Genomic DNA, 280876 nt, shown 5'->3' on the forward strand with positions numbered 1-280876 from the left:
GATGTCATCAGAGTCGCAGCCGCGGAACGAAGGAGGGCGGACGCCGGGGCCCCGAGTCCAGCAGGAGGTGCCGGCCGCGGACGCGAGCCCCGGCCGCTGAGCGCGGACAGCCTCCAGGCTTCTCGCCGTGGCTCCCGGTGGCCTAGCTCATCGGAACCACACGGCCGCCGGCTCGCCTCCTCTCACTCAGCTTTCCCGTCGCGACCCCGACACGTCCGGGGCCACCGCCCCGTACCCGGACCCTGGGCGTCTGGTTTCCGTGGGGAACGAGTCCGGCTGTGACCTTCAGCACGTCCTGGGCGGGTGCGTTGTCCCCAAAGTCTGAGCCGCTCCTTCACCTCCACCCGGTTCTGACGCTCCGCCTTCTGACCCATTGGCCTCTCACCCGCCTCCCAGCCCCTCGCCCGCCAGCACGTGTGCACAGTTAGCACTGGAGGGGGCGGAGGGGCCCCTGGCGCTGCCTCCACAGGCCCCGACCTCCCTGGGCGCGGCCCCCAGGGCCTGGGATTTGGGGGCAACAAGAAGGTGGGGGGTTAACTAGATGCCTCAGGTCAAACACACATTTTTCCCTAAAAGCGGTGACAGCTGAAGTCAAGGTGTGCTTCTGGGTCTGAATGGCCGGGGATGGTGTGAAGCATCTTATCGGCACCACGTGGGGAGACTCAGGTCCAAGGCATTTCAGAACTGAAGGCATTTCCGCCACACGCCCATGAGCGGTGACTCCACCGAGCGGTGAGGCCCAAAGGTGTCCCTGTATGTATGTGTATACACATTGACTTCAGGGAGAAGAAGGGCGAGGGAGAGAGAGAGAGAGAGAGAGAGAGAGAGAGAGAGGGAGAGGGAAACATCAATGATGAGAGAGGATCACTGATCGGCTGCCTCCTGCACGCCCCACACTGGGGATCGAGCCCACAACCCAGGCCTGTGCCCTGACCAGGAATCGAACCGTGACCTCCTGGTTCACAGGTCGACGCTCAGCCCCTGAGCCACGCCAGCTGGGCTCTTTATTTATTTATTTTTTTAAGAGAGAAAGAGGACGGCAGAGGGAGAGAGAGAATCATGGGCTGGCTGCCTCCTTCACACCCCCGACTGGGGATCGAGCCCACAGCCCGCAAGTGCCCTGACCAGGGTCGGAACCAGCGACCTCCGTGCAGGGCTGAGTCCCCGTCTTACCCGAGGCCACCGTGTCTGTAGCACGGACATGCCGTGAGTCTGGGGTGTTCGCGCTGTGATGGAAGCGGGACAGTGGGGGCCTGGGGGAGGGAACGGTCGCTGCGAGTTTGCCGATGAGCTCTGCGAACGGGGTGCGTTAGAAAGTGCGTCGCGTGAACATTCACGTTTACTCCAGCCACGTGGACCGAGTCCAAGGTCCCAGCAAGACGACCTGCGAGCCCTGGAGCGTGCCCCCGGCGCCCTCCTGCTGCGGCGATTTCAGTGGGGTGGGCGGCCCCACAGGCAGGGTCCGGCCCCGAGGGTGAGTCGCCCTGTCTCCCGCCCGCTCGTCACAGGAGGGTGAGTCCACTGGGGGCGGGAAGACGCCTGTGGCAGGAACTTTCCCTCCCCAGAGGCCAGTCCTCCAGGGACCCCAGGGAGGGTGGTGGGGGCATGGGCTTCCCCGGCCCCCCCTCCCCCAGTGCCGTCTCACCCCGGGGCGCCACGGTGAGTTTCCGTCCAATGAGCAAACCCCCTCGGGGCCGCCCCAGCAGAGCATCGGGTTCCCCGGGGACGGCAGTGAGGGCCCGCCCCACCACACATCCCCCTGGGCAGGCCCACGCAGGGACAGAGGTGACGTGGGACAACCCCGGGCTGGGCTCGCCCCCTCTGCCCCTCCCCTAGCCCAGCAGGGTTCCCCGGGCCTCTGGGGTCGGGGCTCTGCGGTCCTCCGTGCCTGAGCTACAGGTGCCGCTGCCTCGGCTCGGGGCGGCCCCGTGGCCGCCGGCCTGCTGTCCATCAGTGGGCAGCTCACGGTCAAGTTCGCATCCGCACACGGCCACAACCGGCAGGCGGAAGGCTGCTTTTGCCGGAAGCATTTTAAAAAGCAGACTCATCAGAGCGCTTCTGGATAAACGATGCCACCTTCCACAGAGCCAGGCTCCGGGAGAGGCCGCGCCTTACCGTCGGATAAACCGTCCTTCCCCGCCGCCCGCCAGGGCCCATCGGCCCCCAGGCGGCCGCGGCTGTTCCGGGACCAGGACTTCTACTCCCGCCGTGGGGTTAGTTTGTACTTGATGCTGATGCCAAAGGACCCAAACCCCACCTTTTCCCGCTCACAGCTTCACCAGGCGTTTCCAGGGCAGGGGGCCTGTGCCGGGGCGGGTCTGCAGCTGTGACTGACAGGTCTGGGCAAGTCTGCCTGCAAGGTGGGCGGAGCCTGAGAGGTGGGCGGGGCCCCAGGGCTCAAGGTGCTTCAGGAAGCAAAGGGCCTCCAGGTGACTCAGGGGAGGGTCAGAAGAGGGCACACCTGGCTTCCTGGGTCCCGGGCCACCTGAGCCCCGGCCTCGGGGAGAGCAGGAGCTGGCGGTGAACCAGAGAGGAAGGCTTCGGGCCGAAAGCGACAGAACTAACCACAGCGGCTTCAACGAGGGACTCGTCTTTCTGGTTCGGTGGCCCCGTGCTGAGAGTTCGCGGCCTGTCCCTCCTCGCCCTGGCCTGGCGGAGCGCCCCACCTCGCACATCTGTGTTTGTTTCAGCCGGAGGCGGAGGGAGCCAGCCACAGCCGTGTTCAGAAACTCTGAGCAGATGCTGCTTCCTCGTACCCGGGGCCCGCACGGTGCCCAGGGGGCCGCTGCCGCCGGCTGGGAGGGAGGGAGCTCCGTGGGGTCCAGGGGGCTTGGGAACGGGGCTGGGGCCTCCAGCCTGGAGTACACTCCCTCCCCCCCCCCCCGCCCAGGATCGGGGTTCAGAGCCAGGAGCTGAGTCCTCCCAGGAATGACAGAGCCGTGCCCAGCCGGGTCCCACTGCAGCGGGCGCCCACCCAGTTGGAACGGGACTCTGGGGCTGGAGGAAAACCGTGACCTTCGGCACCAGAACCAGCCAACTGAGGGGGAGGATGAGTGAAAGGCCAAGTGAGCATTTGCTGGGCACTGGACTGAGAATTTATCTGTGGCCCTGGGCAGTGTGGCTCAGTGGCTGAGCCTCGTCCCAGGCACCAGGAGGTCACAGGTTCGATTCCGGGTCAGGGCACATGCCTGGGTTGCGGGCTCGATCCCCAGTGTGGGGCGTGCAGGAGGCAGCCGACCCATGATTCCCTCTGATCACTCATGTTTCTCTCTCTCTCTCCCTCTCCCTTCCTCCCTCTAAACGTCAATAAAAAATACATTTTAAAGTCGATGTATCTCCAACACCAAAGGCACAATCCAGGACGGACGCCTCACCCAGGAAGACCTGGCGATGGCAACAAACCCGGGAAAGGTGCCCACAGCCTATTCCTCCAACAGCCGCTCTCGGGGTGACACTCTGGAGTCGGTGCGCCAAGAAACAGAAGCACATTCAAGTGCGAGACCCCGAACCTTAAAAAATCATAATCAGCCAACGTCAGCGTGTGAAAGGGAGGCAGGAGCGTGTAAAGGCATTCAACCCATTTCCTTCCCAGTTCAGAGTTCAAACACACCGACCAAAGCTAACGGAGCAGGATGCGGGGGCAAAATAACTCAGGATGACGCTACGGTGGCCACGTCCGGGGAAGTTAAAAGCAGGAGTGCTCATCCGGGGGGCAGGGGGGAGGGCGGGGGGCAGGGGGGGAGGACGGGGGGCAGGGGGGAGGGCGGGGGGCAGGGGGAGGACGGGGGGCAGGGGGGAGGGCGGGGGGGCAGGGGGAGGACGGGGGGCAGGGGGGAGGGCGGGGGGCAGGGGGGAGGGCGGGGGGCAGGGGGGAGGGCGGGGGGCAGGGGGGAGGGGGCAGGGGGGAGGGCAGGGGGGGAGGACGGGGGACAGGGGGGAGGGCGGGGGGCAGGAGGGGAGGATGGGGAACAGGGGGGAGGGCGGGGGGCAGGAGGGGAGGACGGGGCACAGGGGGGAGGACGGGGGACGGGGGGGAGGACGGGGGACGGGGGGGAGGGTAGGGGGCAGGGGGGAGGACGGGGGTAGGGGGGAGGGGGGCAGGGGGGAAGGCAGGGGGAGGGGGAGGATGGGGGGCAGGGGGAGGGCGGGGGGGAGGGCGGGGGTCTGTCTATAAAGAGAGCTGTTGTGGTTTGGAACCCTCGCTGCCGCTCAGAATTTTTTTTTCTTAATAATGTGTGTGAGGGCTTTTGTCATTTCAAAAGCTATTTTTGAACCATCGGGCATCTTTCTGTGAGGGAAGAAAACAGCTGAGGGATGAAGTCCGTGGAAATTTGTCTAAAGGCCTCATAATAGATGCGAATCACAAAGCATCGCTGGCAAGAATGAATCTTCGCAAAGCGAAACGCCTGGAAGTTTGGCTCCAACTGCCGGCCCGCCTCAGGGCGCCCCTCGAGCCGTCCTCATCGGACGCAGCGCCGGGTTCAAACGAGAACGCCGCACCTGTAACTGGAGGCAGCTGCAGCCTCTGACAAGGACTGATTGCCGGTGATGATGTCGGGGCCGTGAATTCACAGGCCACGCGTCTTCTACGGGGTTAGGGGGGGCCCTGGAAAGACGCCTCGTCTTCGCTGCTGACGCACCGCGTCCTCCCGTCACCTGTGCGCCATCGTGCTCGGAGCCGTGCCGTGTTCGTTAGCGCCGTGATGTGCAGGTGGAGGGGTGAAGGGCTAGCTGATGGCACGGGATTTCCCTGACCCGTCTCCATGGGCGACGCTGGCATGAGCTTCAGGCCGAGCTCTGGCAGAGAACGAGGCAGATCTGACTGCTCGCTCCCGGCACACGGAGAGTCCGCACTCGGTTAACGGCAGGGACTCCGGATGCTGGCGCTGGGTCAATCCCCGACCTGGGTCAGACCCCCCCAACCTAGGAGGGGTCTCTTCCTTGCTGCACGTTGGGGTCCCTGGGGCTGCAGACGTGGGGCTGGGGTAGTGAGCTGTCTCCTGCACCCTCGGCACCCCGTCCCTCGGCCTGTCTGAGCTCTCGGTCCTTCCTCGGCGTGGCCGGTTCTCGGCACACGTCCCCTTTCTCAGGGAAGGTGCCGGCACGCGCTCCTTGGTTCTGCTCCGCTACGCCCGCTGCTGGGCCGCGTCCCTCTGCCGAGGGCCGGACCCCCGGACGCCGGGCATGAGAAGACGGAGAGACCTGGGAAGTCGTGGGCATCAGAGCGTCTTCATTGCAGCCACGCAGCCATGCTGACAAGGAGCCGTCAGAGAAAGCAGTTCTTCAAAGCGGTTCTCGCCAACACGGCAGCAAACGGGAGCCAGACCGAGCCGAACAGCCGCGCCTGGTCAGTGGCACGGCTGCCCCCAGCGCAGCCAGCAGAGGAGCTGGTACCTGAGCCCCCGTCAGAGATGCTGTGCAGACAGAGCAGGCGCGCAGACCAGCTGCCTCTCGCCGGCTAGTCAGCGGCAACTTCCATACAAGCCCAAACACAGAGGCGCCACGCCGAACAGCGACCTGTGTTTGGGCTGCGAAAGGCATGCTTGCGCAGCACACAGCTTGCTGCGTCCTTGCTGTTGCGAATAGCAACTTAGCCTTAAACATCCTGACTAGGATTCCCGCACCCCAACTGGCCTTGAACATCAGGCGTACTCCGATCAGGGTTCCCACAGAAGGTATTCTACTTTCATAGTTAGGAGACAAAAAGGGATCACTTTTTAAAATATATATATTTTTGTATTGATTTCAGAGAGGAAGGGAGAGGGAGACATAGAAAATCAATGATGAGAGAGAATCATGGATCGGCTGCTTCCTGCATGCCCCCAACTAGGGATCGAACCTGCAACCCAGGCCTGTGCCCTGATGGGGAATCTAACTGTGACCTCCTGGTTTCTAGGTCGATGCTCAGCCACAGAGCCACGCCGGCCGGGCAGGGATCACGTTTTTAAAAACAATAGTGCAACAGATGACTCCGGGTCACAGAATCTCGGCGTGATGTCCTCCTCCCCTCTCCTGGGACTCGGGGCGATGAAGAGAAAGAGCCGGGCACTCAGGGCGCCCTGCGGCCTCACAGCGTCACTGGACTCAGGGGCGGACCTGCCATAAGTCTCTCCTTCTATCCCCGCACGCAGCAGGCGCGCAGTGGGCGTTTGGGGGGCAAGCATGCGCGATGCGTCTGCTCTGCGCTCGAAGGCCTGCTCTCTGCTCCGCGGGTGTCAGGGGAGTGGGGGGGGGAGGGTCACCCCCTCTTCCAGCTACGACAGCAGCGTTGACCCTCCTGGGACTTGGGGAGCCTCTGAGAGCGTGGAGCCACCGGGGAGGAGGCAGCCCCACCATCCCAGCCCCGGGAAACAGCCCAGAACCGGCAACAGGCACCGGAAACGCCCGTGAGCTGGAAGAGGCTCCTGTCCTAGAGCAGCCAGGCCTCAATCTGCAGGTGCCGCGTCAGGACACCGAGCACAGGCGTGTGGCCACCAAGCCCCTCTTCCACTTTGTCTACACCTGCTGGGGCCGGGGGCTCTGGGAGAAACCATCTCAGCTAGAAGCTACCTGGTGGGTCCATAGCTGGTGGGTCGATACCTGGTGGGTCGGTAGCTGGTGGGTCAATAGCTGGTGGATTGATAGCTGGTGGATTGATAGCTGGTGGGTCGGTAGCTGGTGGGTCGGAAGCTGGTGGACTGATACCTGGTGGGTCGGTAGCTGGCGGGTCGATAGCTGATGGATTGATAGCTGATGGATTGATAGCTGGTGGGTCGATAGCTGGTGGATCGGTAGCTGGTGGATTGATAGCTGGTGGGTCGGAAGCTGGTGGGTCGGAAGCTGGTGGGTCGGAAGCTGGTGGGTCAATAGCTGGTGGGTCGGAAGCTGGTGGACTGATACCTGGTGGGTCGGTAGCTGGCAGGTCGATAGCTGATGGATTGATAGCTGATGGATTGATAGCTGGCGGGTCGATAGCTGGTGGGTCGATAGCTGGTGGGTCGGTAGCTGGTGGGTCGATAGCTGGTGGGTCGGTAGCTGGTGGGTCGATAGCTGGTGGGTCGGAAGCTGGTGGACTGATAGCTGGTGGGTCGGTAGCTGGCGGGTCGATAGCTGATGGATTGATAGCTGGTGGGTCGATAGCTGGTGGGTCGATAGCTGGTGGGTCGATACCTGGTGGGTCGGTAGCTGGTGGGTCGGTAGCTGGTGGGTCAATAGCTGGTGGGTCGGTAGCTGGTGGGTCGGTAGCTGGTGGGTGGGTAGCTGGTGGGTCGGTAGCTGGTGGGTCGATGGCTGGTGGGTCGGTAGCTGGTGGGTCGATAGCTGGCGGGTCGATAGCTGGTGGGTCGATAGCTGGTGTGGCTCAATGGGTTTGCCTGTCCTGATAACACCTGCACTCCCTGGCCTCTGGCTGCACCAGGCACCCTGAGAATGTAGGTGACCAGCAGGCCGGGCAGCAGGGCTGTCCGGTAGAACGTGCATCTCCGCCCAGGAAGTCTGCTCTCGGACCCCGGCTCCCCACCCGGAACCCAGCGCGGGAGACGGTAAAGCTGACCACCGCCTCTCCGCCGGCCGGGCAGCCCTCCCACCTCAGACCGGCTCCCGGGGCGTGATCCTCACCGGCTCCTTGTCCCTCTCGCCATCGGGGAGGCTCAGCGGCTCGGACACCAGGCACTGCTTTCCCGGGACTTGCCTCCCACCCCCAGGCCCGTCCAGCGCTGGACGCTCCCTCGGTGCGCGGAACACACGACGGGAGCCGTTCATCACCGGGGGGTCGGACGCTGCTCGGCCGGATTGATGGTCCCTGGGCCCGGGATGAGTTAACTCCCGGGGCCGACGAGGCATTAAAAGGTGTGGCCGCCGCACCGGAGGCATTGGAGCCGGTGGCAGCTGAGCCCGGAAACTGGCCGGAGCCCCACGCGCCCCCCCCCCGCCCCAGTCTGCTGCTCTGGAACCTCTGGGCCCACCCAAGCGAGGAGGAGCTCGGGGCGAGTTGGCCTGTGAAACCGGAGACGAGTGTAAGACCGAGTTTCTGTTCACAATGAACTCAGGACACTGACACGGCTCCCAGCATTGTCCGTCTGTGTCGTGTGTGAGTTTACTCACTGCAGACCCTCCGCCCAGCACCCAGGGCCCCGCAGCTGGGTTCTCAGGGCCCTGCTGGACCTCACTGCTCATCCACTGCCACCCCCAGACCCACACTGTCACCCCCAGACCCACACTGTCACCCCAGACCCACACTGTCACCCCCAGACCCACACTGTCACCCCCAGACCCACACTGTCACCCCCAGACCCACACTGTCACCCCCGACCCACACTGTCACCCCCAGACCCACACTGTCACCCCAGACCCACACTGTCACCCCCAGATCCACGCTGTCACCCCCAGACCCACACTGTCACCCCCAGACCCACACTGTCACCCCCAGATCCACACTGTCACCCCAGACCCACACTGTCACCCCCAGATCCACACTGTCACCCCCAGACCCATGCTGTCACCCCCAGATCCACACTGTCACCCCAGACCCACACTGTCACCCCCAGACCCACACTGTCACCCCAGACCCACACTGTCACCCCAGACCCACACTGTCACCCCCAGACCCACCCTGTCACCCCAGATCCACACTGTCACCCCCAGACCCACACTGTCACCCCAGACCCACACTGTCACCCCCAGATCCACGCTGTCACCCCAGACCCACGCTGTCACCCCCGACCCACACTGTCACCCCCAGACCCACACTGTCACCCCAGATCCACGCTGTCACCCCAGATCCACACTGTCACTCCAGACCCACGCTGTCACCCCAGACCCACACTGTCACCCCAGATCCACACTGTCACCCCAGATCCACGCTGTCACCCCAGATCCACACTGTCACCCCAGACCCACACTGTCACCCCAGACCCACACTGTCACCCCCAGACCCATGCTGTCACCCCCAGACCGACGCTGTCACCCCAGACCCACACTGTCACCCCAGACCCACACTGTCACCCCCCAGACCCATGCTGTCACCCCCAGACCGACGCTGTCACCCCAAATCCACACTGTCACCCCAGACCCACACTGCCACCCCCAGACCCACACTGTAACCCCAGACCCACACTGTCACCCCAGAACCACACTGTCACCCCCAGACCCATGCTGTCACCCCCAGACCCATGCTGTCACCCCCAGACCGACGCTGTCACCCCAGATCCACACTGTCACCCCCAGACCCACACTGTCACCCCAGACCCACACTGTCACCCCAGAACCACACTGTCACCCCCAGACCCATGCTGTCACCCCCAGACCCATGCTGTCACCCCCAGACCGACGCTGTCACCCCCGATCCACACTGTCACCCCCAGACCCACACTGTCACCCCAGACCCACGCTGTCACCCCAGACCCACGCTGTCACCCTCAGATCCACGCTGTCACCCCCAGACCCACGCTGTCACCCCCAGATCCACACTGTCACCCCAGACCCACGCTGTCACCCCAGACCCACACTGTCACCCCAGATCCACACTGTCACCCCAGATCCACGCTGTCACTCCAGATCCACACTGTCACCCCAGACCCACACTGTCACCCCCAGACCCATGCTGTCACCCCCAGACCGACGCTGTCACCCCAGATCCACACTGTCACCCCAGACCCACACTGCCACCCCCAGACCCACACTGTCACCCCAGACCCACACTGTCACCCCAGAACCACACTGTCACCCCCAGACCCATGCTGTCACCCCCAGACCCATGCTGTCACCCCCAGACCGACGCTGTCACCCCAGACCCACACTGCCACCCCCAGACCCCACTGTCACCCCAGACCCACACTGTCACCCCAGAACCACACTGTCACCCCCAGACCCATGCTGTCACCCCCAGACCCATGCTGTCACCCCCAGACCGACGCTGTCACCCCAGATCCACACTGTCACCCCCAGACCCACACTGTCACCCCAGACCCACACTGTCACCCCAGAACCACACTGTCACCCCCAGACCCACACTGTCACCCCAGACCCACACTGTCACCCCCAGACCCATGCTGTCACCCCCAGACCGACGCTGTCACCCCAGATCCACACTGTCACCCCAGACCCACGCTGTCACCCCAGACCCACACTGTCACCCCAGATCCACACTGTCACCCCAGATCCACGCTGTCACTCCAGATCCACACTGTCACCCCAGACCCACACTGTCACCCCCAGATCCACACTGTCACCCCAGACCCACACTGTCACCCCAGATCCACACTGTCACCCCCAGATCCACACTGTCACCCCAGATCCACACTGTCACCCCCAGACCCACGCTGTCACCCCCAGATCCACACAGTCACCCCCAGACCCACACTGTCACCCCAGACCCACACTGTCACCCCAGACCCACGCTGTCACCCCCAGATCCACGCTGTCACCCCAGACCCACGCTGTCACCCCCGACCCACACTGTCACCCCCAGACCGACGCTCAATGGGTTTGCCTGTCCTGATAACACCTGCACTCCCAGATCCACACTGTCACCCCCAGACTGCACCCCCAGATAACACCTGCACTCCCAGATCCACGCTGTCATCCACGCTGTCATCCACACTGTCACCCCAGACCCACACTGTCCCCCCAGATCCACACTGTCACCCCCAGACCCACACTGTCACCCCCAGATCCACGCTGTCACCCCCAGACCCACGCTGTCACCCCCAGATCCACGCTGTCACCCCCAGACCCACACTGTCACCCCCAGACCCACACTGTCACCCCCAGACCCAGGCAGGTGCACACAGAACAGGGACCTCACTGGTGCTAAAGGCCATTTCTGGGTTCAGGCCCCCGAGAGCCGGCAGCACCCCACGGCGTTCCTCTGGCCGCACCGCGGAGCCCCGGCGTCAGCCAGCAGCCCCTCCATCAGAGGGAAGAGCGGCCACGGGCGGGGCTCGGGCAGGGCGCCCCGGGCTGGGCCACAGCCGCCCCCCAACTCCCGGGAAACCTCGTCCTGGGAGACACCGGGCGGGGGAGTCCCCTGCCGCCCCCTCCCGGCTGTAACCGCACAGACAGGGCACCAGGACGGGGGGGGGGGGGGGGGGCGGGGGGGCGCTGGGACCTCCATCCGAGACACCAGCCGCGCCTGTGGCACGGGGACGGGGAGCGCCAGGCTCTGGGAACCCAGCTCCGGTCACCCCTCCCCGGACACGTTCCCACCGAGCACACAGCGTCCTAGTGAGGGACTCACAGCCCCGGCCCGGCCCACCTTGACCCAGATACTGAATGCAGCCTCGGCTCAGCAGGGCTCTCGGCGCGGCCTCGGGGGAGGGGGGGGGGGGGGGGGGGGGAGCTTCCGCACAGGACGCGCTCGCGTGGACAGGTCCGAGCAGCGGGCTGAGGGAGGCAGCACTGAGGCCACACGGCCCGTCGGAGGAGGACACGGGACACGGTCCGGTCCCCCCGCAGGCCCCATGGCACAGGGAGGAGGCCCGCGTCCCCGGGTCCCTGGCGCACAGTAGGGCAGGGACGCCAGCCACCAGCCTTCACCCTGCGAGCCCCGGGCCACGGAGGAGACCACAGCCCCGCCCCGGGGCGCCGCACACTCAGCAAAAACGCATCCAGGCGAGGGCTCTGGGCAGGAAATGTCACGGAGAGTGATCTCCACGGCAACCAGGAACCGAAAGCCTCAGGCTCAAAACCCAACACCCTGCCCCCCCCCCCCCAGCCCTTCAGAGCCCCCGGCAGGCGAGCCTGAGGCCTGGACGTGGAGCCATCTCCCCTCCCCCAGCATCAGCACCCGCCTCGCCCACCCCCAGGGCCACCCCGCCCTCCCAGCAAAGCCAGGGCAGGGCTGCGGGAGCCGGTGGCTCTACACACCAGGCGGAGCACCGCGGGGGGGCTGCGACCTTGACCCTGACCTCGGGCCATTGTGCTGCCCATTCCGAGAGGGGCAATGGGCAAGGTGGCTGCTGGGACCGAGGGGGGGGACCTGAAGCACTCGCATCCCAGGGAGCTCTCCGGGCGTCCTGGGCCCGCTCTGGAGGGACACCGAGGGCAGCAGGCTGGGCACTGGGCGCCTGGAGGGGCGGGAAGCCACAGGGGGGAAACTGAGTCCCGGGGCGGGCAAGGTCTGCCCGAGTCGCCTGCGCACCTACCTGGCTGGCGTGGGAATTCCTCCCGCTCCTGCCGTGGGCTGGGCGTCCTGGGATGTACCTGCCTGGCCTGGAGGTCGCTGGGGGGCCCAGGCTGGGGGGCGCGGGAGCTTGTGGGATCCAGGTGGGGTGGCGGCGCCTCTCCAGGCTGCACCCACGCCTGGGTGACCGCAGCACCCACAGGGCAGCTGGGCGCCCTCCTCTCTCCACACCGCCCTGCCCCGCCCCCCAAACCCAAAAAAGCCTCCTCCCGCTCCCTGCACTGGGCTCACCGCCCCACCTGCCTGCCCGGCCTGCACACCAGGACCCGAGGGGCTCCCCAGGGCGGCCAGGAGGGGCAGGTGGGGAGGTGAGGCCAGGGCGGGCCGGGCGGCGCCGAGAACCAGCCCAGTCCCAGCCCCCGCCAGGCTCCTTCCCGCGCTGCTCAGTCCCTAACGGGAAGGGACCCGGAGCCAGAGCCTGTGGCCGGCCGGAGAGGAGGAGGCAGCGGGGTCCTCCCATGGCCACGCACCCCCAGCTGGAGGCCGAGAAACCGGCTCCGATCACACCCCTGAGGTCAGGGAGAGACACCCGCCCACCTGCCCCTCACCCCCACCTGCCCCTCACCCCCGGCCTCACCCCCACCTGCCCCTCACCCCCACCTGCCCCTCACCCCCGGCCTCACCCCCACCTGCCCCTCACCCCCGGCCTCATTGCCAGAACTCCTCCTCGCTCACCTGGGGCTGCGCCTCCAGTGTCCCCTGGCTCCTTCCTGTGGGTCTTTTTTGGCTCCTTCCTGTTGAAATAAAGGTTTCACCGGGTGAGGCCTGTGGACGAGCCCCCACCTCCCTCCCACCGTCGGCCTCCTACCCAGTGAGGTCGCCCTCCGGGGCTGATCCCCAGAGCGGCCTGGACACCCAGCGCTGGGCTGAGCATCAACCTGTGAACCAGGGGGTCAGGGTTCGATTCCTGGTCAGGGCACAGGCCTGGGTTGTGGGCTGGATCCTGAGTAGGTGGCGTGCGGGAGGCAGCCCCTCAGTGATGTCATCAGTGATGTTTCTCCCTCTCCCTTCCTCTCTCTGAAATCAATAAAGGATAATATATACACATGTTCCTAAAATGACCAACAATCAGAAGCGGTCCGAAGCCACACCCTTTCCCGGTCGCTTTAGGGGGTCGTCGCTCAGAAGGACTCGTGGGAGCGTCTGGTGTGTCCGATGCGCAGGTGTGCCCCGGGGAGTCCTGGGAGGAAACGTGACGGGGGGGGGGGAACGCGGGGCAGTTCCACGGTGGACGAGACCAACGCAATTTCAGGAGCCGCGTGGAAGCTCGGGGACCCGTGGCCTCTGAAAGCGCCACGCGCAGGGCTGACGGGCTCATGCGGGAGGGGACCCCCCTCAGTTCCCCGGGGAACGTGGCTCCCCGCTGCTCCGAGCTCGTGTTTGAGGGAGTGGGCGTGGGTGGCGGGGCAGGGGGTGAGTGCCCGAGTGTCATGCCCGGAGGCCTGAGGTGGGACCCCGACGGCATTTCGGAGCCTGAACTCCATCGTGCCAATTTGGGGGGTTGCACCCTGGCCGTGGGTCCCTGCAGAGTGAGGGGCCGCTGCCGGCCGGGCTCAGGTGTGGCACCAGCGTCCTAGATCCACGTCCTTCCTCCCCTCCACGGGACCTCAGTGATGGCGTGAGCAAGGCAACCCTGAGTCAGCGTGAAATACGCCGTGGACACGACACGGACCTATGCGACCAGAGGGGGGCGGTGGCTGCACGGCGCGTCCGTCTGCCGGTCACCGGTGCCCACAGCACATCGACGCGTCCCTCGCCCCCACTCGAAGCGGGCTCCTAGTCTACACCAGCCACCACGAGCGGAGACACGTGCAGCCGGCCCAGGCCCAGAGGCCTGTGCGCTGACCAGGAATCGAACCCTGACCCCCTGGTTCACAGGCCGACGCTCCACCCCTGAGCCGCAGGGGCTGGGCATGACTTCCGGTCTCTGAAACACGGCTTGTCCTGAGGTGAGCTCCTTATTCAGGGACTGGGCCGCCCCGCCGGCGTCTGCTCATGCCGGGCGCTGAGCGTGGTGAGTGCGTGCCCAGCCCCGTGTCCTGCTCCCCGCACTGGCTGCAGGGGGTCCCTCAGAGGAACTGTGTGTGCCCCGGAGGCCCCGCCCACTCCCCCAAAGCCACCCACCCAATTAGAGTCACCCCCACAGAGCAGGGCGGCCCCCAGTCTCCTGCAAGCCTGCAGTGGCTCAGATTAAATAAAAACTGCCGTCTACAAGGCCGGTTGTTCCCCGAGGACACGAGCCAATAAATCAATAAATCAAAGGCCGGCCAGGGCCCGCCGCCGCCTTCCTCGCTCTCTGCTCCCCGCTGTTCCGAGGCCAGTGGCTCCAGACCTGCAGGCTTCATTGACTGAAGCCTTGAGGCCTGGAGTCTCCCGTTTTCAGCTGGATTCCGACTCACTGACTTAGCCCTTGAATTAAAACAAAAACTTGCCAAAGAGCTAGACCCGTGGTCAGCAAACCGCGGCTCGAGAGCCACATGTGGCTCTTTGGCCCCTTGAGTGTGGCTCTTCCACAAAATACCACGTGCGGGCACGCACATACATAATCGTTGTACTGTTGGTATTTGGCTCTGTTGACTGATGAGTTTGCCGACCACTGATTAGACCCTTCGGCCCGGCCCCACCGGCCCCGTGACACCCTCCCACCTGGTGTCACCGGCCAGGGCACTCCAACGTCTGAATGAACGTCGCGTCTTGTCTGGCAACCATGGCGGCGGCCTTGACGGAGGGCCCACCGCAAACACGGCACAGGGCCGCTCCGTGTCTCCGCGGGCGGAGGCCGTGCTCCGTGTGGCTTGTTTTCTGGCCTGAAATGCCCTCCGCCCGCCTCCAAGTCCTGCTCGTGGTCCGGCACCGAGGCCGGTCCCCTCCCGCGGCCGCTGCAGCGCACACCGGCCTCCTCGCCTCGGGCCAGCCGCCCTGCCCGCCTTCCGTTTAGCATCCAATCCCCAGGCTGCCGGCGGCCCCAGGGTTCCGAGGGGCTGCTCTGGCCTCCCCGTGGGACCGCGCGGGAGGGCCTGTCTTCACGTCTGGTGCTCTTCCTGGGTCCAGCCCGCGAGGGGCTCAGGGTCCTCGGCGGTCGGTTCATTAGATCTCCGCCGGCCTCAGGCTCCCGGCGGCGGGGTGGGCACCGAGTCAGAGCCGCCAAGCCGGTCCAGGTGAAGGTCACGGTGGACAGCACACAGCGCCCCGGCCGGCCGCAGTCAGGCCACCGTCCACCAGCCAGCCGGGCCCTGCCCCCACCCGGAGCCCGGCCCCTCTGGCCGCCGCGGGGAGAGAGCCGCGTCCGCAAACGGAAGCAGCCGTCCTCTCTCGGCCTCTCGCCCCTGGAGCCCGGCACCTGCGCCCAGCCCGCTGGGCCGCCCGCTCCGCCCACTGCGCTCGGCCTGGGCGTCCGGACGCTGCCTGCCCTTCTGAGGAAGAGGCGCGGCGCACTCTGATGGCCGCCCTGCGCTGTCCCTCGCAGCGGCCCGTCCAGAGCGGCCGTGGCTGCACGCGTGGCTGAGACGTGTCTTCCAAGAACGGCGAGATGAAGACAGGGTTCTGGAAACGGGATGGAATATTATTCCGCCTCATCAAAGGAGACCTGCCTTCGCAGCAGCACAGCGGCACGTGCAGGACATGGAGCTAGTGATTCCAGCCGGGCACCGAGCAGGGAAACTGCGTGACCTGACTCACGTGGAATCTTTGAAAATCAGATGCCGAGAAGCAGAGAGCAGAGCCGTGGGGGGGGGGGGGGGGGAGGAATGTAGGTTAAAGGGGCAGAGCTGCAGTCATGCGGGGCGGGCAGGTCTAGAGAGCTGACACGCAGCAGGCAGAGTTGATCGGGCTCTTGAATACCTGAAATTTGCTGACAGACTGGATTTCAGGGGCTCTCATCACAAAAGAAATACATCAGCCCAGTCGGCGTGGCTCAGGGGTTGGACGCTGACCTACGGACCAGGAGGTCAGGGTTCGATTCCCGCTCAGGGCGCAGGCCCAGGTTGTGGGCTCAGTCCCAGTGGGGGGTGTGCAGGAGGCAGCTGATGTCTCTCATCGATGTTTCTAACTCTCTACCCCTCTCCCTTCCTCTCTGTAAAAAATCAATAAAATATATTTTAAAAAAAGAAAAGAAATACATCTGCCCAGTCGGCGTGGCTCAGGGGTTGGACGCTGACCTACGGACCAGGAGGTCAGGGTTCGATTCCCGCTCAGGGCACAGGCCCAGGTTGTGGGCTCCGTCCCCAGTGGGGGGTGGGGGGTGCAGGAGGCGGCCGGTCCATGATTCTCTCTCATCACGGATGTTTCTCTCTCTCCCTCTCCCTTCCTCTCTGACGTCAGTAAAAACATATTTAAAAACAAAAGAAATGCACCTGCTCCGTGAGGAGGCTGTGCTCACCGGCTTGGCTGTCAGCGTTTCGCTGGTACAGTCGGTCCTCGGGTACGTCGGAGACCCGTTCCTACGGCGACGTAACGCGGTTTCCGCCGTAAGTCGGGACCCACCTCCATCAGCACCCACGTCACTCACGTGGAGCACACTCAGACACAGCGGCAATGAAGTGACACAGTGAAAAAATGTAAAAGGAAGATAATGCCTGACCGTTACTTGTGGCAAATAAATCATAAAAAGCACAAAGCACATACGTACAGACGTGGAAATGACGGAACTTTCTTTTTATAAATAAACTAGAGGCCCGGTGCACGAAATTCGTGCACTGGGGAGGGTGTCCCTCAGCCCAGCTTGCACCCTCTCTAATATGGGACCCCTCGGGGGATGTCCAACTGCAGGTTTAGGCCCGATTCCACAGGAATCGGGCCTAAACCTGCAGTTGGACATCCCTCTCACAATCTGGGACTGCTGGCTCCTAACTGCTCACCTACCTGCCTGATTGCCCCCTAAATGCTTCCTTGCTGGCCTGATTGCCCCCTAACTGCTCCTCTGCGGGCCTGATTGCCCCCAAATACCCTCCCCTGCTGGCCTGATCACCCCCAAGGCTTTTATTAGTATAAATGGGAGATGGCGACGTAACCACGAAACGACGTACGTCACTTCCGACGTACCCCGAGGACCGCCTGCACGTGTGTATTGACACCTTAGGGATATGCAATATTTTTAAAATTAAAAGTGAGTTGTTAACTATACCAGGATGCCTGCATAATTAAAAAAAAAAAAAAAGTGAAAGACGCACCTCCCGGGAGAGCGCGTGACCTCCCGGGGCGGCCCGGCCAGTAGGTTTGCACCCAAGTCGAGGCGGGAAGGACGGGAAGAGCTGGCCGACCCCGGGGCGGCTGAGACCCGCAGGCGTAGCCCGCGGCGGCCTGGGGGCTTCCTTCTCCGCCCCGACCGACGGGTCTGCCGGGGCGGCCGGCATTGCCCGCGCTCCTGGTTTCCGTGGCCCTTCACCCACCCAGCAGTCATCTGTGCCGCGTCCTGGCTGGCACAGGGGGCGAAGCTGAGCAGGCCGGGGACGCGCCCGCGGGGCTCCCACGGGGAGGTGCGCTGAGCGGTCGCTTCCTGACAGGCCGTCCAGGTGACGAGGGGGCTCGTCAGGTGACTTCCTGGCCGGGTCACCGACCGTGAAATGTGAGGGAACAGAGACTTCCCACAATCACGTCCTTCCGCTGAGGCCGTTGGTGTGTCTTTGAAACGTGTTTTGAATGACACAGTGTGTCAGACACGTGACTGTCACACCAATAACATGACCAACAGCCACGGAAGCCTGCAGACCGGGGAGCGCAGGCCTGACTCGCAGTCCTGCCTCGAGAGACGCCGAGGGGGTTCCGCGCAGGGCCAGGCACCGAGCCGTCGGCAGGCAGCGGCCCGGGCCGGGCTCAGGCGCGGGCAGTCCTCCTCGCGGCCTGCCGTGGATGTAGCGTGGGGGCTGAGCCGTCCCTGAAGTTAAAGTCGGCCCCGTGTGTGGCCAGAGCCCCGGGCGAGGCCGCAGCTGTGGGGGTCAGAGGCCGGGCCTGAGAACCAGCCTGACTCACACCCACAGGAAGCGGGGTGAGCGCCCACGGGTCGATGTGCTGTTCAAACAAGACGCGGCCGCCACGGGCACCGGCACTCCTCCCACGGCCAACATGCGCCCACGCAGCCAGGGGCCCGGGAGCCGGATTCCAATCAGACGCCTGAGGCCACCTCGGAGGGCGGGGGCAGGGGCTGACTTCGCCGTGTCCTGTGCGAGGCCTGCCGCGCCCACAGCCGGGCGGGCGCTGGGGGAGGTCCCGGCTGGGCGCCGTCCCCGCCGTGGGCGACACCCGCCTCTGTCCCCTGAGCCCCTCCCTCTGTTCCCAGGTCCTCGCTCCTTCGGAAACAGGCTCACGGTTGGACGTGACCTCGCTGTGCACCTGGCGTCGGGCGGGTGTGTGGGAGAGCCGGGCTCCTCCCCCTCCCGCTGGAACTACAGTCTCACATGGAGCAGACTAACGTGGGTTCTTCCCAACGTGGGGGCCGAGCAGCAGGGCCAGGGCCAGCAGGGAAACTGAGGCTCAGAGGAGGTGAGGGGCTCGCCCGGCCAGGCTTGCCCAGAGAGCGAGGGCCCGAGTGCGTCTCCAGGCCGGTCCCCCCACCGAAGGGGGGTGTCTGGAAGCACAAAGCCCGGAGGGTAAGCGGCTGAACTTGGTGCCGAGCCACATCCACGCTGAGGTTCCGAGTCCTGGAGGCGGAGAGCCCGGTTGTGACTTCCCATGGCGCCGGCTCCACCCTGTGCTCACGCAGGCGCTCCATGGCGACGGCTGAGCCCCCTCCGTCCCAGGTGGTCCCAGCCCTCCCCCCCCACCCCGGGCGCTGAGCCACGTTCCCCTTTCCCAGCAGGTCACTGCGGGCCACACAGGGTCCACCTCGGGCAGCACCAGGTCCCTTCCTCTGGGCCCCTGCCCTCCTCCCCGCCCCACCTGCTCCGACCTTCTGGCCCCCTGGGGGGGTGACCATTCTCTCTGGCCGCCTCCCCAGAGGACAGGTAGGTCTCCCCTGCACCCCGGGGCAGCGGCCTTTCTCTGACCGGGCCATGGCCCTCCCCGGAGGGCGGGTCTCGGCCGGCGAGCGTCTGTGCCGCCCCTGTGACCGCAGAAGGAAGGAGGTCGTGGGGTCAGAGAAAACCCCACGAGGCCACACGCCTCACGGATGCGTCCTGAGGGGCCCTGGGGCAGACGTGTTGCCGTGGCCTGAGCCCTGAAGAAGTGGGGACACGGGTTCTCGTCCCGGCTCCACCACCAGCTCAGCAGGCAGCTCTGACGCCGTCGGTTAAACGCGCCTCGCCTCGGTCTCCCCGCTGCAGAGTGGGAGTTTGGGCAGAACCGTCTCCCATCGCCCCGAGGCCTGTGCAGAGCGTTTGTGAGTGTCACAGGCCGTGGGACGTAGACAAAGCGTTCAGTGGAACCTGCAGAGAACCTTCTCCCGCGGCGAGGCCTCCGGAGACGCCAGGACGGCGTGCTGCGTGGTGCTGGGGTCCTGGAGGCCCCCGTGGCGGTGAGCTCGGCCGCTGCCCTGCGCATCACACACCGCGTGAGGAGGGACGGGCAGGTGAGGCTGAGGAGACGGCCTTCTTTCCGTGATTTCACATTTAGGCGTGTGGGTGGGAAAATCGTGCATCTACCGGCAGAATGTTCCCACGGGCTGTCCGCGTCCGCGACCACTCCTCGCGGGTCACGCCGCCGCGTCGTGTTAAGCTCATTCTGTTCAAGACAACAGATGGAGGGCCTGCAGGCTGTGCTGACAGCCGCTTCCCATCTGCTCCCGTTGGGTCTCCTTTCCCGACTCCCCTGGCCGCCTCTGTCCTCACCTGAGGACGTCCTGGCCTGGGCCCGTGGACATCAAGAGGCTCACTGCCTGGGCCTGAGATCCTCACCTGCCTGGGCCTGGGACCCCCACCTGCCTGGGCCTGGGACCCCCACCTGCCTGGGCTCTGGGACCCCCACCTGCCTGGGCCCTGGGACCCCCACCTGCCTGGGACCCCCACCTGCCTGGGCTCTGGGACCCTCACCTGCCTGGGCTCTGGGACCCCCACCTGCCTGGGACCCTCACCTGCCTGGGCCCTGGGACCCCCACCTGCCTGGGCTCTGGGGCCCTCACCTGCCTGGGCCTGGGACCCTCACCTGCCTGGGCCCTGGGACCCCCACCTGCCTGGGCCCTGGGACCCCCACCTGCCTGGGCCCTGGGACCCTCACCTGCCTGGGCCTGGGACCCTCACCTGCCTGGGCCTGGGACCCTCACCTGCCTGGGCTCCGAGACCCCCACCTGCCTGGGCCCGGGGACCCTCACCTGCCTGGGCTCTGGGACCCTCACCTGCCTGGGCTCTGGGACCCTCACCTGCCTGGGCTCCGGGACCCCCACCTGCCTGGGCCTGGGGCCCCCACCTGCCTGGGCCTGGGACCCTCACCTGCCTGGGCCTGGGACCCCCACCTGCCTGGGCCCTGGGACCCTCACCTGCCTGGGCCTGGGGCCCCCACCTGCCTGGTCTCTGTAAAATGTATGTCGTTGTGAAGACGAAGCAGCTCCATCACTGAGGCTGCACCGGCTCGGTGATCACCGGACGGCAGACCTCATGCCGCTCATCGTGCGGGAACCGAGCTGCCTCGCCGGGGGCTCCCAGGCACCAGCACCCGGAGACCTCACCTCTCGGGAGAGCCCAGCCCAGGCCCGGGGCTGCCCGTGCAGACACGGTCAGGGACCCAGGGCTCCCGGGCCGCCCACCGCCCCCTTCCACCTTTGCACAAAGCCACTTCCCCGTCCGCGAGGCACCTACGGGTCCCCGGCACTTCCTCCTCCACTTTCATTTCCTGAAACTTGTCCCGAGCCACAGCCTCCGCGCCAGCAGCTCCCACTTCTGCTAACCTGCACCACTTCCTCCGCCCGCCCGCCCGCCCGCGCCAGGAGCTGGCCGCACCTCCGGCGCCCGACCTGCAGGCCCGCGGCTGGGGTGCCGGCAGGGGGTGGGCTCCCCGAGTTGGCTGCGTGCTGGCGCCCGGGGCCTGGCCTGCTCCCTGGGGACCTGCTGTTCCCACTCCAGGCAAAGGCGACAGAACTGCCGTGGGAGTTCGGGGGAAGCAGGGTCAGGGACAAGTCCGGGCCCCACGGGTGAGGCCCGGTGCATAAGCAGGTGCACTTCCCGGGAAGTTCCCGGGCTCAGCTCCCCCTTTTCGGGAATCCGCCTCCTAGACGCCACCTCCAGCTCCAGCCGGGCCTGCACCGGTGGAACCCAGCGTTCAAGGCGGGTGGTTCTCCGTGGTTTCCCACTCCACCGGCCGAGCAGGTTTCCTCGAGTGGTTGACAGTCTCCATGGCAACTGCTAAAGCCCAGCTCACCTAAGAGGCCCGCCCCCAGGGCCAGGCCCAGCTGGCGGACAGTCTGACCGCGACTGGCTTTCGGATCCTGAGCAAGGTGGTTTTGAAACGGCGTCCTGGCGGGAGGTGAAGACCTGGTTCCTGAAACCAGGTGCCGAGATGACACATCCTCCCCGTGGCCGTTGGGCCTCAGCAAGGGGGGGCCTGGGTCTGGGGAGCACTAGCTAGTCGGGGGGCTGAAATGGAGGCACCTCAGCCAGGCCGCCTGCACCCACTTCCTGGAGGAGCGGGAGCCAGGGGAGCCGGCCGGGCCCCCCCCCCGGGGGCCTGTGGTGAGGACAGCCCACAGGAGAGCCGCTGAGAGCGCGGCCGCTTGTTGTCGGGGCTCAGAACACTCGCGCCTCCGCCCTGGCCCGTGGGGCTCAGTGGATGGAGCGTCGGCCCGAGCACTGAAGGGTCCCGGGTTCGATTCCGGTCGAGGCACGTGCCTTGGCTGCAGGTTCCCTGGCCCTGGTCAGGGTGCATGCCAGAGGCAACCAACTGATGCTTCTCTCTGTCTCTCCCTCTCCCTCCCGCTCTCTAATAACCAAGGGAAGAATAGCCTCGGTGAGAATTAACAACAAATAAAGCACGAGCTTAAAGTCAGGGCAGCACCGCCAGCTTCCCGCTGCCCCCACCCGCACCCCCACCCCCACCCCGCCCGCTGCGGGCCCTCGCCGGAGCCCCTGTCCATGGTCAAAGGCTGTTCCACGTGCATTGAAGCAGGAAAGGGGTTGAGGGAAAGTCACAGCGCCGAGGCGTGCCCGGGGGTGGACGGAGCGCGCCCAGCTGCACGGCCTTGCCAGACACGACAGTGACGGGAAGGAGACGAAGAGAGAGGGGACACATGCCCTTCGTCCCCCCAGGCGAGTCCTTTCTGTTCGCAGCAGCGCCTGCCAGCCCCTCCCCGGGGCCTCCCCGGGGCCCAGGAAGTGGCTTTAGCCAGAGGGCTCACCATAACCAGGTGAGGGTGGCGTCATCGCTCGCTCATCCACTCATCACAGGGACCAGAAATACACGGCAAAGAACCCCCACAACATCCCGGGTGAGTAATGTGACGCCGGGACAGGCCCGCTCTTCATCACGCAGCCAGCGTTTGTGAGCCGGTTACCTGCACACGTGTGTGGGGCGGGGGGGCTCCTGGGCTGTGGAAATGGATAATTCTGGGTCCGTGCCCGTTAGAGGAAACAGGAAAGATGGACACGAGGCAGCAATGACCTTCACTGGGACCGGCGGACAGCAGGGGCCGGAGCTGGTGAGGGCACCAACTCCTCCCTCTGGGGCTCAAGGACGGGGAGTTTTGCAGGATGGAGAGCGGGGAGCGGGGAGCGGGGATAAGGGAAGAGGACACTAGAGCCCCAGCCGGTTGGGCTCAGTGGATAGAGTGTCGGCCTGCAGACTGAAGGGTCCCAGGTTCGATTCTGGTCAAGGGCACAGGCCCAGGTTGTGAGCTCGAACCTCAGTGTGGGGCGTGCTGGAGGCAGCCGATCAATGATTCTCTCTCATCATTGATGTTTCTCTCTCTCTCTCCCTCTCCCTTCCTCTCTGAAATCAATAACAATTTAAAAAAAAAACTACATATATAAAAGGCTAATATGCTAAGTATCAGACCATCCTACCGATCACTATGACACACGCTGACCACCAGGGGGCAGATGCTCAACGCAGGAGCTGCCGAGCTGCAGTGACTTGGCAGTAGCGGTTCTCAGGTGATGCACCCCGAAACCAGAGAGGAGGGAGCCCGATTCCTCGCGGGGCCACGCGATTCCACCTTCGGCCGTGGGTTATGTTGTTGCTGGGGCACTGTCAGCCCCGAATCTGGTTACTGCACACGTACCACACCCTGTACAACAGCAACTTTGCAGAGTGCCCTCTCGCACTCCGGACCCCTCGGGGGAAGTCAGAGAGCCGGTTTCAGCCCGACCGAGGGACCCTACTCGCTCCGCAGACACCGGGGAGGGACCCCACGGGGGTTGGCTCCAGGGCGTGTCCAGCCCGTCTCACCCGGTCCCGCCCCGCCACCACCTTCTAATGAATCCCCTCTCAGCGTGCACGAATCCGTGCACCGGAACCAGGAACAATAACAAAAAGAAGAGATGGCGGGGAGCTCCGGCCACGCCTGGAGGCACACGCTGGCCCCGCGGTGCCTGGTCAGCAAGCCTGCCACCTCCATGCAGCCCAGGGCAGAGGCTCATGGGAAGGAAGGGGACAGTGTTCCAGAATCTTCAGGAAAGGCCCTGAAAGCAGGACCTCGCCAGCCCGGTTCCCCTGGCGCCGTGTTGTCACTGATTACAATCCCCCGTTTTACAAAGGAGACCTGGCTCCTTAGAGACCTCGACACACGTTTCTGTGTGAACCCGTCACGGCGCGTTCACCGCACACCTCCCCGCGCGTATCCTGTCGGCGTCTATAAATAAGCCGAGAGGCTGTGGCTCAGCAGGAGCGGAGGGAGGCCCCGCCTTCTGGTTTCCTGTCCGAGATGGGCTGGTGCTCGGTGAGAACGCGCCCCTTCTCCTCCAAGGACAGGCGCAGCCGCGCGCCGCTCTCGGCTTTTCGTTTCTGCGCCCAGAGCCGCCCTGACACGAGGAATAAGGACAATGGCCCTCGGCCACTGTGACCTGTGGGGGTTGGGGTCTCACCGTCCCGCACATGGAATCACACACACAAGTCCCAAACGAGACACATGTCTGAGAGGTTTCCCACGGGGACAGACGGGAGGGGACCTGCTGGCCGGCGGCACCGGCAGGAGGTCAGCGGTTCGGCCCTGGCCTGGCGGCTCGGTTGGCTGGAGCGCCGTCCTGTACACCAAAAGGTGTGGGTTTGATCCTCGGTCGGGCCACATGTGGGAGGCAACCGATCTATGTTTCTCTCTCTCTCGGCCTCCCTTCCTCTCTCTAAAATATAAAAAATCCACTTTAAAAAGTCTCCTTGGGCCTGACCAGTGTGGCTCAGTGGTTGAGTGTCGACCTATGAACCAGGAGGTCATAGTTCGATTCCCGGTCAGGGCACATGGCCTGGGTTGCGGGCTCGATCCCCAGTGTGGGGCGTGCAGGAGGCGGCTGATCCATGATTCTCTCTCGTCCTTGATGTTTCTCTCTCCCTCTCTCTCTCCCTTCCTCTCTGACATCAATGAAAATATTTTTTTTTAAATAAAGGTGCAGAGTCACATTCCCAGAGAGCACACAGACCGGAAGGGCCAATGTGGCTTTGAGAAAAGCAGCTAAAACCCACTTGGCAAACGGGCTGGCTCCGGCCCGCTCTCCGCGGCCGCGTCTCCCGAGCGGCACCGAGCGGCTCGGAACAGTTGCGTTTTATTGGGCGGCGGCGATAAAAGCGCACGAAATCGCTCTCTGCTGACGGAGACGTCCCCGGCGCCTCCTGAGCCGGGCCGGTTCGTGAGTTTAAAACAATTTGCACTTGGCCCTGCGCTCCGCTGTTCGTGCCCGCATCACCCCCCGGTGCCAGCGTGGGACCGGCTGTCCCGGCATCCACGCCCGGGCCAGGACGGCCGCCGCGCCCCTCGCAGCCTGTCGCTGGCAGCAGAGCCGTGCCGTGTGCCCGCCCTGCCAGCCGGCTCACCTGACGGCTACGGCGTGGCTTTCAGAGAGGGGTACGGTCAGGCGTACACGTGACGGTCCCACGGAGGGACCGGGCCCCGCGGGCTCAGCTTCCTGGTGACGCCTGCCCTCATCCTCCTCCTTTCCTCGGGTTGGCATGGCGATGGCGACGGCGATGGCGATGGCGTCAGTCTCCCCTCGCGTGCATCATCCCACACTGAGGGGCGTGTCTCGCGTGGGAGACCCTGGCCCAGCCGCATGTCTGGGAAGAGAATGGACACCAAGGATTCTAAGGGCTGACCAGCAGCCCCCCCCCCACTTCTCCGTGAAGAGGGACCCCAATCCTGTCCCCACGGAGAGGCCGAGCATCCTTCCCGTGGCCCCTTCTCAGTACAGAGACCCCCTGCCCCCCAGCCCGCCCCGTAGGTCCAGGCGGTTACACAGCTCTCTTCTTCCATTAGCTCACCCAGAGCTTTAAGAATTAAATGACCGTGGACCCACTGATCAGAGAGAAACACACCCACACATCCACAACAGCACACATGTACACACACACAAACACATGCTATGTACATGGATGTTTTCACACGGTGGGGCTCACACTATACCTACCCTGTTACAGGCACCCTTTAACCCTGACATCACAGCACATCTCTCCGTGGCATTCACTGCTCTCCGTGTGATTGGAGGCATTTACTGATCCCAGGAGCCTCCGCGCAGCCGCCCGCCGTCGGGAGGAGGGAGGATGCCCCGCCCCCCCCCCCTCAGTCACTCACCTCCGCCTCAGCTCCCTGGGCCGCAGGCCGGCGCCTGCTCAGAGCTGCCGCGGGAGGCCGAGACCACAGGAATTGAGAAATAGGTCGCCGTGGGGCGGAGGTAGCTGCGGTTCCGTCTCCCTGGCTGCGGAAAGCCCCCGGCCCACAGCACCCGCGTCACCAGGTGCCAGGAGGCCGTGGGTTGTCAGGGTCGCAAGTTCGCCCGAGTGGATAACGGGCACCATGCAGGGCAGCGGCGCAGAGTCCCCAGATCCGTTCATTCAGCCCAGATTTCCTGAGCCTCCCAGACCCCGGGACCCGCTCAGGGACGCTCAGTGCCTGCCGAGCACAGGGCCGGGGGGACCCAGAGCACAAAGCCGGCGGGGGGGGGGGAAGCACAGAGCTGGGGGGCCCAGAGCACAGAGCCGGGGCGGGAGCACAGAGCCAGGGGGCTCAGAGCACAGAGTGGGGGGCCCAGAGCACAAAGTGGGGGGGGAAGCACAGAGCACAGAGTGGGGGCCCAGAGCACAGAGTGGGGGGGGAAGCACAGAGCACAGAGTGGGGGGCCCAGAGCACAGAGCCAGGGGGGCCCAGAGCACAGAGTGAGGGGCCCAGAGTAAAGAGTGGGGGCCCAGAGCACAGAGTGGGGGGCCCAGAGTACAGAATGGGGGGCCCAGAGCACAGAACTGCCCCCCCCCCCAGCAGCATCTGGGTGGAGGTGGGGCGGGCGGCAGGCAGGGAGAGCCGGGCCATGCACGGGCCAGCGGAGGCTTACAGAATGAGGGGGGCTCTGGAGTGGAGGGGTCTGATCTCGCTGGTAGGCATCCCCCCCACCCCCCATTGGGTGGGAAGCTCAGCCTCAGGCAGGGTGAGGCCGGCCCCGGTCACAGGTACCGGCTCCAGAGCCTGTGGCTGGGCAGCACCAAGCCCCCGTCGGGCACAGGAGGTGAGACGGGTGGAGTCAGGGCACGAGGCCCAGGCCCGGGGTGGCGTGCAGGCCCCGCCTCGAGGGAGGCCCACGCGGGAGAGGAAGGGTCTCCACGCCGCGCAAAGGAACCCCAGAAACGCAGGAGGAAGGCGGCTCTCGCTCCCTCTCACCAAATGGAGGAGGGGTGGCCAGTGTCAGCGAGTTCACACACCCCAGGCGGCTCCCAGGGCGGCAGGGAGCCAGGGCCGGGACAGAGGCGGACAGGGCTGGGCAGGCGCAGGACGCGGGAGGTGGCCTCCCGCTGAGCTGACCCGGAAGGGTTCCTGGGAGAGGCGAACAGTGATTCTTTCTTATTTTTATTGACGTCAGAGAGGAAGGGAGAGGGAGAGATAAACACAATGATGAGACAGAACCATGGACCGGCTGCCTCCTGCACGCCCCCCACTGGGGATAGAGCCCACAACCCAGGCCTGTGCCCTGACCGGGGATCGAACCCTGACCTCCTGGTTCCGAGGTCCACGCTCAGCCCCTGAGCCACGCCAGCCGGGCAGGACAGTAATTCTTAGGAGCCGAGCCCCACAGGAGGGAGAGCGAGCCCCGGAAGGGGACTCACCCCTCGGAATGGCTTGAGGACGGTGCGTGCGCCGTGGGCGTGGAGTGGAAGTGCCTCCCGGGGGCGTGCTGGGAAGAGCTGCCGTGGTCTGCATGAGGCCGCTGTGCTTACTGAACCGCGAGCTATTGGGAAGTTCTGTTTTTATTTTAAAAAACGAGGAAACAACGCCAGAGATGGCACAGAAGCACGCCAAGCGGCGTGTGTTCCTCTCGGCCGAGGTCACCCGCCAGAGGGAAGCGCGGCCGCTCGTTCCCCGCGGGCCCGGCGCCTCTTCGTGTCATCTCCGCGCGGCCGGGTTCGTTCTGCCGCGTCTCCGCCGCTGTCTTCCCCGTTTCAGAGAGCTGCTTCCGCACGTCCAAGCGGAGTTTAGAGACACGAGACTGGCCCGGCCGGCGGGGCTCAGGGGCTGAGCGTCGACCTAGGAACCAGGAGGTCACGGTTTGACTCCCAGTCAGGGCACAGGCCCGGGGTGTGGGCTCGATCCCCGGTGGGGGGCGTGCAGGAGGCAGCCGGTCCATGGTTCTCTCTCATCATGGATGTTTCTCTCTCTCTCCCTCTCCCTTCCTCTCTGATGCCAACAAAAATAAATGTAGAGAAAGGAGCCTCGGGCTCAGGGACGGCGTATCATTGCGGCCGATCCCATTGTTTCAAACACAAGGCGTCCTTTGGAGAAGAGCCTTCAGGAACCAGAGGCCGGTCGCTGACCCTGACGGCAGAGTCGCCCACGACTTCCCTCCCCTGCAAACCGCCGCCTCTCGTTCCCGCCTCGCGTCTTAAGGGCGGGGCGGGGGTGGGGGGGCGGGGGGCGTTGTTAAAGTGGCTGAGAACGCTATCACAGAGCCAACTGCTGGCGGGTCTGGTCCGCGACACCCTCATTCACGGACCCCCCCGTTCTGAGTTTTGAACCTGGATAGTAATTTGTCAGGGAAACACTTCCTCTCCCCAAACGGCGCTGGCGTTGGGACGCGCGGGGTTGTTTTTTCAATCCGTTCTCTCTTTTTCTCTGCGAGGAGGAGGGAGAGCAGCATTGGAAGCCCGTCCTCCGCGGCGTGAGCGGCCTCGCTTCCCGGGAAGCGGGGAGCCCATTGTTCCCGCCACGGGGCAGCTTGATTGGACGCAGGTGGCGCCGAGCGAGGCAGCCGGAGCCACGAAGCCAATTTTGGCGTCAAGCGCGTTTCCTCCCGTCCCCGGCTCCAGCGGCACAACATGTCAATGGGCGCCGGGAAGCCAGCGATAAATTTAGCTCCCGTCCCTCTGACGAGCACCTGGCCTGCCCGAAGGTCTGAGCCCGGGGACGGAGCGGGCGGCGCTGGCGGAGCTGCCCCGAGATGCCCCGCACCCGCTCCCCAGCGTTCCTGCTGCCACAGCGCGGGGACCTGTGAGCAACCCCGAAGCCCCATGTGCCATCCTTTCAAAATATGAGATTGCCCGGCCGGCGGGGCTCAGGGGTTGAGTGTCAACCTAGGAACCAGGAGGTCAGGGTTCGATTCCGGGTCGGGGCACAGGCCCGGTTGCAGGCTCGATCCCCGGTGTGGGGGGTGCAGGAGGCAGCCGATCCATGATTCTCTCATCATTGGTGTTTCTATCTCCCTCTCCCTCCCTCTCTGAAGTCAATAAAAACCCTTTTAAATCTGAATAAATGAAACCTGGTGGGGTTCTCTTTTTCAGGGGGAGGTGGCCTTTGCGTTGCTCGAGCTGCATCACCTCGAGGTAATACTCGCTTTCAACATTCTGAGTCACAGGCCAAGTCAACGTGGCACCACGGGCGACAGTCATGGGTCCTGAGAAGGGACCACAAAGGGAGGTGGGCACGCCGGGCGCCCCCTGCCGCCACCCGCCTGCCCTGAGCCCTTCCCTCGCTTCCTCCCCGGCACCGGCTCACGCGCAGTCGCCTCTGCACGGCCGCCGATGGGCGATGTTCCTTCGTCATCGACGGGGAGACTGAGGCCCAGGGAGGCGATCGGCTTTGACCAAGGCCGCGCTGTGAGGCAGGAGCAGAGAGGAGCCCAGGCCCAGCCCGCCTCCCCCCTGCCCCCTGTTCCCTACGGCCTCTCCCAGCAGCCCTGGTGAGAAGCTGGAGGGGGCGGGCAGGGGGAAATGGGTCTGACGGTTCTGCCGAATGGCCGTCCTCTGTAGACTTTACACATCAAACCGCTCACCTCAAGGCCCAGCGCATGGTCTTACTCACTTCTGCTCACGCGTACATTTTTAAATGGGAGTCTGGCGTGTACATACGTGTAGGGCCCCTTGTTTCTGTTTAGAACCTGGAAATAAATGTGTCTAACCGCAGTAGATTCGTGGCTCCCATAACCTCCTGCTTGCATCCGTGTGGCCTGTCAGTCCACACGTCTGTCCGAGGTGATTTCGCGACAAGCAGACGGCTCGGGGTCCACGGCTCGGGGTCCCCACACACTCCTCGGGGTCCCCTGTGAGGCCGGCCCGGCAGCAGGGCTCCCGGTGCGATCGATCGCCTCGAGGGAGGCGCAGGGGTCCCCGTGCTGAGCCCACAGGCACCCGCGGTTCAACCCCGACTTCACGGGGGGGGGCGGGGGGGGGCAGTCTCAGGCCTCAAGGCCAGAGGGTCCGGGCGAATGGGACCTCTGCCGCAGGCTTTTCCTTCGTTTCTGTTTTTGTATCTATATTTTTTTTATCGATTTCAGAGAGGGGGAGAGAAAGAAACACCAACGATGAGAGAGAATCACTGATCGGCTGCACGTCCCACGCTGGGGATCGAGCCCACAACCCGGGCGTGTGCCCTTGACCTCCTGGTGCATAGGTCGATGCTCAACCACTGAGCCACGCCGGCCAGGCCGACTTTTCCTTTTAATCTTCGACTGAAGAGACCCCCTTCGGCACCGGGTATGAGAGAGAGGACATCTCCCGCCTGTTCCAGAGAGAGCTCCGGCCTCTGCATGTGCTAAGTACCCAAGACCACAGCTCCCCGCGGCTCCTCCCCCGGGGCTGCCGCTGGCGAGCGGGGGACAGGGGGACGTGGGCCCCGATCCGGGGGACGGTTCTGCAGGGGCGCACGCTGCCTCAGCCTGTCCAGAGGCGGCGTGGTTTGCACAGGGAGGCCGGGTGACGGCGCCCTCAGAGGCCTGGCCGCGCTGCAGAACGGGTCTCTGCACAGAGGGGGCACCATCGTGAACAACGTCCTCCGTCCTCCGGGTGCCGGGCAGAGTCCAGCCAGCGACACTCCTCCACCTTCGCTGAGCCAACAGGCCGAGCTGGGAGGGGGGGCGGGGGGGTGGAGCGGGACTCAGTGGGGGTGGGGGCGCCATCCCCTCTCTCTCCAGAGCCGCCCCCCACCTGGACCGAGAGGCCGGCGCCAGGCTGGAGGTCGGAGGGTGGCTGAGCGCAGCCCTGGGCTCTGTTTTGCTCACCGCAGGGAAGCTACGCAGCCCTCAGTGGAACCACACAGCCAGGGCACGTCGCCCTCCTCCTCCCTCGGACGCACCCTCGGGGCCCCTGCCCCTGGACCCCCCAGTGCGGCCAGCGGAGCCCCCTGCCTCCTCCCCCACCCCTCGGCCTCAGTCCCTCTGGGAAGGATTAGAGGGGCTGACTTTAGCACCCCCTCCGTGTGCAAAACCATTCCTTCCCAGAGCCTGGATCTCCGCCCAGAAAAACACCACAAAATATTCACGCTTCTGACAACTCAGCCCGGAAGGTTATCAGAACTGGGTGGCCCAGCCCCCTACGGTCAGCAGCCAGCCCTGTGACTGGGAGGCCAGCTGAGCTGGGAGGTGAGCTGGGAGGTGAGCTGAGCCGGGAGGTGAGCTGAGAGGTGAGCTGAGCTGGGAGGTGAGCTGGGAGCTGAGCTGGGAGGTGAGCTGAGCTGGGAGGTGAGCTGAGCTGGGAGGTGAGCTGGGAGGTGAGCCGGGAGGTGAGCTGAGCTGGGAGGTGAGCTGGGAGGTGAGCTGAGCCAGGAGGTGAGCTGGGAGCTGAGCCGGGAGGTGAGCTGGGAGGCGAGCTGAGCTGGGAGCTGAGCTGGGAGGTGAGCCGGGAGGTGAGCTGGGAGGCGAGTTGAGCTGGGAGCTGAGCTGGGAGCTGAGCTGGGAGGTGAGCTGAGTTGGGAGGTGAGCTGGGAGGCAAGTTGAGCTGGGAGGTGAGCTGAGCTGGGAGGTGAGCTGAGCTGGGAGGTGAGCTGGGAGGTGAGCTGAGACGGGAGGTGAGCTGAGAGGTGAGCTGAGATGGGAGGTGAGCTGGGAGGTGAGCTGGGAGGTGAGCTGAGCCGGGAGGTGAGCTGAGCTGGGAGGTGAGCTGAGCTGGGAGGTGATCTGGGAGGTGAGCTGAGCTGGGAGGTGAGCTGAGCTGGGAGGTGAGCTGAGCTGGGAGGTGAGCTGAGCTGGGAGGTGAGCTGGGAGGTGAGCTGAGCCGGGAGGTGACCCCCACCCACAATGCAGGGCCGTGGTCCAAGGTGCAGCAGGTGGGGCGGTGGTTAGTGACGTAACAGACCACACACTCCTCGGTACCCCCACGGCCTGGGGCAGCCCGATCCAGCAGGGCAGCTCCCACAGCAAGTGCCCCGGAGGCCAGAGCCAAACTGGAATGCCTCCAGGGCGGCTCTCAGCCGCAGCCTGCGGGAGCCCCGCCCCGCCCCTCCCAGCCCGTGGGCCGCACCCCAGTGCTGGGGACCGGAAGTCTGTGTCCCTCAGAATGCACACGCCTCCCCTCGCACCCTCAGCCTCGTCGGCAGAGACCAGGCAGCTGCTGGCAGCTGCAGGGGGTCCTCCGATGAGGAACCCGCGGGCCCCGATGCGCGTGGGGCCTCCAGAGTCCCCGCTTCCTCCCCGCCCACCGAGGCCGCAGCCGCCCCAGCCACGCAGGACGGCTCCCACCTGGCAGGCACCGCAGCTGCGGCCCAGCATCGCCCGAGCAGGTGGCTCATCCGCGGGGTTCCTTCTCCTGAGAGAGAGGCTCTCCCTCCCTTCGCACCCTGCACGGAGCCACACGGAGGCCCCCCTCGCCCGGCACAGCACACCCCCAGACACGGCACCCCAACGCGTGAGGACCGTGGCCTCTGACTTTGCAGGTCACCTGCCCACAGTCCCAAAGCTCACTTCCGAGGTCAGGCCCGCCCCACCTTCCCTCTCTGGTCCTATAAGGAGGGCGAACGGATCTGCCCACCTCGGGTTCCACACTGACCCCCGCGTGACGGCTGCGGGGCTGGAACTGAACCGAGACGCCGATTCTCCGACAGGTCCCCGAGCCCACGGGGATGCCTGCCTTCCCGCCGCACGACCCCCCTCGCCGCTCAGGGAGGCAGCGCGTTTCCTCCGGCAGGAGCACCGCACGCAGGGGACCCCACGCGCCGGCACGCACGGCCAGGGGCCTCGCCAGGGCCCTCAGAGCGCCCGCCCCCCACGCCCAGGCTGAGGGCCTCCCGCGGCCTCCGCCTCGGCCCGGGCTGCTGACCACACAACCTTCAGGGACGTGGGCAGATCCAAAGGCAACCCCCTCCGTTCCCAGGGGTCCCGGGCGCCCCACACAGCCACCAGCACTGAGCTGGGAGGTGAGCTTGTCCGCTCAGCAGCCCCACCAGAGGGATCACCTTCCGGCGGCTCTCTCCCGACGGCCAGGTCAGCCTCTCCTGGGGGCGGGCGGGGCAGCGGGAAGGGGCCGCAGGTGTGGTCCTGGGTACCTCGAGGGGCGCGTCGCTGAGCTCTGTTCAAACCCCAGCTCTGTCCTCCCTCGGCTGTGAGCCCCTGGGCGGGGGTCCGGGCCCCACCTGTCACCTGGAGGTGACAACAGTACGGACCCCACAGACCTGCTCTGAGGGGTAACAGGGCCGCGCCGCGCCCCAGCACAGCGCCGGCATCGCAAACACCCGCGGCGGGCGCTGGCACCCATCAGACACAGGGAGGCGCTTCTCTCCTTTTCTTAATGTTTTTATTGATGTCAGAGAGGAAGGGAGAGGGGGAGAGAGAAACATCCATGATGAGAGGGAATCATGGACCGGCTGCCTCCTGCACGCCCCCCACTGGGGATCAAGCCTGCAACCCGGGCCTGTGCCCTGACCGGGAATCGAACCGTGACCTCCTGGTTCCTGGGTCGACGCTCCCCCCTGAGCCCCGCGGGCCGGGCTCTTCTCTTTCCCACACGGGTTATTCTGGCAGCTCGTCTGCACTGCAAACCTAGACACTCCCGACCCACCGTCCAGTCCTCCTGACCCGCCGCACCCAGCCATCCTCGGGCTGTCGGGACGGAGGAGACCGCTGAGAGCCGGTCCCGCGTCCCCAAGCTGCCCGCCTCTCGCTCGGCACTGCTCTGCGATCACTCCCGGGTCCCTCCCACCCTGGACGTCCCCGGCCATGGCCATGGGGCGCGTCCCTCTCTCCGGCGTCTCCCCAGGGCCGCAGAGCGCTCCGCGGACGCTCCCTCAGTGAACGCGCTGTCCAGGGCCCCGCGCGGCGATGCAGGGTCACAGGCACGGGGCCGGGCGGGCCCTCCGGCCGCCGGCGAAGGCAGACTGGGCGCTGACAGCGCACGGCTCAGCACAGGGCGGTCACGCACGCCGACCGTGCTGGGCTTGGACCAGGCGGTCTCCTCCTGAGACCAGTAAGGGCCTCGGCACTGGCTGCCTCGGCTCTGCCCACGGTGGGCGGGGAGGGGGCACAGGACCCCTCTGCCCCCTGAGGCAGCGTCAGCCCGTTTCACAAATGAGCTAATGAAGCCCCGCCGGGCTGTGTGCCAAGGTCACGCAGGCCTGAGCTGTCTGCACTCGAGAACGGAGAAGCTGCGCTGTCTGCACTCGGGACGAGGGGCGCTGGGGACTCGGAACAGCGGTGCTTCTCCAGCCTCCAGCCAGTCCCCAGGGAGGGGCAGGGCCGCGGCCGGGAGGACTCAGTCCAGCAAGATGGCAGTTCTCCACGTGCCTGTGGGGCCGCCCAGCAAGAGCCGCAAGCGCAGAGAGAGAGAGGGGGGGGGGGAGGGAGAGAGAGGGAGGGAGGGAGGGAGAGGGAGAGAAGGAGGGAGAGAGGGGGGAGAGAGGGAGGGGGAGGGAGGGAAGGAAGGAAGGGGGAGGGGGAGGGGGAGGGAGAGAGATAGAAAGAGAGAGAGAGAGAGAGAGAGAGAGAGGCCCTCCTCAGCCTGAAGGCAGATGATTTCCTCTCAGGGTGCCCTCCGCTCGGTCAGCTCGGGGCAGCCGGCTGCCGTCAAGGGCAGGCTGGAGGCCGCGTCCTGTCGGCTAAATGTGCTCCGGGAGATGCCTCACCCCTGCCTCGCTGAGCGGAGGGGGCGCCGTCACCTTGCGCCGTCACCTTGCACCGTCACAGGGACCCACGGCCCAAGGGAGCGGGTGGAGAGCCAGGCTTCCCCAGGGCCTCGGGGACAGCGCTCAGGCCCTGCTCCGCCCTGGACGTGGCCGGCCGCCTGCTCCTCCTCCTCATCCCTCCTCCCCCTCCTCCCCCTCCCCCTGCGCCCAGCCAGGGCACTTCCAGCCCCGGGGGGGGGGGGGGGGTGGGCAGTGGCCGCCCACAGAGCGGCTCCGTGAACGTTATCAGCGGAAACACTTGAGAGCCCGGAAGCAAACAGGCCCTGCACCTGCCGGCACCCCCTCCGCGCCGCGTCCAGGTGTCCTCGGAAGAAAGCCCTTTCCGGACCGAGTCCCTCCCAACGCGAAGAAAGGGAGACGGCGGGGGACAGAGCTCCCCGGCTCAGCGGGGCCAGCCAGCCCCTGCAGCTGTGCCGGCTCCGTGGCCCCTGCAGCTGGGCCGGCTCCGTGGCCCCTGCAGCTGGGCCGGCCCGTGGCCAGGCGGCTGGCGTGGCCGCAGGCAGAGCAGCTGGGCCCGGTCCCCGGGAACCGCGGCTCCTCCCGGCCTGGAGGGTGAAGGGAGGCGGAGCCCGAAGCCGCTCGCCTGGCTCCGGGCGCTCAGCTCTCAGGGCTGCGGCTGGGACACCCGGGACCCATCTCACCTTGACACCCGCGCCCCCTTCTCCTCCCAACCAATGTCCTCATCAACAACGACCGTCCGTCCTCTCCCGCAGACGGAGGCCGGGCTCGGAGAGGTGGGGCAGCCTGCCCCCCACAGACCTGGCGCGGTGACCGGGAACGGCAGGCCCACCGGTCCCCTGCCCTCAGCGTCCTCCCCCGAGAGGCCCGAGGACACGGGTGAGGGGTGCACGTCTCCCGGTTCGGGGGGGAGACTGGGACGTCCCATGTTCCCCAGGAAGAACGTGTTGGGGAACCATTAATGCCGTCTGTCCAGGCCCAGGGTTTCAGGGACGTGTCCAAGGTCACGCAGCGGGGACTGCCTGCCCGGCCCCTGCCCGGCCCCTGCGGTCCCCTCTCGGGGAAGAGGGGCTTCACCTGTAGGTGGAGCCGGGGCCGCCGCCTCGGGGACACATCACTGTGGTGTAACGTCAGAAACGCTCACTCCTGCGGAGAACTGCTGTGCGTTTATCTGAGCCAAACTGTCCAGTCGCCGGGAAGCAGAACCCAACAGACTGGGAGAATGCTCCGGAGAACGGCGGCTTTTCACCCTTTTTCATACGTTACCATCACGGAGGAGCCGCCGGCGGGTCACCTGAGCGCCATGGGTGTAGATTAGGGAGGCGGGAGGAAGCCTCTGGGGTTGGATAAGAAGTAAAATGATAGACACGCGTTTCTTTTCATGGGTGGTGCAGGCAGTTAACAGTCGGCAAGAACAATAACAGTAACAATAACAGTAACAATAACAATACCCTGAGGGCACGTGTGGTCTCCGCCCTGAGGGTCCAGGGAAGGGAAGGGACCTGACATCTCACAGGAGTTCCATCGATGCGGAGGCTACGGGCTCAGTGAGGACCAAAGCCGACCTTCCTCAGGGAAGACGAGGCCGGGACCTGCCTGCCCTCTCGGACCCTCCGTGGTCACTGAGGTCTGAGTCTGCAGGCCCCACGCAGGCCTCCCCTGAGCGGTCAGGAGAGCACGCGGCCCCTCTGTCTGCGTCAGTCAGTACAGCCACGGTGAGCATCGCTCCCCCACGTGCGCTCGGTACTGGGGGAGGGGGGTCAGTGGTTAGACACTTCCCAGCATCCCCCTGGGCCCACGAGGGATGGGCAGGGTGGCATCTCATCCTACGGCGCCGGCTGCCCCCCGTCTTCTGTTGGACCCCAGCGCCCCACCGGGACTGGACTTCCCGGGGACGTGCCCTTTCCTGTGGCCGACTGAGCGCACGGATCCCAGGCCCCAGCCCCGGGCCAGGTCTCCCTCCCCGCCCGCCGGACACGTGACCTCCACGGCACCGCCTGGCACGTGGCGGAGCCGCCGGGCAGAGCCAGGGACGGCCCGGAAGTCGCGCGGCCCAGCCCTCGGCTCTGGACACACTCCCTCCGTCCCTGGGCAGCCGTCCACGGTGCTCGGGCCCCCGGCTCCCCGGCTCCCGGCTCCCCGCGGGCTCTCTGCCTCCCACTTGGCTTTGATCTTGGAGAGCCCTCAGCACAGCCAAGGGCACTCAGCCGGAAGCCGGGAGCAAAGAGTGCGGCTCACAGGAGTGTTTGCACGGCCAGAGCGGGATCCCGGTGAGCAACAAAACACAATGCAAGCCCGGCTGGGGTGGCTCAGTGGTTGGGGCGTCGACCTACGAACCAGGAGGTCGCCGTTCAGTCCCCGTTGGGGCACAGGCCCGGGTTGTGGGCTCCATCCCCAGTGTGGGACGTGCAGGAGGCAGCTGATCCATGATCCTCTCTCATCACTGATGTTTCTCTCTCTCCCTCTCCCCTCCTCTCTGACATCAATAAATACATAAATAAAACAAACCACAGCAAAGCATCTAAAGAAAGACAGAGGCGGGGACGTCGGGCTCTCCGGCGGGCACACGTGAGCGGAGAGGCCGGTGTGTGGAGCCCACCTCCGGTCAAGCGAAGAAGGCTGGGCGGGGCCTGAGCATCGAACATTCCTGAGTTCCCACAATGCTCCGGGGCAGGGGGGCCAAGGCCACGAGCCAGGTGCCACCTGAGCAAGTCCACAGGGCTGCCGTGAGTCCGGCGGCCGTGTGCACACGTCCAGCTCTTCCAGAACGAGCGAGAGCTGCGGGGCTGACCCCCCCGCCAGTCGGTCGGATCCTTGCCCTCCGGCTCTGGGAGGCTGGAGTAGCCAGGTGCGGGGTGGTAGGGGGGAGGGGGGGGTTCACATTTCCTCGGGGTGTGAACATGCAAAGCGGCCTGGCCAGCGGGGGACGCAGGTGTCCACTCCATCCAGCGGGGGTCACTGTGGCCTCAGGGCCAAGCCAGCCGACAGGACACGGGGCAGGACTTGGCTGCGCCCCGGGCGGGCGGCCAGTGCCCCCAGCCGCTCTGAGGCCGCAGTGGGCCCACGACGGCCTGGCCTCCCGGCCGGATGGAGGGGAGGCGTTTCCGAGGGGCGGCTGGCCCCCCGCCAGCGGGTCCCCAGGTCCCATGGGCACACACCTGCGCAGGTGCGGGGACAGGTGTGTGTCCGCGGCGCTGGGAAGAGAAGCTGGCCGTACCACCAACCAGCAGCTGCTCACGCAGGTGTCTGCAGGCTGCTCCCTCCCAACCCGCCTTGTCCGCCTCCGGTCCCGCCGGCAGGGACTTCCCTGTTCGCAGAGGCGCTGGCAGGGGGCGGGGAGGAGGGGGGGACGACGGCCCTTCGGGGTGCACCTCACAGAGCGGGGCTCCCAGCGGCTTCGGGGGGCTCGCCCCCGGGTTCCCGGCTGGAGTCACGTTCGTGTCGGTAACCTGCTCAGACGGCACGGCTGCTCGCGCTTCCTGCTCGGCTGAGGCTGACCCTCCCGGCCGCCGGCGGGGGCTGCTTTCTGGCCATGCTCTCCCCCCCGCTCTCCCCCCGCTCCTCTCCCCGGGAAGGTCGCCATTTGCATGTTAGGGTCACTTGTCCGAAGTCACAGAGCTTATAGGTGGACCTGGCGGGCAGCAAACCTGGGCGGGGCCAGAGCAGCGCTGGAAGGGGCCGCAGACGGCCCGAGGGGACCCGGGACGCTCAGGCCGAGGGGACCCGGGACGCTCAGGCCGAGGGGACCCGGGACGCTCAGCCCGAGGGGACCCGGGACGCTCAGCCCGAGGGGACCCGGGACGCTCAGCCTGAGGGGACCCGGGACGCTCAGGCCGAGGGGACCCGGGACGCTCAGGCCCGAGGGGACCCGGGACGCTCAGCCCGAGGGGACCCGGGACGCTCAGGCCGAGGGGACCCGGGACGCTCAGCCCGAGGGGACCCGGGACGCTCAGCCCGAGGGGACCCGGGACGCTCAGCCCGAGGGGACCCGGGACGCTCAGCCCGAGGGGACCCGGGACGCTCAGGCCGAGGGGACCCGGGACGCTCAGCCTGAGGGGACCCGGGACGCTCAGCCCGAGGGGACCCGGGACGCTCAGCCCTAGGGGACCCGGGACACTCAGGGCGAGGGGACCCGGGACACTCAGGGCGAGGGGACCCAGGACGCTCAGGCTGAGGGGACCCGGGACACTCAGGGCCGGTGCTCCCTGTGGGAGAGAGACGCGCCCTGGACACGGGCGCACGCTGGTTTGGTCTGCCTCCCGGAGGGTGGCCCTGCCAGGCGGGAGCAGGAGACGGCGTGTGAAATGGCAGAAGAGAAACTCGCCCTCCCCGGGGCTGCACACCAACAGCGCCGCGGGGCCCCCGGCGGGGCGCACGTTCCCGCAGCGTGAAGTCCTCGTGGAAGAGGAACCTGAGCACACGCGGGGACCTGCGGGAAGGAGGGGACTGGTTTGCGGCCAGTGAGGCCTGCGCACCTGGGAGGACACGTCCTCGTCCTCGGGGACCTGCTCTCGGGTCAGCCAGGATCCCCCAGTATGGGGGCGGGGGTGCTGAAAGGTGACTCGCCGCACCCAGATCCTCTGGGCGAGGTGCCAGGGTTCCGCCGCCGTCTGAGGGGCAGGGACAGAGAGAGAAGGGGTAGGGGGACCCTCGTTTGCGGGGAGAACGGCCCTGGCCACACGAGGGACAGGCGTAAGGAGACCCGAGGCCAGCACCGGACCCCGAGCACTGGCCAAAGCGACGGGAGCCTCTCCCCTGCCCTGTCCTGGGCCTCGGCCAGCCGGTGGCCGTGCAGCTTGGGGGGCGCGGGGGCTCTGTCCCCTGGAGAGGGCAGGCCTGAGCGAGCAGGCCAGCAGACACTGGCCAGCGGGCAGGGGCCACTAACGGGGCGGCAGGCTGAGCAGGAGGGGTCCCTCCCTCCCAGAATCCTCAGGGAAGCCTGGGAGGGGCTGAGCTGCCTGCGGGCACCCGGGACAGGCTCAGAGGGGGCCGCCGGGCACCCAGGACGAGGGCCCCGCCCGAGCGAGTGGAGAACGCCAAGGGTTTGCCTTTCGCAGCCTTGGATGTGGCTCTCTGCAGACCAGGGGGCGACCCTGTCCCTGGCTCAGCAGCGAGCGCTCCCGTCCAGCTGGGAGAATTCCGTTTCCAGACGGTGGGTGAGAAACCACTGGGCAGCCTGGCCGCCTCTGCCTGCACTCCCAGGCCAGCCCATTGCACAGATGAAGAAACTGAGGGTCAGAGACCCCGGGCCAGTCACAGGCGCGCCTGGGTCGTGAAGGCTGTCCAGGGTTGAAGGTCAGGGGTCTTCCATCCCCGGACACGCTCTCCGGGCAGGAGCGGGCCCAGGGGGCCGGGGAGGCGGGCCCTCCCTCCCATCCCGCCGGCTCCTCCTGGGCCGGCTCCACGCCGCGGGCAGATGGGCCGCGAGGGCACGGACACCCACGGAGCTCCCCACCGAGGCTGAAAGGTTTTCCGTTTGGACCTGAGACAGGATCGATGACGCGCCTCTGAAAGATGGATGGCGCCTAATTAGACGTTATTTTATGTCCTTCCAACAAGATGACCTCATGTAATCACAGACCCGCTCCAGGATGGAAGTAACTGGGGCGCGGGGGGGGCTCTCTCCGCCCCCCACGTTGGAAGCTCCGGGCTTCACGCTGACGACCTCCGCCTCCAGTGCCTCTAGAGGGACAGGCGGCCCCGCTCAGGGACACGCGGCCGTCCAGGCGCGTCTCAGCAGCGAGCGGTCTCACGGCCCTGTGCCCGCAGGCGCGGCCGGCAAGAAATGGTCCTCCAGGGAAGAGCAGCAGCCCTGACCTCTGTCTGCTCCGGACCACACCGACGGCTAACACCCACCTCACTCACGCACACGCACACCTGCCACACTCACACACTCACTGACACACTCATACACACTCACTCATGCTCACTCACACATACATGCTCATACTCAAAGGCACACTCACACACACACTGACACACACGCTCACGCAGATACACGCACTCACACATGCTCACACACACTGACACACGCACATTCACATACGCTCACACTCAGAGACACACACTAACACACACTGACACAAGCACACACACTGAAACACACGCTCACACACACTCATACACTCACACAGACACATACACTCACTCACCACTCACATACACACTGACACTCACTCTCACGCACACACTGACTCTCACACACACGACAGTAAACTCACACACTCCCAGGGGTGCTTGTGACACAGCTGGTGTCTGGTGTTAAACTCAGACCTGCCCTCCCGCCGGCCTGCCCTCGGGCCCGATGCCCCGTCCCAGGGCCCTGGGTCCCTGCGGGCGTTTGGTCAACAGATAAAACCTGACCCGCCCAGGCGTCTTCCCGGTGAGGGGGTGACCAGCTCGGACTCCGGTGCTGGGGTGTCTCACCTGAGCTCCCTCCTGAGCAAACACTTCCCTTCCCTGCGACCCTGAGCCTCCTCTGGGCCCTGGGCCCCGGCCACGCCCGTCTCCCCGGGTTCCGGTCGCTGGGCAGCTAAGTGCCCCCACGCCTTTTCTTTTCCGTATCGCCGGGGGCCGAGTTCTCACTCCGCAACACGGGCGCCCACGAATAACCCGGCGGTAAAGCGGGGTGGCTGATACTCGGCTTTGCCAGAGGAGGCACCTGGGGAGACCCGCGTGCCGGCCGAGGGCTGATGAGACCCACGGCGGAGACGAGGAGCCGAGAAGCAGCTCCTCAGCTGCAGTGACTCCAGCGGGACGCCCAGGAGCGCCTGCAGGGCCCCCGCACATCCGGCTCCCAGGGCCCGGTCAGCTCAGAGCCGCCTTCCCCGGGCCTTCCCCACCTCCGAGCCTCTCCCAAACCCACCTCGGATGCTCTCGGTGAGCTTCCAAACACCGTGACCACACGCTCCCCCCCCAAACGGCCACCATGTCGCCCACGCCCTGCAGGACCAGGCCAGAGCCCTCGGCACGGAGCCCAGGCGCCACCCTCCGCCCCACATGGGCGCCAATCCCTGCTCCTGCAGCCCCTGCAGCCCCTGCAGCCCCGCCCACACAGGTGCGCGGACAGACGCACATCACGCTCATGTACATACACGCACAGGCGTATCCCCTGTGTACACGGACATAGACGCACATCATGCTCATGTACACACACGCACAGGCGCATCCCCTGTGTACACGGACACAGACGCACATCACGCTCATGTACATACACGCACAGGCGCACACCTGTGTGCACAGACACAGACGCACATCACGCTCATGTACATACACGCACAGGCGCACATCTGTGTGCGCGGACACAGACACACATCACGCTCATGTACATACACGCACAGGCGCACACCTGTGTGCACGGACACAGACGCACAGCACGCTCATGTACATACACGCACAGGCGCATCCCCTCCAGCCGTTCTGTGTGCAGCCACTGCTCGGGCCTCCAACAGCCCTCCCTGGGCTCCCGGCCCTGCCCTGACTGCAGAACCCGCCACAGTCCCCGCACCTTCTTCAGGGCTCGGTTTGCCCGTCTGTAAAATGGGACGACGCAATCCTACCCACCGCCCCCGGGAGGTACGAGCTCCACGTGGAAGGGTGTGGACGGCATCCCTGACAGTCTGGTGTTGGAGAGCTTTGCAAAAAGATAGACGGATGCTGTTCTTTCTACTACTTCCTGTTTGGGGGAAAATACCGTTTATCTGACAAAATATGTTATTTAGGGTAACATGTGATGGTTTTATGAGCTTTATTTTTAATGAATTGATCAATATTTTTAAATAAGTGCATTAAAATTATTTTAAAAACGGGTCAGGTACAACTTCTAACGCGGTAAAGAGCAGCAGTCCTGACCCACCTGCACAGAGGCTCTCGGGGCCTCAGCAGCTTGTGGGCGCACAGGGGTGTCCTGGGATCCCAACTCTGGGGCCGCGGATCTAGTCACTTACCCTCAGCAGCCGGCGGACCCCCAAACGCGCGTCAGACACGGGGCCTCAGCCCCGCCGCAGGCCCCGACCCAGCGCTCTGTCCTCCCGGCCGCCGCGGCCTGGCCGGAGCCCGGCATCCGGGGGGGGGGGGGGGGGGGGGGGCTCGCACAGACGCACGCTGTCCGGCTCCGGGGCCGGGCTGCTGGGCTAACACTCAGCGGGGCATCCCCGTGGGGACGTCTACTCCCACCACGCAGACGCAAGAAGCACCCCAAACCAAAGCATCCTGGGTAATGCCCCAAAGCAAAGCATCGTGGGTAATGCCCCAAAGCAAAGCATCCTGGGTAATGCCCCAAAGCAAAGCATCATGGGCCCAACCCCAGGGCAGGTCTGGGGAGCACAGGCCCGCGTGTTGAAGGCTCTGGGGGTCAGAGGGCCTCCCAGCCGCGGGGTCTGTGTCAGGCCTGATCCCATAAACCGCTGGAGGTGAGAACCACGACCCAGACACGGGGCCTGCTGGGGTCTCGTCCTTGGGGGTGGGCTTGCCGCCCCCGCCCCGCCCCACCCCACCCCTGCCCCAGCCATGGATGCAGCACCCCTCTGACCAACCGCATTCCGGCGGCCCCTGGGCTCCCAGCCTGGACAGTCTGCACCCCTCCGCTGTATCGCCCACCCACACCCTCGCTCCCTGCCTCCAGCTCTGCCCAGGGCGGGGCCGGGGATACAGGAGGCTGGGGAGACCGGGGAGGGTCCGGATGAGGGGTGGGGTGGACAGAGGGTGTGAGAGCTGGGCAGGAGCACAGGCCCTCGCCGTCATGGCCGACACGGGGCAGGTCGGAGGCAGGGGCCGGAGGGGCCGCTAAGGCTGCTGTTAAACTGAACCCCGCACATGAGGCGAGAGCTCGGGGACCCCAGCCGCTGGGGCGAGGCCTAGCGGGCCCTCCCTCCCAGCCGCTATGGGAACCGGCCCTGCCACACCCTGACCTGGCTCCCGCCTCCCGTCTCTGCAGTGAGGTCCCGGGCATTGTCACGGCAGCCGGGGCTGAGCACACACCTCCCGGGAGGCGCTGGCTCCTGGGCGCGGGGAGGACGCGGCGGGAGGACACGGCGGGGCTGGGAGGCGAGGAACTTCGCCCCGGCGGCTGCGGGCCGGTCCTGTGGACAGCGGAGCTGGGCACCGCCCTGCGCTGGGGTGGACCCGCCCACCCTGACCCCGTGAACCCCATGAACTCGGGCCCAGTCACCTGTCCCTGAGTCCCCGGGGCAGGAGGCGTCCGGTCCAGACCAGCTGGGACTGCGCTGACCCCTGGCCACGGCCCCTGCAGAAGGCGCTGAGTCAGGGGTGCGCACTCGGGGGGGAGGGGTAGGGGGGGCCCCAGACCAACAGCCCAGCACGTCCGTGGAGAATCGGGAAGTGGCCCAGCTGCCGAGCCTGTGCGATTTCTTAAACTGCTCCCACTTCTCCCTCCGTCCCGCCTGTGGCCGCCCTCCCGCCCGAGTGCTGGCAGCCAACTCCTCCTGGGAGAGGGCGGCCCTCGGGCCAGCGGAGGCAGCAGCTGGAGGCTCCATCCTCCGGGCCAGCCCCGAGCCAGGGCCTGCAGAGGGGCTTGGGGGCGGGGAGGCCCAGGCCAGGGGCCCTGCACCCAGGGACTGAGGCGTAAAGGCACCCTCCCCGGGGCCAGGTGCTGCTGAACCTGCGTCCTTGGCGTTCCCGAGGGAGCTGCCGATGGAGGGGAGGCGGCTGAATCCGGTGCTGCTGTGCGGGTTGCTCTCCCCGCTTCCCTCCCTGCTGCCTCCCTGTCTCACCCACTGAGTCCTCCTCCCAGGGGGACGGAGATCAGGAACGAGTGTGAGGCCCGGTGGTCTCGCTCTGCCGGGGGAGGGGCTGGAGCAGTGGAGAGGAGCAGAGCGCCCCCAGCACCCAGAGGCTCAGGCCCAGGTGTGGGCTGTGTCCACGGTGCGTGGGGCGGTGGCGTTCACGTGGTAGTTCCGATGGACACGTGTTTACAGACATTACCCCGCTGACCCTCCCTGCGATCCCCGAGGTAGAAACTGTGTGAACACACGGGCGGGGAAACGGACTTAAACTGCTTGGTGCCGGCCGGCCTGGCTCGGTGGTTGAGCGTTGACCTATGAACCAGGAGGTCACAGTTTGATTCCAGGTCAGGGCACATGCTGGGGTTTCGGGCTCCATCCCCAGTGTGAGGTGTGCAGGAGGCAGCGGCTCAATTATTCTAATTATTGATGTTTCTCTCTCTCCCTCTTCCTTCCTCTATGACAGTGGTCGGCAAACTCATTAGTCACAGAGCCAAATACCAACAGTACAACGACTGAACTTTCTTTCGAGAGCCACATTTTTTAAATTTAAACTTCTTCTAACGCCACTTCTTCAACATAGATTCGCCCAGGCCGTGGTATTTTGTGGAAGAGCCACATGTGGCTCGCAAGCCACAGTTTGCCGACCACAGCTCTATGAGGTCAATAAAAGATATAACTACACACACACATACACACACATAAACACATACGCACGCATACACACACACATAAACACACACACACACACACATACACACATGCATACACACACATACACACGCACACACACACACACATCCCAGCTCTCTCCACCCTGTGCTTTTAGTGTGAGTCTCCTGCTCAGAAGCTGCATTTACAGTTTTCAGAGAACATGGCAGCCGTCCCTCCGCACATGCTCTCCCGCCTCGTTCTTTCTTGCTCTGCCAGCCATTCCTCATCTCTCTCCCCCCAGCCCCTCCCTCCAGGTCTTGTCTCTCTCTCTCTGCCGGAGCCAGCTCTGCTTTCGCAGCCCCTCCCTCTACAAATGAAGGCCTCAACCTACAAAGTCATTAACGTCATGAATCTGGGGAAAGGGTCGGTGCCGAGGCTAATTGTCTCCCTGACACGTTTTTCCGAGTCCGCCCGGGTGACATGTTCATTTCCTCATCAGCTATTTTTGAAAGTGGAACAAGCTCAGGGGGACATTGGGGCAGCGGCTGGTGCAGGGGAGCCGCTCCGTCCAGACACCCAGGCCCCGCCCGGGTCCCCTCCCAGGCTCCCCTCCCAGGGGTGACAGAGGCTCCAAGGTCAGGGGTCAGAGGGACTTCGGAGGAGAGACCAGAGGCCTGAGTTCCGGGGCGAAGACTGGTCCCCACGGTCCCAGGAGCTGCAGGGGGGCCACGCCAGGGAGAGGCCTGGGCCAGTGGCTGGGACTTGGCGCCCACCCTAGCTGCTCCAGGCCCCCTCCCCTCCCCTGAAGGAGCGCTGCCTCCTCGCTGGACCCCCAAATCACAGCTCTTTGGGGCACAATAAGAGCGGCACGTAAATGGACATTTCTAAAGATCCCCGACCCCCAGGCCTGCCCCGCGGGGCCAGGAGCCAGACAAGTCGGCCCGAGGACCATGACGGACGCTGGTGTGTACACAGCTGGGGGGCCTGGGCCAGGCACCCCCCGTCTGTGGCCTCGGGGGCCTGGGCTGTGAGGCAGCGCTGCCCCCCGCCTCACACCGACTCCCTGGTTCCCGGGAACCTCCAGCCAGCAGGCCCCGGCCACCAGCCCCTCCTCCCGCTGTGGCCCTCCCCCCTCCATGGCGCCCTCCCCATCACCTAGGCCCACGCCACCATCCGTGCTGACCGCCCGGACAGAGCACCAGGCCTCGGAGACCCGGCGGACAGGAGTCAGAACTTCCCCAGCCGAGCCCGCTCCCCAACCGGCTCCTCCGGACTGGCCAGCGAGCGCCTGGGCCTGGTTCTGGCCGTCACCCCGAGCCCCTTCCTGCCGCCCGGCCCGGCCCCACCCCGGGGCGGCCTTGAAAATGGAACACGCTCAGGGGGTCTGGCCCCTGCAGCTCCTGGGACCTCAGAGGCCAGCCTTCCCTCCCCACACCCCGCAACCCAGACCTGCGTTTCCCCAGGTTCCCCCTCCCTGAAGGCCCCTGACCCCTGACCTCTGACCTGGGATGGGAACCCAGGTGGGTGGAGCCTGGCATCTGGATGCCAGGACAGCTATCAACCCCACCCAGCCGGGCCCCCTCCTTTCTAGGAAATGGCAGCTGGGGCTGGGTGCTGACCCGAACCCCGAATTTCCTGTTTCTATAAACCAAGATATCACACGGGGCCGGGCCCCCAAAACCAGTTCTGACCTGGCCTGAGAACTGCCTTTCCCGGGACTTCAGGGGCTGAGAGACCAGGCCCAGGGCGGCGAGTGTCCCGCCAGCCACCAGCCCTCAGCCCTCAGCCCTGGGCGGGATGGACGGGCTCGGCCCACGCCCCCTGGCATCTCGGGTCAGGCCCCCCCTTTCTCACGCCGCCCCTCCTGAGGGTGCTGCTGGGCTGGGTGAGGGATGGGGTCTCAGGTCCCCTCTGGCTCTTCCCTAAACTTGCTGCTCCGCTACCAGCCCCCGGGACACGTGCTGAAAGGACGGGGCAGGGCCTCCGGAGCAATGCCCGGGCCCACGCACACACAGGAGGGGGCCCCACGCCACCAGGGGCCCCGTCACACATTCAAGTGGGTTTCGGCCCAGCTCCGGCCCACACCTGTCTCCAGTCCTGTGGCAGCGTCCCCCCCTCCCTGCCCCCAGACTTCCTGGTGGGGGCAGGAATAGGGCAACCGGGGGATGAGCCCTCAGAACACCTTATACCTGCCCCCCGACACGCTGAGCCTGAGGATGAGGGAAGTCAGGGATCATCACGGAGTGGGGTCCTGAGGGATGAAGAGGAGTTTGCTGACGGGAGGAGAAGGGCGTGCAGCGAGGCAGCAGCCTTTGCAGAGGCTCCGAGCCTGGGAAGGAGCCCCGCCCGCCTGGGGTGCTCGAAGGTGCTGTGTGCACTGACACCCACACATTAGGAGGGGGCAGGGCGGGCAGGAGGCGGGGGAGCCAGGCGGGCTCTGCAGGGCGCCGGAGGGCAGTTGAACAGAAGCGCCTCGGAGCCTGGATGTGGGCTGGGAGGCGGGCAGAGGCCAGGCTGGGGCCGGGAGCCGCGGGGACACTGTGGTTACCTTGAACCGGGGCGCTGCTGCTCAGGGGCGCTTTCTCTGAGAGACCGGGCGGAGACCTGTCGGAAGGGCTCTCAGCCTCCGGCCGCCTGGTCCCCGGGCCCCAGGCGAGCAGGTCCCGGCCGGGGACGCGGTTTGCCGTGCGTTTCTGTGAAACCAGACAGGGCAGGCCTCGCCTGTGTTAAAGGTGAGGAGACCGAGACAGAGAGAGGCCGCGGATCGGTGAGGCTGGGCCCGCGCCAGGAATAGCTCCGCGAGCGGCCTGGACGCCCACGCAGGCCACACGCCTTTGATGTGGGCGCCACAGCTGCACGCGTTTCCTGCACACGCACCTGGGCTGCTGGCGCCTCCCGATGTGGGCGTCTGGTGCGAGGCGCCCCCCCCAAACGCGCCGCCCGCCCGCCCGCCCTCCGAAGCCGGCAGACAGAGCCGTGCACACAGGAAAAGGCCTGTGCAACAGCGAAGGCCAGAAAGGAGACGTCACGGGAGGTGGTTTCAGGGAGGAGGGGAGAGGGAGCGGGAGAGAAACGTCCATGAGGAGAGGATCATGGGCCGGCTGCCTCCTGCGCGCCCCACACTGGGGATGGAGCCCACAGCCCGGGCCTGTACCCTGAGCGGGAATCGAACCCTGACCTCCTGGTTCAGAGGTCGACGCTCAGCCCCTGAGCCAGCCGGCCGGGCAGCAGGTGTGCCTTATGTTCACCGAGGAGCCTGTCCTGGCCGAAGGCACCGGAGTCTCAGGGTGATTACAGTGCCCGCTCCTGCCCTCGGCCGGCTATGAAGCCGGCAAACGCTGGCAATTACAATCGCTGTCGGGGTGAGTTCACCGGGCTCTGCTGAGCGCTAACTCCGGGTCAAGGGTGCCCACTCCCCACGGCTGCAGAGCAGGGGCCCCTCATCCGTGGGTCCCCAACTGGGAATCCAAATACAGTTGCCCTGTGAACAGCAGGGGTTTGAACTCCCAGGTCCACTTATATGTGGATTTTTAAAAATTGGCGTTGTTCAAGGTCAACTGTATCACTTCACGTCAGCCCAAAAGGTTGCGGGTTTGATTCCCAGTTGGAGCGTGTGCAGGAGGCAACCAATCAATGTCTCTCTCTCTCTCTCTCTCTCTCTCTCTCTCTCTCTCTCTCTCTCTCAAAATCAATGGAAACAACCTTTCTTGTAAAAAGAAATGTCATTAAACCCATTACACAGATGAGAAAACTGAGGCTTAGGGCGGTGCAGGGGCTTGTCTGAGCTAACTGTGCTACACAAGGTCAGAGCTGGGATGAACCCCAAACCTACTGAGGCCATTGCCAGCTTCCTCCCTCCCCTCCCCTAATTCCCATGGAGGAGGCACGAGTTCAGGTGGCACCTGCCGCCCCGGGGAGCCCCCGGCCCGCAGCCCTGTGTCTCCTCAGGGTCTTCTCCTCAGTGAGGCGGCACCCTGGCTGTCCATTGGGTCTGCTTCCCGCCGGCGGGGACCCCGAGGACCGGATGTGGCTCCGGGGGCCAGGTGCCCCTCGCTGTGTCTAGCACAGAGCCAGGACCCGCGCAGGGGGCAGCCGGGACGTGCGGAATGGATCATCCGTTCCTCCCGGAGTGTCGTTCTGTTCCTCACGGACCACGCCGACCAAGAAGAGCCGGGAAACCTGCCACCGACGTCCAACGTGTCCTCCTCATCTGGGCACGGAGGCCGAGCGGGGCCGCGGCTGCCGGCCAGGCCTCACCCCTCCCCAGGGCCCCCGCTCTCCAGGCAGGGCCCCGTCCCTACATGTGACAAGCTGGACAGTTAAAGACACTCAGACCTGACGGGCGTGGTCAGCGGCTGAGTGTAGGTAGACCTGTGAACCAGGAGGTCGGGGTTCGATTCCCCGTCAGGGCACGTGCAGGAGGCAGCTGATCTATGGTTCTCTCTCATCATTGCTGTTTCCATCTCTCTCCCCCTTCCTCTCTGCAATCAATAAAAATATATTTTAAAATAATAACAATAATTCACAACTAAAAAAAGACACTCACCTAACTCAGTGCCTACTAACGTTCTGGGCCACTTGGACCCTGGTCACAGGTCCCTGCCGGGGGGGGGGGGGTGAGCCAGCTGAGGCGCCACCTGCACGCGGGCTTTTCCCGGCGCCGCGGGAAATGCCCGAGAAGAACACTTCCATGTGACTCCAGCCCCGACCCGGTCCCGCCAGCTCACCCAGCTGCACCTCAGAGAGCCCCCGGGGCTCCCCGGGGCCCGCACCCAGCCTGATGCCATTGGCTCAGGCTCTGGTGCCCCCAAAACTCCCTCGCCCCACAGGCGGGCGCACCAGCCGGGAGCTGTGGGTTCTCGGTGAGTGCGGGTGACGGTGTCACACGGCCGGGAAGGGGGGGCGCGGGGACACGGAGGGGCTGTTCCTCCGTAGGAGCCGCCCTCGCAGGCCGAGTCAGCACCAGCAGCCCAGCCGGCGGTGAATCACGCAGCCGCGTGGCCTCCGGCCCGGCCCGGGGGCGCACTGGGGACCGGCAGCAGCTGCAGGAAATGCGAGCGCGGCGACCACAGATGAGCCGCAGGGCCCAGCACGGCGTGGAGGCTCGGGGACAGGAAGTGGCGCTGTCGGGGCCGCTCCAGGCCACCCCCAAGGCACCCACCCCAGGAGGCTCAGCTGTGGGTCAGGATGAAGCAAGGAGCACTCCCGAAGGCACACGGTCACGGCCCTCGGGGCGGTGGTCCCCGTAACCCGGCCTGTGAGGAAGTGACAGCCGGCCGGGGCCACGTGAGCAGGGAGTTCGCTTTGGCCCAGGCACCTCTCAGCCCCGGTCCCTGCGGGGACATGACCGCCCTGGGGTGGCGACGCACACTGAGCCGGGGAGGCCTGAAGTACCGCCTTCGCAGCTACAGACCCGCCGGCTCAGACCCCCTCACGGGCCGGCCTCTGCGGCCACAGGATGGAGAGGGTAACAGCCGGGCAGGCGCACCAAACCCTCCCACACGCTGCCCCTGGAACGCACAGACTCCCTAGCGTGTAGGCCGATTGTCCCCATTTCCCAGATGAGCAGACTGAGGCTCAAGGGCTGCTTATCCTGCCTGGGGCACAGAGCTCACTGGGCGGAGCCCAGACTCTAGGTCTGACTGCCGTCTCCACGCACCCCAACTTATACACCCTCTCTGTGCACCCAGAGTTGTACACCCTCTCTGTGCACCCCGAGTTATACACCCTCTCTGTGCACCCCAAGTTGTACATCCTCTCTGTGCACCCCGAGTTATACACCCTCTCTGTGCACCCCAACTTATACACCCTCTCTGTGCACCCCGAGTTATACACCCTCTCTGTGCACCCCAACTTATACACCCTCTCTGTGCACCCCGAGTTATACACCCTCTCTGTGCACCCCGAGTTATACACCCTCTCTGTGCACCCCAACTTATACACCCTCTCTGTGCACCCCGAGTTATACACCCTCTCTGTGCACCCCAACTTATACACCCTCTCTGTGCACCCCGAGTTGTATACCCTCTCTGTGCACCCTGAGTTATACACCCTCTCTGTGCACCCCAAGTTATACACCCTCTCTGTGCACCCTGAGTCATACACCCTCCCCGTTTGTGCTGGGGAGGAAAGGAAAGAGAGGGAGGTGAGCAAAGCCGAGAGCTGAGTGTGCGGTCGGTGCTGTTTAGTAACATCCTCCGTGGCCAGGGCGGATGCCAGCTCGAGCAGCCCCATGACAGGGGAACCCCCTCTTTGCACCCCAAAGCAGGCCTGGGGCTCTTCCAGGGCAGCCAGAGCGGTGGCCCGCTGGCTGCTCGCTCTGGGACACGCAGCACGTGCACTTGGACCTGGCGCAGCCCGTGGGAGGGATGGCCGAGGCGGGCACCCCGGGCCTCCCCGGCTCTGCGCCGAGGGGTCCCCTCCCGCCTCTGAGAAGCCGCCGCGGTGCCCCTGCCCCAGGGCCGTGCTGGCTGCTGGCGGCCACGTCGGGGGCAGCAGAGGGGGGTTCCGGCGGCGGCTGATTCACCCGGTTCCTGGAACTCGGGGGCGAGAGGATGCTGTGGGCAGGCCCGGGCGGTATCATCGGGCCGGGCCGCAGCAGATGGGCCTGGTTTGAAAAAGCACTTCCACGTGGGCCCAAAATAGCACAGCGCTCACCATCAGCTGGACGGGAGGCGCTGCGGCGTCACGTGGGGGCGCCCGCCGGGCTGCAGGTCGGGACATGGGGCCCAGGCAGCGGCCGCAGCGGCCGGCTGGAAGGCAGAAAAGGGAAGCCTCCGGCACCCACTGTGTGCCCGCCTCATGCCAGGCAGGTGGCACCGCCGGGCCAGGAAAGCCCCGTGACAGCCCGGGCGCATGTGACCCCGCGCAGGGGGGCCGGCGCCCGAGACACGGCAGGGACGGGACGCAGGCACGGGGCCCGGAACCTTCCCCGTCGGCCCTGCCGTCACTCAGCTCTGCTGCCTCCGTGGGCGCCGGGCCTCGGGCCTGGCTGGGAGTGGAGTGGGCACAGCAGCCCGGGGGGGGGGTGCCCCACACAGCCGCTGCCCCCAGGCAGGCCCCTCCCCCCAGGCAGGACACAGCCCTGCGTCTCCGTTGAAAGCAGCTCCGTGTGGGCAGGTCGAAGGGACGGCCCTGAACGGCCGGGTCTGAAGTCACCCCGGGGGATGCTGCGGGGTCGGGGACCACAGCTGGGGTCCCGCGGGCCGAGGTTCCCGCCAGGCTCCAGCCAGCAGCCCAGCTCCCTCGGCCCCCCCAGCTCGGCTAGTGGAGCCCTGCCGTGTGGCCTGAGGGAGGAGGGCCGAGGGGGGCTGCAGGGGAGTCAGGACACCTCAGTCGCTCGGCCGAGACGAAGGTCTGTCTGGAACGGAGGGCTTCTGCCCAGGGGCCCCGGGGTCCTCGGGGGACGGTCAGGAGCTGTGCTGCAAACCGCTAACCACCGGCTCTGCCGGGAGCCCCAGCGGCTCCGACCTGGGCCAGGCTGCGTGGCGGGACACCCCGACCCGCCTGAGCCTGTTCTCCGGCACCTGGAGAACCCGACCCCCGTGCCCTTCACCCCATCACGGAGCAGGACCACCCCCGGGACCCGGGGCCGCCTGGTGCTCCCATCTCAGCCCCCCCTGGTCCCCTCCAAGTCTTCCCCCTCCAGGCGCGGGGAGGTCCCCTCCAGCAATACTCCGGGGACACAAACAGCATCGCACGCGGCTCCTCAGGCCCGCGTGGCCAGCTCGGCCTCTCTCTCCCGATTCCTCATTCTCTCTCTCTCTCTGGACCTATGTTCTCGATCTGCACCCCTCGCCGCCCACCCCTGCACAGGCCTGCACACGCCCCTTCAGCCCAAGCTGTCCTCCTTCCCTGCCCCGCCCCCGGGAAGATCCTGAATCACCGCCCCCCCCGCCCCCCCCCCCCAGCTTCCCACCACTGTCCTCAGATTAACCCTGTTTGTACCCGTTCACCGTCATGTGGTTAACCGGTTAGCTCTCAGCTCTCCCGCTGGGCTGGCCGGCGGAGCTGAGGACAGTGAGCAGGGCAATGCCTCACGGGGGGCAGGGGACGTCACGGGGGGCAGGGCCGGCCCACCTGCTGACAGCGTCCAGGCCCCTCGTTTCCACACGCCCTGGGGTGGGACTCCAGCCCCCCCCCCCCGGCCGCCTGCCCAGGACAGAGAGAGCCACCGGCCAGGCTTGTCCACCCGGGCCTAGAAGGCCCCGCGCAGGGGAAGCTCAGAAACACGCGGGGAATCCGGGCAGCTCCCGCCCTGGGTTCTGAAGAAGCTTTTCTGACCACGACGGCAGGCGAGCGAGGAGCTCACCGCGGGGGGCCTGCCTGTCGGACTAGACCGTGTCCTCGGCTGAGCTGGGCGGCCCGCGGTGCTGGCCGGGCTCCCGGGCAGGACTCGGAGTGGGTGTGCCCTCATCTCACTGTGTCTGTGATGCTCGGGGCGGCGAGAAGGCGGACCTCCCTGATCCTGCGCCAGGGAGGCACTGCGGGCCCTCTGCTGCCGGCATCTCTCCCGCCCCCGCCAGCCTCCCACTCCGGCCCCGGGAGCCGGCTGCCCAGAGACACGGCCTCCGGTGTCCGAGCCAGGACCTCAGGCCACAGAGCTGGGCCCCGCTTCCCAGCACCCGCCTCCGGCCCGGCTTCTCTGCCAGAGGTGAGCCCGTCCCCAGCATCCAATCCCAGCACGCTCTCCAAGGTTGTCTCTCTCACACACACACACACACACACACACACACATGCATACGCTCATGTATACACACATGTGCACATGTACACACACACATGCACGCACACACACCGACACTGCATTTGAATGCTGTTCCCCAGGAAACTCAGGCAGCGAGAGAAGGAAGCTCTCTGGAGACGAGAAGCAAAGGAGCACAATCCCGAACCTGGCCGAGGTGCCCACGGCTCAGGACAGCGCCCCAGGGTGAGCTGGAGGCCGCCCCCGCGGACGGGAGCCCTGGGCGCGCCCTCCGTGGAGAGGCGGCGGCCCCTGGGCCTCGCTCCTTCCGCTTCTCTCAGGAAACGGGCTCGGCGGGTGCGCTCACGCTCAGGTTTACTCATTCCACCGGGAACCAGCCCCACAGGAGCCAGATCCACAGCCCCCCAACTCTTAGCCACTGCCTCCCCCGCCCACCCCCGTCTGCCCCTCTGGTTTCCGTCTCCATTAGGGACTACAAGGCCATCACAGGGCTCCCCACACCCTCTGCTCTAGCAGGTGGGGCCTGGGGTCTCCTTGGGCCCCGGGAACAGAAGGCCCCCGAGCCTGGGTGGGCCCGGAGCTGTGCGGGGCCTGGGCCTGCAGTCCGGGGAACCCGGTGGGCGCACTCGGCATCTCAGCGAGCGGCGGCCGACCCGCATTCACGGCACAGAGTCATTGGCAGCCCCGCGCGCGGGCCCGGCAGCCAGACTTCCTCGCCCGACAGTGCTCGGCGACACGGCGCCCACCAAGCAGCCCAGCATCCCTCGCAACAGGCCGAGCCGGAGTCGGCACCTTTTGCTGCTGCAGACGCGAGGCTCTTGCCGCGGAAGGAGCGCTGAGCGAACCCTCACCCTCCACGGCCCACGGCCCACGGCCCACGGAGCGGCCAGAGGCCTGAGAGAAAGGAGGCAGGGTGGGGCGAAACCACAGCCAGGCGGCTGAGCGGGTGGTTCGGCACCCTGTTGTCCCGCCTCTGCTTTCCCGTCTTTTCGCCCCACTTCTATCCGTACACCGAGGTCAGAGAGGAAGGGGAGGGAGAGAGAAACAGCAGTGATGAGCGTCATGGACCCGCTGCCTCCTGCACGCCCCACACTGGAGATCGAGCCTGCAGCCCGGGCCTGTGCCCCGACGGGGATTGAACTGTGACCTCCTGGTTCCTAGGTCGACGCTCACCCACTGAGCCACACTGGCCGGCTTTCACCCCACTTGTAATTCCTGCTGTAGTTCTCTGTTCTATATGCTAGCAGCCACCAGAGACCCTTTCCTGAACAGGGAGGGAGGGGTGCAGTGAACACATGAAGGGGAGGGGAGGGGAGGGGAGGGGAGGGGAGGGGAGGGGAGGGGAGGGGAGGATGAGATGAACAATGAGCTAACCCTGACTAAGCGGGGAAATCTGACCCCACTCTGACATCCCTGTGCGTGTGCCTGTGAGCGTGTGCCCGTGAGCGTGTGCCCGTGAGCGTGTGCCCGTGAGCGTGTGCCCGCAAGCGTGTGCCCAGCAGCCATGTCCCCAGCAGCCATGTCCCCAGCGGGCCAGCTAAGAAGGGCCGTTTGGACAGGCCTCCTGGGCTCCCGCAGAACCACAACCTTAGGGATCTTACAGGGTGCTCAGCTCCCGTGGCTCCCAGCCCCGAGAGAAGTGCTTCTGCTCCCACGAGGGCGCAGCGCCAGGGCTGCGGGGTGCTGAGAACATGCCCGCAGGCGCAAACGCACGTCCCCGTCCTGGGCCTGGGGAACCCCTGGGGGGAGGGCGAGGCTCTGCGCTCCTGCCCGGTCCCTGGCTGCGGACCGCGCGAGGACGGTGCCTGCAGACTTCGGGCACCTGGCGGGTCCGGGGCCCTCCCAGGCACCCCGCGCGAAGGCCCCCACAGCTCCCTTCCTCCGTGTAATGCCTGCCCCCCTCAGGCCGGCACCCTCCTTTCCGACTCTCACCTGACACACACACCCCCACCCCCGCCTGCCTCCCGCCTGGCACCGGACACCCTGGGGGCCCACTGGCTCCGTGGGCCTTCCCACCAGCCCCCCAGCGCCCCCGCCCCCCAGCCTCAGGTCGGCCTCAGAGAGGGTCCCTGGCAAGTCAGTGTTTATGAACAAACAGGTAAATCTTTATGACTTTCCCCCGGAACGCGCTCTCACCAAACACACAGCTTGTGACGAAGCAAAGTCCAACCTGCCCTCTGCTTGGCCAGAGGCTGGAGGCCGCGTGCATTTCCACGCGCCTGTCCTCCCCTCCCCTCCCCCCGCCCCCCGCCTCTCTCCCTGGGCAAGTGCGACTGACGCCCCAGCCTCAGCTTCAGCGCCACCTCCTCCGGGAAGCCGTCTTTGATTTCCTCGCTCATCAACAGGCATTGCCTGAGCGTGCAGCCTGCCTCGGGCACGTGACGGGCACCCGAGGGGCAGGTAAAGGCACAGCAATCCACACCCCACACCTCTCTCACATGCGCGCAGCACGCATGCGTACACGTGCATCACACCCTCTGACAGACGGCGAGCGGGGCTGAGGCCTGCTGGGCACCCCCACACGGAGGAGGAACACCCTCAGGGAAGGTGTGTGGAGTAAGCAAAGCAGGAGAGAAACCGGGCCCACGCAGCACGGTCGGGGCGAGGCTCAGAATGGAAACCACACCCACTCAGACCACGAAGAGTCCCGGCCGGCGTGGCTCAGGGGCTGAGCGTCCACCTAGGAACCAGGAGGTCACAGTTCGATGCCGGTCAAGGGCACATGCCCAGGTTGTGGGTTCAATCCCCAGTAGGGGGCGTGCAGGAGGCAGCCGATCCATGATTCTCTCTCACCATTGATGCTCCTCTCTCTCTCCCTCTCCCTTCCTCTGTGAAACCAATAAAAATATATTTAAAAAATAAATAAAGGCCTATCCCAGGACCTCTCATCCAGGCTGCAGGCCGTGGGAGAGTGGCCGCCCCCCAGCCACACCCCCGGGAGCCCTCACGTGCAGCTCCCTCTGAGGCCAGGTTCACGGCAGCAAACCCCAAAGGCAGGCATCGCGAGGGCGGCGGGGCGCCTGCCCGGTCACCGGGCCTCTTAGCTGGGAGAAGCCGTGCTCAGGGCGGCCTGCAGGTCCGTGCACTGTGGCCGGGCCTCGGCCACCCCTGGGGCAGAGCGCCCGCCTCGGCACTGATGGCCCCAGACACCAGGGACCCACAGCCTTGAACCACAGCTGGTGCCAACGACGGGAGCAAAGCCCGCCGCCGGTCAGAGGCACAGACAGGCGCGTGCGGGGTCAGGGCCCGGGGCTGAGGCCGCTGCAGCTGCGGCTGGGGACGCAGCCAGGCGCCCGCCCGGCCGTCTGTGAGCGCCCCGCCGCCCAGGTGGCCGCAGAGGACGGGCGAGGAAGTGCCGGACGAGGAAGTGCGGGCGGCCGGCCAGCCACGGCCAAAGCCAGGCCCAGACAAGCTGACAGAGGCGGCCGGAGGCCCGCAACCCGGTCGGAAACAGGCGGCTGGGGAGCAAGTCCAGGGGCCCAGCCACAGGGCGCCGGGCAGAAAGCCTCCCTGCAGGGGTGAGCGCGCAGGGTCCGAGGAAGCGGCCTCTGCGGGGCCCAGATCGGGGTCAGCCTCGCCGCTCCCCGGCCCCCGAGAGGCCCGGAGCATCTGTCTTACTCACCTGCTCGCACTCCCCCAAAATGGCACCCAGCGCGGGCGCTGCTCAGACAGGACTGCAAACCCGCCCGTCTCCACGGAGGACAGTGGCCCTGGCGGCCGCTCCTTGGCATAAAGGTCAAGGGCGAAAGGGCGAATCCAGGGCAGATGCCGACTAAGGCATCTCCCGTGCCGCTCCCAGCGAGCAGACAGCCCGTCCCCGGGGCCGCGTGCCCACGGCTGTGCCCGCCTCTCGGCTAGTGCGGCCCTGCAGGCGCGGCCCTGGCCACCGTGTGGCCGCAGAGGACACGGCTCCGGGGGAGGGGACGCCACCCCACGAGCACCTCCGACTTCTGCTCTGGCGCCGACACGATCGGGCGCAGCCCGGAGCCCCGCGGGGAACGGCGGGCGCGGGGAGCCGGAGCAGCACCGCACCGGCGGGCAGGTGGCTTCCGTCCCCGGGGACGGGCAGAGACCCCGCGGCTGGGGGGCACCGGCGGGGCAGCTTCCCTCCTGCAGCCCCCGTCGGCCCCTCGGCGGGGGTCAGAGCCGAGCATCCGCCCTCCGCCATCTCCACAGGAAAAGCCAGTTCGTCGCCAAATATCCAGAACAGGTCCTGGCCCCCCGAGTGAGCGGGGCTGACAGCTGGCAAGGACGCCGTGGCCCCTTCACCCCGAGTTCCAGGCTGCGCTGGGGGCCTGCAGGGAGGGGGTCGCGGCGGCCCGGGGCTGGCCCTGCTCCTGCGTCAGTTCAGACACTTTTGTGGCTGAGTCACCGTTTCCTCCTCTTACACCTGCACGCACCGGCACTGTACACGCACCACATGCATGCACACCCATGCACTACACGTGTGCACACACAGTGCATGCATGTACCGCCCACAACATGCATGCACGTGCCACACACACAATCACACCAGGGTTCCCAGGACAATGCGTGCAACCAGGACCCTCCCTGGGTTCTCGGCTCCGAGGGAAGGAGCAGCAGAGAGAGCGGCAGGTGGAGGTGACCCAGGACCACGGGCACAGGGAGGCCGCACCGCCGGCGGACCCGCCCCCACACCGGGCACAGGCAGCCCCGGGGCACCGCTGAGCCCCACCCACCGCCTGTGCGGCCTCCTGTCACCGGCCCTGCCTGGGCCTGCTCCTGCCTGGGCAGCAGCGAAGTGGCCGGCGCCTCCACGGGAACAGCCCTGAGGTCCCCCCCCAGGAGGACTCCCGCTGAGGTTGGGGTCCTCCCGGTCAGCCTGCCCTGCCCCCACCTGCGGAGGCTCACCACAGACTTCCTGGAGCCCCAGCGGACAGCTTCCTCCCGATGGCTCTCTGAGGGCCCCCACGTCCCCGGCAGCCGGGCCAACGCCACACGGGGGCCTGGCCTCTGGGGGGCTGCCCGGGCGGCCCCGGGAGGCTGCTGCGGGGCGGGCGGGCGCGGCGTGTCTGCGGAGAGCGGGCCGTCCTGAGGGTACCGAGCGCACCTGTGAGCAGCCCGGGGGCTGTGCATCGAGCCTTTTCCCAGCGGGACGGCCCGCAGGCCGCGCCTCCTGACCCTCAGCCCGAGGGCGCTCCCCTCCGGGTGCTGCCCGGCCAGCTCCATCCCCTGGGGCGTGCGGGAGGCCGGTTCTGTCACATCACTGATGCTTCTCTCTCTCTCCCCCTTCCTCTCTGAAATCAGTAAAAACACATTGAAAAGTCCCGTGTGTCGATATCTACATGTAACCGTAAGACCCTCCGGGGACACCGGTCGCTCCCGGGGTCACGCCTGGGGGCGGGGACTCAGGAAGAAAACTCACCCTTTCGCCAGCAAGTCATCACTGTAGTTTTTATAAAAGGAACGAGGCGCGGGGAAATAAACAGCATGCCGTCGCCATGGGGGCATCGTGAGAAGCGGTTTCATCGGCTGGTACAGGCCTGGCAGAGCCGAGCCGGTAAACGCCGGGCGTGTCCGTGCAGGGAGGCCCGGCCGCCACCTTGTCTGAGGCCGGCTCTCCCGGAGGAGACGGGGCCTGGGGTCCAGTCCGACTCAGCACCAGCGGCCCCTGGCGTTACCTGTCTCTGGGGCTTCCGTTCCCTCGTCCCCTCGTGTGCAAACAGGAAGGACGGGGACCCCCGTGAGGTCCCCTGAGCCGAACTGAGCCCCAGGCCTCCCCTCCTTGTACGAGGAGCAGAGGGGGGGAGACTGGATGGCGGGCTGGTCCTCAAGTGCCCTCTGCCCTGCAGCCTCGCGCTCCACCCTCTACCCTCCACCCAGCGGCCCAGGCGAGGGGCAGGGGCGAGGGGCAGGGGCGAGGGGCAGGGGACAGGCCACCTGGAAGCACGAAGTCCTGAGGACACTGGGCTGTTAGCACAAACAGGAAGCTGACCTGAGCACGTCTAGACTCCCAAGGGGGTTGGCAATGAAAACACTCGCTGTGGGACGACAAATACGGCCGTAAAGCTATCGGACAGTGTGTTTCGTGCTCTTCTTCTTCAGGAAAATGCAGGAAAGCCAAGAACAGAAACACGGCCCCTCCAGGCCTGAGCAGGAGCGTTAATAACCCTGTGGAGTTTGAGGGTGAGGACCTGCCCGGTCACGGTGACCCCCCCCCCCCCCCCCGTTAGGAGTGAGGGCTCCTGAGAATTCAAGTCCCAAAGGACATGTGGGCATGGGAGTGACCCCGGGGCACAGGGGCCTCACGCATCTGCCCGGCCTAGTCTCCAAAGGCCGGCCGGCCCCCACCTCCCCGAGGGCCCCACCATCGCCACCCCCCACCCCACCCCCCACCGCAGGACCCTGGGAATCGATGACTTTAGCCAAAAGGCCCAGGTTCCTCCTCTGTAAGGAAGCGGCTCTTCCTCTGGGTTTGGGGAGGGTTCGATCAGATGAATCTGATGAGCTAGGAGCTCAGCAAATGCTGATGGTGGCTCCTGTCCCAGTCCTCGGGGGCAGAGGATCTGTGAGGTGAGGTGGGGGCCGTGAGGGGCTGGGCACACAGGCTTGAGTCGCTTACGGCCTGTGGTCACCTCCCAGGAGCAGGCCGGGGCCCCCAGCCAGGCAGAACCCCCGTGCCGGCAAGGCAGCTGCTAGAATCCCTCCCCACCAGAAAGGGCTTGCCTCCACCTCCCTCCACGCCCTGGACCTGCTCCCGGGCCTGGCCGACCTGACCTCCAGACAGGCCCTGGCCCGCCTCCTCCTTGCCCCCGGAGCTGAGTCTCTCCACTGCCAGGCCACCCAGGGCAGCAGCCTCGGGCCCTCCCCCAGGAGGCGCTTCGAATAGCTCACGTGGCAGCTCACGTCCGTGCCTGCAGGCCCGGCCCCACGGCGCCTCTCGGACAGGACCTGGGAGCCAGTGCCCCCCAGACCCTGGGCCCTACACTCATTCCAGGGCGGGTGAGCTGGCCCCCCAGTGGAGGGGGCGGCAGGATGTAGGCCTGGACTGCACCGTTATCTCACTCGGTAAAGAGCGGTGTCTAAGCCTCCCCGCCACCGGGCTCCGGGGAAAGGGTGAACCGTCTTTCACGGTGGGAATCACGGAAGCCGTCGAACAGCACGGGCTGGCGGCCTCCCTCCCGGGTCACGGCCTCTCCGTGCAGAGGACCGGCAGTATTTTTAGACCCTATTCACATCCCCCACCCCGGGGGCAAAGGAAATATTAATTGAAGGTTATGCTCGCAGCTTCGGAAAATGATTCCTCGAGATAGCAATTATATCTCCCGCCTTCTCGGGCAGCAAAACGGCACCTCGCCGTGGGGCGGCACGGGCAGCGCTGAGCCCTGCTGGCAGGGAGGCGGCGGCGGAGCGGAGGCGAGGGCCTGCCCACGGCACACGGACACACCAGACCCGCAGAGACGGTGGTGACTCAAAACGGCAGGATCCTACACCTGGGGGGTGGGGGGGCCGCTCCTCGAGGTCGGGGCTGCCCCGCGACAGGAAAGAGGGGCCCGACTGCGCAGCGCGGAGGCTCGGGTCGCTGAGCTGCGGCGCAGGCCCGCGGCCTGCGGGCACCCGGAGCCCATCGGCCAGCTCCCGGGGCTCCTTCTGAGGGGCGCAAGCACGCAGGACGGGGCCCCCCCCCCCAATCCAACAGCCGGCACCGGAGCATTTCCCAGGCAACTCCCGGGGGAGCCACTGCTTTGTTCCCTGGAGAACAAAGCGGACCGTGGATCGCCTGGAGAACAGCAGTCCTAGCTGCCAGGTACTGAGCACCTACTGTCTGCCGAGCACGCTCAGTGAGGCAGGGAATGCCGCCTCCACTTGACCGCTCGGGCATTTTAAACAGCTCGCCCCAGGTCACACCGCAAAGGGCGAAGTGGGGTTCAATCAACGGGCCAGCTCTCCCCTGAGGGCCGGCTGTGTCCGGTCCGTCGTGTTAACTACTGTGTCCCCGGAGTCCGCCTCGCACGGACTGGCACCTCGTAGGTGCTCATACTGCACCAATTCCACAAGAAGGCGCGTGATCGAACTCCAGGAATGATCATCCACACAGGGAGGGCCGAACCCCACGACTTCGCAGACTTAGAAAATAGCTGAGACTTGGGCTGTATGCGTGCATCTAGGCATCACTAATGGGCACTGAGAGAGGGGGATGAGGGCATGTGCTGGGGGGCAGGGAGAGGACCATGGGGGGAAAGGGAGACATGGGATTCTTTCAATAATAAAGAATTTTAAAAATACAGCTGTGCCTGTGACTGCGTCTGGGCCTGGAGGGAAGCGGGGCAGGTGGGGGAGGGCAAGCCTGGGGCCTGCGGGTCAGGGGGACAGGCCCCGCCCCCGCCCGGCGCCCCCGCACGGGTCAGAGGAAGCCGATGGCACTGAGCTCAGCGGAATACGGTTGGTATGGACCACGGAGGCTACTTGGTGCTGTGACCATGTGAAAACCAGGCCCTTCTCACCAAGCTGCCCTGGAGGGGGTGACGAGGCGCTGACCGCTGGGCGCACTTCCACCCGCTGCCCTGGAGGTAACTCCGGGGCGAGGAGGAGGGCCCGCCCGAGGCCCAGGCCTGCGCCGGGGGGCGAGGCTGCGGGTTGCGACAGAGCAGAGCAGAGATTTGGCGGCTGGGACCCGGCACCCGCAGACCACGTGGCCTGGGGCCAAGGCCCAGCAGGACCAGGGATCTGCTGACCCCACGGGGTGGGGAGAGTGAGGAGGAGGGAGGGCCGGTGACCGGGGTCACTGGGGCGGAGGCCTTCCCCTCGGGACAGGGCCGCGGTGGCTTCCCCGGAGCCCGGAGAGCGGAGAGCAGGGTCCCAGGGGCAGCCCCAGTGAGGACTGGAAATTCCCAGCGGGTGCTGGGAGGGTGGGTTCTTCAGGCCCAAGGATTGTTCTGGAAACTGGAGAACCTGGAGAGGCGGGCGGGGGGTGGGGGGAGAGAGGGGGGAACTTCCTGATCTGAAAACCAGAAGCAGGAGGGAGACCCTTGGGGACCTCACCGGCCCCTGGAGCAGAGGTGGGGGGCTGGTGGGTGTGTTCCCTGCAGCAGGAGGCGGAATACAGCAGTGCAGTCAGGGTCAGAGCCAGGCCGGGAGGGCTGGCCACGGCCGTAGCGGGCAGAGGGCGGGCGCACAGGCCCGATTGTGCAGTGTGTGTGGCCAGCGCTCCGTGCAGACACGCCACAGACCCGGCCCTGCCCTGGAGAGCAGGCAGCCTGTACGGTGTCCATGCCTCGGGGGGGGGCGGGCAATGCCTCGGTGGGGGCCACTCGCCCCTGGCTGACATCTGCCCCTCACTGATGCCCCCCCCACCAGAGCCCAATGCCTCTCCTGTCCTTCGTGGACCTCCTGCGGGGGGCGCCAGTTCACCAAGGGCTCGTATGGCATGCACCAGGGGTCTCGGAGATTCCATCCCAAGGCCTTCAGACCCAGACTCCGACCAGGTCCTCTAGGGCCGTGATCGGCAAACTCATTAGTCCACAGAGCCAAATACCAACAGGACAACGATTGACATTTCTTTTGAGAGCCAAATTTTTTAAACGTAAACTTCTTCTAACGCCACTTCTTCAACATAGACTCGCCCAGGCCGTGGTGTTTTGTGGAAGAGCCACACTCAAGGGGCCAAAGAGCCGCATGTGGCTCGCGAGCCGCGGTTTGCCGACCACGGGGCTAGGGTGAGGGGTCCCTGGTGGGAGGCGTGGCTGACACTGAGGCCAGGCACTGCGAAGGGAGGGGCAGGGGTCGTACCACCTCCAGAAAGGGGACGCCGAGCCCTGCTTTTGCTGATGCCACATGAGTCCACGGACACAGTCACTCATCCTTCCTGGGGACATGGAGCACGTGCGCAGACAGGTCCCAGAGCCAGAGATCCACGCCCCGCGAGGTCCAGGCCGGCAGCCTCCTCCTGCCCTTAACCCCAAGGCACCCCTGCTCAGCGGCTTGGCCAGAGAGGCCTCCCAGAGAGGAGGCCCAGACGCAGGAGAGGGGGGGGGGGGGTGGTGGCCGGAGTCAGCCCGGAGGGACTCATCTGCAGCTGGGAAAGGCCCCACTCCGAGTTCCCCGGGAAGCCCCAGGGCCCTCACCGGCCTCCTTTGGGGCCACCTGAGGGGGTCCAGGGATCTCAGGACACACGGGAGAGAGCACCGGAAGGCAGTGCTGCTGCGGGGCTGAACCCGGCAGGCTTCCTGGTGGAGGCGCCTTCCTGGTGGTGACTGCAGAGCCCCCAGACCTCGGTGGGTGCAGAGGTGGGTGGTGAGGAGGAAGCAGGAATGTCCCTGGGAAGAGGACGTGGAAATGTTCCAAGAGCTGGATCCCCCTCCTCCTCTTCCAGCAAATTGAGACCATTTCCCAGGAACTTGGATGAAATCAAAGCTGCTTCCACAGCCCTGGGACCCAGGGAGGGGGCTGGGCCCCACCCCGATTCCAGCCGGTGAGGGCGGGGCGGGCCCAGGCCAGGAACCCGGAGAGGCGGGGGCAGAGCTGCCTCAGGCCCAGGGAGCAGCGCCCAGGCTCCCCAGGCCCAGAGCCTGCGGGCAGGAGCTTTGTGCCCGCCCCCCCCCTCCGCACCCCGCACCCCGCACCCGAGGCCCCGCCCGGCACCCGAGGCCCCGCCCGGCACCGGGTGGGTCGGAGGACGGGGAAGGACACCGGAGGGGAGAGCGGCAGCGGGCCCAGGTGCGGGGAGCTCGGGGCGGAGGGGCACGGCCCACCCTAAGCGCATCCCCGACACTGGAGCCCCGCGCTGTGCGCAGCCATAGCTGCCCGGGGCCTGGCGGCCTCCCTCGGGCTCCCTGAGGGGTCCGGGGATCAGGGCGCAGGGAGGACGGGGTGACGGCAGTCCAGGGCGGGACGGGGCCGGGGGCAGAGCGGGAGGGGGGCCCGGCCGCTGACTGAGGAAGCTGGGGCCGGAGCCCACACCGGGGGCCCCCGGCTGAACCCCCCTTCCAGGCATCAGCGCCAGAGGAACCGCGCAGGCTCCCCGCTGCCAGGGTCCCTTCACTGCGCACGCGGGGAGGCCCCGCCCACCGCCCGCTGACCACGCCCCCGCGGGGCCCCTCCTCCCGGTTCACCCGCCCAGCCCGCACCTGTCCCGCCTGGGGGTGCGCCTTCCTCGGCGTCCAGGCGTCAGGGACCCGTCAGCACCGCCTTTCTGCTGGAGCCGCCTCGGGGGAAGCCTTCATGGTTCCCGAACCCGGAACCCTCTCTCCCGGAACCGGCCACCCCACCTCGCAGCTGCTGCTGCTTCGACCGACCGGAGGCTTCAGGAGGCCTGGGGAGGGTGTGGGCCCGCCTCCCCGCCGCGCCCCGGCGGACCCTCCCGGCCTGCGGTGACCTGGGCTCTCCTTACCGGGTCAGAGTGGGGTTAAGGGCGCAAGTTCTGAGCCCTGATCACTCGTTGCAAACCCTGCTCCTCACGCGTTTGTGGGGTGACCCTGAAGGACTGCATGCCTTCCTTTCCTCGTCTACAAAGTGGGGGTCCTATGCTTACAGTCACAGAGCTCGAGGGGAACGGACACATTTCGGAAATGACAGAGGTGATGGCCGCACACTGTGGGTGAAGTTAATGCCGCGGGATCGCACTTAGAACAGGGAACGAAGAAGTGTGAGTTACAGACATTCCATTGCAGTTTTGCCAAGTTAGTAATGCCATATACCACGAAGCGGAGAATTGCACATTTTAATGGGTAAATTGGATGGTATGTGAATTGTACTTCAATCACAGTAAACGGAGACAATGATGATGCCTGCGGGACTGGGCTGTGGGCGCTGCATGAGCCTCCACGTGCCTGGAGGGCTCAGCATCCGGGGAGCACTGAGCGGGGCTGGCGGGCACGCTAAACACACCTCAGCCGTCAGCTCATTTCATCTCTGTGAGAGCCCAGCAGGGTTCAAAAGGATAGTCACGCATGTTCTGGGCGAGAAGATGGACAACCAGAAAAGCTAGCCTCAAAGCCAGGACTCACACCCAGGTGCCCCAGGCAGGGGAGTCTGAGGCCCCAGTGGGGGAGGGGGCGTGTGGAGAAGGCACCCGATTGGGTCTGAGCAACGGGCCAGCCGAAGGGCCCGGGGCTGCACACTCACGACGAGGCAGTCTGTCCGGGGCCACTCCCTCCCCAGAAGGGAAGGAGGAAGGAAGCCCGGGCGGCTGCTGATAAGGCCCCGCCTTCCTGAGGGAAGGTGACCTTGCCTGCAACAGCCCTCCCCTTTTCCTAATGACCTTCAGGCCCCGCCGCCCAGGCGGCCTCGCCTTGCACACTGCTCAGCCCCTCGGGCTCCTCCGCCTGCCGGGCGGGTGCTGTCCACCGTGGGAATCGCTCGCCCAGGCGTGGCTCTGCACACGGACTGGCTGATTTCCGCTGTAGCACAGCCGGCCGCAGGCTGTCTCAGGCCGGAGGCAGCAGACCCCACGCTGACCAGGACAGACTTCTCTCCAAAGCACTGGGTCCTGCCCGGCAGGCGTGGCTCAGTGGCTGAGCATTGACCTATGAACCAGAAGGTTCAATTCCGGTCAGGCACATGCCGGGTTGTGGGCTCCATCCCCAGTGGGGGGCGTGCAGGAGGCAGCCGCTCACTGATTCTCTCTCATCACTGATGTCTCTCTCTCTCTCTCTCTCCCTCTCCCTTCCTCTCTGACATCAATACAAATATATTTTAAATAAATAACACAGTGTTGGGTCCTAGCTTGCCTTTCTCTTCAATTTAACCCAGAACTGGCCCCGGGCGAAGGCCCTGCGTCATCCCCCAGCCGCGGAGGTGACAGTGGGAAGTCCGAGGGCCGGACGCTCTGAGACAGAGGACGAGCATGCGAGTTAGAGTCCAGCTCCCGCCCCATCAGGTCTGGCCCGGGAAGCGCTCCGGGTGGAGGGTCCTGCAGACCCTCGAGGACACCCCGTGTGGCCGTGGGCCCACTCAGCACCCCACAGGCAGTTCTCCCAGCTTTGGGGCGCTCTCCCCGGCCAGCTTCTCTCACGCTGGGCTCCAGCCCCCACAAGAGCCCCCAGCCTGTTGCTCGAAGCAGCACGTGAACTGAGCCCCCCTAGTTCACAGACGACTCCTCCGGATCCGTGAACGCAGACGCCAACCAGCACGGGGCCGCTGCTCTGGCACCAGGAGCCGAGGAAGCCTGGGAGCGAGGCTAAGAGGGGCCCCCCTCTAGCCCGGCTCCCCACCTCCCAGCCTGTGGGACTTGGGGCCAAGTCTCAATGCCCAGAACAAAACCCTGAGACTCCTCACAGCTCTGCGGTGAGAAATGCCTCTGACCCCGCAGGCACAGCACCCATCTCCCTCCTCTTTTGTTTTTGTTTTCATGGTTTTTGTTTTGTTTTGAGAAATCCCGGCTGGATGCACCAGGCTTGCAGCCCTGACTGTGACCAGGGCACTGGCTAACGTCCTCATGGCTCCTCCCATCCTTGCCCACCAAGGTCGGCATCGGCCCCGAGGCGGGACCTTCCAGGAGAACCACTCAACAGGGACGTTGGTGGGCGTGCGGGACGGGTCAGCAAGGGCCTGGTCCACCGGGCGTCTCAGCCCCGCCCCGGCCACACAGGGCCCGGCACCCGCCCTCCTCAGCCTCCAGCCCCGCTTCTGCGGCTGCTGGCGGGACCCCAGCGCTCAGCAGGGACACTGCGTTCACAGGAAGCTGAGCCAGGACCCTGAGTGGCTGAGACTCGCATCCCCCAAAGGCATCTTCCTCAGCACTGGCCCCGTGTCCTGAGAGGGGGTGGCAATGGGGTGACCCACAGAGGCCGCTGGGGCGTGAGGCTGCAGGAGAAACTGCCGAGGGTGACCCGGGGGCCAGGGCCGAGGGGCCGGTGAGCAGGGCCCGGACCAGGCTGGGCACTGGGACCAGGGCCGTCCCCGGGGGGTCTGGGCAGGTAGGAAGGCCGGTGGGTGACAGGCAGAGGTTGGGGATGGAGCTGGGGTCTCACAGAAGCTCAGAGTCCTCCCCGGAGGAGGGGTGAGCTGCCTAAGCACAGAGCAGGACAGACGGACAGGAGGAACGCCCGCCCCGCGCCCCGAGGTTGGGTAAGCTTCTGCGGCAGCCTGGACAAGGTCACCAGCTCAAGGACACCGAGCGTGGTGCCGGCAGCAACGATGTTTGCCGGGAGGCGGGCGCCTGGCGTCTGAAGGCCAGAGCCAGTGCTGGGCCCCATGGAGCAGAAGGCCACCCGCCCTCCTCCTGGCCCCCCGGCCCCCCAGAGCCCTGCTCTGCGTCTCCACCCCCCCCCCCCGCCCCCTCACAGCTCTGGAAACAGCCTGCAGGCGGTCACACCTCAGAGGCACCCTGTGAGCTTGGTACCACTGTCCCCATTTTCCAATGAAACTGAGGCTGAAGCAGGGGATTCGCCGGCCTGAGATCCGCAGCGAGTGGCCATGCTGGGCGTCCTGCAGGCCCCTCAGGGTTGCTCCTCCCTCCCCCGCCCCAGCCACAGACCCAGGGAAACTAACTCCTCCATTCCCGCCGTGAGCAGAGCACCTGGAAGAGGCGAGGAGCCTTCCTTCCGGTTTGAACCTGTCCTTGAGCCCGAGGGGAGCTGATCTTTTGGGGCCTCACGGGGCTGGGCTGGGGCAGAGCCACCCGACCCCTCCCCCGCACAGGTCTCTCTCATCACCTTCTGTGACTCAGACTGCACTATGGTCGCCCTAGGGCACCCGGCACCCTGGGTCGCCGCCCACTGTCTGCCCATCCTCCGTCCATGCGGTCACTCCTCATCCACTCACCATGGCCGTGGCGGGGCCTTGGCGTCCGGCTCACCACCACGTGGCATTGGCTAGGAGCCAGCGGTTCGCAGACAGCATTCATCCAGTTCCCTCGGCCGCCCCGCGGGCTCGGCTGTCATCTTGATTTTCGGTCAAAAACCAGGGAGCGGGTGAACAACTTGTCTACAGGCGCCCACCTGCCCGGCGGCGCGGCTCAGCGGGTGTTGACGATGAGCCAGGAGGTCAGGGCTGATTCCGGGTCAGGCCACAGGCCCGGGCTGCGGGCTCCCTCCCCAGTGGGGGGCGTGTGGGAGGCCGCTGGCCCATGACTCTCTCTCATCATTGATGCCTCTATCTCCCCCTCCCTCCCCCTCCCTCTCCCTCTCTCTCCCTCCCTCCCCCTCCCTCTCCCTCCCTCCCCCTCCCTCCCCCTCCCTCTCCCTCCCTCCCCCTCCCTCTCCCTCCCTCCCCCTCCCTCTCCCCCTCCCTCGCCCCCCTCCCCCCCTCTCTGAGGTCAATAAAAACGTTTAACAATAAGTAAGTAAATGAAGTCGCTCGGCCAGTTTCCTAGCGAGAATCCAAGCTGGATATTCTGAGAGCCGAGTGGGCGCTCTCTGCTGGACTCCATTTCCACCAGCCGCCCCTCCTCACTTCCTCCTGCAAGTTACGGAGCCTCCATCCACACCTGGGCCCCCTCGGCCCCCCTCGGCCGGCGCCCCGGGTCTGGCGTGTGCCAGGCATTCAGCTCCAGGGCACCTCTATTCCACCTGCTGATGAGACTGGTGTCCCGCTACCGGCCACGGCCACCCCCAGTTGGCGCCTCCCCAGCAGGAGCCGGGACCTGGGCACTGAGGGTCCCATGCACTTTGGAGCTTCCGTTCACCTGCCCTGTGTCCCACGCGCTCTCACTGGGGGGTCCCGGCGGCCTCGGTCAGCTCCCCGGAAACCAGGGTTCTACGATGTCCCGTTTCCCTGGCGGCAGGACCACACTGGTCCGACACTCACGGGTTTAATGTGTCCAAGAGCTCAGGCAGGTGGCTTGTCTGCGGCTCCGTCTCGGGTTTAATGCCGATCTTAAACCCGAGAATTAGGGCAGAATGGGGGGGTCTCAGTGACGGGGTCCGAGAGAGCGTGCTCGAGCTGGAAGCCACGCCCAGGCCCCGCTGGCCCCCGGGCCGCTCGGACCAATGCGCCCTCTGGGCTCTGTGCCCGCCCGTGGAGAGGCTGCGGCGTGGAGGCTGCGGCGTGGACTCACGCCCGTGGGGGCTGGAGGCCGGGTTCCTGCAGGAAGCCAGTGGCCCCCTTCCTCTGAGAAGGTCCCAGCGCCTCCTGCCTCTGGTTCGGGGTCAGAAGCCCCGCGGGGCCTCCCCACGGACACGCTTCAGTGTCAGCCGGGAGAAGTGTTTGGCGACAACAGAGATAATGGCGTTTGTCCTCAGATGTTGAGAAACCTCAGACCTCGGCACCGCGGCCTTGGGCGCTGCAGGCCTGTGCCCGGAGCCGGCTCCGCCTGCGATGCTGTTGCAGATCTGATCTGACCCTGTGCTGGCGATAAGGAAGCTGAAACCCAGGGGTGGGGGGGGCGGGGGTTCACCCAAGGTCACCGGGGCTGGGCTGGGGCTGAGGGCGGCCGGGCTCAGCCAGCGCCTGTGATGGGCTGACCTGTGGCCCCCGCCCCACTCCGACCTTGGTCTTAACCCTCAGGACCTCCCAGTGCAGCTGTACCTGTGTGGGCTCCTGGCTGAGGGGCAGTGCCGCTCTGTCCCCCCACCCCCCACGACACGGCTGTCATCGGGGAGGGAAATTGTAAAGCCCCTCGTGTGCACGGGTCCTGAAACTCCCCGCGGCGGGCCCAGCGCTTGGAGTCAGGGTACGCGCCTTGGGGGGCTCCCTGGGCCGTGGCTTGTGCGGGCAGAGGCGGTACGAAGTCCTGCGTGGGCCACCCGTGTCACCAGCTCCCCCAGGAGCCCCCGAAGGCTCAGGCGGCGACGCCGCTCCGGGGACCGTGTGAGGGCAGCTGTGCTCGGTGGTGGACGAGCGGGTTCCTGTCTGAACGGCGCAGAGCCGGCACCTCGTGACTGCGCTCCCCTCCCGGGACAGACGGCCATGCGGGCGGAGTCGGTCCCTCGGCGAGGGGGGCCGGGTGCTCAGGGGACAGAGGCCACCAGCACCGCACCGCGGCCAGCCTGCCCCCAGCCCGTGCCGGCTGTGCGAGCGAGGCCCAGCCCCCCAACCTCTCTGTGCCCAAACGCACAGGAACCCCTCTCCGCGGGGCCGTGACATCACAGACCGTTCCCGCGGCGACGGCGCCAGGGCCCGCTCACCCTCCGTCCAGCCGCGAGGTCAGGCCCTGAAAACAGAGTGACCGGGGCGTGCAACAGGCCCTGCAGCCGCGGAGAGCCCGCGTCCCGGCCGCTGGGTGTGCGGAGACGGTCGTCCCAGGCGACAGGGAGCGGGTCCTGGCACGCGGACGCAGCGGGTTCTGGAAGGAAGGCCCCGCGGAGATAAGGCCGTTCAGAGACGGCCCATAGAAGGCAGGCGGGGGGAGGGCCGAGCGGAGCCGATGCCGCCCAGGAGGGTCCCGGCGAGACTCCTCGCAGCTGGCCATTAGGGACGAGGCGCCGGAGGCAGGGCCGCGGCTCGGGGCCCACTGTGCGCCTGCCATCGCCACTCCGGGGTCTGGACACACGGTCTCTCCTTCATCTTGCCTGCGCCACCTTCTCATTTGTTTCTTTAAATATATTTTTATTGATGTCAGAGAGGGAGAGGGAGAGAGATATAGAAACATCAATGAGGAGAGAATCACTGATCGGCTGCCTCCTGCACGCCCCACCCTGGCGATCAAGCCCACAACCCGGGCATGTGCCCTGACCGGGAATCGAACCATGACCTCCTGGTTCCTAGGTTGATGCTCAACCGCGGAGCCAGGCCGGCCGGGCTAAATTTACACCCTGATTGATTAAATTCCGAAATTCCGTGTCCAGGTCCCACGAGCCACATCTTCGGGCTCACTGGCCACACGTGGCTGGCGCTGTCACAGGGGACATGTTCATGGTCGCAGGAAATCCTACTGGACAGCCTGGCGCAGACCCCCCACCCCCCCAGGCAGCAGCGGGAGGGCATGGGGGTGCTGGGCACTGAGAGCGCGGAGGGCGGGGCTGGCTGGGCTGAATCGTACACCAGAGCTGGGGAGGGGAGAAGCCAGCTCACCGGGCCGTGGGTAAGGTCTCAGCAAGGGCCACGGAGCAGCCACGTGCCCCGAGTCTGACAGTGAGCTTTAGGGAAGGATTAGGAGCAGGGCCCCTCTACCTGCTCAGGGAGGGGTGAAGTGCCCCGGAGGCTCAGGGGGAGGCTCGGGGGAGGGGGGGCCCTCTCTCTGCAGCACCCACAGAGCTGCGAGGCTCCCAAATACTTCCTTCTCTCGGGAGGAAAAGGCGGGGTGCCCAGGGGCTGGCTGGGGATCAAGACTCATGGGATCCGGCAGAACTGAGAGAGACCCTCCAGGTCCATCCGCCTATCAAGTGGGTCTGAAGGGGCAGAAACATCACTTTGTCCTCAAGGCACTTCCGCTCAGGAGCTGCCGTGGCATTGTCATGGGACTTGGTTGTGATTTTCTTAGGAGAGAGAACAATGACCCCATTCAAACTCCTCAATTCCTGAGACCCGAGTTAATTCCAAACCTGGTTTCGGTGCCAGTCTAAAAGCAAGCACGGCCCCAGGCTTTCTCTCCCTTCCTTCCCTCCTGGATCCTTGCAAACGGCTCACTTTCCATTTTTATAAGATTCTATTATAACTGACGAGAGAGCGAAGATAAACGAAACGATTAGACGGTCTCTCCACTCCCTTTCTTGATCCCGGCGTTGACTCGTCTATCTTCTCACCACAGGTTTGGTTCTGAAGGAGAGAACAGACGAGTGGAGTACATGACTTCCTCAGAGCTACCGACACGAGACCATGTGACCGCCCTCGCGCTCTCTGCTCTGCCAGGGCCGGCGGCGGGCGCCCAGGAGCTGAGCAATCACCCGGACGCGGGCATCCAAGGGCCAGAGGGAGAGGGACCCGGGACTCAACCGCCAGATCAATCAACCGTGAAACGTCCGGAGGGCTTTCCTCCTCGTAAGGTTTTCATCATTAACCTACAAACCTAAATTCTGTGGAAAAGAGCCCAGCGCAGTCCCCGAGCAGTCAGAACCCCCTTCCCAGGCCGCCTCGCAGCCCTGCCCCCCACGGCTTCTCCTTCCCGCTCCCCAGCGCTGAGGAGGGGCACACACTCAGTCCTCAAGCCGCGGCCTTGAACCGAATCCCGGCTCTCCGGGCCGGCGCTGCTCTTCTCGCCTGGCCTCCGCATCACAGATGAGAGCGGCGAGGCCCGGGGAGACCGCAACTGCCCAAGGTCACACAAGGTCAGAGGCGCGGCTGGGACCACAGCCGCCCCTGCTCCTGCCTCCAGGAGAGGGGAGGGTGTGCCCGGCATGTCTGCAGGTGCCTCCTCGGTACACACACCTGGTCCACCCCGGCACCCCTGGTTCTGGTCCTGCACATCGGAGGAGAACCTGGGAGTCCAAGCCTGGCCAAGGCCCTGCCTCCCTGACCTGCCCAGTGACCTGCAGGAGCCCTCTATCACTCCGGGGAGACTGCCCCCCGCAGTGAAACTGCCCCGCGATGTCCCGCCCTGTGCGCACACCCTGACCAGCCAGCACATCCCACCGGCCCCTCAGGTCCAGCTCCTCCTGCGGGGCCCGGGCCCAGGCCCAAGGCTCCTCGCGGCTGCAGCTCATGAACAGGCCACGGCCACGCAGCAGCCCCACGCCAGCTCTCCCGTCACACCCACGGCCCCAGAACCGGGGGGAGGCTGGGGTGCCCCAGAAGGTGAGGCGCACCGGGGGGTGGACGGGTGGATGCGGTCCTGGTTGGTGGATGGAGGACAGACAGTGGTCACGGGGAGCCGGCTCGAGAAGAGAGTCCTGTACGTCCCGGGAAAGCATTCTGAAGCGGCAGGTCCTCCCCTCAAACCCCCCAACACAGCCCCCGCCCCAGCCCTCAGTCCCCGGCGCCCCATCCCCGCATCGGGGTGTGGACGGCAGAGGCTTACTCTGCTCCCCGCGGGGCCCAGTGCCGGTGAGGGGCCGTGTTGAATGTCCTTTAGCCGTAGAGCCATTTGTGCCCAAGAAAATGCCCAGGGGCTTCATGGTGGGGCTGCAGGGAAAGGGGACCTGGCCGGAGGGCCAGCGCTCACCCCGTCCAGCCGGCCCGCTGCCCCCGCCAGGCGCCCCGGGCTCACACACCGCACCTCGCACTCCACCCTGCAAGCCAGGGCTCCAGAGCGGACGGCCCAGCGCCGAGAGCCGGGGGCTCAGCCTGGAGCCGGTTCCAGGCCCAGCTGGGAGGGGTCAGCTGGGGACACAGGGACTGGAATAGATGAGGGTGTGAGTGTGTGTGTAAGCGTGTGTGAGTGTAAGAGTGTGTGTGAGCATGAGTGTGAGTGTAAGAGTGTGTGTGTGTGAGCGTGTGTGTGTGAGCGTGTGAGCGTGAGTGTGTGAGCGTGTGTGAGCATGTGTGAGTGTAAGAGTGTGTGTGTGTGTGTGTGTGAGTGTAAGAGTGTGTGAGTGTGAGTGTGAGCGCAAGTGTGAGTGTGTGTGTGTGTGAGTGTGAGAGAGAAGGAGGGAGGGCAGAAGGGAGGGAGGGGGGGCCTTGATTAACGTGTAATTTAACTCCACAGCTAAACACACAGCCGTAGTCACAGCCACTCCAGCGGCACAGCCCGGAGATGGTGAAGAGGAAGCCACTCCTGGCGGACTGAGCAGCGAGCGCCGCCATGAACCGCTATCTGGGCGGGGAGGGGGCACCCAGGGGCAGACCCTCTCCCGCAGCTGCCCATCCAGCGCCCCGCGGCCTGAGCGGCTCCCGGTCCCCCGGACAGGCCGCGGGGTGCAGGGCACGGCCTCCGGGGGGAGCGCCCTCGCCACTCGGCACCAGGGGCATCGACCCAGGGCCAGGGCCAGGCCCCTCGGTGCCGCCCGCCAGGAGCCCCGGCCTGGGCGCTGCCTCCCGGACCGGACCTCACGCCCAGCAGAGGGAGGGGAGGCCCAGCGGGAGGCGGTGGGGCGGCGGGCGCAGGCCTCGTCTGGAGCCGCCCACGCCGGCCGGCCGCACCCCACCAGCACCGCCCCCCGCGGACCGGAGGCCTGGGCACGGGTGGCAGCGGGCACTGGGGGAGCCCTGACCCCCAATCCGCCCCCTCCCAGGGGCCCGCAGTCTCACCCTCTCCCGCAGTCCCGGGCGGACGTCCTCTCCCCGGAGAGAACGGAGAGGGGCCGGCCGGGCTCTGGGCGGGGACGTGCCCAGGCGCCCACACGCACCCCGCGGAGCGGAGCGGAGGGCCCCCAGGTGGGCAGGAGGGCGGGCGGCCGGCGGGCAGGGCCTCAGGTCCACGGACAAGTCGGGGTCGAACTTCACAGTAAAAAACGCGTCACCTTCAAACTCCCCTCCCGCTCCCGGCCCCGCAGCTCAGGGGCGGGGCTGTGGGCCAGGTGAGCAGCCGGAAGTGGGCACGTGAACGAGGGGCGGGGCCACGTGAGCAGCCGGAAGTGGGCATGTGAACGAGGGGCAGGGCTGTGAACAGGCGGAAGTGGGCATGTGAATGAGGGGCGGGGCCGTGAACAGGCGGAAGTGGGCATGTGAATGAGGGGCGGGGCCACATGAACAGGCGGAAGTGGGCATGTGAACGAGGGGCGGGGCCACATGAACAGGCGGAAGTGGGCATGTGAACGAGGGGCAGGGCTGTGGGGCACGTGAACAGGCGGAAGTGGGCACGTGAATGAGGGCGGGGCCGTGAACAGGCGGAAGTGGGCATGTGAATGAGGGGCGGGGCCACGTGAACAGGCGGAAGTGGGCACGTGATCGAGGGGCGGGGCCACGTGACCACAGACAGCGTACCCTTGGGCCATAAGGATGCACCTGAGGGTGTTCGCCATGTCAGGCAGCGTCTCGGAACCATGGCGTGAGCACGGCCTCCATGAGACACGCCTTGTGTCTGCAGTGCCGTGAGGAGCACAGGTTCCCACCGACCTTTCCGCGAAGCCCCGCCCGCCTCTCCACGCCCACCCGGTCCCGTCCCGGTCCGGAGCCGGGTGCGGGCCTCGGCCAACCACGTGCCGGCTCCGCCGTGTAGAATCGGAACTGAGCCCACGACGAACTCGGACCCGCTCTCCGGGCTCCTCGCGCTCGGTGCTTCCCCGGTTACCGTCCGGGCCGTCTCCGTCCGGGCGATGAGAGACGGTCTGAGGCTTTTACTGATTTTTTAGAGAGGAAGGGATAGGGACAGAGAGTTAGAAACATCGATGAGAGAGAAACATCAATCAGCTGCCTCCTGCACACCTCCCACTGGGGATGTGCTCGCAACCAAGGTACATGCCCTTGACCGGAATCGAACCCGGGACCCTTCAGTCCGTAGGCCGACGCTCTATCCACTGAGCCACACCGGTTTCCGGTCTGAGGCTTTAATGCAGGTTTCCGGGCAGAGAAGTCACAAGGTGAAGGCGTGACCGGGGTCAGACATCAGCGAGGTCCTCAGGGGAGGGGGTCGTGTTCTTCCCGGGGGCGGACGCCTGGACACCACCGGCTTCCACACCCCAGGGCGCCCCGGGGTGGGGACGGGGACCTCTTCAGTCTTACTGTGTCTGCACTTACTTTTGGATGCAAAGAAAATACACACCCTTTCCCCACCCTAACTCAGCCTTTTCTGTTTGGTCACCGCCACGTACAAATACATCTCCTGGCCGGGCTGGTGTGCTCAGTGGATAGACCGTCAGCCTGCGGACTGAAGGGTCCCGGGTTCGATTCCCCGTCTGGACACAGGGTCCCAGAAACGCCGCCGCACGAGCACTGGCCAGTCTTCCACGCTCACTCAGTCCACACCGTCCGGCCCCCTCAGTCCTGGGGACCCCCGGGTGGGGCTGTGTGGTGTGGTCGGCCCTGTGGGACTCGGACTGTAGGTGGGAAGTGAAGGAACAAAGTGAAAGGCGGTGCCCTCAAGGAGCCGATGGACAGCGGTTCTAGGGCGGTTCCAGGGCGGTTCCAGGGCGGTTCCAGGGCGGGGGTGGGGGACATCCGGTCTGGCCCTGCCAAGGCTTTAGGGTGAGTTCATTAAATGTTGGACAAAATAGAGCAGTCTAACTTTTTAAGAATATATTTTTATTGATTCAGAGAGGAAGGGAGAGGGAGAGAGAGAGAGAAACACCAATGATGAGAGAGACTCATTTGAGGACGAAAGGGGCCACATGCTGACCTGACAGCTCAGGGGAGGCCTGCATGGCGGTCTACCAAACTCAGACACCTAAAGTCACCACCAAGGATGGTCTGAAATTAAACTGTAACTAAAAGCAGTGATGGTGGGCAGTCACCTCCTAGGCCGGTATCTTCACTGACAAGGTCAACCTTTACCTGAACTGAGCCCACCTGTCTTTTTGCGTCTATGATAACAGACCCTTGAAATGTCTGGGTAACTTGTAACTTCCCTTTTTCTGGAGCCCCTGGGGCACAACCTAATGTGTGGGCGCGGGACAGATGCCACAAATTCCTTCATTGTTATGTTAATTATTCCTGCACCACCTAAGTATGTGTCTATCATTTTACTTCTTGTCCAATCCCAGGGGTTTCCCTGCGTTGCTTTCTCCCGCCTCTCTAGTCTGTCACCAATGGATTTCATGTCACCCACCCCCGTCCCTTCCTTTGATGGCAATGTATAAATACAGATGTAACCCGCCATTCTCTGGAGCATTATCTCAATCCATTGAGGATCTGCTTCCCGGCATAAGTCGACAGTTTGGCTCAAATAAACACAAACATTCTTTACAGGTTTCAATGTCTTAATGTTAACACACTGATCGGCTGCCTCCTGCACACCCCACCCTGGGGATGGAGCCCGCAACCCCGGGCCTGTGCCCTGACCGGGACTCGAACTGTGACCTCCAGGTTCCTGGGTGGCCGCTCGCCCCTGAGGCAGGGCAGGGTGCCAGGTGCTAACGCTGAGTGGGTGCCGGGGTGTGGCCCGAGAACGATGTGATAAACACCATGGCCTTGGCCGAAGCCAGGCTCCCCACGCCTGCTCTAGAGCAAGGTTTGCCTGAGCGAGGGGCACCCAGCCTGTGCCTGGGGGGTCCTGTTCCCAAGAAGTCCTCAGCGACCGAGGTGACCCAGGAGCCCCCTAGCACAGAAGGCTTCCCCTTGGGGGGCGGGGAGGGGGAGGCCTGGGCCCGGATCGCAGCCTCGATGGACGGTTCCAGAGGCCAAGGCAGGCTCTGACCACTCGCTACAGCTCACTCAGCGGCCGTGTGAAATCACGGTGGCTGACCTTCAGCCCTGAATTCAGGGTCCAAGGACCTACAGAGCAGTCTCAGGACCCACCCTAAGGGCGCCCTGAGCCCCTCCCCATCCATGCCTGCAACTTCCCTAACACACACACACACACACACACACACACACACACACCCCAATCCTTGGGGACATCTCAACAATGCCGGCTTTCCAGGACTCTGGCAATCACAGAGTGACGCCCCAAACCACCCTGCCCCTCCTTCCCCCCCCCGCCCCCCGCCCCCCAGCTCCTGAGCTCCGGGCTCAGACCACACACCCTGGCCATCCCCCGGAGAAACCCCAGAAGGGACCCCTCGCAAAGGCCCCAGGAAGCCACACCTCTGCCGGCTCCAGGGCTCCCCAGGCGCCTTCTCAAACCTTCAGAAACCAGAGGAGCAGGTAACCCAACGCCCTCTGATAAGCCCCACTGTCTCGGCCCAGACACAGCGCCCTCCTAGCTTTCACCGGGGCTTTGAACCCGCACAAAGCCCTCCCCTGGCGCCTCGCGTTCCTTTGTGGTCCGTTTCTAAGGTGCCTACAATGGACCCTTTTTCGGCTCCTCACTCCCCCCCCCCCCCCCCCCCCCCCCGAGATGAAATCGCAGTCTAGGAGGACTCGGCTGCTTCAGACCCCGGTTTAACGCCCGGGAGTCGGCAAGTTGCGTGGAACAGGAGGGGTTTAGCACGTAGGGAAGGGTGGGGAGGAGGTGACGGGGAGAGGTGCCGGGCCCTGGCACGAACCCCGGGCTGAGGCCTCGATCCAGGCCAGAAACGGGGCTCCCTGGCGCCTCACTCTCCCTCCGGGCCTGACCCACCCCCACTTTGCTCCAAAGCTCACTGCCAAGTTCAAGGGCTCAAAGGCAGGATGTCTTTGCCCCTCAGCAGCCTGGGAGCTGCCCCTGAGCCCGGCTGTCCCACCTCTGACCTTGTCCCTGGGCGGCTGGTCTCTCACGGGTGACCCTGCGCTGCTGGCCCGGACCCGGCGGTCCCGGGGGAAGGGAGCCCCACACCACGGGCCGCCCCGCCGGGTTCCGCCTCCCGGAGGCAGCGTGTGCGGCTGGGTCTCCCGCCTGCTGGCCCGCGCAGCTTTAAGTTGGGAAGATCGGGGGGTGTCATCGTGTGTGTTTAAAGCCAAACAGAAATTTCCTGCTTCCCGGCGCAGAATAAAATCCAAGTTTATGAAAGGGCCTGGAAACGCTGGTAATCAAGCCCATCAGCCCGGCGAACGGCGCCGCTTTGGTTCCGTGGCGCTCGGCGCTCTCCCTGGGCTGCTAACGCACGTGCTTCTTGACGTTGCTGGAAAAGGAAACCCCGAATCCAGAGGACAGAGGAGAGGAGACGCCCCTCCCTGTTCTCGTGGAGGCTGGGGGCCGAGCAGGGGGCGGAGGAAACAGCGAGGCCCTGACCTCGGCCTCTGGAAGCTGGAGCTGCACCTGCCCTCTCCTCCCTGCGGCCTCGGGCCCTGGCCCCGTGTCCTGCCCTGTTCTGCTCCGAGGGAGGCTTTCCTGACTAACAGGGTTTTGCTGGGATCAGAGCGGTTTCCATCCCACTGGCTCTGCAAGCTCCCCCCCCCCCCCGCCCCCCATACCCGCACACACACTGCGGACATTAGCATTTCAAGGTGCCTCCTCTGTGGAGGGCAGAGCCCCTCTGGGATGAAATCCATGCTGTCCTCCCCGCCGACATCTGTTCTCACGTTTCCGGCCAGAAAGAAGGGGGATCAGGCCAGGCTGCTCTGGTTCACAGCCTGGCCCTTCCCTCACGCCCCGCTCCTGCCCCGCTCCGTCCCCTCCGTCCCCTCCGTCCCCTCCGTCCCCTCCATCCCAGGGAGAGAATCCGTCTCCTCACCAGGAGAAGCCAGAGCAATGCCGAGGTGTCGAAGTGTCCTACAAACTTCTTGTTTTTGCTGTTGCTGTTGTTCTTAATCCTCACCCGAGGCCATTTTCCTATTGGTTTTTAAAGAGAGTGGGGGGGCGGGAGAGACAGGGAGAGGCCCATCGATGGGAGAGAGACACAGCAATCAGTTGCCTTCCGCACAGGCCCTGAACGGGCCGGGGAGGAGCCAGCCCGGGTACCTGCCCTTGACCGGAATCAAACCCGGTCCCTTCAGAACTTGGGCCAGTGCTCTACCCACTGAGCCAGACTGGCCAGGGCTCAGCCACACTTTAATAGTCTTTGTCCTGACATCTGACTCACACTTTCAGTGACTTCTAACACTCACAAAGCTGAGCGTGTTCAATCTAGTTGGGGGGTGTCACTGTCTATGGCCGCACGCGTTACTTCATCTCTAACACCCCCCCCCCCAAAGCGAAGCGGGTTGTCGTGGGGTGAGGACACGGGACAAATTCAGTGAGAACTGAACTAGACCCACAGGGACGGAGGGGGCGGCCAGGGGCAGGACACGGAGCGGTCGCCAGGGCACCGCCGCCGCCTCCCCTCAGCGCCGAGCTCGGGGTCCCTGACGCTGGTCCCCCCAGAACAAAGCTGGAGGCGATTCCAGCAGTTTCCATCCACCGTTTACCCAGGGCCCATCCGCTCCCCGCACACCCGCCGCTGCTGCGTTCCGTCGGGGGCTCCTCCCGGGATGGAGGTGCAGTCGCCTCTCCGACAAGCCCACCCCCAGGCCTGGTGGCTCTCTCAGGACGCACAGCCTCTGTGCAGGGCGCCCGCCTCGGGAGCTGGGCACCTTTACACCGGCAATGCCAGCCCCTGCCCAGCTCATCCCCCCGTGGGGCGGGCTCCCCAGCCTCAGGCTCGCCCCACCCTCCCTCCCACAGCCTCCGGCGGCCCGGGCTTCACCCGGAAGCTGAGGCCTGGGTGCTGAGCGCTAGCCCTGCCTGTTTCCAGCGAGAGCAGGTGCTGAAGGTGGAGGCGGAGCTACGTGGACTTGCTGTCCGAGAACCTTCCAGAGTCCAGCCAGGAACGCCAGACGGACACGGGGAGGGCTCACGGGGAGGGCTCGAGAGTGGGTTTTGCTGCGACTCTGGCCAATGACATTTGCTCAACGAATGAGTGTGTTTGAACTTTGCTCACCGGGCCGGGGTCAGCGGGCTGGCGGGGAGCCGAGCGGTGGGGCATGTGCCGTAGGCGCTCTGCCCGACACGCGCGCGGCTCTCATTTCGTGCGATTGACATTTAAGAGCCCTTTCTGGAAGGAAGAATGAATATTTCTCGGTCCCGTTTGCAGCCACCTCACCTGACTCCGCGCACAGCCAGGAATGAATGTCACTCTCGTTGCAGACGTCGGGGGGCGGGGCGGGGAGCAGCCGGCCGTGACTGCTCCCGGGCTCGGCGAGGCCCTGTGGGCTCTGGGCGCGGGCCTGTCCCATTTGTTTCCCGGGTCCAAACCCAACGGTGGTTCGGATAGAAGGTTCCGGGCCGGGTCTGAGATGGAATCTGGCTGCCCGGCGTCCAGGCGGCCGCGTGCTCCGACCCATCGCGGGCACCGAGGCGAGGCCGCGTGACCCCTGCTTCTTGGGAGCGCCCCGCTCTCCCTCAACAGCTTTGCAAAGGGCATCCCAGCAGCTCCCTCCGCTGACCTCCGGGCCGTGGGCTCGGGACCAGTCGCAGACCCTGAGCCCTTGGTGATGAGATCACAGACGGTCCCGCCCCGGGCAGGGGGGCACAGGGTCTAGGTCTGAATCACGCCCTGCGCACCTGGGGCCCCGGAAACCCTGCCCCACGGGCCTGACCCGCCTCCAGGGCCCCAGCCAGCCTCTTCCTGGGTGTATCAGCCGGGGGGAGCCGCATCGCTGAGGGAACACCCCAAGTCCCGAGGGCCAGCTTCCTATGGGGCGTAGGAAGGAGCTTGGGTTCGAGGGCCCGGTGTCAGCCACCTCAGCCCCTCGCCAGGCCGTGGAAGCGGTGGGAAGAGGGGGGGCTGTAAGAAGGGCGTCGCAGGCAGCTGGGCAGCTGGGCAGCTGGGCACCTCTGAGGTCAGGAAGAACACTGGGTTCCAGCCAACCTTTGACTCACTTGGGCTGGAACCCTGAACCCTCAGGTGGCCCTGCCTTCCACCCCAGAGGCCCCTCTCTCTGCATCCCCGCACACATACTCACACGCACACACACACTCACACACACATGCACACACACTTGCACACACTCATACATACCCACACACACTTGCGCACACTCATACATACCCACACACACATGCACACACACTTGCACACACTCATACATACCCACACACACTTGCGCACACTCATACATACCCACACACACATGCACACACACTTGTGCACACATGCACACACTCTCACACTCACACACCCACACTTATACATACTCACACGCACACATGCACACACACTTGTGCACTCACACACACACTCACACAGTCACATGCACACAGTCGTGCACACACACATACTCACACTCACACATACTCACGCACACACTCATGCACACACACATGCATACCCACACTCACACATACTTGCGCACACTCACACACACACTCATGCACACACACTTGCACACACTCACACACATGCACACACGTGCACACACACACACACAGCCTTAGGACCCTCACAGGCGGCACTTGCAGCAGCCCCCCCCAGCTCACAGCACTTGCTCTAGTGGGGGACCGGGTCCCCTGAGCTCAAGCAGCCCCCAGAGAGGCGCGGGGAGATGACCGGTGACGGGGCGGCCACGGAGAGAGGCCACGCGGAGGAGAGCGAGCACCCAGGCGGCCAGCACCGGGCCCCGGGGAGGCCATCGGCACCGCCAGCCCCTGGGCCTCGCCCAGCGACACGGGGTGGCCGTGCTTCCTGGGGGTGGTTCCCGCCGCTGTGTCTGCGTGTTTGCTCCCCGTGACCCCCTGCACCACGGCCCTGCAGAGCCCAGCTTTAACCGTCAACAGCCTGCACCGCGTCTCCTCACAAAACCTGTTTGTCTTCCCTGCGTGTCCCGGAGCAGAACTAAAAATACCAGCCGGTGTCCTGGCCGAGTCACTGACAGCCTCTCGCAGCCTCGGACTTCCTCGTTCCTCCGGCCGGAGCTTAAAGGGAACGACGGGCAGACCACGCCGAAGGCCCGCTTTTCTGGGAAAACGCCCTGTATTCACCACTTCCCTCGGGGGTGCCCAGGGTCCTCCCATCCCCCTCCTGGCACCGAAGGCTCCCAGCGTTCCTGGCCCCCATCCCCCCACCCCCGCCCCATTATACCTGTCGTTTCACTGCTGGATTCCTATCTCTTTTTTAAAATGTATTTTTACTGATCAGAGAGGAAGGGAGAGGGAGAGAGAGAGAGAAACATCCATGATGAGGTGCACGCCCCCCACTGGGGACGGAGCCCACAACCAGGCCTGTGCCCTGACCGGGGACAGACTGTGACCTCCTGGTTCATAGACGGACGCTCCCCCCTGAGCCAGGCCGGGGGCAGGGACGCCCGTCTCTTCGCCAAGCACGCCTCCCGCAGTCGGTGAGGTTTGGTGTGAGCCCCACAGGGCGGCTGCCTCCCAGCGCCTTCCAGCCCACCCTGCAGCCTCCCGCCCGCCACACACTTCCTGCGGCGAGGACGTGCCTGGCTGCCACGTGAAGGCATGCACTCCCAGGTGCAACCACCTTCCCGCCCTGGCCCCACCCCGAGGCTGCCGATCACTGGGCCGCACCGTGGAGGGGCCGCAGGGTCACAGGACACGGCAAAGGACTCACCCAGGGCCAGCTGCTTCTCCAGCCTCACGGCTTCCTGAGACTCAGGAAAGCCACCTGGTCATTCCTCCCCATGACCCCCGTTCCTGTCAGCGGGCACCGAGGAAGCCAGGCCACACGAATAAATCAAACACACGAGGCCGGCGCTGACCTTGAAGAGCCCTCATCTGGTGAGAAAGGCAGACGCAGGCAGGGGGGGACCTGCAGGGACGGCTGGAGCCCGTGAGGGAGCCCAGGCGTGGAAGAGCATGGGGGAGGGGGGGGGGGGGGGGGGGGGTGCCCCAGGGTGGGAGGAGCCGGCGAGGCTCAGCCGTAGAGGACACACTGGAGCAGGCCGTCGAAGGAGGAGATCTGGTCAGACAGAGGATGGAGAAGGGACAGCCAGAGGGGTCGGGAGGGCGTCTATTTCGTGACCCCCATCGGGGAATCTGTGCTCGGTGACCCCGATCCCTATGGCGCAGCGGGTCAGCCCCGGGGCCAAGACCGCGGTGAGGACGGGGCGGCCCTGCGTGCGAGATCGAAGGGCTGTCCCAGAACTCGGGGGTGGAGAGCGCGCGTGTTCCCATGCCGGTCTGAGGAATCAGCATTGACGAGGGACCTCGGTGAACAGAACACTGCGTTTGTACACGAACCAGGACCCGCGTGACGGATGCCACCTGTGTCTGACCGTTCCCTGTTCAAATGCCACTCTCCGTGTTCCCTGCTGTGGGTGAGTGTACACTTGTGGTGGGTGTGTTTTTTAACCAATATTTCCCCTTATTTCTGGGGAAGGAGAGGAAGAAGACGACACGGGAGAATCGGCTGAACCTGCAGCTTGTCCCAGCCTGCCCTGGCCTCCAGCCCACGGGCCCGGGTCCCTCGGCCTTTGGGAAAACCAGGACACGTGTAGCTGACCCCGCAGTCAGGGCCGCCCGTTCCTGACGGGCATCCCGCTCCCCGCCCTTTCCTCCGCTGCCCAGCCCACGGCAGGCCGGCCCGGGCGGGGCTGCGGGCGGCGGATGCGGGTGCATCCTGGGGAAGCCGGGCTGTGCTGGGAGCCGCAATCACAGCCGCGGGCCAGGCCGGGCTTATCAGGAGGAGGGGCAGGGGTGGGTCTGGGAACTAATCAGACCGCAGGTTCCAAAGGAAAAGGGAGGGAGCGACGCCCGCTGTGCTGGTGCCCAGCACTCTCCCCAACGGCGCAGACAGAAGGGGACGCCAGCCACTGCGCACGGCCAGGCGGCCCCTGGGGTCCCTCTGAGCTGTGCCCGGAGCCCCCTCGGGCACGGAGTCCTCCCAGGCTTCCTTCTGCACCCCCGTCCCCCGTGTATCTTCCCAGCACGTCCTCCTCCGAGGTCTGGTCAAGCCCTTTCTCTCCGTCATGACGGGCGCCGCCCAGCTTCTCGGGGCAATTCCCATTTTCAGGCGGAGCTCCTCACGCTCGGGTCCCGGCCAGGAAGTGAGCTTGTTTCCAAGTGAAAGGAAGATGTCTCACTTCTCTTGCAGGTTCCGATTCCAACTCACTTTGAACCAAATGTACCACAAGCACCTGGGGATGCAGATGTGCGTTCTGGGAGAAGCAATGCCTTTAGCCTGCAGGCCTCGCCATACCGCACGGGGCAGACGGGTTTGCAGGGAGCTGCGCTGCCGCAGATCCACCCCGAGAGGCCCCGGTCTGCTCTCCTGGGGTGCTCTCTGGGGACCCCGGCAGCCCCCACTGAGGCTGGCTTTGCTTCCAGAACCACGAGTGGACCCTGTGAGCCAGGAGCCCGGCTCTCCGCTCAGCCCGCAAATGCCTGCTGACGCAGCGCAGAGAGGGACGCGCTCGGAGGACGGGTTCCTCCCTCCGGACCCTGAGAGAGACCCGATGTTGCTTGCAGGGCCGGGTGGAAGGATTGAGACTGGAATCACAGAACCGGGAGGACGGAAGGGCCCACACCGGCTTCTGTGGGTGTGGGCGCCTGCTCACCTCGGAGCAAGGAAGCATTAGGAACGTACAGCACACCTACTGTGTTTCCGAGGTCCACTCTGAGCCTCGGTGTCTTCATCGGAGCGAGGGCTGGAGCTGGTGGAGGGTCCTGACCCGCCCTCCTTCCCCCACGGCAGCTTCCCTGACCTGTTTCTCCGCCGCCGCCGCCTCCAGGGAGCCCTCCGTGCAGACCCCAGGGCTCTTCCCGGAGACCCAGCTGCTTCCAAATCCCACCAAGCACCTGGCTGGGTGCTTCCCCGGGGGCTCACCAGCTCCCCCCACCCCCCCGAGTCCCCGAGCGTGGCCTGGCCTGAGGGCCGCCTGTGGGAGCAGTACTGGGGCTCTTCCAGGCCTCCACCAGCCCCTCCCCACCTCTCCTCCTGAATCCCCCCCTTTCTCCCCCCCGCCCCCCCGCCCCCCGTTCCAACAGCCAAAGGGGGAGCAGCAGTGCCGCCTCGGAGCAGGAGCAGGAGCAGGAGCAGGAGCAGGAGCAGGAGCAGGAGCAGGAGACAGCGTCCCAGGCTGGGCAGGCCCTGGCGCCGTGAGTCTCCCGTCACCTAAGTCCTCGCAGCGGTGAGAACCCCTCCACACCGCCACCTTCTAAGCCCCCCTCCCAGGAAGCCTGTCTCCACGCCCCACGGTCCCCCTGGGGAGCCCCCTGCTCCAGGCTCCCCGGCATTGAGGGCTCGCCTCGCGCCTGGAACCTACCGGGTTGCATTCACTGCCACACTCTTCCTCATCGACTCACCCACACCCTGTGTCCTCCACCTCCCGCCTGTGCTGCTGCTGGCAGCTGCCTCGGCCGATGGGCAAGATGGGAAGGAGGGAGGGAGGGAGGAGGGAGGGAGGGGGAGGGAGGATGGAAGGAGGGGGAGGGAGGAGGGAGGGAGGGGGAGGGAGGAAGGGGGAGGGAGGAGGGAGGGAGAGAGGGAGGAAGATGTCTATCCCACAGCGGCCAGCAGATGCCAGCGTGTTGGTATCAGCTGCCGGCTCCCCTGGGCCCGAGGCTCTGATGGCCACGACAATCACTATTTGTCCACCTGCGTCCTCTCGGCCACGGCTCTCTCACCCCCTCCCACCAAGAGCAGAGTGGGCACCAGCCTCAGACGCCCCCTGTGACCCTGACCCTGACCCTGACCCCCCCTCCCCCCCGCAGCCTCCTGGGCGGGCAGAGGGCCCAGTTTGCTCTAGGTCAGTGGTCGGCAAACTGCGGCTCGTGAGCCACATGTGGCTCTTTGGCCCCATGAGTGTGGCTCTTCCACAAAATACCACGTGCAGGCACGCACGTACAGCGCGATGGAAACTTCGTGGCCCACGCACAGAAGTCGGTTTTCGGCCTGGGCGAGTCTATTTTGAAGAAGTGGTGTTAGAACGCTCAAGGGGCCAAAGAGCCGCATGTGGCTCTCGAGCCGCGGTTTGCCGACCACTGCTCCAGGTCACGTCTGAGGTCGGCAGCCCGCCAGGAGGGGGCGGGGGCTGAGAGTCCTGGCGATGGTGCCCTGGTTCCCTCCTTTCCGTCTGGAAGAAGACTGACGTGGGCTGACATGTCCCAGCGGGCACTGCTCCCACCACAGCGCCTTTGGGGTGAGGCCTGGGGGTGAGGCCGGGCGGGTTTGTGCAGAGAAGGGACGAGAGGTGAGCGGCAGGCTGACCCCTTCCGGAACCCTGAGCACCCGGCGCTCCCCCATCACTCCTGGCCTCTCCCCAGTTAACCCACCGAGACCCCTCGATCTTTCCTGAAAAGATGGCACTCGGCTGGAGGGAAAGGCCCGCCAGCAGGAGAGGGAGGGGCCCACCGGACGGACTGGGCCGAGAGCCGGAGGCGCGGGCCGCGCAGTGTGTGGGCGAGAGCGAGCGGAGCGTGAGGACTCCCATTTCAGGGCCGGTGTCGGCGCCGTCCCTCCGGGGCCCGCTCCCACCTCCCGGTCATCGGGCTCGCTCCGGACATGCACTTTCCACGAGGTGACCCGTGGGGCGTGCGGGCGGCGTGGGAGCGCTCCCCGGGGGTAAGCTCGTCAAGGCTCCACCGCAACCGAGAAAGGAAATGAGCTTCCCCTCCCTCTGAAAGGGGAGTGATAACATTCAAATGAAGGTTCTGGAAGGGCAGCCCCTTCGGGTACAGGAGGGTGTTCTGTAGAAGCCGGGTCACCTGGCAGCCCCTGCACCTGCTGCCCTGCCCTGCCCCGGTGCTGCCCGCCCCGTGCTTCCTGGCTGGGAGGTGTGAGTCATGAGCATGGTCACAGGCTGACCCTACCCGCTCCCTTCGGAGACGCAGTGATTAGAGCCGTCAAGTCCTAGCTGGCGGTGCACTCTCCTCTCCCTTCCGCCTTTCCAGGACCACGAGTCCTGCGTGGCCACGTGGGTCTCCCCCAGACCCTCCTCCTGCCCCAAGGCCCCGCACAGCCAGCAACCTGGGTCCACACGGACTCTCTGGAGCCCAGGGCAGAGCCTTCTGGAGGCAGGAGACCCGTGTCAAACAAGTCAACCCAGACTGCCGTCGTCCTCCGGCCAGAGAAGGGCCTCGGCGTCCAGGCCTTCTTGTTTCTTGCGACGTCACGGGCCCACGGACTGGGCAGGGGTCTTCCATTCACGGGCCTCTTGTGTTGGGGGTGGAGGGAGGTGCGCGTGTCCCGCGTGCGTCTGTCCCCGCGTGGCCCTGTCTGTGAGTTCTCGGGAGCGGAGGCTGGGCCCCCCGGTTCATCTCTCAGCCGCTGCTGGGCGGACAGGAGAGCCGGGTCCCCTTTGCCAGGGAACTGGGCAAAACTCAAAGCCGCAAACTCCAAGGAGCCGCACGCATCAGACAACAGGGTGGGACTCAGGCCGCGGGTGGCGGGTTTTAAAAAGCCATCGACGACTGCTTTTCTCGCGACCCTGCAGGTCAGATCACAGCCGGTGCCCGTCCCTGGCGGTCAGACCCCACCGTGCAGCTTACGGGAGCCGGTGCCCGCGTGGCTGCCTCGTGCCTCCGTGGGGCGCCCTGTTCCCCATCGTCCTTCCGGTGGGGAGGGCTCACTCGGCCAAGCCTTTTCCAATTCACACAGAGACCCCGCAGCGCCCCCTTCCCGCTGACTCGGGGGAACTGGAGACCCCACCTTTTATTTTACACGAGCATCAGCGAGGACACGGAGGTAGAGAGTTTTTCATTACATCTGACTTCCCAGCGCTCTGTGCCAGGCATCAGTATAGGTCCTGGGGTGCAGGGGTGCAGAGGGGAAGGAGGCCCTGACGCGGGGCTTAGGATAGGGGGACATCCCCGGTCTGAGGTGCTCTGCTGAGAACCGAACAGGTGAGGAAGGCACCTCACCCATCAATGGCGAGGAACCCTGAGCCCGAGACGGCGCCTCAGGGCCGCCGACCACCTGCCCAGGGCGGGTCTCACGTGTGCACCCCCTCCCCGTGCCGGCCTCAGGCTCCCCGTCCTTCCTCCCAGGCCCCCCCCACACGCAGCACAAAGGCAGGACACTGACCCAAACGGGACAGAGAAGAGCCTCTTGCCGCTCCAGCTGCCCGTGAGGACCCAGCTGCCCGTGAGGACCCAGCTGCCCGTGAGGACCCAGCTGCCCGTGAGGACCCAGCTGCCCGTGGGGACCCAGCTGCCCGTGGGGACCCAACTGCCCGTGAGGACCCCGCTGCCCGTGAGGACCCAGCTGCCCGTGAGGACCCCGCTGCGAACTCCGCGAGAGGGACGAGCTGCGGCTTCAGCTCTGACCGGCGAGGGGCCGGCACGGGCTTTGTCCCGGGATCCCCGGATCCGAGAAACCGCCCCAGACGGCGCGGCCAGACCAGCTGCTTCAAAGAGGCTGCTCTGTCACCGGGGGCTTAACACCGCGACCCTGGAAACCCGGGGTCAGAGTCGGAGTGCAAGCCCCGGGGCGGGTGCCAGGGGGCCCCCCGCAGGGCTCCGGCACGCAGCCCCGTCTGTGGAGGCAGCAGTGGCTGCGACGTCCCCTGCAAACAGCCGTATTTCATGCTACTTAAAAGCCGCCGAGGCGGGCCGGCGTGGCTCAGCGGTGGAGCGATCCACCTAGGAGCCAGGAGGTCGCGGTTTGATTCCCGGTCAGGTCAGGGCACAGGCCCGGGTTGCGGGCTCGATCCCCCCTGTGGGGCCTCAAGAGGCAGCCGACTAACGATTCACTCTCATCACTGATGTTTCTCTCTCTCTCCCCCTCTTCCTTCCTCTCTGAAATCAATAAAATACATTTTTTAAAAAGCAGCTTAGAATTGTGGGTTAAACTGCACCTTCCCCCCAATAAACAAACTGACCCAGCCGTGGCAGAGACCCTATCGACCGTGGAGCTGCCCTCTCCTTGTTGGCTGTTCAGTTGTCCTCCCAGGAGGACACATGGCCTCAGCCCCTCCACCTGGAAGCTCCTCGGGCCACACCCCCCCAGAGCAGCCCTCCCCTGGCCCCAGAGAGAGGGTGGCCTTTTCCACGTGCTCTCTGCACCCTTACTTGGGTCTCCCCAGTTTGGCTGTGAGCAAATCCAGGATTTTCTTTCCTGGTGTGTTTAATTGACAGTGATTCTGCTAAACAGTGTGAATGCTCACCATATGTTGGTTGTGTGGCAAAATATCCCGGCTCCCCTCACACGGCAGCTTGCTGAGTCATGCTGAGTCAGGCATCCAGAGAAGTGGCCACCTGGGGTTGGTCATCAGAACCAGCAGACGCCAAACAAAACAAAGCAACCAGCAGACGCCAGGCCACGCCTGCCCCTCGGAGGGACGGAGGGTGACGCGGACCGACGATGGCGCCACCACGGCTCCACCGCACGCCAGGCGCGCACTGGGACTGGCTAGCCCTTCCCCTGCGGAGGGGCCGAAATGCAGCCAGCACGACGCACGGGACTGAAGACACCCGGACCGAGCAAACACGCAACGCAGAGCTTCCTCACCGTCCAACCAGGACCGCTCAGCAGGCGTCTCAGAAGGTTCCCTGGTCTCTCCGTTCTGTGGCTCCATTCGAAAGTGAGCAAACGCATTTATTCTGACGATGGATAATCATGTTTTTAAAAGGAACGTGGGTCAAGTGTGAGCGGCCCATTCCTGTGGTTCCTCCCACGTCCTCCAGAGTCAGAACCTCCGTGGTCCGAGGAAACGGTCACGTGGTGGAAGAATCACCTGCAAGGTCCTGTCTGCAGCGCAGGCTCCAAGCCACACCTCCACTCCTGCTGAGATGCTGGGGGCTGGGAGCTTCCTCAAGCATGACCCCCCCCCCCCCCCCGATTGCCCAGGAGCCCCTCCCCCTGCTGTCAGGAGGCCCCTCGTCTCAGCCGCCCTCTAGGGTCAGATGATCTCAGAGAAGGCAGAGAGGAGAGCAGAGGCATTCACTGGGGAGTGAGCCCCTTCAACACCACTGGGGAGACCCCAGGGGGTCCTGGATCTCTGCCCTCACCAGTGGCAACCAGGCACTGCCTTCCTCCCCCACTGGTGGTCTCAGGGGGGGCTGGGTGAGAAGCTGGGACACTCCCCCCCCCCAGGTACCAGGCCTCCACCTCCACAGCATCTGTGAAGGCCACCACGTGGGGAGGGTAAGGAGGCACCTGTCCCATCTCAGCAGGGGTAGCATCAGAGGCCGGCTCTGATAGATCCAGCTAAGATCCAGATTCTCCTAACTTAACGCTCAGAAGGCCCAGGTCTCTGTCAACCCCCTTGTCATGCCATACCAAGAGCCAGGAAAAGCTCAACCTGAGTGAGAAAGGCCAACCAGCAGCTGCCAACACAGAGTTGACATAAAGTGTTGGCGTTGACGGATAAGGATTTTATAGCAGCTGTCAAAACAGTCTTTGAATGAGCGATTATGAACGTGATCAAACAACAAAAGGAACTCTCAGAAAAGAAAAAAGAAGACATAAAGAAAAGGCAAATGGAGACTTCAGAATGGAAAAACGCAATAGCCAAAAATAAAAAAAACTCGCTGGATGGGCTCAAGGGGCAAATGGAGGGGACAGAGGAGAGAACCGGTGAACCTGAAGACAGGACAATAGAAATGACCTAATCTGAACAACAGAAAGTAAACATTAAAAAAAAAAATAACAACAACCAGTGTTTTCTGTGAGACTGTACCAAAAGGTCTAGCATTCCTTGCCACCCGGGTCCTGGAATGAGAGGAAAAAGAGAGTGGGGCTGAAGAAATATTTGGAGAAATAATGGCTGAAATTTTTGCAAATCTGGCAAAAGACTTGAACATACAGAGTCAAGAAACTGAGAGGACCTGAAACTGGAAAAAGACAAAGAAACCTGGGCCACGGTACCTCCAGGGCAAAGTTCTGGAAACTGAAGATCAAGGAAGGCAAGACGAAGGGGCCTTTGTCCAGAGGGAAACGCAGTCGGAATGACTGCTGATTGCTCCCCGGAAGCCGCGGTGGCCAGAGGGAATGGCACAGTGCGTCACGTGCTGAAGCAAAGGAAATGCCAACCCAGAATTCCACATCCAGCAAAAGTAGCTGCAGGAACCAAAGGGAAAACAAGACTTCCCCAGAGGCAGTAACTGAGGGAACGTGCCAACAGCCGCCTATCCTAAAAGAGTGTCTAAAGGATGCTCTTGAGCCCGGCCGGCGTGGCTCAGGGGTTGAGCATCAACCTATGAACCAGGAGGTCACGGTTCAATTCCCGGTCAGGGCACACGCCCAGTTTGCGGGCTCGATCCCCAGTGTGGGGCGTGTAGGAGGCAGCCGACCCATGATTCTCTCATCATGGGTGTTTTTCTCTCTCTCCCTCTCCCTACCTCTCTGAAAGAAATACATATATAGTAAAAACAAACAAAATAAAGGATGCTCTTGAAACAGAAAAGAAATTCCTCAAAGAAAGTGCTAGAATGGCAGGAGGGAAAAGGAAAAATGGCGGTAAATAGAATCAACTGGCCTTGGACGCTTGACTCTTCTAAAAACAAATGCCTATGTCCTCAAGGGACCCAAGATGGCTCATTCTCACCCGGTGGGCACCCCCGGCCATGGCAGGCGCCCTGAAGGGACAGCTGAGGCCCCGAAGCGTCTCAGTGTGGGCGGTCCCTGCACCACCGCATCAGCGCCAGCGCAGGAGGCTGGTTCCGGAGTCAGAGTGTCTGGGGGGCCAGGACTCTGTGTGGAAAGGGACTTTTTCTTTTTTTAGTGGAAGCAAAGGTCATGGAGAGAAGCCAGTCCTGGAAAAGGCGCCGCTCGGGTCCCAAGTGCAGGCCGGGGTCCAGAGCTTCCGCTCCAAGCGGCAGGCAGCTTAGTTCAGCTCCAAGCTAACCAAAGCCCAGCAGCCCGTGTGCGGACTCCCACACGGCCACCACCCACGTGGGCACAGGGCCCACCTCCCGGAACCCAGGTCGCGCCAGAGAGAGGAAGAGGAGAGAAAGGGAGGGGAGAGAGAGGGAGAGAGAGGAAGAGAGAGGGAGAGAGAGGGATAGGAGAGAGAGGAATAGGAGAGAGAGGGAGAGGGAGAGAGAGGAAGAGAGAGGGAGAGGAGAGAGAGGGAGAGGAGAGAGAGGAAGAGGAGAGAGAGAGGGAGAGGAGAGAGAGGGAGAGGAGAGAGAGGAAGAGGAGAGAGAGGGAGAGAGAGGGAGAGGAGAGAGAGGGAGAGGAGAGAGAGGGGGAGAGAGAGTCTTGTGTTCATTAAGGTCTACGAAGTCCTCTGGTCTCCGTTGACCTTTGGTCAATAAGGGGCCGAGCTCAGTCACTCCATGTGAATTGGAGGAAGGTGAGAACGCGGTGCTTTGAGAAATCCTGGCTCTGGCAGTCCAGCCTGCAGGCCCGGGCAGATTTCAAACTAAAGAAGCCATCAGTACCCAGCAGGGGTGAAGGTGGCACAGTCTGCCCCACCCCAGGTGCCGTCCTCGGACTGTGGGCCCGGAGGGACCTGGCACTCACCTGCGCCTCCCTCCTCTCTCCCTGTGAGACGGACAGCCCTGCCCGGCCTGGCCCCGGGGGGCGGGTCACGGTGAGCCATTCTCACCCGGGTGAATGGTTAACCGCCCTCCGGAGGCCACAGCGCTGCTCTCTTTTCCTGGAAATGGCAGGTCTCTGTCCTTCGCACAGACTCCGGGGAAGCAGGCGCGGTTGAAAGTACATGACAACGCACACGGCCGTTCCTCCCGCACCCACAGACCGTCAGCCCAGGCATGGAGCAGGGCCCTGGCTTCAGAGGGTCAGCGGCACGGGAAGGTGGCAGGACACCCCCACCCCCTCTCAGAGTGACCACAGGTGCCCCCCCGACCCCCAGAGCTGACCAGAGGGGGCCCCGCCCCACAGAGCTGACCACAGGTGCCCAGGGACTGCCTCCCCTCCCTGAGGGTGCAGCCCTAGGCTCCCCGCCCCCTCCCTGCAGGCAGGGTGGCAGCAGTGACATGTGACAGGCGTGTGGCTGGGGCTGCAGGACCCTCAGGGACGTCTAACTGGGAAGGCAGGGGTCTGTGAATAGTGTGTGTGTGGGGGGAAGTGGGGGCAGCATCTGGGAGTGAAAGCTTGGAAGAATGGGGTAGGGGAAAGCGGAGGATATCAAACTATTTTATTTACTTTTTAAAAAATATATATTTATTGATTTCAGAGAGGAAAGGAGAGGGAGAGACAGAAACATCAATGATGAGAGAGATTCATGGATCGGCTGCCTCCTGCACGCCCCGCACAGGGGATCGAGCCCACAACGGGGCCTGTGCCCTGACCGGGAATGGAACCCTGACCTCCTGGGTCATAGGTCGGAGTCCAACCACTGAGCCACCCCCGGAGGGCAAGGGTGTCAAACGATTTTAAAAACGAAAGTCTCTCCCCCAGCCCACCGGAGAGGACTTGGAGCTGGGCACAGGACCCGTGTCCACGGAGCGCCCCTCCCACCCCCCACCCCCGGCCTGAACCCCTGATCTGGGTGTGGGGCGCACAGGGTGGGGGGGGGCGCACATGGTGTGGGCGGGAGGGCTCCTCCCCACTGAAGTCATGGGTTTGGCTCCCGGCATCCGCAAGGCCGGGGCGCAAACGTGGTTTCGGCCAAACAGCACAATGTGTTTCTTGTTAGGGACTCGCAGCGGGGCCTGGGTTTGCTGTTGGGGCCGCGTTACACTCTTCGGCGGCAGATTCCCGACAGCCGGCCCTGGTGGCCGCCGGAGGGGGCGGCCGCAGGTCCCCACAGGGCCATGGTCAGCCTCGGGGACCTGGGGGCATGCGGGGGGGGGGGTCTGCAGCTAGGGTTCCCCCTCCCGTGACCGGGGCACCCCGTGGGGGGCAGACCCCGAGCCGCGCCCACCCGGGTGGTGCAGACTCGGCGACGCCAGCCCGCGCCGCCAGCTCGCAGGCGGCCAGGATTGCTTTCCGAGACGTTATCGCTGGAGTTCACGCTCTTTCTGCTGCTGCGGCCGCACACAGGCCCGGGACCCCCTCGGTGGGAGCCACGCGCGGCCACAGCGGCGCTGCCCGCGTCTGCAGCTCAGTATTTGCACGCGGGTCCTTGACGCGGCCCCGCGCCCGCTCCCCCGACGTGGCCGCCTGCGCGCGGGGAGCCAAAGGCGGTCTGACCCCCCGGGACCAGGCTGAGTGGCCGGGCCCAGCTCGCGCTGTCCCGGGTGCTCCTGCAGCTCCGGGCGGGCAGGACGCGGGGAATCCTGGACGGAACCGGGCCAGACTGGGGAGCAGGAGCGCTGAGCCCGGGAGGTGGCTGCGGGACCAGACGCAGGGGGGGGGTCAGGCCGGTCTTCAGAAACAGCCCAAGGGGGAAGCACACATCCCGTCTGTTTTCCGTGGCGTCGCCCCCTCTTCCTCCCCGCGCTCCCCCGTGCCCCCATCTAAGGCCGTTCTCAGTCCAAATTCGCTTATCTGGTTCCAGGGCCAGGGCTCCCTCCTGCCAAGGAGTTAAACAAACACGGAGCGCAACAGCCGCGTCCTCGGAGCCAGCGGCCGTTTCCTCGAAAACCACAGCACACCGGGCTCGGCAGGGCAGGCCGGGCGGGGCCGCGGAGGACAGCCCAGCGGAGCCTCCCGGGCGGACAGGTCAGTGCGCACCGCTCCGCCGCGGGAGCCCGAGGGCGCGGGCTGCCTCCGGGCCTGCGCTGGGCTGTCCCCGAGAGGAGGCCGGACGAGGCGGCTGCACCGCCTGCTGCCCTGGAGCCTGCGGCCTCCGCTGCCCTCGGCGGGAAAGGCAGCAGAGAGGGCTCAGCCGCCTGTGCTTTGCAGGGGCGCGGAGGGCGGGAGGCCGGCAGGTGGGGGCACATCCCCCCCACCCCCACCCCGGCGGGGAAGGGTGCAGTTCTGGAAAAGTCCGGTGGTTTCAGTGCCACCTCCGAGGACTCCCAGGAGGAAGGCCGGGCGGGGTGTGGGAGGGTGTCCAGAAGGCCTTTGTAGGAGCCCAGTCTCCGCCATGCCCTCCAGGACCCCCAGCCGTAAACGCATCGGCCACCCCGGGGCAGTCACCTCCTGCCTGTCCCCCCTTCCCCGCCAGCCCCGCCCCAAGACCTCGGTGCAAAAACAAACAAAGCGAAGTCTTTGGCTTTGGCCACCGCTCAGCCACAGCCTCCTCCTTCGGCCAAAGGACGATGTCTCCCCCCCCCCCCCCCCCCCCTTTTCTCTTCCCCGCGTCCGCCTTCCGTCCCCAAATCGCTGGAAACTTAAGACGCGCGGCGGCTGCAGGTGCGCGCGGGCCGGGCGGCGGGGCCGGGGCGGGCCTGGGACCGCGTGCCTCCCGGGCCTTGATCAGCTGGGCGCGCGCGCTGAGTGACGGCGCCGTTGCCATGGCAGCCGCCTGAGCGGCGCCGCGAGGACAAGGCTGCCGGGCGGCGTGAATGGGCGGCGTCACGCGCCTGGCGCCAGCGAGTCTGCTCCGGGCCCCGGCTCCGGCCCTGCCGCGGCCTGGCCCGCGCCCGCCGCCGCCGCCCATTCATCACCTGTCAGGGATCACCCGGGGGGTCAGGGGCGGAATGGACACAGCTGTGAGAACAAAACCGGGGAGCGAGCGAGGCTCCCCGGCGGGCCAGATGTGCGGGGCGGACCCGGGGCGCCCCCTCCCCCTCCCCACCCCCCGCCTCTCCCCTGCATCGCGCGCGCCGCGCCGGGGCTGCTTCTGATTAACGCGCGGGGTTGGACACGCTGGAGCCGGCGGCCCAGCCCGGCTGGACCCCGAGGGCCGTGGAGGGCCCTGGAGCCGGTTGGGGGACTGCCAGGGCCCGCATGTTGCTTTAAATGGGGGGGGGGGCGTTGTCTCCACGCCCCACCGGAAGCCCTTCTCACCTCCCACCACCCGCGGACCTCGCCAGGCGGTGCTCCTGCCGCTGGACCGTGTGAACTCCAGGGGCCCCGGATGCAGGTCCGCAGCGCGCCCCGCGGACGCGCCTCTCTCTGCCTGGGAACCACCCGAGGATGCCCCGGGGCCACTTCCCCCACGAAAACGCGGTTTTCCCGTTTATTCCGCTCGGGGCTCGCGGAGACAGCCCCCCAGAGACCGGGGTCTTTTTCAACCGTGAACTTCACAGCCGCGGAGCCCCCTAAAGGGATCGTCCAGTGGATGTGGGGCCGGGCAGCGTGCCCGCGGGGCCGGACTGAGCACAGCGGGGCTGGCCGGACTCGGACACGCAGCTGAAGGCCACAACCAGAAAGCCCCCCGACTTTACTGCATCGGGGTGCAAGCCCGACCCCGGAAGAAGGCCCTGCCTTCGGGCGCTGGCCAGTGTGGGGGTCACAGCCCGGCTGTGCGGGGAGAAGGCGGCGGGCCCGGAGGCCCGCGGACGGCCCTGTCCAAGCGCCACAGGAGAGATGTGAGGGTCCCAGCGACGTGTGCTGCCGTCGGCTATTCCTGCAGAACAGTCCGAGTGCCACATCCTGCACCGGAATAGTGTCAAACGGCCCGTGCCGCGGGGGCACACAGCCCCTCCAAGGGCGGGGGCGGGGGGCTCGGGGTTCGGTCGGTTCCAGGCGTCCTCTCCTAGGGGGGCTGTGCCTCCAGCGCCGCCAGGAGCCGGGGTGCAGGCGGCAGTCGCGGGGCCTGGCCCCCGCAGGTCTCCCCGCCGCCAGGAAACCAGCCTCGGCCCTCCTGCCGAAGGAAGCGGCCGGGTTTCCTGAAAGCGGCACCCTCCTCAGCGCCACCCACTGCGCCTCCCTCAAGAGCAGGCCAGGGGCAGGCACCGGGCCGGCCTAGCAGCCGAGGAATTAATTATTAATCGAAGGAAAAAGTAGTTCCCTCGTTACGGAGCGTCTTTTCTCCAGTCCTGCCCCCCCCCCGCCCCTTTTTAAATGCAAAGGAGGTGGAAGTGGAGATCCAGACGAAACGGTGAACGAGGTTCCCATCCATAGGACGTGCTCTCGGTTTCCCGTTGACTGTACTCTGGAGAGGTCTGGTTTTCAGAATGCACCACCGATGTGCTGTGGGCTTCGGTTGGGCTGGATTATGTGTGAATTAACTGAAAAGTATTTTAGCCAAGAGCCCCAAACTTTTTAAAGAGGCAGACCACAGGAATGAGTTTTTAAAGATTTACAGGAAGAAAAAAAAAACACGAAACAAAACCCTGAAGCTGCATTCGGTACTCGTGTTGAAAGATCCCAAACCTCACCCAGGACAGCATTTTTAAAAAACTACCCTGTGAGGATGTCGGCCATCGGCTAGAGCCACCTACCTCTCACAAAGCTTTACACAGGCCGTAGGTGCCGGAATGTGACGCCAGAAATCACTCTTCCTGCAGAATGAATTCCATTGCTCTGCCACCTACGCTGCAGGGCACAGCAGACCCGCAGCCTCAAGGGCGCTGTATGGAAATGCAGCTTCCATATGCAGATTACCCCAATGATTCCGATTAGCAGGGCCATTACAATAGTTCTGCCCGGTTCTAGAAAGGCCCCCGGGGAGCCTCCTGCCTCTCCGAGCTCTGGCCTGAGACACGCACGGTCTCCAACCTGCAGGCACGCGCGATTTACCGAGTTCGCACGGACACCTCCCGCGTCGCTCGGGTGCAGGACCCCCCACCAGAGCTGCCTCTGAATGCCCGTGGGGTGTTTCTTTCCCCCACAGAGCTTTTCCTGATCTCAAGAGCGGAAACTCGCTCCACAAACGTGCCTTGTCCACGGCAAACTTAGGTGCGTTTTCCCTTTGTGCAGACCTGCTTTCCGTCTGAATGACCTTCCCTGAGCCGCAGGGAGCTGCGTCCCTCCCTCTGCCGCGCAGGACTTGTCCCAGGGCTGCGGGGGGCTCCGAGGGGCCGGGCACACCCTGCGCCAGGGCCCTGCCTCGCCGTGGGAATTAGAATTCAGATGCACCTTTAGATTCCTGGGGTCCCCCTCCCCCACCGTCCCTTGCTGCTCCCCTTCTCGCCCCTCCTCCCCCCCCCCCCCCCCCCCCCCCGCGGCGCCTACTGTACTCTATTTACCACCCCAGCTGGGCTCCCGCGCGCCCCGCCTACTTCGCACGGATTGGCTGCAAACGCGGAAGCACCAAGCCCCCGCCCCGCGCACGGGCTCGCCAATGGAGGCACCCGCTCGGCCTGATGGACGTGACGCTTCCCACCAATGGGGACGCAGGGAAGCGGGACCGCGTAGCCCCGGCGAAGGCCGATAAAAGCCGCCCCGCCGCGCTCCCGGCTTCATTCTGAGCGGATCCGGGAGCCGAGCGCGGGCACTTTAGCAGGCGGCGGCGGCGGCGGCGGCCTGTGCTCCGGGGCAGCCCGCTCCCTCCCGGCCTCTCCCTCCCTCCCCGCGGCCGGTCAGCATGAAAGCCTTCAGCCCAGTGAGGTCCGTTCGGAAGAACAGCCTCTCGGACCACAGCCTGGGCATCTCCCGCAGCAAGACGCCGGTGGACGACCCGCTGAGCCTGCTGTACAACATGAACGACTGCTACTCCAAGCTCAAGGAGCTGGTGCCCAGCATCCCCCAGGACAGGAAGGTGAGCAAGATGGAAATCCTGCAGCACGTCATCGACTACATCCTGGACCTGCAGATCGCCCTGGACGCGCACCCCGCCATGGTCAGCCTGCACCACCCGCGGCCCGGGCAGAGCCCGGCGGCCCGGACGCCGCTGACCACCCTGAACACGGACATCAGCATCCTGTCCCTGCAGGTAGGACCGCCCCCCGGGCCCCCGGGCCCCCGCTCGCCCCCGGGCCGGGCCGCCGCGCACGCGGGCGATCGCCCGGGCGGCCGCTGGCAGACCCAGAGCCCCTGGCCCGCGGCTGCAGCCGGGGATGAGACGTGAGCTCAGGAACTTCACTTTCTTACCGGGGCGCTGCCGGTGGAGCCGGGTGACCTCGCCGGGAAGTTCTGACGTGCTGATGCCCCTGTCTTTGATCTGAATTTAGCATAAACGTGTTTGATGGAACTTGTTGTTCTAGGAACTACTTTAGAGAGAGGGGGAGAGAGAGAGAGGGAGGGAGGGAGGCCCCGTCTCCGGAGATGGTCTAACCTCGTGCCTTTCGTCCCCTTTCTCTCCAGGCCTCCGAGTTCCCTGCTGAGCTCATGGCCAAGGACAGCAAAGCGCTCTGTGGCTGAGGACGGTGAGTGTGAGCGCGTGGCTCGCGGGTTGAACTGCCTTTGGGAGTGTGTGTTCTCCTGCGAGTGCGCGGCGTCCTTGCGAGCCTGTAAAAAATGTGGATGTGTGTGCGCTTCGTTGTGTGTAGGAGCTTCTAGTGCTGGTGACTCAAGATCACAGGACACTTTCCCTAAGAAAAAAACAAAACACTAGAATTAAAAATGAAATGACTTGCTCCGAAGGTGGCCGGGGAGAGCGTGTGCGGCTTCTGCCCGGCGGGGAACGCCCTGGTGCCTCCGGGGCGGCTGGTGCTACGAGGTACCAACCTCCGTGCCATTAACCTTATCGCCGGAATTCCACAGGGATCCTCCTTCCCCCCACGGGCCTGTGGGGTCCGGCCGGCCGCCTCCTGCCCTGCGCCCGGGCTGTGGGGCCCGGCTTCCCTATCTGTTCCCGAGGGCTGTTTCCAATCAAATAATTGTTACAAGAAGCAGCCCGGCGCCTGCGAGGCCCCGGAGATCCCAGCAGCAGATTGGGCGGGAGCCGGCCGGGGCCTCTGCTGTTCTCCGGTTTAATTTGCGCTGTCGGGGCCGAGTGTGTGTGTGCGTCTGGGCGCCAGGGTTTGCCCAATCCCCGGGGGTTTGGTCAAATGTTCAAACTGCGGCTTCCCCCTGGCGCCCGCCCTGGCGCCGCTGCCCTCGGGCGCACTCTGCTCACCCGCCCTTCTCTCTCTCGCAATCTCTTGCAGGTGGCCAGGACTTTCCCCCTTCGCTTTGCACAACAACAAACAAACCCACAGGAACTGACTTTTCGGCCTCTCACGAGGAGGACGGCGCGTTGAATGGGCCTTTTTTAAAACACGGACGCAGGACTGGGAGGGTCAGCCCTCTGCCCCGGGTGTGTTTCTGGCCTGGCTGGGGAGAGGCGTTATTTATGGAAAAGACTCTTCGATGCCCTTTCTGAAGTCGGAAGGTTTCTTTATACTCCCCCCGCCGTGGGGAGCGGACACTTTAAAATCACAAGGAGTTTTGCCCCATTTCAGCAGACTTTGCCTTTTTTCCGAAGGTGGAGCGTGACTACCAGAAGGATCCAGTATTCAGTGACTTAAAATGAAGTCTTTGGGTCAGAAATTGGCCTTTTTGACACAAGCCTACTGAATGCTGTGTGTATATTTATACATAAATATATCTATATATATATATTGAGTGCAGCCCTGCGAACTCTTTCTCCAGAGTTGGCTCGTACGTACGGTGGCAGAGATGTCCATTTCTGCAGACAACGTGGAATGATGTACTCATTCGTGCTAAACTTTTTATAAAAGTTTAGTTGTACACTTAACCCTTTTATACAAAAAGAATAAATCCAGTGTGTTTATTGAATGGTGATTGCCTGCTTTATTTCGGGACCAGTGCTATGGTTTTTATTACGCTCTGTTATAACAAGCTCACGTTTCTGTAGACTGTGTAACGATGACAATAAACCGTGTCGAGTCAACCCTGGGTCCTGGGTGGTTTTTCAGAGCTGTCCCTCTCTCTGTCCCTCTCTGTCCCTCTCTCTGTCCCTCTCTGTCCCTCTCTCCATCTGATGTAACCCTCCCCCTCCCACCGCCCTCAGCCTGGAGCCTTCCTCCCCGCCTGGGGTGAGTTCCACACTGAGATGGGGGTGCTGCAGGGGTGCCTACCTGAGCAGGTGTGCGGAGCTTAGGGGGTAAGGAAGCTGCTCCTCTGAAGAGCGAGGTCGCACAGGAGGGAGCGGGGGGACGGGGGAAGGAGGAGGGGGGGGACGGGGGAAGGAGGAGGGGGGGGGCAGGGAGGCCCCGCGGCCCCTGGGACTGACCGCCCACCAGGGGCTGTGCCAGGGCCAGCTGCCCGGCTCCTGCACTTCCTCCACCTCCGCTCCAGCCCAGGTGCGCGCAGGTGGCTGGGTTCGCCCTTCACCCCTGACTGCACCCGGGCGGACAGACGGACTCCGGGGATGGGGGGGGGGGGGTGCCCGCCTGCTGTCGCCGCTTTAGCTTCCACAGGCCTTGAACTCGGTTCTCAGATCGGAAGACGCTGGGGGGGGGGGGGGGGGTAGGTCTGGAAGGCCTGGCCTGTCCGAGGTGGAGGTGGGGGTGGGGGCGCCTGGCAGGGCTCGGAGGCTCACCTGGGACCCCGCCCCTCCCTCCCCAGCCAGCAGGTGTGGGGGGCCCACCTGTGCGCCCACCGCCCAGGCCCGGCGCCCGCAGGTGAGGACGGCGCAGGACCAGGCCGTCGTTGTTGTTGATAATCGTACCCCAGGGAGGCAGGCTCGCGCCCACCTGGACGGGCGGTCACCCCCGCCGGCCGCCCCTCCGACCCGCCCCGGCCTCGGGCGCCTGTGCTGCGGGCTGGGTCCCCGGGGCGGGCGGAGCGGACGGTCGCTGCCCCCGACCCCGACCTTACCCCCGGGACCGGCCCGTCCTTCCCCCACGTCCTTCCCCCCCACGTCCTTCCCCCCCCCCCGGGACCGGCCCGTCCTTCCCCACGTCCTTCCCCCCGGGACCGGCCCGTCCTTGGCCTCCGACCCGCGCACCGCGGAGGGACAGGCGGGCGCACGCGGCGGGCACCTACCTGCACGGCCCCGGGACCGGGCGTGGGCCACGCGGGACGCGGACCCGAGCGGCGGCGGCGGCGGAAAGGGCGGCTGTCGAGGGGCTGTTCGCAGCGGAGCGGCGCCCCGGGTCCGGGGGGTGGAGGCCGGGCGCCCCCTGCTGGCCCGCGGAGGCGGCTGGCGAGCGGCGTCCTCGTGGGCGGGGCCTCGGGCGCGTGGGGCGGACACGCGGGGGCACCGCCTCCGGAGAGGACTGGGGGGTCACTCCCCCCGCAGCGCGCGCCCCGTCCCTTCCTCCGGCGGCCCGCGCTGCCTCCCCTCCTCCTCCTCCTCCTCCTCTGTTACCCGGACCTGCACCTGCTGGGGGGGCGCCCTGGATTCAGTACCTGCACCTGGTGGGGGGGGGCGCCCTGGATTCAGTACCTGCACCTGGTGGGGGGGGGGGCGCCCTGGATTCAGTACCTGCACCTGGTGGGGGGGGGGGGCGCCCTGGATTCAGTACCTGCACCTGCTGGGAGGGCGCCCTGGATTCAGTACCTGCACCTGCTGGGGGGGGGGCGCCCTGGATTCAGTACCTGCACCTCCTGGGGGGGGCGCCCTGGATTCAGTACCTGCACCTGCTGGAGGGGGCGCCCTGGATTCAGTACCTGCACCTGCTGGGGGGGCGCCCTGGACTCAGTACCTGCACCTGCTGGAGGGGGCGCCCTGGATTCAGTACCTGCACCTGCTGGGGGGGCGCCCTGGACTCAGTACCTGCACCTGCTGGAGGGGGGCGCCCTGGATTCAGTACCTGCACCTGCTGGAGGGGGGCGCCCTGGATTCAGTACCTGCACCTCCTGGGGGGGGCGCCCTGGATTCAGTACCTGCACCTCCTGGGGGGGGGCGCCCTGGATTCAGTACCTGCACCTCCTGGGGGGGGCGCCCTGGATTCAGTACCTGCACCTCCTGGGGGGGGCGCCCTGGATTCAGGACCTGCACCTCCTGGGGGGGGGGGCGCCCTGGATTCAGGACCTGCACCTGGTGGGGGGGGGTCCGGATTCAGTACCTGCACCTGCTCCCCCTGTGCCTCGGGGCGGCCTAACCGGATTGTGAGGCCGAAGGAGAGCCAGGCCACCCCCTTCTTTCCCTGAACTGCCTGTGATTTCATTTTCCTGACCTGCTCAGCCACGCCAGCCAGGGCTCCCGGGCGAGGCTGCAGGGCCAGACGTGCGGGGCCCCTGTCTTGTTCTGGGGGGCAGGGCAGGGGCGCCCTCGCAGTACGGCGTGGGCCGCTGCTGGGAGGCACGGGGAGAGCCTGGTGGGCAGGGCCGGGGCTGTCTGCTTGCTGAGGATTTTACTGCATCGCCTGCAGGTGAGCTGGTGGGACTGGTTTCTGGGCTGAGGCTCTGCGCCCTCCAGTGCCAGGCTGCTGGCTAATGTTTCACTTGACCTGAGCTGTCCTTCCTTATCTGGGCCTGGAGTCAAGGTCGCAGCAACCTCCGCGGGGGCGCGGGCAGGTCCGTTTACAATTCGTTCCAGTTCCCGACACCGGCCGGGTGCCCTCCCCTCTGCAGAGCGGCCCAGAGGCCGGAGGGCAGAGCGGCCGGCGGGCAGGCTGCCCACGGAGAGGGGGCCGCTGGGCGGAGCAGGGGATGTAGGATCGTGAGGGTCCGAGGAGCGCCCGCCTGAGCCTGCAAGAACATCAGGGCGGTGGAGAGACGTCACCTGAAACTTAACTGAATTGTTAAATAATAAATCATTTAACTTAATATTGTTAAAATGTCAATACCATCCAAAGCAATCTACAGACCCAGTGCAATCCCTGTCAAAATCCCAATGATTCATGTTTTATTTTTGCCGAAACAGAAAAATCCAAGGGTGACCGGGAACCCTGGGCGCTGGATCGGAGTGGGCAGGGCGCTGGTCCCGCGGGAGCTGCGTGGAGGTTCGCGACCGCGTGAAGCAGGACATCGGGAGGAGACCGCCGTGCGGGGCGGAGTCTCCGCCACAGGGCAGACGAGATGCGATCACTCGCCAGCCCGGATGGGAAACTCTCCCTGGAAATTCACAGCCACGGGCCTGCCTTCCCGAGGACTACGCACTGACCAGCTAGCTCAGGAAATCCTGATGCCGACACATCAACGTAAACACCCCTGGGGGTTGGCGAGCCCAGCACCTCCTGCGAGAGAAACCCCCCAGACAGCGCACACACAATTCTCACACGTAGTGGCCTGTGAAAACCGTACATTTAAAACACACACACACAATAAGAAACAACTTGCCACGAGAGAATCAGAGACAATGAAGGGAAAGACTGGAAATGAAAGAACTAGAAAGGCTACAAATAAGGACGACGAAAGTGATTTTAAAAATCAAAGAACTAATTGAAAACATCAGAGAAGAACAAGCTATAGTTACTGAAATGGAAAACGAAAAGCAATGGTTAAAACCCAGCTTAGAAACGCTGGGGCCTTTTTATGCACCAACCACGGACCAACTGAAAAGGGAATTGAGGAAACCATTCCATTCACAACAGCATCGGCGGGAATCAAACGCGGAGGAATGAGCCCAGGAGGTGGGCACAACCGAACGCCCCCAGGAAATGAGAGAAGACACCCCAGTGGGAAGGCGGCCCCTCAGGAGCCGGAGGACAGGTGTACCGTTAGGAACGTAAGTGCCCGGGAATCGGACATTTGACCGTGAGTGTGGCTAACAAGGACCTGTCCCACGTGTGACTGACAGACAAGCGCCTCCCTGCGCCACCCAGACCCTCCTGGCCGGCGTCTCCACGGCGGCCTTGGCCACGCCGCTCGGTGGCCTGCCCGTGCCCGGCCTTCCCCTCGCTCCGTTCCAGTTACTCACGGCCGGTGCATGGCAGTGGTCTCAGCCCCAGTCCTTCGTTCCCTCCGCCCCAGGGGTGTTGTCCCGCTTTGCTGAGAATGAGCCCCCAGTCTTGACCCGCCGGCGAGGCCCAGACGTGCCCCCTCCTTGGTCTTTGCCCGTCACCGCAGGAGAGAGCAGACCTGCGTTCCCACCCGATACGATGATGCCACCCTTTTATTTTATTTATTTATTTATTTTTAAATATATTTTATTGATTTTTACAGAGAGGAAGGGAGAGGGATAGAGAGTTAGAAACATCGATCAACTGCCTCCTACACCCCCCCCCACTGGGGATGTGCCCGCAACCAAGGTACATGCCCCCGACCGGAATCGAACCCGGGACCCCTCAGTCCACAGGCCGACGCTCTATCCACTGAGCCACACCAGTCAGGGCTGGATCACTTTATAAATGACCCCAGCGAGTGACATACCGCCACTGTGGACCACAGAGACCAACCCTGGAACAACGGGGGAGGGGGGTGGGGGACCCCAAGGGTGTAGGGTGTGAGCACGGGAGGGGCCTCTGGGGCCGCCTTGGAGGGTGGCTACACAGGTCTTCCCATCGAGAACTTGGGGCCTCCGGGTGGGGGAACCAGAGCCCGCCCAGGTGTCCTGACCCCCCCGCCCCCGCTTCTGGTGAGAGGCAGGAGGCCCCCTCTGAGCAGGGCCGACCTCCTGCCGCGGCCGTCGGAGACGCTGCAGAAGCACTGGCGGGAAGGAGGGAGGCCGGGGGTGAGTCCTCGGGCGCGGCTGCTCTGTCTCGGATGCGCTCGGCATTTCCGCTGCCGAGGTCCTCGGTGTGAGGGTCACACGCGTCTTCTTCTCTTTTTTTTTATTTTTATTTTTATTTTATTGACTTTTTACAGAGAGGAAAGGAGAGGGACAGAGAGCTAGAAACATCGATGAGAGAGAAACATCGACCAGCTGCCTCCTGCACACCCCCTACCGGGGATGTGCCCGCAACCAATGTACATGCCCTTGACCGGAATCGAACCTGGGACCTTTCAGTCCGCAGACCGACGCTCTATCCACTGAGCCAAACCGGTTTCGGCCACACGCGTCTTCTTCAGTCAGGGCCGAGGTCGCGCACAGCGCTCGCCGGGCCACGGTCACTTGGTCCCCTTAACCCCGGGGGAAGCAGCTGCTCAGGACCCCCCCTCCTCCCCGTCATGGAACCTGGTAACTCACGGCGGTTCTTTTCTTCCCAATCTCACTCCCCCTGTGAAGCTCTGGCCGTCAGTGCAGCCGTGGCTAAGGTGAGTGGTCTCTGCCGCCCGGTGTCAGGGAGAGCTTCGGCACAGGTGGAGAGAGGTGTAGCCAGCGACTCGGACAGCAGATCATCTTAGTGAACGTCTGGATTTGGGATCATTGTTTAGTAGCAAGTGGAATAACAAAGTGTGGGGCCGAGGATAAAATCCAGGCCCTCTTCCCACCCCACGCCCGCCCAGCTGTGACTGGCGTGCCACTCGTGGGGGGGGGGGGGACTTTAATTCTTGGGAACTTGCTCCACACAATCGGTCGGTCGTGCTCTCACTCTCCATGGGAAGCCACGTGGGCCGTTTCCGCCGTTGATCGGAGGGAACAGTCACCTGGAGGGTTTTTTGTTTGTTTTAAAATCTATTTTTATTGGTTTCAGAGAGGAAGGGAGAGGGGGAGAGAGAGAAACATCAGTGATGAGAGAAAAACACTGATCAGCTGCCTCCTGCACGCCCCACACTAGGGATGGAGCCTGCAACCTGGGCCTGTGCCCTGACCGCGAATTGACCCCGGGACCTCCGGGTTCATAGGTCAAGGCTCAACCGCTGAGCCCAGGCAGCCAGGTCCAACCTTCCCTTTTCATCCACTTTCTTGTCTGCCGTCGGGGTGTCTGGCTTCCTCGCCTTCGAGGGCGGGGGTGGGGGTGGGGGGGGGACTGGTCCCGCTGCCGCGTCGACAACGCCTCCCGCGCCTGGTCCCGATGCCCCGTGCCTGGCGCGGTGTCCAGGCCACAGTCTTCATTCGTGTCCTTCCAACCAGCCCTGCTCCTGGATTTACGTTTCACAGGAAAACTTGTCTCCACACGACCTTTGACATGAATGCTTTTCTCCAAATGATGGTCACTTCCATTTCTGCCAAATGCGTCACAGTCCCTCCCTCGTCGTCACGGCCGCCAGGACCAGGGTGGGTCCCAACACGCTGCCGCCAACCCTTGGAGTGCGAGTTCTCCCCTCCACGCACGGGCTGCGCCCGGGACTCCCGCCCCATAAGGGACACAGCACCGCGCTCGGTCCCGTGTCTTTCATTAGACGCGTCCAACGTGTTTGAGGTTCAATTTTTTTTCCAACTCATTGCAGCTGTGTCAGTAATAAACCCGTTACCCTGCTACCCACCAGGCTCGAGTCTCCCCGGGGCAGCGAGGAGGCGCGGGCGGGCACTCCCTGGCTGTGGGAGGTGTGTCAGCGGTGAGGGGCACCCCGACCCCGCATTTCAACAGCAGATGCCGGGCCAGGAGGCCACAGCGTGTCGGCTGCGAGGGAGGAGCATGCGCCTGGCAGGGCAGAGAGAGGACAGGCTCCCCAGAGGAAAGCCCGCCCCGCCGGGAAGGCAGCTTCCTGAAGACTCAGGTGAGACTCAGCTTAGAGACGGACGGGCACCGGGCGGACGGGCCTGGCACATGGTCCCCACAGACAGAGGCAGGATGTGGAAGCCACCTCGCACTAAGACCGCACACGGAGCAAGGACATCCCGCTTACGTGCGCACTGCGTGCAGGTCTGACCCCGAACCTAAGGAAAAGACCATCAACCAAACGAAAAGGGAGCCCCCTGCACGGAGGACATAGCTGGCAAGGATACATCCGACAAAGGGTTAATCTCCAAATGCATAAAGAACGCAGACAACTTAACAAAAGGAAGACAAACAATCCAGTTTAAAATGGGCAAAGGACCTAAGCAGACACTTCTCCAAAGAGGACACACAGAAGGCCAAGGGACATATGAAAACATGCTCAAAGGCACTGATCATCAGGGAGATGCAAATTAAAACGACAGTGAGGTGTCACCTCACACCCGCCAGAATGGCTACTGTCAACAAATGACAAGTGGTAGCAAAGATGTAGAGAAAAGGGAACCCTCGTGCACTGCTGGTGGGAATGCAGACTGGTGCAGCCATTATGGAAAACAGTATGGAGTTTCCTCAAAAAATTAAATATGGAACTGCCATTTGACCCAGTGACTCACTTCTAGGAATATATCGTAAGAAACCCGAAACACCAATCAGAAAGAATGTATGCACCCCTATGTTCATAGCAGCACAATTTACAATAGCTAAGATCTGGAAACAGCCCAAGTGCCCATCAGTAGATGAGTGGATAAAAAAGCTGTGGTACATTTATACCATGGAATACTATGCAGCAGCAAAAAAGGACCCCTTACCCTTTAACACAACATGGAGGGGCCTGGAGAGCATTATGCTAAGCAAAATAAGCCAGTCAGAGAAAGACAAGTATCACATGATCTCATTTATATGTGGAATCTAATGAACAAAATAAACTGAGGAACAGAGTGGATTCGGACATGGAAGCATGGAACAGAGTGCGGAATCTCGGAGGGAAGGCGGGTGGGAGGTGATCAACCAAAAACCTTGTATGCAGAAATGCATCACCCATGGACACAGACAGTGGGGTGCTGAAGGCCTGGGGCAGGGGGTGGGGGGGACGGGCTGGAGGGGGTAAATGGGGGGGAAAAGGGGACATATAGAATACTTTCAACAACAGTTACTTTAAAAAATAATAATGATGGGATAAAGGACGTTAAAGAAAGTCAATAAATTTATAACCAAAACTTGAACATTGTTCCAAAGTTTTCAGTAGAAACAACTATGTTTGATGTTTAAAGCAAAACGATTGTTTTCTCTATAAATATAACCACGTGGCTGTAGACTTAAGACCTTTACTTGTCTTATGTGGATAGCCCTTCCGGAGACCCCAACCCTGTCTTAGAACGGGGAGCCCGTGATCGTGGAGCAAATACAGCTGAAAGTGAAGTGGATGGTGGCAAAGGTCAGAATTGGCCCACCCCTAAGTAACAACGCGGCACCCCGCCTCGGGCGCAGAGGAACACGCCAGCTGTCGCCATAGCTGCTGTGCCTGGAACATTTTTCCCCCTTGATGTCAGAGAGGAAGGGAGAGGGAGAGGGAGAGAGAGCCACCAATGATGAGGGAGAATCACGGATCGGCTGCCTCCTGCACGCCCCACACTGGGGATCGAGCCTGCAGCCCGGGCACGTGCCCTGACCAGGAATCGAACCAGGGACCCTTTAGTCCGAAGGCCGATGCTCTAGCCACTGAGCCAAACCAGCTGGGGCTCTTTTTAAAAATAAATAAATAAATAAATAAATAAATAAGTTTTTATTGATTTTTAGAGAGAGAGGAAGGGAGAGGGAGAGAGAGAGACATCCATCGATGAAAGAGGAGCATCCATGGGCTGCCTCCTGCACGCCCCCTCCTGGGGATCAGCAACCCCGGCTCAGCTGCTGAGCCTCGCGGCCGGGCGGGAAACATTTTCAACCGCCTAAATGCCGAGTGGCGTTGCACCATCTTAATCTGATCCTGCAGTTACAACCCTTTACGGGACGGGCATCTCCACACGGGCCAAGCTGAGGACGTGAGTGGCCAGTTTCCCAGTCCTTCCGCGGCCCGCGCAGCCTCGCCCCCCGATGGCCACGTGCACCGGGCTGGGGTCGCCCTCTGGAGCCGTCACAGAGGCGACGTCTGGGAAGATCCCCAGGGTCACACAAAAGCCTTCGGGGGCCGGACAGGCGAAGGGTGAGGAGGCGGGGCCGGGCTGGCTGTGGGGACCTGTGCGCACAGGTGAGCCGATGGTCAGTGCGGTTTGGGGCGGACCCTGCGGGTGGCCACGGTGTCTGCGTCCCCGCCCCTGACAGGTGCTGCCCGGCGCCCGCTGGCCTCAGCCCGGGCTGGCCTCGGCGCTCCTGCCCTGCCCGGCTCCAGCAAGGTCTCCTGTAAACTCGGAGGGACGCAGGACAACATCAGACAATAACTAAAGACACACAGAGTGAAAAGAACCCAGGTAAAAGCAAGAGGAAGAAAAACAAAACTCCAAAGAAAGTGGTTTCTTTAAAAATAAAAGCAGTTTAATTTGCATTAAGTACAACAACCTGCAGCCTACATTCTCAGAACACAGCTTAGGCGATGCACAAGCCAGGAGCCGGAATTCTGAAAATACCCCCCAGCGTTTCATGAAACATTTGCCCAGAGGCCCCTCGACGAGAGGAGGTCGCAGGCCATGTGCTCGCTCACGTGCTTCTCACTCTACACGTGGGCTTCTACCGAGCATTTTCTAAACGGAACATTTCACCAAAACCAACTCAAATTCAACAACGGAGAACCACGAGCCTGTTGGGGCGCGGGGACCCCTCCTCCGGCCGCCGGCACGGGCCCTGACGGGGGCGCAGTCTCTTCTCCCCTCCGGCTGGCGAGGAGCCAGTGTCGGGAGCTCAGCCGCGTGGGAGACCCAGGCTCGGGGCAGGCGCCAAGATCCAGAGCCCTGGCTGCCTTGAAAGGGAAGGAGGTAAAGAAGCATAAAGCGGCGGCAGTTCGGCAGGGACGGCGAGCGAGGCCGTCCCAACTATTTCAAGCAGCTGCTTCACTTGAACCCGGAGCAGGCAGCTCTGCCCTTTGTTAAAGTGAAGTTTCATTTATCCAAGTTCTGGTCCATGTGTGACATATTATTTCACGCTGTTAAAATTCAGAAAAAACTAAGTCCCAGTAGCCCTGACCGGTGGCTCAGTGGTTGAGCAATTGACCTGAGAACCAGGCCGAGGTTTGATTCCCGGTCAGGGCACGTGACCAGTTTGCAGACTTGATCCCCAGTGGGGGGCGTGCAGGAGGCAGCCGATCCATGTTTCTCTCTCGTTATGGATGTTTCTATTTCTCCCTCTCCCTTCCTCTCTCTGAAACGAATAAAAGCATTAACAAGTTTTTTTTTTTTAAAGAATCATTCTACTGTTGGTCTGCAAATGGTTGCTCTCCCTTCTCTACTGACTCTTTGTTCTTGTAATTCTTTCCTCTCTTCACGCCACAGCGACGGGGAGTTCAGGAAGGAGTTCAGGATGGAGCTCATCCTGCCGCCACCAGGCCCCAGTCAGACCGCTGTGCTCCCCAGTGCCAGAGTGGGATGCCCTGGCCATGAGGCTGCTGGCCCCCAGGCCCCCAGGCAGCAGAGCTGAGTTAACCAGGCTCAGGCAGCTGAATTAACCAGGCTCAGGCAGCTGAGCTGAGTTAACCAGGCCCCGGGCAGCTGAGTTAACCAGGCCCAGGCAGCTGAGCTGAGTTAACCAGGCCCAGGCAGCTGAGCTGAGTTAACCAGGCCTGGGTAGCTGAGCTGAGTTAACGAGGCCCCGGCAGCAGAGCTGAGTTAACCAGGCTCAGGCAGCTGAATTAACCAGGCCCAGGCAGCTGAGCTGAGTTAACCAGGCCTGGGCAGCAGAGCAGAGTTAACCTGGCCTGGGCAGTAGAGTCTAGTTAACCAGGCTTAACCAGGCCCCAGGCAGCAGCTCTGAGTTAACACTGGGCTCACTAGTATTGCTACCTGCACAGTTAGGCTTTGTGGGTGACAGTGGTGGATTTCTAGCCATTAATCTAGATGTTTCTAGCTTCACTCTATTCTTAAAATGGCGAGGACGTGAACTCTCTCATGGGTCACAGCTGTTTTCCACACTGGCTTCCCTGTGCGGGGAAGGGGTTCTCACCTACCTTCGCTTAAACCGATCCTCTGCAGGGCCTCTATCCCAGGGGCGGCAGGTCTCCCTAGGCAGGAAAGCGTTTACAATTATATGAGACTAGTGGCCCGGTGCACGAAATTCATGCACATTAAAAGGGGATTAATTAGAGGAAATAATTTAGTATTGCTATTTGCCCTTTTTCTATAATAGAAGTGTCAGAGATGAGTGTCAGAGATGAAAGAAAATTAGTAAAATGTATATGAAAACCTTCCTCCTGTTAGAGTCTGGGGTGCACCACGGGACCCAGAGTCAAGTCCCCACCTACCCACATGCACTTCAAAATCGTGTGAGACCCAGACCCGGCCGCCCTCCCCAACCCCCACTCCCCCCGCAATAGGTTAGATCCAGGCCTGGCCAGTCCCACCCTTGTCAAGTCCCACTGGGCAGGGGCTGTAGCCTCAGGTCCCCTGGCCCGGCGCCAGGACGGGGGGCATGGCCTGAGGTCCCCCAACCCATACAAGGGCAAGGGGTGTGCCTTGAGGTCCCCCGTGAAGCCCTGCCAGGCAGGGGTGCAGTCTGAGGTCCCCCTGCCTGATGCCAGGGTGGGGGGCACGGCCTGAAGTCCTCTGTCAAGCCTCACCTGGTGGGGGGCATGGCTTGAGGTCCCCCAGCCTGGTGCTGGGGTGGGGGGAGCAGCCTGAGGTCCCCTAGCCCAGCACCAGGACGGGAAGCGCACCTTGAGGTCCCCCGTCAAGCCCTGCAGTTGGGGGGCATGGCCTGAGGTCCCTTGTCAAGCCCTACAGTTGGGGGATGTGGCCTGAGGTCCCCTGTCAAGCCCCACGGGGACGGGGGAGGGCGTAGCCTCAGGTCCCTGCTGATTGCTCGTTAAGGCTTCTTATGGGAACTTGGCCTCAGCTGTGGGTGCAGCCATCTTTGTGATGGAGTGATGGTCAATTAGCATATCCCCCTTTATTAGATTATTAGATAGAATTCTCAATTCCATCTCTAGCTCATCAGCCTCAACCAGGGATCCTCAACCTTTCGGAAGTGATGAGCCACAAGTCCATCCAGTGTGGCCCGTGGACATAGAGATTTCTTTCTGGTTGAGATGCGTTAACGAGGCCCCGGGCAGCAGAGCCGAGTTAACCAGCTCATTTGCGTGATGATGGTCCCCACCTGCAATGGGGAGGGAGGGGAGAGGAGGGGCAGCACAGCCTGGGAATTAAAGGTGCAGTCATTTCATCTAGCCACCCCACCCCGAGCAAAAATGCCCGCCTGTCTCTCCCCTGCTGCCCGCTGCCCGCTGCCCGCAGCCCAAGCCTGGACAGCAGGAGGGCCCCGGGGCCTTGGCCAGGAGAGGATCTGATTGCACTTGCCCCGCCCCGGGCTCATTCCCTCTAAGCCACTGATCCCTGCGGTAAAGGAACAGCGCCCCCTAGCCCTCGCTTTTCCTGGGAGTTATGCTGATTTAGTCAGTTATCCAGGAATTCAGGGCTTTCAACTCTGGGAAACTTGTAAATAGGCTGAGAATTCCTGGTATTACCAAAGATTATGTAGTATTAAAACTATTTTTAGTTTTTTAGCCAGAAGGAAAAATACTTAATTTCATTCAAAAACTCTTTTTCTAATGGTGTTGGCAAGGAAAAGATGATTAAATAGATTTTACCGCAGAGCTGTGACATGCAGTCTAAAGAGAGGCCCATGGAAGATGAGGCCTTCAGCAAACAAGGCTCTAAACGTTCCAGGCTGGGCACTTGAATTACTGTCACTACAGGAAGCTCACGTAGGTGACACACACTCCCGCGTAAGGAGGCCGAGCTCCGCTCTGAGTGGCCCTGGACGCTGAGCTCTGGGAAGGCGCCGGGCAAGAGCCACAGCAGCTGTGGTCCGTCCTGGTCCCTCCGGGCGCCGCCCACACGCCCAGGGAGCGGCCTGGCTCACTGCGGTGCCAGGGGACAGACCACCTGGCTCCAGTGCAGGTGAGGCAGTTTACACACATGTAAGCTGACGCTGCAGACGGAGGGACTGGCAAGATCAGGGCACCGGTGTTCTTTCCTACCATTTCCCCCGGCCTAACGCAGATTTGCACGCGTGGGAACCAGGCCGAGCCACACATTATAAACACACACACACACACACACACACACACCACACATTATAAACACACACACACACACACACACACACCACACATTATAAACACACACACACACACACACACACACACACACACACACACACACACACACACACAGATTGCACGGGTGATGGTGTGACTGGTTTGTTGACTTCTGTGAGTGTGGAGAAGCAAACTTCCAGAGAGTTCATCCAGTAACCGATGGCCCCAGGACCTGGACAACCGACTTCTCGCAGCGACAGACGCACGGCCCCGAGCTGCCGCCGGCCCGGCTGCCGAGAGCTCCGCGCGCTGGGCCGGACCCAGATCCGGGGCCGGTGGCGGCCCAGAGCTGCCGGGGCAGGGCTGCCCGAGCCTGGACGCCCCTAACAGGCTCCGGACACGTGAAGAGACCAGCACAGCACGAGCACCACCATCGCCGGATGAATAAAAACTCCGAGCCGAGTCGCATGCAATCTCTTTATTTTCTAGTTTTTTGTACACCGAGAACCACAGTGCGCACGTCACAAGCAGCATCGGCACCCTGCGTGCCCCGAGCGGCATCCGCTCCCCGGGAGGGAGGTGCTCCTCGGAGACAATTACTGACTACACGGCACTGCACGCTCCACACAGAAACCCTAAAGCTAGCGTTTCAGTATCCGAGGTCGAACATCCTGCCTCTGCTGACTGGTCACAACACGGTTAGGGTCGTGCAAAACAACACGCTAGGAAAAAGTTAGACACGTGAGCCTCAGGCAGGGAGACCCCAAACAGCAACTACACTGCACAATGGCTGGTCAAGCCAACAACTTATCGCACATGGATGAAGGTCGTGAAGTGGAACCATCACGGTGTGACACTGGATCTAGGTCTCACACTCTACAGTCACATCTAACATCTCGAGACCGCCACGCTGCAAGAATTCATCTACGTGAGTTAGAAATCCCCGCGCCTGGCGGGGTCCCGCCCACGGAACCTCCAACGCCATCCTCCTCCTCGCCCACAGCCGGGAGGCCACAGCCACACCAGCTTCGCCCTCGTCACCCTTGCTTTGTATGTTGTTCGACTTTTTAAAAAACTTCCTTCTTAGGACCTCCCCCCACCCCCCGAATTAACATGCTGATTTAGAAGATGAAAGCGCTCAGCTCCCCGGGACGGGAGGCCACGTGCAGTTCTGACACACTGTTCCCTCCTCCTCTCCATCCACGGATACTTCTGAGCGCGCCTCTTCTCCCGCGAGTCAGGGCCCCCTCATTGCCAGGCACGGAGGGGGACGCTGGGCACACGATTCAGTTACCGAGCAGACAGGCGGTCCCAGGCCGGTGGCCTGCCGGAAGCCGGGCCGAGACCAGAGAGACGAGCGCCCAGGTCGTGGGGAGGTCACGGCCCCGCCCTACAGGCCACACCGCAGCCCCTGAGGCGCGACTGGGGCTTTGGACCCACTTTCTCATCAGTTTTAAAACGCTTTTGTCATGAATTTCCCACTTACAGTTAAAACCCTTTGATAAGCAATCGGACTACTTCCACGGCATCTGCGCTGTTCTGTCTGCCTCGTCTCTGGGCCACTCCACACCCGTCAGTCCTTATCTTTTGCCGCTAAAAGCGACCTGGGCTCTGGTTCGTCTCACACCCAGCCTCCCCTCAGCACCTGTGAGCGGTCCGAGGGGGCTGTTTTCTTTGGCAAATCACAGCCTTCATATGTGAGTAAGATACCGGACCGATCCTTATCCTCCGATGGTCTCAAGCATTTCTATGGGGTCTGTGCCGATGGAAGTTAAAACAACGGTGAGTGTGAAAGCTAATTACAAAGGCAACGGGCAGACTGAGCCGCAGCGGCCCTCCTGCTGTGTGCGCGTGTCCTCTCCCCACCCCACGGCCCCGCGCTCCTATGGGAATGAAAGGGTGCCCTCGCCCTACAACCCGGTCGGCGCTGTCACGGCCTCGGGGCGCCCCCTGCGGGGTCCCTAAAGGATGCTTTCCCTCTCCTCCCCGAAGCCGGTGCTGTCGGCAGCGGCCAGGAGCTCGGAGGACTCCTTGGAGAGCCGGGCGTAGCTGGCCCGCGGGCCCCGCTTGGGCGCCAGGCTCCTCAGGTTCTCATTCTGCAGGGCCGTGGAGCTGGGGCTGGGCCGCAGGAGCACGGGGGCCGTGTCGCGGGGCCCCTCCCGCTCGTCGAGGCTCCGGTCGGCCCTGCTGGCCGGGGCGCTGTTGTTGTTGAGGGTCACGGTGCTGGGCGTGCGGTTGAGGTTGAAGGCCTTGGGGCAGGCGGGCCAGCCCTCCTCGGGGCTGCTGGCCATCAGGCTGCACTCGGACGGGCTCTGCTTGTCCTCGGAGCAGATGGACATGCGGGCGAGGCCGGCGTCCGGCAGGCCGCTCAGGCTGCGCGGCAGCCCCCGCGGCGCCGGGCCGTCCTCCTCCAGCTCGATGAGGTTGGCCTTCTCCAGCCGCGCGTCGCCCGCCTCGTTGTGCAGCGAGTGGTTGGGCGAGCTCTCGCTGGAGCGCACGCCCGAGTCGGACGAGTCCTTCTTGTCGAGCAGGGCGTCCGACAGGTACTCCTTGGCCTTGATGAAGGTGCGGATGGGCTCGGCGCCGCGCTCCGGGGACCGGGCCGCCCTCTCCGCCCGGCCCTCGGCCTTCCTGTCCTTGTCGTCGCGGAGCAGGGGCGTGTTGTCGGACTCTTCCGGGCCAGACTCGTCCTCGTCGCTGGGAAGCTTCTGGTAGCGCAGGCCCCCGCCCTTGAGCTTCAGGTCCGTCTGGAAGAGGCTGGGCCTCTCGGAGGACTTCCTGCCCGGGAGGAGCTTGCTGGCGGACTGGTCGGACTTCTCGTCCTCCTCAGTGATGGGGTCCAGGGGGGAGGCGTCGCTGGTGGAGACCCCGGACGAGGAGTAATCGAGGACGTCGGCCCTCTTCATCAGGAACGGCTTCCGCCCATCCTCCGGCTTCGGCTCGCCGTCCTTGGCCTTCTCCGGCTCCAGGGCGGAGTGGAGGGAGCCCCCCGAGGAGCTGGGCCCCATGTAGCATGTGCTGTGAGGGGAGGACCTGCCACTGACGGCCGCGGAGCCCGGCCCCCCTTCTAACTGCGACATCTGCGCAATGTACTCCCTATAGGCGTCTCGGTACTCGGCCTGCACCTTGTCCGTCAGCTTGGAGATCTCGATGCTGGAGTCCTGGGAGTTGAGGCTCGAGAGGCTGGGCGTTCTGCGCGTTTGGGACTGTGAATGCAGAGAAAAATGACGTGAGCATTCAGGGGAGCAAAAAGGGGGGGGGGGGCACCTGCAGGACTCAGTGGTTGAGTGGCGACCTAGGAACCAGAAGGTCACGGTCCGATTCCCAGTCGGGGCACACGCCCGGGTTGTGGGCTCGATCCCAGTGTGGGGTGTGCAGGAGGCAGCCGATCCATGATTCTCTCCCTCTCCCTTCCTCTCTGAAATTAACAAAAATATATATTTTTTTAAAAAACCACAAAACTCTCCACCTTAAAAAAAAGGAGGGGCATAATAAACACCAGCTTGCCAAAACCGGTTTGGCTCAGTGGATAGAGCGTCGGCCTGCGGACTGAAGGGTCCCAGGTTCGATTCCGGTCAAGGGCATGTACCTTGGTTGCGGGCACATCCCCAGTGGGGGGTGTGCAGGAGGCAGCTGATCGATGTTTCTCTCTCATCGATGTTTCTAACTCTCTATCCTTCTCCCTTCCTCTCTGTAAAAAATCAATAAAATATATTAAAAAAAAAAAAATCCTCACCCGAGGATATTTAAAAAAAAAATAAATAAAAAAAAAAATAAATAAACACCAGCTTAGGAAATATATGTGTATACTAAGAATTTTTAAAGTCTTCAACACACCAAATTCTTTTAAAAAGAATTCTGCATGATAGTTTAACAAAAGCTGTGAACTATGGGTAATTTTCCTGTTATTAGGAAACTTTATACAAATTTTAATAAAATTAGCCGAAACCGGTTTGGCTCAGTGGATAGAGCATCGGCCTGCGGATTGGAAGGTCCCAGGTTCGATTCCGGTCAAGGGCATATACCTTGGTTGCGGGCACATCCCCAGTGGGGGGTGTGCAGGAGGCAACTGGTCAATGTTTCTCTCTCATCGACGTTTCTAGCTCTCTATCCCTCTCCCTTCCTCCCTGTAAAAAGCAATAAAATATATTAATTTAAAAAAATTTTAATAAAATTAGTTTAATATGTTAAAGTATAAATTAAAGGTTGTATTAACAAATAATCTTAACACTTATTTCAAAACTTCAAAATTTTAACTTTTCTTTTGAAAAAGCCAACTTCATTGATAAGATGTAAAAATTCCCCTTTGAAAAGAGAAGGAAGATTAGAGATATATCTCAAAAACAAAATACTCCTATCTTCAATGTATGTTAAAAAAAAAAAAAAAAAAGAAACACCTTTCTCAACTTGTAAGACATAATGTTTCTGTCAAATTTCAATTCAGAGTAAAATATACTCAAAATGCAAAAAAAAAAAAAAAGGAAAAGCCTTAAAGGGCCTGCAGCTCGGAGGTGGGGGGTGGGGGGTCCCGGAGCCGCCACAGCGGGAGTGGGAGCCTGAGCCAGCAGGCGGTCTTGTCAACAGAAATAAAATATTTTTAAAGGACTGATTTCCAACGTGAAGGTTATTTACTTATCTGTTTTATTCTTTTAAATCCTCACCCAAGAACGTGCTTTCATTGATTTCAGAGAGAGAAAGGTTGAGGGAGAGAGAGAAACACCAGTGGAGAGAGAGAATCGTGGATCGGCTGCCTCCTGGGCGCCCCACACGGGATCGAGGCCACAACCGAGGCCTGTGCCCTGATCAGGAATCGAACCCACAACCTCTCGGTCCACAGGACGACGCCCAACCACTGAGCCCCACGGGCCCGGGCTCCAAGGTGAAGAGTTAGGGTCAGACTGGCCTTTGACCCCAGAGAAGCTCATAAAGGAGGAGCAAAGAACAGACGGAGAGGAGGAGAGACATGGAGACTCAGGCAGCAGGCGGAGGCAGCTCTGCTGACACGGAACCCGCAGCCAGTCCGGCGGCCCTCACCACCCGCCTTCCGGTCTGCGCTCGCCCGCATCCCAGCCACCAGCCACCGCGCTCCTCCCTCGGCTCCCCCTCAGGCCAGGAGTGGTTCTGAGGGGGACACTCAGGACCCCAGACCCCGATCAGCTGACCACGGCCCTCCCGCCCGCCCTCCTCGGCCCCGTACCTGCCAGCTGAGGTTGCTGTGCCGCGGGGCGCCCTCGTCCAGGCCCAGCGTGTTCAGCTCCTCGAAGCTGAAGTTGAGGGTGTAGGGGGCCTGGCCCGAGAGCTCGGTGTGCGGCAGCTCGTGGGGGGGCCTGCGCGCCGCCTCCCCCGGGGGCGCGGGGCCGCTGTTGTTCTCATTGAGCAGACGCAGGTCCTCCGCGGCCACCTGGTGCTCGGCGCTCCTCAGGTCCAGCACCTTCAAGGAGAAGCGCCCCTTAGAGCACATCCCCTTCCAGAACCTTCACAGGAGGCACCGCTCACCTGACACACACACCCCCACCCCCCCCCCCGCGCCCGACAGGCCGCAGGGCAGAAGCATCAGAGATTCTTAGAAAGAAAACCAGGCTATCCTCCTGGAGATGAGCAGCAACTCAGCAAGTGCATGTCCCCGAGTGTGTGCTGTCCCTGCTCACCCTTCATGAGTGTGCGCTGTCCCTGCTCACCCTTCAGTGTGTGCTGTCCCTGCTCACCCTTCAGTGTGTGCTGTCCCTGCTCACCCTTCAGTGAGTGTGCGCTGTCCCTGCTCACCCTTCAGTGTGTGCTGTCCCTGCTCACCCTTCAGTGTGTGCTGTCCCTGCTCACCCTTCAGTGTGTGCTGTCCCTGCTCACCCTTCAGTGTGTGCTGTCCCTGCTCACCCTTCAGTGTGTGCTGTCCCTGCTCACCCTTCAGTGAGTGTGCGCTGTCCCTGCTCACCCTTCAGTGTGTGCTGTCCCTGCTCACCCTTCAGTGAGTGTGCGCTGTCCCTGCTCACCCTTCAGTGTGCGCTGTCCCTGCTCACCCTTCAGTGAGTGTGCGCTGTCCCTGCTCACCCTTCAGTGAGTGTGCGCTGTCCCTGCTCACCCTTCAGTGTGTGCTGTCCCTGCTCACCCTTCAGTGAGTGTGCGCTGTCCCTGCTCACCCTTCAGTGTGTGCTGTCCCTGCTCACCCTTCAGTGAGTGTGCGCTGTCCCTGCTCACCCTTCAGTGTGTGCTGTCCCTGCTCACCCTTCAGTGAGTGTGCGCTGTCCCTGCTCACCCTTCAGTGTGCGCTGTCCCTGCTCACCCTTCAGTGAGTGTGCGCTGTCCCTGCTCACCCTTCAGTGAGTGTGCGCTGTCCCTGCTCACCCTTCAGTGTGCGCTGTCCCTGCTCACCCTTCAGTGTGTGCTGTCCCTGCTCACCCTTCAGTGTGCGCTGTCCCTGCTCACCCTTCAGTGAGTGTGTGCTGTCCCTGCTCACCCTTCAGTGTGCGCTGTCCCTGCTCACCCTTCAGTGTGTGCTGTCCCTGCTCACCTTCATGTGCACACGAAGAGGAGGAATGGGCACAATCATATGCATGTCATGCTCGCATCTGACCGTTACGTGATTATCTTAGTTTAACTGAAGGACAAAACAAAACGCAGCTGGGAGTGTGGGGGGCAGGGCTGGGCGGCGCTCCCGCGGAGAAAGCAGTTGTGATCAGAGCCACTGCGGGGGGCGGGGGGGGCAGGATCCCAGGGAGCATGGGGCCCGTCCGAGCCTCAGGACCAGGGGGTCAGCGGGTGGGAAACGGCTGAGGGAACAGCAAGGGCCGGGGCTCTGCTGAGCCTGCTGGACGGAGCCCTGGCCGGAGCAGGCGAGGACACGTGTCCCCGGGGACGCTGGGAGTGAGGACCGAATGGGTGGAGGGCGGTCAGACACTGAGAGCAGTGTTTCCTGAGGAGACGTAGGACTCTCGCTATGAGGGGCGTGCAGGCCCGACCAGGACAGCCCCGGCCTGGGCTTTAGGGCCGGACCAGAGGCCGGCCGAGGGGAAGGGGGAGTGGGCCTCCCCCAGGGGAAAGGCCGGAGGCCGCGGCCATCACGTGCTGTGTGCCCTGCCTAACGGACACGCAGTGGCAGGTGCACCCAATGCATTCTCCGTGCTTTTTAAGAAGCCACAGACACAGCCTCGTCTAGACCCACACGTCCTGGCCCTGCTTCCCACGACGCCGGAGTCCCCAGGACCTTACTGTGCTCCTGAAGAGATGCCAGTCTCCGAAGTTCATGTTCATCTCCTTCTTCAGCTCGTCGATGTTGCACTGCGCCAGCACGCGGCCGTTGATGTTCGCCTGGGGACAGGACGGAGGGAGAGTGACGGGCTCTGGGTCACTGGTGGGTGAAGTGCACTCACCCGCAGCACAGACAGCGGGGACCAGGAGACGTGGCCACCTGACACCGCCGGAGTGTGCGCCCGACACCGCAGGCCGCGAGCGTTTCCAGCGTCCTCGCTCTCAGTGACACCACCCCTTCAGGGACCGGCCGCCCAGCTCTGTCCATACCACCTCCCGCCCACCGGTGTGCTCTCCTCCAATCTGTCCCATCCCAGCATGCACAGCAGCTGCCGGAGGGACACCGCCGGCCATGTCGCCGGAGCTCCAGATGAAGAAAGAGCCACTGAGCTCCCGGCACACCTGTTTCTCAGCCGCAGCAGGCGACTCAGACAGCTCTAGCCGCCCGACTGGGAAACACGAAATGTCCCCTAACAGGCAGCGCCCTGCCCGACGGGCTGGATGGCGGGGGCCGCAGGTGGGACTGACGCTGTTCGGTCTCCAGGCGAACCTGCGGGGAAGGTGCCCGGGGGCCGGGGACCCGCCTCAGGACGGCCAAGAGCCAGGCCGGCAGGTACAGCGCTGACGGGGAGAGAGCCCCGCCCGGGGACGTGTCAGCACCGAGAGGCCAGCCAGCTGGGCCCAGGCCGTGCCTGCCGCCTCTGCCACAGCCCGACCAGCCGGAGGGGCACCGGACTGACCCTTTCGCTGGCGGAGGGGAGGAGCCCAGCGGCACCGGACGGCTCAGTCCCTGCAGGTGGGCTCCTGCCTGCCACCCTGAGGGCTCCTGCACCCTCGTCCCCGCTTCTCAGTGGAAATGCCACGCCAGCGGCCGGCAGACGGAAGCCCCGGGAAGCCACCCCGCTCTCTACTTTGGGCCTCACCTTGCGGATGGTGGCACAGTGCTGTGTGCACAGACCCGATCCCCCCCAGGCGGGCCTCACCTTGCGGATGGTGGCACAGTGTTGTGTGCACAGACCCGTCCCCCGTTCCCCCCCAGGCGGGCCTCACCTTGCGGATGGTGGCGCAGTACTGCGGCAGCATGCTCGGCTCCAGCCCCTCGATCTGCTTCAGCCGCTCGCACACGGCATCCACGGTCATCGCGCTCAGCGCCCCCGCGCCGGGGACCGGGCCCGAGCCCTGGAACAGCGCGAAGAACACACGTGTGAACAGGAGGTCAGAGAGGCAGTCACAGACCGAAAGGCTCAGGAAGACACACTGTGCAGCACTCGGGTTAACAATCACGTGTTTTCAATACAGGACAAGTGAGGAGTGTGGTGGGAGCAGGTTCCGCTACCCTAGTCCTCACAGCAGCGCTCCCAGCACCCACAGCCTGCCAAACCCTCTGAAGGGGGAGAGCACCTGCGGACGCCCAGGCCGGCCCCAGAAGGTGCGGCTCTGAAGCGTCTGGGGCAATGGCTGAGCCGAGACATAAAACAGGGAACCCACGGGGTGGTCTCAGAGGGAGCCAGCGGCTTTCCCTGCCTCACAGACCAGCTGAGCAGTGTCAGACCTGGATCAGCTCCAGGGTCTAGACTTCCCTACGCTGTTCGATACCGTGTAACCATAAAGCAGTTCCTCTTCACACGTGAAGTAAACACAACCCATGACAGGGTGGTCTCCTTTCAAAGAAAAGCCAAAGCAACAGTCATCCTGGTATTTATGTAGAAGAACATCCATGACAGAAAGATCTGCCTGTGGTCGACTGCACAGGAGCCTCCGTGGTCCAGACATGGACACGGAGGCCCAGAGTCACGGGATGAATGGCTAGTTCGTGGTAGACGTGGACGGAACCCCATCACAGCGGGTCTTAGGACTCCCATCTCCCTCGCTCTAGCTCTGAAGCGTCTGAAGCAGCGATGAGCACCAAAAGCGCAGACAGACCCGCCAGCAGAGGCTGATGTTCCACCTGATCTGTCCTCTGCCTTCGGCCTCCTCCCACAAGGACGACACGGGCCCTCTCCTCGGGACACGCAGCTCTGTTTCCTCTGCCTCTCCACCAGCACCTGACCGAGCGGATCCCGCCCGCCGCCCGCCAGTGCGAGGCACTGCGGTAAGCCGAGCACGCGTCCTCTTCTGTGGCCTGACTAGAGCCACACACAGCACCTCTGGCCGTGGGCGCCGGGGGCCAGGCCAGCTGCCCAGAGGGGGATTCCGTGGCCGGGGCGTCTCCGCAGGTGACGAGCAGGAGACAGGCCACAGACGTGTGGGTGCTAAGACTTGGAACACACTGTACCAAGCACATTATTCAGTTTGTTTCTGATTCAAGTTTACATTGAAAATGTGCCACATGTTACATAGTCTGCGGTTCAATTGCTTCAAAAATACTAACAGCAAAACACTGCTGTGTCGCCCTAACCGGTTTGGCTCAGTGGATAGAGCACCGGCCTGCGGACTGAAGGGTCCCAGGTTCGATTCCGGTCAAGGGCATGTACCTTGGTTGCGGGCACATACCCAGTACAGGGTGTGCAGGAGGCAGCTGATCGATGTTTCTCTCTCATCAATGTTTCTAACTCTCTATCCCTCTCCCTTCCTATCTGTAAAAATCAATAAAATATATTTAAAAAAAAACAACAAAAAAACACTGCTGTGTCGATAACTCAGTCTTCACGTCTCTGGACAGGCCCAGCCTGGAGGCGCACGGCCGGAGCTCGGACACCCCACCACCTCCGAGGGAAACGCCAGTGCTTTCTGTAAGCTGACCACCAGCTTCTAGAAATTCCAGATGTGCCACTTCACAGTAAGACAGCTGTCTACTCTGCCGTGTGCTCAGCCCCGAAGCACTGGACCCTGCACTCCCTGGTCTCCTGCCCCTCCCCTCGGTGCCCACCCTGCTGCGCTCCGTATCTGTTCGCTAGTTTGTGCTGTTTATTCATTTGTTGCTATTTCTGACACCCACACGAGTAAAATCATAGGGTTCTTGTCTTCTTCCATCTGACATATTTCACTTCGCATGATACTCTCCAGATCCACAAAATGGATCAGACTGAAATATAAGACCTGAAACAATAAAATACATAGAGGCACTAAACTTATGGACCTTGGTCTGAGAGAAGCTTTTGTGAACTTGACCCCAAAGGCAAGGGAAGTAAAAGAAAATAAAGGAATGGGACTACTTCAAACTAAAAAGCACCTTCACAGCAAAAAACAAAGAACGAGCAAACAAAAAACCATCAACAAAACAAAAAGGCCACCGACCAATGGTAGGAGATACGTACAAACAATAACTCCACTAAGGGCTAATACCCAACCTACATCGAGACTCAGACAACTAATAACCACAGTGAAATCCAATCCCTGGCAGAGGACCTAGACAGAAACTTCCCCGCGGAAGACACACGGATGGCCACGGACATGTGCAAACATGGGACACCACTGGGCATGAGGGAAACGCAGGGGCAGCAGTGAGCCCCCGCCACCCCGTGTCAGAATGCCTGTTGGCAATAAGGGAGGAGGCAGTGCTGGGAGGACGGGAGCAAGGGACCCTCCCACTGGGGGGCGGGGCGGGGGTTACTGGGGCAGCCAGGACGGGAAATAGCACGGAGGCCCCTCAGCGCTAGAACAGAACTGCCACGTGACCCAGCACCCCTCTGGGCATCCACCTGGAACACGCTGAGAACACTCACTTAGGAAGTTCTAGGTGCCCCTGTGCCCACTGCAGCACTACCCACAGCAGCCACGACGCCATTAATGGAAGAGACTTTCCTTCCTCTGTGTGTGTTTTTGCTTCTTTGGTGAAATCAGTTGCCCTGTAACGCCACCAAAGCTACAGTCTGACTCAGTTATCTGCGCTGAGCTCTATCGGGAGAGGAAGGTGCAGCTGCCTTAAACGTTACAGCGTGCTTCTGGGAACACAGGAGGGGCGTTACCGCAGGTCTTGTCCATAATGATCACGTCATGAAATTAGTTGGTGCCAATGAATCTCAGAAAAGGAAGGAGAACGGGAACGAACTCAATAAGGAAAAAGCAAACGCAATGACTCATCAGGTAAACAATAAAAACGGACTCGGTCACGGGGCACAGAATGGCAATACTCAGTTCATCGTGCGTTCTCACTTGAAAATCGCCTGTTTCAAGTCAAGAACAGATAATTTCAGCATACATCACCATTTCTTCTTAAAAAATTTCCTAACACAAAAAATGGAGTGCAAAGGATGTTAGTTTGTTTAAACTGCTAAGTATAAATGTCCAAGTGCACACCAATGGAGATTTCTCCAGGCCAAAGTAACGTTAACAAAACAGACTGATATTACCTCGATGAGCACTAGAGCGTCATCGGGTGAGTGGCGGGGACTAAGCTCTGACACACCCGGGAAGGGGTGCAGGGAGCAGTAAGCTCTGACACACCCGGGAAGGGGTGCAGGGAGCAGTAAGCTCTGACACACCCGGGAAGGGGTGCAGGGAGCAGTAAGCTCTGACACACCCGGGAAGGGGTGCAGGAAGCGGGGTGCGGCTCGGCCAGAGGAGCGGTGCAGAGGCTGCGAGCAGCGGTTATGAGGCCCCGCGGAGCAGCGGGCGCGCACAGCCCCGCAGGGAGGCCCAGGCTGCGTCCAGCGGCTTAATGAGAAGGAAGCTCTCACTGAAAGTGTCGGCACCTGTCTCTGCGTGTTAAACCCACAGTCACACGGCTTCAAGGAAGGAACAGAACAGAATGAAGGACACGAGTGTAAAGCAAACATGGGATACACACACATCTAACCAACACAGGCAGCATCTGTCCCTTTCTCCCCTCACTCTCACAAACGCCTCCACGAAGCACCAGCGAGGGGCACCCCGCCCCCCCGCAGTTCCATCTCATTAACACGGCTTGGCAGTTTTTAAATTGCACTCTCATTAACATTTATGTTCTATTAAAAGAAGAAATCACTGGCCGTGCATTCAACAACAAAAAAAACCAGTTAAATCAAATTTGTCCTGAAAAGTCAATAATCCTACTACCTCCAAGTTTAAAGTTAATTGTTAAATATTATGATTTAAAAATGCAATGATTTATTGCAGACCAATTTAACAAGATCTAAATACTTGGAATTCACATGATCACGTCATAAAATGAAATATTCTCTAGCTACACTATAGTTAATGTTCAAAACCATACTTTTCCAAATTTGTTTTGTTTCATTAGGCATGAAGCACATGTATATGCACCAAAAAATACCATTTAAAAAGTGAGGCCTTAATAGCCTCGCAGCTCAAGCAATCATTGGAGGGTGAAAACCCCTGCAAACTATGATTAACATAACTATTCTGGTGATGGAGAGGTTTCTGCTGTGTTGTGTGTTTTTTTAAATATGTTTTTATTGATTTGAGAGAGAGAGAGAGGGAGACAGAGAGAAACCTCAGTGAGGGAGGAACATCAGCTGGCTGCCTCCTGCACGCCCCCTACTGGGGATCGAGCCCGCAGCCTGGCGTGTGCCCTGAGCAGGAAGCGAACTGTGACCTCCTGGTGCACTGGTCACTGCTCCACCAACGGAGCTGCACTGGCCATGGCGACGATGGCGTGTTTAAAACTCCTTCCAACCAGACACGTGGCCTGAGTTGTTTTTCTGTCCTGATGAGGGTTATGGTAAAGGTTCTTAAAAAGGTCACAACCACCCAGAGCCGACAGCCCTGACTCCCCGGTGACGGCAGCAGCGTGGAGGTGTCTGCCTCTGAGGCCGCTGTCACCCACACCCGGGGGGACCTGGTTTGGTTTGGTGTCAACCTTGTTCTCAGGGCTCTTTACCGTGACTGCGTGGGTCTGGGAGACTAGGAAGCTATCAAGAGCGGTGCTGAGGGGACAAGTTTGCCACAAAGACCCCAAGAAGAAGAAGGCTATTGTCGGTTCGCCTGGTTGGAAAATGTCACTTCCTCTCCCTTACGTGAGAGAAGCATCAGCTCCAAGTGACGGACTGGCTCAGCCCCGTGTTTTAAGGACAATGTTTTAAAAAACGAAGTAATAAGCAGCTGCCATGAATATGGTTTTGTATTTACTCTTAACTGTCCTCTAAAATGTCAACCATGTCATCACTACATCATCCTATTTCCGCGACAACACCTCATCCGTTAGCTGAGGAGCGGCGCCCGCCTTACCCACGGCGTCTGTGCCGGTCCCGTCCACGGCCGCGCCTGGCAACGAGAGACAAGTCAGTGGGACATGCACTCGCCCGACACGTGGCCAGGCCTGAGCCAGTGGTGGAAACGGCAGCTGCCCGCGGCCGAGCCCATCGCTTCTCACTTTCCTCTGGGCGCCGACTGCACTGTCCGTGAGAGCCAGGCCCTCGTTTTCATCCCTCGGGGTGGAGGCGTGCACTGGCCGCTCTGGAGTCCGCCACACCCACTGTGTCCCTCCAGCCGATCAGCGGCCCCATGCCTTTCCACGGAGGAAGCGGGCGGAGGCTGGAAAGAGGGACTCGTGGTCCCGACAGCCGCTCCCTGCAGCCTCCGTCCCAGCTCAGAGCCGCTCACCGCCCAGAGGAGGCCTGGCAGGTGCCCGGTCCAGGGCCGAGCAGGGAACCATCGCAGGGCGTCAGGGGCCCGTGATGCGACACCGAGGGAGGAGGACAGGGTCAAGAAGCACTGCCATGCTTCCTGTGGGACACGCGGCTCCGGGAGACCAGCTGCCACCAGAGCAGAGGCCTGGGTAACGCTGACCACAGTCCCCGCAGGGTACCCTGAGGTCCCCACACGGGCTGGAGGAGCCCGGGGGGGGGGGGGGGGGCAGAGCCATCGAGGTGCTGACCGGGAGCACAGGCAAAGCCCAGGGAGAGCTTCCCGTGTTAAAGCATGTGGAGCACATGCGACATGTTAAAGCCGTGGAGCACACGACCACCACGGAGCCTGCCAGACGCTACGGGACAGCTGCCTGACATCTCTGCGGCCAGGAGCACCCACAGGCACGGGCCGCGCCCAGAAAGGGCTCCGCAGAGCCAGGCCTCCGACCGGGAGCTTTCCCTTCGGAAAGCGTCGCAAAGAGCTCGCTGTGGGCGGGAGAGCGATGACGGAGCCTCACAGCGCCCGCGGCTGCGCCAGGCGGGCAGGGACCTGGGGGACAGGGACCTGGGGGGCAGGGACCTGGGGGGCAGGGACCTGGGGGGCAGGGACCTGGCGGGCAGGGACCTGGGGGGCAGGGGTGCGGCCCAGACAGGAGGCGGAGCCGCTGAGAGGCCGAGTGGTCTGTCCAGGCAGAGCGCCCACCACAGGGCCTGCTTCACGTCCAGACCTGACCCCGCTGAGCCAGGCCGCGCGCAGGAGCAGCGAAGGCCGCCGGCCTGGGGGTGGGCCACGTGGTCCCCCCCCCGCCCCCCGGGGCGCTCCCCGCCTGCACAGCGGGGTGAGCCTCCCAGACGAGTCCCGGGTGGCCCTCGAACCGCGGGGCAGGACTTGCCGTGGCACGAGTCCCGAGGACCCTGAAAGGAAAGCAGGTGGTGGGGGGGGGGGCGGGCTCCTCGCTTCCCCGGTTTCCCAGCGGGAGCCTGGTTTTAATGGCGATCTCTCGGGCTGAAGGGCTTCTCCGCTCCCGCGGGGAGAAACGGGCCTCCGGCTGAACCTGGAGAGTCATGGTCCGAGGCTCCTTGGCGCGGCCAGCTCTGGCGTACACTGGCTCCTCTACAGAAGTGGGGGAGCGGCAGAGACTGCACCTACACCCACCGCTGCGAGCCCCTGGCCTCCTGAGTCCACCTCACAAGACCCGCCCGCGGCAGTGACCCGGGCTGGGAACCACGGCCCCTGAGGACCTGCCCTGCACGCGCCGGGCCGCCCTTGCTGCACAGGCTGTGCCCGGCTGGCTCCTGGCCGTCTGCTCTCCTGGGGTCTGTCTCAAGCTCATCACGGTGTCTGTTATGACAATTTGTCACCCGTCAGCAGCTCTTGTCACCCAGTGCTCCGCTTGAGGGACAGTGAGTGAGCAGAGAGGGGCTCCACCAGAAACAGTGTCCCCACAGGACCGGAAGCCACGGGGCCACGAGGCTAACCCTCTTCACGGCCGCTGCGTCTACACTGGCTCAGCGTGCAGGCCCAGACAGTGCCCCGACGGCTGCCTCCCCCCATTTCCACCACTGCTCTTAGGTCGGCTGTGACCGCGTGTCTACTGCGACTAGGCTACACACACATCCTACAGGCTATTGTCACTGTTAATCCTTAAAAGCAGAGAAGCTCGGTAAGTATCTGTTATTCACTAAGCAGGTCACAGTTACTTGAACGTGAGAAAAGCAGCAAACGGGGTTATTTCACTGCACAGAGGCCTCGCCCACTTGGAACGCCCGACCCTGTCCCTGGCTCCTTTCCGGACAAGCTCAGCAGCTTCCCCGGAACTCGGCACTCCCTGCCGCCTCCCTGGCCCTGAGGACCTGCAGGCGCTAACCCGCGTCTGTCCACCTCGTCAGCTCGGGGACAGCTGTCCGCAGGGCTGTACGGCCACCAAAGCCTCAGAGTCTGCCTTCCATCAGGTGGGGGAGGGGTCTGCCCAGAGAGCGGCCCTGCGTTCACGTGGCCCTCGCACCGGAGGCCCCGGCAGTGACACGGGCGACAGGCTCCTCGAGCACCGAGCGGGATGATGACGGCTCCCTGTGTCTACCGCTCCTGTGTCTACCACTCAAACGCTTCAGCTCAAATGTCAATGGTTTTAAAAGAATCACCAACCCCTCAATGAAAACACCAAAACGGTTCCCTTTCTCTCTCTTACGAACATTAACTCAAAATTGAAGTAAAACCCACTGTCTTCCCAAATGCATGTCTCCAGTGAAACACCGGGTAAGCTCGGGGTGGGTGCTGGAGCCCATGCAGCCGGTGCCACGGGCCGCGGAGGCAGCTCTAGACTCCGGGTCCTCTCCGCATGGGCATGAGGTCTGTAAGGAGCCCAAGTGAAGGAAGCTTCTAAGGCTCATCGCAGTCAACACACTTCCGTAAGCGTAAAGCCTGAGCAATGAAGACACAGAGCGGCTTCCTGCTCGTTGGTTGCTGTGTGGGTTTAGACCACTGTAAGGGGGGGCTGCATGCTCCCCCGGGCTGGGCAGCTGTGTGCGTCCGGAGGCCGCTCTGTAAGTACCGGGCTCCGTGCACACGAGGCTCCACAGTGCGGACACCAGGCGGGAGGGAGCCGCTGAGACACGCCTGGCCTTCGCCCTCGCGCTCGGCATGGCTTTTCCTTTTGCAGCCTCAGGGGGGAGGCGGGGCAGACTATTTTCAAAAACATTCTCCATGTGGAGGCTCAAGAGAGCCAGCACCGCCCCCGAGCACTGACCCTCCCGGCCCGGCCAGGGGAGCGGGAGGACACGGGCACCGGGCACCGCGGCTGCTCAGTCACTCCAGCGCACGGTCATTAGCACAGCTGCCCCGCACGGCGGCCACACGCGGATGCTGTTAGTGCCGCGGCCGAGCGAGGCGGTGCCACGCCACACACACGCCATTACCCTCGAGGGGCTGGTGGGCGAGGGGAGCCCCTCTGCAGCGTCCTCCTTGATAACCTCCTAGCAACACAGAACAGAGCGTGTGAGGGCGAGCTGGGAGAGAACGAACATGGCGTTAGGATCACAAACACCGGGCCTGGGGGGACTCAGGGTTCCTTCAGTGACAGCACTTCACGTCTACATGAAGGCTGAGTCCTACATCTCTGCCTCCCGATTTATAACAACATATTCACAGGGACTTCCTTTTTAAAATTATTTAACAAACTTGATCATCAGAAACACCTAATGTTAGGCATAAATATACTGCTTTGGATTAGATTAAAAAGTAACTATCCTACCTAATAATAGACAAATATGCAAATTGACCATACCTTCGCTATGCCCACGATTGGCCAGGAGGTGCGGGGGGGCGGGACTCGGGGTGGCCGATTGGGCCGGCAGGACGCTGAGCTCGCGTCGCCAGCGGTGGCTCGAGCTCAGCGTCTGCGCCATGGCTGTGCTGCGGCACAGAAGGGGCCTCTGGGGCAGCGAGCCCACGTCCCACCGCGGACCATCAAAAGCGGGGGAGCTGGGTGCCGGTGCGGCGGAGGCTTCTGAAAGGCCTGGTGCACCAGCGGACAGGCACCCAGCTCCCCCGTGAGCGAAAGCGAAAGCGTGTAGGGGATCCTACACGTGCATGATTCAATCATGCACTGGGCCTCTAGTATTTGAATAATTTCCTTATCCTATTTAATTTCCGCCATTAAGCTTAACATGTTCTTTCCATATATCACCTAATTTTTATACAAAAGGGCTAACATATATACAGATACCACCTATGCATGTCCTTTAAAAAGACATTAGAAATCAGCAGAAGTAAGGCCTGTGTAAGTCTGGTAACAAATGCTACATGATAAGCAGACACGCTGGCTGTCAGCATCTCAACATTCACCCATGAGGCTGCCGGTCAGTCCCTTCCACAGAGTCAACAGAAACAAAAACAAATACACTTTACGTTAGTAAGAGCTTAGGTTTCCTGAAACTGTCTATAAAGTAAGTTGCATTCTCTTTCTACAGAAAGGAAATAACCCAACTTAATGTTCTAGATGGTTCTTAGTAGATTAATACTTTAGTTACCCCTTTTTATACTTACTAGGCCATTGCTTTGATCTCTGGACAAATTCGATTTTACTGTTGGACGTGAGATGAGATGTTGGGAACCGCCAGGGTAATACCGTGGCGTGTAAAGGTATGGGGCAAAGAATGGCTATGGAGAAAACATGTAACAAAAGAATGGGATAAACAATCACGGAAATCAAAGGATAATGAGACTTATCAAATGAAACTAAACAACAAAATACAGATTTTAATGCAAGTGACAAAACAAAAGAAAAAAGCCTTTCTCATATTCTATCAGATATCAAACCCCAAACTTGACATATTAAATTGTTACACTGTTGATTTACCAAAAGCTTTTTTTTAAGCAACTAAAGTCTTACACCTTATAATTTGACACACGAGTTTCTCTTTATATTAATAATTTTATGGGCTAATTACCAAGTATTAGGTTCTAAATGATTTATAAATATTAACACAATCTCTTATAAAAAAGCAGAATGGACTCTTAATAGAAAACTATCCTTTACCCAAAAAAAAAAAGGTTAGCCTGAAGTAAGACCAAAATAGTGTGGACTGTGTGAACAGCCTCCGCGGACGCCAGGCCTAGCTGCTGGCCGGAGGCCCTGGGGTCTCGCTAGCTCTAAGCAAGCGGATCTTCAGAGGGAAGTTGCTGTTCAGGCAGAGCTGTAGCCGCAGCCTTTATCCGTAACGAGCTTCTTGGTAACGGGCCGTCAGATTGTATGGGCAAAGGCAAAGACGAGGGTTCCCCAGGCTTCATTACACTAATGACTCCTTTTTCACTCCTGCCATTTTAAGAAAATTATTCTGCTTTTACTTTCTGATTGAAAACCTCAAATAACTACAAAAAAAGTAACTAGACCTAAAACCATGAGAGAATTTTAAATGTTTTAAAAATAATAAAATGTTATTAAAGTATCACACGATTGTTATTCATGTGAAATCGGTGAACACGAGGTCTCAGCCTGGATGGTTTGGTAATTTTTTGAAAAATCATGGTCTCAAAAGTTCACCTGCCCTCAAACGGTCAGCGGAGCCGTTCGAACTCCACCCCAGCAGCGGGCCCCGAAGTGACCCTGCACCGCGCTGCCGAGCGCGCCGAAGCGGCCCCGCGTTCCGAGCAGCCTAGGGCGGTGCGGCTAACGACTCACGTGGCCAACGCTTTTAACAAACCAAAAACTCAGTTTAAATGCTGGTCCTAACCCCTCTTCCTCGCTCACGTGGGCTGCGTGTGGCCACGCACGGGCTTCCAGACCAGCCTGTTTCTGAATCAGACTGACGCGGAGACAGCAGCTACCGTGACAGGGCCCGGCGCCAGGCCCTCGGCTGTGCTCCCGTCCTCCACAGGAGACTCCCCTGCTCCACGGAGTCACGGTCACCGTGCCCGAGGCGACCTGAAATGAGACTAGAGCGGCTGAGGCGCTGATTCGGCCTCGGCGTCTAGGCCCACTCGCAGCATTCCCGTGACCGTGTCCGGTTAAAAGCTACACTGCACACTAAGTACAGGGTTACTGAACCGCTGCGGCAGCTTACGTCTGCACTGCTTCCGGCCCATGTGAGTCACACGCATGGAACAAGTCCAGCTCTGCGTGTGAGCACAGCGCGGGCAGGTCCTCGGCAGCCCCACTGCCCCCGCGGGCTCCCTTCCTTCCTCGGTGAAAGCACCGAGCCTCCCAACACTCAGACTCCACTGACACTGGGACCCGCTGAAATGCAACGTTCTGCTAAGTTTAAAATATCGTATATATTAAATTTAAACGTAACTTTTCCCCAATTTTAAAGCTAGAGTACAGTTTCCAAATGATCACAGCCTCCCTCAGCAGAACACTTGTGCTAGCCCCGACCAGTCCTGAAGGTGAGGCTCCCCCGCTGCTCACCCTGTTGTAGAAGGGGTGCTGGGGCCCCGTCATCCCGCTGTAGTAGCTGCTGTGCGGCTGCGGGGACACCATGCCCCCGGCGAAGGGGCCGTTGAAGGAGGTGGACGAGGAGCAGACGGACGGGGCCTGGCTGTAGCCGGACGCTGGCCGGGGGGCAGCTTCGTGTAAGGGCAGCGGGGGATACGCGAGGCCTCCGATGTTAATCTGCTCTCTGGCGGCGCGGACATCTGGAAGGTAAGCGGTCCCAGAAGGAAGAGAGAGCGGACGTTAGTGGTCAGTGCAGCCAGCACCTGCTCCTTCATTGGCTCAGTGGGTAGGGCGTCGGCCTGCAGACCGAAAGGTCCCGGGTTCGATTCCGGTCAAGGGCACGTACCTTGGCTGCAGGCTCCCTCCCAGCCTGGGCCCTGGTCTGGGCTCGTACAAGAGGCAACCAATCAATGTGTCTCGCTCACATCGATGTTCCTCTCTCTTTCCCTCTCTCCTCACTCTCCCTACAGACATCCTCGCGTGAGGACTGAAGAGGAAGGAGACGGTTCCGCCTGCGCGGGGGAAGCAGACACTCGGCCGCTCAGACCCGGGAGGAGCCCCGCCCACACCTGGACTCTCGCCAGTCCCCAGAGCCTCTCCCTCGGCCTCGTCAAGGCCGGCGGTGCCGCCCTGCCATTGCTACAAGTCAGCGTGGGGTGCCCCCTTGCCCAGCGTGATGGGCACGGGGCCCGCGGAGACCCTGGGAAGCGCACGGCGCCCACCTCTCACCACCACGGCCCTCGCCCCGGAGCAGGTCCAGGACAGAGCGTGGGCCCAGGCTCTCTACCCATCAGCCCTGGAGACTCAGGGCGGGCCGGGGCCCGGCCACAAAGGCCGTGCGTTTCCATGGAGACTGTGTGCGCATCTGTACACATGGGGCCTCCGCACAACTCACACCACCCCACAACGTGCTGGCCCTGCCCTCCCGCGTCCCCACGCAGGACGAAGGCTCCATCTCCTGCGGGGCAGCCCCTAGGGACAGAAGAGGGGAGACAGACAGACAGCACAGCGACGACCCCGGGGGCCCGACGTGAACAGGATGGTTCCCAAGCCAGGGGCGGGGCGGGGGAGCACAGAACGTGGGCCAACGAGCAGCACTTTCTTCCCTGCCCCGGGACCCGCGTTCCTGGGCCTTCACGGAGCAGGAGGAACTCACAGCTATCAACAATGGGACATTTCTGAGGGCGGCCGAGAAGGAACACGGGAGTCGTGGCTGGCACCCACCGGCGATGATCTCCCGCAGCTTGGGGTCCAGGTTCACGGTGCAGGGCAGGAAGGTCTTCACGTCGCGAGCCACCAGCACGGGCGTCCGCGAAGCCAAGAACACCTCGAAGTTCCTGATGTCCCCGTCTATCTCCAGCAGCGGCTCCACGTCCTTCGTCGTCGGAATGTTCTTTGAGATTCTTCAAACAAGAAAGAAATGAAAAAGGTCACTAATGTCACCATTAGGAAGGCAAATTCTACATAAAAATAAATCACGTTACATACTTTGCTGCCATTAAAATCTTTTTAAAGAAAAAAACAGGTGGCACAGTTACAAAGTAGTAAAGAAACGAGTGGGTGCGAATGGGGCCAGGAAAACAGGGAGGAAGGAGCGTGCAGCACACGCTGACGGCACCTCTCGGGACAGTGACGGGCACCGGGGGCCTCAGGCAGCTAACCGGCCGCCTAGAGCCACAGGCCCGAGGGAGACTCTGAATGGCTCTCAGACCCCGAGGGTGACCGCCCGTGTGTTAAGCTCTCAGCACAGAGCACCCCCGGGGTCCGGGAGACGGATGGGACGGCAGACGACAGCCATGTGGCACTGTGGCCAAGGGTCAGGGACAGAAGATGACCGCCATCCTTGGTACGCCCACGGCCACCTGTGAAAGACAACCAGAAACTCCAGGCGGGAGCGGCTGCCTCCCCGTCCCCAGCAGTTCCACCTGCACATCCTCTGTCGCCTGGCGCCACCCGCAGGGCTGCTGCCGAGCCCGGGCTCCCGTGACAGCCCTCAGCGCAGGCTCCACACCACGCACCACGCGGGACGCTCTAGCCATCCGTGGGCTCGTTCCCTGACCACGGCCCCGCAGACTGTAAACCCCATCTCCCAGCGGAGCCGGGACGAGCGGGGCTGGTCCGCCATCGCACCCGCGGCGCCGAGCGCAGAATGCCAGCTGCCTCCTGCCTCCGGGCATCGGTGAGTGATAACGACACAGAAACCTGCTGTCCCCAGTGCGCTCAGCCCTGCACAGTCATTTCATCCCGTGATCCTGTCTCAGAGAGAAGCCTTGTACTCGGGAAAGCGCACAAGGTTCGTTGCGAGTTCGCTTCTGTACGCTATTGGAATTGTGTTTACATTTCCTCTTCTCTTCCTAGTTCCCCAAGGCCCTCCAGGTATTCCTTCTCCTCTGGGCAGGGTTCACAGCCGGAAACGTCCCTCCGAGCCCTGCCCACGCAGCAGCACCCCATCAGCCGTAATCACTCAGAGGACCCATACGCCAGCACCTGGATAGCGGTCCATGGGCGCCTGCATGCATGTAGGAGCGCGGGAGGGGGTCAGAGCCGCCGCCCGCTGCTGCGGAAGCAGTAACGCAGCGACCGCCACACCTGCGGGCGGGGGCGCCGCGGGGGCAGAGCAGCACCTGCGAGAGGAAACAGCGAGGCTTCTGTGTGTGGGGGCAGCTCCTCAGGCCGCGTGCGCACAGCGGCAGCATCCTCGTGGTGCCCACGGCCACGGCCACGGCCACGAAGCTGCTGCAGAAAGACCCTGGGCCACAGCCCAGCACTGCGCACAGGGCACCACGCCGCCCTCGCCTTTGGTGTGTTTCTGATTTCAAGCATGTGATGTGTTTGACTCACGTGTTTAAGGACGGTCTAACCAGGGTTAAATAACGCAGACCGGAAAGCGCTGTCCAAGTGGCCACAGAAATCACTGCAGAGCTAAGCAGTTACACGACAGCCAGAGGCATGTCGAGTGCAGCTGGGGACACAGTCCATAAAGTGACAGGAACTGCGCAGCGCCGGGGGGGGGGGGGGGGCGGGGGGGAGGTCACTAGACACACGGGAGAGGCCATTCTGCAAATCACATAACTGTCGCTGTCGCTGCCACGCTGAGCACCTGAAACTAATGTAAAGGAATACCGATGCCGACTGTAACTGAGAAATAGGAAATATGCACGTAATGAAACAGACTGCCACCACGCGAGTGTAAGGCGCTGAGAGGACTAACATGAGCCCATGCTGCCAGGTGGCCTGGCTTTTTACCGCCTTTTTTCTCCTTCAGACGTAGAGAAGTTTCTCCTCCATCCTCGTGTGCATACATCAAGTCCTCTACCGTTTTTCTTTAATCCAGACGGACACTTTTTTGTTCAAAGGTTATGCCAGCAAGCACCCCACCCCGGACGTGCCAGAGCGCAGACTAGTAACCCGTGAGAAACGCACGATGAGCGGCCCGGGGACCGGCCGTGGAGACGCAGGCCCAGCACTCGGCTGAGAATTCCCGGGAGCGTCTCCACGGCTGCGTCGATGGTTCGCCTGTGAAGCAAAGCCCCCGCTCAGCTTTCCAGCGTCTGGATCGGATGAGCCGAAAACACCGCCGCTGTGAGGCGAGTCTCCCTGGTCCCACGCCACCAGGCCACGCGGGGTACAAAGAGACGGGTGTCCAGCCCACAGAGGATTGCAAGGCACACACACGCTGCAGCGTGACACTCTGCGGAACAGCTCATTTTCCTCACTAACTGGATTTATTAGGAAGCGTTAGAATTGCATCGACTCATTTATATTCATTCTGCTTTCTTTGTTGGGATTCTGCAAAAGATTTCATTTGAAAGGTCTCCAGTGGGGACCAGAGCCTGAGGCGGCCCTCACTCCGGGCAAGCACTCAGAGAGTAGCGATCAGATGGAACAACACATCGCCCAGGCTAGTGACGGGAGGCCAGTAAAGAGGCTTCCGAGCCCCTCGCCTGGAAGCAGTGCTCCCCCGAGAAGGCAGAGCCGCCCTCACAGCTCAGCGAGGCTCACACCATGGTGTAGACACCCCAACGGAAGAGGCAGGACCCGCTTCCACAGCGGCTTGGGCGGCGCTAACGGTACCACAAGGGGCTGCCAAGCGATGCGTGTTCACGGTGCTGCTCCTTTAAGAAGTGTTGGAGTGTTACATTCATCATCCCGAGAAGCAAATGCTCTGCAATACAACGCCGAGGAACCGGGCAGAGAAGGGGCACGGGCCTCAGAGCCTGCCCAGGAGTATCTCAGCCTAAAGCAAACCCTTCTTCCACAGGCCATCTTAAAGCCCTAATGTTCACTAAGCACAGCACCCAATCCTACAATGTGTAGGATTTAATATCTTTTAAGTGTAAATACAAATTTGTAAGACCAATAAAAACCTCCATTTTTCATCTCCATCCTTTTCCCAAACGCTAATTGAAAAGGGTTTCAGAAGCAAGGGGCACAGCTGAGCTTCAAAAAGATCTACGGTCAGGCGACCATTCGTCTGCCTGCAATCATGATTCCCAGGGTTTATCAGCGTCCTGCGGAGCCATCTTAAAAAGAACTAGAAATGGAAACTGAACTTGAGAGTTGGAAATACTCATTAAACTCAGTGTTCCCTGGTGTCTGCTGTGAGAGGGAGAGCAAAAGGCACCAGGTCTTGGCTGTTTCTGGGGGAACACTGCCACCTGGTGGATTTCGTGGATATTGCTAACAGGCCACTCAGCGGGCTTGACATCAGCACCTCACCTTGCCTTCAGGGGTCCTCAAACTTTTTAAACGGGGCCAGTTCACTGTCCCTCAGACCGTTGGAAGGCCGGACTATAGTTTAAAAAAAACTATGAACACATTCCTATGCACACTGCACATATCTTATTTTGAAGTAAAAAAACAAAACGGAAAAAAACACCCGCATGTGGCCCGCGGGCCGTAGTTTGAGGACGCCTGCCTAGCGTTTTTGTTGTAGTGACTTTGGTTTGCTCTCAGTTGGGAACAATATAAAAATACTTTTACTTGAAATGCCGAGATCACAAGCCTCCGCTGAAAAGCATCTGTTCAGGGGAAATCAGCCTCTACCTGATCTCTGAAGCACATTTAATGTTTTGGTGAATTTGAATTCTTCAATAATGAGATTTATTTTTAAAATGTAAGCATGCGTCTGCAAGGGTAATGACTTTTTACCCATTAAAATATATATGTTAGAGAAACTGATTTTGCTATTTCTGTTTTCAAACTGCCTTAGTTAATGTACTTGAGTTTTCCATGCTGAAGTTAGAAGCATACTCTTTGGAGCATTTAAAATCCTTCCTTTGTTCTACATTAGCATTAAATACTAAAAATGGCATCGTGACAAGTTTAAATGAGAATATATTTTAAAAATCAATTTTACCCTCTGAAAAGCGGAAGAAAAGCGATTGAAAAGCGACCTAGGAAAGAATGACAGGCACTTGGCACCCATAAAAACGGCGTGAAGGCTGCAGCAGGCAGATGCGCCAGCTGTTTCCGGGGAGACATCACAGCTGAGTTTCTACGCTCCCCATCCGAAACCTACTGCAGCTACAGGACACATTCATGGTTTTGCAAAGACCAGGCCCTCTTTATAAAAAGATAACGACATCGATAAAGCACGGAACTCTGGAGTACAGCATTTGCACTATAAATACGTTAAGGGCAAGTGTGTTTTCAGAGTAAAGACCGAGCCAGTAATTACACACGAGACAGCAATTTAGTGAGCGCCGCGTGCTGACAACACGAACACCTACGGGGAGGCACGCCGCCTCCCGGAGACAGAACTGCGCTCCCATTCTAAACGGCACTCAGAACACCAACGGCACCGGGACGCCGTGCTGGGAATGAATACTCAGTGTCTCCAACCTAAAGGACGGGGAGACGGTCAGCACAAAGGATATACTTTGTGCTAAAAGGAGAGAACTTTTCACAAATCTAAACAACTAGCGTCCAATGTTTCATGCTGTTCAAGTTCATACTGTAAGTCCACATGCAAAGAAGCAAACTGGTGCATAATCGGGCCACATTCGGGGGCTGGGGGTCAAGTAACAATCGCCCGGAACACGAGGGAACAGGAGGTGGTGAGAGCTGCGAGGCGTGAGATGCCGAGAAGCGATAAAGTTAAGCTTAGGAGAACTCTGCTGAGTATCAGACAGAAATATCATGATGTGATGTTTTGTTGTAAAAATATCTTCAAGTATAGAAATAGCACTACTTGAATAATTTAAAAATACCAAAGTCCCGGCTGGCGTCGCTCAGTGGCTGGAGCCCAGCCTGAGCACCAAAGGGCTGCAGATTTGATTCCTGGCCCCGGTTGGAGTATGTGGGAGGCAACCGATTCTCTCTCTCTCTCTCTCTCTCTCTCCTCCCCCCCCCCCCCGCTCTCTCTCTCCTCCCCTCCCCCCTCCCTCTGTCCCTTCCACTCTCCCTGAAAAGTCAATGGAAAAAATATCCCCAGGTGAGGATTAACAAAAAAAATAATAATAATAAATAAATAAATAAAGATACTGAATTTAATATAAAGGTTTCTATAATGTCTGTTCAACAAATAGCTATTTCAATGAAATGAAAGATGGCTACCATCCTCAGGCTCTCTCAGAATGCATCTGATCGTTTTTAAAAATGAATATGCAGTATCAAAATAAAGGTTGGCATCATCCTTATCACAAAATCATTCTGACCACAGCATCTGAGTAAGACTTCTTAAGCAGTGTCAAAACAAAAATTTTAAACATTATCTTCGTGAAAACGCTTAAAATTGATCTTTTTAAAACCTCTATCATTGCTTTCTAGAAAATATGAGAAATAAAGTTTTATAACTAAAATATTTCAGTGGCTGTCTAAAACACTATAATAAAAAGTAGACAGAAGATCTTAATCTACAGTTTTAATTTTACTCCCTTTCTTCTTACTAAATATATGTTAACAAAAAAAAACACCCCTCAAATGATCTAGACAAAAGCTTTTAGCTCAACACATAATTGCAAGGAAATTACAATAATTGTACCAATTAAAATAATCTTGAATGAACAGTATGTCATCTTAATGTTCCAATGGTTTATAGAGGGATCTACTTAATTAGCTGAAATTGCTTTTCAGTGTTATATCAAATGTCATTTGTTAAAAGTTGAACAATTTAGAAAATAATTTAACAAAGCGATTTTACCCAACACTAAGAGCCAACGTTTTCTTTTTCGGCGAATAAAGCACGCAGCTGTGTCATCAAACTGCTATAAAGTAAATGAGCTTTTTATGGATTAAAAAAATTTAACTACTCGCATTAAAAGCACTATTTTCTGATTGTTTTTACCAAGTCAGATTTCTTTAATAAAATAAATGAATATCAATTATATACTGCTGCTTTTTGTCTGCTGTAAATAAAACTTTCTACTTCAAGGACAAACATGGCATCAAAGAACTCGGCTCCGGTTCACTAGGAACAGTCATCGATATGATGCTAACAAACTCCAACACGGTTTTCAACGTGTTCATCAAATTCTCTTCCCACAGTTTTTCATTCAAATAACCTTAAATTTAGTTCTTTTGAGTCAAGTTCTTCATGAATTCTCCAAGATCCTTACTACATTGTATTTTCTCTTCCTTAAAGTACCTACAAAACATTATTGAGTATTAGTAGGGATTGAGTATTAGCAGGGATTGAGTATTAGCAGGGATTGAGTATTAGCAGGGATTGAGTATTAGCAGGGATTGAGTATTAGTAGGGATTGAGTATTAGCAGGGATTGAGTATTAGCAGGGATTGAGTATTAGCAGGGATTGAGTATTAGCAGGGATTGAGTATTAGTAGGGATTGAGTATTAGCAGGGATTGAGTATTAGCAGGGATTGAGTATTAGCAGGGATTGAGTATTAGCAGTGACTGAGTATTAGTAGGGATATAAGACACATCTATTTCTTAAAGAAAAGAAGGGGGGCATCTCAAAGTCACCCTGAACCAGCCCGTCCATGGACGGCGAGCCCGCCGCGGGCTGAGGGCTACAGGACGGGTAAGTGAGCGGCAAACAGTCTCCCCATCTCATTATGTCTCCAGTATCAATATTCTGTATTCACTTGAACAAAATCCCTACAAAAACTCACTACACTGTTTTCCTTGTATAATAAAAATACTTCCTAAAACATTTCTTTGGCAAGTGTTCTTTTCACAGAATGAAAAAAGCACTGTTCTCTGAATGTAGGCGATACACCTCTTTTGTCCTTAAGACATATTTTAATTAAAAACGTCATTTTTGGAAATGTCCTCGAACATTAGGAAGTCACAGAGCTTGACGCGCTCGGATGGAAATCAGGGTGGGAGCTTTCAGAGGGCAGGCAACCCTCCATCGGCAAGGACAGCAGTTTCAGCGAAAGTTTTCTGTCCCCGAAAGAACCGGTAGCCTGATCCCGACAACACGTCCTGATTGGCTGGCGGAACCCCACGTGGCTGCTTCCTCCAGTCGTTTCTGAAGTGCACGTGTGCTTTACCCCCGGCAGAACACACACTCCTGGACGGTCCGTGTGAGAACAAAGGACGCGTGTGTGACGGACCTCTAACGGTCTCAGAGGAACAGTCCACTCCAGGCATCAGGGCTGCTCACATCTGTCCCCCACCCCGCCCCCTCCTGGGCCCCCCAACACAGAAGGCGAAGCTCAGTAACAGCTCACACTAAGCCCACACCAAGTGAAGAAAACGACTGAACATAAAAGAACAGTAAGTTCTGTTATTATTTAACTAGAGGCCCGCTGCACGAAATTCGTGCACTTGGGGGCGGGGGTCCCTCAGCCTGGCCTCTGCCCTCTTGCAGTCCGGGAGCCCTGGGGGGATGTCCGACTGACGGCTTAGTGGGCCTAAGCCATCAGTTGGACATCCTTAGCGCTGCCGCAGAGGCAGGAGAGGCTCCCACCACTGCCGCTGTGCTCGCCAGCCGTGAGCCCGGCTTCTGGCTGAGCGGCGCTCCCCGTGTGAAAGCACACTGACCACCAGAGGGCAGCTCCTGCCTTGAGTGTCTGCCCCCTGGTGGTCAGCGTGCATTCCACCGTTTGGTCATTCCACCATTAGTGACCGGTCATTCCACCATTCGGTCATTTGCATATTAGCCTTTTATTATGTAGGATGCAAAGAATCTGCTCCAATCAGTATTCACAGTTTCTAAAACCCTTCAGATATAAAGCTGAGAAATACTTGTAAAAATGATTTGGAAAATGTAACCTCCTTAATAGTCCATGAAGACACTTAGAATGAAAAATAAACTGGAAACAAATAATAATGTCTTAGGCACTGCATTTCATAGATTTAAGTACGTAAAGCCACTAGGACTGTTCATCACACATTTTATCACATTAGGTTGCACTAAAAAAGGAAGCTATAAATGTCATATGATAGGATATACACTTGTGCTAATACAGCTCCTAAAGTAAATGAATTAGTGAGAATTATCCATTGAACTTGGAAGCGCATATTTTATACATAACGCCAGCACCTTGTATTCATTGTGCTTTATATGCATTAACTTTTTTCTGAAAAGTCAACTCAATGTAAAGTCAAGTTAAACCTAGAGAGACTCCGTACCTTTCGTAGATGGTTTTCAGGGTCATCTGATCCGGAATCCCTTCCGTCTCCTCCAGGTACAGGATGAGCCAGGACGTGCGGTACGGCCACTGCTCCGTGAGGTTGATCCAGCTGGCAAGGCGGTCCCAGTTAAAACTAATCTGATTGGCTCTCAGCAGCCGCCCTTTAAGGAGCGCAAGAACATTTGTGAATTAATAGACGTGTGATGTTATGCTAAGCAAAACACTGAGCATAGTCACAAATCATTTAACATCCCCAAATCTTTAAAATTTGCCATTTACTTTACACAACATATTCAAACTAACTAAATGTAAACCTATATATATAAAAGCCTAAGCAACCGTCCGATGGTCTGACTGGTAGCTATGATGCGCACTGACCACCAGGGGACAGATGCTCAACGCAGAAGCTGCAGAGCTGGGGTGACTTGGCAGCTGTGGTTCTCGGGTGATGCACCTGGAACTAGAGAGGAGGAAGCCCGATTCCAGGTGCGTCATCCAAGAACCGCCCTCGTGCAATCCAGGACCCCTCGGGGGATGTCGGAGAGCTGGTTTCGACCCAATCCCCGCAGGCCAGGCCAAGGGCCTCTAGTGTGTGTGTATATATAAACATATATATATACTAGTAGCCCCTTGCAGGAAGATTCCTGCAATAGGGCTTCCTGCTGCGCTCTTCCTTGCCCCACCTGCTTGCCTCCCTTCTCTGCCGGCCCCGCCTGCTGGCTTCTCCGAAGCTTTGCTCCCTTCTGCAGCGCTTGGCTTCTCCCTACGCTGTCTTGATATGCAAATTAACCACCATCTTTGTTGGGTTAATTTGCATACGCGTCCTGATTGGCTGGTGGGTGTGGCTTAGGTGTAGCAGAGGTGCGGTCAATTTGCATATTACTCTTTTATTAGGTAGGATAGCTTCTACAGTCCAAAGAGCTCTACGGGAAGCTCCTAGAATTACACCCAATTCTGTTTAATTGTAACGTGATTTCCCTGGTGCTGCACTGACCACCCCCCGCAGCAGCAGTCTTTCAGAACGGTGTGTCAGAGACAGTGGACACCGCTCACACCACGCACAGAGCGGCTGCTGCTCCTGCGACGGCCCATCCTCCAAGCAGTGCCAAGAGCCTGCTGCTGGCCTGGAGTCCACTCTCGCTCTCGTACGGGTGAGTGTGCGAGCCCCCACTTTCATTTCTAGGGCTAAGGTGCCTATGGGAATGGCCGACCAGGTGGCTAGAACGTGTCCACAGGACTCACTCTTTCCCCTAACCCCGTCTACCTGGGGTTCTCTGGGAGCCCCGCTCAGGATTCGGCACGGGGAGAGCTTACCGGTGGGCAGCCGCAATCCTCAAACTTCTAGGCTCATGCCTTGTTTTGCTGCCTCATCATTTTATCCCCGATTTTGTTGGGATTCCGAACCGCAGATATTTTTGATTTTTAATTTTGAACATGATCCGTTTTACTTGATCATTACCAGTTTATATCCAGTTGTTCTGACTCAAATGAATTCCCCCTTCCCCTGCAACTGCTATACGTGATCCCCCCCGCCCCCCCCAAGCCCGTTCTCCCTGCACCCTCGGCCTCACTCCCTCGGCCTGTCTGCCCAGCCCCGCGCACTGCAGCACCGCGGCTGGGCTCCTCCTCCTGGGAAAGGGGTCCGGCCGCTGGGCCAGGGCCTGCACCTTCCATCAGGTAAACCTGAGGTGAAATCAGGTTTCTTTCCATTGTCACGTTTTGAAATAACAGTGCACAGCTGATGGCTGCTTTTTGTTGTCAAGCTCACTTTGGTTTCCTCAACACCTTAACGCAAATCCAACTGGCCTTCAGCAATGCACACACCCAGCACAGGACTCCCTTTGTTTCTGCAATTGAACTGCTCAGACACCGTGAGAGCTTGTCCCCGTGAGACAGTAAGAGGTCACCTGTCACGGAAACGATGTTGAGGAGTCTCCGCATGGTCTGAGGACTGATGTCACTGAACCAGTCCTCCGTCACCAGCAGCTTCGTCAGGTCGAAGGACATCTGCCGGGTGATGGTGCGCTGCATCTGCCTCCTGCGGTAAGTGTCCTGAGGGACAGACCGCGAGAGTGAGCGGCACGCCGGCGCACTCAGGCTTACGACTCAACAGCGACAAACCTAACCCTGAAGGCCAAGGGCGGGATCGCACCAGCAAGAGCCACGTTACTCCCAGGCAGGGCTTAGGCCGTTAGAAAGAACACGGCAGCAGCAGCCGTCCCAGGCCCTGAACACGGCCGCAGCAGCCGTCCCAGGCCCTGAACACGGCAGCAGCAGCCGTCCCAGGCCCTGAACACGGCGGCAGCAGCCGTCCCAGGCCCTGAACATGGCGGCAGCAGCCGTCCCAGGCCCTGAACACGGCGGCAGCCCATCCCAGGCCCTGAACACGGCAGCAGCCATCCCAGGCCCTGAACACGGCAGCAGCAGCCGTCCCAGGCCCTGAACATGGCGGCAGCAGCCGTCCCAGGCCCTGGCGCGGCTGAGAGGGAACGAGCTTCTTAGCTGAGCAGCCGAGCGAGCTCGGTGCCTCGGAGCTCACACGTGAGCAGAACTCCACCGAGAACTGGACTCGGACTCGGGCAGGAGCGCAGGATTGACAGGAACTCTGAAATAATGAGGCCATAACCCCTTGCTGGGCTTTACGGGTTCCGCATTCCCCAGGCAGACATTCAGCACAGGAGGTCAGACCCTGCTCTTCACTTAGCATCACCAACTGTCACTCATCACACTAATTAGCATCCACATTTGCACAGGGTAGAGGCATAAAATCAGAATGTCAACGTCACTGAAGACATGTTTAAGCGCCCAATATCCAAGTTTAATGGTAACAAACTTAAAGCCAAACAAAAAACACATAAAACAGTGCCAATCAGCGCCAGCCCAACCTAGCCATGCTCACGCTCGGCGGCCACGGCGGCCTGCAGTGCCCGCTCCCTGTCCTGTAGCGCTCCCTGCTCCACACGAAGAGGCTGGGAGTGGGCAGGACAGGGGAGCCAGAGGGTCGGGAGAGACCCACGGTGGGCACAGACCCTGGAACGGCCCGAGCTCAGCACTGGGCGACGCCGTCGGGCTCTGGGTCTGGGTCTGGGCGGCGTGCGGTCGAGGACCGGCTGGGAGGGACAGGCACTCCTGCGCTAGTCACTAGGCTGTAGGCAGACATGCCCTCAAAGCCGCTGGCGCGGGAAGGCACTCGGTGATAAACGTAGTGGCCGAGCTTGGTGCCCTGTTTACAGAAGACGGCTCCGTGCCACCAGCTTAGTTTGGTTTGAGGAACAGCCACACAGCACGGGGCTCAAAGAGACGGCGTCTTACCCGCCTATTGAGGGCTGTCTTGCTGCCAAGCTTGGCCATGTCTCCAAGGCTGATCTGGGAGACTCTTCTGTCGGCGTCGTCCTGTGTCCCTAAGGGAATCCACCGAGAGCACCGTTAGCACAGCGTTCCGCTGCCGGACAGCTAACGGGAAGCGGCCGCCGCAGCCCTCAAGGTGACGGCGAGCCGCACACACAGAGCTGTGCCCACGCGCCCACACGCCCTGCCAGGTGAAGGCGAGCCGCACACACAGGACTGTGCCCACGTGCCCACACGCCCTGCCAGGTGAAGGCGAGCCGCACACACAGGACTGTGCCCACGTGCCCACACGCCCTGCCAGGTGAAGGCGAGCCGCACACACAGGACTGTGCCCACGTGCCCACACGCCCTGCCAGGTGAAGGCGAGCCGCACACACAGAACCTCTCCCACGCGCCCACACGCCCTGCCAGGTGAAGGCGAGCCGCACACACAGGACTGTGCCCATGCGCCCACACGCCCTGCCAGGTGAAGGCGAGCCGCACACACAGGACTGTGCCCATGCGCCCACACGCCCTGCCAGGTGAAGGCAAGCCGCACACACAGAACCGCGCCCACGCCCGGGGCGGGCCTGCACCTGCGGCGTCCGGGCAGGGGATGTCCCCGTTGGTGGTGGAAGCGACGAGGTACTTCTTGGCGCTGCTCAGCCCCCGGCTGTTGAGGAACACGGGCAGGTGCACGATGTTGCGCATGTAGTCGTGGCCGTTGATGTTGGAGTCGCGCAGCACGCTGTTGAGGTTCTGGTTGATGGCCTTGATGATGATGTGCGGGTCGCTCGCAAAGATGGCGATGAACGGCCCTTTGGAAAACAGCACTCGGACCTGCGGGAGGAGAAACGTCAAATCACCCAACGCCACAGACACTCGCTCCCAAATCCGTGTGACCCTTTGGTGACCAGGTGTTTTTTAAAACTGTTTTCAGCCCCAGCCGGTTTGGCTCAGTGGATAGAGCGTCGGCCTGCAGACTGAAAGGTCCTGGGTTTGATTCCGGTCAAGGGCACAGGCCCGGGTTGCAGCTCAAACCCCAGTAGGGGGCGTGCAGGAGGCAGCCGATCGGTGATTCTCTCTCCTCACTGATGTTTCCCTCTCTCTCCCTCTCCCTTCCTTCTGAAATCAATAAAAAAATTAAAAAAAAAAACACAACAAACAGACACACAAAAAACTGTTTTTCATCAAAGCATTCTTGTATCTGAACGCAGCTGTTACAGACGTCTCCGTCTGGCTTCCCACCACCCGGCAGTGACACGCCCCGAGGAAACAACTGCTCCGTCCCGCCCGGGACACTGCGGCCTGGAGGCGAGGTGGGCTCGGCACGCGGGAGGCGCTCGGGAACACGCGAGGCACGGGCACCGGGTCGCCGCCGTCACACGCTGTTGCTCAGCACACACCTCACGGAGAGGCGCGGGTGTGCGACTTCAACAAACACGGCGAACTGCGCGCCCGCTTCTCTCCGCCTCCCCGCCGCCCGCACAGACGCTGGGCCCCGCGGGACCACGAGCCTCCACTCCCTTTCTCTCGCTCTGCCAGCACGTTCCCGTTATCTACCCCTGTCTACGAATGTTCACTCGCGCTGTTTCTGCATAAAGACGGTTATTTTTACAAAAGAAAAGTGCATTTCAAACGCCCCGTGAGCTGTGCCCGCAGCCAGCCCCCCGCCGTGCTGGCCCGCGGCCGGCGGCGCACCGTGTCCAGCATCTGCAGCACTTTGTCCTGCTCGCAGGCGTCCAGCCCGTCGATGATGACCACCAGCCGGGTCTGGTTCTGCGTGAAGCTGTCGATGGCCTTGGCCATCCTGGCCATCAGCTCCACCTCGCACTTGAGAACCTGCACGAGACAGACAGGTGCGCTGAGGGCGGCGCGTCCTGAGCACCTCGCAGAAGCCCCCAACGGAGGACACAGCCGGCCTCCCTGCCGCCTCGGTCCCCTGGCCCCGGAGTGGGGCTCCACCAGGGCCAGGGTTCACACCGACAGCAGCTCCCCCACAGGAAGGCCCGTCACAGCCTTTGAGAAAGGATTAAATCGGGCTGAGTGACTTCTTCCCCAGATCACGTTCTCTGCAGGTCGCGAGGCTGAGACCTGAATGAAAGCCTAAGTGACCCAACCCCCGCGGCTCCTGACGGGACGTGGCCTTTCATTCAGGACGCTGTCCTCAGTCCCTGCTCTGCCGGCCCAGGCAGCTTGCCCACAGCCCAGCGGACCCGCGCCACTCGGCGGGCACTACCCGTGAAGGGACCCACTCGCCCGCTCCTTTGCGTCTCCTGTCAAAGTCTGTTTTATAAAGCCATGCTCGTTACAACTTGGCCCACGTCAACATGCACTTCACGGGAGAAATCTGGGCGGAAACCGAAGCCACCGCCGCGCTGCGCCCGAGAGCACGCGCCCCACAGCCCGAGGGCAGGGTCCTCCCGCCCCAGCACCTTCATGAAGCCCTCGCTCTTCAGCTTGTGCAGCCGGGAGGCGGCGCTGTGGAGGCGCTTCCGCTGGGAGTTGAGCAGCGAGTCGAGCACCTGCCACCAGGTGCGGCAGTTCAGCACCAAGGCCAGCCCCACGACGGCCGCGATGGCGATGAGGACGGCGTTCACGGTCAGGTGCTTCGGGTCCACTCGGAAGACGGCCAGGAGCGTGACTCCCGCCACCACGCAGCCCAGCACGAACAGGAAGATGACGAAGGACGGGAGGCAGCACGTCTTCTTCCACTTCCTCTTTCCTGCAAGACAGCGACGGTCTGATGACCTTCACGCCAAGACCCAGCACATCCCGCTCAGCACGGGGCGCCGTGACGGGCCCGCTGTCGGCCTCCTGCTCCTCGCGTCCGGGGCCCACGCCAAGCAGCGCCAGGAGCAGGGAGCAGGCCTACCCTGCGCGTCCTCCGTCTTGAACACTCGGAAGAGCCTGGTGGCCAAGAAGCCGAACTCCCTCTCGCAAGCGTCCGAGAGGGTGGCGATCATCTCCGCCATCGACGTCTCCCCGCCGACGCTGGACAGGCGGTTGTAATCCGTGAACAGGAACCTGCGGGAAGGGAAACGGCCTCAGGTCTCCACGAGGCCCCCGCGCGCACGTGGCCTGTGTCAGGCCCTGCACTGTCTTCACGTCTCTCTCAGGAGGCTGTCTGTGAATTCTGAGGAGGGAAAGAACCTGAAATTTGGGATCTTCCACTTCTAGCATCTCATGCTTTTCTGTGGGAGACAACTGAAAACGTCAAGCGCAGCCAAGTTACAAGCAGCAGTTCTGACGGGAGGCAGAGAGGACAGGCCGCGAGAGCCCAGCAAGGGCCGCCCGGCGCGCGGCAGGTCTCCCGGGCGACGAGAAGGCGGCACCACATCAGGATGCAGAGCGGCACTTCGGGAAGGTTCCTAAGCACCAACCCAGAGATCAGAGCCAGAGGAAACGTCCTGGTCATTGAGAATTTAATGCCATTTAAAACCCAGGCTTTAGAACGTCGCATTTATAGCTTAAACCTCGACCAGAGACTTAAAAACAAGTCATAACGTGTTCTATTCGAGTTGCTCTTTGAGAAAAGGGAATTGCTTACATTTTAATTCCCTGGGTGAACAGTATGTCTGCACTATTCCCCCTGCCCCGCCCCCTGAATGAACTCTCCTCCGTCAGCAGACAAGCCCGCTTCCACGCAGTCTGGGGTCCCACTGCACCGCACCGCACACTGCTCTCCACTGAGGCTGTGTGAAGTGATCTCACTTTTTAAAATAACACCATCTTGTTAGTTTAAAATGTTTCCTTTCCTGTAAAACTATTTCCCCCAATTACTTTATTCTCCTCTCTAAGTTTCCTTTTCGACTTTTTATTTTACATCTTTTTCTTGATACTTAACCGCTTACCTGTGGCTTTTGTCTTCCTTTCTCTTATATCACAGCCATGATAGTGGATGTGGTTTGGCCTATTTGTGTTCGTCTACGACTGCACGTATGTTATCTCACATCACCGACTCCTTCCTTCAGTGCATACTGAATCCTCTTGCTCATTTCCATTGACTTCCTCCTGCTTCAGCTGTTTCCATTGCTTCCCCGCAGCCCCACTCCGTGCCTGTGCCCTCGCACACCTGCACCCCCTCCCACCTGTGCCCTCTCGCACCTGTGCCCTCTCACACCTGTGCCCTCTCACACCTGTGCCCTCACACCTGTGCCCTCACACCTGTGCCCTCCCACCTGTGCCCCCTCCCACCTGCACCCCCTCACACCTGCGCCCTCTCCCACCTGCGCCCCCTCACACCTGTGCCCCCTCCCACCTGTGCCCCCTCCCACCTGTGCCCTCTCACACCTGTGCCCTCTCACACCTGCACCCCCTCCCACCTGCACCCCCTCCCACCTGTGCCCTCTCGCACCTGTGCCCTCTCGCACCTGTGCCCTCACACCTGCACCCCCTCCCACCTGCACCCCCTCCCACCTGCGCCCCCTCCCACCTGTGCCCTCTCACACCTGTGCCCTCTCGCACCTGTGCCCTCACATCTGTGCCCTCACACCTGCACCCCCTCCCACCTGCACCCCCTCCCACCTGTGCCCCCTCCCACCTGTGCTCCCTCCCACCTGTGCCCTCACACCTGTGCCCTCACACCTGCACCCCCTCCCACCTGTACCCTCCCACCTGTGCCCTCTCACACCTGTGCCCCCTCACACTTGTGCCCCCTCACACCTGGGTCCTCTCGCACCTGTGCCCTCACACCTGCACCCCCCCACCTGTGCCCTCTCGCACCTGTGCCCCCTCACACCTGTGCCCTCACACCTGTGCCCTCTCACACCTGTGCCCTCACACCTGTGCCCCCTCACACCTGTGCCCCCTCACACCTGTGCCCTCTCACACCTGTGCCCTCACACCTGTGCCCTCACACCTGTGCCCTCTCACACCTGTGCCCTCACACCTGTGCCCTCACACCTGTCCTCACCCTCCTGCACTGTCTCCCCAGACGCTTCCCACGTGACATTACTAACAAGGCAGACAGGCAGGGAAGCACGTGCCCCCGGTGCGGACGGAGCAGCGGAGCACAGCGAGCCCCCAGGTCACGGCCAGCACAGGAGGCCCGGCCCAGCCCCGTGTCCCACGGACAGCAGGCGTCACGGGAGAAGGGGGCGCACAAATGAAATCTGGCAAATCAAAGCTAAACAGGTTTCCTCACGGGCAGGTGCTCTGACCCTCGGTGTGCACTGAGGAGATGGACATGGCGTGGTCCCCGTGTCCTGGACCGGGACAGGTGGTTGGTTTTACTTCTCGTGTAAAAAGTTCAAGGGACCCACGTTTCGGAAGCGTGCCCTGAGAAACGGCACATTACAACCTGGACGGCGCCTCGTGGGGTTCCGTCAGTGTCGCAGGGACCGCCTCACCTCACGGGCAGAGCCTTCGTGGTCTGCTCCGGCAGCTCGGGCGGGTTCACGAACATCAGCTTGAGCAGCAGCTCCAGGTACCCAATGTGCCTGGCCAGCCGGGTGCTGAGCGCCCAGGCCCAGTTCCAGCTCTCGCCTTCCCTCCGGCCACCGAAGTAAATGACGGCTGAAACACAGGGTTAAAGTAATGACCCAACCACCATGCTCAGCAGCCCCTCTCCCACCCAAACCACCACGCTCAGCAGCCCCTCTCCCACCCAAACCACCATGTCAGCAGCCCCTCTCCCACCCAAACCACCACGGTCAGCAGCCCCTCTCCCACCCAAACCACCATGTCAGCAGCCCCTCTCCCACCCAAACCACCATGTCAGCAGCCCCTCTCCCACCCAAACCTCCACGCTCAGCAGCCCCTCTCCCACCCAAACCTCCATGTCAGCAGCCCCTCTCCCACCCAAACCTCCACGCTCAGCAGCCCCTCTCCCACCCAAACCTCCACGGTCAACAGCCCCTCTCCCACCCAAACCTCCACGGTCAACAGCCCCTCTCCCACCCAAACCACCATGTCAGCAGCCCCTCTCCCAGCGGTCAGACAGCAAGTCCGACGGCAGGTCCACGCAGCTCTTCATGGTCCTGCCACTTCCTGCCACCTCCCCGGCTCCTCCACGGAGCCTCCCCACACACGGGAGGCATGAGCGAACGTTAACAGGCTGAAACATGACGTGAGCAAGACAATGCCTTGCACAGAAGCATGGCCTCGTTCAGACCCCAAAGCAAGTAACATGGGGTTTGTCACTGTTTCCCTTCTTACATCTGAAGACACCCCAAGGGCATGGATTTTACTGTTTTTTCTTTGCTTTTATGTAAAATAAAAATTACAACCATGATGAAAATGCTCAAGAACATGCCAGTGCTACCATGGAGACGTATGTCTAAACAAGGCTAACCACGAAGCGCCAATGGGCACACGCATGGGGACGCGCAGGAAACTCGAGTTCTGCTTCACTACCGACAAGCAGAGCACCCCTGCCAGGCGGTGGCAATGTCCCTCCAGCCAACTCACAAAATGGCAAACAGATGCATTTTCTACGTCATTTATGAAAATCACTGAAAAGAGCCAAAACCAGTTTGGCTCAGTGGATAGAGCGTCGGCCTGCGGACTGAAAGGTCCCAGGTTCGATTCCGGTCAAGGGCATGTACCTTGGTTGCGGGCACATCCCCAGTGGGAGGTGTGCAGGAGGCAGCTGGTCGATGTTTCTCTCTCATCGATGTTTCTGACTCTCTATCCCTCTCCGTAAAAAAAGAAGAAACTCACTGACAGGTTGTGAGGGCTAGGTACAGAGGATGTTTTGGGTACATCAGTGAGTCCTGCCATCCTCCCCATCTGTGGAAACGTCAGCAGCGAGGACTTACTGAAGAAGATGTACAGGAGAGCCAGGCAGCTCAGCGACACGGCTACTCCAAGGGTGAGGTCGACCGTGAAGGCGAACAGCAGGCCCAGGCCCCCGCAGAGCAGCAGCGTCAGGAACACAACCAGCCACGAGAACTGGAAGAGCGGCTCGATCTGCTGCCCCGCGAAGGTCTTCATCTCATCTGGGAGAGAGTGAGCAGAAAGCCTGAGTCCCGCTTAGGAACCAACTCCCAACTTCACACCTATGTCTGTAAAAGCCTGAGCGCCCGCTATGACGGAACGACTGGACGACCGGTCGCTATGACGCGCACTGACCACCAGGGGGCAGATGCTCAACGCAGGAGCTGCCCCCAGCCCGCAGGCCCTGATCACCGATAGGACCTGCAGGTCAACCTTCTGGTCCTTCCCCACAGCCGGGCCCCCAGGCTGGGATGGGGAACCAGGGGTGGGTGGCAGCAGACACATCCCCTTTTCCAAGGGGACCAATGACCGGCTCCTTCCTCAGGGCTGGCAGCCAACCTCCCAGTCCCTCCCCCCGGCCAGCAGGCCCCAATCGCCCAATCAGGGCTGGGCCCCAGGCTGGGACGGGGAACCACCAGGAGTGGGAGGTGGCGGACGTGGGTGGAGGAGCAAGGCGGGAGGCAGGGAACCTGATCGCCGGCCAGGCCTAGGGATCCCACCCATGCACGAATTTCGTGCACTGGGCCTCTAGTTTGAATATAAACATTTATTGGGCACTTACTAAGTCCCTAGATAAAATGTTGCTGCTTAGCCACTTAACCTATGTTCTCTTTGGATCAACATAAGAATCCCTTTCCCAGGCACCTGCCGGGTCCCCTCTCCTGCTTTCTATGGAAGATGCACAAATCGTCAGGCACTTCCTCGGCCACGGTGTTGTTGTGTTTGTTTTTTGTGGTTTGTATTATACAAGCAACAAGGTGTTGTTTCCGTACGTAAACGGAAAACCACGCATACTTTGCTGTGTGTCTTCACTAGAAACACCTCCAGTCACTCCTCTCTGAAACTCCTCCTCACCCCTCTCCTTCCAACCACATTTGAGAATCACAGCTCTTAAAGGTGTGTTGAGCCCAAACGAGCCTAAATAACTCATTCTTTCTACCAAACTGCACCTGGACCCACACACAAAACTATTTTTCTTTTCTTCACAAAACTGAAACCACCAGCGAAAGCCTCGCTGTGTACAGACTCGGCGAACACGCACTGACCCTCCAGCTTCCTGAGGAGGAAGGACTTGCCGCTGCCCCACTGCGCGTACAGCCCCACGCAGATGGGCGGCTGCATGGTCGGCTCGCTGAGGATGTCCGCCAGGGCGCTGCTGTACAGGTCGTAGCCCAGCATGTCGCCGTCCGTTTCCGTGGGAGACAAGTGTCCTGCAATGATAAACACACAGGGCCTTACGTGAGAGAGAGACATTAGAAGGAAACATCAATTCGTATCTATTATTTATTTAATTAGGAAAAACCTATTTTAAATGGTTAGACCTGTGTAAAAACAGGTTCCGATGCTCTTAAATTAATACCACATTTTATAGACCTCAAGATGCCTACTGAGTGTAGGACGCATCACGATCCTGTACAGCCAAGAAAGAAAAAATGCTCCCAATTGTGGCGCAATGCTTCCTACCCACCAATGCCAGGTGCATTCCAATCTGAGATGCTGAGTGCGGAGTAGGGTGCATCCGGGAACAAATGTAATGTGTGTGATAGCTACACACGGAGAGCGGCACCACCCTACCGAAGACCACCACAGGGACTCGGAGAAAAGAGGCACTCGACGGCTCCAGGACTGACAGACATCAACTCTCCCCAAATTAATCCATCACTTTAAGGCAATTCCAATAAAAATCCATGAGAATATTTTAAAAATTGAAAAGCAAAGACATGTGAAAGTAGCTAAGAAACAATTTTAAAGACTCCGAAGGGCAGTTGTCCATAAAGTTACAGTAATTAAAACATCATAGAACTCACCCAGGATACTAACATAAACACTTTTCAAATCAGTGGGAAAAGAATCATTTGGGAACCAAGATGGCGGCATAGGTAAACACCTATACTTGCTACCTCTCACAACCACATCAAAATTACAAGTAAAAGACAGAACAACTACCATCCAGAACCACGGGAAAGCTGGCTGAGTGGAAGTTCCACAGCTAGAGAAGAAAGTGCATTGAGACTGGTAGGAGGTGTGGAGGCGCGGAACGGGCTGGCACCCCGGTGTGCTTTTTCAATCGGGAGGGAGATACAAGCTCCTGCTAGCTCTGAACTCCAGTTCCGGGCGAGACGCGGGGGACCCAGATACATACAGGGAGAAACCGGACTGTCTAGCATCTGGGCAGGAACACCAGGGCAGCTTTTTTTCAGACGGAGGTGCTCGCAGCGATCATTGTTCCTGCACTGGGACCTCTCCGGTGCAGGGCTGACTGGCAGCCACTGCTGTTTGCTCCACCCTGGTGTTTCCCTGAGACCCCGTCCCACCCAATTTACAACCCCACCCAAGCTGTGTGCAGCGGCTTTTGCATATGAATGGCCTGTCCTTTCTCAGCCTAAAATCTGTCAAATAGGCAGCAGCTGGGTCAGGGAGCCCCAAAACAATCAATCCAGTGGCAACAGCCTGCCTTGCTACACAGCTGGGCCTCGTCTGGGCACTTCCAAACCCATACAAAGAGGACGAATCTGCAGATCTCTCTGTAGCTCCTGCTGGGTGGCCCCAGGCAGTGGCTGACTTTGCACCTCCCTGGAGACCCAAGAGCCAGTGTACCCAGTGGTCAGTGTGAGACCATCCAGATTACAACTCTACACATCCATAAGTGACATACTCAAGGGGCAGACTCAGTGAGTGCCAAAGTCCCACTGAAGCAAGTCCTGCCCCATAAGGGTGTCTCCTGCACAGCAGCTTTTCCATTGTAGACACTGCTGGACCTCACAGCCAATTGGCCTGGAGGTCAATACCTCCCAGTGATACCAACAGCAATCAAGGCTCAACTACAACAAGACTTTGCACTCAGCCCACAAAGGGATGCACCAAGAGTGTCCACCTCAGGTGACTGGGGAGGCTGAGCCACTGGGCCCTATAGGACACTCACCTAACACATAAGGCCACTCTATCAACTCAAGGAAACTTAGCAGCTACCCAATACATAGAAACAAACCCAGGGAAGCAGCCAAAATGCAGAGACAAAAAAAATGTCATAAATGAAAGAAATGGATAAAAGCAAAATACTGGATATAGAGTTCAAAACCACAGTTATAAGGTTACTCAAGAATCTTCTAGAAACCTTCAAGGAACTTAGTGAGACCTTCAAGGATCTTAGTGAGAATGCCAAAAAAATGGAAAAGGACCAGTCAGAAATTAAGCATACACCGATTGAAATAAAAAATAACATACAGAGATTCAACAGTAGAGGATCCCAAGAATCAAGTCAAAGATTTGAAGTATGAGGAAGCAAAAAAAAACCCAACTGGAAGAGCAAAAAGAAAAAAGAATCCAAAAATATAAAGATAGTGTAAGGAGCCTCTGGGACAACTTCAAGCGTACCAACATCCAAATTATGGGGGTGCCAGAAGAAGAGAGAGAGCAAGATATTGAAAACCTATTTGAAGAAATAATGACAGAAAACTTCCCCTATCTGGTGAAAGAAATAGACTTACAAGTCCAGGAAGTGCAGAGAACCCCAAACAAGAGGAATCCAAAGAGGACCACACCAAGACACATCATAATTAAAATGCCAAGGGCAAAAGACAAAGAGAAAATCTTTAAAAGCAGCAAGAGAAAAACAGTTAGTTACCTACAAGGGAGTACCCATACGATTGTCAGCTGATTTCTCAACAGAAACTATGCAGGCCAGAAGGGAGTGGCAAGAAGTATTCAAAGTGATGAATAATAGCAAGAACCTACAACCAAGATTACTCTACCCAGCAAAGCTATCATTCAGAATTGAAGATCAGGTAAAGAGCTTCACAGATAAGAAAAAGTTAAAGAAGTTCATCACCACCAAACCAGTATTATATAAAATGTTGAAGGATATACTTTAAGAAAAGGAAGAAGAAAAAGGTAAAGATAAAAAATTATGAACAACAAAGTGACAACAAATACATATATATCAACAAGTGAATCTAAAAAGCAAATGAATAAAAAATCTGATGAACAGAACAAACTGGTGAATGTAATAGAATCAGGGACATGGAAAGGGAGCAGAATAACAATTTTCAGGGTGTGGGGGGTGTGGGAAGAGATTGGACAAAGAGCTTACACCTATGGATGAGGACAGTGGGGGGGGGGGGGGGGGCGAGGGCCTGGGGTAGGGTGGGAACTGTGTGGAGGGGAGCTATGGGAGGAAAAAAGAGGAACATCTGTAATAATCGGAACAATAAAGATTTTTAAAAAACGAACACTCTTATGTCAAATTTCCTCTGAACAACTCTCTGTACATTTCAGACCCTCTGTACAATTGTAAACTGTTTTACACCTGTCATGCACAGCAGCCTGGACACCATGTTCTCATAGCACTGCTGATGTTGAGCTTGTCATGCAATAAAATGTCCTGTTGCCCTGGCCGGTTTGGCTCAGTGCCGTGATCGGCAAACTGTGGCTCGCGAGCCACATGCGGCTCTTTGGCCCCTTGAGTGTGGCTCTTCCACAAAATATAACGGCCTGGGTGAGTCTATTTTGAAGAAGTGGCGTTAGAAGAAGTTTAAGTTTAAAAAATTTGGCTCTCAAAAGAAATTTCAATCGTTGTACTGTTGATATTTGGCTCTGTTGACTAATGAGTTTGCCGACCACTGGATAGAGCGTCGGCCTGCAGACTGAAGGGTTCCGGGTTCGATTCCGGTCAAGGGCATGTACCTAGGTTGCGGGCACATCCCCAGTGGGGGGTGAGCAGGAGGCAGCTGATAGATGTTTCTAACTCTCTATCCCTCTCTCTTCCTCTCTGTAAAAAATCAATAAAATATATAAAAAGAAAAAAATAGAATTGTAACTCCATATATCTCATACCTTGTATAACAAAAATAAATTTCTGAAACATAAAAAAAAATGTAAGAAGTAAAACCATAAAAATACTAGAAGAGTCTGGCTGGTGTGGCTCAGTGGTTGAGCATCAACCTATGAACCACGAGGTCATGGTTTGATTCCTGGTCAGGGCACAGGCCCGGATTGCGGGCTCGATCCTCGGCCCTGGTCAGGGCATGGGTGTCTCTCTCTCTCTCACCATCGATGTTTCTCTCTCTCTGTCTCTCCCCCTCCCTCCACTCTCTCTAAAAATCAATAGAAGAGCCTTGAGTGAGGATTAACAACAACAATAAAAAGGTATAAACACAAATGCTCAAGTGTTTAAATGAGGCCAAACCTGGTACCTGTCCAGGTGGGGCAGGTAAAGCGTCACTGAGGAGGTGACGGCGGCAGGAGCCCCGAGGGGAATCTAACAAACGAAGGCACGTGGGGTGGCGCGGGCAGACCGGTGGGCGCAGCACAAGCCACGGAGGGCAGTGCCGGTGCTGGCGCCACCCCGGGGGAACTGCGTTAGGTCAGCAGCACGGGGAGCCCCGAGAATGCCGGCGGGAGGTTTTCAGAAAAGCAGGCGAGACGCTCAGGTCTCACGCTGCCTGAGCGGCCTGCACGCGCGGGAGAGAGCGGCACTGCCGTGCAGAAGCGCTTCGCCAGGAGGAGCATTTGTCCCGGCAAAGCAGCACCGTCCCCAACCTGACCCTGTCCAGCTCGTCCCCAACCTGACCCTCTCCAGCTCGGGGACGCTGCCCCTGCTGCCAGCCTCTGCGTTTTCCCGGGAACCTCGTTGTCAAAAGCTGCGCCAGGACCAAGCCCGTACTCACTGGCCCCGAAGATCTGCGTCAGGATGCTCTTCTGGTGGCTGCAGTCGATGTTGTAGGGCGTCTCGCCCGCCTTGTTGGGCCGGTAGAGCAGCCGGCCGTCCTTGGGGTTCCTCAGGAGCAGCTCTGCCAGCTTCCGGCTCCTCCCGCGGATGGCGATGTGCAGGGGGGTGTCTCCTTTCTGCGGAGGCGCACGGGAGGGGGCGCCCAGAGGAACCCTCACCTTCCGCAAAACCTCTGCAAAGCGCTGCCTGTGTCCTCCCCAGACCCAGCCGCGGAACTTCCCGCTTCTGCCTGCCTCTCCTTCCTTCCCTCGCCTCCTGCAGGGCTGACTTTTCCCGCAGCCTCCCACACAGGCCCTCCTCCTCCGCCCGGTCACAGGGAAGAGCAGCAGCTCCTCCTGCCCCCCCCCCCCCGCTCCCCCAGGAGAGTAACCTCCTTCACCCGGCATTTATGTCCACAGATGCCAGCCGTCTTCCTCAGCTAGTGTCCCCCTGCTTCACCCTGCTCCCGCCTGTCTCCCCACAACCCCCTGCTGCTGCCCGTCTACCATGAGTAGGGAGCACGGCGAGGTGCAGGGGACCCCCCACCCCCACACAGGGGACGCCAGGCCGTCTTCTCCGAGACTTCCTCTCCGGCCCCTTTGGAGTCTGCCCGGCTGTCCATCTGCAACAGCTCTCCCCCCACACGGCCTCCTGGTCCGGGGGCGTGGGACCCGCCAGGAAGCTGTCTGGCCTGGGATTACCCCCTCCCCCGCCCCCCAGGTGTCCCCAGCAGGCGATCTCTTCCCAACCGGCCCCGGAGCCCAGCGCGGCACAGGCCAGCCGCCGCCCCCAGCCCGCCGCGCTCACCCTGTCCACGGCGGACACCTTCGCCCCCTTGTCCAGCAGCAGCTCCACCACCTCGATGTTCCGCATCTTGGTCGCCTTTATCAGCGGCGTCTCGCCGTCCTGCGGACACAGAGGAAGGGTGTCACCTCGACAGCTTCCCTCCTACGTGTTGGAGGTCACATCACCACATCTGTAAGAGCTCATCATCGGACTCCGGGAGCAGTCTGCACTGAACGTTCTCAAGAAAACAGCCGTAAGAACCAACACGTGCTTTGCCTGTCACAACCAGTCTTCTGTATCCGGTAACTCGCTCTCACTCGCCGGGTGTGCGATGTGGCCCACGGCTGCCCACGCTGCGGCCGCCACCCCAGCCCCACCGCGAGCTCGGGCAGCGCCGCCACACTGCGCCGCCTTCCCCTCCCTCCCTGAGATCAATGAGGATGTATGAAAGAGGAGAAAGGAGATCGGGGCCCTTCCGCCCTGGACACTGAGGCTGCCAGCCTGTCCCGTCCCTGGAGATGAAATGGCTTGTCCAATGGGCGACTCCATACGTCTGTGTCATTCATTAAGAATTCTCACCATTTCACTCAGAAAGTCCCAACGCACCTTCCCCAGGGGAACCATCACACAGGCCAAGCGCAGCCACTGAGGCTCTCGGTGCCACGTTCTCACCTGGTGTGAGTGAACAGCCCGCAGTGCCTGCCTTGGGAGCCATACCCGCTCGCAGGGTCCTCGTAAGGACATGTGTCTGCACCCCACACAAGGGGGCAGGAACCAATTCCGGGGGAACGGCCTGTCCACGGCTGGTCAACAGCTGATACTGCATTTTCTGAACGTATTTAACTAACGTAAGACATGACCACTACGTCTTCCTGTGAATACGCAGCCCCTGACAGGATACACAGAGCTCCTCGATGCCACGTGAGAATTACTGGTAAAGTCAGCGTAATTCCAGCGTCAAGCACGCAGGACGGACCCCGGGCTGGCGGAGGGCGGAGGCCGGCCTACCTTTGTGCATATTTCCGTGTCGGGATTGCACTGCAAGATGTCTCTCACCATGGTCGCGTTTCCTTTCTCCACAGCCCAGTACAGAGCAGTTTTATTGTCCTATCAATAAAAAAGCATTGATCGCTGCATGCGGGACACACGCTTTAACATGCTATTGCACACGAGGGCCCTCAGGAACCTTCCTGCCAGACAGCCATGGGAGGGCTCACTCCCAGCGGCATGGCGGGAGGCAGTGACCCGCACCACGCCCCAGACTGGTGGTGAGAGTGTGTTGTGAAAGGGCCTGGGAAAGTTCACGTGGAAGGAGCAGGCTCACGTGGTCGGCAGGTCATGTGCATTCTGTGCCGTGAGCAGGCTTCAGGACCACACGCCGGGCTCCAAGTCTCCGGGACCTGAGCTCCACGCGTGGACAAGGGGCCCGTGGCGTCCCCCTGTCCAGTCTTCTCAAAGGGAATGCATGAGAACGCACTCCACAGCCAAAGGTGAGTGTTTCCGCCATTTTAGCTTTCTTAATCTCCCCCCGCCCCCCCCCCCCCCCACACACAGGCCAATCTTGATCACATCCTTTAAAATCCGATCTAGTTCAAAACCCAAAAATAGATCAACATGGACCTGGAAGTGGAGCTAGAGATTTACTAGTTTGATTCAAAAATGGATTTGGATACAAGCTGAATACAAGAAAAAACGGAGCGGAAACCAGAGTGTCCAACAACAAAATGAGCTAAAGCTCTTGAAATATTGGATAAACCCACAAATTTAGGGGTGGTTTTACCTAAACTTAATCACCTTTGAGCTCAGGCTGCCGTAGCAAAGCCCGCAGCACTCCCCGTGGCCCAGGAGAGGGGGCAGACTGGGGAGGAGAAGGAAGACACAGCAGCGAGAACGGGTGAGGAAGACAAAAGAGGGGGGACACTAAAGGAAATAAATAAACCGCACCCGTTCGCGGGACCCCGTCTGTGTTCCCAGCTCCTCACTGCAGGACGGACTGTACTTCTCCGTCAGTAACGGGCGTATTTAGAACCGGGGGCTTGTTTTCCTTCACGTCCATCTAACCCTAACTCGGCATCATCAGAAACCACAGTAACGGCAGCGAACGGGAGAGGCATTACCAGGCATCCCAGGGCTTACAGTGGGCAGGGGCATTGCGATCAGCCCACCAGACAGTCCGAGCCCACCACCCGCAGCCGCACGCACCTGCCCTCGAATGTCGATGTCCGCGTACTTCTGGAGCAGCGCGCGGACGATCTCCACGTGGCCGCCTCTGACGGCGCCAATCAGCACGGTGTCCCCACTCTGCACAGACAAGACCACAGGGGATGAGGCAGCAGACGAACACGCTCTGAAGTTAGGTCAGTACGTACAACACAACCGCTTTCCTGAAAACTCCGCGGCACAGAGGCCTCTCTCTGAAGGGCGGACTTGGAGGAGCTAACAGCCACACCTGCGAACCAGGCCCTGGAGCAGGAAGGAGCTCGGAAGGGGGTGAGAGTGAAGCCGCCTCCCTCGGCGTCACGGAAGCAGCGGCACCTACCCTGTCGGGGATGTTCACGTAGGTGCCGGCGTCGAGCAGGTCCTGCACGATGTCCGTGTGGCCCTCCTTGGACGCGATCATCAGCGCCGTGTTCCCGTCCTTGTCGGTCAGGTTCACATTGGGGTTCCTCTTCAGGATCTCCTTCACTGACTGTGTGTAGCCTCCTTTCACAGCCACGATGAGGGCAGTCATTGAATTCTAAGCAGAAACCAGCCCGAGAAATGAGTATCTTCTAGAAAATGTGATTCATGCCACGATAACACAACCCATGTTTTCAAGAAGGTGGCCTTAACAGCCATTTCTGACAATAAAGTGTCAACATAAATAACCAAGTGCCAGGAGGCCTGCTTTCTACTTTTGAAAATGCACTCATCCTCCCGAGTCCACAGGAGCCCATGACAGTCAGTGCCTTCAGTGGTGACCCGACCGTGGGCTCGTCCACCATAAACAAACCTCTCCCACCGGTGATGAACATAAAACAGCAGGCAGGATGATCCAAAATGAAACACATTCTAAACTAAGTCATCCAAAGTAAGGCCTTTCAGACTTCAAACGAAGAAGTGTTTGTAACAAAATCTCCGGGGGGGGACTGAAAACGACTTAACAACTACAGACTATTTCATTAAAAGTGTATTCTTCTTTTTTACAGTGATCTAGAAATCCCATTTTCAAAGACTCTTATTTTAGAGGTTATTTAAAAAACTGCACATCTAGCTTATAACAGCACATCACCCAGCACAAATTTTATGGGCATTAGCAACAGATCCTTAAGAGCAAAACTCACATAACATCTGTAATGTGACACACTTATCACGTAACAGAAAGAACGCTCGTTCTCTAAGTGTCATGTGAGAACTGTAGGCAGTTTCTGCAGGTGCTAAGAGGAAAATACTCTGAAAACGGCAAACACGTCTGTTAGCAGCAGCGAACAGGAAGGTACGCACAGCGCCTTCTTGGTCCACGTCGGCTCCCATGGCCAGGAGGTGCTTCACACAGTCCAGGTGGCCCTTGCGCGCGGCCCAGACCAGAGGGGTGGTTCCGTACTGTGGGAGCAGCAGACATTCCCATCGTCACCGACGCGTGCGCGGGGTGCGGGTAAACATCAGACTTGGAGGATTCTTAGGTTACTGCGTACACCATCATAATTTTAATTGTAGCTAAATCATATTCCCCCTTCTATTTATCCAGGCTAGGTGATTAACTGCTGCATGAAGTATCTTTTAACCAACTTCATCTTTTATAATCAGTGACTGAATTTCCCATCACAAAGTCATACGCTCTGATTTCCCACAAGCCTCCACTGCTTCCACATCTTGTGAAGCACAATTGAAAGTGCAACAGTGTGCCTACAGGTGAAAACCGTAACCAGCAAGTGCCAGACACGGTTCTCCCGACCTCACGTGTAAGCCCGTGGGCTCCGGTCATGCGAGCAAGTGCAAGTGGCAATATCGCATTTCCCAGAGAAGCAAACGAGGCTGAGACGCAGTGATGGGCTCCAAGTCACAAAGCCATTAATTAGGAGGTGGAATGGGACCCTGGACCCACAGCCTGGCTCCGTCCGGCTCTTACCCACCCCCCAATCAGCTCTGCCCCGAAGGTAAGCTGCGGCCTCGGAGCGGCACTCAACAGCCCCTCTGGCTGGAATTCGATGCAGAAGGCATCGGACAGAAGCCGTGCGGGAACCAGCCACGCTCTGCCTGGGGGACTCGGCGGCCAGAGCGCGGCGGCCACAGGGACCTTCAGCTCCAGGAGCCCGCAGGCCGCCTGAGCCTGACGACTGCGTCCCGGGTGCTGTGCTGTGGAAACGCCCATCCTTCTGCACAGCCCACAGCAGCCGCCTGTCCCCTACGCTCCTGAGGCCTGAGCGGGGGCAGTGTGACTATTTCATTTTATCTTATTTTAGCTGGTTTCAGTCTAGGCAGCTATGTGGCCGGTGGCCACTGAGCGGGCGGCACCACTCTTGGTCACGTCAGACACCCCAGGAACCACAGCACAAGCTGCAGCCCGGCTCTCCCTGGGCCAGGCCTCTGGCGGCAGCTCCTGCCCCGCGGTGGGAGGAGCCTGCAGAGGGAGGGCAGAGGTCCAGGCCACCCTGTGGAGGAACCTTAGGGACGGAAGAAGGAATACTGGAGGAACTTCCCCAGTTCACTCTCACATCTCTGTTCGCCCAGAATTAAATTCTTTCAGCTCCTCCTTTGTGGATAACGTTTTTTTCTGGCTAAGATGCCTTCCTAAGTTTGCAAATGACAAGTCTTTGACATCTGCAGAGGTGCTATAACTGAGCGCTCCTCCTCCGAGCACTCCTCTTCCTCCAGAGTGGCCTATACCAGACCATCTGCTCCAAACCCACCTCCCCACCCTCCACGTCAGCCCGGCCCCTCACCCCACTCAGCAGGGAACTCTCTCACTGCGGAGGGTTCCTGGCATGTGGTACTTGGACTGCCTCAGTAAGTCTCCCGCCTTTTCCCCAAAGCCTGGCCCCTCTCCCCAGTAACCTAACCGCTTTGCGGGTCTATGGACCCCATTTCCCTTGTTTCATCTAGAAGCGTACTCAGTGATCTCCTGTAACTTACACACATCGAGCGACACCACGTGGGCGGAGCCTGAGGGCTGCTGACCTACCTTGTCGGAGCAGTTGACCTTGGCGCCGTTCTGCAGCAGCAGCTGCACTATGTCTGCGTGGCCTCTGCCGGCCGCCCAGATGATGGGGTAGACGCTGTACTGCTGGCAGGCAGGCAGGCGGGCAGGTGGTAGACAGCACGGGGGGGAGGGAGAAAGGCAGGGAGAGGGGAAAGAAAAACCTTTAGGCAGATATTACAGCATACATTTGCTAAGAAAAGTAAATAATAAGTGGATAATATGAAGTAATATTTTTAAAATCAAGTTTCAGACCATTCTCCACTTTAAAAACACACAGCACTCTAACATAATGGGCCGCTAAGACGCACTCCGCCTTAAATAAATATAGAGCCTGGACGCATTTATCCTTAGTGTCAGCACATTTAACGGATTATCTGGCCAACAGGCAAGCCGGGCAGCAGGCATGTGAACTTTTCTTACATGATCCGTCCACTAACTTGAGTAAAAGTTCTTTGTTTCAACTTTATTGAGGTATAGGGGACAAAACTGTGAGAGAGTTAAGTCTACATTATTTGATATACCATCAGTAAAACAGTTTCTTAATCTGCAATCTGAGATCAAGTCGCACACAAAGTACTAACGAATATATCGCCATCTGTAAGACACAGAGAAATGTCTCTTTTCTTTAAAAAAAAATTTCGATTGAGATACCGGCCCACAGAACACAGGCAAGGGGACTCCAGGGTTTCGGAACTCCTTCCACATGGCAGATGGTTGTAATTAACATGGAAGCTCTCCGTTTTGATACAAATTGAGACAAAGCTGAGCTTGAGAATGAAATTCTCCTGTGCTCGAGTCCCACTGTGTGTGCTTATGTTTAAGAAGATCTGGATCGCTCTGAAGCCTACAGTGCACTCAGCTTCCGTCTTCCCTCCGGCACTCGCCCCCGACCCTGCAGACGGCTGTGCGCATGCTTACCAGACCAGTGACGCTGGGGTTGGCTCCATGCGAAAGCAGCAACTCGACCACGTCAGTCCGGCCTTTGTAACACGCCCACATCAGAGCCGTCCATCCTCCCTGAAAAGAGGGGGGAGGGGACAAAATTTGGGGTGGTCTCTAAGCACAAAAAGGCCAGTCATTATAGAGCTGGGATTCAGTCAAGTCAAGTCTTACATACGCCAATATTTAATCTGTAAAATGCCTGCCCACAATTGTTTTAACACCATGCCCCACTTTAATTTTTATAATGTCACCTTATGCAAGACTCTATGAGACAAAAATTTTATCTTGAGAAAACTGTCCAAGTTTGCAAAGTGAAAAGATTGGAACCGACCGCCTTCAGCAGGAGCAGTGGGTGGGCAGCCACTGAAGGTCCGCTCAGAAAGAGCCCTCCTGGACTTCTGACGTCATACGCTGGAGGGTCCCACCCGCAGGGAGCTCCTCTCCTACCCAAGTCCCAGGACCACGCCTCCCCTCACAGCTCGGCGGCTACTGCCACCCACCCAGGCCATCCCGATACTAAGGGAGACACAGTCCTGTTTCCCCGATTTGTGGTGTTTACACAAAGACCCTTTTCACATTAAAAGGTGTGGTGATCATTACCTGGGGGGAATGGGAAGTATGGAGAACCTGAAGGCTTAGGAAATCATTTGTTACAATCTTACCAAACTCTGCACATTCATGATGTATCCTGACACTTCCTGACTGCCTTGCAGACATGGGTTCAAAACTCAGCCTGACTGCTCATCTCTGAGGGCGCCTGGGCCCAGGGCACGCCTCAGGCTCACTCCCGAGCCACGTGCACTGACCACGGTAACCCTCGCCCACAGGATCGCTCCCGAACCAGGAGCGACACAGCAGGGAGTGCGAGGTGGGATGCTGCAGGTTCCTAAAAGCTCGGACCATCTGCACCGAAGCAGCATCGGCAAAGCAACACGTTTCCTGTATCAGGGCAGATCAGCTCCCTTCGCTCCTTCATTGTTAAAGTGAACTTCCCAAAAGACTAAACATTTCGCAGAAATAAGCCAAAAATGACCCCTTTCCTAACCTTTATGCTTTAAGCAGATGCCAAGATCAAATAAGAACTAAGATAATTAAGAATCACATCTTGTTAAGCTTGTAATGTATAGATGGCATGTCTGAACACAATAACACTTTAAAAATAAGTTTATAAATGTTATTCTGAAAATTATGACTAAACAACTGAAAATATTTTTAAAACTGTACTATGTCCCTCTTAAAATTCCTCTTAGAGGAAAAATTCTCTCGTAAGTTCTAAAACACTGATATACTAAACGGTAGTGAGTATTTTTAACAAGATTTCAGAATTTTAAACTCTGAAATAAACTGGAGATGCTGACTAAGGATACTCTAAAAGAGGTAGATATTATACCACCTGGTTTTAAACCAGGGGTCCCCAAACTTTTTAAACAGGGGGCCAGTTCACGGTCCCTCAGACCGTGGGAGGGCCGGACTATAGTTTAAAAAAAACTATGAACACATTCCTGTGCACACTGCACATATCTTATTTTGAAGTAAAAAAACAAAACGGCAAAAACACCCGCACGTGGCCCGCGGGCCGTGGTTTGAGGACGCCTGGTCTAAACATTCTGAGGGTCCCTTCAATGACACCCTCAAAACACCGTTGTGCCCCTCGCCCACGCTCTCCCTCGGGTCTGTCACTGACAACGGGTCCCCGCTGATGGCGACGTGGGGCAGCGTGCCCTACCATGTCGCGGTGCTCCAGGTTCGCCCCACACTTCAGCAGCTCGTCCACGATGTGCAGGTGCCCTTCTTTGGAGGCCGATATAAGCGCGGTCCAGTTATCCTTGAACACAAGACACACATTTACCGTTTCAAAACCAAAAACAACATTCAAAACGAGGAAAAAGAAGCTTGAAGAGATCTGAATGTGCACAGCAAAGGATCATGCCAGAATGCCATTTACCACTCGACTCTAACGTGGCCCTGGCGCACCAGCGGGGGGGTGGGGGGGTGTCTGTCTGCCTGTATCACTACAATGTGCAGAAGTGGTTCCACAACTGCTTGGTCAGTCTTTTCCCCAGACGTCTAATCACACCCCAGGCTTTCTAAAAAGGAGAGGAGATGACTAGCAGAACCTCAGAGCTAATCCTGTGGCTACCAACCGTCGCTCTAAAGGAAATTAAAGACCGTGAAGAGACTTAAGATCACACTCGCAGGCGGGCAAACTAAAGCGACCCCATGATGCATTTAGAAACGATGTGATAAAAAAAATCAGTTCTCCTTCATTTTTTAAGGAAAGGCTACAAGTATCCTATCCTAACTTTTATTCACGAGTGTAACTTAATTCAAATGACCATTCAATAAAAATCATCAACTGAAAATAATCAATTAAAAAACACACACAGACGTAACCCTAGCCAGTCTGGCTCAGTGGATAGAGCATCAGCCTGTGGACTGAAGGGTCCTGGGTTCGATTCTGGTCAAGGGCACATGTCCAGGTTGTAGGCTCGATCCCCAGTAGGGGGTTTGCAGGAGGCAGCCGATCAAGGATTCTCATCGTTGATGTTTCTGTCTCTCCCTCTCCCTTCCTCTCTGAAATCAATAAAAATATAAAATAAAATAAACAGATGTAGATACGTAACCCTAAAAAATAATTCCTGGGAAACAGCAAGAGAAATGAGAGGCTCTGGGACAGTGACCCGCCCCAGGAGTGGATCAGGAGGCACTGCATCTCCTGGCTGGAATCACGCAATGGCATTTGTAACAGCAGCTAGCGCTCGGAGGAGTAACTGGTAATATGACTCAGACACGGATAGTTTCTAGGCAGGCATTTGATTTCATGTGTGTGTGCTCCCTATTCACGGTGCCATCTACATATGACAACATGAAGAGCTGAGAACTTGCATTCAAAGTAAAAATTTCTCTCCCTTTTTAAAAAATTAACGTAGCAATTAGGCCAAGTTGATATGTAACTGATAGTGTAGCTGGTCACCTATCAAGTGTGGAATCATTTCATCCAACGAACAGCCACGCTAAGGAAAGAGAGAGAAGCCCGTGCGAGCATGCGCTCATGGAATCATTGCATCCAACAAACAGCCAGGCTAAGGAAAGAGAGAGAAGCCCGTGCGAGCATGCGCTCATGGAATCATTGCATCCAACAAACAGCCAGGCTAAGGAAAGAGAGAGAAGCCCGTGCGAGCATGCACTCGGTAGGTACCAGGTCCTCCAGGTTGCAGTTGGCTCCGTTCTTGATCAGCTCCTTCACGATCTCCAGGCTGCCCTGCTCGGCAGCTATCATCAGCGGGGTCTGGCCGCACTGGGGACAGAAGGGACACGCGCACTGGTCGAGGCGCTGTGCTTGACCGAGACGCGTGAGCACCACGCTCTCCTCTTCACAGCGAGAGGCCAGCACTGTGTACAGGGTTTCTTTAATTCAGAAACACCTTGGAAGTCTTAAGTTTTCAATTTACTAATAATGTGAAAGTCAAAGAGAGAACAAAATTTTTCTTTACCACAGCATGACTAACCTGTTATCAGTCCTGCAATTTCATTCAGAATCTATAAATATGGTTAGTACTAGCCTCTGAAAGGAATTGCCACAATGTAACAAAAACCTTAGGACATCAATGGTAACCAAACTCTAACAATACAGTTACATTATGATACACAACGTGGTTCTAATAACACATGTAGATGTAGTATCAGGACTAAAGGGAGAAAGGCTCACACATACACACACACATGTATATGTGAAAACTAAAATAACTTTGATCTTATCCAATGGCAAAAAATATTATGCTACATGGAAAATAGTTTTAAGAAACAAAATTATTTTTATTATTATGTTTTATAAAACAAGTACATACTTTGCCATTAAAATTTCATACAAAAAGTCTATTAGCCCATAAAATGTTGCAGCTGTTCATGATGAGGTAAGAGCAACATTTTATTTATATTCCCCAGTCTACTGTTGACTAGAAATATCTACTATAAATTAATGAAATGGTAAATGTATACTTCCCTGTCTTATTAAACAGAACACATGACTATTTAACTCTCTTAAAGATACAGGGTCTTTAAAATCCCAAGGCGTATGGCATGGACAACTCAGAAAGGTAATTGGGGCTTCATTAAAGAAAACATTTCAAAGAGTCCTAATTTTGTTTGGCTAATCTATTTATAGAAGCTCTCTGAAGCAACCTAGAAGCACTTTAGATTTTAGTAATCAAACTTCCTGATTATTGATGATTCCATCTGCAAAAAAGGCAATTATAAATCTAAATTCAATACAAAATAATTTATATAAGTTCAAATGCATTCCAAAAATATGGATTGGAAGTACATTAACTACCAGAAATGGTCATTATTTTAAGTCAGTATCACCGAGGGAGGAACCGCGTCTCTTACTAACTCGCCTTGACCCGGGGGCATCACCACCCTCAGGAGGGCGGAGCGGCCGCAGTCTCACCTCGTTTCTCTCGTCCACGTCTTTGCATTTCTCCAGAAGGGCTTTCAGGGCAGGGATGTTTTCCTCTTCCACGTAATTGATCACACTCTGCGATATCAGGACCGACATGTTGGCAGAGAGCTGCGGCTGTCTCTACCCCAGTACCTGTGGAAGCAGCCGGAAAACACACAGAACTGGTGATCAGCTGTGCAGATCCCCCACCAGCGGGACTGACGGCAAAGCGCCCCGCTCAGCTGGCGAAATGCCCGCTCCTGGCTTTCCAAGGCTCGCACTCCCCTCAATCCAACTCACCCCACTCCCAACTCCAGACCCACCCCATCTTCGCAGTGAAGGGAAGTGCTCCCGGGCTCCCCTGCCGTCTTCCCGCCTCAGTCAGCAGCTCCAGCTCCTTCCTCTCCGGCCAAAGCCTGCCCAGGTCTCCCCCAGCCTCTCCCTGAGTCCATCTCCGAGCACACCCTCCTGTCTTCCCGAGCAGATTTCAGACCTGATGGCTCCTCACCACCCTCCCAACCGCCTGGTCCCAGCGGCCATGGTCTGCGCCCACATCCCCCGCCTTCCCACTCCGCTTCGCCTTCCCCAGGCACCTCCCCAGGCCCCAGGGCTCTGAAGCAGCCAGGGCTGCGCCAGAAGCGCCCGCAGACCAGAGAAGCAGCGCCTCCGTCGCCCAGAGCCGGCACAGGTCTGGGCGAGGCCTGGTCTGTGACCAGCGCGGCAGCCAGCTCCCCGCCACGCTGCTGCGGAGCCCGAGCGCCGCTGAAGAACCACCTTGAGCAGGACGGAGTCAGACGACACCCCTCCTTGCTCCCAGCCTCCAGCGGCCCCTCAAAGCAACAAGGTGGCCTTGCCCGTTTACTTCGGCCTAAGTGGCCTGGAGTTCCACTTCCGACCGCATCTCCTCCCACCCCCTCGCCCATTTCACCCCGTGAGCGGACAGCACTGCGCCCCTCGGGGCCTCTGCACTGACCAGACCCACACGGCCGCCCCCCGCCTTCAGTCCCCTCACCAGGAGCGGCTGCCCATGTCCCGTAAAATAGTAACCCCTCACACGTACTGCACAGCGGTCCCGGCCCCCGCCCTGCCGACTCCACGTTCTCCGTGGCACTTACCACCATCACAAACACACGTGTGCGCTTACTGCCCATCGACCACAACTAGAACAGAAGTTCCAAAGTGTAGAACTTTGTTTTATTCAACTGGACATTCAAATGCAAATAAATAAACAAACCTCAGCTCATTCATACCTTACACCAAAGACACATACTAACACAAAGTGGACCTAAGTGTCACACCAAAAGCACAAAACTTCCAGAAGAAAACAGGCTATTTTGGATTCGATATAACACTAAAAGCCTGTTTAAAAACAAAAACAAAACAAAAAAAAACTGAGAAATCAGAGCTCACCAAAATGAAAACGTTTGCTCTGCTAAGAGAACAAACCTGTTTGGGACTGGGGACAACTGTCCCGCTCCGGACAGGTGTCTGCGCCGGCTCCAGCCGGCCCTGCCCTGCGCCTTACAGCACACGCTTCCCCCGAGGGTCACAGGCTCCCAGGTGGACAGCAGTCATGCCCACAGGACAGACTACACACCCAGAGCCTCACTCCCACCTGAGGCGGAGGATGGGAATTAGAACTTAGAAGCTGAAGAAGAGGCTTTGGACGCTGAGTTGAGCCTGCAATGCGCTGAGACTTTGGGGGGCCTTGGGATGGGGTGAATGTGGGGTGCGTGTGGGATGGAAGCCTCTCTCTGGGGCCAGAAGACAGGAACTACTGCACTGCATGATTCCATTTCTATGACATTCCAGAAAGGGAACACGGGACAGCCAAAACCGGGTCCGAAGCTGTCGGCTTACAGTGGGGAGGCGATGACTACAATGGGGTCTAAGAGAATCTGGGGAGTAGATTGTCGTATATCCTCACTGTGGTGGTAATCACACAATTATATGGCTTTGCAAAATTCGAAGCTTAACACTAAAAAGTGAATTATAGTCTATGTAAATTATACCTGAATGATACCTTACTTTTAAATAATCATCAAAAAAGGTTATGTTATTTGATCCAGTAACTTTACTCTAAGAATCAATTCTAGAAACACAAGAAACATCGAGAAAGATTTTAAATACATCACAATTTTAGTCACGAGAACAAAAAAACTTAGAGATGGGGATTCCATAAACTATGATACATCCACACAGTGGAAAAAATACAGTCATCAAAATGGTTCTAAAATATGTCCTGACAGAAAAATGCTTGTGCTATATTAACTGGGAGAGAAAAATAACTAAGAAAACTATCTATACAGCATCTCAACTATAAAATTTACATTTTAAAAAATTACATTTTTAAATACAGAAATGACATCAATGTAATTTTATTTTCTTTAGACCTTTACTTCCTCATCTTCTAGACTGTGGTGCCTTTATGATGGAAACCAGTAAGAGGCTGTGAACAGTCATCACCACATCCAACTCCTTCATTTACTCCCACTTCTTACGGATCACGTCTACCGCCTCAGCCAGGCTTCAGGGCCCGGCTCTCCCTCCCTCTGCCTTTACCAGCCCGCCCCGCCCCCCGCCAGCCTGCCAGGCTGACGCTCCAAGTGGCCCCTCCGCCCGGCTGCGCCCCTCCTCGGCCCGGCTGCGCCCCCCTCCTGGGCCCGGCTGCGCCCCTCCGGCTGTGGCAGGTTTACTCCCTCGCTCTGCACACCGCGCTCACACCCACTCCCCGCAGCACCTCCTCTCTGGCCCAGCAGGTGCCATTTCTCTCCCCTTTGCCTCCTGTGTCCGCCATCAGCCAACCAACCTCAGTGCCTCCGTGGTGGCCCTCCATCTACACTTAACTAACACTCCTGACCGTGCAAGACGCAAGCTTCACTGGCGGAAGCAAAACGAAACGGGCAGGAACTGGCTTACTTCCCCGCACCACGCCGTGGGAAGGGGGCGCCGCTGGACCGCACAGGCCCGCAGAATTCTCGTTCTCTATTGGCTGAACCCCCTTTCACTCCTGACCAGCGTCTACACAAACGGGAACATGGCTGCCAACAGCTACCCAGCCCCGGTCCACCGTTTTCTAAAACCAGAGGGAGTGTGGATTCGTTCCCAACTCCAACCGTCCCAGAAAGGGCTCTGGCTGCTCAGATGGGGTCAGCCCGCAACCAGTCCACCACAGTCACAGTCACGGTCATAGTCATGGTCACAGCCCTGGTCACAGTAACAGTCACACAGTCACAGTCACACAGTCACAGCCACGGTCACAGCCACAGTCACAGTCACACAGTCATGGTCACAGTCACAGCCCTGGTCACAGTCACAGTCACAGCCACAGTCACAGCCCTGGTCACAGCCCTGGTCACAGTCACAGTCACACAGTCACACAGTCATGGTCACGGTCACAGTCACGGTCACAGCCACGATCACAGCCACGGTCACAGTCATGGTCACAGCCATGGTCACAGTCACAGCCACAGTCACACAGTCATAGCCACGGTCACAGTCACAGCCACGGCCATAGTCACAGCCACAGTCACAGTCACGGTCACAGTCACGGCCATAGTCACAGCCACGGTCACAGTCACAGCCACGGTCACAGTCATGGTCACACAGTTAAGAGTCACAGGCTACATGGTGTGGGCACTGCTTCCAGCAAAGCGGAGACTGTTGTGGTCGAGGCACCTGTCCTGCAACATGTGTCCCCTGGGTCGGCATGACAGTCCCCACCGCGTCCCCTCCCTCCTGCCCTTCCCTCCAACCCAGCTGCCACACTGAAGCCGGAGGAATCAAAAACCCCTTCCGTTAGCCCCGTTACTCCTGCTGGGAGCAGAGACGATGGCTGTACTCCTCACAAGTTACTCACGGAACCGAACCCCTGAAGGCCTTTCAAAGCCGCTGTAAAGACGTGACGCCATGGTTCCAGGGCAGGCTTCGCTCTTCGCAGAGCCGTGAGGGCTCCTGAACTCAGGTCTCAATGATGGCGGGAGGGCACGTGCTCCTTCCCAATCTGGCCCGTCTCACCCTCCCTCCACCTCATCTTCCCCTCCCGACCCCATCCCTCTCCCCTCCACCCAAACCCGCTTCCCCCCTCAGCCACACATCCAGCTCCAGCCACACCCATCTCCCCGCGATCCGCGCTGCCCCGCACTTTCCTGTCCAGGCCTTTGCTTCCTGCCCCGCCTCCTCGAAAGCCCACCCCCAGTACAGCCTGGACAGCAGGCCCCCCCAGGCCGCTCCACCCCACCTTCTCCAGAGCCTGCGTGGCCCGCTCACTCTGCACTCCGCAGGGAGGCCTCCACGCCGCGTACACCTAAGCTCACACCACCCAACCCTCCACCTCCTCACCCACGTCCACACCTCCCCTCAACAACAGCTTCCTGAGGTAGGAGCCACCTGACCCCTGGCACGATGCCTACCAACAGGGGCTGAGGACGAGAAAAGCGGCCCGCGGCGGGGACGGCCCTGCCCTGCGTGAACATGACCTTCCAGAACACCAGCATCAGAGGAGGTCGCTCCGACCACCATGCGGGACAAAAGCCACTTGGAAACCACGTCAGAACAGACAGAAACAGGGGCCCTGGCCGACCTTCCCGTCAATGTTCTCTCTTCCAAAGGCCTTCTCGGCAGCACAGAGCACAGGCCCAGGCCCAGGCCCCACCGCCTCTGCCTCCGTCTCACTCTGACTTCACCACTTGATGTTTTGTCACCTGGGGCTAGAGTCTTGGCCTCCGCGTACGGGTTCACCGTCTTTAAATAACGGCACAGTTACATGACGAAAGGGGACTGAAACTGTGCCTAACACATGTGCAAACGGGGCCACCATCAGCTACTCCCCGGAACACGGGAATCCCACACTTCCACCCTCCCCCCGGATTACTGTCACCGGGTCGACTTCACAAGGCCCCCTTTTTTTTTTCCATATATTTTATATTTTATTGATTTTTTACAGAGAGAAAGAGAGAGGGACAGAGAGTCAGAAACATCGATGAGAGAGAATCATCGATCAGCTGCCTCCTGCACACCCCCCACCGGGGATGTGCCCGCAACCCAGGTCCATGCCCTTGACCGGAATCGAACCCGGGACCTTTCAGTCCGCAGGCCGACGCTCTATCCACTGAGCCACACTGGTTTCGGCCACAAGGCCCTTTTTATTCCCTTCCCAGCACTTTCCTAACCGTGTCATCTGCACGTTCCCTGCCGGCCCATGGTCTCTCCCCCCAGGACGTCCGTTCTGTAAGAGAAGGGACTCCTGTCTTTTGTTTTAGACCAAATGCCCGGCGCGGACGACCGGGCTGATTACCAGGTCGGCGCTGCTAACGCCCGAGAACAAAGAACACACCGGGCCGCAGCGCTGCTCAGCCCCGGGCGCCCGGCGGCGGCGCTTTAGACACAGACCCAGGCGCCCGACCCCAACGTGGAGGCGGGAGCTCGGACAAAGGGGCCCGGACCCGCCGGGGCCGAGGGGCGAGGCCTGGGCCACACCCAGCGGCCAGCGGCGCGGGGATCGCGGGGATCGCAGGGCCGGGCGGGCAGCAGCCGGGAGCCAGCGCCCCTGGCGGCCGCGGGGAGGGCTGCAGGGCGCCCGGGAGGCTCGGCGGCGGTTCGGGTGACAGCGGCCGCCGGCAGGAACGCAGACCTCGTCCCCAGAAACAAGCCGCGCCCGCGTCGGAACCGACGGCCCGGAGGCGCTGGCAGGCGGCTCCTCACAGCCCGGCCCGGCTCCCCTCCGGCCTCCTCTCCCGCCCCAGCCCGCCCCTCCGGCCGCACCCACACCGGCCCCCGCTCCAGCCCCACGAACCTGGGGGCGCGCAGAGGCCCCGCCAGGCCCCGCTCCGCACCCGGGAAGTCACCGGCTCCCCCCGCGCCCCCCGCCCCGAGGCGCCCGTCGGCCCCGAGAGACGCGCCTGAGACCCCGAGTCCCAGACCTGCCGGCGCTGCAGCCGCGCGTTCCCGCGGGCCCCGACCCCGGGCTCCCGGCCGCGCCCGCCCGCCCGCCTCACTGACCGTCTCGCCGCCCGGCCGAGCAGCTCCGGGGGAAGGCAAACCCGCCGCGGCGCGGTCAGCAGACGGGAGACGGAGAGAGCGCGGCTCGCAGCGCAGCGTCCTCCACACGCCCGGCGGCCATTTTCCTCCGCCTCCGCGAACTGACAGGTCACGTGACCTCGGGAGGGCGGGGCTGCGGGTGGCCACGCCCCCGGGGGCGGGCCGAGTCCGAGGTCGAGGAGGCAGCGCGCATGCGTGAGGCAGTCGCGGGTCCTGGGTGTGTCCTGGCCCCGCCGCCCTCGGAACAGCTGTGTTTTTGACAAGTGCCTGGCCATATGCTCTCCCCTGTCAATGCCTGTCTTCTCGCTGTGGTTAATTTACTATTTTTTTTTTAAATATATTTTATTGATTTTTTACAGGGAGGAAAGGAGAGGGACAGAGAGCTAGAAACATCGACCAGCTGCCTCCTGCACACCCCCCACCGGGGATGTGCCCGCAACCAATGTACATGCCCTTGACCGGAATCGAACCTGGGACCCTTCAGTCCGCAGGCCGACGCTCTATCCACTGAGCCAAACCGGTTTCGGCTAATTTACTATTTTTAAAAAATATTTTTAATTGATTTCAGAGAGGAAGGGAGAGGGACAGAGAAACATCAATGATGACAGGGGCCCCGCCCTGGGGAGTCCAACAAGGACCTCCTGGTTCACAGGTGGGCACTCAACCACGGAGCCACCCTGGCCGGCGCTGTGGTGAGCTTATAACTCAGCATCACCCTCACAGCTGATGCAGAGCCCTCACCCGCAAAGGTAACTTCAAAAATATTGCAAAGGCAGGCCAGCTCCAGCCCCTTCCTGGGAACCCGGAAGAGAGGTCTCTGCCTTCCCCGAACGCAGGTGGGAGACCCACTCCTGGTCCTGAGGGCCCACCGGCTCCCCGCTCCCTCACTCCCCCCTCTGCAGCTCCCCAAGTCTGGCTCCCGCCCCATCTCTGCAGAGGGGACCTCCGACTTGCCCCATCTGCAGGCTGTGCTCCTCTCCATTCTTTTCCCGAGTGCTGTTCCCTCACCTGGCACAACACCTGCCAGTCAATGATTCTCTCTCACCATTGATGTTTCTCTCTCTCCCCCTCTCCCTTCCTCTCCGAAATCCTCTCTCATCATTGATGTTTCTCTCTCTCCCCCTCTCCCTTCCTCTCCGAAATCCTCTCTCATCATTGATGTTTCTCTCTCTCCCCCTCTCCCTTCCTCTCCGAAATCCTCTCTCATCCTTGATGTTTCTCTCTCTCCCCCTCTCCCTTCCTCCCTGAAATCAATAAAAATATGTATTTTTTAAAAGGTTACGTTTAGTAAGTTGTATCTGTTTTGATAATAAAGAGTTCCTAACTCACGCCAAAAGCTGTCTGTCCTTCCGTAATTTCGGACGCTCAGGCTTCTATCCAGCGATGATGTAAATGCCTTCTCCTGGTTCGGTCTCGGATACGTCTCCCTCCACCTGCGTCGGTCTGTCTGTGGTTTGGGCAGCTCGCCTACGTTTTCCCGGCGAATGCAGCCTAAGGGTGTCTCTCTTAGCAGAACCACCGATGTCACCTCGCGAGTGTGGCTCTTCTGCTTGCCGCGTGGTGGTGTGTGGAAGGAAAACCATGAATTATCCTCCAGTCCTCACCACGCCACCATCAAGACGGCCATTTTAATCGCCCACTCACCTCTTCCAACAGCGCCAGCGCGGGGGGGGGGGGGGGGGGGGGGAAGGAGGGGGGTGGGGTGGTGATGTCAGCAGGCCAGTCTTTTTATCTGGGTTCCATGTCATTGCCTGTAAATTTCCCGTAGGAACCTTGAGATGATTTGAACACTATTTTGCTTTAAAGATGCTTTTCCTCTGATTGTAGAAGGCAAACGTGTTCATTATAACGTACACATGTAAAGTACCTGGGAAATTCAGAAATGTTTGAAGGAGAGATATCTCTCTTAATCTCACCACTCAGAGTCCCCTGGCTTCTTAAACAGGGACTTGAAACAAAAATTGTATTAACCAGCCTGGTCGGTGTGGCCCAGGGGCTGAGCGTCGACCTGTGAGCCAGGAAGTCGTGGTTCGATTCCCGGTCAGGGCACGTGCCGGGGTTGTGGGCTGGATCCCCGGGGCGGGATGTGCCAGCAGGTTGATGATTCTCTCTCCTCATGGATGTTTCTCTCTCTCTCTCCCTCTCCCCTCCTCTCTGAAATCAATAAAAAGATATTTTAAAAATTTTATTAACCAAAGTCCTTATTGAAGGGGGATCCCAGGATGCTTTAGTTGATGATGTGTGTCCCTGCTCCGTGTGATCGGCGCGTTCCTTCTACGTGAACACACGTAGAGGGACGCCTCCTGGTCCCGGGATGGCAGCGGAAGGAGAGGCGTGCACGGCAGCACAGAGAACAGACGGAGAGGCACCAGGGGAGGAACAGGTGAAGCCCTGGGTTCAAGTGGGGCCCGGGGGGTAGAGAGCAGCAGAGAGGGCTGGGAGAGAGCGTTATACGGACGTCACATCAGTTCTAGGAAAAGGACGTCAGGTTAGTTGGCCGCACGCTCAGCGGCAGTCACGCCAGGCCGCCAGGCCGCCAGGAGGGAGACGCTTTGGTGTTGCCAAGGAGCAACGCCGCCGTGTGCTCAGAACACCCGTGCTCGCGGGCCAGTCCTCCGGGAATCACATGTCGGGAGCACGGGATCCCGGACGCAAAACCCCCTAGTTCTCCCTTCTGAGTCAGTGTCTCCCGAGCAAGTGACTCGGAAAGTCAGGCGCTGCTCACGGGCGGCTTCCCTCTGCTGGCTGCACCCTCCTCTGTCCGGGGTCTGCTGTGCTGTCTTTTTTTTTTTTTTTTAAATATATTTCTTTATTGATTTTGGAGAGGAAGGGAGAAGGAGAAAGAAGTAGAAACATCCATGATGAGAGAGAATCATGGATCGGCTGCCTCCTGCACGGCCCCTACTGGGGATCGAGCCCGCAACCCAGGCATGTGCCCTTGGCCGGAATCGAACCTGGGACCCTTCAGTCCATAGGCTGACGCTCTATCCACTGAGCCACACCGGCCAGGGCTTTGCTGTCATTCTTGGTGAACGTTAAGAACATTCTAACTAACGATCTGCCGATGGCCTTCCTGCACCCCTGGAAGAAGATGACATTCGGGAAAACGCGGGCCCAGCAGGAAGGCAGAGGCGGGAGAGGGCAGTTTGCCCGATGCCAAGGAAAGACCCTCCGCAGGAGAGGGGGGGCACAGCCAGAGGCTGCCCAGGTCCGGGGAGGGAGCCCGGCCAGCCCCCCGCAGGCAGCGCAGGGGCCGCAGACGGCCCTGCAGGAGGCTCCGGGGGTGGGGGATGGGCAGGGCAGCAGAGGGACTGTGCTGGCTGCTGTCTCACAAGCGTCACTGTCCATGCTGAGGGGCGTTCTGGGCGGGTTTTCCTTACTTGTTCATCTTTATTTTTTTAATGGACGTCAGAGAGGAGGGGAGAGAAACATCAGTGATGACAGAGAATCATGGATCAGCTGCCTCCTGCACGCCCCCAACTGGGGATCAGGCCCGCACCCTGGGCCTGTGCCCTGACCGGGAATTGAACCCTGACCTCCCAGTTCATAGGTCAAAGCTCAACCATTGAGAAACACTGGCCGGGCTCGCTCTTTCTTTCTTTCTTTCTTTCTTTCTTTCTTTCTTTCTCTGTAGGACATTGTTTAATGACTGGGAAATCATGTTCAAATATCAGAAAACCGGGTTGGAGACTGGTTGCATTTATATTTCAGTGCCAATGAGTTGGCGTTTTGTTTGTTTGTTTAAGTTTCTTTATTGATTTTCTTTCTTTTTTTTGATGGGAGAGTCTGGGCCCTGAGGCCATGCACATCTAACACTCTTCTCGAGGCGAATGACTCAGGCATTAAAAGGTGTGCAGTGACAAACAGGAAGCCAGCTTGCTGAGGGAAGGGTGCCCCGGGCCACGGGAGGGCCTGGCACTGGGTGTCACACAGCCGGCACCTACGCTCTGGCCTGGGGCCTCTTGAAGGCTGTGCTCAGGCTCACCCTGCAAAGGAGATGGGAACCAGCACCCCCCCTCTACCACCCCCCCCCTGCCCCCCGCCGCCGCCCCCGGGCACAGTGGGACGGCGCTGCCCTGGCGCCGGGCAAAGCTAACGGCCCCTTGGACGCGCCACAACAGAAGCCTCAAACGCACAACAAAGCCAACCGGAAACGGGAAAGACACAGCATCCCAGAACAGAACCGATTCCGTGAGTGAAGAGAAACGCAATGTTCCTCTGACAGTAAAAACCTGAGCTGCCCCCCACCCCCACCCCCCCCGGCTCCAGCGGCAAGATGGAAGCCGCAGAGCCCCGCATGCTACAGCCGCCTAGAGAAGCCGTAGGGGAGAGGACACGAAATCACTTCCAAACCGCAGAGCGAGTTCCACGGAGCAAGAGCCACCCGAGGAAAGCTGACCCAAAGCAGGTAAGACTGGCAGCCATTGCTTCCGGGGGGGGGGGGGGGGGGGAGCGGGGAGGGGTGGCTTTGAGTGCAATGTTCTATGAAAAAAAAAGGGCAAATTGTGCACCTGACACCAGAGCAAGCGCTCCTTCGGTCTGAGCGGGGGGCGTGAGTGGCCGTCACATTACATCGCTCTGTACGAACAACGTGCTGGGAGCAGTCCCGCCTCATTTTGTAAACATTGCCTAAGCTCAGCCCGGCGGCGTGGCTCCGTGGTTGAGCGCTGACTGAGGAACCAGGAGGTCACGGTTGGATCCCCGGCCAGGGCACAGGCCCCTGTTGCGGGCTCACTCCCCAGCAGGGGGCGTGCAGGAGGCAGCCGATCCATGATTCTCTCTCATCATGGATGTTTCTCTCTCTCCCTCTCCCTTTTTTTTTAATTGGCTAAACTAAATTTCTTCCTGGTATCCCTTTTTCCGACCAGGGGGAGATAGGTTGGTTTAAATAGATAGTTGGCGCGTGGACCTACACTGTTGTTTTTGTTCTGTGTGGAGAGCTAGACCGTCCTTGCAGGCTTCCCTCTCCTCCTCTAATTCACGCCCCTCGATGTCGTTCTCAGCCCACGCACGTCCTCCCAGGCCCAAGCCAACTCCTGCGCGGAGTCCACGCCTTGCCCGGTCCCGGCCGCTGCTCCACGCGAAGTCCCCGTGCCTGCTCCCAATGCAGCGGCCACGGCACGGCCGGCACTCTCGAAAGAGCTCCTTGAAGGCGGGCGGGGACTGAGCCTTTCGTTCCCCAGCACAGGGCAGGCACGCACTGAGCCCCTGTGGAATGAGTAACGGAAAGAAAAACACGAGAAAATACGTTCCAGTGGTCACCGTGTGGCACAGGAGGCGGGCCATCCGCTGGCCTCCAGGGCCCTCCGTCCCGCGGAGCCGGTTCCCCTCACTGCCTCGTTCCAGTCGGCACCCGTGAGGGCGGCGCGGGCGTGGCTCTGGGCGCCGGCCGCACTCCTCTGGCCGCGGCCCCACCGTGGCACAGCCCTGCCTCTCCCAACGGGCCATTAAATCTGCCTCCTAGGCCGAGCCTCCCAGAGAGAGAGCACGCAGACCGGACTTACCTGCATGTGTGACACCTGCCCCGGATCGCACCTGCCTGGGCACGTGTTACACGGAGCATCCTGTGCAACAGTCACCCACATACACAGCTCTTCCCGACGGCGCCTGCCGCTCATGCCGAAGCCCCCTCGGTTTGTCTGACGGCACAGAACGCCAGTGGGACGCCCGGCACTCTGTTCTCAAAGGCGAACCCCACGCTGGTCAGCGCCGGGGGCGGGCCATCGGGACCGGACAGCCAGCCCCTTCTCTTCCCTGTGGTCCCAGGCAGCATCCTCTCCAGCTGAACATCTTTTTCAAGGGAGACTACGAGGGCCTATCGACGGATTTAAGAGGGTTTGCATTGTCTTCCAACGTGCTGGCAGTGTGGTGTCTTTAAATAGTTTTTTAAAAAATATATTTCTTTATTGATTTCAGAGAGGAAGGGAGAGGGAGAGAGAGAAACATCAATGATGAGAGAGAACCATTGATCGGTTGCCTCCTGCACACTCCCTAGTGGGGATCGAGCCCACTGGGGATGGAACCCGCAACCCAGGCATGTGCCCTTGGCCGGAATCGAACCTGGGACCCTTGAGTCGGCAGGCTGACGCTCTGTCCACTGAGCCAAGCCGGCCAGGGCTCTTTGAACAGTTTGTAAGCAGTTGGAGGGTCAGTGGCTCCTTCGGATACGATCCTCACGGTGAGGAAGCTGCGGTCGAAGGACCCCCGCCTCTCACAACAGGCCTGGTGTTCAGCTCTCCGCACCGAACCGAACGCCCCTGAAACCACACACACACACACGCACACGCACACGCACAGACACGCACACACATGTTCAAACTACTGTTTAATCCGTCTCAAAGACACACACAGTAAAAAAGAACATTCACGTGTAAGTGACAAACATGGCTGAGACCCAGCAAGAGGCCCCCGGAGCGGCTCTGAAGACACAGACCCGACAGGAGTGGTTACAGAATCGCCCCGGGACGGGGGATCCGACCCCGCAGCCGCCTCCGTTTCCCAAGTTACGGACAGAGCTGTTGAAAAGTAACACTTCTTTAAAAAAATATTCTGGAGCCTCCTGTCCGGGGAGCAAGGGTCAAGGTCAAGCACTCCTGGCGAAGGTCAAGTCGGCTTGGGAAGGCAGGAAGTCCCACATCTCACGCTGCGTGCCGGGGCCTCTCCTGTCCCACCGGCACCGCGTTCACGCTCCTTCCCGTGGCCTGTGTCCGTCCCTCTGGCTCGGAGAGGCCGGGCACACCGGGGCAGGCGGAGCGGCCTCGCGGGGGTCACGTCCGTGTCGGATGCCGGGTCCCTTTCTCCCCGTGACCAAGTCAGGAGCGAACGCACGTGGCTGACAAGTCCGTGACACAGAACCAGAAACACGGAAATGGGGACAGAGGCGTCCTGCAAAGGTCTGTGGAGCTCTGTACGCGTGTGTCCTTTAACGGGGAGGGACAAGGACCGTCAACACACCAGCTCCTCAAAGAGGTGGGCCCAGAACAGAGCGCGGCAGGACAGGCCACGGGGCCTCCGGGGAGGGCCGCCGGGGCTTCTTCCGTTCCCGGCGCCTCCCCGGGGCGCCTCGGGGAGCCGTGAGTCACCCTGCCGCCGCCACTCTGCAGCTCTCGGCCTTTCATCACCTCCCCGCTTCTTCCCGCAGCGGCGGCATCTGGTCACACACGCGGGGGGTGGCCGCGCGTCACCCGGGGAGCTGCAGACGGTGTTTTGTCTGGGGCCGTACCCGGTATTTATAGCACAGGCTCAGGGCGTGCTCGCTCTGCTCCTCGGCTTCATAGACGGTGCATGAAAAGAAGACGGCGCGAAAGTTGGCAGACAGACCCGTCAGCGTGAGCATGCGCCCCAGGCTCTGTGTCAGGAAGTCTGCCCCATGCCTGGCCGCGCGCCTCAGCTCTTCCCGGGGCGCTGCGTGACGTCACAAGCCTGTTAGAGCCCGCAGCATCTTACAGCTGGCAGCAGCACTGCCGAGCAGCCGCCCTCACATGGAACCGCCGCACCCCCTCCCGGAGCCTCGCTCCCGGGCAGCCTCCTCCGGAGGGAGGGGCGTTCCCACCAACGCCAACAGGTCCTCGCCCTGGACACCCCTCCCCTAAGGGGAGCGACCACAGGTAGACGGAGCGCAGGTGCCGCAGACGATCGCTGGGCCACCCCTACATCCCCAGCTTTCAAATCCACCCGAGTGGGATCTCTTCTATTAAATGCAAACCTTTCCCCTCGGCATCAGGACCCTGCGGGGACGCAGCCCCTATTTCGAGGCGAGGCTGCAGAGCGCAGAGCCCCCAGCACCTCGGCTCAGGGTGCCGCCGGCCAGCCGCGGGGTCAGGCGCAGTCGCGTCGGGGACAGAGGGCGGGGAAGACCCCATGGCGCCGTGACGTTGAGGGCGCTGCCCCGACGCGAACGCTGACGTCCTCCCCTTCGATGGGCGGCCCGTGGCTGGTGAAACCCACAACATACTGTTTACACCCAGCGCCCTGGACAGAGCCCTGGCTGACAGCGCCGGCAGGCACCACTCGGAAACCGGTATTCCCTCAAGCGACGTTTTCTCTCCGTTAAAACGTGTAGCTCTTCAGACCGACGAGCGAACAGTTTGTAATAAAGAAACACACAACAAGGTACACATCTCCAGAGCTGTTCACGGATATTCAACAATGTAAACGGGAAGAAAGTATGTCCTAAGTGCAAGCCAGCCCTCGAATTAAAGGCATGGACTTTGTCATTATTTTAATGGCAAAAATTCCTAACGTCTCCGTCGTTTAAAATAAGGTAGAGCCCAAACTAAATGTTTTCGATACCTTTGAATGAAATGACATTTGAGAAGCTGCAGAGTGGTGAGCCCAGAGAAGTGGGTGATGTGCATACAACGGTGTTAGCATCGATCTGAACGGACAGCAGAGGCAGCGGCAGGGAACTGTGCTCTGCCGGCGAGACCATCCCACCGGAAGGGCTCCGTGCCGGGGCCGGCTCGGTGAAAACGGCGTGCGTCCTGCTTGAACGCCGAGCGGCTTTCCTCTGCTGCCCGGACAGCCAGACGGGAGCCGGGCTTCGAGGCCCAGTCACCGGAGCGCAGACCGCGAGGCGATGCTGGCGGGGAGCCGCCCTGTGCGTGGCCCACGGGTCCGCTCGGGCCGCCGTTCTTACACGCACACTGGCCGCAACCTTGGGGCCGGCCTCCGGGCTTGGGCCGCTCTGGTCTCGAGCAGGCCACTCCCCCGAGCCCCGGGCTCATTCCCACGGAGCCTCGGAAGGCCCACGTCTCCCGAGACCGTCGGTGGGAGCCACCTTCGCTTCCGGAACCATCCTTCTCACTTGTCAAAATTCTTGTCAAAACTCACATCGGGGGGAACCCTTCTGTGAAAGCCACACGTGGCGGGGATCAGTAACCACAACGCTCCCCCCCCCCCCAGGTGTGGCGGCGGCCGGGGGGGCTGCGCGGGTCGGACGCCACATAAACCTCTATGCTGCGGGGCAGGTTAGAAGTGAGATGGTTTCCCCGACGACCCCACGTCCCAGTGAAAATGCTCACGCTGACCGCCGAGGAGAAGCCGCGCGTAAAGCGGAGACACATCCGGTGACGGTGACTAACGGAAAATGACAGAGGAGAACCGCGTTTGCTCGTTTTTCCCTGAGAAGCGTAATAACCAACCAAAAGCAGAAACACTGCACTGAGGGGTCCCCGCCGGCCTGGTCTCACGTCACCGGGAAGGTGGAGGAATCGATTGCACGTGCCCCGAGTCCGAGCCTGTGATTCCCAAGGGAGCCGCCCCGCGCCGCGGAGGCTCCCACGCCCACGGCGGACTCGCTGCGGCGGACACGCCGGCTCTGGCTCCTCCGCACACTCCCCGCGGACACACACTGCGCCGTACAGAGCGCAGGGCGGGAGTTCCTCCTGGGAGAGAACGGTCACCTGGGGAGCCAGAATGATTTCTTCCGTGCTTCTTCCGGATTATGTATCTGTGATTACAATTTCTCCAAAATTAACTCCAGTCCATTGGGTGGGAAAAGAATAGAATAAATACACGGCTCCAAAATGGGAGGAAAGCGACCCGATACGCCATTTCATGGCAAAGAACCACCACGAGTGGACCTGGGGGGGCGTGGAAATGGACCTGCTTCTCCCCAAAGGAATGGGACCTCCACCCATCCCCTGGCTTCCTCGGGGGTGGCCCTGACCACACTCACGGGCCAGAGTGCCAGGCCCGCAGGCGGGGAAGAGAAGAGGCTCCCCCGCGGGAGCTCACGGGGTTGCCTGGAAACGGCCGAACAAAAGGCGTCTGTTCGGGGCGTGCCCACACTTGCCTTTCAGACGCCCAACCGGTTTACCTTTTCCTCCCAGAGACCAGGCTCCGGGCGCCGTCCTTAAACCACGGAGAGGCTGGGGGCAGGTACTTCCCACGACGGTTCTGGTCTCTCCTCTCCCATCGCACCGCCGGCTCCGTGCCGCGCAAAAACGGAGAGCTCACTCCGCCCCGGCCCTTCCCTGGGAGGCCGCGGGCAGCGCTCACCTCCTCAGGCGGGACAGTTACCTTCAGGAAAGCGAGCGCAGGGCGCACCCACGCGCGGCTGTCTCTGGCGTCCTGAACAGGCTCGGTGGCGTCGCGCTGACGAAGCCCTCCAAGGTCCCGTGCGCGGCTTTCCCGTCTTCTTCAGGGGAAATGCCACTCCGCCGAAGCCACAGGGTGGTTCTGTTCTTAACTTCGTTTGAAACGTCACTAATGACAACAGTGAACAAGAGAGACTCGCCACAGATAACTTGGCATGTCATGACATAATTGAAGGCAGAAAGGAAATAAATTCCACGAGAGATTGGGTCAGAGGTGCCGTGTGAGGGCGCCCAGCCCTGGTGAGGGGTCCACGGCCGAGGCCCCGAGCCGGGCTGACGCCTTGTCCCTCCCTCCCCTTTCGAATCACAAGGCTGGGGTTCGGGGAGAGACTCGGGGCGCAGGAGCTGAGAGCACACCTGTCCACTTACAGACGGGAAAGCTCATTAACGAGCATTCACAGCCACATTTTAATACCAGTTAGGGGTTTGGGAAAGAATTTATATTATCCTCTGAAAAGGTGGCTCAGACCCAACGGCACTAAGCAGTGGTCGGCAAACTCATTAGTCAGCAGAGCCAAATACCAACAGGACAACGACTGAAATTTCTTCTGAGAGCCAAATTTTTTAAACTTCAACTTCTTCTAACGCCACTTCTTCAAAACAGACTCGCCCAGGCCGTGGTATTTTGTGGAAGAGCCACACTCAGGGAGCCAGAGAGCCGCATGTGGCTCGCGAGCCACGGTTTGCCGACCACGGGCATTAAGTTTTCATTTCCCTAAAACTTCCCCAAAAAGGAATTAAACTGCCTCAGCGGAGGGAGGGAGTAGCCGGAGAGGAGCCTCACTCCGTGGTTTCTCCATCCAACCCTCGGAGCAATCTACCGCCGTCGTTCCCACAATCCTCTCCTAGTCCCATCGGAGGAGAGCGGGTCAGGGTCATTGGAGAGCCCCGCCCGCTAAGAAGCCATGACGTGTTTGCCCCTCGCAGAAGCTCCGAGGGGGAAGGAACAAGCACTTCCCTGAGCGCCTGGTACCTGCCGGGCCCTGGGCCTCCCGCCGACGCTGCCCTGGCTCCGCCCCCGGCCACACAGTGCGGTCTTCCTCCCTGCCTGCCTTCCTCCGTCATCGCCTCTCTATTTTGTCAGAAGATAAGCTTAACATATCGCATTGCTGATCTTTAATTATGCTTAAGAAATTCCTCCTTGAAGGGCTCGCTGACGGACGCGCGGCAACGAAACTCTCCGGGGAAAACTGTAATTTGGCCTCCGCGCTGTTTGCAAAGCCACCGTGCGCTGAGGTCATTGGCGATGCGCGAAGGAGACCCTTCAAATACCGAGGCGTTTATTGCATTTTTAAAATATCCACAATCTTCAAACCCTGTTCCAAATTCCCCCAGAATCCCTTCACAGCTCATTGCACATCCAGTATGGAAATCGAGTCCTCACCATGTTACAGTTGAAAAAGACCATTTAGGAATGACATCTCAGGAAAGAGAGGGTTTAAGGCAAGACATTCATTTGGGAAAGCGAATTTCTCTCCATCGTCCGCACGGACCCACGATCTCCCCACCTCGCCGCTGCCCTGGGGCGCACAGCGTACATTCAACCACCGGGCGCCCAGAGGACCCCGCGGACACCCCGCCGAGGCCCGGAGTGCCCACCGAGATCCTGGAAATATCTTAGCTAAGGCGTGGCCCCTGGGAACACGGCCAGGGAGGGGGACGATCACCCCATTTCCGATCGGGGACACCGGGAACTCCCTACCAGCCACGGTCCGACTCCCCCCACCCCCGCCCCCAGCTTTACTCTCTTTTCCAACGATCCCAACCCCCTGGAGAAGGCGCTCCGGTCCGTGCTGTTAACGCACACGACAGCCCTCGCGGTTTCCCGTCACTCCTTTCCTGATGAGTGTCTGGCGGCGCTGGCTGGACCCTGACTGCACACGTTGTTTGTTGTGGGGAAACTATTCTGTCCCAAAGAATGCTCATCGAACTTCTTGGCCCGCGACGGCCGCCTGTGTTGGTGGGGATCCTTCCCGCTCTGAGTCTTTTTCACGGGGAACAGCAGCAAGACTAAGACGCCGGCGACGTGAAGGCTGTAGTACCAGGAGCTGAAAGGGAAGGGGAAGCGGTGATGAACCACGCGGCCGTCAACCACCCGTCACAGCGGCACCTTCGTCCGAGCGCCACCTGCCCCCCAGCCTGTGTTTCTGGGCCACGCTGGTCTCTTACCCGCCCGCCCCCACCGCGAGGGACACCCCGCAGGGCGGGCGGGTGTGTACCACGCTCCGTAGAAAGCCACGCGGACTATAAGCGTGAGCCTCGTCGCCACGTGGCGTTCCTCGGTGCGGGTCGGAAGGCCGTGGCTAACCAGACCCAAAAGGCAGGGAACCTCAGCCCCAGAGGCCCAATGCTCCGCAGGCAGAGAAGGCGGGGCCCGCGGAGACGGCGGCCGCTCGGCCTCCCCCGCTGGTTACTGTCCCTCATCACGCCACGTGTGTCCTAATGACGCGAGTAATAGACGAGCCACGTGGATGTTACTGTCACAAAATAAAGAAATGGCACATGGCCCTCGCCGGTGTGGCTCAGTGGATAGAGCGTCGGGCTGTGGACTCAAAGGTCCCAGGTTCGATTCCGGTCAAGGGCATGTACCCTGTTTGCGGGCACATCCCCTGTAGGGGGTGTGCAGGAGGCAGCTGATCGATGTTTCTCTCTCATGGATGTTTCTAACTCTCTATCCCTCTCCCTTCCTCTCTGTAAAAAATCAATAAAATATATTATTTTAAAAAAAAAGAAATGCCCCATGATTAAAAATATTAGAAACCTCATTCCCCAAATGAAGTAAAGCCCACTGGGGCCTAACCTCCCTCTACAGCTGTACGTTCAAGGGATGGCGAACCAGAAAACGAGGCGAAATGTCAAACAGCCCCATCACGTTAAAAAATATGGAACAGGCTGTCACGATGGAACTTCGGCGAGAGTTCCTTAATGTCTGTCTCCCTGAACGGTTTTCGTTGCATTCAATTCCACCATTTCTGACCCCGGATGCTGTGCTGTCGTTCTAAACGCCAAGATAATGGAGAATTTACGAAAGAATAAAGGTTTTGATGGCAAAGATATCACTAATGGGGGGAGGGGGGAGGAGTTAGAGAAATAAACCATGAAATCCAAGACAGTAGTTTCTGCATTGCAGAGGTGACCAGGGCCGGAGCCAGGGCAGACGGAGGGAAACAAAAACGGGTGCGTGAGACGGAACCAATCCACGTCGTTTTCACTAAAGGACGTGAGGGAGGGACGAGTCCTTGCAGAGACCAGGTTCACCCTCGGAGAGGCTGCAGACGGTGGCTACCCGGTGACCCAGCTCCCATCAGACCCTCGTCTGAGGGCTGAGGGGTGAAATCGCTCCATCAAGTACCCGCTGGGCTTCAGACCCCAAAGGAACCGACGGTGCGTGCAGCCGCAGGGAGGGAGGCCACGGCGCTGTTTTCCCATCGCTCCTAAGAGGGGGCGCTTCCTTTGACAAGCGCAGCCCCCCCCCCCCCCCGGCCGCCCCTGCGGAGCGGCGCTCACCTGTAGAACGAGAAGGACGGCTGGACGGAGAGCAGCACAAACGGCACCACCGTGTAGCTCACCGCCAGCTGGGTGGCCGCCCAGGTGAGCGCGTCGTACAGCAGCTTCCGCGGGGGCGAGGCCACGAAGTGGTGCCGGAAGTTACTCCTCATCTGAAAGCAGGAGCAGAGGGACCGGCTTCGTTCTCACCGCCCTCGCCAGAGCACACGCCTCCCTCCACCAGCCGTCCCAGGGTGCGGAACACCCGCGCTCACGCCGCGGGCGGGGTCTATCGAGGGGCTCAGGAGACACGGGGACACGCGTGCAGAGACACACGGGGCCCGGGGGCGGCAGCACGCGGCGAGAATGTGCGAGTGGGGCAGAGGGCAGCAGAGAGGAGGGGCTCTGTGAAACGTTTCTGCAGATTGGGAGTTGTAGTGAAGCTTAAAAACTTTTTTAAGTTAAAAATAACATTGCCCAGCCCGGCCGGCGTGGCTCAGCGGTTGAGCATCGACCTGTGAACCAGGAGGTCATGGTTCGATTCCCGGTCAGGGCACATGCCGGGTTGTGGGCTTGATGCTCAGTGTGGGGCGTGCAGGAGGCAGCCAATCAATGGTTCCCTCATCATTGATGTTTCTATCTCTTTCTACCTCTGAAATCAATAACAATATATTTTAAAAACACACACACAAAACACCCATTGCCTAGAGCTCTTTAAATCGTCTCTGGTAAACGGCAGCATATAAATGAAGTAGGATCTATTTTCCATCTTCCATGGCGTTAACACTGTCACCATGGTAACTCTGAAACGAGACAGCCTCTCCTTGCGCTCGGCACTTGTGCCGGACCCAGAGCTCACCTCCGACAGGCCCTGCCTGTGGATGGCAGCTGGAGGGGCTTCTCCAAGGGCAGCGCCTGCCTGGCCGGCGGCGTGCTCAGCTGGAGCGCCGTCCTGCACCCCCAACCGTTTCAGGTTCGATTCCCCGTCAGGACGCAGGAGGCAGCCAACCACTGTTTCTCTTTCACACGGATGTTCCTCTCTCTCTCTAAAATCAATTAAAAAAAAAAAACAAAAAACAGCCCTTGCCAGTTTGGCTCAGTGGATAGAGCGCCAGCCTGCAGACTGAAGGGTTCCAGGTTCGATTCTGGCCAAGGGCACATGCCTGGATTTCGGGCTCGATCCCCAGTGGGGGGCGTGCAGGAGGCAGCCAATCCATGATTCTCTCCCATCATGGATGTTTCTATCTCTCTCTCCCTCTTCCTTCCTCTCTGAAATCAATAAAGAAATATATTTTAAAAAGCACAAACACACATCCTTGGGTGAGGATGAAAAAATCCCACGGGAAACAAAGCAGTTTTCTAATAACCGCTGTCTTCGTGTTTTCAGCTTCTAGGACATTTCAGGTTTGAAAGGTGAAAACTTAAACATTCTTTCCTTTTTTCTCTCCCGTCCCCGCTCTTCCCACGGGCTGTCCACGGTGCCGGCACCGGGACGGTGTCTACCTGGGCACGGCGGCCACGAAGCCAGGCCCGTCCGCACCCCGCTCTCCGCCCCGGCCCGACGCCCAGGCCGCAGCCCCCGGGAGCATGGCTGACAGGAGCCCCCCCGGCCCCCCGCCTGGTCTCACTGAGCGTCCCCAGCTCTCCTCTCGGAAGTTCTGTGGCGACAGCGCCCACCTGGGGGTGCCTCCCTGTGCGCAGGGCGGAGCCCCCGGGAGCCCTCGGCCGCCAGGGCTGCGCGGGGAGGGGGGGCCCCGGCACTTACGGCTCGCGCGGCCAGCGTCATCAGCACCCCGGTCAGGAAGGTCAGGTAGTAGCCGGGGTACACGCCGTGCCAGATGGCGGACAGCACGAAGGTCTGGATGGTGGGACTCCACGTGGTCCGTTCGTAGCACACCCTAGGGCCCGGAGGCACGGCCAAGAGCGAGGTTAGCGCGGCCAAGTCCACGGCTCTCGTTCTTTCGTTCCCTGACGGGTTCGGGGGCCGGACACAGCCACACATCCCCTTAGGCCACAAGGTCATACATAACCTGTGACCTCAGGGGCGTCACGGCTGTTCAGGGTCAGGTTTAGGGAGAGAAATGCAACTGCCACCTTGCTGGCCTGGGGAGAGCTCAGAAGGTCCTGGCTGGGGTCCAGGGGTCGGCAAACTCATTAGTCACAGAGCCAGATACCAACAGCACGGCGATTGACATTTCTTTGGAGAGCCACATTTTTTAAACTTAAACTTCTTCTAACACCACTTCTTCAACATAGACTCGCCGAGGCGTCACGGGGCAGTTCATCGAGGAAATTCAGCGCAGGGCGCTGTCCCCCGGGCGTTCCTGAGCGGTTTCCTGACGTCATCTTCCGGGACCGTCCCTCCGCCTGAACTGTCTCCCGCTCCACAGGACGACCTCCTGCTGGTCATCAAGGTCAGCGCCAGCCCCGCCTCCCGCTCTGGGCCTCTCCGCCCCGTCCCTGCTCCTTCTCTCCTTCTCGCTGTCGCTGCCGGGAGCAGCAGGTGTGGATGGCTTTGCTGTGTCTCTAACCAGACTGTGAGCCCTGCCCGGGTTTGGGATGCTCAGTGGTTAGAGCGTCAGCCCACGAACTGAAGGGTCAAGGGTTCGATTCCGGCCAAGGGCATGTACCTGGGTTGCAAGTTCAATCCCTGGGCCCGGGTGGGGTGAGTGGGAGAGTCAACCAATTGACGTGGCTTTCTCTCGTCTCTCTTCCCTTCCCTTCCACGCTCTCTAAAATCAATGGAGCCCAGCTGGTGTGGCTCATTGGCTGAGCGTCGACCGAGGAACCAGGAGGTCACGGTTCGATCCCCGGTCAGGGCACAGGCCTGGGTTGCGGGCTCGATCCCCAGTGGGGGGCGTGCAGGAGGCAGCCGGTCCATGATTCTCATCATTCATGTTTCTCTCTCTCCCTTCCTCTCTGACATCTATAATAAAAAGATATTCTTTTTTAAAAAATCCTCCGGTGAGGCTTCACCAAAAAACAGACAGACAGACAGACAGACAGACAGACTGTGAGCGCTGCAGGGCCGGGCCTTCTGGCGAAGCATCTCTGCACCCTGGGCCCGGCGCAGAAAGAGCCGTCACACTGAAATGCTCACACTGGGCTGGCTCTGGAAAGCCTAGGGCCGTGGTCGGCAAACCGTGGCTCGCGAGCCACAGGCGGCTCTTTGGCCCCTTGAGTGTGGCTCTCCCACAAAATACCACGGCCTGGGCAAGTCTATGTTGAAGAAGTGACGTTAGAAGAAGTTTAAGTTTAAAAAATTTGGCTCTCAAAACGAATTTCTATCACTGTGCTGTTGGTATCTGGCTCTGTTGACTCATGAGTTTGCCGACCACGGGCCTAGGGCGTACGCCCGGCGCCTGTACAGTCCCTGGTTCTGTTTGGCCAGCTCTGCAGTGAGCGAGCAGGAGGACACGGGGCCTGGCCTCGGCAGGGCCCTCACGGCGGAGGGGGGGTCAGGGCCAGCCGCCTCCTGACCGGCCCTGCAGGAGGGTAATGGCATTTCCCGCGCACCAGGCCGCGTGGCCCTCCGCCCGCCGCTCACTAACCCACGACCCGGCTCGGCAAAGCCCGACGGCGCGAGGGGCCGCCCGCGCCCCTGGGTGAGGGCCGCTCGGGGAGGAACGTACCTCTTGAGCCAAAGAGCCGTCTGGATGTTCCAGTTATCGAGAAACATCTTGAAGCTGGTGGACCCCTGAAAAGCAGAGCAACGTTCTTCTTGGCCGGACAGAGCGATGACGTTTGCAAGGGGCGCACTAAGGCCCTACGGCGCTAAATATAAGGGGCCGTGGCCGTGACGGGGGTGCCGTGGTTCCGTGCCTGCCCACGGCCCTTCTAACCCCGTGACGGGGCCATCGAGGGAGCACGTGCCTGGGAGGGCACACCCACCAGGTCAGTGGCTCTCACCCTCTTCTCCTGTGTGTGAGCAGTCACGGGGGGCGGGAGGGCGGGAGGGCGGGAATTATCCCCAGAAAGTCCCGGTGGCACAAGCAAAGGACCCGGGCTCCCCGCCGAGGTTGGACGTGCTCTAAGCCAGCTGCTGAGCTCCCTGGCGCCCCGGCCCTGCCCCCACCCCTCCCCGGTGCCTCAGGATGTTGGCCCCGCCTGGCAACCCCGCACGAGTGGGCTGCCACCCTCCTGCCACCTGCAGCCCCTCGCTGAGCTTCTCCCAGGAGCTTCTCAGGTCGGAGGGAGCCTCGGCCCTGGCTCAGTGGAGGAATGTGTATTATACTAAAGATCCTCCAACACGCCCAGGCCCGTGTGGCTCAGTGGACAGAGCATCAGCCTGTGGACTGAAGGGTCCGGGGTTCAATTCCGGTCAAGGGCCCATGCCTGGGTTGTGGGCTCCATCCCCAGGAGGGGGCGTGCAGGAGGCAGCCGATCCATGAGTCTCTCATCACTGATGTTTCTCTCTCTCTCTCCCTCTCTCATCCTCTCTGAAATCAATAAAAATATATATATTTTTTAAAAACCCTTCGGCACCCCCCTTGGCCAGCCCCTCAGAACCCTGAAAGCAAATCATGGCTCTTCGAGTGCCATGTGGCGACACCCTTCTCAGCGAGGCACCAACCTCGATCTGCCGAATCCTCACGTTGGAGATCAGGTCCCAGCGAGCTTCCCCGTGCCTGTCGAAGCCTCTGAACCCGAAGCCGGCGGTGTTGTTAATGGCGTCGGCTGGAGGGAATGAGCAAAGCGGGGTGAAGAGCCTGCGCCCCCACCCACCGTGTCCCCCCAAAGGGCATGCCACCGTCCACATCAGCTCTATCTCTACCAGGGAAAGGGGGTTTATTCCCGTGTCTGTCCAACACCACGGGCCGCGCTCCCGTGTGAGGGTCTCCGAGCCGTTTCCGGGCCGTGTCCTCGTGGTCTGGACGTGAGCCTAAGGCGGCGTCTTCTACGCAGGCAGCCGCGTGCTTCCCATTGGTCTTCCCGGTCTTTCCCTCCCCGCCCCGGGGCACTCTCCCGCCGCACTGGTGCGGGACACACGCCCGCGCACTAACCACTAGTCCCCACGCTGCTCACCTAACGTCCACGCGAAGTAGTACTTGGGTCTGGCCGCCAGGAGAGAGACGTACAGGTACAGGGCCTTGGTCGGCCACGAGGCCGTAGCTCGAAAGTGCTCGTCGATGTTGTGCTCCACGGGGAGCGCGCTCGAGACGGTCAGGTGGACCAGCAGGGAGAGGCCGCAGACCACCAGCTTCTGCACGACGGCCGCCTGCGAGGCGAGACGGGTCACGGCCCAACCCACCCCCTGAGGGGTGTCACCCCCTAACCCACCCCCTCTGTGGGGCGTCACCCCCTAACCCACCCCCTCCGTGGGGCGTCACGGCCTAACCCACCCACCTCTCACCAACTGAGCTACCTGGCCGGGGATTGCAAAATATTTTTAAAGACACAGATGGGTCCATTCAAAACTTGAAAACATTCGGCCCTCGCCGGTTTGGCTCAGTGGGTAGAGCATCGGCCTGCAGACTGAAGAGCCCCGGGTTCGATTCCAGTCAAGGGCACAGGCCCGAGTTGTGGGCTCCATCCCCAGTGTGAGGCGTGCAGGCGGCAGCCGATCCATGATTCTCTCTCATCCTGGATGATTCTATCTCTCTCCCTCTCCCTTCCTCTCTGACATCACTAAAAATGCGTTTTTAAAAAAACCAAACTTGAAAACATTCGTATCTTTAAATGCACAGGACCCCTCCGCCCGCGCGGGGCAGGCCCCGGAGACGCGGGCGCTCACGTTTGGGGACGGTTCCGCTCCCCCGCCGGGTGGCTCCGCTCCGCCGTCCTCGCCCCGCGGCACGTGGTAGGACCTGCCTTCGATGAAGGTGATGTAGTCCTTGTAGGAGCAGAGGGGGCCGGCCAGGATGCCCATGAAGTTGCAGTTGTAGCTCAGGTACTCCAGGAGGCTGGGCATGCGCCTGCGAGGCAGAGACGGCCGCCGTGAGACGGACAGACAGACGGAGCGCTCGGGAGACGCGGCGGGAACCACCGCGCCCGCCGCCCACGCGGAGAGGCCCGGGGCGGCCAGCTGTGCTCACGCTCAGCAGCGGCTCTGAACAAGCGTTTGCGCACGGATCTGTATGGGCAACTGCGCGGGGTTTGTGCAGATGCTTCACAAGAAAACAAACCCCCCAGCACATGGACGGGACCGGGCAGGAGCACCGTCCCCGACCAGCCAATCATCCGCTCATGGAAGGCGTCTGTGGGGCCCGGCCGGGTGGCTCAGGGGCTGAGCCTCGACCTCTGAACCAGGAGGTCAGGGTTCGATTCCCGGTCCGGGCACAGGCCCGGGTTGTGGGCTCCATCCCCAGTGGGGGGCGTGCAGGAGGCAGCCGATCCATGATTCTCTCTCATCGATGTTTCTCTCTCTTTCTCTCTCTCTCCCCCTCTCCCTCCCTCTCTGAAATCAATAAAAATGTATTTTTAAAAAAACAAACAAAAAACAAGCAGAGAGAAAACAGTGGTCCCCGCCCACCTGACACCGGCGGGGCCGCCGCTCACCGGAATCCCTGTCAGGTCTCCTACCATCGTCTACCAGGGGTCCTCAAACTGTTTAAACAGGGGGCCCGTTCACTGTCCCTCAGGCCGTTGGAGGGCCGGACTATAGTTTAAAAAAAACTATGAACAAGTTCCTATGCACACTGCACATATCTTATTTTGAAGTAAAAAAACAAAACGGAAAAACACCCGCATGTGGCCCGCGGGCCGTGGTTTGAGGACGCCTGGTCTACACTGCAGAACGGTTTTAAGACCCTCCCTGCTGCGTGCCGAGGCAGCCCGCCGCCAACCCGCCCCCCCCCCGCCCCCCGCGGCCGCGCACAAAGGGGCGCCTTGTGCGTCCACAACGGCCCCATTGTCGCTGCCAATCACTCAAGGCCCATAGCAACGCCAGCTTGTCCAAGCGCGGCTCCGTCTCACCCCGCCACGCTGCATCGCTCTGCGCGGGGACGGGCGGTAACGCCGGGCCACGAAATCCGCCGAAATCGTTTCTGGCTCAACTGTCCTGTCAAACCAGCGTTTCGGGGACTGCGGTGGGTCCCCGTCATTCGCTGTTAAAACGAGAACCACGCGCGATTACGGTCTCTCCACCGACGACACCACACGAGTCCTCTCCTCCCGTGAGTCTTCGCTCGGCGTGAGCTGTGTGACCCCGGCCGGCTCCTCCGGCTCCGCAGCCCGAGGTGCTGACAGTGCCCCGGGGCCGGGCTGTCCTGTGCCCCAGGGTGCTCAGCAGCCGCTGCGCCTCCGCCCGTTCGATGCCAGCGGCACCACCCCCTCCACGTGCCACGGCAGAAACGTCTCCAGACATCGCCACGTGCCTGCTGGGGCCACAGTCGCCCCCAGGGATGACCTGCTAAGCAGGTGACAGGACCGAGTGATGAACCAGGCCCCGTTCTTCCTCACGGAGCTCACGCTTGGGTCGGGAGGGGAGCAATCAGAGCGAACGTCTACCCTCAGACAAGGCTACCTCCGGGGAGAAGCAAGGCGGCCAGGGCTCAGGGTGGTGCAGGGGAGGGAGGTGAGCTCCTGACGGAGAGCGAGGCCCTGCACCGAGCTGAGCGAGGGAGGGCGGCGGCTACAGGCGCTTTCCCGGCCTTACGCGCAGGGGTCGGAAGTTTCTTAGTTGATTCTCCATTCTCGACTCGCCGGAGGATTTGTGTCAGGGGAGGGATGATATAGGTCAAAACACATTAAAAGGATCTCTGGCACCTGGCCAGTGTGGCTCAGTGGTTGAGGAGATCAGGGTTCAGGGCACATGCCCCGATTTTGGCTCAGTCCCCGGTAGGGAGTGTGCAGCAGGCAGCCGATCAGCGAGTCTCTCTCATCAGTGATCATTGATGTTTCCATCTCTCTGTCCCTCTCCCTTTCTCTCTGAAATCCATCAAAATAAACATAAAATCTTAAACAAGGATCTCCGCCTCCGGGGTGGAGAGGACCCCCCAGGGCAGGAGAGAGCCTGGAGCCCGGCGGGGGAGCTGTTACAGCAGACGCCATAGGAAACGGCGCTGGGCTGGGGGACCTCAGCGGGAAAGGTGAAGGGTCAGCCAGGTTAGAGAGGGTAAAGTTCAAGGTCAGCCTGGAGGTGGATTTCACAGAGATGGTTCACGGGTCTCGCTGACATGGATTTGCAGTAAGAAAAAGGGAGTCTGCCTGAGTTTTTGCCCTAAGTCGCTAGTGAGAAATGGCACCCTGATTTTTAATTTGGGGTAACCAAGTCAACATGAGTCCAATCAGCAAGAGGGGACGTCTTTCCACTCTGCTTCCTCCCACTGTTCGGACAGTGGGGAGCGGAGTCTACCCGGGGCTGGGTGTCCGCCAGGTGGCTGCGGAGAGACAGACGGAATGGGACCCGGGTATCCCCGCTCAGTGGCTCCCGAGACAGACCGAGGCCTCGCAGAGATCACAGGACCCGGATCAGGTGGGCCTCTCCTCCGCCGAGTGCACTCAAGCGCACGCTGACCGACGTCTACGTCGAACTATAGAGGACATCAGGCCGGACGTTTTAAAGGAGGGGCGCTATCAGGAGACATCCCCCGGGATCGGAGGTGAGCGCTCAGGGCAGATCTGTCTGCTCTCTCAAGCGCCGTCTCCTCCTCGGGCGGCCGTGCGCCTGTGAGTTCTGGATCTCCAGGGCACACGTGCTTCAGGAGTCTTCCTTTGTGTAAAACACGCGTTCGCTCTCCAATCAGATGAAATCAAGAAAGACCCTTCCCCAAAGCCAGCTCTTCCTGAAACTCGCCCACAGAGCGCCCATCACAAAGGACGCAGGAGTCAATCCCAACCAGTTCCTCAGAGAGAGACGAGAGCATCGGACCGGTTCTTCACTATCGGGAAGCATGGCCTCCGTGCGCCCGCGTGCTAACACAGCGCCCCCTCCCCAGCGCCTGCGTCCAGCCAGCGGCCTGCACAGGGCAGCTCAACGCTTACGCGTCATCACGACAGGGCAGGCATGAGGACCAGCGCTCGCCCGGCTTCAGGGGTCTCATGGGGGGGAGGGGAGAGTTGGCAGATGGCCTCACGGAACCAGGAGGTGCGTGCTGTGTGGCGATACAGTCACGGGACTGTGGAGCCCGGGGAGGGATGCCTCACCGAGGCCGGCGGGACTCGGTGGCAGGGGTGTGCACGGGGAGGATGCTGGGTTTTCATGAAGGAAGTACCTCCAGCAGGACAAGCCGGCCGTGGCCAGGTGAGAAGTGTGTGTCCCGGGCAGAGACAGCGTGAAGCAGGCGGGACACAATTAAGAGGCACGCACCTGACAGCCAAGTCCCTCTGTGACGGAGTCAGGTCCTCGTCCTTCCGGAACATCCCTGAGACACAGAGACAGGCACTCTCATCAGCTGCGATTTCTCCAAAGAGAGGAACGGTGCTTTTCCCGTTCACACGCTCATCCCTTTTCTCATCTGGAGTTCACGCTACCATCCCAACTGAGGTATAATTGGCCCCTTTCTCGCTCATTACAACAGCACAAGCTCCATCTTGTCCAAGGCCCGTGGCGGAATCCAGCACGTCTAGCACTGTATGAGGTGAGCGCACACCTCGGGGGACTAACGTGGCTCTCCTTTAGAGGGAATCATTACTGCGTTAAGAAATCCCCCAAAGCTAACGTATTTCACCGTAAGAGCTCTGACTTCTCAGAAGGGGCATGGACATGTTTCTGTTGCTGGACGGCTTACGTGGCCAACCGCAGGGCTACGGGCGGACTGACTTCCTTACCCCCACGCGACTCTAACGAATGGGAATGACTCTCGACCACCTTCTCCCGCTCACCTGCCCCCCAAACAGAAGGATGTTATTACGATTACACGTCAACCTACTAGATCCGAAACCCAATTTAAAGGCCAAAGGAGGACTACATTAAGAGGCTAACAACACGTTTAAAAAATATTTGTAGCCCGGTGGGTGTGGCTCAGGGGTTGAGCATTGACCTATGAACCAAAAGGTCACGGTTCGATTCCCCGTCAGGACACATGCCCGGGTTGCAGTCTCCATCCCCAGTGTGGGGCGTGCAGGAGGCAGCCGATCCGTGATTCTCTCTCATCATGGATGTTTCTCTCTCTCTCCCTCTCCCTTCCTCTCTGAAACCAATAAACATATATTTTTAAAAAGCATATATTTATAGGTCTTCCCCAGCAGGGAGCACAGGATGGGTGACACACACAGAGGGGCTAACACCCACCCGAGAAGCTCCCGAGGCCACTGCAAAGGGCTAACCTAGCCAGGGTGCCCCCCCCACCTCCAACTCTTAGGGCTCAGAGCCACGACTGAGCATTTCTTATGGCAGTGGTCGGCAAACTCATCAGTCCACAGAGCCAAATATCAACAGTACGACGATTGAAATTTCTTTGGAGAGCCAAATTTTTTAAACTTAAACTTCTTCTAACGCCACTTCTTCAACATAGACTCGCCCAGGCCGTGGTGTTTTGTGGAAGAGCCACACTCAAGGGGCCAAAGAGCCGCATGTGGCTCGCGAGCCGCGGTTTGCCGACCACTGTCCTATGGCAAGCGATCCATTGGATGAAGATGAAAATGTGAACCTGTACGTTCTTATACTAAAAACAAGTGTGTGTGCGTATAAGGGAGAGAGGGCAGGGGGAAAACATTCAAATTTTAATACAAATGTAGCACGGAGGGGAAGCAGAAACGAATAAAACTTTATTTAGGCCAAATATCTACTTGCTTTACATTCTAAATTGCCTCTGATGTGGGTCATAGGACGGAATCGCACCATTTTACTTTGCTTTTGTCACTGAACTGAACGCAAAACTGAGATAAAAATACTGAAGGAAAACACGCCGACGTTACTAACCCTCGGCAGAGCTCGGGATTCACTCCCCGCCCCCTTACCGCCACCCCTTTCTCATAAAGAGCAGAAAGGGAGGGTCCTACCTCAAGCAACAGATGAACTGAATACGATTTCTCTCGGGGACGCAAAGTTAATTTCTGAATTCTTACCGTCGTGGATCTCATACGCCAAGCTGGTGATCTTCTGGGTGATTATCATCATCGGGCTGTGACGAAATAAAGGATAAAATACGTTACAAGGGTGTATTTAAAATAACAGTTATGACACAGGAAAAAGAGTTTATTTTGCTTATACGACTACAAAATCGTGAATGTTTTTTTTAACATAAATAAAGACCTCCAGGGAATTTCAGCGAGAGAACTGGGGGCTGCTGTGTTTGGGAGGTGCAGGCGAGAGGGACGCTGGGCCTCGGTTTACAGAGCATCCGGGACGCGCTCGTCCACGAAACGAGGTCGCGTGGGAGCAGGGCTGCCGCCTCCATCACGTGGGAGCCGCGTGGAGCTGGGCCCGGGGGGAGGGGACCGCGCAGGCTGGAGACCGCCCGCCCGCCTGTGACCGAGCGCTCTCTCTGAGTCCCCGCGGCGGCCGCCCAGGGCTGTGCTCCCAGGTGGAAGGGGAGCTGCCGGGAGAAGGGGCGTGGGCACCGCCTGGAAGGCGTCTGGGTAAGAAATGCAGAATAAAACAGGACGGAAACAGGGGAGAGAGAAGGAGGCTGCCCACCTCCCTGTCCCGGGAGCCAGGCCCCAGGGGTGGCCCGTCAAAGACGCCCAGAGGCAGCGCCCGGGCACTCTCTCGGGGAAGGAAGACGTGAGCATCACGCCGCCGGGAGGAAATGGCTCTGGTTTCCATTTCACCATCTCTCACGGAATGGGTCACTTGGAACGGAAAAATAAATCCCTTTGGGAAAGCCGGCAGGGTACATGTTTGCCCTCCAACTGTCCCCCGGCAGCCAGACAGAAGGCCGAGAACGCGTCGCCATGGCTGGTGTAGTCATCGCTTTGGGATTTCAGTCAAACCAGGAAGCCCTGCTGGCCCGCAGGCAGGACGTGGGCCGCCCCGGCAGGTCCCGGGAAGGACTTCAGCCCGGAGACGCAGGAGGCCTCGGACCCCAGCCCGCGGGTCCCGCCCTCCCTCCTCTTCCTGCCCCTGCTCAGACCGGAGACTGGTCGGCGGCCACCGTCCAGAGACGTCTGGTCCCTGCCAGGAGGTCCTGGGCACTTGGCTCTTGGTGTTTGGTTCTGCCCACAACGTCCATGAAGACTGGTCCACGCTGACCCGACTACCTGACCCACCCACCTGACGCCAGAGCCGTGACCGCCAGGCTGGAGGGGGGGGCGGGTATGACGGCAATGCAGCCACAGCACGACTGCTGGGCCAATAACATGATGGGATTTGGTTAGGTGTCAATCCTGTAGACCAGTGGTCGGCAAACCGCGGCTCGCGAGCCACATGCGGCTCTCTGGCCCCTTGAGTGTGGCTCTTCCACAAACTACCACGGCCTGGGCGAGTCTATTTTGAAGAAGTGGCGTCAGAAGAAGTTTAAGTTTAAAAAATTTGGCTCTCAAAAGAAATGTCCATCGTTGTCCTGCTGGTATCTGGCTCTGTTGACTGATGAGTTTGCCGACCACTGCTGTAGACCGAAGAGTAGACATAAACGTGACGGCTGTCTGAACCCGAGAATGCTGTCTAAGTGTGGACGTTCGGGCAGGACCAAAGACCACTCACTGACCCTGGAGACACGTGGAGAAGCCCGCCAATGCGGCTCAGCCCAGGAACCAAGAGGTCGCCGGTTCGATTCCCGGTCAGGGCACGAGCCTGGATTCTGAGCTCGACCCCCCAGTAGGGGGCGTGCAGGAGGCAGCTGACCCTTGATTCTCTCTCTTCATTGATGTTTCTATCTCCCTCTCCCTTCCTCTCTGAAATCAATAAAAAAATGTAAAAATAACTAACTAAATAAATAAAATATCCCTCAGTTCTAAATTCTAATTCTCATGTCACCTTCAAACACAATGAAAATGACTGATAAAATAAAATTCGATTTATTTTATCAACCGAGTGACATACTGTCCTGCCAGGTGCCACCAGGGCGGGCCAAAGGAGGGTTAGAGCTGTTTGTAAGGAAATAGAACGAGACTGGCTACGCAGCCACACGGGAATGAACGCCCGGTGTCTCGTCCTCACCGCGGTCACCCTCCTGCTCCCCCCGCCCCGGGCCAGAGGCTCCACACGCAGCCGTGCTCCGCGCACGCCCTCTGCCCGCGAGCACCCGCCCGCCTCCCGTCTCATCTCAGCCGCGGCGTGTTTCCTTCCGAGGACGTGCACATCACCGCCGTTTCATGTCTCAGACGACACTGCCTGCTCTAAGATCTGCTTGTCCTCTCAGGACGTCTCTAAGGTACGGAACTAACCGTCTTTCCCGCCACGGCATCGCCTGGCACCACAGCGCCCTAAATAAACAGCTCCCAGCACCAGGCCCACCGATCTCCTCGGCGTGACGACCTGCCCCTCCCCCTGCCCACTGGCCACACTCCCTCCTGCGGCTCTTCGGCCTGAAAGCGCTCCCACTCAGCTCTGGAATGATCTGCTCACGTCCCGTGGCCACACTGCGCGCCCTCACAGTGGGCCGGGCTCGCGGTGCTGACGGGTGTACAGCCACCTCCCCCTCTCTCTCCTCTGTGCGCCCAGCAGCCCTGAGCTCTCCCTGCGGCTGGGCGTGAGCGGCAGGCCGCGGCCTCTGGTCCAGCCGTCCCGGGGCGGGCGGGGCGGGCGGGGCGGGGCGGGGCGTGAGGATAAAGCACCTCGGACCCCGGTCTAGGGAGCGGCCGCAGGAGCAGGTGGCGGAGAGAAGGGAGAAGCGCGGAGGAGAAGGCAGCGAGGGGAGCGCAGCGAGTGAGAGCCCAGGAAGGTGCCAGCGGGGACTGGACAGAGCCCGCACCGACCGCACGACCAGGGACAGCACCGCGAGGGCAGCGGGACAGACCCACCCCGTGCGCAGGACCCCCGTGCGGAGGGGGCGCTTCTAAGCGGGCAGTTCCCCCGGAACATGGATTGGCTTTTCCTGACGGCACCTGTTGGTCACGAACACCTGTTCCTGCGACCATCAGAGCGACTGCACAATCACTTCCCTTACGCCTCTACCGACACACTCACACACACACACACACACGTGCGCACGCACACACACACACACACACACACACACCACGCACACAGAGTAAGTCTCCCTCGCCGCGTGCACGTGAGACGCCCGGTGAAAGAGCTGCCGGTGACCCCTCAGCAGAGCCTGGCCTCACTCCCGGGCTCTCGTCCCTGGGCGACGGCCCCCCTACACAAAGCGGGGTGCTTACTCAGTTCCCCCGGCTTCCGCAGCCCACGTTGGGGGGCTGTTCCATTGACCTGCATTAGGACCGAGTCAGGATCCTCTCTGCTGCAACACACTCAACGCTTCTAAATGCCGAGAGACTCCATTAAGGGGGAGCCTGCCTCTAGGGGGCTTTTCTCTCCTGTGTCCGAGAGAGAGAGAGAGAGAGAGAGAGAGAGAGAGAGAGAGAGAGAGAGAGAGAGAGAGAGGCGGGGGGGGGTGGCCCTCCAACTGAGTTCTGCCAGGATGGTCCCCTTCAGCCAATTTGTCCGTCTAATACATATCAGCCCACTGATAATGGGCAAATGTTTTTCCTAATGGACAAAAATTACACAGCATACTTAGAGTTTTATATAACTTAACGTTAGGTATGACTTCGCTCTCTGGAAGGCAATGGAAAACTTATCTCCAGGGAGGATCTTTAAAAATGCCCGGTTCAGCGCTTATTTCTCGTAACACAAGTGACGTCCAAAGCGGTGATCTGCGCTGCGTGCAGCCCCGCGCACGGTCAGGCCTCCTCTGTCGGCTTCCCCCGAGGTGCGCCTTTGCTGGAGTTCCCACTGAGTCAGCGCCTCTGCGCGGGCGTCCCGGGGCCGCGGCGACAGGACCAGCCCTCCCTGCTCTCGGGAAGTTACATCCTACGCGGCGCTGATTCTTCTAAATGGACACACTGGTTCCTCCTGCCCTGACGTATGATGACACGTGGCGTCTCTTCTGCAGGTTCACGAGGGTGCTCGTGGGGCCCCATCTACCGAGGGTCCCGCTCGCACGCTCGTCTCCCCGGGGACCTGGGACCCGTAAGCCCGGGGGCAGCCCCGGCCGCCGTCCCTGAGCCCCAGGTGCATCTCAGGCCCAGTCCACACGCTGCCCAGGCGCCGGGCCGCGCTCTCCGGGCCGCGCTCTCCGCGTGTGCAGCCAGGGTGCTTTGGCGCGGCTGTTTGTTCTTTGGAACGCAATCTCCTTGCGTCCGAGCCCATGTGTAAACCCTGCTTAATGAAAGTGGGATCCATCTTAATCTCGTTAAGGAGAAAAGAACGTTCCCCGCTCACGCTCCCGGCCCCCGGGGGCTGCCCGCTGCGCTCACACGCCTTGGCTCCGTCTCGGCTGTTGGACAATTTCTTTCCGGGACGCCAGGACTTGTTTCGTGTCATTGTTTTGCACGTGGGTTGTCCTCCAATGGGATTTCCGGTCGTTACTTATCCTGTCCGGTGACTCGGGACGGACTTAAAGGCGGGTCTTCGTGTCCCGTTCGATAGAGCGTCGTCGGCTCGGAGACGCTGGAGGCTCCCCGGCAGCGCCCCGCCCACAGAGCCAGCGGCGCCCCTTACAGAGGCCAGTCCTCGGGGACGTGGCCTGCGCTGGCCTCCCCACAGGCACGCGGTGGGTTTGTTACGGGCAAGGAGGACCACAGAGGGACGAGGGCCCCTGGGCAGGAACTAGCCGAGGTCGCCCCACCACTCAGCGGGGCCCGGGGCGGAAGGACGGAGAACATTCCTGCGGAGCGAGAGGCAGGAGGCGAGAGCCACGCCCCAGGGTGGTCTCTGGGAGACCAGGCGGAATGCGTTCGCCCAGCACCCTGGTCCGAAGGAAGCCCGAGGACGCTGAGAGGCACGGGCAGGCCGCCAGAGCGCATGCAGAAGCTGCCGAGGGGCCGCGCGGAAGGGACCCAGGGAGCACAGAGAGGGAGAGAGGGGGGCGAGGGGGCGGGCGAGGGGGGGCTGGTGGGCAACGGCTGGAAACGGCTGCAGAGATTTCTACCGGAATTGGGAACCGCTTTCAATGTCAGATGCCACGGGACAAGCGTGGTGGCCGCGTGTTTAGACTCGCTCACGCCCGTGGGGAGAGGAGAGGCTGCGTGATGACTTTTGTAACACGACAGAAGACCGCGTTACAAGGACATTTCCAAATTCGTAACGGGCTTTCCAGCTGACAGGTTCAGTAACAGCTTTTCAGGTGAGCTACTAAATGCAACTATATTTTGTCCTTTAACCAACATGTTAGAATAGAAAAGAAAAGAAAAACAGGCTACTAAATCAAAGTGTTCATCTTACCCTGAAAAATCAGCAGAATATTGTCCATAATCAAAGATATAGACTCTAGTAATTTGGCACACTATGAGGTATCCCAAAGCAAACACAAAACAATATCTGGAAAACAAAAATAAGCTAGATTAGTGAAAATAAAAGGTTCATTCTGTTCAAGAACACATTTCAGTACTTCGTTAACTATGTGACAGGGTTCGAAGCTTCACTATCACTAGATCCACTGCCCGGGAGCTTTCTTCAGTGAATTCTGAAAACGCCACCCGTTCCTCTCCCGGGCGCTGGAGCTCGGCACCACCACCATTCGATGGCCGCCTCGCCCGCTTTTTCCTCCCGAAAGGCCTCCCTGCACCCGGCCGTGGGTCTGAAAGTCATGCTCGAGAGCACCAAGCTGTGACTCGCTCTACGTATTCCTCCTTCTTTCTAGAAACCGGTATTTAGCACAAAACAAACGCTTCATGGGATTTTTACACACGTGTCCTCAGTGGTCTCTGAGCACGCATCCTGCGTGGGCATCAGGCGTGCAGTTCCTCACACCGTTAGGCATGAAACCTTGTGAGTTTCCGCCTTACAATGCCTGGAAGCGAGTTGTGATCACTAAGACATGGTGCGGGGCGGGGGGAGAATTGACACATCGAGGACACAGACCGGAAGCGGATCCCGGACTGCACGGCACGGCGTGGCGGGAAGGCTGCGGGCAAGTGGCGGGAGCGGACGGATTACCTCCCCAGGAGTGAACACCTGCTGGGGAAAGGCGTGTTGTACCTGCGTCTACACCATCCTAGCCGGGTGAAAGCACGATGCACAAGACAAAACCACGCACACAGAAGCTGTGGGTAAGTGTTCACGTGTGCTCACGTGGGGGAAGGACCTCCTCACCATTTCCAACGTTAAATGTATGTACATGTTATAGAAGAAATCCATAGAAAAAAACATGTGTCTGGCCAGGTGGAAATCTTCAATTTTTCATGGAGGCAATTCAGGTGGTTTATGAAAGAGTTCTTTCAAACTCCAGACGAATAGGCAACCCCAATCTAGCTGAACGCCCCGGGGCCAGGAAGAGGGGGACAGCGCCCCAACGGGAATGCTTTCCCCAGGGAGCGCGCTCCCGGGAGCCACCGGATGGAGCGGCCGCACGCACCCTCACACACGGCGTGGACACGGCCACCGCTCGGGGGCGGCGGCGTTTCCCCACGACGCGGCAGCTCCTCCCCGCTCACACGCTCTTCCGCAGCCTGGCCGGCGCCCCATCAGGAGAAGTCGACTGCCTTCCCGCTGTGAGCCCCGCCGGACTGCGCTGGCCGGAGGTTCCGGCGGGAGCCCCTGCTCCCAGGCGCAGCCCATGATGGGCCCGGCAGTTCCTCCTTCCCGCCGTGGGGAAGCTGGCTGCCGGGAAAGCGTGAATGTCCTGAGGCCCCACACGCGGAGGCCCTGGAGGATGAGACGAAGACGGAAGGAGGGCCCCAGGGACGAGCGGATAAGAGGCTGTGGGACCTTCACACCGTGGAGGACTAGGCAGCTGTGAAAAGGGGGGTCTCTTACCCTGTGGGACAGCCTGGGCGGACCTGGGGAATACTGTGCTAAGTGGAATTAGCTAATCCGAGCCGGACAAATAGCACACGATCTCACGTATCTGTGGAATCTAATGAGCAAAATGAATTGGCCAACCAAACAAGACCCGAAGCAGGGAGGCATGGAACAGACTGACATACCTCCATGTGGGGTTCGGGGGACGAGGAGAGATAAACCAAAGAAGTTATATACTCACTAGTGGCCCGGTGCACAGATTCGTGCACACTGAAAGGAAATTGATTAGAAGAAATATTTTAATATCGCTATTCACCCTTTCTCTATAATAGAAGTGTCAACCAAATTCACGATCGACAATGCCAGATGGAAACACACGAGAGCGACTGGCGCCAGCGAGAGCTTTATATGTGTCGCGCATGCACAAGTCAACTTAGCCTTTTATAGATATACAACAAAGTTGCTTAATTAGACCTGCTTTCTGAGTTAGCTAAACTTTTTCCAGCCCAGTGAAGCACCCCAACTTCTCTTTCAGGTAATTGTCAACAACACAGCAGTAAATGTCAACACGAAGCAGATTATTATTGTATATATATATATATATATATATATATATATATATGCACAGCCCATGGAGAGGGCTACAGGGTAGTGAAGATCTGGTGGGGACTAGATAGGGGCTGAAAGGAGGAGACTGGGGGGGTGGTAAATGAAAGACATCTGTAATACTATCAACAATAAAAAATATATTTTTCTAAAAAAAGAAGGAAGGAGGAAGGAGGAAGGAGTGTGAGAGAGGCACCAAGCAGGGCCACGTCCTAAGATACGTGAGTGAAGAAGCTGATGCCACGTGAAAAAGACGGACCTGTCCAGTTGAACTTTCCCTGGATCCCGGACCCACAAAATCCTAAGCAAAATAATGCACCAGTCTGTTTCAGGCCACTTCCTGTTGGTGGACCGGTCCTTCCTTCCTTTTTTAAAATGTATTTGTATTTATTTCAGAGAGAGAAAGGGGGAGGGAGAGAGAGATAGAAACATCAGTGAGGAGAGAGAATCATGGATCGGCTGCCTCCTGCACGCCCCCTACTGGGATCAGGCCTGTAACCCAGGCACATGCCCTGGACCGGGGATCGAACTGTGACCTCCTGGTTCGTAGGGTGACGCTCCACCGCTGAGCCACGCCGGCCGGGCTGCTTCGGTATTGTTTACGTCTGTCCTATAGGCTGGCTGATAACTACTGACCCACCTCTGAGCTCACTGACTCCTCCTTCCGCCACCACAAACCGCTCCGTGGAGCCCCTTAGTCCACGCTCCATTTGGGTAATTTCCTCTTCAACTCTAGGATTCCCTTTGGTTCTCTCGAGCAGCTTCTATGCCTTCCCTGACATTCCCTGTTTGCTGAGTCGTGGTCATCAGATCTTCTCCTAATTCCTTGAACATGTGTCTAAGAGCTGCTTGGCAGTTTCGGGGTCCAGTTAGAGGCAGTCCCGCTCGGCCGCTTCGCCCCCGTTTCTCCGCGCACAGAAAAATGCTCCGGGGGCCGTCCTGGGCCTGCCCACCTCGGAGGCCAGTCAATGATTAGTGCTCACGCCCCTTCAGCCAAGGAGGCTCCTGCCCTCCGCCGACCTATCTGTGGGGGGTCGGAGGGCTCACGTAATGGCCACAGTCTTCAAGTGTGCCCCAGCGTTTCCTCTGACCCAGGCCTCTCGGGCCTCCCCGGGGCCGTGTGCAGCCTCCAGCCAGGGGCGTGCAGAGAGCTTCCCAAGTCCCCCTGCGGCCGGCCCTCACCTCCGGTCTCCCTCTGCCCCGGGTACAGCCCACGTCCTCGGCGGGAGAGCCAGACGCATCCCCGTTAGCCTCTGCCCGGGCTCCCGCCCTGCACCCCAGGTCACGCCAGTCGCCGGTGTGGGAGCCGCGTCCTCAGGGCCAGCCCACGCTAGTAGAACTGCGTTTCGGGGAATGAAAAATGCAGGTACCCCCAGGCAAGAATAGCACAGATTCCCCCGTTCTCACTCAGAAGTCGGCAGCTTTTGAGGGTTAAGTGCTTCTCCGGTTGTTGTTTTGCTTTTGGTCCGTGTCCAGGGCCCTAACATGGGTTGGGCAAGTTCCTCCAGTGTCATAACTGGCTTTTTGGTGTTTTGTTTTTTTTTGTTTTTTTGGGGGGGTAATTTGTCCACCTCTTCACTCCTTAATAGACGGTCCATCAATGGCAATGGGTTTGGAGTGGCTCGGGACAGATGGGAAACGTGGCCACACCTCGTCAAGTCCCGGCAGCGGAGAGCCTGGGGGCTCCCTGGGGAGAGTGGATGAGTGTGTGGACGGGAAATCATGGAAAGGAGAATCTGAAACGCTTTAAAAACCGCCTTCTTTACCAGCAAAAGACATCCATGCTGTCTTCCTACCAGACTCAGACCCCCGTCCCCGCCCCCCCACCCCCCCCACCCCACCCCGCTGGCTCCCAGTCCCTTTGGAATGCACGGTCCTCTGCGGGGGCGAGGAGCCTCCTCTCCGGGTCCCCACGCTCAGCTCCTCCCGGATACAGACACCGGATTCGGGCGTCTGGTGACAGAACACCCTCGGCTCTTCCCCGAGACCTGCAGGTGACCCGTGTCCGTCACACCCTGTGCTGTCCGCGAGGCCAGGGCTGGGGCTCCCTGCCCATCCTCTGCCCAGGGGTCCCCCCGGCTGGAAGGTGAGGACCCCGTGACGTACACACACAGTGACCACCCTGAGGGGTATCTGCTCCTCCCGCAGCCTCGGTCACGGGGAGAGGGAGGGAGCTTCGCTGCAGGCACCGGACCAGACACGCACGGGGCCGCCGGCCCGCGGAGTCGCTGACACTGTTCACCGTGACGGGCCGAGCCCGGCTCCGGTGCCGCCTTTGGGCCAATCCCACCGTCCGCCCCGCCGCTGGCTCAGTGCGTGACAGTCACTTCCCTGTTCCGCACAAGGACCGTTTCCGAAGTCGATTCAAATACACGCAGAGAAGTGCTTGTGGCTGCTGGTGACCGGCCGGAGTGCGGCCACCCCCACCACCTGCACCCCGAGAAGTCACACAAGGCCCCCCCACCTCCTCAGCCTGCAGGCAGCCGCCCGCTGAACCCCCCTGAACCCCGTGGCCCCGCGGCCTCGGGAAAGTTTCCCTTCCAGTGGAAAAAAAAAAAAGAGCTAAGACCTTTGGGTTCTAATTCATTTAATTAAATCTAAATCTAATTCATTCGATTTAGGGTTTAGGTGGGACGTAGAAAAGGGAAAACAGAGTCCATTCACCTGTGAAGGTCTTGAAAGCACGGGCAGCAAGAAAGACAAGGTGGCCCGGCCGGCGGGGCTCAGTTTTGAGTGTCAACCTATGACCCCGGAGGTCAAGGTTCGATTCCCGGCCAGGGCACATGCCCGGGTTGTGGGCTCCATCCCCCGTGGGGGGCGTGCAGGAGGCCGCTGATCCATGATTCTCTCTCATCACTGATGTTTCTCTCTCTCCCTCTCCCTTCCTCTCCGACGTCAATACAAACATATTAAAAACAAAACAAAAAGCATGTTCCGTGTGACCTCACGGGAGTGTCAGAGTCCACGGGGCCCTGGGTGGGGAGGGTGGGCGCCGCACACGGGTTAGTGAGCTCAGCCCTTTGCCTCCCAGGGACTTCGACACCGAGAGGCTGGGCCGGAGCCTCATTCCGCTCTGTGTCCTCGGCTCCGCCCAGAGGAGTAAACCATCGAATGTGCCCCTGACCCAGCTGAATCGGCTCTGCCCACGAGCTGACCGTTTTCTGAAACCCACGCCCGGGGCCAACGGCAGAGGGCGCCTCTTCCCCAGGTCCCAGCCCCGAGAGACCCCGCGGGCTCAGCTCAGCTCAGCTCAGCTCCGGGCGCCCTTCCCTCCCCCCACCCCCCGCCTCTGTGTTATCAGCCAAAGCATGGGGCAGGTCACATCATCTTTCTTTTTGTTTGTATTGACGTCAGAGAGGAAGGGAGAGGGAGAGAGAGAAACATCCGTGATGAGAGAGAATCACGGATCAGCTGCCTCCTGCACGCCCCCCACGGGGGATGGAGCCCACAACCCGGGCGTGTGCCTTGGCCGGGAATCGAACCTTGACCTCCGGGGTCATAGGTTGACACTCAAAACTGAGGCCCGCCGGCCGGGCCACCTTGTCTTTCTTGCCCTGACCGGGAATCGAACCCTGACCGCCTGGTTCCTAGGTCGACGCTCCACCCCTGAGCCCCCCGGGCTGGGCACACTGAACATCTTTAGATCAGGAGTCCTCTCACGAGGGATGGCCTGCAATCCTGTCGAGCGCTGCATGTGAGCACCCGTGGCATCTGACACTTAATGAAATCCAGCTGATGGCATCGCATCCTCCCTGCCACCCTACGAGGCAGGCCCTGTCACGGCTCCTGACTGACAATGAGGCACCGAGGCCGGGGCGGACAGCAACTCAGACAGGGTGGCCGGCTCCCACCCGGAGCCAGGATCTGAATGCAGCGTGACCTCCTCGCTGAGCTGTCCCCACAGGCAGTGTCACCTGAGACGCACGGGAGCCAGCCGCCCAGGTGAAGGTGACTCATTCTGACGGGAAGGGGGCGGGGGTGGGGGAGGCCCTCCGCCCAGAGGTCACCCAGAGCCGGGGCCCAGGGCCCAGCACCCATGCAAACACAGAGGACGTGGGTGTGGACAGCTTGTGCATGGGCGTGGGCATGGGCGTGTGTGGGTGCGTGTGCGTGTGTGAGCACACGTGTGTGTGTGTGTGTGCGTGTGAAGTACAGTGGCTCGTTCCGGCTGGGGCCGTCTCAGTGGAGGAGGGAGAGCTGCCACTCAGAGTGGGCAGGACGGAGGGCAAAGGCGCCAGCGGCTGAGGCCCGAGCGCCCGCTGCTAATTCTCAGGAAGCTCAGGACACGCCAGCCCCGCCTCTGGCCGGTTTGCTCAGTGATCAGAGCGTCGGCCCACGGACCGAAGGGTCTCCGGTTCAATTCCTGGTCAAAGGCACGGGGCACGGGCCGGAGGTGACCAATCGATGTGTGTGTGTCTCTCTCTCCCCCTCTTACCTCTCTTCCATTCTCTCCAGAAATCAATGGGGGGAAATATCCTCGGACGAGGATTAAAAGAAAAAAGAAAAAGCCGGCCCCAACCCCACAGCTCAGTGGTGCTTGTTATTCTTTCAAAAATTAAGCCAGGATGTTTATGTCGTCCGTAAGCAGATGACAATCTCTTTGTTTCTCCAACTTAAAACAAACAGAAACCTCTGAAAGAACCTTGGCCGAGAAATAACCTGACCACACACGACCCACCGCGACCCGGGAGCAGACAGACAGACGGGTCCCTTTTCACAGACTCCCGGCGGCCAGTCCCCGGTCCGGACCTCGATCACGCAGCCTCGCCTTCCAGAACCTACGCTCCCGCGTCCGCCCCGTGGCGGAGCCTCTCACACAGCGCTGCGGGGATGTTTGTAAAAAGCACTAGCGAGCCCGGCCGGTGTGGCTCAGGGGTGAGCGTCCACCTACGAACCAGGAGGTCACGGCTCAAGTCCCGGTCGGGGCTCAGGCCCGGGGTGCCGGCTCCATGCCCAGTGTGGGGCCTGCAGGAGGCAGCCGATCCGTGATTCTCTCTCATCGTGGATGTGTTTCTATGTCTCCTTCTTCTCTGAAATCAATAAAAATGTTTGTTTGTTTTTTATTAAAAATAAAAAGCAGAGCCCCGGCAGGCGAGCGTCCCCTCACACGTCCACGCACACCCACGGGTCACGGAAGCACGCGGTGTTCAGACACGGGACTGCCTTTGTTTGCCACTCGAATAGATGGTTGTGTGGGTTTCTTCACTTTTCTTCCAACTCCGGCGAGAATGAGGGTCTTGTTGTCAACGGGAGAGTAATTTCCAAACGCCCCAACGCCGGAGAGGCCCCGTCCTCGGTGGGAGAAGGACGCCTCGTTTTTACTTCTGTGTTCCTTATCTTCACCAGTACAACGACCGGGTCATTGTTAAATAACACGTTATTTTTAAAACAAGAAGATGCGTCATCTAATGGGACACGATCTTCCAACTCCTTTTCACCGATCCGTCCGGAGTCAGCCGTGTGGACGGGACCGGGCGGAGCCCCGCGGGAGGGAGCCGCGCAGACTCCCCACGCGGCGCGTTCAGACAGGACACACCGCCGCGGCGCTGCCTCTGTTTGCCCGGCACGGGTGGGGGTCTTGTCCGCGCCCTCCGTTCACGACCCCACGTCCCCCTCCACCTTCGTCCCCGGGGACACGCCCGCGCTGCGCGGGGATGGCGGGAGGCTCCTCACAGGTCCCGTTCACAACGGGAGGGAAAGCGAGGACCCAAAGCCTCTCCGCGGACGTGGCGCACAGGCCGTCTGCACACCCTCCCTTGGGGCGGGGGTTCGGGAGGGACGCCCCCCGACCTCTCAGACACCCAGCGGGGCCGGGACATCCTACCACCGGGCACCGAGTCACAGGGGCCCCTCCCGTGGGGACTGGGAACACGGGAAACCCCGACGGCCCAAGCACGACGTGCGCAAGGCCACTGCGTCCCTTTGGGTGACGTTGCCTCCACCCTCCAGCCGCACCCCCACGCTCCCCCTGCCTCAATGCCTGCCCCCCTCCCTCCAGCCGCTCCCCCACGCTCCCTCTGCCTCAATGCCCGGCCCCCACCCCCAGGGAACCCTCCGGCGCTCCCCTCCGCGGCTGGAGCCTGTGCAGATCGGCTCCGTGTCCTCAGGAAGGCCGCCCTGAGCGCCCTGCCCGGGGTCCCTCCCGCTGGACCCGGTGCCCTGAGCCCCCACCCCGTCTGCAGCAGACCTGACCTCCGGCCGGGAGGGACGCGTCCTGCAGGCGGGCACCCAGCACCCAGGCCAAGGACACGGCAGGACAGGGAGCCGTCACCCGGGGAGAGGTGCCGGGGACAGACGGTGGGAAGGCCGGCCCCGCACGAGCGGCCTGGGCTGGGCGAACCTCAGACCAGAAGCGGGCGAGCTCCAGGTCTCGGGGTGGAGCCACCGAGAGCCCTGCAAGGCGGTCCCCTTCCCTCCCGACAGCGCCCCAACACGGGCCTCCGGCAGCGGATCCCCGGACCTGGGGGCTCTGGGCGCAGGGCGGTCATCTCAGGAAGAAAGGTAAGTCACCAACCATTCTCCCACGAGCGATCTTAACACCAACACGCCGCACCGAGGACCGGAGGCGGCGCGGGTCCCAGCGGGATGTCAGAGCCAAAGACAGAGGCCCGGTCCTCCCGCCGCCTCTCAGGGTGCTGCTCGGAACCCTGGCCCTGCCTTAAGCCCGGGCTCTCAGCCAGAGACAGCTCTGCACCCCAGGGGGCCCTGGAAGTGCCTGGAAACATTCATATGGGAGGAGCTCCTGGAGTGTAGTGGGCGGGGCCAGGGCTGCAGCCGCACCTCCCACAGAGACGGGAAGCCACACACCAATGAGTTACCCTCCTACCTGCCCCCCCAGCGCCAACAGGGCGAGGCTGAGAGCCCAGGCGCAGGTACACGGGAGGGCGCACACCGACGATTTCACGACAGTTCTCGAAAAAGCGATCACAGTGTGGGGTAATTTTAACGCAGTAAGATTCTATCTGACCCAGCTGTGTTCGTGGGAAACGCACGCGTGCGCGCGCGCGTGTGCGTGTCTGCGTATGTGTGTGTGTGTCTGTGTGTGCGTGTGTGTGTGAGCAAAGCGGACACTTACTTGTGCATGTGCTCCATTCCGATGATGACCATGATGCAGTAGGAAATTCCACTCTGTACGAGGAAATGTAAGGCATACCTACAAAGAGCGAGAGCTGGGTTAGACCGGGACGGCACCCTCACAAACACCCAGTTCAAACAACTTGGGCTTCAAAGTGCTGGCTCAGGGGCTGAGCGTCGACCTGTGAACCAGGAGGCCAGGGTTCAATCCCCGGTCAGGGCACAGGCCCCGGGTGCAGGAGGCAGCCGGTCCATGATTCTCTCTCATCATTGATGTTTCTCTCTCTCTCTCCCTCTCTCTCTCCCTCTCCCTTCCTGAGATCAATACACACACACACACACACACACACACACACACACACACGGCCTGGAGTGTTACTATAACCCTACACAATGGCATACAGCCCCCCAACGGCGCCCCAGCCCCCCAACACCGCTCGTGCGGCAATAAGGAACTGCTTTAAATGACGTGTCTGACTTGGTGTAAAAGATTTATAAAACGGGCGCAAAGAGCTACGCATGATGGACTAAGTGCCTCTATTCCTCACCTGTCCTTCCTCACACATTATTAATCGTCAATGCCCTCAGCCCAGACTGGAGAGACAGGGCCACTCTCCACTCATTGACATAAAACTACAAAGCGTCAGTCCTGGCCGGAGTGGCTCGGCTGGCTGAGCATCATCCTGTGCACCAAAAGGTTGCAGGTTCGATTCCCGGTCAGGGCACAGGCCCAGGTTGCGGGCTGGATCCCCAGCAGGGGGCGTGCAGGAGGCAGCTGATCCATGATTCTCTCTCATCATTGGTGTTTCTCTCTCTCTCTCCTCTCCCTTCCTCTCTGAAATCAATACAAATACATTTTTTAAAACAGCCAAAAAAACACTATAAAACTTTCTAAGTAAATATAAGCACTGAGAGTGTATCTTTCTACACACTCGGTTCACTAGGACGTCACGTCCTCGCTCCATAGGATCAACATACTTACCATCCAAAGCAGAAAACCGCAAGATACAGGCCCAAAAGAGTGGCCACGACATGTCTGATAAAAGAGCTCGTTTTGCTCGCGTGAAGGTAAGTTCGAAACCAAACGGCCGCTAGCAAGGCAAAGAGCTGGCACACGACGAAGTTGACCTGCGAAGAGAAAGTGCAAGGGCCCGTTAGCAACACGGACGGGACCTTGTCCGCGGCGTCGTCTGTACACGCTCAGGGCGGAAGCACCGCGTACCATGAAGATCTCCCATTTCACAACCGACGCAGAGCTCGGGGGCCGTCCGGGGGTGAGCGCCTCCGGCCCAGAGGGAGGGGCCCGCCGTCTGTGCCCACGTGGCAGGGACGGGGCCGCAGGGTGAAGCCGGGATGGGCCCACCGTCTCTGCCCACGTGGCAGGGACAGGGGCCACAGGGTGAAGCCGGGAGGGGCCCGCCGTCTGTGCCCACGTGGCAGGGACGGGGGCCACAGGGTGAAGCCGGGAGGGGCCCACCGTCTGTGCCCACGTGGCAGGAACGGGGGCCGCAGGGTGAAGCCGGGAGGGGCCCACCATCTGTGCCCCCGTGGCAGGGACGGGGCCGCAGGGTGAAGCCGGGATGGGCCCGCCGTCTGTGCCCACGTGGCAGGGACGGGGCCACAGGGTGAAGCCGGGAGGGGCCGGGAAGGACCTGAGGACCCGGGCTCAGGCACAGAGAAGGAGCGCGGGCACCCCGGGGGGTGAGGGAGACTGAGCGCCATGGTGACGCTGGGAGCGGTGGCCCTTCAGGACAGAGGACGGTGAAAGGGGGTCCTTTCGCTGCACCCCTCTCCCTCTGCGTTCCGCCCTGTGGGCCTTTAGTATCTGCCCTGAGGGATGCTGCCTGTTTCCCAGTTCCCAGACAAGCCCCTGAGCCAGGATTTCACATAATAATTACCTCCGACCCGGAGCCGCCCTGCCGGCTGCCTCCCCTGAAGGCATGGCGGGCCGGCCAGGCCTTGACGGAGAGGAACCCTCCACACGCGGTCACACGGCCACAGGAAAACAACTCTCTCAACCCCGACGGACGGAGCAGAGAGCAGGCGGCGCACCGGACCCGCAGAGACGGAAGGCAGCGTCGCCCGCCTGCTCACCTCCTCTAACCGCAGCCCGCGCCACGGGCAAGGCCTCCGGCCGAGGAGGAAGCACGGAGGGCCAGCTGTGGGGGGAGAGTCCTCCGGCGAGGAGGAAGCATGGAGGGCCAGCTGTGGGGGGAAAGGTCCCCGGCCGAGAAGGAAGCATGGAGGGCCAGCTGTGGGGGGAAAGGCCTCCGGCCGAGAAGGGAACTGGGAAACCAGCAGCATCCCTCAGGGCAGATACTCAGGGGTGCACGGAGGGCCAGCTGTGGGGGGAGAGTCCTCTGGCCGAGGAGGAAGCATGGAGGGCCAGCTGTGGGGGGAAGGCCTCCGGCCGAGGAGGAAGCACGGAGGGCCAGCTGTGGGGGGAGAGTCCTCCGGCCGAGAAGGAAGCATGGAGGGCCAGCTGTGGGGGGAGAGTCCTCTGGCCGAGGAGGAAGCATGGAGGGCCAGCTGTGGGGGGAAAGGCCTCCGGCCGAGGAGGAAGCACGGAGGGCCAGCTGTGGGGGAAAGGCCTCCGGCCGAGGAGGAAGCACGGAGGGCCAGCTGTGGGGGGAGAGTCCTCCGGCCGAGGAGGAAGCACGGAGGGCCAGCTGTGGGGGAAAAGGTCCCCGGCCGAGGAGGAAGCACGGAGGGCCAGCTGTGGGGGGAGAGTCCTCCGGCCGAGGAGGAAGCACGGAGGGCCAGCTGTGGGGGGAGAGTCCTCCGGCCGAGGAGGAAGCACGGAGGGCCAGCTGTGGGGGGAGAGTCCTCCGGCCGAGGAGGAAGCACGGAGGGCCAGCTGTGGGGGGAAAGGTCCCCGGCCGAGAAGGAAGCACGGAGGGCCAGCTGTGGGGGGAGAGTCCTCCGGCCGAGGAGGAAGCACGGAGGGCCAGCTGTGGGGGAAAAGGTCCCCGGCCGAGGAGGAAGCACGGAGGGCCAGCTGTGGGGGGAAGTCCTCGGGCCGAGGAGGAAGCACGGAGGGCCAGCTGTGGGGGAAGTCCTCCGGCCGAGGAGGAAGCACGGAGGGCCAGCTGTGGGGGGAGAGTCCTCCGGCCGAGGAGGAAGCATGGAGGGCCAGCTGTGGGGGAAAGGCCTCGGGCCGAGGAGGAAGCACGGAGGGCCAGCTGTGGGGAAAGGTCCCCGGCCGAGGAGGAAGCAGGGAGGGCCAGCTGTGGGGGGAGAGTCCTCCGGCCGAGGAGGAAGCACGGAGGGCCAGCTGTGGGGGGAAGGCCTCGGGCCGAGGAGGAAGCACGGAGGGGCAGCTGTGGGGGGAGAGTCCTCCGGCCGAGAAGGAAGCATGGAGGGCCAGCTGTGGGGGGAAAGGCCTCCGGCCGAGGAGGAAGCACGGAGGGGCAGCTGTGGGGGGAAAGGCCTCCGGCCGAGGAGGAAGCACGGAGGGGCAGCTGTGGGGGGAGAGTCCTCCGGCCGAGAAGGAAGCATGGAGGGCCAGCTGTGGGGGGAAAGGCCTCCGGCCGAGGAGGAAGCATGGAGGGCCAGCTGTGGGGGGAAAGGCCTCCGGCCGAGGAGGAAGCACGGAGGGCCAGCTGTGGGGGGAAGTCCTCTGGCCGAGGAGGAAGCACGGAGGGCCAGCTATGGGGGGAAGGCCTCCGGCCGAGGAGGAAGCATGGAGGGCCAGCTGTGGGGGGAGAGTCCTCCGGCCGAGAAGGAAGAACGGAGGGCCAGCTGTGGGGGGAAAGTCCTCCGGCCGAGAAGGAAGCACGGAGGGCCAGCTGTGGGGGGAGAGTCCTCCGGCCGAGGAGGAAGCATGGAGGGCCAGCTGTGGGGGGAAGGCCTCTGGCCGAGGAGGAAGCATGGAGGGCCAGCTGTGGGGGGAGAGGCCTCCGGCCGAGAAGGAAGCATGGAGGGCCAGCTGTGGGGGGAAAGGCCTCTGGCCGAGGAGGAAGCATGGAGGGCCAGCTGTGGGGGGAGAGTCCTCCGGCCGAGGAGGAAGCATGGAGGGCCAGCTGTGGGGGGAAGGCCTCTGGCCGAGGAGGAAGCACGGAGGGCCAGCTGTGGGGGGAGAGTCCTCCGGCCGAGGAGGAAGCACGGAGGGCCAGCTGTGGGGGAAAAGGTCCCCGGCCGAGGAGGAAGCACGGAGGGCCAGCTGTGGGGGGAGAGTCCTCCGGCCGAGGAGGAAGCACGGAGGGCCAGCTGTGGGGGGAGAGTCCTCCGGCCGAGGAGGAAGCACGGAGGGCCAGCTGTGGGGGGAGAGTCCTCCGGCCGAGGAGGAAGCACGGAGGGCCAGCTGTGGGGGGAAAGGTCCCCGGCCGAGGAGGAAGAACGGAGGGCCAGCTGTGCGGGGAAGACCTCCGGGCGAGAAGGAAGCACGGAGGGCCAGCTGTGGGGGAAAAGGTCCCCGGCCGAGGAGGAAGCACGGAGGGCCAGCTGTGGGGGGAAGTCCTCGGGCCGAGGAGGAAGCACGGAGGGCCAGCTGTGGGGGAAGTCCTCCGGCCGAGGAGGAAGCACGGAGGGCCAGCTGTGGGGGGAGAGTCCTCCGGCCGAGGAGGAAGCATGGAGGGCCAGCTGTGGGGGAAAGGCCTCCGGCCGAGGAGGAAGCACGGAGGGCCAGCTGTGGGGGGAAAGGTCCCCGGCCGAGAAGGAAGCACGGAGGGCCAGCTGTGGGGGGAAAGGTCCCCGGCCGAGGAGGAAGCACGGAGGGCCAGCTGTGGGGGGAGAGTCCTCTGGCCGAGGAGGAAGCATGGAGGGCCAGCTGTGGGGGGAGAGTCCTCGAGCCGAGGAGGAAGCACGGAGGGCCAGCTGTGGGGGGAAGGCCTCCGGCCAAGGAGGAAGCACGGAGGGCCAGCTGTGGGGGGAGAGTCCTCGGGCCGAGGAGGAAGCACGGAGGGCCAGCTGTGGGGGAAAGGCCTCCGGCCGAGGAGGAAGCACGGAGGGCCAGCTGTGGGGGGAGAGTCCTCCGGCCGAGAAGGAAGCACGGAGGGCCAGCTGTGGGGGGAAAGGCCTCCGGCCGAGGAGGAAGCACGGAGGGGCAGCTGTGGGGGGAAAGGCCTCCGGCCAAGGAGGAAGCACGGAGGGCCAGCTGTGGGGGGAGAGTCCTCCGGCCGAGAAGGAAGCATGGAGGGCCAGCTGTGGGGGGAAAGGCCTCCGGCCGAGGAGGAAGCATGGAGGGCCAGCTGTGGGGGGAAAGGCCTCCGGCCGAGGAGGAAGCACGGAGGGCCAGCTGTGGGGGGAAGTCCTCTGGCCGAGGAGGAAGCATGGAGGGCCAGCTGTGGGGGGAAGGCCTCCGGGCGAGAAGGAAGCATGGAGGGCCAGCTGTGGGGGGAGAGTCCTCCGGCCGAGAAGGAAGAACGGAGGGCCAGCGGTGGGGGGAGAGTCCTCCGGCCGAGAAGGAAGCACGGAGGGCCAGCTGTGGGGGGAGAGTCCTCGGGCCGAGGAGGAAGCACGGAGGGCCAGCTGTGGGGGGAGAGTCCTCCGGCCGAGGAGGAAGCACGGAGGGCCAGCTGTGGGGGGAGAGTCCTCTGGCCGAGGAGGAAGCATGGAGGGCCAGCTGTGGGGGGAGAGTCCTCAGGCCGAGAAGGAAGCACGGAGGGCCAGCTGTGGGGGGAGAGTCCTCCGGCCGAGGAGGAAGCACGGAGGGCCAGCTGTGGGGGGAGAGTCCTCCGGCCGAGGAGGAAGCACGGAGGGCCAGCTGTGGGGGGAGAGTCCACCGGCCGAGGAGGAAGCATGGAGGGCCAGCTGTGGGGGGGAAGGCCTCCGGCCGAGAAGGAAGCACGGAGGGCCAGCTGTGGGGGGAGAGTCCTCCGGCCGAGGAGGAAGCACGGAGGGCCAGCTGTGGGGGGAAAGGCCTCCGGCCGAGGAGGAAGCACGGAGGGCCAGCTGTGGGGGGAGAGTCCTCCGGCCGAGGAGGAAGCACGGAGGGGCAGCTGTGGGGGGAGAGTCCTCCGGCCGAGAAGGAAGCACGGAGGGCCAGCTGTGGGGGGAAAGGCCTCCGGCCGAGGAGGAAGCACGGAGGGGCAGCTGTGGGGGGAAAGGCCTCCGGCCGAGGAGGAAGCACGGAGGGGCAGCTGTGGGGGGAGAGTCCTCCGGCCGAGAAGGAAGCATGGAGGGCCAGCTGTGGGGGGAAAGGCCTCCGGCCGAGGAGGAAGCACGGAGGGCCAGCTGTGGGGGGAAGTCCTCTGGCCGAGGAGGAAGCACGGAGGGCCAGCTGTGGGGGGAAGGCCTCTGGCCGAGGAGGAAGCATGGAGGGCCAGCTGTGGGGGGAAAGGCCTCTGGCCGAGAAGGAAGCACGGAGGGCCAGCTGTGGGGGGAGAGTCCTCCGGCCGAGAAGGAAGCACGGAGGGCCAGCTGTGGGGGGAGAGTCCTCGGGCCGAGGAGGAAGCACGGAGGGCCAGCTGTGGGGGGAGAGTCCTCCGGCCGAGGAGGAAGCACGGAGGGCCAGCTGTGGGGGGAAAGTCCTCAGGCCGAGAAGGAAGCATGGAGGGCCAGCTGTGGGGGGAAAGGTCCCCGCTAACCGCAGCCACACGGGCACGTGATGAAGCTCAGGGAAGGGCGAGCTGCTGGGTGCGGGGAGCAGATAGTGAGCCACACCCCGACTAGCCCTCCGGGCACAGACGGGGGGGGGGGGGGGGGGGCTGGTCTGCTGCCCGTCTCCGCGCTCCGCACACTCACTCGGACACGTGACTGGCAGCGAGCTCATCCCTAAACAGGATAAAGGGGGATAAACAGGAGCAAGGAACTAGAGCCCCATTTTATCAAGAGGGTTTGGAGCGTGAGGCTGTTCACGTGTGTGCCTGTGTGTGTGTGTGTGTGTGTGTGTGTGTCACTCAACACCTGTCTCTCCCGTGGTGACAAATAATACACCGGGAGACCTGCCGAGGGCAGAGCGCAGAGTCTAATTCGCGACGACTGGATGCACAACCCTCACATCCACGCGCCGGGGAACGGAGCGGCACAGAGGATGGACCGCGGGGCCACACACGACACAGACGCTCTCAACATGACCCCTGTGAGGAAGGCCTCGGGGAAGAGAGGGCTCCGCCTGGACAACGCCCTCCCCATGAACTGCTGAAAACGCAAGCTGATCTCTGACGACAAAGAGCAGATCCGGGGTTACCTGGGGACGCAGGGGAGGGAGAGGCGGACTCTAAAATAATCTTACAGATTTGTTTGCTGGCTTATTAAAATGGCTGCCAACACCTCACTCACTCACTCATTTCTACGGTGACGATCAGAAGCATTAGCCCACGTAAGTACAGCGTTCCTGTCCTAATTTAACTTGAGAGCACACCTATCCTGGGGCCCCCGATGTGATCCTGGGGGGAAGCACCTGCCCTAAAAAAAAAAAAAAAAAGTCTACTTCGATCCTATTAATTGACAAGACTTCAAGTGATGCGAAGCACGCCTTTCTCCGGGGCTGCCCCAGTATCATCAGATTCCAGATCAATGCGAAATCCACTGGCCAACACGGTGATTTGATTTCGAAGTTACACTGCCTCCACCCGAGATAGTACGCTCCTCCATGAAGACCATGTCAACATGAAGCGTATTAATGGTTAGTGACTCGCTGGGACGTGAGACCCCTCGCCTCGGAAACACTACCCAGCAAGTACTTAAAGAACACACGATCCAAATGAGCCCAGGGAAGCATTTAATTTCTCACTTTTTAAAGAATTTGTGAAGGTTTCAGACCCTGCTGCCAAAAAAAAAAAAAAAAATCACAATGGAATGTTACGCCTCTTGATGCTGCATCCTGTAAGTCATCCTACAGTAAACCTTTAGAAATCATTCCTAGAATGCACGTCTCATGAGAACAGAGGTTTTGGTCGATTGTGATTATTATATTCCTTAGACCCGTTCCTGGTTAAACGCAAATACGTGTTGTCCAGTACGTGCACCTCACACTGTTTTATCTTCCGGATCAGCCGTGTCCCTGAATCGATGAGCAGCCTCTCCTTCCCATGGCTTGAGGACACGTGCGTGTTGAGCAGGAGCGAGAAGGAGTTCGGTGACGGAAACCACCCGTGTCTGACCTCACGCTGCACAGGGACATGGGCGAGTGCGTCACAGGAGACGGCCGGGGACCCGGTCACGTGGGCTGGGCCGGGGAGCAGGCGCCACACGGCGGGGAGACGGCGGCTCCGTGGAAACTCTGACCAGTTTCCACGCCCGGGTCTGGAGGAAGCCACAGCCGGAAGGCCATCTGCACGTCCCACGTCGTCAAATATTTACACCGGCTCCGAGGTGACTGTCAGATCGCCCCACGCTGCTGGTAAAGTCACTCAGTCAAGAGTTCTAACCGTTGTTCAAAAACCAGTGATTTTACGTTTAGTGTCGACCTATGAACCAGGGGGTCACAGTTTGATTCCCGGTCAGGGCACAGGCCCGGGTTGCGGGCTCGATCCCCAGTGTGGGGCGAGCCGGAGGCAGCCGATCAGTGGTTCCCTCTCATCATTGATGTCTCTCTCTCTCTCTCTCTCTCTCCTCCCTTCCTCTCTCTGAAATCAATCAAAAAATATTTTTTAAAAGCCCAGTGATTTCATCTATTGTTTCAGACTCAAGAAACCTCTTCTCCCAAGAAAATAAACAGGCATATGCACCAAGTGTACAGATGGGGAAATTTACTGGGAAATCATGGTAGCAAAACATTACCCATGACCAAGGAATAATTAACAACCATGCATCCCAATGGCAGACCATTACACAGGTTTTGGAAAGCAACGTAATAGAATGGGAAATGACTCTCCAAAAGTAAAGGCAAAAGGTAACAAGAATTTTACATTCAGTATGAGCCCAATTAAAACACTCACACACACACACACACACACATACACACATACACACACACACACAGAGAGAGACACACAGACACCACACACACGTACACACACTCCAAACACACACTACACACATACATACACATATAGCACACACACACACACACATGCACCCAAACACACCACACACACATACATACACTGCACACACACATACCACACATACACCCAAACACACCATGCACACACATACATACACATACAGCACACACACCCAAACACACCACACACACACCACACACACACCACAAAAAAGAGGACTCGGAACTGGAACGTGACTCCGGGGGCCGCAGGTCCGTGGGGCCCTCGCACGCCTGCACGTGTGTACCTCTCGCTTTCCGCCTCTCACTGCTCCCAGCGCGCCCGAGCCTCCCTCTGCGGGGGACGCCCGCACAGCGACTGCGCTCGGCCACACGTGCATGTTTATTAGGCGGCTGCGTTTTCCTCGTTCACCGCTCTTCCCAGCTCTACTCAACACACTGGCGTTTTGAGGGTGAACATACGTAGGGGATCCCTCATTTCACCCCCTTTCCCAGGTGCAGACGGACTGGAGTTGGGCTTCATTCGCCGTTACTCAGTCCTGAGCCACCATTTTGGTTTGGGTTTGAGGTCTTGGCCTGTAAAAAGCCAAAAAGCCGGCCACCCATTTCCCAATCATTTCTAAGATCCTTGGATTTGTGGGGACCGGGGAACACGCGATGCTAACCCACCATTTCTGGTGAGCACAGTAACACCAACTACACAACCTGCTTCTATTCAGTTACCGTTCATGCGTGGCTGTTACCTTTCAAGCATGCGTCGGTAAGCCTTCTACACGTCACTCGGAGTGAAAGCACCCTAAATGCTTTATGTAATTACCAGGTAAAATATGCACATGCGGTTGCTATTGCAGAAGTAAAATGAGACTGACACTCATGAGCGTGAACACTCTGAGGAGGAAACAGCTGAGCTGAGCTGAGCACTGAGAAAGGCTTCGTCCACATGACAACTTTAGGAAGAACGGTACAGCCTCGGAGCCAAATGTTCACCCATTTTTTAAGGTCAAAAAGAGATTAGGTTACGTTATAATTCTATTACTTGTAAAATGGCTTATTGCACTAACTTAACCTTTAAGAATTCTTAACCTTTAAGAACTGCATTCGATTTTTATTGCGTTCCAGGTACTTGAAGAGTGACCTTTTTCATGAAAGGCCCTGCTTGGGAATGCCACGCGTCTTTAATGAGCGCTGCGTCTCCATGGACAAGGAACAGCACCCTGACCTCACCCACGATAATAACATCATGACGCACACATCCTACCTAATGAAGAGCTAATATGCTAATTAGACCGGACGGCGGACCGACCTTCGGAACGACCAAAGGGCGGGGCCGCGAGGGCCGAGCCCCTTGCACGGATTTCGTGCATCGGGCCTCTAGTTCATAATAAAAATGCAGAAGAAATAGGAAAAAGGACGCAGAGGGCGAAGAGAACGGGGTGTCCCAACCACATTCGCTCTCACTCAACAGCCTGAGCCACCGTCTCCGAAGGTTTTAAAAGGAGCGTTTCTCTTGCTTCGAATCTCCGAAGGGAGACGATGCGTGAGGACGGTTCGGGGACTCTGTCGACTGCTGCTGAGATTTGCTGGATGACATCCAGCTCTAACGCAATGCTGATTTCAACACCCCGCCATCAGACTCCGGCCCAAGACGAGGTTTGGGGGACCCGTTTCCACACCTCAGGTCACACCCCTCCAGCGTTCCGTGCGCTCAGACACGCTCTCTCGCACTGACACGCAACCAGCCAGGTGGGGACGACGAGTCCCGGAGTCTGAAGACATGGCCTGGGGGCCGGCCTGGTGGTTTCTATCACTGTCATAACTGTGTTCTTTACGAGAGGATGCTTGCTACGACATCTGCACTTTCTTATTTTCAGTTCATACGAGGACACGATGGAGGCGAAAGCAGCCCACCTTCAGACCGGGGCCGCGAGGGCTGAGCCCCTTGCACGGATTTCGTGCAAGGGCCTCTAGTTCATATTTTTTTAAAAAATCTTAGAATAGGACCCCTGAACCTTACCTATGGCCAAAGCTCCTCGGTACCAGCTGAGGGTAGCGCCCCGGCCCTGCCCCTTCCCCCCTCAGCTCCGCTCAGACCCGTCACGCCCATTCCCGGCGTGTAGCGGGGAGTGCAGTGAGCGGGAACAGGGGTGCGGGTCCCCGTATCAGGAGGGCGCGCTGACCCTCACAGGGGAGCACGCTGCAGATTAACCGTGAACGCCACCGCCTGGCCAGTTATCACGGGTACAGCGTGCTGGCCAGAATTCAACACGCACTCTTCCCAAACCGGAAAGCTGACAGGGGCGCAGGAGGCAACCGACCTCGCCAGACAGGACTTTCTTCCCACCTAGACTTACTTTCTAAAACGCCACACCCGCCCTAACGGGTTTGGCTCAGTGGATAGAGCGTCGGCCTGCGGACTCAAGGGTCCCAGGTTCGATTCCGGTCAAGGGCATGTACCTTGGTTGCGGGCACATCCCCAGTGGGAGATGTGCAGGAGGCAGCTGATGGATGTTTCTCTCTCATCGATGTTTCTAACTCTCTATTCTTCTCCCTTCCTCTCTGTAAAAAATCAATAAAATATATATTTTAAAAATAAAAATAAAAAAATAAAACGCCACACCCCACGGAGAGCCCCCCCAACTCGGACCCGCGAACACGGGCACAGAGGCCGCGGGAGGAGTGGACGGAGGAGGGACAGGGGAAACGCCGACCTTCCCATGTGAACGGGGTGTCACCTTTCCAGACTCTTCTGAGCGGTGACCCTCTCTGAGTGGAAAAACTAGTCAGACCAAATTTAACTGAAAATGCTGCTGGCCAACGTCCACGTGACATCGCCACGCGATGAAACACAAGAGGCATCTTCTACGGGGTGGCCTGGTCTCCGCGCCTCCGGCGCCCACTCCGCCCAGCGAGGGCCGTGCCCGGTCTGCGGGCTCCTCCGACGGCTCGGGCGGCGCGCTCCAGACGGACGGCCACCACCCACCATCACAGGAGCCACCCGCCTCCTCACGGCCCACAAGCTGGGCCTGGCCCAGGGGCGCTGCTCCGGCTAAAGGAGAGAAACAGGAAAACACGTTTAGCCAACATGTTTTCATTCTTGTCACCAAAAGACCCAGAATTCAGGCCTCCCTGGAGGACCCAGCTCTGGTGACATGGGCAGAGGCGAGCGGGGGCTTCCGAGTGGGTCGTGCTGCCGAGAACCAGTCCCAGCGTGTAATAATTACAAGAGTTTTACCAACAGGTTGGTGAAGCTTGGGGAGCTCAACAGGGTGGAGTCACATGTAGTTTCCCTGTTGGAAATGGCTACATGGCACTTCCCCCAAACCTGAATAGGATTGTTAACTGCCAGACAGCTCAGGGCATTTCATTGCCTCCTGTTGGCCAAACACCTGAACAGCTATAGGCTACTCCCCAAACTGACAATCTCTGTAAACCCTTTGATACTGTACCCTTTGAAGGGTAAATTCCCACCTTGCCTTGGGACAAATTGTGTTTAATAAAAGCTCAGGTCCTGAGACAAGGAGAGTCTTCTAGCTCCTTCATCTGGAAGCTCCTCTGACCCCCAATGCCTTTCAAAACTATCTTTCATCCAATGCCTCCTTCTTTTTTAAAAAAAATATATTTTATTGATTTTTTACAGAGAGGAAGAGAGAGGGATAGAGAGTTAGAAACATCGATGAGAGAGAATCATCGATCAGCTGCCTCCTGCACACCCCCTACTGGGGATGTGCCCGCAACCAAGGTACATGCCCTTGACCGGAATCGAACCTGGGACCCTTCAGTCCGCAGGCCGGCGCTCTATCCACTGAGCAAAACCGGTTTCGGCCAAGGCCTCCTTCTTAATCCTCTACGCGCAGCCCTTTCTCCCGAATGCTGCACCCTCTGTGAGGCTGGGGAAAGGACCCCGGTACCCCTTGTCTTGGGCACTCCGGACACTTCTCTTCTTTTATTAATATGTTTGTATTAATTTCAGAGAGAGGGAGAGGGAGAGAGGGACAGAAGCATCAGTGATGAGAGAGAATCACGGATCGGCTGCCTCCTGCACGCCCCACCCTGGGGACCAAGCCCGCACCCCAGGCCTGTGCCCTGAGCGGGAATCGGACCGTGACCTCCTGGGTCATAGGTGGACGCTCAGCCGCTGAGCCCCGCCGGCCGGGCGGCCCTCCGGACACGTTAGTGTGGCATTCTGCTGGTATCACCTGCTCAGCTAAACACCTCCCAGGAAACACACCTCCCAGGGTTTGTTCATCCAGTGCCCTGCTGGTCTCAGGCCATTGTCCCTCCGTGCCGCTAATTTCTAGAACCTCGCTGCGGGTCTGGGCATGTATCTTTGAAACGCACTATTGTTCACCGAGATGCATTCAGCGCAACCCCTGTCTCCTGGGCAACCTGGAGACGGCGCTTTGGAAACCGGCGGCTTCGCAGACGGCGGAGCCTCTCCCTCCGTCCCGGCTGCTTTCACGAGTGTAACCCGACCCGCGACGCAGTTTCCTGAAGAAAACGCAGGAAGTCAGCCTTTGTGGCTTGTGTGTGTATGCAGAGAGCTGTTTTTAAAATATATTTTTTTATTGATTTTTTACAGAAAGAAAGGGGGAGGGATAGTTAGAAACATCGATGGGAGAGAAACATCGATCAGCTGCCTCCTGCACACCCCCTACTGGGGATGTGCCCGCAACCAAGGTACATGCCCTTGACCGGAATCGAACCCGGGACCCTTCAGTCCACAGGCCAACGCTCTATCCACTGAGCCAAATCAGTTAGGGCGAGAGCTATTTTTAAAAATATATATATTTTATTGATGTCAGAAGGAGAGAGATACAGAAACATCAATGATGAGAGAGAGAAATGGATCGGCTGCCTCCTGCACGCCCCACACTGGGGATGGAGCCCGAAACCCGGGCGTGTGCAAGGAATCGAACCGTGACCTCCTGGTCCATAGATGGACACTCAATCCGAGCCCCGCGGGCCGGGCGAACGCGCTTCCGTTAACACGCATGCACCGAGCGACCTGGATACATCTAACGCCTGTCAGCTGCCGCTCTGGCCTTGCACGAGCACCCGCGTGGCACAGGGAACCTTTAAACACGAGAAGGTTCCGATGGGATAACAAATTAAACAGAGCATGTTCATGTGTGCGGTGCCCGGACAGGAGCAAGGCAAGCCGGCCGGAGGCCCGGGCCTGTGGGAAGTGCCGTCCATCTGGCGGGCGTTTGGGGGGGGGGGTTCCCTGGCTTCCTCACTCCGCACGACACTGGCCGCCCCCGGAGGACCCGCTGACGGCACCTGCTGATGGCCAAGGCCAAGCCTCCCTGGACGGGCGGGGGGCAGGGCCACGGAGCACGTGGGGGCAGAGCCCCAAGGAGCCTTTGAGGCCCCGCGGAGGGGAGGGCAGAGCCCGGCAGCCTGCTCTCGGCGGATAAAGACAGTTCCTCTTCGGAGGTCCCGATAACACGCCGGCAGAGCGTCTCGCCATGCCCTTCACAGCCACCGTGATAACCACGCAGCGAGAACACGGCCCTCAGCATCTCCACCTCCTGTGACGCATCAGCTCCGCCCGCATCCCCGACGCTCTGCACAGCGTGCAGGACCGGAGTCCCCGGGAGACCTGCTGCCGCCCTCCGTCTGCCTCGGCCGGCCTGCCTCTGGGGGCCCCGCAGCGGCCCGGGCACAGCAGCGCCCAGCGGAGGGCATGGGGGGCGGGCAGCGCCCAACCGGAGGGCAGGGGGGCGGGCAGAGTCCAGCCAGAGGGCAGGGGGGCGGGCAGAGTCCAGCCGGAGGGCAGGGGGGCGGGCAGAGTCCAGCCGGAGGGCAGGGAGGCGGGCAGAGTCCAGCCAGAGGGCAGGGGGGTGGGCAGAGTCCAGCCGGAGGGCAGGGGGGCGGGCAGAGTCCAGCCGGAGGGCAGGGGGGCGGGCAGAGTCCAGCCGGAGGGCAGGGGGGCGGGCAGAGTCCAGCCGGAGGGCAGGGGGGCGGGCAGCGCCCAGCCGGAGGGCAGGGGGGCGGGCAGAGTCCAGCCGGAGGGCAGGGGGGCGGGCAGCGCCCAGCCGGAGGGCAGGGGGGCGGGCAGCGCCCAGCCGGAGGGCAGGGGGGCGGGCAGCGCCCAGCCGGAGGGCAGGGGGGCGGGCAGCGCCCAGCCGGAGGGCAGGGGGGCGGGCAGCGCCCAGCCGGAGGGCAGGGGGGCGGGCAGAGTCCAGCCGGAGGGCAGGGGGGCGGGCAGCGCCCAGCCGGAGGGCAGGGGGGCGGGCAGAGTCCAGCCGGAGGGCAGGGGGGCGGGCAGCGCCCAGCCGGAGGGCAGGGGGGCGGGCACGGAGCTGGGACAGGAAGCGCCTTCGCAGAGGAGCCCACCGTCTCGAGCCCAGGGCATGTGACGCCAGGGAAGGATGGTGAAGAAGTGACGTGTCCCGGACAAAGGTCCCCGAGGGTCCCCGGGGCATCGGTCCCCCTCAGGAGCCCGTCACTCCCGCCGCCGCGCCCACTCCTCGCGCCCGTCCTTGTGGAAACGTTGGGAACTCACATGAAACTGCGGCCCCGTCCTCTGTCCTGCGAGCCCAGCGCCCACCGGGCACACAGACGCCAACCCTGCGAGGGGCCACCCCGGGCGACGGGAGACTGCCCCGTTAGCACACCCACAGGACCGACGGGCTCTCACCGGCTCCGCCCCCCCCCCTGCACGCCCTCCTAATGCCACCCACAACCCTGAGGCAGGGCCCACCGTCAGCCCATTTCACAGACCAGGAAACTGAGGTTTACAAGAGGTAGGTCAACGTGAAGACTGCACAGCTAACAGGTGGCGACGGGAACCTGAGGCCGCCTACGCTCTCCGTCACATTAGCCCCCCGCCCCCTCCCCCGCACTCTCACCAGGGGGCCCCCGCCTGAGGGATGGACGTAAGAGGCCCCTGGTCTTCCAGGCCTCCCGGCTCGCAGGGAGACGGACGGTCAGGTCGGCAGAAGCTAAGAGCCCAGGGCCCAGGGCGGGCGAGGGGCGCTCACACTGGTTCCTGGAGCTGGAAGGACTCACATCGGACAAGGGGCCGAGGAGAGACCCCAAACCAGCCCATGAAGTCCTTCCCCAGAAACAGCGGCGCGGGCGATGCTGGGCGCGGCTCTGCCGAGGAGAAGCTGGGGGTCCCGGCAGGACCGGCCGTGGGACAGACGTGCCCGGGGGCGCAGGTCAGAGGCTGCCCGGACCCCAGCCCCCCAACCCCCAACCGGGGCTGAAGTGCCCACGTGCACTCGCCCCAAGTGCGAGCGTATCTGAGGCACAAACAGAGGCTCGAAGGGGAGAGCGAGCGACGGGAAAGGGGGGGCAGATGGTCACAAGCTGGGTCACGGGGGGCTGCGGGCCCGGGGAGGGGTGCAGGGCACTCCAGGCCGAGGGGCAGCTGGACCAAAGGCCTGGAGAGAGAAGTGCGGGACGGAGTGGAGGGAGCTCTGAGCTCCGACTCCAGCTGCCGCACCTCTGCCCATGCTCTGGGCAGCTGCTGCCCCGTCCGTCCGTCCGTCCGTCCGTCCATCCGTCCGTCCGTCCACCTGAGGGGGCGTGTGAGGCGGCACCAGGGGGTGGGAGGTCTCCATAGCAACAAGGGGCTGGCAGCCACCCTTGGAGGTTCGAGGCCTCCCCTTAGGCCGGGAGTCGCATCGGGAACGGCCTCCGCGGGTGGGAACGGCCTCACGTTCAGACTTCCGACCTCTCCCACCACGAGGTCGCACGCAGTCCCCGGGGGCGCGGGGACGGGACTGGACGGAGGCGTGGACTTCGTTCCACTCCGAGCGGGTCCTCCTTCAGGGCCGGCCGCCGGAGGCGCCAGCAACGCCATTTCCCCCAAACCTTGTGGTACCTTTGTCAAGAGCACAATTCGGCTGCGTGCGTTTTTGAGGGTCCACGTTAATTGCTTCCATGCACACATGTAAGAAATACATCAGATTTGTATGGCTCTTCAATAGCGGGAGAGCCTTGGCACATGATGGGGGCGGGGGGCGGGGGGAACGGAGCCTGGTCCAACAGGCAGGTCCCTGGCCCTTGCTCAGTAGGTCTGCGTGGAGAACATGTATTTATATTTATGTTTGTTATTTAAAAATATTTTTACTGATTTCAGAGAGGCAGGGAGAGGGAGAGAGAGGCATCAGCAATGACAGAGAGTCATGGACCGGCTGCCTCCTGCACGCCCCACGCAGGGGACCGAGCCCACAGCCCGGGCCTGTGCCCCGACCGGGAATCAGACCCTGACCTCCTGGTTCCTAGGTCAACGCTCAACCCCTGAGCCACGCCGGCTGAGTGAGAACATGTTTTTTTTTAAATATATATATATAATTTATTGCTTTTTTTACAGAGAGGAAGGGAGAGGGGTAGAGAGTTAGAAACATCGATGAGAGAGAAACATCGATCAGCTGCCTCCTGCACGCCTCCTACTGGGGATGTGCCCGCAACCAAGGTACATGCCCTCGACCGGAATCGAACCTGGGACCCTTCAGTCCGCAGGCCGACGCTCTATCCACTGACCCACACCGGTCAAGGCGCGAACATGTGTTTTTAACAACAATCCAGGTGGTTTGGGGACAGGTGGCTGCAGACACGCCTTTCAGAGACACGGGGACTGGTCAGCACGGCTCCCACGCTGGGAAATGGACGGGAACGGGACCCGCCCACGGGCATCGCGGTTCCGTCGCAGGGGAGGCTGAGAGGGCGAGGGGGGCCGCACCGACGGCGGCTGCCGTGGCAGCATCGGGCAGAGAACCGAGGAGCACCAGCTCGCACATCGGTAGTCACGATCCCAGGGGTCTGAACGCCCCCAGATCCACTCCCCACTTTACGGCGCCCCAAAGCTCCGCCTGCCCTCTGAGGGGGGCCCCGAAGGAGGATGGGAAGGGGTGCTCATCTCCCTCCGTCTCCCTCCCTCAAGCCCCCCGCAGGCAGCCCTGCACCCCGTGGGGCTGGCACTCCCCGTGGGAGACGGTTCACTCCTTGCTGACCCCTAACCGCCACAGCTCAGTACTGAGTGGTTCCTAAGGTCTCCTGGTCACCTAGTCCCGTGGTCGGCAAACCGCGGCTCTCGAGCCACATGCGGCTCTCTGGCCCCTTGAGTGTGGCTCTTCCACAAAACACCACGGCCTGGGCGAGTCTGTTGTGAAGAAGTGGCGTTAGGAGAAGTTTAAGTTTAAAAAATGTGGCTCTCAGAAGAAATGTCCATCGTTGTCCTGTTGATGTTTGGCTCTGTGGACTGATGAGTTTGCCGACCACGGCCCCAATCCAACCCGCCTCCCGCCGGAACCCGGACGGACGCACAGAATAGACTCCGATGAGAAGCAGCCGCCGGGACGGCGCGCAGGGAGGCCAGAGGCCGGGGCGCGGCGGGAAGCGTGGTCAGGACTGTGACCAGCCAGGGAGCGGGCACCCCCGCGCCCGTGAGCGCTCCCAGCTGTGGCTCTCCCTCCCCCCCCTCACCACCCCCCCTTCCCTTCCCGCACCCCCTTCCCCTTCCCACACCCACACGTCTACCACGGCACGGTGCCTGGCTTCACCCAGGTCACCCCCAAATCGTCAGATCACCCCTGTGCCCAGGCCCCGCTCATGGCTTATCTGACTGTAAAGAAATCCTGCCACGTCCTGTGGCTGTGGGACCCCACCTGTTACACCGACCGCAGGCAGGAGCCCTCGAAAGCCAGCCCTGAGAAACCCCAATAACCAGAGACTGGTGAGGCCGCGGTAACGTAGGGAGTGTTTTTAAAGCGAGGGCGTTTTAAAGAGGAAGGGAGAGGGGGAGAGAGATAGAAACATCAGTGATGAGAGAGCATCATGGATCGGCTGCCTCCTGCACGCCTGTCAGGAGCCAAGAGTCGGTCAAAGGATTAGCTCTGACCTTCAGTAAGTTACTGAAACTCGGCCCACCTCCTCCTGCCTGAGGACAAAGCATTTCTTCTGTAGCCGCCCTTCAACCGCCACACCCTTTATCTATAGTTACGACTTTAGCCGATTATCTAGGTCAGCCCCCACCCCTCCTAGGCATCCACCCTTCTAGAAACCACATATAAGGAACGCTGTAAAAATAAAATTTTGAGGCTTGATCAGAAACCCCTTTGTCTTGCCTCCATTCTTTGCGTCCCTTGTCTGTCTCTCATTCTCTTAGGTGCGCCGCCTCGGTACCCCCGTTAGAAGACCCCGCAGGTCGGGGAAACACGCCCCCCACTGGGGATCGAGCCCGCAACCTGGGCCTGTGCCCTGACCGGGAATCAACTGTGACCTCCTGGTTCCTGGATCGACGCTCACCCCCTGAGCCATGACGGCCGGGTTCTTTTTTTTTTTTTAATAAAGGATTTTTAAAAAATATTTTTATTGCTTTTTAGAGAGAGGAAGGGAGAGGGAGAGAGAGAGAGAAACATCGATGGGAGAAAAACACCAGTGGGCTGCCTCCTGCACGCCCCTACCAGGACTGAGCCATCACCCTGGGCGTGGGGCTGACTGGTCCGGGGGACGGCACTCCATCCGCCCAGCACCCCAGCCGCTAACAGCCTTCCCGGCAAAGGCTCCGTCCTGAGAGCGTCCCCCATCCCGTCCGCCGTCACCCGCGGCGGCCGCAGCACGGAGCCGGAGGCTGTTTCCAACCACCTCCTCCTGTCTCCACAGACGCAGGGACGTACACAGAAGAGGCCCATCGCAAACGGACCCGCACGGAAACGGGGCTTCTTCAGGGGCCTCTGCACGCCTCTGACATGCACACGCCATTCCGTCCCAACCACGGCAACCGGCGGGGCCGTGGGCGGCAAGTCCTATCCCCGCCTTCCCCTTCGAAAGGACACGGGCACCCCAGGTCCACAGCAATGGCCCGCCGCAGTCACTGGCCGCACGGTAAGACCATAAAGTAAAACTGGCCTTTCACTCAAGGTCAAATACATATATATATTTTTTTCTTTTTTTCCTTGAAGCTAAATACTTCACGCCTTGGATTTTATCTGATTTCACAAGGTGCTGTGAGGATTCCACTCGGTGACATAATGCAAGTGAAAGAAACGTGTCAGCCTGAGGAGTTACCCATGGAAATCACTGCCCGAGCTGCGGGGCCTTGCACCCCACAGCAGGCTGTCCCTGCACCTTCCCCTCCCTCCTCCGACCCTGTCAGATACCGGGGTCTCCCTCTCGCCCCCCGTCCCGAACACAGTGACCCTGTCCCCGCACAGGACTGGTCCGCGAGCCCGTATCGTCCCTCCCCGGCCCTCTGCCAGGCACGTCACGCTGGACGTCACGTCACCGGGGAAATGGGCTCCCGTGTCACCGTGACGGCAGCATCATGGGAAACGAGGGAAAAGAAGGAGGAGACCATGTTTCTTGACAGACGTTCCTTAACGGGCGTCAACCAGACCGAGTGTGTCATCGCACAACACGTACGAGTGACGGATCAGCAGGCCGAGGGCCTGAAACCAGTATGATGTCACATTGTCCACGGTCACCCCATTGTTCCGGGCCACCCCCACGCACACGGGCTCCGTCGGCGGGTGCTTCAGAGCGTGTCCTCGCGTGAAGGCAGCCTGCCGTGTCCTGCGTGGGCCTCGCCTGGGGTCTCTGCACTGCGGGCTTTGCAATGGGAAAAGAGCGAATCCATCCCGTCTTTCAAAACCCTGCCCCCCCCCCCCAAAAAAAAAAGGTAGAGAGAGAGAGAGGGAGGCAGGGAGGCAGGGAGGGAGGAGAGGGTAGAGAGCAGGCTCAGTAACTCGGAGACGTGGGCCCGTCCAATGCAATAGGACAAATATGCTGAGGTTACGAAAACAGGAGGAAAACTAGGTCCATCCGGGGCGTGCGGTGATCCTCCTTCGCTTGTGCCCGCCCTTTGGGGTCTTGTGAAAACTGGCCACATCAGCAACTAAAGAGCCCAGTTAGGTTTGCTGGTGTCGGATGTCTTCTCCGGCACCTTCCCCCTTTGTCTGAGACACGGCTCTCCCTTGGCCCAAACCCTCCTCAGACCCCCCCCCCCCCCCCCCCCCGCCCTTCCATGCTGACCCCGCCCCCCCCTTCCGTGCTGACCGCCCTAGAAATAACGCCCTCTGGAATGCAAGGCCTCGGGGCAGCAATGTCCTATTTTATTTTATTTTTTAAATATTTTATTGATTTTTTACAGAGAGGGGGAGAGGGATAGAGAGTTAGAAACATCGATGAGAGAGAAACATCCATCAGCTGCCTCCTGTACGCCCCCCACTGGGGATGTGCCCGCAACCAGGGTACCTGCCCTTGACCGGAATCGAACCCGGGACCCTTCAGTCCGCAGGCCGACGCTCTATCCACTGAGCCAAACCGGTTGGGGCGGAAATGCCGTCCTATTTTAAAGCGTCCCTCCCTGGATACCAGCTTTTTATTTAAATCAGGGCCCGCTGAACAAATGCGATGGCTGCCCCAAGGGCACCCTGGCGTTCCAGGCAGATTCCTCACCCAGGGTCTCCGTGGGGTGGGGTCTTTCGCTCCTTCTCCTCGCCTGACCTCCTATCACACATTCATTTCCTCCTTCCTCTCTGCCCTGCCGGCCGGTCCGCTCTTACACAGGGTGGGGCAGAAGTCAGTTGACAGTTGTGAGTAGGCAAAACCCAGAGCTTATCCTTGTATTATTACGGATCAATCACTGCATTCTTTCACAAATGAACCACTGCTAACCTGCTTCCGCCCCACGCTGTATTCCAGGCGTCCCATTAATTTCATCACGTCATAGACTGCACACTCTAGTATAAAAGTTGAACTATTTTTCTGGCCCTTTCTCTTCCTCTGAGATCAAACAACCGCTTTTATAATCTCCTAAATTTCCAAACACTGTTAATTAGTTCATACCAAATTAACATACTAACAGGTTCTATTTTTACACGTCGTATTTCCTGATTTAGTCCTTTTCCTGTCAAATCACATGGTTTGGTTACAACCCGTTCTTAAGCTTTCTCTAACGTGGACTCAGTTATTTACGTATTACAAAAAGTTACTTTCTATTTTGCTCAATTTTAAAACAATGGCTAAATGACTATTTATCCATGCAATTTTACAATTAGAGTTTTTCGTCATCCCAAGAGTTTTATTTTTAAAAAGTCAACTCTTCGGCCCTGGCAACGATTTATTATCACTATATAAAAAGTGAAGGTCTTCGTTGGCATTAATTCAATATTATTAAGACTTGCTTTAAAAAAAAAAAAAAGAAAACATTTAAAAAATGGGCAGAGGACCTAAATACACACTTCCCCAAAGAGGACATACAGATGGCCAACAGACTTAGGAAAAGATACTCAACATCCCTAATCACCAGAGAAATGCAAATTAAAACCACAACGAGATGCCAGCTCACAGAACGGCTACCACCAGTAAGTCCACAAACAAGAACCGAGGAGGATGCGGAGAAAAGAGAAGCCCCGTGCACTGTTGGAGGGAATGCAGATGGGTGCAGCCGCTGTGGAAGACGGTATGGATCTCCTCAGAAAATTAAAAAAATGGAACTGCCTTAGGACCCAGCGGTCCCACTAATCCAAAAAGAATACGTGGGCCCCTATGTTCCTTTCGGCATTAATGTACAATAATCCAGATCTGGAAGCGGCCCAATCAGTAGGTGAGTGGGTAAGAGCGCTGTGGTTGGTGCATGTACCCCATGGGATACTACGTGGCCACAAAAAGAATGGAATCTTACCATTTGCATCAGGATGGGTGGGCCTAGAGAGCATTATGCTAAGTGAAATAAGTCAGTCAGAGAAAGACACACGCCATAGGATTTCGCTTATGTGTGAAATCTAAAAAGAAACAAACAAAATAAATGAACGAAACAGAAACAGACCCATGGATACAGGAAACAGACGGACGGTTGCCAGAGGGGAGGGGCTTGGGGGCTGGGTGAAGGGATTTAGAAGTACCATTTGGTAGCCACAGAATAGCCATGGGGATGTAAAGTACAGCACAGGGAATAGCTATCTATATAAAAGCCTACGCGACCCTTCGACCGTTCGACCGGTAGCTATGACGCGCACTGACCACCAGGGGGCAGGCGCTCGATGCACAGGCATGGAAACATGGAACAGACTGATGAATCTCAGAGGGACGAGGGGACAGGGGAGGGCTGGAAGACATTGACCAAGGATCTTATATGCATACTAGAGGCCTGGTGCATGGATGCATGCACCGGTGGGGTCCCTCGGCCGGGCCTGCGGGGATCGGGCCAAAACCGGCAGTCCGATACCCCCCGAGGGGTCCTGGATTGCGGGAGGGCGCAGGCCAGGCCGAGGGACCCCCACCGGTGCACGCATTCGTGCACCGGGCCTCTGTTGTAATAACTATGGATGGTGCCAGGTGGGAGCTGGAAATAGCAGGGGATCATCCTGTAAAGTACACGAGTATCTCACCACCATGCTGCACGCCGGAAACTAATACAAAATAATATTGGGGGGGGGGGGAGACTTGCATAGGAAAAACCACTCAAAACCCTATACAAATGGCTCCACACATGCAGAGGGCTGTCCAAAGGACCCAACCAGGGCTGTGGATAATGAAGAAGGAAGGTCAGCGTCTTCGTCCCTCCGCCTCCCCGGCTCCCCCTGCTTCTCTCAGGACTGAGGGAACTCGCTCTGGGCTGCTGAGATGGTTAAAGGCGTTCATTAATATTAAATCGCCTTTCAAAGATAAGCTTCATATAAATTTAAAGGTGTTAGCCGAGTAAGGAAAAATTTCATCAGGTCATGGGGAAAGAGAGACAGAGAGGATGTGAATATACCTTCCTCCCTAAAATAAACCTTGCTCCTCATCAGCAAAAAAAAAAAAAAAAATGTTTGACCTGGTATCCGCCCTGCATTTGCTGATATACCAGCAGCAGCCTACTTAGCCGGGCGCGGCGTGTAACGCAGGGAGAGGTCAGCGCTGTGCTCGGTTCAGCGCGCAGCCTCCTCCCCGGGAAACCTTACGTGCGGACCCGCGTGTCCACAAACAGAGACCACGACCGTGTCACAGCACAAGGCTACTTTCACGTCTGGCACTTTAATCTGCTGGCAGGAGACACATGGTAACTGTTCAGGACGTGCGCGGGGCAGGCAGTTTGCTAGGAACCAAAAGTTACCACTCGAATGCAAGAACTCAGATAGGACTGAAATTGAGGTAAAGAATTCAGATTCGAACATAAGGTAGAGTTTTTTTATACTCGGACACACTGAGTATATTTAAACACACACACACACACACACACACACAGCCCTGGCCAGTTTGGCTCACTGGACAGAGCGTCGGCCTGCAGACCGAAGGGCCCCGGGGTTAGATTCCGGTCAAGGGCACGTACCTCGGTGGCAGGCTCCTCCCCAGCCCTGGCCCTGGTCTGGGCTCGTGCAGGAGGCAACCAATCGATGTTTCTCTCAGATCGAGGTTTCTCTCTGTCTTTCCCTCTCTCTTCCACTCTCCCTAAAAAAAATCAATGGGAAAATATCCTCGGGTGAGGATCACACACACACACACGCACACACACGCACACGCACACGCACACACAGTAGAGCACAAAGCCTTCGTGTCACCAGGCCAGGCACAGGAGCGGCCCCCATCCCGCTGCCATGAAACGGAGCGGGGTACAGAGGAATCCTGTATTGTAAGTGGGATCCCCAATGACGTCCATGACAGCCACACATTCAAGGGGACAGTGGGCCCAGGTCCCCTGCAAAACGCGAGCACTTACGGAGCAAGTCCATGGAAATAACTTTCAGCCCCATTTCCAGTTTCTTACCTTAAGCTCGGGGCTTAGAGCCACTCCTGGTCCCTCCCCATCAGCCACTTCCCTAAATGTCACCCTGACCCAACGCCCCCCCCCCACCTGCTTTTCGGGGTGACGGCGCCCCTCCCAGCGCCGTTTGTGCACGCGGATCCTGAGGCCTGTCGTGCCCACTCGAGGGGTGGCCGCTCCATGCCACCGTCCCCCCAGGCCTCGGGGGCGGGAGACAGGGGGGCGGGGGGGCTGGCTCCTGCTGGCTACAAGGTTGCAACTTTCTCGCCCAGAAACCCGGGATGATGAACTCGCTGTGACTTTTCTCCGTAACCTCCGCCTTCCCCCAGCGGCGGCCTCGCTCCTAAATGGGCCCCCGCCACGGCAGCCTGTCCCCCCGGAGCGCAGGTCGCTGCCCCCCGCGCCCCGGTCCCCGCCGCGGCACACGCGCCCACCAGCTCCCTCTCCACCCAGGCGCATCCACCCTCTTCCCCGTGGGGCGGTGAGTGCCCCGCGCTCGGGCAGGGACACCCGGGCTTCCGCCCTGTCTACCCCCGTGCCCACCGCCCTGGAAGGGGCTGCCGGGCTCCGGGTCGCCGGCCGCCCGGGCTCGCACGCCCCGGGTCCGGGCGCCGCCGGGCAGGGCGCAGGGCCAAGCAGGCACGCGCGCACGTCGGTGCCCCCCCGCCCGGCGGCCCCGGCACGGGCACGGGCCGGGTGGGGGCTGGGTGGGCACGCCGGGGAGGGGCGGCCGGTGCCAGGCGGCCGGCGGACAATGCCCGGCGAGCCGCCCGCTCCCGGCCGTGCAGCCCCCGCCCCAGCCGGCGCCCTGGGTCCCGGGCGCGCGCGGAGGGGACGCGGCCGGAGGGGGCGGCGCGGGCGGGGCCCGGGCCCGCGGTACCTGGTCGATGGGCAGCCGCACGGCGTCGCTGAGGGGCTGCAGCAGGGTGGAGCCCGTGGTGCTGGTGGTGGCCATGCCGGCCCGGCCCTGCCCGCCCGCCGCGCTCGGCCGCCCGCGCTCTGCCCGGCGACGCCGAGGATGGGGATGCAGCCGGCGAGCCTGCCCCCTGGCCGCCCGCGGTCGGGGCGGCGCGGGGCGGGGCCGGGGAGGGGCCGGGGGCGGCGACCGGCTGGGCCCTCCCCCCCGCGCCGAGCCCGCGTCCCGGACCGCCCCCCGCGCCCCCGCGCCCCGCCCCCGCGCCCCCGTCCGCCCGCGCGCGCCCCGCCCCCGACTCCCCGCCGCGGCCGGCGCCCCCTCCCCACCTCGCGCGCCCTCGCGCCAGACAGCCCCGCGGCCCAATCGGGGCGCAGCGCCCCGACAGCGGTGGCCAATCAGAGGGCGCCGGCCCGCCACGCTCGCTCCCGCCGGCCCGGGCGGAGGGGCAGGGGGCGGCCGGGCTGGGGCCGCGGCCCGGGGAGGGGGTGCGTGCTGCTCTGCCCCCCCCACCCCCGTGTCTCCGCCCCGAGGGTCCGCGCCACCCTCGCCTCCCCGGGAGGGACGGGGGACAACAAAGGGAGCCGGGGCCGCCAGACAAAGGGCCGACGTGCGGGGCGCCGGGGCCGGGAGGGGGGCCCGGACCACAAAGCGGCCGCGACCCGAAGCCCCTTTGTCCGCGGGACGCTGTGCCGCCGCCCCCGCTGGAGGCAGCTCGGCTGCGTGTGCCTCCCGCTCACCTTCACGCGCCCCGGCCTCCAGGGGCGAGCGGCTCCGGGGGACACAGCCTCCCCCTCCCTGCGGGGACCCGCGTTCCGCCCGGAGGAACGCTGTGTCTGCGCATCCGTCCGCCCCACGCGCCCACCCAGGTCCCGCGCGGGGCGGTGTGCGCGCACCCTGTCCGCCTGCGGCCGTGCCCCTTGTCCGATGCACCTGCCCAAACTCCGACCGCTGACCGGTGTCCCGTGCTCCCGAGGAGGAGGGCGCTGGGGGCGGGGGCTCCGGTGAGCAGCCTGGGCTCTGGGCAGGGATCGGTGACAGGAGAGAGCGTTGGGCCACAGCCTTCATGCTTGGACGCTGGGGTCAAGGTGAGCCAACAGGTCATCCCCGCCGCCCCCCGGAGACGGGGCTGTCACCACCCCGACCCGGCCAAGCGATGGAGGCACAGAAGCGGCTAGGAACTCGCCCAGGACAGCACAGCTGAGGAACAGAGACAGGATGACAGCGAGGCTTCCGCCCTCCGTTCCCCTCCTCTCCCTGCAACCCAAACCCCGTCCAGAAACCCTCCTGGGGACCAGGTGCCAGCCTGGCCGGTGGGCAGCACCGGTGGCAATACCGGAGCTCCAGCCGGCTCCTCTGGGCCTCGGTGTCCCAGCTCAGCCCCCTCCTGCCCAACAGTCTTGGGTCGGTTGGTTAACTTACCGCCTCGTCGGGACCCTCGCTGGGTAAAGGGTAGAAGGCAGATCCCCAAACCAGAGCCTCGAGCTCCGGCGGGAGGAGTTGTGGTTGATTTTACTATTGGAGCATAATAATGGCATAAATTATATTTCATAAATTACCATTCAAAAGAGAGCTCAGAACCGTACATGGTGAGACTTAAAATCGATTCATTACCACCCAGGAAATATAATGTGATTCTGAAAACGGGAGCTGTTTTTCTCATATTAAAAGTACTGCATCGCGTTTCCAATGAAGAAATGGAGACCCGTATTTTAAGGTGATAACTCAGGGGTGATGGCACAATTGTGATGCAGGCCTTCCGTCTAGTGTCTGCTAATTAGACCAGAAGCTTTAAGCTGTGACGAAGGGAGAAAGAATTGAACTAATTACACAGGATGCCTCCCTGTGCTATTTCAGATGACACGCACCCTGTAAAAGTGGCTCTCACATTCTGAGCTCTTTAAAAGCAAACGTGAGTACTCGGTATGTTCAAGGAACTGTATGGGGTTCTATAAAGAGTAAAGGACGTTTATCATCAAAAGAAGAAACACAAACAAGACAGAGAAAGTAAAGTGTTATCAGACTAGTATCTATCGCGCCCGGCCAGTGTGGCTCGGTGGTTGAGCGTCAACCTATGAACCAGGAGGTCACGGTTCGATCCCGGGTCAGGGCACAGGCCTGGGTTGTGGGCTCGATCCCCAGGGTGGGGCGTGCAGGAGCCAGCCAATCCATGATTCTCTCTCATCATGGATGTTTCTATCTCTCTCTCCCTCTCCCTTCCTCTCTAAAGTCAATAAAAATATTTTTTAAAGAAATATACCTCTCAGGGTGATCACTTTATAAGGTATATAAATGTCTAATCACTGTGTTGTACACCTGAAACTAATCTGACATCGTATGTCACCTGTAATTGGAAAATAAATGTTTGGAAAAAGGAAAGTACGGAATGAGGCCTTTTGTTAAATGTTAAAATCGAAAGGACATGCCCAGGAGAAAGAAACTGGTCTGGACGTCAAAAGACCTGCATTTCAGCCCCGACTTTTCCACTGGAGAGCTGTGAACTTGAGAAATCCGCTTAACTTTCCTGTGGCTGAAGTGCCCCCTTGTCAAGTATGAATAATGATAACTGCCCAGCCTCACAGGAGTACTGATTACAAGCATGACATTAATAACAACTAAGTTAAAATAATAATAATAACAATAACTAAGTTGTTTTAAAGTATGTTAGTAATATTAGTATTAGAAATAGCTAGTAGAAAGGGGATTTTGACATAGCAACCACATTTTAATAAGTCACTAACGTAGGCCAATCCTAAGAGCATTGAGCAGAGCTCACGAGTATAAAATGACTGTCTACCCGCGTGCTCATCCTCTGGCTCTCCCCTCCTAACATGGCTGTAGTAACTCACGATCGCTAACGTGAAACTGTCCCTCTGAAGCACGGTAGCCATCATCTCAGGGAGAAACGGCAGTTTTAACTTCCACGTTAACCTGCTGTTTTGGGTTCTGTACTTACTTGCTAAAACAATGGACAAGTTATTTTGATTTTCTGAACTGATGTCTGCTATCCCAATCGATTGAATACTCCATGGATGGTGGTTTGAACATCCCACTGTGATCTCACTGGTTATCGAAGCACATTCTTCTGTCCCTGGGAACTTACCTGGGAACCAGGACAGCACAATTACCCTAAATTGCCTCAGTGGCTACAGATAATGCGTTCCGGTTGACTCAGTGGTCCCGAGACCAGGACAGCACAATTATTCTAAATTGCCTCAGTGGCTCCAGATAATGTGCTTCTGTTGATTCAGTGATCCGTAGACCCAAAACTATACTTAATCTCTATAGATAACTAACTTGCTCAGTTAATTTCGCTTCTGTACCTGCTTTGTGCAAACCCGGTTCCTCATTCCAAACCCAAAGGTGTAGTCGATGCCTCTGTGATATTCTGCATATAAGCCGGACGTGGCGAGCATTTCGGGGCTGCGAGATTTGGAGCGCCGTTGCCCCTCATAGCCGCCGGCCTTTGAATAAATGACTCCATAGTTCGACTTTTTGAGGCGTCCTTTGTGAGATTCGGGGCACACTACAACACCTTCCCAACTTATTTTTAACTTTGAATAAACCACTCAGAAGGAATGAATACTCTGCCAAGTTGCTTTTGTTTCATAAAGTGAAATGTGTCATGAAATTAGTGTTCTCCGGCAATGATTTTGCCTATTCTATGCGCTTGTGTCCTGGAATGACTTTGACCGATGAAGGGCATTGAACCATCCTATGTAATAAAACCCTAATATGCAAATAGACCGAACGGTGGAACGACCGGTCGCTATGACGCGCACTGACCACCAGGGGGCAGACGCTTAACACAGGAGCTGCCCCCAACCGTTGAGCGTCTGCCCCCCAAGAGGAAGGTGACCGGGCAGCAGTGGTTTGGGGGCGGGACTGGCCAGCGGGCGGCACCAGGCTGCTAACCAAGGCGGGTGCCAGCAGGCCCCCCCCCCCAATCACCCCGCCTGCCGGTCACCACACAGATGGCCCTGATCTCTGGCCAGGCCTAGGGACCCTACCCTAGATATTGGGGACAGTCTCTTAGATTTAAAAATTAAAACCCGGCAAGGCTACTCTACCACTGAGAAAACAGGATGATGCAGCGATGACATGCATGGACTCTGGCTTGCACATTTTGTGGTCAGCCCTGATTCTGACACTTACACCTGTGTGACAACGCCAATCACTTCACTTCTCTCTGCTTCAGTTTTCCACCCATAAGACGGGGGAAATGGCACGACTGCCTCAGGAGGATCGTGTCCTGTCCTATTTTATAATCAGGGCGGAAACGTGCAGCTGCCCACACAACAGCAAGAGGCCTTTCACCTGTGTGCACAGTATGGTCACTGGTGCACGCAGCGTCCCGGATTGCAAGAGGGATGTCCGACTGCCGGTTTAGGCCCGACATCCCCCGAGGGGTCCCGGATTGCAAGAGGACGCAGGACGGATGGAGGGACCCCCATCCCCCTGCACGAATTCCGTGCACCAGGCCTCTAGTCCACATAATAAAAGCCCCAGGTGGCTGGCCATCACCCTTGAGCACTTACAGGCTAACTCTAACCTGAGACCAGACACTGAAATTCAGAAAGTCGCCCTTTAAGGCCTGACACAGCTCGGGCGGGGGGGGGGGGGGGAGGGCACCCCAAAGTAGACGGAACCAGACAGCGCACACACAGGAGGCCGCGGCAGACCTGCTCAAAGCCCCGCCTCTGCTCCTCTGGGCAACAGCACATCACGTTAACTTCCCTGTCCACATACCGGGAGACTCCAAACCGAAGTGAATCCAGTGAATCCAGTGGTCCCGTCTTCCTAAAATGGCGATTCCCCCAAATTCCTAGAACTTTCCTCTCTTCCCGAACCCACATGCGGCCTAGGTTTATTTGTCAAAGAGATGCAGACCAACCTGGTGCTGACGCATCGACTGGAGAACTGCATTGCCTCCCGATTGCCCCGCTGGCTTCAGGGCTGCCTCTAACGTGTGGCCTCTCGAGGAGGCCTGTCATTCCCGGAGGCCGGGGTGCTGCCTGGCCGTGTTCTGTCTAGGGGGCACCTTGCCTTTTCCTCGTGCGCTCATCGGGCTTTTTTCACCTTTGTAGGACCAGGTCAGTGAGAAGGACACCCGTCCCCTTAGCGCTTATGTAGTCTAAGGGAGCCACGCGAACCCCTCTGGCCTCTAGGTATAGAAAAACAAAGGGCAGCCTGGCTGGGGTGGCTCAGTGGTTGAGCGTCAACCTATAAACCAGGAGGTCACGGTTCGATCCCGGGTCAGGGCACAGGCCCTGATTGTGGGCTCGATCCCCAGGGTGGGGTGTGCAGGAGGCAACTGATCCGTGATTCTCTCTCATCATGGATGTTTCTCTCTGCCTCTCCCTTCCTCTCTGACATCAATAAAAATGTATTTAAAAAAAAGAGAGAGAGAAAAGTAAAGCACCAACTCCCGTGCGTCCACACGTTTGCATAAAGGCATTTGTGTTCAAGTTATGAAGCATCTGAAATGTAAGTCGCAGCCCCCACCCGGGCGTTTCGTCCGCCCACCTCGTCTCCTCAGTGAGCCCTGCCTCCCAGCTCAGGCGCGTCTGCTCCCTGCAATTACCAGAACGCTCCCTACCTGCCACAGGCGGCTGCCACGCGCGCGGCTCGGCTCGACAGTCCAGTCTGGCGAGCTGGGAGTCACCCGCTCCGGAAGCCGGCTCTGCGACCGAGAGAACTGGGGATTCCCGGCCCCCAGCGTCCCGGGGGGTCCCCAGAGCCCGTGGCCGTCAGCGGATTTCCTATCTGGGGGTAAATGTGTCAAAACGCACGCGCTGGGCAGGTGCTGGCTGCTAAGCCCTCCCTCCTGGCTGCCCGGCTCCGGGGCGGGGTCTGTGCCAAGTCAGGGAAGCCGAGGCCTGAGCCGGAGGCGGCGCTGGCCTGGGAGTGGGGACCCTCTCTCCCTCACGTGTCGGGCCTGGGGGGACCACATCTAACCCACATGCCCCGCCAAGGCCTGCTGTCCCGGACGGGTGACTCTTCTGGTTGCACCTGAGGGACCTGCCAAGAAATGGCCTTCTCATCAGATAATGGCTTGGTTTCGATTTCATCAAATTACCTTTTAATTTCATTCCATTTGAAAGCAGATAGCTCTTCCCCGGATGTGGGTTTCCGTACGCAAATTCTGATCCGGGCTTACATGCTGCCCAGCACAGCCCCGTGCGGACTGAATCACAGCACGTTAACAGCCTGTGATGAGAGACGTAGCAAAGGCCCCCAAGGTCGCCCCCACCCGCCGCATCATTGGATCCGCAAACCGTGGGCTGCTGCTTCCAAAACGAGGCGGAAACGGCCGAGAGGAGCCCCTTTCTCAGATCTTCATTCGAACTCCGACCCTGGCTTCGCTGAGGCATTGGGGTTGGGGTTGGGGTTGGGGTTGGGGTTGGGGTTGGGGTTGGGGTTGGGGGCGGGGGGGGGGGCAGGTCATCACATGGCCCAGGTAAGACCAAGGGGGTGAGCATCAACCTAGGAACCAGGAGGTCACGGTCCGTGGTCAGTCAGGACACAGGCCCAGGTTGCGGGCTCCGTCCCCAGTGTGGGGCGTGCAGGGGGCAATTCTCGCTCATCACTGATTTTCTTTTTAATCTCCCCCCCCCCCCGCCCCCGCTCCTTTCCTCTCTGAAATCAATAAAAATATTTTTTTAAAAAATACCAGGTAAAGAGTTGGGCACCGGGATCCGATGGCCCGAGTTTGAAGCTCGTTGTTATTTATTTGAGTTTGGACACGGTGTTTGACCTCTTTGGGCCTCAATCGTCTCACCTATAAAACGGGAATAGTAAAGGGGATAATAATGGCTTGGGCCACTCCTGTGACTTAATGTCCACGGCGAATTGTAGGCTCTCGGTGAACGTTGGCCGCCCTCACCCTCCTCCTCACCGTTATTTCCAGAGAAATGGCAGGTCTCGGAGTCCGCGGGCACACTTCCCTCGGCACGGTCCACCGGGCAGCAGTGCCGGGGACCACAGGAGGGGGTGGCCCGCCTAGGCCTCCCCATCGAGGGGAGAGAAGCCGCGAGGGCAGAGCTCTGCGGGAGGAAGGCGCGGGGAGGGCGCAGTGCGTCCTGGCCCGGCTCACCTGAGAGCACTAACCGGCTTCTAGCCACGGAAGTGGACGGCCGCTCCTTCTAAACTTCCTCTTCGATGGGGAGCGTGCTGTGTGTTTTTAAGTGTCCGCATCTATTGTGAGCCTTTGCAGCCTGCTCAAGAGGAAAAGGAGGAAGGAGAGACAAACGGCCATTTATACAAGGTGTGATGGTAAGCACCAAGCGATGGATGCCTAATTTATCGTCTGGAGCGTTTCTTTGTGACACGTTTAAGAATTATCACTCTGGCCCTGACCGGTGTGGCTCCGTGGATAGAGCGTCGGCCTGCGGACTGAAAGGTCCTGGGTTCGATTCCAGTTAAGGGCATGTACCGTGGTTGCAGGCACATCCCCAGAAGGAGGTGTGCAGGAGGCAGCTGATTGATGTTTCTCTCTCATCGATGTTTCTAACTATCCCTCTTACTCTCCCTTCCTCTCTGTAAAAAAATCAATAAAATATATATTTTTTTAAAAAGAATTATCACTCTGATCAGTGATTTTGGAAATTCCTCCTTCTGTGTAGTATTTCTTTAAATGCCATCTCCGAATCCACACATATTTGTCTCTCTCTCTCTCTCTCTCTCTCTCTCTCTCTCTCTCTCTCTCTTTAATTTTTGGTCGGAGTCCAGCTGGTAACCAATGAATCGAGTTCATGTTATTCCAGGCCAGGAGCCAGGAACTGGATCTTATTGCAAAAAGCACCGCCGCCCGCCGCTGTGTCAAACGCATCCAGCTACTGACCCCGCGTGCTTCTCGGAGCGCGCCTAACCCGGTCCCTCCGGGCTGCCGGCGTGTCGTGGAGAAATAAGCTAAAGGGACAGGAAAACGAACTCAGGTCTGTGATACAGCCAGGCAGGCACTGTCTCCGAGGCCTCCTCAGGAGCCTCTGGCTGACACGTCTCTCCCAGGACACCTGCTTAAAACCCCGATCCCTGGGCAACACCAAACACACAAAGAAACAGAAGTGAGCCCGGCCAGTGCGGCTCAGTGGTGAGCGTCAACCTATGAACCCAGAGGTCACGGGTCAATTCCCCGTCAGGGCACATGCCCGGGTTGTGGGCTGGATCCCCAGTGGGGGGCATGCAGGAGGCAGCCGATCCATGATTTGTCAGGAACCAAGAGTCGGTCAAAGGATTAACTCTGACCTTCAGTAAGTTACTGAAACTAGGCCCACCTCCTCCTGCCTGAGGACAAAGCATTCCTTCTGTAGCCGCCCTTCAACCGCCACACCCTTTATCTATAGTTACGACTTTAGCCGATTATCTAGGTCAGCCCCCACCCCTCCTAGGCATCCACCCTTCTAGAAACCACATATAAGGAACGCTGTAAAAATAAAGTTTTGAGGCTTGATCAGAAACCCCTTTGTCTTGCCTCCATTCTTCTGCGTCCCTTGTCTGTCTCTCATTCTCTTAGGTGCGCCGCCTCGGTACCCCCGCTAGAAGACCCCGCAGGCCGGGGAAAATGATTCTCTCTCATCATTGATGTTTCTCTCTCTCTTTCCCCCTTCCTCTCTGAAATCAGTAAAAATATTTTTTTTAAAAAAGAATCAGAATTTGAATAAGAAGGGCATTGTCTACAGTTATTTTTCTTATCCCTGCTCAAACTCCTCAAAATCCTAAAAATAAATAAATAAACAAATAAAGAAAGAGGAAGAAGGAAGAGGAGGAGAAGGGTTATTTCTAGGCGGGGCCCGGGAATCTGCATTCTGCCCACATCCATAGGGAATTCCTAGGCACACACGGGAGCTCGGGAACCGATACTCCAGGCTCTCACTTTGTTAAGAACATTGTTTTAAAGAACATTATCACCTGATGAAGAAGAAGATAGACAGAGAGGCAGAGAAGCCCCGAACAGACTGTCACATGACAGCGGGAAGGCTGGGAGTGTTGGGGAGGCGGGGAAAGAGATCAACCGAAGGACCTGTATGCATGCATATGAGCACAACCAATGGACACAAGACACTGGGGGGAGGGGATGAGGGCATGTGACAGGGGGCAGGGGAGGCTGGGGGAGGGTCAATGGGGAAAAAAGGAGATATATGTACTACTATGTGTAATACTTTAAACAATAAAATAAAATTTAAAAAAAAAGAACATTGTTTTAATGAAGCAAATACGGAAGTAAATTCACAGGTGCCGACTCCTACACCGGAACCAGCCGTTCCGCCAGGTTTCATTAAGTGTCTTTCCAACGGACACCCTCTCCCTGTGTCAGCACAGGCCTGGGTTGTGGGTTCATGCCCCAGTGGGGGGAGTGCGGGAGGCAGCCGACCCATGATTCTCTCTTCTCATTGATGTTTCTCTTTCTCCCTTCCTCTCTGAAATCAATAAAAAATATTTTTAAAAATATCAAGACACCATACACTTTTAAGACATAGAACACACATATGACACATAAACAGATATATATTTGTGGCATTAACATTCCAGGGGTAGGTTAGAGAAGAAACGTCTACAGAGGCTCCTCAGGAGAGCAATGAGGAGGAAAAAGGCCGAGAACCACTGAGACAGTCCAACCTGGGCCCAGGTGCCCCAGAATGTGTGATGCCCTGGGAAGCGGCCACTTCACACATGTCCACCTTCCAGCCCCTCGTGGGGGCGTGTGCCTGATGGGACCTCGGTCATGTTTAGAACTGCTGCTGCAAGGGAGCCTGGGAAACATGGTTTCAGCCTTCCAGTGTTTAAAGCGGAGGAGGTGGCCATCTGTCACACCTGCCAGAGCTGGTCTAGAATCCTAGGCTGAAACCCTTTTGCACTGAGAACTCTGAAGGCATCCTTCCATCCTATAGAGTAAAAGGCTAATATGCAAATCGACCAAACTGCAAAACGACCGGTCGCTATGACGTGCACTGACCACCAGGGGGCAGACACTCAACGCAGGAGCTGCACCCTGGTGGTCAGTGCACTCCCACAGGGGGAGCGCCGCTCAGCCAGAAGCCGGGTTCATGGATGGTGAGTGCCGCAGTGGTGACGGGAGCCTCTCCCGCCGCCCCAGCAGCGCTAAGGACCCTGCAGGGGATGTCCGCCTGCCGGCAGGGAACAGTCCTAAGCCGGCCGTCAGACATCCCCCGAGGGGTCCTGGACTGAGAGGGCACAGGCTGGGCTGAGAGACACCCCCACACACACAGGGCTCGATTGACGTGCACCGGGCCTCTAGTTTTCTCATAAGTTCCAATGATGCTGTTAAGAAATGCCACTTTAGCCGAAACCGGTTTGGCTCAGTGGATAGAGCATCGGCCTGCAGACTGAAGGGTCCCAGGTTCGATTCTGGTCAAGGGCATGTACCTTGGTTGCAGGCACATCCCCAGTAGGAGGTGTGTAAGAGGCAGCTGATCGATGTTTCTCTCTCATCGATGTTTCTAACTCTCTATCCCTCTCCCTTCCTCTCTGTAAAAAATCAATAAAATATATTTTTAAAAAAAAGAAAGAAATGCCACTTTAATTCCTGATTCTTTGTATGGATCTGTTGGGGTTTCTTCCTTCCTTCTCTGAAAGTGTCTGGGGTATTCTTTTTACCGCTGATGTTCTGAAACGTTACTGACCCGTCTTGGGTGAGTCTTCTCTCTCACATTGCCGGGTATTCCGCGGCCGCTCTCATTCTAGAAGCACAGGGCCTTCCATCCAGGGAAATGGTCTTGTTTCTTCGATAATTTTCCTGCCTTCGCGATCTCTGTTCTCTCTTCATGGAATTCTTCTTTGTCAGGTGCTGGGCTTCCTGGATGGAGCCTCTAATTTAATTTTTCCCTCTATGTTCCAGCTCTGTCTTTTCTCCTATAAGACTTTCTCAACTTTATCTTCCAACCTTCTCCTGAGTTACTGATTTTTTTCCCTTCAGTTGTTTTCCATCAAGTCATTCACACACAAAAATTATACCCATTTCCTCATTGAAAATGATGAAAAGTAACAAATAACAATGAGGCCCGTCTCGCCCGTTTAAAAACGTTCGTGCTCTGAGCCAGGGAGCGTGTGCCACCAGAGGCAGCACGCGCTCGGAACACGCCCACGCGGCGTGCAAAGGCCACGCGCCCACGGGCCGGCGCCCTGGGTGTCACTGTTTACATCACCGCTCACTCGCCCGCTTGTGAAATCTAAGCGAGAGCGTGAAGAAATACGAGACCCACCTCACCTTTCTGCTTTTCACAATCCCAGTGCGCGACTCATCACCGCCACTCCAACCCTGATCGTCAGATGTTTCCAGAGTAAAAAGGCAAACCATCCCCATGGCCGGCCGGGCAGGTTCGGCTGCCATCATGGGGTTTGCTGCCTGTTCTTACCGGGAGAGTCCGGCCCTCACAGCGTGACACAGCGTGAGTCATAATTATAGTAAAACAGCGCGAGTCCTAGAGAACACGGAGCAAATAGCACTCCGGGGAAAGCCCACACACAGGAAAGCCTTGATGGGAGCCGTGTTCCAATTGAATTAAATGCCCAGGAAATCTCCCGGCTTTCATACCTGAGGACATGACACCATATCTATCTATGAACTCACATACCAGCCGTGTTCAGATGCCCAACATGCACCTTTACGATGTAAAACATGTCACATGACACACGAACAACCTTCAGCTCTAAGTTTTGAGCCACCTTTGCTTCTTCCTAAGTGACGGTTGTGTCTCCAAGGCTCTCTCACAAAGACTTCTCCGGGACGTCAGTGAGCCGAGCGTAGAGGAACGTTTCCAGGGCCCAGTTCCTTCCTATGGATCTGAATGAAGATTTTTGTCAAGAGAGGGGTGCAAACATTTTGTCGGGCAAACAATTTGTTAGAAAAAAAATTGATGCTTATTTAAAACTGGAGGCCCAGTGCACGGATTCATGCACTGGTGGGGTCCCTCAGCATGGCCTGGGGGGATTGGGCCGAAACTGGCAGTCCAATGCCACCTGCCGCTCCTGCCTGCCGCTCCCACTCATCCCGGCCCCACTGCACCTGCTGCGGGCCCACGCCCAGTCAGTCCCGATCAGGATAGGCTCGCACCCTGCATCTGGTGTCTGACGGTCAGCTGAGCGGCGCTTCCGCTGTGGGAGCACACTGACCACCAGGGGACAGCTCCTGCACTGAGCGTCTGCCCCCTGGTGGTCAGTGTGCATCGTAGCGACCGATCAACCGGCCATTCGGTCGTTCAGTCACTTAGGCTTTTATATAGAGAGATGTATACCATCCTAGATAATAAAAGCCTCATATGCAAATCAACCGAATGGCAGAACAACTGGTAGAATGACCGGTCGCTATGACGCGCACTGACCACCAGGGGGGCAGACGCTCAATGCAGGAGCTGCCCCCAGCCCGCAGGCCCCAGGCCAGCCAAGGCGGGTGCCAGCAGGGGCCCCCCCAATCACCCCACTGTTTGCCCCGCAGATTAGCCCTGATCGCCAGCCAGGCCTAGGGACCCCACACGTGCACGAGTTTCGTGCCCCGGGCCTCTGGTCTCCTAATAATCCCCCTGGACTTCCGGGTTGAAGTTCATGTTGGGTTTCTGGAGAAGACGCGTGTTCTATCTGAAAGGAAGAGGGCGAGGCGCGCGCTCACCGAAGCGGTGGGAGCCCAGGAGGGTTTTAAAAGCCAGCACCGCTCCCGAAGGTGTGGGCGAGTGTCCCAACAGGGACATGCACTTCACACCCTGTCCCTTCTCCCCTTCCACGCTGTTCCTGTACGAGCGGAAAAGGTCTGACCTGGGGCAGTGGTCTCATCTGGTGGCCCGTGCAATACATCTGATGCTGCCTACGATAGCATATTCGCAAAGTCCAAAGTGATAGTTCTGTTTACAGAAGTAAGAGTGACATAGCCGAATAAGGTTTGCTGCTAATAAAGCGGAAATTCTAAACAATATTTGGCACCGGTCAGCGCTACGGCACAAGATACAATTACCATCGGCCTTCCAGATGCAGCAGCGGGAGCAGCAAGGCCAATCGGAGGAAGTGTTTGTCTGCGGGGGATTCGTGCCAAGACTACCGGTGGGCGCCAGGAGCCTCCGGCGGAACCGAACCCCGTGCAGGCTGTGTTTTCTCCTAATTTATAAACTAGGCAGCGTAAGAGATGAATGACTATAGCGAATAATAAAATACCCGGTTATCACAATATACTAAGAGTTATGTGGCTGTGGTCTCTCTCTCTGATGACCAATCTGATAGGCGAGACGGCTATTGAGCGACTCACGGGAGACGCTGAAGAGTCATATCCTGGGCGAGAAGGAGGAGGACACTTGAAACGTATAAATTGTTTATTTCCGGAATTTTCCATGAGATTTTTCAGACCACAGCTATGTTCACGGGGACCACAGAAAAGTGAAAGCACAGATGGGGGGGTGCTGCTGTACCCCCACATGAGGCCAGTGATGCGATAGAGCAGGGGTCCTCAAACTTTTTAAACGGGGGGCCGGTTCACTGTCCCTCAGACCGTTGGAGGGCCGGACTATAGTTTAAGAAAAACTATGAACGAATTCCTATGCACACTGCACATATCTTATTTTGAAGTAAAAAAACAAAACGGCACAAACACCCGCATGTGGCCCGCGGGCCGTGGTTTGAGGACGCCTGCGACAGAGGAAGGCCAGAGCGCCGAGGTGACACAGAGGACGAGGAGAAGACGGCCTCTGAGGTTGACTGCGCCACGTGATCACCCGTGCTCCCATCCGGGGAATCCAACAACCGCGTCAGCCGGTCGGGGAGGCACCACTAGCGTGACTGGCCCCAGCGCTAGACAGTCTAGGAACCCCACTTTTGCCTTTTTTTAAAAAAATATATTTGTATTGATGTCAGAGAGGCAGGGAGAGGGAGAGAGAGAAACATCCATGAGGAGAGAGAATCATGGATCGGCTGCCTCCTGCATGCCCCCTACAGGGGATCAAACCCACAACCTGGGCCTGTGCCCCTGACCGGAATCGAACCCAGGACCCTCCAGTCCCCAGGCTGACACTCTATCCACTGAGCCACACCGGCCAGGGCTCCACTGTTGCCTTTAAAACGTGCACCGATGACCCAACCCCGCGGAAGCCCGCTCGCTGGTATAACTGGGCAGCTGGCCGAGTTTCTCTGGGAACGTTAAAAACGTCAGGAGGAGGGCGTGAAATCGGCATTTCCTCAAGCGTTCGCGTCTTCACAAATCAGCTGTGCTCACCGGGGAGACCGAGAAACGCGCCAGGACCGGCAGACCCCCCCCCCCCCCCGAAGTGCCCCGCCCGGTGCGCGGACCCCGTTTCGCTCGATTCCCGCGCACGTCCTGGGAGCTCCGGCCGCGGGAAGGCACGTGCTCCGTTAACATAACCCTTTTCAGCTGAAACTCTGTGTCCAGATACAAACGAAACGTGACGTGCCCTCGGTTACTGTGTAGAAGCAGCTGGTCCCTGTGAAGTGTGTCGCACAACAGCAGGTGTAGGTTTAGAGCGTCCTGGCCCGGGCAGAGGTCAAATTAGAAGCGAGAACTTATTTCAATCCATAAAGCAGGGGGACCCCTCTGAGGCCCACCCTTCTAGTCTTCCCGGAACAAAGCATGCATGTGGACGGACCTCTGACAGCTTGGCCTGCAGACGGAGCCATCGTAGAGGGAAGGAGAGAGAAGGCTGACACTCTCAGGCCCTTTTCAGAAGCATCAGCGTCGATGGTAAAAAAACGAAGCCCTGGCTGGTGTGGCTCAGTGGATAGAGCGTCGGCCTGCAGACTCAAGGGTCCCAGGTTCGATTCCAGTCGGGGGCATGTACCTTGGTTGCGGGCACATCCCCCGGTGGGGGGTGTGCAGGAGGCAGCTGATCCATGTTTCTCTCTCATCGATGTTTCTGACTCTCTATCCCTCTCCCTTCCTCTCTGTAAAAAAATCAATAAAATATATTTTTAAAAAAAAAGAAAGAAAGAAATGAAGATGACTAAGTGGACATCCAACGGCTGAGGGCCCCGGGCAAGCTTATCGCCTCCCCCATGTCTCCTGGGAGCGAGTGTCCTCAACCACAGGGAGGCCGGGGGTGTGGTGCGGAGAGATTGGCATAAAACCACCGTAACTGCCGAAAAGCGCCCTCCGGTGCCAGGGGGCAGGGCACCCGCTCCCTTAGCCACAGCCCCGGCCGTGGCCTCAGGGCCAGGGAAAAGGCCGCCAAGGCGACGAACGCCAGGACCTACGTACGGCTCCACGCCGCTGCTCAGAACGTCCCCTGTAGATGCTTTGGGGCCCAAATTATCGAGTTGTTTTTATGGCCTCCACACCCACTCCCAAAGCATCGCTGTCACTTTCTTTCTTTACAGAGCGACCCACCGGCAAGTTAAACGTGAAGTTATCTGGGGAGGAATCCGTGCTGGCGTTATTCGCATGGATGAGGCTGTGTCTGCGCACCCCGTTTTAGACGTCGCCTCATCCAGGCACGGAGACGGCCCCGTCTCTCGGGGGCCGGCAGCTGGACGCGCTGGCGTGCGTCAGGGCCACACGCTGAGGGTCTGCCTCTTCTCGAGAAGAAACGTGTCCACAAACTATGATACCGTCAAACACCAAGCAGGCACGTTCTCGTGTGGGTAAGAACTCGTTTCTGCGAATGAGCCTGCCAAGGAGCTGTTGTCCCATTTTAGAGATGAAGACACTGAGGCTCCGAGAGGTCCGTTTACCTAACACCTCCCAGGAGTAACCTCCATCTCGGACTCAAATCCACGTCCGTCGGATTCGAAAGCCTGGGCTCTCTCACGCTGAGCGTCTTTGGTTTAAAATGAAATCCGATGTCCAGAACCCCTGACGCCTGGACCGCTTCCCTGGGCACGGAGGGCCCAGGACTGCCCTCTACGGTACGAGGCCATGTCTAAGCAACGCGGCCGGGTCTCCTGCTGTAGGTTCCTCCTCAGCGGCCCAGGGTCACCATGGCAACAAAGCATCCCTGGCGAGGCCTGCAGGGCCGCTGGGTCCCTTCATTTCCTGATGGCCTGCTCGGGGGGCCAGCTCTGGGCAGCAGAACGCAAAGGCGTCGCCCTGATCCTGCGCCTGAGCGGCCGGGGCTCGCCGCCCCAAAGCCCCTCCCCCGCGAGACGCGTGACTCTAGGACTGACTCACTCCCGTGGACCCTCCAAAGCAATTGCTATTCTGAACGTAGAATAATAGGATTGTGGAACCAGCTCGGACTTCAGAGGTCATCTCGTTCAACCCCTCACGTCAGAGACAGAGAAGTCGGGCTCCGGGACGTCCTGAGGCCACAGGACTCAGCCGCCCAGCTCAGCGCCACTCGAGGCCGGATCCCGAGCCAGGCGCGGCGGGCACGCTCCCTGGGCCACGAGGACAAAGGAAGGCGCAGCGGTGCGGTGTCTGTGCAGCTGGCCACACCACGGAGAGTCCCTCCTGGGCACCGAGACCGCCTGGCCACACCACGGAGAGTCCCTCCTGGGCACCGAGACCGCCTGGCCCGTGGGTCCACTCCCTTTGTCACCGGTGGAATACGTTTCTCCGATCCTCCTGTGACTGACAGCCGGGGGGGAGGGGGAGGAGGGGGTTGGTACCCCCACTTTAAGAGGGGAGAAGACTCAAGTCCGGAGAAATTCAGACGGCCCTGGCCAGTTTGGCTCAGTGGGTGGAGCGTCGGCCCTCAGACTGAAAGGTCGTGGGTTCGATTCCGGTCAAGGGCACGCATGTGGGTGGCAGACTCGATCGCCCGCTCTGGTGGGGGTGCGTGCGGGAGGTAACCAACCCATGTGTCTCTCACGTCGATGTTTCTCTCCCGCCCCGGCCCCCCCCCCGCCTTCCACTCTCTCTAAAAATCAAAGGGAAAATACCCTCTGCTGAGGATTAACAGACAAACAAACAAAAGCAGTTCAGACGCCTCGCCACACGGGCCGATGGAGTCTGCTCCGAATCCGTGCTCGCGCCTCAGGACCCCTACGAGGGGGGTCAGAGCCGCGGGCCGGGGCGCCCCTTAGAGAAGTCCAGGCCGGAGCGTGCAGCTGCGGGCCGATGGCAGGAAGCACGCCATTCGCAGGAGAGGAGGAGGGGGAGGAGGAGGAGGAGGAGGAGGAGGAGGAGGAGGGAGAGGGAGAGGGGGAGGGGAGGGGGAGGAGGAGGAGGAGGAGGGGGAGGGGAGGGGAGGGGGAGGGGAGGGGAGGAGGGGGAGAGGGGGAGGGGAGGGGGGAGGGGGAGGGGATGGGAGGAAGAGGAGGAGGGAGAGGGAGAAGGGGAGGGGGAGGAGGAGGGAGAGGGGGAGGGGGAAGGGGAGGGGAGGGGAGGAGGAGGAGAAGGGGGGAGGGGGAGGGGGAGGGGGAGGAGAGGAGGAGGAGAAAATACAAATGCCAACAAGCACATGAAAAGATGCTCACGCATTAGTCATCAGGGAGACGCCAATCACAGCCACAGTGACATGTCACTTCACACCCACTAGGACTTCTAAATAAAATAAATAAAATAAAATAAAAAGACAGACAAGGATCGGCAAGGACGAGGGAAGGTGGAACCATCGCCCGCTGGTCGTGGGAAGGTGACAGGCGCGGCGTGCGGCGGGTGGCGATGCCTCGCGGAGTGGCGCTGGGCGCCTGGTGCTGTCGCTGCCCTCAGAGACGCCCACGGCCCGAACTCAGGTTCTCACGGGGGCTCGCACCGGGTGCTCGGACGCTCCTGCTCCGTAAGAGCCGGGGAGGCAGCACACGCCCCCCCCCCCTCCCCGGCGAATGGGCAGGAAATGCAGGCGTCCGTCAGCCAGCGGGACCCCCTCGGCCACAGGAAGGACTGAGGCTCCGCACGGCGACCGCGGGGGGGACCTTGGGAGCACGGGATGGAGGAGAGCAGCCAGACGCAGCCCCAGGCTGAGGGTTTATTTGGATGAAACGTCCCGAACAGGCAAATCCCGAGACAGAAAGCAGATGCCTCCTGGGCTCGAGAGGAGGGGGCGTGGGGAGGAGCCGCTAATAGGTACAAACTTTTTTAAAGCATCTTTTCACTTTTTTATTTTATTATATATACACTGAGTGGTCAGATGATGATGATCTCTGAACACATAATAATCTGGCCACTCAATGTATATCCTATATAATAAAAGGCTAATATGCAAATTGTCCCCTCAACCAGGAGTTCGACCAGCAGGCAGGCCAGCCAACCGCCCATGTCCCCTCCTCCTGGCCAGGCTGGCCGGACCCCACCCATGCACGAATTCATATACACACACACACATACACACACACATATACACAAACACATATACACCGAGTGGCCAGATTATTATGCGTTCAGAGATCATAATAATCTGGCCACTCAGTGTGTGTGTGTGTGTGTGTGTGTGTGTGTGTGTGTATTATTTCAGAGAGGAAGGGAGAGGGAGAGAGAGAGAAACATCCATGATGAGAGAGAATCACTGATCGGCTGCCTCCTGCAGGCCCCCCACTGGGGATCGAGCCCGCAACCCGGGCCTGTGCCCTGACCGGGAATCGCACCCTGACCTCCGGTTCACAGGTCAATGCTCAGCCCCTGAGCCCCGCCGGCCGGGCTAAACTTCCTCCCTGCGGTGATGGAAATGTTCCAACACTGGAGCGGGTGGTGGCACACTCTGCGAACAGAGCGGAGACGTTCGGGTGTGCACCCCGGGGGTGAGCCGTGGGGGCGCGGATGCTGCCTCCACAAAGCTCTTCACGAAAGCTCACGAGGAAGACGAGGGAGGGACCCTGAGCCGAACCCTGACTTCCCCGCCAGACATCAACGGACGGGGCCTGAAATGCATGCATCAAAGGATCACTGACTTGCAAAGTATTTGAAGACGTAGAGGAATGTTCTGGAAGAACCCGCTAGGAGAGGGCCGTGACTGTGGAGGGCGGCCACGGCGTTTGGACAGGTTCAAGCCTCGGACTCATGGCCACGTGCAGGCCCTCCCAGCACAGTTATAGCCAACAGCTGTAGTTGTGAGCTTGAACCTGTGGTCCGAACACGTGGCCCCACTGCCTGAGTGACGTGGGCTTGATAGAGTTCAGGTGCACGTAGTTGAGTAGGATCAAAACCCACGAGAATGTTGTAAACATCTTGACCTCGCCCTTCCTTTGCCTCGTGGCATCGGCTGTAAAATAACGACACGGCTTGTAGTCCGTGGCGCTGTCGCTGGCTCTCCGTCAGAGAGGACAGCGTCCCACCCAGACCCAGCTTTATTCTCTGTCTTTCCTCCATCCGTCACCGCCCCCGCTCAGGCTCACCGAACCTGGCTGAGCTGGCGGCACGGGCTGAGGAGGGAGGACAGGCGAGGGACTGCTGTCTCGGGAGAGAACCTTTGAGGAAGGTGGGGAATTTTTAAACTATGCACCTGCATTTCTTCGATAAAAGTAAACTTTCAAATGCCACGCTCAAAATGACTAACGTCGCACAAATGGCAACGTTAATAATCCAGCTACTGCTCAGCCTGCCTCCTAAAGCAGCCGGCGGTGGAGGAGGAGGAGGAGGAGGAGGAGGAGGAAGAAGAGGAGGAGGATGAGGAGAAGGAGGAGGAGGAGAGAGAAGAGGAGGAGGAGGAGGAGGAGGGGAGAAAATGGAGGAGGAGGAGAGAAGGTGGAGGAGGAGGAGGAGGAGGAGAGGAGGTGGAGGAGGAGGAGGGGAGAAAATGGAGGAGGAGGAGAGAAGGTGGAGGAGGAGGAGGAGAGGAGGTGGAGGAGGAGGAGGGGAGAAAATGGAGGAGGAGGAGAGAAGGTGGAGGAGGAGGAGGAGGAGGAGGAGGAGGAGAGGAGGTGGAGGAGGAGGAGGAGGAGAAGGAGGAGGAGGGGGAGAGAAGGTGGAGGAGGAGGAGGAGGAGGAGGGGAGAAAATGGAGGAGGAGGAGAGAAGGTGGAGGAGGAGGAGGAGAGGAGGTGGAGGAGGAGGAGGGGAGAAAATGGAGGAGGAGGAGAGAAGGTGGAGGAGGAGGAGGAGGAGGAGGAGGAGAGGAGGTGGAGGAGGAGGAGGAGGAGAAGGAGGAGGAGGGGGAGAGAAGGTGGAGGAGGAGGAGGAGGAGGAGGGGAGAAAATGGAGGAGGAGGAGAGGAGGTGGAGGAGGAGGAGGGGAGAAAATGGAGGAGGAGGAGAGAAGGTGGAGGAGGAGGAGGAGGAGAAGGAGGAGAGAAGGGGGAGGAGGAGGAGGAGGAGGAGGAGAGGAGGTGGAAGAGGAGGAGGAGGTGGAGAAGGAGGAGGAAGAGGAGGAGGAGGTGGAGGAGGAGGAGGAGGAGGTGGAGGAGAAGGAGGAGAGGAGAGGAGGAGAAGGAGGAGGATCCCCCGAGAAGAGCCACGCCAGTGAGATGCCCACTGGGCGGCGGGCACGGAGCTTCCCGGAGAGCTTTGCTGCTGTTGTTACTCCTCACCCGAGGATGATTTCCCACTGATTTTCAGGGAGAGTGGAAGGGAGGGGGGACAGAGAGAAACGTCGATGTGAGAGAGACACATCGATGGGTTGCCTCCTGCCCACGCCCAGACCAGGGCCCGGGGCCGCGGAGGAGCCTGCAACCGAGGTGCGCGCCCTTGACCGGAATGGAACCCGGGACCCTTCAGTCCGCAGGCCGACGCTCTACCCACTGAGCCACACCGGCCAGGGCTGGCGAGCGTCAGAGGAGCCACAGGGAGCCGCTCTCCCTCGGCTCCTCCCGCTCTCCCTGTGCGGCCTCTCGGGTGTTTAAGTCTCCCTTTCAGAGCCCGTCCGTCTGCCCCGTGGCATGGTTCCTAACCGCTCGCTCAGAAGCAGGACACGAAGAAGCCACAGGGACCCCGTGCTGTGTCTCCTTGTGTTTGCGACTGGTTTCTGAGCCTCGGTTTCCTCGTCTGTGAAACGGGGAGGTAAGACGCTCGCACCGTTCCTGTGAGGACCGAGCGAGGAGATGGATCAGAAGCCAGCACGGCTCAGGGGAGGGGCTCAGCCCATACTCCTCTCAGTCATTCGCTTGTTCACAACGAGATGAGCCCTGATCCAACATGGAGGCAAGGGACGAGCCGCCCGGCAGGCAGACGCGGCCCGTGTGCCCGTCCCGTTTGCGGGAGGAAGACAATGACATGTCAGAAGCCGCAGCTCACGTCCAGGGGGAGTGATGTCTGAGAATCGCTCTGTAGCCACAAGCCTGGGGACCCCTCCGCGGGTTACAGTAACGGCGACGCGCCGTCCGCCTCCTCCCTCGGTTCCCTGCGAAGCCCACAGAGGAGACGGCGCAGAGCACGGCCCCCGGGAGCGTCAGGAAGACGAGGTGGCTGAGGGCCAGCGGGGGGAGGACCCGGGAGGTGTGGTCAGGCGACCGCCGTCCGTCCAGGTTGGTGTGCAGCCGCCCGTGCCCCTCCCGGCCCCTCTGACTCGGCCCCGTCTCTGGTTTTGCCTCTGGAAGCGGAGCCAGGGCAGGTGCACACGCGCCCGATACGCATCTTCTCTCCCCGCTCGTGTCGGCCCGGGAAGCACCGGCGCGGCTCCTCCCGTCAGCAGAACCCCTGCCGCCCCGCTTCCAGGATCCATCGATCTCTTGTGCCATCTCTGCCCGCGGCCCGCACCCTTTTTCATCCCGTGGCACACACACAGACGGATTCCTAAAAGGCTGCGGCACATGCAAATACACGTGTGTGTGTCAATCTGACCAAAAAAAAAAACAACTAGGTCTGATTTTTTTTTTTTATTAATTCGCTCCGAATGACGATTGCTGTGCTGGCTGCTGGCATGTTTTCCCGTGACAATCTCAGGGACAGAGGTCAGCGCCCTGTTCTAGGCCAGTGGTCGGCAAACTCATTAGTCAACAGAGCCCAATATCAACAGCACAACGATTGAAATTTCTTTTGAGAGCCACATTTTTTAAACTTAAACTTCTTCTAACGCCACTTCTTCAACATAGACTCGCCCAGGCCGTGGTCGTTTGTGGAAGAGCCACACTCAAGGGACCAAAGAGCCGCCTGTGGCTCGCGAGCCGCAGTTTGCCGACCACGGCTCTAAGCATTCCTGCGGGCACGTGCCCTTGACCGGGAATTGAACCCGGACCCTTTAGTCCGCCGGCCGACGCTCTATCCGCCCGCGGAGTCACACTGGCGAGGGCGGTTTAACCGACCTCCTGGTTAAAGGAACACTTCCCCCCTCTGGTCATCAAGATAGGAAAGCCAGGACTTATGGCCAAGAGGACAGTGACGTCGCTGAACTGGGCACGCTGGGAGTACCGCCTGGGAACAGCCTGGCCCGGCAGAATGACGAGCACCACGGGGTGAGCACACCCAGGACACCCGGGGTTCAATGCCACCGCGGAGGGGAGCACCGTGCCAAGTACACGGTCCTGCGTCGGAGGACACGCCTCCCCTTGATGTCGCGGTGCCTGCCGCGCTCCTCCGTCTCCAGGAGGAGGGGACACCCAGGAGGCCTTTGGACTCCGTGATCTCAAACACATTTGCTGTCAACTTCCCCCCACCTCCCGGCTCCTCCCAGATGCGGCGGCCTGGCCGGCGGCCGAGATCCGCGTTCCTTCTTCCCGCTGAGCCGGAAAGAACACCTGCGCTTCACGTCCACGCGTCTCTGCACTGTCCTCTTCGCCCTAAGTCCTGGCTTTCCTATCTTTATGGCCAGAGGGGCAATTGTTCCTTTAACCAGGAGGTCGGTTAAACCGCCCTAGCCAGTGTGACTCAGCGGATAGAAAGGGTCCGGGTTCAATTCCCGGTCAAGGGCACGTGCCCCGTTGAGGGCTCGATCTCCGGGGGGGGGAGGGGGGGCGTGCAGGAGGCAGCCGATCCATGATTCTCTCTCATCACAGATGTTTCTCTCTCTCCCTCTCCCTGCCTCTCTGACATCAATTTAGAAAAATAAAAGCATCTAACAGGATGCACTCCGGCTGGCTTAAAGGGCAATGGGGGTTTTTAGAGAAGGTGGGGCATTTTGCCTTATCCATGGTCATTGCCTTGTCCGTCGTCGCAGTGAACGGACGTTTCGGAATGGTGGTCCTTGAAGAAGGAGGGGAATAGAGAGGAGAAGGGGGGCGAGGAGGAGGAAAGAGGGCGCTGTCAGACATCGGGGTGACGCCCTGTGCTCACCGAGACAAGCTGAGTCACTCTGATACCGCTGTAACCGCCCGGTTACTCATTCACAGGAAAGGGGCAAAGGTGAGGCCAGATAGGGCAGGCGTGCCCGGAAGCTGGGTTCACCTTCTCCAGGCCTGCTCCCCGCAGATGGACGGGGAAGGGACCGCATCGGCCGCGCCGCCCCCCCCCCCCCCCCCCCCGTGAGGCCTGGGGGAGGCAGGCATTGCCCTCCGTCCCCCACACCCTGGAGGGAGCCCAGCCCGGCAGCGGGGCCGGCCAGCGGGGGGTGTTCTCACGGTTAAGCTCCTGAGCAAAGGGCGATCACCCCTGGCTCTCCCGGGCGGGGCACGCTCCCCGCATCCGCCCAGGTGGCTCCGGCCGTGGACCCCACACCACGAGCTCATGGACCGGGACCGGCCGGCGGACGCGGCACCGGCTTCGCGCTTCGCTCTGAGCCCGCGGCCGCACTCCTCCCAGCGGGTTTAGGGGAAGCGGGACTCTGGGAACCGGGGAATCGGACACACACGTCGCAATCCCTCGGCCTCCCTGGGCGTCTGAGAGCACGCTCTTCGTCAAGGCCCCGTGAGAACCCACTCCCACCAGCAGCGAAGAAATCTCCCCCACCCCCCGACCCCCGTGCAATTCTCTGGTCACTCTAACCCACCCGGCGGCGGGGCTCAGGGGCTGAGCGTCCACCTGTGAACCAGGAGGTCACAGCTCGATTCCTGCTCAGGGCACAGGCCCGGGTTGCGGGCTCCATCCCCAGTGCGGGGTGAGCAGGAGGCGGCTGATCCATGATTCTCTCTCATCATGGATGTTTCTATCTCCCTCTCCCTTCCTCTCTGACATCAATAAAAATATTTTTAAAATAAATAAATATCCATGGAAAACATATCCTCGAGTGAGGATGAGAACAAAATCCCGGGAGAGAGCCGGGGGCTGTGCAGGGCCAGTCCGATTCCCGTGTGCTCCCGCCCAGTGCTCACCCCGCACCCGTGTGCAGGGCCATGACGGTCAGGGTCAGAGTGCTCCCTGCCAGCCACGGGGGCAGAGCAACAAGGCGCTCGGGCAGGCAAGCACCTCGCAGGGAGCGAGTGTTCCCCCGGCCGCTGTGGTGTTTACGGGGCTCCTCAGAGACAGCGGGACGGCTAAGCCGCGCGGCGTGCCGCTCCCAGGACAGCCGGGCCTGGGCCGAGCCAGCAGCCGCCTCCTCCTCCAGCAGCGCTGGCCTGACACCCCGACGGGGACAGCAGGGGAGACCAGCTCGGGACCTCGCCTTTCTCTAGAGCCTCGTGCTGCACCCCAACTCCACCGGGAAGCTCTTTGCGGGGTTGCGGGGTGGGGGGGGGGGGTTCGCGGACACCGCGCTGGAAACGTTCGGAAGTGTCCTGTGGACCAGGCCCTGTTTCCCTCTGTCCCTTTTAACTTTTAAAATTTTTAAATATATTTTTATTGACGTCAGAGAGGAAGGGAGGGGGGGGGAGAGAGAAACATCCGTGATGAGAGAGAATCATGGATCGGCTGCCTCCTGCACGCTCCCCACTGGGGATGGAGCCCACAACCCGGGCCTGTGCCCTGACCAGGAATCCAGCCGTGACCTGGTTCCTAGGTCGGCGCTCAGCCCCTGAGCCCCGCGGGCCGGGCTCCCTCGGTCCCTTTTGGAAAGACACCTCTCCGTGTCCATAAATAGCCCGTCTTTCATCTCCGGAATACCTTCCTTAATCATCTCTTAATTGCAGTGTCGCGTTTCTTTATATAACGACAATGTCAATATTGTCCCGGCCTGGATCTGACTCAGGCGTCGGGGGCGGCTGGCTCTCCTGGCAGCCTCGCCATCTGTTGGTATAATTTGGCTCTAATTGGGCTTTTCTCCGCCGGCGGACTGTCAGCCCCGCGCGGGTTGCAGCCACGGTCTCCCCGCGGCTCCCTCTGCCGTCGGAGCTCCTCGGAGAACGCAGAGCGCCCTGATGGCGGCCTTCCCGTCCCCTTTGCCGTCTCCTCTCCACAAGGCTGGTGCCTCTGTGGCCGTAGGTGTGGGGTCGGGGCTCCTTTCCATCGGTGTGAGCGCCCCAGCTTCCCCAAGGGTGCACGCGGGCGCGAAGGCCGGGGCGCCCCCAGGAGAAGAAGGCGAGGAGCCCGGGACACCCACGTTCCGTGTCCCACTGCGGAAAGACCTCAGGCCCCTCAGCACTTTCCAGGAACCAAAACCCCACAGGAAGTCCCCAGGAGAGGAGAGGCACGGGGCTTCCCCAGCCTTCCCCAGCGGCGGCCGAGCCGGCTCCCAGACTCCCAGGCCGATACCGCGCAGACCGGGCCGGCGGCGAGGACAGCTGGGCTCCGGGCCACCGCGCAGTGGCCACTCCGTTGCCATGGGACGGAGACGGGCTCACCTCCAAAGGCCGCGGCGGGACGCCGTCCCTGCAGCCGAGCAGCATGGGGGTCCGGGCACGAGGCGGCTAAGCGGGGACCTGGGGGGGGGGGGGGGTCTGACCTGACAGGGCTCTTGCTGAAGGCAGGCCGGGGCAGACATTAAGAATCGAGGATCGAGGGGAGGACGGCCGGTGTGGCTCAGGGGTTGAGCATTGACCTATGAACCAGGAGGTCACAGTTTGATTCCCGGTCAGGGCACAGGCCCGGGTTTTGGGCTCCATCCTCAGTGGGGGGCGTGCAGGAGGCAGCCGATCCATGATTCTCTCTCATCACTGATGTTTCTGTCTCTCTCCCCCTCTCCCTTCCTCTCTGAAATCAATAAAAACGTATTTTTAAAGCAAAACCTTCAGCAGCACAGCACTGTAACCCGCCGTGGTGGGTGCAGGGCAGCAGGTAAGCACGCGGGGCGGTGCGTCCCCCCCCCCTCCCCCCCCCCCCCCCCGGCTGCGGGCTGCGGGGAGGCTGCGTGAAGAAGGTGCCGCCGGCCTCGCCTCACCCGCGGTCGTGGTGAGAGCCGTCTGGGTGCAGGCTGGGTGGGAGCGGGGCTCAGACGGCGGAGCAGAGCCAGGCCCCGGGCTGGGCGGCGGTGCGGTGGGTGCAGGGGTGGGTCAGGAGCCCGGCGGGGCAGCTCCCGCCGGCACTGCCCTAAGCCCGGCACGCAGGCCCCGCTCAGGCCCGAGCCCTGGAGGCTCGCGTGGGAGTCTTCGGCTGAGTTTTCTTTTCTTTTTAAATGTGCTTTATTGATCTCAGAGCCTGAAGCCCGGCACGTGCCCTGACCAGGAATTGAACCTGTGACCTCCTGGTTCATAGGTCGACGCTCACCCACTGAGCCCCACCAGCCAGGCCCTCCAAGTTCCCCAAGTCACCCTCCTAGGAGCTGCAGAATCTCCCAGAAGGGGGCCCCGAGCTGGAGCCTGGCTGTGGGGCCACCGTGTCCGGGTGGCGGTGGAAACTGACGCAGAGGGCGAGCTTCTTCCGCACAGAGAGCCACCCGCCTGGCGGGGGCCGCGGCGAGGCAAGATGCGCCGAGATTTACAGGCCACGGTGACTCCCTCCTCCCCTCCCCCTCCTCCCCCTCCTCCCTTCTCCCCTCCCCTTGTCCCCTCCCCTTCCCCCTCCCCCTCCGATGTGAGAGCCAACAGCTCCCATTTCATTCGAGAGAGGACGAAAGCAGAGCGGGATGAGAGGACAGAGAATTCACCTGGAAACGGCTCCTGTGTCCATCCCAAGCCCATAAGGGGGTGCCCAAACCCCCCCCCCCCCCCGCTTCTGGAGGGAGGTATAACGAATGCCCTTTTTTTGTTTTCTGAGCAACCGGGCTGTCTGGCCAGGGAATCGAATGTTCGCTCTATTTTTAGCCGGTCACAGTATATCCATGCTGCGGGCCTTCGGGTTAAAAATAACGGCCAAGGTTAAACGAAGCCGCTTCACACGGCAGGAAGCATCCGAGTCGGGGGCAGGCCGCCGCCGTGAGAACCGAGAGCCGTCACTCCCCGCGCACGGACTCCCACGGCCCGTCGCCGCTCCCACGGTCCGGGAGCGAGGGCGGCCTTCCCTGTGTCCAGGGCCTGAGCGGGCGCTGCCGTCTCATCGTGGGTCACACGGCGGAGGGCGGGGGGCGGGGGGGGGACATGGCCGTGATTACATGACGGTGAGCTCGTAAGAGACACGCCAGCGACAGGTGGGCAGGAAGTCACGCTCCCCGCACGGTTTTCTCTTAAAACCCGCGCGGTCCCAGGAAAGGAGCCTTTTGCGGGAACTGTTGTAACCTCCGCATCTTCACACCAACCTTCTGTCACGCCTACAGGCGTGTCCCCGCCGCTGGCCACATGTGAGCACGCCCGCGTGTGTAACAGGATCAGACAGGGAGGGCTGCCGCCTGCTCTTTGTTTGTAAGATATTTTGATGTTTCCCCACATGGTTCAAGATGATCCTGTTGTAAAAGACTGCGTGTGGAGCCCTGACCGGTGTGGCTCAGTGGATAGAGCATCAGGCCTGTGGACTGAAGGGTCCCAGGTTCGATTCCGGTCAAGGGCATGTACCTTGGTTGCGGGCACATCCCCAGTGGGGGGTGTGCAGGAGGCAGCCGATCGATGTTTCTCTCTCATTTATGTTTCTAACTCTCTATCCCTCTCCCTTCCTCTCTGTAAAAAATCAATAAAATATATATTAAAAAAATAATAAAAGACTGCGTGTGGACGAGGAACTGTAAGTTTTCAGGCATTCTCTTGTGGTTGGATATTTTAAACATGTTTTTATTGATTTTTAGAGAGAAGAAGGGAGAGGGAGAGAGAAACATCAACGATGAGAGAGAACCATGGATCGGCCGCCTCCTGCACGCCCCCTGCTGGGAATCCAGCCCACAACCCGGGCCTGTGCCCTGACCGGGCATCGAACCGGGACCTCCTGGTTCCGAGGTGGATGCTCAACCACCGGGACGCCCAGGCTGGGCGTGGTTGGCATTTCAGTGAATGCAGCTTCCGCTTTCACACCATCGGTTTTCTCCCCCGGAAGTACATCGCCGTCTGTGAGCTCGCACCCGGGCAGCTCACGGGTCCAGTTCTGGCCCATCTTCACCAGCACGGAGCACCCGCGCTGTTTATATATTTTGATAACTTGGCGCAAAACAGTCCCTAAGAAATGAAATAAAGAATTAAGCAATTCAGCCCTGGCCGGTGTGGCTCGGTGGATAGACCGTCGGCCTGCGGACTGAAGGGTCCCAGGTTCGATTCCGGTCAAGGGCATGTACCTGGGTTGCGGGCACATCCCCAGTAGGAGGCGTGCAGGAGGCAGCTGATGGATGTTTCTCTCTCTCTCTCCCTCTCCCTTTCTCTCTGTAAAAGATCGATAAAATATATTTTTTAAAAAAAGAATTAAGCAATTCTATTAATATACCAGGCGCCCGGGCCCTCCCTGCTGCCTGGGGAGCCCGGATCCCGTCCCCGTGTGTCCACTACGAATGTTCCCATCGCGTCCTTCGAGATCCCGGGTCCCGAGGGAGGGTCCTCCCCATCTCACCGTCACCCACGCGCGGAGGAGGCCGTGTCTCTGGCTCCCGGGCCCGGTGCGGTGTGTGAGGCAGAACACAGAACAGCCTCGTGGATAGTCGGCCCCGCTGCGTGTTCACAGCACCGCCACCCGTCCGCCGCGGAAAAGGCAGGTCCCTCACGCCAGGTCACAGGGATGCGGCTGAGCCGGGGCTGGAACCCACGGACGTCTCTCCACCGTGTCTGCTCTCTCCACGTGCCCGCTGCCCCCGCGGGACAGAGTTCACGCCCCCCCCCACCCAAGGGAGCGCTACTGAGCCAGCCTCCCGGCCGGCGGAGGCTGCAAACCGACGCGCGGGCCAGAGCGCGCTTTCCGGCGATGAGCTCGGCGGGTGGGAAGCTTCCCGGCGCCCATCCATCGGAAACGGGACTCCGAGCCCTGGCCGGTGTGGCGCAGTGGACAGAGCGTCGGCCTGCGGACCGGAGGGCCCCGGTTCTATGCTGGTTGAGGGCACAGGCCCGGGATGCGGGCTGGATCCCCAGCGGGGGGCGTGCAGGAGGCAGCGATCCATGATTCTCTCCCATCGTGGATGTTTCTGTCTCTCCCCCCCCCCTCCCTTCCTCTCTGAAATCAATACGAATATTTTCTTTAAATGAGACTCTGAGGGAGGGACCCACCCTCTCCACGGCCTGGGCTCCGTCGGCGGGGATTCCCGTCTGCTGGCTGATCTCAGTCAGGTTCCAGAACCACGGGGCCACGTCGGTGGCCGCTGAGCGACTGGCAGTTTCCTCCGAGCTGCTCCGTCTCTGGGGCTTCTCCCGGCGTCCCCGGCGGAAGCGACCGTGGCTTTCCGTTCTCTCTCCCGTGTGCCGCGTCATGAGCTCGTGCTTGCTACGGGGCTCAAGGGAGGCGAGCGAAGCCAGGCTGTGCTGTGAACACGCGTGTGGTCAGGTGACCGCTGATGGGGTGTGAGATCCTGTCCCGGGGCCCAGCGCGCACATGGCCTTCTCCCTTCCGGAGGGAGTCGACATCTCCGGGTAGTTTCCGAACGTGGTGATGGGAATACATGGAACATTCCGCCCCGCCGCGGTGGCTCTGTGGTTGAGTGTCGACCTATGAACCAGGAGGTCACGGCTGGATTCCTGGTCAGGGCACATGCCCGGGGTGTGGACTCCATCCCCAGTGGGGGGTGTGCAGGAGGCAGCGGATCCATGATTCTCTCTCATCATTGATGTTTCTGTCTCTCCCTCCCTCTCCCTTCCTCTCTGAAATCAATTAAAAAATATATATACATACACACATATATATACACACACACACTGAGTGGCCAGATGATGATGATCTCTGAACGCATAATAACCTGGCCACTCAGTGTATATCCTGTATAATAAAAGGCTAATATGCAAATTGTCCCCTCTACCAGGAGTTTGACCAGCAGGCAGGCCGGCCAACCGCCCATGTCCCCTCCTCCTGGCCAGGCTGGCCGGACCCCACCCATGCATGAATGCATGCACCGGGCCTCTAGTGTATATATATATATATATACACACACACTAGAGGCCCGGTGCATGGAATTCCTGCACGGGAGGGGTGTGTGTCCCTCAGCCCAGCCTGCACCCTCTCCAATCTGGGACCCCTTGAGGGATGTCCGACCGCCTGTTTAGGCCTGATCCTCCAGGGACAGTGGGCACGAGGGGTGACTGCCCTTCCCCAGGAGTGAGCGCTCCTGTCCCTGTGGTTCTTGCCCCTCGTGCCGTCTGGAGCGCTGCGGCCAAAGCCATGCGCGTGGCACCACCCACACCCACTCGTGGGGCCCTCGTGCCGCCTGCAGGCTGAGAGAGGAGCGGGGCGCCCGCCCGCCGCCCGGCAGAGGGGCCCGGCAGGAAGCGCCCAGCCTGCTTGGTATTCTGGGGACGGAGGCGGCGGCCCGAATCCTCGGCTGACCCGGCCTGGCCACCGGGGCTCGGGCGCTTGGCAGGGAGGCCAGGAAGTGAAACAACAAAGTCTCCGCAAAGCAAGGGAGCCTGGGAGCGCAGGCCCCCCGCCCCCCCCCCCCGAGGCCCCGGGCCGCACTCCCCGTAAGTAGGCCAGCGGGGGCACCGAGGGTCCAGCACCCATCCTTCCCTAGGGCCCCAACACCCCACCTGGGCCGGAGCCGGAGCAGGTGCTGGAGCCCCAGGACGAGAGGAGGAGCCGGGGGAGGCGCAGGCGTGCGGAGGCCCGTGGCTCTGAATGGGGGTGCGGGGCAGGAGGGACAGTGGGACCCGTCCCTCCCCCCCGCCCCAAAGAGGGGGTGCGCTGTGAGGTCCCCTCTGCAGCTGTTCGCGACACCGACTGGGAGCTGCCCGTGAGCAGGAGGGAAGGGCCCCGGGCCCCGGGGAGCCCAGGACACCCAGGGCCGCCGTAGGCGCTGCCGGCCTCTCCGCCTCGGCCACCTGGCCGCCCGGCCGCTCCGTGGTCGCCATGGCGGGAGGACGGGAGCCGTCAGGAATGTCAGGCAGCGGGCGGCTGCCCAGGGTGGGGGCCTGGAGACCAAGTGTCAGGAGCCGTTTCTAGAACATCAGCCTGCACGCCGGCCTGAGCGCCTCCCGCTGCTCCCGCTGCTGGGAGTGTGTGCGTGCGTGTGTGTGTGTGCGTGTGTGCATTCGTGTGTGCGTGTGTGTGCACATGTGTGCACATGTGTGTATATGTGCATGTTCATGGGTGTGTACGTGGGTGTGCCTGTGGGGGGATATGTGTGTGTGCATGCATGTAGGCAGGTGTGTGCACCTGCGTGTGGGGTGTGTGCATGCCTCTGTGTGTGTGCACGCGTGTGTGATTAGAATGACCAGTGCCCGCCCCTGGGCTCCATCCAGCTCTGCCAGCCCCACCTGTGGCCTCAGGCAAGCGGACTCACGCGCCCGTGGGGGTTCCCTTCTCTCGTCCTTAGAAAGGACTGCACCCCTCCACGCGCTCAAGAACCCAGGGCAACCGCCTGGCCGCTAGCGTGTCGGCGGGCAGACTGGGTCTCGGGTTTGATTCCCCGTCCAGGGCACGGGCCTCGGCTGCAGGTTCCCCAGACCCGATAGGGGCACACGCGGGAGGCAGCCATCGATGTCTCTCTCTCCCTCCCTCCCTCTCTCTCTTTCCCTCTCTCTCTCTGTCTCTCTCTCCCCCCCTCCACCCTCCCCCCCTCCCTCCCTCCGCTCTCTAGAATCAGGCTGGGATGTAAGAAAGGAAGCGAGGGAGAGCCTCGCTGTGACGGGCAGCTGCCCAGCGCTCCTGTGAGAAGGGCCGGGCTGTGACCACTCGCTGGGACCCATTCCCTCATTAACCGCCTCCGGGGCCGGAGCTGAGAGATCCGCGTGAGGAACACGGAGGGCGCAGCCTTGTCCTCAGGGCGGAGACAGTTGCGTGGGAAAGACAGACGTGCCTCCCAAACACACGGGTGTGTCGATGCCAGGGCCGCAGGGGCGGGGCAGCGAGCTCCGTGGGCTGGGCGAGAGCTCGCACCCTGACCGGGGAGGCGGGCCGCGAGCCCAGGACAGCCCCGACCTGGTCCGGCGCTGGGGAGCCCGGAACTGCCTCGAGGGCAGACGCAGGCTCATTAGCCAGAACCAGACAGAGGCTGGGCTGGGTCCAAACGGCGGGACGATGGCAGCAGCCAGACCCTGGTGGGGGGGGGGGGGGGAGCGGGGAGACCGGCCTCAGGAGGGCCCGGGACGGGGCGGGGCTGGGCGTCCGGGGAGCAGCAGGGCCTCAGAGCCTGAATCCCGGAGGAGCGGGGTGGCCGGGTCCCGGGAGGCCCCTCACTGGGCGGGGGGGGGGAGGGTGCGGGGGGCCTGAGCCTCCACAGGGCGGGCGACGAGGGAGCCGTGGGACCACCCGTGCCCAGCATGGCCACCGCCTCTCCTCGGCGGCCCAGCCTCCTCTCTGTTTGGGCTTCTCTCTGGCCCCAAGCTCGACCCGAGGCCCCAAGCTGCCCCGGCCCCAGGCTTCGCGCCTCCGTGTGTTCAAGGTCAACATCCTCTTCAGTCCCGGGCCGGGCTGGCCTCCGCCGGGCACCGGCCACACCCTCTCCGGCCGCTGGAGGGCGGGCAGCGGGCTCTGCGGGCCGGGGCATCTCTCGCTGTGAACTGAGGGGTCTTTGGAGTCTGGGCTGGGACCACCTTCTGACTGAGGGCAGTGGTGCCAGGCCAGTTGGCAAATGCGCAGAGAATGGACGAATGAGTAGAAAAAAGGAATGAGCGTCAGCCTAGGAACCAGGAGGTCACGGTTCGATTCCCGGTCAGGGCACAGGCCCGGGTTGTGGCTCCATCCCCAGTGGGGGGCGTGCAGGAGGCAGCGATCCATGGCTCTCTCTCACCATTCATGTTTCCATCTCTCTCCCTCTCCCTTCCTCTCTGACATCAATAAAAACATATTTTTTAAAATGACTCCTTTGGGGCTCGGCGTGCAGGGCGTCGAGGACAGAGAACCGCCCGGAGCGAGGCGCTGGCCTGGCCTCTGCCGCCCGTGCCCCGGGCTGACCTCACCGTCTGCTCTTGGTTTCCCTCTGAAACGGTGCGGCTAACGCCGGCCCGCGGGCTGCGGAGGGGCAGCGAGGTAACGGCCGTGAGCGCCCCGCGCCGCCCACACAGGACAGCTGATCATCACTGAGCGCCAGGCCCCAGGGAGGGGTGGCCGCTCCCAGGCCCACAGGCAGCTGGGTGGGCGGAACAGGAGAGGCAATGGGGGGGGGGGGGGTCAGTGGGGGCAGGACCCCAGAAGAGGGAAAGGGAGGGACCCCGCTGCAGGCACCCCTGCTACAGTTTGGGGGTGAGAAGGGGCTCAAGGGGTTTCCAGCTCACGGGGCTCCCGCCGCCTGCCACCGCCGCGGCGCCTGCCCTCGGTGCCCACGGGTGTGAGGACCCGGAGACACTCCGTGCGAGACCCCCAAAGAGGAAAACAACGGGGTGTCCGGTCTCCGCAGGCTCACCACGCGCTGCCTCGGGCCAGAGGCCGGTGTGGGGGAGCAGGGGCCACGCGTCCGGCCCGCCATGGCTCTCCGGTCAGAATGGCCCGGGTCCTCCGGCGGAGAGCGGCGGCCTCGCACCCGTGAGCCTGACGCCCCACATGCCATCGCGCCCTCGGGGACGCCGGCACCGGGAGCTGTTTCCCATGAACATGCTGGCGCAGCGGTGACTCCCCGGGGCCGGGAGGCGACGTGGCGGGAGGTGCGGGGAGAGGGGCCGGAGCCGCTGCTGCCGGGGAGCCTGCGGCCCAGGCCCTGCAGGGCATTTCGCATTAAAAGCCTCATTGCATCCTCACCGCCGCCCCGGCCGCTCCAGAACGGTGAACTGGTGCAGAAGCGGCGCGGTGGCTGGGTTACCTGCCCGCCGTGGGCCGTGACCAGGCAGCTGCTGGCCCGTCGGCTTCCTCCCCGGAGACACGGGAGGGCAGCGTGGGCTCGGTGTGAGGGGAGCGCCCCGCCTGGCAGGCACCGAGCAGGCCTGTGATCGGGCGGCCCCGGCGTCACCCCCACAGATGAGGATGCTGGGAGCCCGTGGGGCAGGCCTGGCCACGCCTCCGTCAGCCTCGAAGACAGTGCCCTGACCGGAGCAGGCCTGACGATGAGCTGTCGAATTTTATATATATATATATATATATATATATATATATATATATATATATATATATATATATATATAATTGCTTTCACAGAGGAAGAGAGATAGAAACATCAGTGATGAGAGAGAATCACGGATCGGCTGCCTCCTGCACGCCCCACACTGGGAATCGAGCCTGCAATCCGGGCCTGTGCCCTGACTGGGAATTGAACTGTGACCTCCTGGTTCATAGGTCGACGCTCACCCACTGAGCCAGCCGGCCGGGCTGAGCCGTAGATGTGATGTCCTGCAGACCCAGGCCAAGTCTGCCTCCAGGCCCAGCATCAGCTCCGGCCTGGGGACTTGGCTCAGCCCCAGGGCCCGGCCCCAGCAGCCGGGAGACATCACGTTGCTCCCGCAGCCACCGCAGGGCCTCAGAGAGCCGCCAGTCAGGGTCCCGCCGGGCCACCGCCGCCCGCGATCAGCAGCTCGCAGCCGCTTCCTGTCCCCTGTCCCTCCGGGACTCTGCCTCCTCCCTCGGAAATGACATTGGACTTCCTCGATCCTCATAAACAAGAATTGTTCTATTCAAACCGCCGTGATTAACTGGACACTGCCCTGGGCTCGGCCGGGGCCGGGAGTGAGCAGAGACACGCGTGATCCCTGGTGTCGAGGAGTCGAGAGCCTAGAGGGGAGGTGGCAGAGGACAGGAGGGGCCAGGGGCAGCCAAGCAGCCACACACTGCTGGGGAGGGCGGGCTTCCCGGAGGCGGCGTCCTGAGCCGGGCCGGAAGGGAAGGCGCACAGGAAGTGGGACAGGACGCAGCGCCATGTTACCTTTCGGGGGTTAACTTCCTGGGTCAACCCGACCGACGAAGGCGTGGCTGGAGAGCCGGTAAAACATCGTTTCTGAGCGCCTGTGAGGGTCCGGAGGAGATGAGCACCTGAAGGGGCCGACTCTAAAGAAGACTACCCTCGCCGGCCGGCGTGGCTCCGTGGGTGAGCAGCGACCTGTGAACCCGGAGGTCACGGTTCGACTCCCGGTCAGGGCACAGGCCCGGGCTGTGGGGCGGGCAGGAAGGAGGCAGCCGATCCATGGTTCTCTCTCATCATGGACGTTTCCCTCTCCCTCTCCCATTCTCTTGGAAATCAATAAAAGTTTGTGCCTTGAGCCACGGGTATGACTTGCCCAATTGTGTGAGCCTGCAGTCCGTCCCCCAGGCGTTTAAGGGGTAGAGGAAGGGGGATCGCAGGGACACGGGCCGAGCCTGCCGTGTGCCGGGGACAAAGGAGCCGACTTGCTGGTGCAGAGGCTGACCTGGGAGGACTGAATCGAGGGGCCTCACACTCTCCCCGGCCCCAGGGCCAGCAGGTCCGGTGCTGACGTGAACTGCTGGAGCCACGCCCAGAGCTCAGAGGGCCCAGACCTTCCCCCGTCGCCCAGATCCAGAGCGCCCACGGCTCCATCCCCGGAGGACAGACTGGGTGGGAGCCAGGGAGGCTGTGGGGGACGGGGGGGGGGGGGGGGGGGGACCCGCCTGGTCAGCGCGTGGAGGTGCTGCCTTCAGGGTGGCGCTGGGCCCTCCCTCGTGGGTCCCTCTGCGCTGACCCACCTCCCACCGGACGGGCCGGGATTCCAGGCCTGGAGCGATGCTGTCAGGGCTCCGACCCCCCAGGTCCAGGACGTGGGCCCGACGTGAAGGTGGGGCTCCCCAGCGCCAGGCATCACGCTGGCAGAGCCCCTGTCCTCCAGGTCACCGACGCCCTCCCACCTGGATGACCTCAGCCACTCCCCAGGCCCTGAGTCTGAATGTGACTCCTACCAGGGCCCAGCACCAGGCCCAGCCCCAGCCCCAGCCCCAGGCCTCTGGCCCCAGGCCCAGGCCCAGCCCCCGGCCCCGCCCCCGCCCCCAGGCCTCTGGCAAGTTCTGCAGCCTGAGCCACTCTGCTCAGAGCCTGCAAGAACCTCAGGACGCTCCATACCACCCCCCCCCCCCCACCCCTTCCAACTTGCAAGCGCCCTCACCCAGCCTCCCCGCCCGCCGCCCACATGTCACCCGCGGGCGTGGTGGAGGCCTACCTGAGCCGCACCCTCCCCCAGGCCCGGTCCCCCAGCCGTGCCCTCCGTCTCACCCCCGTGTCGTCCGTCTCCCCAGGACCCTCCCCGCGCTCAGCCCTCACCCGAGAAAGAAGCGCGCCTTCGCCCTCCATCGCCGTCGCCCAGTCTCTCTCATCCTCGGGCGCCTTTGGCCCCCGTGGCAGTGAGCGCGGCACTTCCTTGGGTTCCTTTCCTGCAGGCGTGTCTCACGTCTGGGCTCCATCGCTCACGGCGCGGAGGGCACCGCACTCCCCACGTCAGAGCGCGAGGCGCGAGCACGGGAGCGGAAGCAGCGCTCTCTGCTTATTCCCGGGGGGCGGGGGGCACAATGGACGCTGCCTCTTGGACAGTCAACTCTGTCATCAGGTCAGATCGCATGTTTGAGTAAACGCACACACACAAAACTCTACGAGAGCCACAGCGAAAGGAAGCCAACACAACGGACAACGATGTCGCTGAGACCACTGCAGAGCTTTCCTCAGCGTGATCAACGTGGGCAGGGCTGGCGAGGCCCAGGTCCCCCAAGCACGGAGCAAGACAGGTCCTGCTGACTTACTCGGGAGCCACGGCCACGGGGAGCCACGGCCACGGGGAGCCACGGCCACGGGGAGCCACAGCGGGGCCTGAAGACAGGCCCCAAGCGGTGATGAGTCAGAGTGCTCACATCCAGTCACACAAGGAGCCGGCGTCTGTCCCTCCACAGTAACGTGGACACAATGACGCCCGCTCTGCAGGCTCTCACGAGGGTGAATTAGAGGGCGGGTCTCGTGAGCACTCGAGGGCCAGCGTCATCGTCGGAGGGTCAGACTGCGCGGCGGTGCTGGCCGTGAGCGTGTGGGAATGACGAGTGTGACGCAACGTGGCACATCTAGGGAAGTCACCAGCAGGTGTGCACACTCACAGGAAGGCTGGCACGAGGTGCTCCCGGCAGCCCTCGCCGGCGTGTGCCCGTCCTGGAAAGCCGGCCGCCGTGGCACACCCTGTGGGCGGGCAGGTGAGGCAACGCCCCTCGCACCGGGAGGGATGACTCACACAGCCCTGTGGGCGCGGCGAGAAGCATCATGCTGAGCGGAGACGCCTGACTCAAAAGCTCTCCCCCGTCTGATTCCATCACAAGTCCTGGAGCTCAAAAAAGAAAAACAAAATCTCTGGGAGAAAAGGTCAGGGAGTGATGGCTCTTAGAGGACGGGTCAGGGGTCGGCCGGGAAGGGTCACGAGAGAACTTTCTGGAGTGACAGGAATGTTCTCTCTCGTGACATGGACTTCCACGTGCACGTGTCACCACTCAGCAAAGGTCACGTAAGATCCGTGCATGTTATTGCGTGGAAAAGCCACCTCCAAAGGGGACACTGCACACATTCTCCCTAAGGACGCGTGTGCGGCCGCCGGAGGGGCGTGTGCCCGCGTCTGCAATTTACTCTGAAATCTACAAAGCGGAAGACGAGCCGGCCGGCGTGGCTCAGGGGTGGAGCATCGACCTATGACCCAGGAGGTCACAGTTCGACTACGGTCAGGGCACAGGCCCGGGGTGCGGGCTCGATCCCCAGGAGGGGACGTGCAGGAGGCAGCCGATCCATGATTCCCTCTCATCATGGATGTTTCCCTCTCTCTCCCTCTCCCTTCCTCTCTGACGTCAATAAAAACACATTAAGCTTTTTTCAAGTTCATTTTAGAACTCTGTGCCATGGTGAGAACCAGGGACGACCACCAACACCCACCCACAGGGAACGGCAAAGTGCATGACGGCACCTTTACCGGGAGCCTGGTAGCTTATTAAACGGCGACTAGCCACCCAACCCACCGTTCCCCTGAACGCTCCCCGGGGAAACGAGCAGAGCAGCTGCTGGAACCCCAGCGAGCGCGTCGTCACGGCGAACACGGTACGGGGTGCTCATGCGTCTTCAGCCAACACGTACTCGCTCCTCCCCACCCCCCGCCCCAGCCCCGCGCCAGGGCCTGGGGTGGAGGTGGAGGTGGAGGTGGAGGTGGAGGTGGAGACGGAGACGGAGACGGAGACGGAGACGGAGCTGGAGAAGGGCCGGCTCCGCCCCCTGGGTCGCCGTCCTGGGAGGGGACGTGGACGATGACACCGAGAGGATGGAGAACGGGGGCCTGGCGGGGCCATTTCCCAGACTCGAGGGTGACATTTGGGACCCACGCCGATGCCATGAACGGAGGTCGGTTTCCTGCCGCAGGCACTTGGCCCGCGACATCGCGTGTCATCGTCACAACCGCCCGGGAGCACGGCGCTGTTTTCCGCGTTTTGCAAACAGGACGACGGAGACTCGGATCGGGAACGTGACCGGTGACCCGGTCAGAGACGGTTTTCCTGAGAGCAAACAGCCTTCTCTCAGGCTCCACCTTTCGGACTAAAACTGTTTTGAATCGATCTGGTCGTCCGATGAAAACGTTTTATCCCCGAGGCCACGGAGAACCGCTGTCTCACGGCAGAAGGCGCAGCCCCCGTTCGCTCTGGGTTCCGGGGAAGTGGGATGCTTATGGTCCGGACAGAGGGTGGATTTTATTTTATTTTATTTATTTATTTTTTAAATATATTTTATTGATTTTTTACAGAGAGGAAGGGAGAGGGATAGAGAGTCAGAAACATTGATGAGAGAGAAACATCGATCAGCCGAAACCGGTTTGGCTCAGTGGATAGAGCGTCGGCCTGGGGACTGAGAGGTCCCGGGTTCGATTCCGGTCAAGGGCATGTACCTTGGTTGTGGGCACATCCCCAGTAGGAGGTGTGCAGGAGGCAGCTGATCAATGTTTCTCTCCCATTGATGTTTCTGACTCTCTATCCCTCTCCCTTCCTCTCTGTAAAAAATCAATAAAATATATATTTTTTAAAAAGATGAAATGAAGACAAAGTGTGACCAATCGAACCGTGACCTCCTGGTTCATAGGTCGACCTCCTGGTTCATAGGTCGACTCTCTGGAACAAGATGGGCGACCAAAGGACTTGTATGCATGCATGTAAGCCCAACCCATGGACACAGACAAGAGGGGGGTGGGGGCATGAGTGGGGGGGATGGGAGGGTACTGGGGGGACAAGGACACATATGTAAGACCTTAACCAATAAAGAGATTTAAAAAGGTGGGCGAGGGCTGCGGACTGTTGCGGTTGGGCGACGAGGACGCCCACGGGCCTCCCTCTGCTCTCGCGGCCTCTGCGCGCTGGGACGTCCCGAGATAGCGACCAGAAGCGAGCGGAGTGGTGAGGCCTCGGTCCTCAGCCGGCTCCTCCGGGCGGCCCGCCCCGAAAGCCACCCGCGCCAGCATGAAACCGGAAGGCCAGCCCACGCGTGTCCCATTTCCCAGCCGCCCCGCCCGCGAGGAATGAGGACAGCCGGGTTCCTGCACGGGAGGTCACGTCGCTCCAGATCATCACCCAACACTGCCCCGAGCAGCGGGCCGGCCAGGGTCTTACACCCTCCGCTCCGCTCGCTCCCGGGGACAGGAGCCCCAGGGCCGTGACTTCCCTCCGGTGACAGCGAGAGGCAGAACAGCTCCGGCACACGCCACGTCGGAGGCCACACGTGGGTCCTGCGAGCCGGCATCTTCTCCCCCACGGCGCCCCGAGGCTCCGATCTGCTTGGGAAGCACGTCCGTCTTCTGAGTCTTGAAAACACTTCCCGCCTCCACCCACCAGCCCCGTGCGCGCTGGTTAGTTAGGTGGGTAACTGAAACAATGGACGTGGCCCC

The 280876-nt window shown here is 60.5% G+C and overlaps 4 protein-coding genes across 7 annotated transcripts; 1 reads left to right on the forward strand and 3 right to left on the reverse strand.

Annotated features, from left to right (window-relative positions):
• Window positions 1-6538: 6538 nt before the first annotated feature.
• LOC129151908 (uncharacterized) lies at window positions 6539-18866 on the reverse strand. The gene is made up of 2 exons (XM_054728515.1): window positions 18710-18866; window positions 6539-7314 (listed from the first exon to the last, which is right to left on the reverse strand). The coding sequence occupies exons 1-2, from the start codon at window positions 18864-18866 to the stop codon at window positions 6539-6541; spliced, it is 933 nt and encodes a 310-aa protein (XP_054584490.1).
• A 79987-nt stretch (window positions 18867-98853) lies between these two features.
• On the forward strand, window positions 98854-101092 carry ID2 (inhibitor of DNA binding 2). 2 transcript variants are annotated; one of them, XM_028140419.2, is made up of 3 exons: window positions 98854-99305; window positions 99677-99738; window positions 100462-101092. In XM_028140419.2, exons 1-2 carry the CDS (start codon window positions 98958-98960, stop codon window positions 99731-99733), a joined length of 405 nt encoding a protein of 134 aa, XP_027996220.1. In that variant the 5' UTR covers window positions 98854-98957; the 3' UTR covers window positions 99734-99738; window positions 100462-101092. The 2 variants fall into 2 exon arrangements, with proteins under 2 accessions (XP_027996220.1, XP_027996219.1); XM_028140418.2 differs by lacking the exon at window positions 99677-99738.
• Window positions 101093-114449: 13357 nt separating this feature from the next.
• Window positions 114450-176656, reverse strand: KIDINS220 (kinase D interacting substrate 220). Of its 3 annotated transcripts, none has more exons than XM_054727894.1 (29): window positions 176536-176656; window positions 170545-170688; window positions 169294-169392; window positions 167821-167919; window positions 166071-166169; window positions 165135-165233; window positions 163457-163555; window positions 162513-162710; window positions 162176-162274; window positions 160982-161080; window positions 159995-160093; window positions 159147-159324; window positions 154527-154691; window positions 153303-153482; window positions 151893-152058; window positions 149417-149568; window positions 148977-149266; window positions 148243-148383; window positions 147138-147381; window positions 146527-146615; window positions 145122-145266; window positions 143213-143375; window positions 134895-135073; window positions 133644-133870; window positions 131783-131896; window positions 122279-122407; window positions 121190-121288; window positions 119184-119417; window positions 114450-117192 (listed from the first exon to the last, which is right to left on the reverse strand). In XM_054727894.1, the coding sequence occupies exons 2-29, from the start codon at window positions 170650-170652 to the stop codon at window positions 115948-115950; spliced, it is 5238 nt and encodes a 1745-aa protein (XP_054583869.1). In that variant the 5' UTR covers window positions 170653-170688; window positions 176536-176656; the 3' UTR covers window positions 114450-115947. The 3 variants fall into 3 exon arrangements, with proteins under 3 accessions (XP_054583869.1, XP_054583868.1, XP_054583870.1); XM_054727893.1 differs by having other exon boundaries at window positions 165135-165236; XM_054727895.1 differs by lacking the exon at window positions 163457-163555 and having other exon boundaries at window positions 165135-165236.
• An 11277-nt stretch (window positions 176657-187933) lies between these two features.
• MBOAT2 (membrane bound O-acyltransferase domain containing 2) lies at window positions 187934-241164 on the reverse strand. The gene is made up of 13 exons (XM_054727999.1): window positions 241042-241164; window positions 216554-216699; window positions 215573-215650; window positions 206374-206469; window positions 201111-201166; window positions 199411-199465; window positions 195895-196075; window positions 195186-195378; window positions 194734-194837; window positions 193793-193857; window positions 191926-192058; window positions 190182-190333; window positions 187934-188722 (listed from the first exon to the last, which is right to left on the reverse strand). Exons 1-13 carry the CDS (start codon window positions 241114-241116, stop codon window positions 188503-188505), a joined length of 1554 nt encoding a protein of 517 aa, XP_054583974.1. The 5' UTR covers window positions 241117-241164; the 3' UTR covers window positions 187934-188502.
• Between the last annotated feature and the right edge of the window lie 39712 nt (window positions 241165-280876).

This window comes from Eptesicus fuscus, chromosome 16, assembly GCF_027574615.1.
Source record: "Eptesicus fuscus isolate TK198812 chromosome 16, DD_ASM_mEF_20220401, whole genome shotgun sequence".
Taxonomy (NCBI): domain Eukaryota; kingdom Metazoa; phylum Chordata; class Mammalia; order Chiroptera; family Vespertilionidae; genus Eptesicus; species Eptesicus fuscus.

Bases quoted from the DNA above. Each gene is read 5' to 3' on its own strand.
- LOC129151908 (XM_054728515.1), bottom strand. From the start codon at position 18,866: ATGGAGCGCCTGCGTGAGCACAGGGTGGAGCCGGCGCCATGGGAAGTC. The intron at 7,315-18,709 runs GTGGGGGGACCG...TCGACCCACCAG, and splicing joins CTTCCAGACACCCCCCTTCG to CTATCGACCCGCCAGCTATC.
- ID2 (XM_028140418.2), top strand. From the start codon at position 98,958: ATGAAAGCCTTCAGCCCAGTGAGGTCCGTTCGGAAGAACAGCCTCTCG. The intron at 99,306-100,461 runs GTAGGACCGCCC...AATCTCTTGCAG, and splicing joins TCAGCATCCTGTCCCTGCAG to GTGGCCAGGACTTTCCCCCT.
- KIDINS220 (XM_054727893.1), bottom strand. From the start codon at position 170,652: ATGTCGGTCCTGATATCGCAGAGTGTGATCAATTACGTGGAAGAGGAA. The intron at 160,094-160,981 runs GTAGGCCGGCCT...CTGTGTCCGCAG, and splicing joins ACACGGAAATATGCACAAAG to GACGGCGAGACGCCGCTGAT. The intron at 153,483-154,526 runs GTCAGTGCGTGT...ACTCTCTCCCAG, and splicing joins CCTCCTCAGGAAGCTGGAGG to ATGAGATGAAGACCTTCGCG.
- MBOAT2 (XM_054727999.1), bottom strand. From the start codon at position 241,116: ATGGCCACCACCAGCACCACGGGCTCCACCCTGCTGCAGCCCCTCAGC. The intron at 216,700-241,041 runs GTACCGCGGGCC...TTCTCTTCGCAG, and splicing joins TGCGGCTGCCCATCGACCAG to GTCAACTTCGTCGTGTGCCA. The intron at 188,723-190,181 runs GTGAGCGCCGCT...CTTCCCTTTCAG, and splicing joins CCGTCCTTCTCGTTCTACAG to CTCCTGGTACTACAGCCTTC.